This window comes from Adiantum capillus-veneris, chromosome 2 (genome assembly GCF_014529385.1).
Source record: "Adiantum capillus-veneris isolate H3 chromosome 2, ASM1452938v2, whole genome shotgun sequence".
Lineage (NCBI taxonomy): Eukaryota > Viridiplantae > Streptophyta > Polypodiopsida > Polypodiales > Pteridaceae > Adiantum > Adiantum capillus-veneris.
Window position 1 is genome coordinate 20,920,851 of NC_140932.1, and position 288,358 is coordinate 21,209,208.

Sequence of the window (288,358 nt, forward strand, 5' to 3'; positions counted from 1 at the left end):
GAGGTCAGCACTTGGTAGTATTTTGGTGAGAGGGATTGACAACACTTACATCACGAGAGAGGGGACTTAGTGTAGCAATTTTGGGAATTTGCACTATGTAAAGAAGCTATGTCTACATTTTGAATCCAATGGTCACCACACACACACTCATGCTAGCAAAGCCCCCATGTCTATGAGTCATCTCTAGAGAACACACTATTAGGCTCACTATCTCTCTCTCTATCTCTCTATCACCATGGTTGCCACTTCGCTGGAAATAAGGGTTGCTGTAAATATTGCAAGAAAATAGTTTTCCCTCACACCCCGAGGGTTTTTCATCACCTGCATCATTCTCTCTGTGTGTGTGTGTGTGTGTGTGTGTGTGTGTGTGTGTGTGTGTCGGTGTGTAGAGTTTATGATATCTCCAATCACCGTTGTCCGTGTCCTAGCCGCTCAAAGCTAGGTGGTGCCCCCTGTTCGCTTCACCGTGGCCTGCTCGGCGTGCATTGGCATCTTGGCATTTTGAGGCCATCGGGGTCCGTGTCGTGCTTTGTGCTCATCAATGTCAACAACCATAGTCAAGGGTATTGTACCTGAGATAAGCCTTGAGAATTATACAATCAACCATAGCTGGGAAAACACTTATAGGAGATTCAAAAAGTGGTCTAGATCTCAGGTTCATGGATTTGGTTTGGGGTTGAGAATTAGATGGTTATCCAAATCACATCTTGTCATTCTGTAGTTGGTAGGGATGTAAAAGAGTCCTCAATCTATGAGTGAAAAGTCTATGAGATTTTGACAAGCCATCCAAATATCATGTTCAACCATGTATCCACTATGGGGTTTGAATTTCAAGGATTGTCTCCATGAGGCTTTTGTTTATATTAGTGATATTAAGACTTTCAAGAACATTGATTAAGAGTTAAAGATTTAAAATCGAATTTGAGAATTGGACAATCGATCGCAATTAGTGCAAGACCCATAGATAAAATTAAGAAAAGTAGAATTGGGTATGAGGTTGCAACAAATCCATGAGAAAGGTGGTCTTGAAAGATGTAGTTTGAGATTCAGAGAATTGTTCAAATATCGTTTGGAGTTGAGATTTGGACCGTTGTCCAAAACTCATCTTCTAAGTTTTTCTATTTGTTAGAGATATCAAGAGTCCTAAATCTATTGGTGACAAGTATATTGAGATTTGGACAACCATCTAAATCTCATGTTCAAGCATGTATTTGATTTAAACTTGAGTTTTGAACGGTTGCCCAAATCTCATCCCCTAGGTTTTTGTAATTGTTAGGGATGTTAGGAGTCCAAATATCTTTTCTGCTTGCTTTTGAGAGGGGTTTCTGGGGGTGAGATTTGGTTGGCCGTCCATATCTGAAGAGAAAAGGTGCACTTTCAAGACCATTGCAAAGATCAATGCACATTTACTAGTGTTAATGAGATCACTAGGGTTGAGATTTGAGCATGGAGTTGCACCCAAGGGAGGGCATGAGCTTTGGAAGCTCATCCAAATGTCAAGACAAGATTTCAAAAAAGGGTGAGATTTGAGCACTTTCTTATAATAACATTGCTTTCAACATGGGCAAATGCTTGTCCAGATGTGAAGAGAAGAGTTCAAAAAAAGGGTGTTTTTGGAAGACCATTGCATGAAAGAGTGCACGTGTACTAGTATGGGAGACATATCTAGGATTGATATTTGTTCCAAACCTCATGTATCCTACTTTTGAGATTTTGAATGTTATGCAAACGTCATGAAGAGGGATTACTAGGATTGAGATTTTGATGGTCGTCCAAACCTTAAGAGGAGGATGCATGAGACATATTATAATACTCAAATTTAAAAAAACATGGAGCATAACAAAACTTAAAGCAACAGTGATCAAGGGTCTTGGATTTGAGATAGGCCTTGAAATTTAGACAATAGACAATTATTGTTATAAGACCCACATGTAGAACTAACAACATGGATAAACATAACAAAGTCTTAATCTCCACAACAATAATCAAGGGTTTTAAATTTGAGATAGGCCTTAAGATTTGGACCATAGACAATTACTATTGTAATACCCATATGTAGAATTAACATTAGGATCTGGTAGTTTAGTTATAGCAATCGTATGGGAAAGATGGTTTTAAAGCTTGGTTCTGACATTTGGATGGTTGTCCAATTGGTTTTAGGGTTGTGATTTTGATGGATGTCCTGGTTGGACAGATCTCATCCCTAAGTTTCTATATTCTATTAGAAAGGGTAAGAGTTGTAAACTTTTAAATCTATGATTGAAAAGTCTATGATATTTGCACAACCATCCAAATCTCATGGTTTGGAATTGAGAGTTGGACGATTTTCCTCATCTTATTCCTCAAGATTCTGTAGTGTTAAGATGTCAACTATAATAGTAAAGGGAATTGGACCTGAGATAAGCCTTGAGAATTGTATAATCAACCATGTATACATGGGACAAGAGCCATAGGTAAATTTGACAAAAACAAAATTTGTTATCTGGTAGTACAAAACCCATGAAGAAGGTGGTCCTTCAAACTTGGATTTGAGATTTGAATGGTTGTCCAAATGAGGTTTGTGGGCATCATCTCCTAGTTGTTGTATTTGTTAGAGATGCCAACCATCCATAGTCTTTAAGTTCTTTGATCAATTTAGGTTCCAAGGCTTATGAGGATCCAAAATGCAAGTGATGGGAAGCCCTCCATTCCAAGAGCATTGCATCTCACGGGTGATAAGATAAATAGCCATCCAAATCTCATGAGTACCAATGAAAAGTAAGTGAGCACTCCCTTAAACAGGGATTTGGACGCAAGGGGAGATGATATTTTGGACAAAAATTCAAATATTAAGTGACAAATTCAAAAAATGTGTATTTGCAAGACCATTGCATAGAAGAGTGTATATTTACCCAGTATTGGAGAGGCTTCCAGGGTTGAGATTTGGATGGCCATCCAAATTTCATGCATTCTCTTCGTGAGATTTGGACAAGTGCCCAAATCACAGGAGGAAGGGTCACTGGATTTGAGATTTGGATGGCCATCCAAATTTCATGCATTCTCTTCGTGAGATTTGGACAAGTGCCCAAATCTCAGGAGGAAGGGTCACTGGATTTGAGATTTGGATGCCATTCAAACCTCAAGAGAGGATGCATAAGACACAAAGGAGCACCTTCACTAAGGCTCGGTTCAGATGAGCCGATGGAAAAGAGAGAGACAGAGTAGTGGCCCTTTGTTGGTGTGCAAGGATTGGTTCTCCAAGCTTCTGGACCAACCAAAATGTGGGCGACACCCCACCTTGGAAGAGACCTTTGACTCACCCTTTTGCAGTGCCAATTGTCGAGTAATTGGTTGTGAGCACCTACGTGCATGCTCTACTACTGGTTACTAGGCTCGATGCGATTAGATAAATGATTTTCTCCCATTGCAAATAATTCTTCAATGTCCCTTTATCTTTGTTGTGTGTGAACAGAAAGGAAAAGGCAACAAAAAGTAGAGAGCTTTACCGATGTTGCTAGGATTGATATTTAGACGGCCAACTAATATTGAAAGTTGTCAAACAATAGAGACATGTGAAAGTGTTGCCTCATGAGGAAGGCTTGCTATGTTGAGATTTGGATGGCCGTCCAAATCTCATAAGACAACACTTACATAACTCAAGAGCCACCAATATTATTTTTTTCTTGGAGAGGTTGAGATTTATGATTGTCCAAAACTCAAGAATCACATGTTTTATATTCCGACATGTACACACATGTCTCTGTAGAAGCATATACATCTAGGATTGTAAATTGGAGAGTGTACATTTCTTAGTCAAGCATTCCAAGTGTAAACAAGTGGAAAACAGAAAGAGTGCACGTGTTGCTAAGCTTCACCACAAAACCAAAGTGCGGTGATAATTTTCTATAGAGAAAATCAAGCAAGGTCTTTCTACGAATAAGTACATCTATTTTCTCTCTCTACGATAATTTTTGGTAAATTAAAGCATAGATACTATTGTATGTGTTGTATTGACTATTTTCTTATGTGCAAGCACTAGTTTTTTCTAGATAGGGAGCTAATCTCTCTCTCTCTCTCTCTGTCTCTCTCTCTCTTAAAGACTATGGATGGTAAGTTTCAATCTAAATCTTTTCTAGAGCATATTGTGAGAGAGAGAGAAGATTTAGATTGAAACTTACCATCCATAGTCTTTGAGAGAGAGAGAGAGAGAGAGAGAGAGAGAGAGAGAGACTTAAAGGCTATGGATGGTAAGTTTCAATCTAAATCTTTTCTAGACCATATTGAGAGAGAGAGAGAGAGAGAGAGAGAGAGAGAGAGAGAGAGAGAGAGAGAGATAAAGGCTATGGATGGTAAGTTTCAATCTAAATCTTTTCTAGACCATATTGAGAGAGAGAGAGAGAGAGAGAGAGAGAGAGAGAGAGAGAGAGAGAGAGAGAGAGAGAGAGAGAGAGAGAGAGAGAGAGAGATGGTGATAGATGGGGAGATTGAGATGTCTGTGTATGTGAGAGAGAGAGATGGGAGATTGAGATGTCTGTGTATGTGAGAGAGAGAGAGAGATGGGATAGATAGGGAGATTGAGATGTGTGTGTATGAAAGTGAGGCAAAGAGAGAGAGAGAGAGAGAGAGAGAGAGAGAGAGAGAGAGAGAGAGAGAGAGAGAGTCAAGAATTCAAATTTCAAGTACTTGTATAGTGGATATTATGAAGGTTTTTGACAAGGTTTTATCGTCCCTCCTCTCTCTCTCTCTCTCTCTTGCCTCTACAAATTCAAATTCAAATTTCAAGTTTTTGACAAGGTTTTATCGTCCCTCATCTCTCTCTCTCTCTCTCTCTCTCTCTCTCTCTATTACTCTCTTTCACAGCCGTTTTTTGACCTAGTAGACAACAGTTCACTCTTTTGACCATAACTTGCTCATCCGAACTGCGATTTAGGTGATCTATAGCCTCAATCGAAGAGCACGAAGCCCTCTACGCATTGATGTAAAGACAGAATTTTTTTGTGTAATGGAAGGCTTTGATGTAACAGCATCTCAGAACTGAAAAAACTGTCAAAACTTTGCGTTTTTGTTGCCGACTTGAAGGCAATGTCAGACAAAACTCGCAAGGGTGGAAAAGCCACACTCGCCATGGAGAATGATACAAAATCTCCAAGGAATTTGGATGCTAATCCAAATGGAGAATGGTACTTTAAGAGTTCTCGTTGTGGAGAATGAGCACCTCAAGAAGGTTCTTGAAATGCAAACAACACGCTTGATGCATCTTGAGAATGAAGTTCAAGAATGTAAACGCTCTCTTGTTGACATGAATGTAGTGAAAGAGCGCTTGAGCAAAGTTGAGAGTGATCATGTATTGAAAGAGGAAACGATAGATACAATACGACATGATGTACGTGAGATGAGAAATGCATCCAAATCATGGGCTGATATATGTAAGGATAATGTGGTTTCTACATCTCCTATCACGCAAGCCGTTGTCCAAGCAAAGAATGTAGAAAATGTGGACACTCAAGAATTGCAAGAACGACAAAAACGCTCAAAGAACATCGTCATTCGTGGAATCAAGGAGGAAAGCATGGAAACACCCCAATCTCTTGCGGTTGCTATTGAAGAGTTTTTTGCTACACACTTTGGCATGTCAGGAATCATGGCTTATGGTGCACATCGAGTTGGAAAACAAGGAGTCCCTCGCTCGGGAGAAAGACCTATTGTATGTACCATGGCTGATGAGGTAAAGAGAAAGATCATCCTTGACAATGGTTGGATCTACCTCAAAGGAACGGGTTGTAATGTATATGAGGATCGCACTCTTATGCAACAAAATGTACGTCGCAAAGCATACGAGGAAAGAAGCAAGAAGGTTAAGGTATCATCTCAAGAAGAAAAGGCACTTGAGGAGGATGCAAGTCCACCCAACAAATAGGGACACATGATCTATGAGACCAACTCACGCTTGCGAATAAGCTTTTGGAATTGTAACGGGTATCCATGGAATGCGGGAATTGGCATTGATGAGCTTACCAATGACTCCGATGTGATACTTCTTGTCGAAACATGGGAGCATGATGCGCAACGAATTCTTGGATTTGACAAATACGATGTGCATTCTTTGATGTGGGCCAAAAATGCAAAGCAACGAAGAGGCCAAGGAGGCGTAGCATGTATGACCAAAAAGGGTTTGAAAGATGTTTCCATTGTCAAAGAAGATAAGTATAAACGCTACTTATGGCTGAAAATCAGCCCACCAAATGGTCAAGTCATGTTTGTGGCCGGCTGCTACATTCCTCACTATGACTCCAACTTTTATGCTCGCTTGAATATGGATAGAGATCAGCCCTTTGTTGAACTAGAGGAAGACATTGCTCATTACAAGGATCAAGGTGAAGTCATTGTTTTTGGAGACATGAATGCTCGCACAAATATGTTACAACACGACACACAACAAGTCGACATGCCGCATGTATCAAGAAGAGTGGATGACTCATACATGTATAATCGAAGTTCTAATGATGCAAAAGAAGTGGATCACTATGGAAAGTCACTTCTACATATGTGCAATAGTACCGGAATGCTCATTGCAAATGGTGTATCTCTATGGCAAGGCACCAATGACTTTACATGTAGAAAGCACAATGGTGCTAGCGTGATTGACTATATGTTGTTCTCAGAAGCCACTCTAGAATGCATACAAAGCTTTACACTTGGTGAATGGAATCCAAAATCGGATCATAGGATGTTATGTATTGACCTCAAGTGTGGTAAACGGCCCGAGCATGTAGCCTCCAATCATGATGTGAATCATTTGTACCTACGTCTAGACTTCAAACGAGCACTTATATATGCTGATATGGTGGACCAAATGTTAAGCATGATAGAGCATCAAGGGAGCCCAACATTAGAATGCAAGTGGAAAGTTTTCAAAGAAGTAATTTTCTCTTGTGCGAAGGAATGCTTTTCGGCGAAACACATGTCTTGCAAAAGGTCTAAGAAGGGTAGCACTAAGAAGAAATGGTTTGACATGGAATGTAGTCAAGCCCGAAAACACTTGCTAAGATTGGATGCAATCAAAGACAAGGAAGTTTACTTGGAATGTTCACACACATACAAAGCACTTGTTCAAAAGAAGAGGAGAAGGTGGGAAGTCGAAAAACAACTTCTTTTAGCACAAGAGAAAGCACATGCATGTGGCAAGTTTTGGCAAAATCTAAAAGGCAAGCGCGTTGAGAGCTTTGGTGACTTGACTCTTGAGGATATGTATATGCATTGTAAGAACCTCTATGAGCAACCCAATGTTGATAAGATGGAGGGTTGTAGCTCCCTTCCATTTATGTCTCCCTTCTTTACCATTGAAGATGTATGCCGCGCGCTTGAGAAACTTGCTACTCGCAAGGCAGGTGACCTTCAAGGTGTCAAGGCTGAAATGATTAAATGGACAAGCAAGAAAACACGATATTGGATATGCGATATGTTTAACCTTGCACTTCAGTATGGCATGCCTCATGATTGGAGTGCAAATTGGATCAAACCTTTGCACAAAGGAGGAGATGTAAACAATGTGAACAACTATCGCACTATAATGGTTGGTTCTTTGATAGAAAAGTTATTTGGATGTATCATGGAGATGAAGATAAGTGAATGGGCTGAAAAGAATGGCAAACGTGCGCTTGGCCAAGCAGGTTTTCGAAAGCATCATAGCACTATTGATCACCTTGTCACTCTTCGAGTTCTTATGGAAGCGTCTCGATTGAAAGGAAAAAAGTTGTATTGTTGCTTTGTGGATTTCAAGAAAGCTTTTGACATGGTACCGCGAGGAAATCTTTGGAGACGTATGCAAAGCCTTCAAGTGCCGAGAGAATTTATGCATGCAGTCTTTCGCATCTACCAAAAAGTGATATGTCGATTACGTATGGGAGATGGAATTTCAGAATTTTTTGCAAGCACTATTGGTGTCAAACAAGGATGCCCACTTTCCCCAACCCTCTTTGGGCTACTCATTGATGAATTGGAATACATGGTTCTTGATTTTATGCAGCAAGAAGGCATAGAAGAGGTTAAGATTGGAAATGCGGTGATCATGCTTTTGCTTTATGCCGATGATGTAGTGCTCTTGGCACATACCTTAGAAGATGCACAAAAGCTTATGAGTGTCTTGGAACGCTTTTGCCTACATAGCGGGCTAATCGTGAATGGATCCAAAACCAAGGTTATGCTTGTAAAGACCCTCAATGACGAAAATCCATGCATTGTATACAACAATGAGAAAATTGAAGTGGTAGATCACTTCAAGTACCTTGGCCTTGAGGTTCCATCCAATCATAAATGGAAGGATTGTGCAATGCGTCGCTTGGAAGCCGGAAAGAGGGCGTATTATGCATTTGAGAACATGTGCAATGCAGGAGAGATCAAGTGTTGGGCTCTCAAAAAGTACCTCTTTGACACATTGGTGACACCGGTGCTTCTTTATGGAGTGGAGGTGTGGGGTGGAAGCATCGGGAAGTCTACTTGGAAAGAGTTTGAGAATGTCCAAAAGCGTTTTCTCACCAACTTTCTCCAAGTCAAGACACAAACACCCTACATGCTCTTACTTCTTGAGTCCGGATCGCTTCCCATTGAGGTCTTGGGCATGGAAAGGGTTGTGGAGTACATGCGTAAGACACAACGTAGCCCTTTGCATCGACTTCCTAGAATCGCATATGAAGCAAGTCAAAAGGTTCAAAAGACATGCAAGAGCAAAATACTAAGTTCGGGGTGGATGCTTGATATCAAGAAATGGTTTGGAAGATGGGATGCATGTCACTTGGTCAAGGATGCGTCGATCGACTCCCAAGTTAATGAGGCCTTCTTACAACGCCAATGTATCATGGCTTGGGAGAAATCCGGAGGTTCTCGCTTCAGCCATTACACCACACACGTTGCCCCAAACTACAAATCTCTCTTCTTCTCGGAACGAGGTAACCGAACCCATTCCTACATCCTTGAGCCCATCCCGTTGAGTGCGATCCGCACCATTGCCTCCATTCGTCTTAGCTCCCATTCTCTACGCTGTGAGATAGGACGTTGGGGCACTGGCGAGGAGTGTCATCGACTTTGCACCTTATGCCCTCGTCAAGTGCGAGAGAGTGAGTACCACACACTACTTGAGTGCTCAGCTTTTGACCACATTAGGTCCTCTTTTCCCCATATATTCAGCCATGAGCTCTCCCTACATACCTTCCTCTCCCAACCACGATGTGGACTCTCTATTGCGACGCTCATTTCAGCCATTTTTGAGCATCGAGAGTCACTTATGAACTCCACTCACACCACGTGACATGTTCATTTGGTCCCATAGGTCATATTTGACCTCCCAGGACGATAATAGAACTATCTATCTATCTATCTATCTCTCTCTTGCCTCTACAAATTCAAATTCAAATTTCAAGTACCTGTACAGTGGATATTATGAAGGTTTTGACAAGGTTTTATCGTCCTCCTCTCTCTCTCTCTCATCTCTCTTGCCTCTGCAAATTTAAATTCAAATTTCAAGTACCTGTATAGTGGATATTATGAAGGTTTTTGACAAGGTTTTATCGTCTCTCTTCTCTCTCTCTCTCTCTCTCATCTCTCTTTCCTCTGGAAGCTCCGTTGAGCACTCGTACAGCTCTTCCACCCAGTCAACCCTCTTTTTGTCTCACACAGTTTTGATCAAAATTGTGTCCTCACGCCTCTCTCACACTTGCACAGTGTGCTAGTTGCTAGGGCAGCCAGGCTGAGTGCGGCTATTGCATTGCACATCGTTTAATTGGACTCTTGCTCATGCTTTAACCAGACTGCTGTGCATGTTTTCCTTTTTGCGCTATTTTGAAGATGCCAATCCTTTAGAAGTATTTGGGCACTATAAGGGCATGGTCACATGGTCATATTAATCAGTGCGTGCAAGATAAACCTCATGAGTGGTCACATGATGCAAAGATTTGCAAAATACTAGTGCTTGGAGGTGCAAGAAATGTTGATGACCGAGTTGCGGCGGTAGTCCAGATCCACGTGAAACTTGTTGGTTGTCAGACCCCACCACCTATGCAACTTGAAGTGGCTTGCTAGGCATCCACGTTGCAGACAAGGCTACAAATTGTATGTCAATTAAAGTCTCAGCCACTTACAAGCACAACTATTCCAATTTCGGCACTAGTTGCATATTTGAGTGCCTAGTACTATTGTGCCTCGCTACTATGCATCACATGATTGTGAGTGAGGCATAGTTACCTGAAAAGTAGCTTTAGAGGTACTTCTAGGTCTTTTTTTAGCACATATTTGGTCCCATTGCTTTGCATAGAGAATCTTGATAGCAAAAATTCTTCATGGACTAGTGAAAATGTACAAACCAAAAAGTACCCAAAAACCTTCTTAGCGTCAAGTGTAGCGGAGATTACTATAAGATGTAAATCTTTTTGGCGCCTGACTAGGTTGTTCAACAACCCAAAGAGGACATTAGAGTGTATTGTTATTTCATGTGCTTTATTAAAGCATAATAACAAAATATGTTGAGATCTTGGAGAGTGCTCAAACAAAACCTGTAATCCCACCTTAAATGTTTTTATTTTTATTTTTTGCAAAAATCCCAATATGTGAGTAGATAATATTGAACACCCAAAAAAAAACAAAGCAGGCCGTGCTCGAACCGAGCCACATCACCCATAAACAAATCCACCACAACCTCAATAGTCATCCCAAAATACATCACAACGAATCAGGGCTTTTACAGTGAGCCCTACCCACCAAAATACAACAAACAATCACATTCCCTAATTTGATGGAGAGATAGGTGCTAACAGACTTCAAGAAATTCCTAGATTCTCTAGTGGAGCATTCAAACCCTTGCAATGTAGAAGTTCTTATGCGAGATGGTGTACCTCTCATGCAATACAAGATGCACCCAAAGATTTTTCATTGGAGCCGACAAAGGGAGGGATTGAGCTATGAAAGAGGGATGATACAAGCAAGGTCATGATTCCTCAAGGTTCACCAGTGGTCTTGTAGCTAGAAGACTTTATCAAGGAAAACACCTAAGTGGTTCAAGGGATGAATGTCCACATAATATACTGGGAAAAATGGGTAGACATAAAGGGATCTAGGTCAAGTTGTGAAAAACATATCAAGTGGTTCAAGGGATAAATGACTACATAATATATTGGGAAAAATTGGTAGACATGAAGGGATCTGGGTCAAGTTATGAAAAACATATCAATCCCCTAATTGTTTATCGAAAATAGATGGGCATTGAATAAAAAAACCCTCTCTACTAAATGCACTTGTGTATGAAACATTATGGCCTCTATCAAAAGAACCCATTATGTGGTGCGTTTGGAGATGGAAGAGGACGTTTGAGGTCTTTAAGAAATGAGCACAATTATGGTCCACAAAACCAGAGGGCAAAGGACTCATTTGCACAACTAATAGATGTCAAGAAAGGGGACTTCATAATTGTGAAACCTCCAAATGTAGTATACCCAATTTGGGGGGGGGGGGGGGGTTGTTGTGCCTAATCAAACATTGACGTTGATCCTTGATGGACTAACTCTAGGAAGGTTCTCATTCAATATTGGGAGCCAATGTGCAAGAAGAAGGGTTTGAGTAAAGCTGAGGTTTATGAAAATTGCTCAAAAAACTATCGGGGATCTAATGTGCGATACCATGAGTGCAAGATGACGTCGATACAATTCTCTTTTCACGGGTTAGAAGGGGAAGAAACCAAAGAATTTGAATAAGGTGACGATCCCAAAGCATTTTTTTGAAATGGATCAACATATATCCTTGAAGAAATTAAGATATTGATCATGGTTTTGTATTAGCATTTGAGGAGTGAGCACCCATTAAACATTCCTTTAAAGTTTATGTCAATTTATGTAATGCTCTAAATTTCCCATTTTGACGTCTAATATGGTGTTTGAGCGGGCTTGCTTGCTTGCTTGCCTATACATCCAAGGGAGTCATCTCCAAGTATGTGTGTGTAGAGTAGAGTAGATTGTGTTGATTGTTTTCCTTCTTCACTTATTTTTTTAAAACCAAAATGCTAGCTTTTGCTCGATTTGGATGCTAAATGTGCATGCTTGGATGCATAATCTTGTGTGTGAAGTGATTTTTACTACTCAACTTGCTAATTGTTGATTTTTTATTTGATGTGCAAGATTTGGAAGCCAAATTTGGAGGTGCACACACACACACACACACACACACACACACACACACACACTAGTGTGTGTAATTTATAATTTAAAAAATTTTTCATCCCATGGGAATTCGATGCCACATAGAGGCGATTTTTGGGATTTTATCACTTGTTGATTTGTTAATAGTAGGCCACCGTGGTCTTTTAGACAGCTGAACACACAGAAATGCAATCCAAGCATTTTCTTACAATGGGTTAGTGTGATCTTTTAGACCTTTAAGGACGCATAATAAAATTTTCATAAGTTTCCAAATGAAAATTATGCAGTCATGTTGCCGAAATTTTGTGCACTTAGGGTGTAAATTGAAAAATTGCAATGGTCCATCCCAATCAATTGATCACTATTGAATTCAACATCAGTCATAAAAAATCGGCTCCAAAAATTCAATTGTAGTAGTTCTCATGTTTTTTTGTGTATTTCTGGCTATTTTTTGATTGAATTTTGAGCTAAAAGTTTATTTTAACTTAATAAAACCATTTAAAAATTTGAGCGTTGCATTGTGCCAATAATATGGTTGGTTTTGTTGGCACCACTACCTACTTGCAAGGAGTGATATAGGGGAGGTGCTATGAAATGTTGCCCACACTTTTTAGGCGTTTTGAAGCTATTTTAAGATGCTATTTTTCAGCGTGTCTTTGGAGCCATGCTTGCAATAAAATTAGCGCAAGGTATGCTGCTGCTGCTGGCGAAGAGCCTTTCTTGACTGCCACCGCTAGTCGCTCTCTCTCTCTCTCTCTCTCTCTCTCTCTCGCAATTGTCTCTAAGTAATTCTCTCTCTCTCTCTCTCTCTGTGTGTGAGAGAGAGAGAGAGAGAGAGAGAGAGAGAGAGAGAGAGATATCAGGCAGTGCCGCCGTCGGCGAGTTAGTGACGGCCTTGTTGCATTGGCTCATCTTTTACACCCAATCGCGCTTGCCAGCATTTGCTTGCACGCTTGAAGGAACTAGCCCTGGCAACTAACTTAGCTCTCAGCAACACCCCCATGCACCTGTCTCCATCTCCCCCCTCGTCGCACCGCAACACGTCTCCACCCTGCTTGAAGACCGTCTGCAAAAGGCTATCCACCTGCGGCATCGTTTAGCTTGGGGCCCATACGGAGCAAGCTTTCCATGCCCGCTGTCCTCCATACCTAGCTTCATCTTCGCCATCATTTTCTTCACCTGCAAGGGCTCATGCACAGCAGCAAGCGACCCCCACACCCTGGACTCTACCCTGTTCGCACACCCTGGACTCTACCCCCCCCCGCCCCCCCCTCGCAGCAGCCTGCATGGCTTGATCACCACTGCATCACCTGCATCATGCCCTCTTTGGCGCATCCGAAAGTTTCCTTGCTGCTACTGCTGCTGCACTGCAGAGAGCCACTAGCGAGACAAGGGGCTCATTGCACGCACCGCGCGTGCGAGAGAGAGAGAGAGAGATGGGTCCCTACTTCGTCTGCCTACCCACTGCGCCATCCAACCCGCTACGCGTCCGAACATAGCAGAGAATGCCCCTGCCCTTTCCCTCCGCAATTCTATGCCAACAGAGACGAAGAGATCTCTCTCTCTCTCTCACTCTCGCTGTCTTTATGCTTCCTTTGTTAGCAGAATCAAAGAAAGATCACTATTGAATTTTGAAAATGCCATTTTAATTGTTCATGTATCTAACGATATTCTTTTTGTAGCAGCATGTGAAACATTGGATCCAGATATTCTTGTCACATTAAAAAAAGGCAACATCCAAATTATCCGCAACCTGGTTTAACCACATGAATGATGTATCCTTGTTGCCTCCCTCTTTGTGCTATGTGAACATCGACTGTTGGTAGGGCTACGTCCTCTCTCTTGTGCTATCCACTCTAATTCCTTCACAAATTCTATTTGCCTCCACTTCAATTTTGGATGTTTGATGTAATTTTCAAAGAGCTTTTGGCTTGCTAGTGGCAAGGGCCTTAGCATTCGGTTGTTTTTTTTCAAAGCTTTGGATATAATGCAATGATGCTTTAAGGTGGCTATTTTGAATATTTTGAGGAGTGCACTACTTCAGAGATTTAAAATATCCCAAAAATGATGTTGATTCTAGCCCCTACCTAAGTCATGTGCCTAGAAAACTTGAAAGACATGAGCCTCTCTCTCTCTCTCTCTCTCTCTCTCTCTCTCTCTCATGAGTAGCCAAGCTATCACTTTACAAGGTTGCATTTGAAAGCCATACTCAAAGCTCACGAGAATCTCAATTGACACTGGGTGCAGCTACTCTTTGCTTGTTGTGGGTGCCTCTCTCCACGTAGGCATGATAAAGTCATTATGCAAAGTAGGAGAAGAGGCCACTAAAATGAGATGGAAAGGGAATCATGTGAGAAGGAGCAAGATATGGACAGGGCTACCGGCGTGGGATAGCAATAGGGAAACATAGAGGCACAATAGATAGATAGAGCAAGGCAAGGGAGATAGAATGCAAGCTTGTTTTAAAAGAGGAATGCCAATTGGTGTTGAGAAGGTGTTGTTGGAACTCCAAACACACAATAGTGGGTGAGACTTGAAAGATGCAACAACCTATCGTCTAGTGCTCGTGTAGCTTGGAGCATTGTACTTAGGAGAGTGCTACCTAAGAAGACAAGGGATTGAGATAGGATAGATCGAGCAAAGGCTACCCTTTATGTGAATTTTGTGAGTGGCTATGTCCAATACCTTGACAGAGCATAAGAGAAGACATTGTATTTGATCTCTACAAAGAAACGCTAAAATAAAAATTCATGTCGTTTGACCTTAAACTTGTAATTTTTAACAAGTAAAAAAGCATCCTCTCAAATCCTTTATATAGGCTCTCCCCCTCTCATTCTCTCCCACCCTCCTACCGATTTCTCACATCCTAACCCCCCCCCCCCCCCCCCCCCCCTCTCTCTCTCTCTCTCTCTCTCTCTCTCTCTCTCTCTGTGGGCACTATAAGTGTGCGCACTAGCACCTACGTATAGTTAGCTCTCTCTCTCTCTCTCTCTCTCTCTCTCTCTCTCTCTCTCTCTCTCAGTGGGCACTATAAGTGTGCGCGCTAGCACCTACGTATAGTTAGCGCATATTGCGCTAACTATACGTAGGTGCTAGCGCGCACACTTATAGTGCCCACTGTGTGTGTGTGTGTGTGTGTGAGAGAGAGAGAGAGAGAGAGAGAGAGAGAGAGGGAGAGGGAGTGAGCGTGAGAAAAATATTGTATTTGTTCTCTATGAAGAAACAATTCAATTGTACTAATGGATTCTATATGGAGGAAAACAACGAGAATGGAAGGCTCATTGCACCATGCAAAAAGAAATGAAGAATGCATGCTCATGATATAGATGCACCAACTATGAAAGTTGCCATATTACACAAGGATCAAGAGTTGTTGCATATGTAGGTGTTTATCATAAGCGTATTGGACATGCCAATGGACAAAGATTGAAAACTATGCAAATTTGAGAGCTTATGATAGATTTCCTGTGTTTAATGTTTAAGATGACTAAAATTCATAAGGTTTATGAGACTTGCCAATTTGGAAAGCTCATAACAAGCATGCAAGTAAAACCATATTCGAGATTGTGCATTCTAATGTGTGATGTATTGCAAATACTCCTTCTAGTAAGTTTTATGCTACCTTCATTGATGATCGTACAAGGAAGATATGCGTGTACTTCATGAAGGAGAAAATTGAGGTGCCTACTCACTTTCAAAATTTTGGCTAAAAACCAAATAGAAAAATGTTTACACCTGCATAGAAATATTACCTCTCATTTGACCCAAAACTTGTAATTCTTAACAAGTTAGAAAGTCTCCTCTCAAAGCGTTTATATATGCTCTCCCCCTCTCAATATTTCTATTCCTCCCACCCTCCTACCACTTTCTCTCTCTTGCTTTGTCTCTCCCCCCCCCCCCCCCCCCCCTTCTCTCTCTCTCTCTCTCTCTCTCTCTCTCCCCTCAAGAGAGAGAGAGAGAGAGAGAGAGAGAGAGAGAGAGAGAGAGAGATTGGATTAACGTCCACGAAGGTCATATATGACCTATGGGACCAAAAACACAGACATTACAACGATTCATTCTCAGTGTGGGTTGATACATATCAGTTAAGGACTGAGGGTCCATCAAGAGGGTAGGGTAGGAAAAAAGGAGAAAACAAACAAAAACCTAAGGGTCGGCTGTGGAGAGAGTTGGTTTGGGATTTCAGAATTCTTGGATGATCGCTTTGCCTCCTCGATAGACTGCCCATTTGCCTTGCTTACGCGCTTCATGCACCTTCTTAAGCTCGCTCGCTTTACTCTTGAGTTGATTCATGGTCAGTTCTTCTGCAATCCAAAGCTTGGTTTCTTTGAGAAGGCGGGATTGACGTAGAAACTTTACCCACTCCTCTTTGTTCTTGAAGGTAAGGACACAATGCTCGGGACGTACATGACGATGTGTGTCATTGATCCAAGCGACATTCTCTGACTTGATGTTGACTGGCTCAATAATATTGTTGAGTTTTATGATTGCCTCTTCAAGGGTGTCCTCAACAGTGCACCACCGCAAGGGGAGCCCACCGATGCGTACCTTGAGGGCATTATCTTCTTGAGATTTTTGTTTGGAGATTTCCTTTGTTACACACGTCCTTACTTGGGCGATGGTTGTTGAGTGAACTTGGTTAACCTTTGCCTCTACCTCCTTTACCTTGTCGGTGGTGAGGTCAGCCATAGAGTTGAATCGTTCTTCTAATTTTCTCAGGCGAGATTTGAGTTCAAAGTTTTCCTCCAAGACTCGATCAAGAGTTTCTTGCAACTGCGTGATGCGATCAAGTTTGCTAGGGGCTGCCAGCACTGTTGCAAAGCTTGGTCTTGCTTTGGCGGGGGTCTTTGGAGTAGCCATCCCTGTGCTTGAGGAGATCGAAGGGAACCGACCACTGACTCGCAAATTCTGGAGGGAAAAGCCTTTGAGAAAGCTCGAGGCTTCACCCTTTGAAGAAGTTTTGAACTCCTGTCCCCAGCCGAGTATCTTCTAAAGGGCACCACAACCTGCTGTACTTCGCCAGCTTTTATGAATGCTAAAAGCTTCAACAAACCTTTGAAAAACCTCTTGTTCTTTTACTGTGTCGTAACCTGCAGGACAGGGGGTCTCCTGGCGGGCGTCGTAGGCTGTTGTACTTCGCAGGGCAGGAGATCTACTGGCGGGCGCCGCGAGGCTGGGGCCGAGGCCAATGCTGAGGCTGTCGCAGGGGCTGAGGCCGCCGTTGCAGGGGCTGGAACCACTTGACTGTGCGGGGCTGGGGCAGGGCTTCGCCACAGAGCTGGGGCTATTGAGGGGGGACTAGGCTCAAGCTTAACGCCTCCCCCAGGGCAGCCCTTCGCCCAAGGGGGGCTGAGAGAGAGAGAGAGGGAAGAGAGAGAGAGAGAGAGAGAGAGAGAGAGAGAGAGAGAGAGAGAGAGAGAGAGAGAGAGAGAGAGAGAGAGAGAGAGGGGGGGGGGGGGGAGACAAAGCAAGAGAGAGAAAGGGGTAGGAGGGATAGCGTGAAAAGGCGGATCTTACTATTAGCAAAAAAACTCAAGAGATCAATCTATATATCTGTTGTATCCTCTCTGTCTCTCTCTCCTTCCCTCTGTGTGTGTGCGTGTGTGTGTGTGTGTGGAAGTGGGCACTATGTCCAACTTCCACACACACGCACACACAAAGAGAGAGAGAGAGAGAGAGAGAGAGAGAGAGAGAGAGAGAGAGAGAGAGATAGAAGACTCACCTCAGATAGAGCAGTCACTAATTGACCATGCAATAGAAAACACAATATTGAGATTCTAATATAGTGCTTCTACTAAAAGAAAGTCATGTTTTGATTTTTTTAAATAGCTTTAAATCATATAAAAAAGTCATGCTTTTAGAACAATTTACCTCCATCCCTCTCTCATTTTCTTTTTTTGAGGCTCGATCTCTCCCTATTTCTCCGCCTCTCTCTCAGATAGGGAGAGATAGAGCGTTAGAGAAAAAAAGCATACAGAGGGGGAAGGGTAGGAAAGAGAGCCTCAGAGAGAGAGAGAGAGAGAGAGAGAGAGAGAGAGAGAGAGAGAGAGAGAGAGAGAGAGAGAGAGAGAGAAGTTTAGCGCTCAACAAAAAGAAGTTTAATAAAACTGTTTTCAATAAGTTTTTTTTCATAGTCTTGTTTTAATAATATTATATATCTGTGCCTCCCACTCTCCTGCTCCATCTCGTTCCCCCTTCTCTCCTTCTATCCATTACTCTCCCCTGCTCTCTCTCTCTCTCTCTCTCTCTAAAATAAAATAAAATAAAAATAAATAATAGTGATAGAATAGATGGAGAGAAGGAGAGATAAGGAGAGGGATAGAGAGAGGAATATATATATATATATATATATATATATATAAATTAAAAATAGAAATAGTGATAGAATAGATGGAGAAAAGGAGAGATAAGGGGAGGGATAGAGAGAGGAATATATATATACATACATACATACATACATACATATATATATATATATATATATATATATATATATATATATATATATATATATATATATATATATATATATATATATATATATATATATATAGAGAGAGAGAGAGAGAGAGAGAGAGAGAGAGAGAATAGCATGAGGTTAGAGAGAGATAGCTAGTGAGAGCAGGGGGAGAGGGGAGAGAGAGAGGGGGGGAGATAGCGATAGGTAGTGGGTAGGGGGATAGAGTTAGAGGTAGAAAGACTAGGAGAGAGGGGGAGAGAGAAGGTTGGAAGAAGAAGGAGGGAGAGAGATAGAGAGGAGGAGTGGGAGAGAGAGAGAGAGAGAGAGAGAGAGAGAGAGAGAGAGAGTGTTAGAGAGAGAGAGAGAGATAGATAGATTTTATTATCGTCCTCGGAGGTCAAATATGACATATGGGACCAAATTTACATGTGATGTAATATGTGTATGGATAATGAGTGACTCTCGATGCTCCAAAATTGTGGTGATGAGAGTCGCAATGGAGAGCCCACACTGTGGCTGGCATAGGAAACTGTGCAGGTCTAAGTTATGGCTGAAAATGTGAGAGAAACAAGTTCGGATGTGACCAAAAGCTGAGCACTCTAGTAGTGTGTGGTACTAAGACTCTCGAACTTGCAGTGAGCATAATGTGCACAATTGATTTGACTCTTCTCCATTGTCCCAACGCCCTCTCTCGCATTGAAGAAAATTGGAGCTGAGCTGAATGGCTGCGATAGTGCGTATCGCCAACAAGGGGATAGGCTCAAGCATGTAAGTGTGAGTATGGTTTCCTCTTTCAGCGAAGAACATGGCCTTGTAGTTGGGGGTAATATGGGTGGTGTAATGTATGAAGCGTGACCCACCGGATTTCTCCTAAGCCGTAATACATTGGCGTTGTAGAAAAGCTTCATTCACTTGGGAGTCAATTGAAGCATCATCTAGCAAGTGTACTGCATCCCATCTCCCAAACCACTTCTTTATGTCTTGCATCCATCCCATACTCAAGATCTTGCTTTTATGCGTCTTTTGAACTTTTTTGCTTGTTTCCCATGCAATTGTAGGAAGTCGATGTGAGGGGTTTTGACGCATCTTTATTATGTACTCCACAACCCTTTCCATGCCCATAACCTTAATTGGAAGAGATCCCGACTCAAAAAAAAGGAGCATATATGGTGTTTGTGTCTTAACTTGGAGAAAGTTTGTAAGAAAACGCTTTTGGACATTCTCAAACTCTTTCCAAGTTGACTTTGCCCCACACTTCAACTCCATAAAAAAGAACCGGTGTCACCAATGCATCAAAAAGATACTTCTTGAGAACCCAACACTTGATATTTTCCGCATTACACATGTTCTCAAATGCATAATATGCTCTCTTTCCCGCTTCCAAACGACACATAGCACATTCATGCCACTTGTGATGATGATTGGACGGAACCTCAAGGCCAAGGTACTTAAAGCTCTCAACAACGTCGTCTCATTGTTGTACACAATGCATGGCTTCTCCTTATGGTTGGTTTTCACCTTTGTTTTGGATTCATTCACAATCAGCCCACTATGCAAGCAAAAGTTCTCAAGGACAGCCATAAGCTTTTGTGCATCTTCTAAAGTGTGTGCTAGAAGCACTACATCATCCACATACAACAAAAGCATGATTACAACATTGCAAATAGTGACCTCTTCAATGCATTCTTCTTGCATAAAGTCAAGTACCATTTGTTCCAATTGATCGATGCATAGAACAAAGAGAGTTGGTGACAATGGACATCCTTGTTTAACCCCAATAGTGCTTACAACAATTTTTGAAATTTCTCTTCCTATGGATAATTGACAAAATCACCTTCTTATAGATTCGAGAAACCGCAAGCATAAACTCACTTGGCACTTAGAGTTCTTCCATCCTTCTCCACAAATTGTTACGTGGAATCATATCAAAGGATTTCTTAAAGTCCACAAAAAAACAATACAATCGCTTGCCTTTCAACCTACTTTCCTCCATGAGAACACGAAGAGTGACAAGATGATCAATGGTGCTATGGCATCGACGAAAACCCGCTTGTCCCTTTGCACACTTGTCATTCTCTTCAGCCCAATCGGACCCGGTTCTTCATCCACATCAAAAGCCATAACCACCCTGTCACAAAGGAAGTTTTGCGATTGGCAATATAGCACACAAGAGAACTTGTGTCTCGGGTTGTGTCTGAATCGCCGACAATTGGACCTAGGCATTTGCAATTGAATCTTGCAAAGAAGATGGTAATGGGAGTATTTGTTTGAGAAAATGGAAAACAAATGAATAGTAATGAGCTTCTTTCTATACCGGAGGAAATGCGGCCATTTATCCATATGCAGAGGTCTTATCTCAGCTTCTTAACTCTGATTGTGCTACAAAATCTTTTGGATGACATCCTTGTTTCTGCTATTCATCTCAAGTTTGAACACTTTATGAGAGAAGCAACTACTGCACAAATTGGAGTTGGCATAGAGTCCCATTTGCTTAGGTTGAAGAACAGTTGCGGGTATAAGTTTTTTCACGACGTGCTGTTTTGTATCCACTGACGCTAATAAAAGTGTCACGTATTCAAAATGTCGATCAGTGGACCCGGATCCGGAGTCGAGCTAGTAAATATAGTGCGACAAGACGAGAATGGGGACTTACAAAGAAGCTGGGTAGACAACAATGGCATCACATATCTACGATCCTGCGTAAGCCCTGTGAAGACATCATCTAACTCCCTCTTCGATCCTTTGTGGCACTGATTAATGTTTTATCTTTCCAGGATTCAAGAGATGCAAACAATTGCCATATGTGAGATGAAAAAAGAAGACCTACATACACAAATCATGTTCTAGGAAATGATGAATGCGGTGTCGTTGGACAACGGACACCTTCCAACTGATTTTAGAGGATTATGGTAGATGAGGCAAGAGAAAATTGGAAATCTATTCGAGTTGTATTCAATGGAGGTCCTGATAATGTAATGGAAGAAAGAGAGCACTCTTGCTTGTTTCATTGAATGTAATATGCCCATACGAATTTTCCAGCTTGGAGGTACACCACTCTATCAACAACCAACAGTGGAGGGGGATAATATTACAGTGGCCAAAAAGTGAAAAGAGGCTAGGAAAGTAAGGTGTAAGGAGGAGAATGCTTCACACCGACCTGAGTATCTCACACAAAACATCTCATGAAAGCGTAGAGGTCTCAAGCAACCACTAGAGAGGGAGATCAGGTAGGCAAGGAACATGAGGGTGGGCTAGGATTTGAGGAGATAACATACATTCATAAGACAATGTGGGCAATTTTACGTATACCAAAGGGAAGTAGGGTTCAATATCAAGGGTGGTTAGGATCTAGAGTTGGTAGATGCAAAAAAATTATAAAGAACACGGGTGCAGGTGCTGTTGCACCATCCTTTTGGGGTATTCAAACCTGGGAAGGAGGGGCTGATAATGCTCATGGTAGCGGCTCAAAGGCACAATTCATGTGGTCTTGCAATGATAGTGTGGATCACACTTGGTAGATCCGTAACACAATCACTCAATGCCTTGCTAGAGTCCCCAGTATATGGCCAGTGGAAAAGGCAAACATGACTTCTTCAAAGTGCATGAATTGAAAATAGGAGGCTTCATGGTAAAGAAGGTTGCAGTTAAGAAAACCAACAATGTGTGTTATCGGCTAGGAGTGTCAATTCAAGCCTCCAAGAGAATTGAATCGGCAGGAACCATGGAAACTCGGATTGTGCAACATACTATTGTGAAGACAAGCGTGCATGAGAAATTCATGGTGGAAACATCTTCATCACAAGTTCGGGGTGAGAGGTATGAAGTTTATATTGCAAGTATCCCAATGTGTACATGTAAAGACTTTGCAGAATGATTAGCACAAGGCAAACCATACATGGCATGCAAGCATATTTACTTCATCTTCCTTCGCTACTTTGGCTTGGATATAAACCACAATATGTTTATCCATCGGAGCAATGAGGATCTACTACATGTATTCAATTGTCATCGTACGACATAAAAAAGGTGTGCAAGTGAATTGTATTAATGAAAACTCTTAGCCTTGTAATGTGATTGTGTCGCACGAACTGTAACGGGTCATTTGATATTGTAATTCTTTTTTTTTTGGAGAAATTCAGTATATGATGGTGCCTTGTGTCTTGTCGTTCTTCTGCTACGTCCAAAGAATAGTTTTTTAAAAATGTACATGTTAGTTTCAAGGTTATTTTGGAGAAGAGCTCCCTCCAAAATGCTCTCTCTAACTGATGCGTGAAAAATGTTTTCCTGGAAACACCCATGTAGTGAAAGGCTTAGTAAAAGCTCCCTCCAAAGCTCGCTCGATTCCCATCCCCCCTGTAGATTGGTTGCTTCTACCTGCTTAGGCTCTACCCACATGGGATCTCCACTCCATGAGACTACGCTTTGGCTCTCTGAAGCACCACCACAAAAGGTGGAATTTTGATATGCTGACTTTGCAAACCTGTCGCCTACTAAGGCTCTGATAACACTTGAAAGGGTGTAGCACCTATGGAGGATGGCGACGTGGGAGATGGTGTGCATAACAAAGAAGAAACGAGAGCGAGAGAGAGAGAGAGAGAGAGAGAGAGAGAGAGAGAGAGAGAGAGAGAGAGAGAGAGCATAGCAGAGTGACACAAAAAGAACGCTTGTATTCATTTGTTAAAAAAAGCTTTACATATATATAAAGAAGAACTAATCATGCAAACTCCACTCCATAACTGAGTCTGCCTACATGCTATAGGCCATGTTCCCATGGGCTATGGGCTTGAAACCCAACAATAAAGAATAACAATATTAATTAAGTAGACAAACCTACTAGACAAGGCTAACACTAGTATCAATTATAGTAATCACAATGACATATAATATGCATGTGTATTTGATGATGAACTTATTCGATAAGGCTCGAGGCTTGTGTAAAAAATTAGATCACCAATTTTGGAGCACCTTTCCATTGTCATCCCTCATACGAATTTATATACAACATACGATGCAACTCAAAGAGATGTATACAACTTGAAAATATAGTCAATATAATATTCTTGGAGTGGGCATTTTGCATCTTAAATTTGCAAATAGCTCCTCTTTTGTTTTGTGAGGCATCAAGAAATTTTATGAAACCTTGAAGAAATCGGTACGACTTGGCAATGACAAGCGAGTGAGAAACATGCATCTCAAATTTTTAGCTGGTTCCTCTTTTGTGTTTACGAATGTTTGGTGTGCCAACACTTGAAAAACCCTTGATTAGTACTTGATAAATTTGGATCATGGGTATAATTTGATGTTTAATGATTGTGAATGAAAGATTACGGAAGGTTTGTTTGTCATATCATATGGTTAACTTTTAGAGCATTGTTCAAATGTTATATGTCCCCAATCATTCTATTCTAGTAACCAAGCAGCTATGTTTTTCTTTGTAGCATTGTTCAACCATATGAGCTAAAATGGATTGAAAGTCTTCTCTAGCTTTCCTTATAGCCTTGTCTTCAACCTCTCTAAATTTGGATGTTTGTGACTGTTATGTTTATGAAAATAAACTCATTCACCTTTAGAGAGTATTTTGTTTAGGCCTTTTGACAAAAAAGGAAAAGATATAAAGAGATAATTGAACGCTCATATAATCCTCCACAAAATGATCTAGCTCTGAGGATGAGTAAAGCTAATTAGAAGAAATTTTATAGTATCCAATCCACAACTTCCTAAATGGATTTTTAAAGGAGGTTTTAGCAACAATGGTTATGTAATCATGAAATCATCAATTGTTGTTTTAAAATGGAAAAAATACAAACATATTAATCTTTGGTTGTGAAGTGATTTGCCATGTTTCAAGGGAAATGTAAACTTGAACCAAAGTTTAGAAAGTGCACTTTCCTTAACTATGTCGCACTTTCCTTAACTATGTCAAGTTTGGTGAGATGGAACATTCTCTATAGGACTTGGAGGCTATACAAAGTATGAGAATGAATAAATGTATTGGAGACGATATACATGCACAGAATAATGAAACAAGAAGGATTTATGCATAATAGACTGTTAAATGCACCAAACATTGGCCAAAACAGACCAAGAGTTGCAAGGTACATATCTAGTCAATTGTAAACGATGATAGAACGAAAGACGGTGAGAAAGTGTCAAGGAGGTGTACAAGGGTGTCATATCCATTTTAGGGTAGCAACTTCTTTGTGAAGTGGAAAGAAAATTCAACATATTCTTATTCCAAAGAAGCAACCAAAACCTTTGAGCGCTTTAGCCTGCTACCATGGCTAATGGGGATTGGCTTTAATTGGATGCATTGGGCTAGCTTTACAATTAAAAAACTTTGCAAAACTAGGCTGTCATTGATGACAACACAATTCTTTTGAAAGGTGATATATGATACTTACCATAAGAGAGTATTTGTAAAAATATCATAGGAGATTTGACAGAAGTTTATTGAATAAGGTAAGAAAAATGCGGCCCTCTTTGTTCATAGGGATTGAAAGCACTTCACGGGAAGTCTCATGAAAGAAGTCTGTCGCATGGTAATCACAATAAGTCCAAAGACAAAAAGGACATTGAGTACTATTCAAAATCAAAAGACAAAAAGCTTAAGTGCTTGAGGATCAATAAGAGTGGAGAACATATATGCCATGTAGTCCAACATTTCTGTGATACAAATGTCACTTAAGAGAGAGTTTACTTTTCCTCATACACCTGCCTAAAATAGAGTTTCTTAGAAAACGAATCACACAAGTAAAGTATCTCTTGCTAAGTTGCCAAGCAGATTTGGGCCAAGGCTATGAAAACTTCACCTCATGTAATTTATATATCACTAATAAAGACACAAGATGATGGTGTTCCAAGAGAAGCAAAACCTTCATATGATCATTTGAGATTCTTTGGTTGCCAAGGCTTTGTACATGTGCTAAAGGAGTTTCGAAAGGACTTGTACAAGTGCATTTCTCTTGGCTATGAAAAAGATGTTGTGATGGGACACCGTTTGTGCGATACGGTGTCTCACAAGATAATTTGTAGAAATGGTGTCATATTCAATGAGAAGAAAATGCAATGAACTCCTCGCAAAGATGTTGAAACAAGGAAGCTTACATTTCAAGATGTTACACCACTTATACATGAGCAAAGACAACAAGCCATCGATGCACCACACGACAAAGAAAGTGTGTAGATTCATGCTCCTAGTAGCTCTACCCACATAAAAAGTACTAGCAATTCATCGAGTAGTGTTGAAACACCATTGGCTCAAACAATTCCTCATGTAGAACCCATTGCATTGAGAGATCAATTTGAGTTTTGACAAAATGGTTTCTGTCGAGGCTAGTATATATTATTTTGACAATTTGTGGGGTGACCTCATGCTCTGATGAGGCTATGTTACGTGAGGAAAAGCTGAAGTGGAAGCATGCTATGAGACTAGAGAAGGATTCTCCTCAAAAAAATTAAACTTGGGACTTATTACCTCTACAAAAAGGAAAGAAGAATGCTTGCATGCATAAATGGGTCTACAAGTTCAAGATACAAATAATGATGCTAGCCTAAGTATAAAGCTAGATTGGTTGCCAAAGGCTTCAAGCAAAAGCAAGGTACAGAATTTGAGGAGGTCTTTTTGCATGTTAAATTCACTGCTCAATAGATAGCTCTTGCTTGGTTACCAAAGAGGACATGGACTTGGCCTAAATGTTAGAAATCGTTCTTACATCATGATCTTATTTGACATTTACATGCAACAACTAAAATGTTTTGTTGAGAAAGGCAAAGACAAGTCGATGACTTGGTGTGTACGTTTCAAACAAGCCTTTATGGTTCAAAGCAAGCACCAAGAGAATGATATCACAGGTGTAATGCTGTAATGGAGTCTAAAGGCTATAGACAAAGAAATGATCATTGCCACTATACGAAGAAAGTTACAGATAGTTGTCTTAAACAAACAATATTGCACAAAATTGATGTGAGAAGAATTCTACTAATACTCAAAAGGGAATCTCTGCTTGTGATGTTGTACAATTGTTTTCCGATGTGACATCATTTTCAAAATGAACTTCAAAAGCACTATTATGACTATTTCTTCCATTAATTCCCACCCTTATGTGACAGGATTGTTATGGAAAGTGAATGACATATTGCGGTACCTTTTGAATATTGAGTTCGGTCCTAAATACATGTCAAATAAAGCCTGACAAAGTATTGAAGATTGAATCACTCCACAAACTCTGAAATTCCAATAGAAAGAGTGTCAATATAAGATCAAACATAATCGTCTCACACAATTGCTTGCACCAAACTCCCCACAAAAGATTCTAAATGTGAGATTAAGTTATGTATGACACATGCGCAACATAATGATAAAATCAGACCCACACAAAAACGATAGAACGTGATAAGCAAGAACGTACACGGGGGTTGGATGTTGTTCAAAGCAGAGACAGCACCATGTCTAAACACGTGTGAAACACGTACATTATTGTTGGCTGTAGCTGCCAATCCGAGTATTTCTGGTTATTCCAGCACTTAAACTATCAATATCTACCCTACATACCCTGACTGAAATCAGCTGATTTTATACCCTGGTTAAAAGATGAGCACACTAATAGGTTCAAGGTCTGTAAAAAAGTTCAATGATAGTACCTTTGACTCCACCATCATTGGCCATCTTCTGAGTTCCAATGGGAGGGAATCAGGTATTGTCTCCTGGCTCTCGACGGCTTGGAAAGATAACCCAACGAGAAATCACGACATAAAGTCCCATACGTAGTAAGATGCCTCTCCCACGACAAGAACTCGAAAAGGAATAGAGTGGGAGACTATGCCCAGAAGAGTACCATGTAAGAAATGCGAAGGGATTAAACCTAAGTGCATATGGACAAGCTAACTCCTATTTCTAGGGTTTAAGATAGCCTAGGAAGTGTTTTGGCACCCTTGTGAGCTTGGACACACGACGTGCATGTCTAGGTTGCATACCCTCAGAGATTGCAGATGGGCACCGCTAGTGTCTGACAGGTGTAGGCACTGGGGAGTGTTCCCATAGTGTAGTATTAGTAATGGGCTAGGTAGTATCTACATAGGAAGCACCTCTTATTAGTAGGTTCCTAAACTTGTTAGTAACTGACATTTTAGCAGAGCAATTAGCTGAGCCATGGGGTCTTCTTTGGCACTCCTCGACCAAGATTGGCATTGCCTATATAAGTGACCCCTGGGGACTCCATTGATCATCAGCAGATTAAGGACCGCATCAGGAGCATGGGCAGCCAGAGCCCAGCACAAGCAGCACCTCTTTGCGTTTTTGCTTGGCTCAGCATCCCTATCTGTCTCTGGTGACGACGGCCATGAACCTGCTGCCAGCTCTCCTCAGCCTGGGCCATAGTCACATGTGGATGGGGATGGGTCTCGGGGATGTGACGGGTCCCGGGGACGGGGACGTGGCAAAACAGGGGACGGGGACGGGCTAGGGGACGCGCGTTAAAAAACACTTGTTCTATACTAGACAACACTAAGAGCACAAGATTGCAAAGAAAACATGGGTTTTGCACTTTGGTATGACATGCGGTAAGAACGCGGCGAGCATGTGCCGCACATGTTGACGTGATGATCAATCATCATACTCAAAGGGAAAGATGTAATGATGTACAAGTAAAAAGTGGATTAGTAGAGTCTAGTGGGCAACATTGGCATATAGCTCAAGACTTTGAAAGTCCTAGAGAAAAGGTGCAGGGTCCCCTGTTGGCGTCCTCCCTGCGTCCGTCACCGGGGACCCGCGTCCCGAGACGCGTCCCCTCTGCGTCCCATGTGAGGGACCCCTCTACGTCGCGTCCCCCCGTCCTGTCCCTCGTCCCCCGTTCCGTCTCTGCCAAAAAGGGCCACGTCCCAGGGTCCCCTGTTTCTATGGCCTGGGCACCTCTCTGAGACGTGGTACCCGCCTGTGCTCCTTGCATCTCTGCCTACTAAGCCTCGCCAGCCTTAGTAGGCTGGTCTATTTTGCGGGTTGGGGTCTCCTCCGTGGGCAGGCCTTTGCAAGATGGCCCATTTTTTTGCAAATGAAGCACTGATTCGGGAGCCCTGAGTACTCCATGCTCTGACGGAGCCAACCACCGCTCAACTGAGGTAGTAGAACGACCTTCGGGACACGCTAAAAGGCGGAGGTCATGCACCTCCTCTCTGCTAGGTCGGTTGTCGATTATCTTGCAGATGACAGAGGTGGCCTGAAGGCGCTCCACCTCTGCCTCTAAGATCGCTTGCTCTGTCGGCGAAAGAGCAAGTCAGATGGTGGGTTCTACGGTGTCAAGCGAGGGGGCTTTGATCGAGTCCCTCTGGGCGGAGCAGAATCTTCCATCTGTGTATGCTGCTATGATGGTGTATGAGGACAGAGAGTGCGAGGGAGGTGGGTCGAAAATCAAAGAGAGGCCACCGACTCCTCCAAAGGAAAGGAAGAGAAAGCAACGCAGCGGGCGGGCCCCTCGAGGGGGGAGAGGGGGGGAAGGGTGTCAGTGCTTTCTTATTCCTTTTCTTTATAGCATTTTGTAGCTGGACTAATGTATCTTTGGCCGAGTTTTGCATCTTCTCATCTCACGAAACTTGGACGGAAGTATGTAATCTCTACTCTTGCCCATGATGCTTCTCCAAATTACGTATCATGTCTTCAATAGACCGGCTACATATTTGATCAGCATCTTTACGATCAATCCAAAAAAAAGAGCTTGAGGATTGTCAAAAAAAATAGCTTCCACATTACAAGCTGGCCTACTATCATATAAAGGCAGCAACTTGCCTAGAGGTACCTCCTTAATTGCCCTGCCTTCAAGCCACATTGTCAGGTACTAAATTACCAAATTAACTACTGAGCTTGGAGATTCAGACCCAATGGTACCTAAGCTTGATTCTCAAAATGCATCATATGCCCATATATATTTTCAGGTTCTGCAACTAGCCTACCATCTCCATGGCCTACATGAGCAGTATACCAATGTAGATAGCCAGCTTCACTGTGCTCTGAAAACTCTGAAAGAAATTTATCCTTGCCCTGATGTCTGATTTCTAATGGCACTACTAGAGAATAAGACCAAGCTTCTCTCAAGAAAGGAACCTTTCTCAATAATTATGTCTGCCATAGACCTTAAGCTCTTCCAACAAAATACAATATCACAGTTGTCCTCTGTGCTTCCATCAAACCAAATGGACACTGATCTGAGCAAGCTTATTCTGCCAACAAAAAACCAACGAAAAATTGTGTCTCTAATTTTGATTTCTACTGAATGGCTTCAGAGTGACTCCACAACATCTTAATGCCATAAAACCACTTTTTATAGTGGTCCCACTTGAACTGCCAAAACCTTCAAACTGACCTATGACAAAAAATGCATATCTATTCCTTACCAGTTTTGTGATGCAGAAAATCCATGCAGCAAGGTGCAAGGCTAGCTAACTCAGCCTTATCAATACTCGATATTATCCAAATTAGAGATAACGTTATCTTTGGAATTTTGTGAGCACTTCTCTCTCTCTCTCTCTCTCTCTCTCTCTCTCTCTCATGAGCTATTTGTGATGCAGAAAATCCATGCAGCAAGGTGCAAGGCTAGCTAACTCAGCCTCATCAATACTCGATATTATCCAAATTAGAGATAACGTTATCTTTGGAATTTTGTGAACACCACCATCCATTTCACACATGAGCTAGCCTCTCTTTACTCGGCCGAGGTCGAGCATGGCCTATGCCTCCTCCACCCATCCACACCACTCTCAGTTCTCACATCACATCTCTCTTCCGTTCTCCACACTTCAGCTATTAGCTCTTTTCCACACACCACTCACACAGGACGCACTCCCCCCCCCCCGGGACTATGCCTCAGAACCGCTGGTATGATGATGAGTGCAGAGAGCTATACTGACGCCTCCGTGCACGGCGAGCCTTAGGAGAGATCACAGAGAGAGAGGCCAGACGGCATATGAAGACGCTGACACGCCAAAAGCGGCGAGCATTCGAAGAGGCACAGGAGCTTGAGCTATACCGCCTATTCATGAGCATGGATAGCGCGACGGCATGGCGCACCCTGCGCGAGCCACGTCCAACTACAGCTATTGAGGATCCAAAGATATGGCATGATTATGCAGAGCGACTTTATGAGGTGCCAGGGCAGCCTCCTATCCCACAGCCACACGAGCCACGCCCCACGTGCTCCTCCTTCTTTACAGCAGAGATGGTAGAGAGGGCCATACGTCGCATGCAGCACAAACGATCAGCTGACCATACTGGATTACAAAGTGAGCACATCATTTATGCGGCCTCCACTATAGCCCCGTTGATTGCACATGTCTTCAACCGGGCTATAGGGGAGGGCTTCCCAGAGGAGTGGACACAGCACACCATAGTGCCTATCCACAAATCTGGCGACACCCTGGACCCAGGGAACTACAGGACTATCATGATTGGCCACACGATGGCCAAGCTATATGGAGCAGTACTTGAGGCACAGCTCAGCTGCTACGCAGAGACCGAGGGTTTACGAGCTCCAGGCCAGGCAGGTTTCAGACGAGCTTTCTCCACCACTGATCACATCTTCGTTCTGCGCTGCCTCATTGATGGGGCAAAGGCGCGGAAGAAGAGGCTTTATTGCTGCTTTGTGGATTTCCGCAAGGCCTTTGACACAGTCCCACGCGAGAGACTCTTCCAGCGCCTTCACAGCATTGGGGTACCAACAGAGATGATTTGGGCCATATATGCTCTCTACGAGAGGGTGACGGGTCGAGTTCGTTGCCCAGGCGGTTTTTCAGAGACCATTGCTAGCACCATTGGTGTTAAGCAAGGATGCCCACTCTCCCCGACACTCTTTGGGCTCTACATCGACGAGATCTCCGACTACATACTGCGAGCAGGGGGAGAGGGGAGCGACTTGGCAGGTACTCCAGTCCACATCATGTTATATGCTGATGATATTGTGTTGATTTCAGAGTCACCCGAGGGCTTGCAACGCCATCTTGAGGTCTTGGACGAATTCAGCACACACAGGGGGTTGACTGTGAACCTTGGCAAAACCAAGGTTATGATCTTTCACACATCCAGTGCAGTGAGGAGCGCTGCCACCTTCACAGCAGCAGGAGGACAGGTTGATGTAGTCACCTCCTATGTCTACCTTGGCATCACATTCACCAGCCTACCAGGACCCTTCACTATGAGGCAGGCTGCTGCTGACAGGCTCACCCGAGGATATGCAGCTCTGACCATGCTAGAGCGGAGATGCCACCAGGCACACTTTCAGGAGCCCCGCACGAAGGGGTGGCTTTTCGACACCTTAGTCACCCCGGCCCTGATGTACTCGGCGGCAGTATGGGCACCAGGATTGACAGCTGACCAGTGGACACAGCTTGAGAGGCCACAGGTATGTATGATCTCACGCTTGCTCCGCAGCAAGAAGACAGTGCCACATGACATTATTAGAGCCGAGCTTGCCACACCACCTATGGTTGTAGAGGCACTATTCCAGACAGTCTGCTTCATCCAGAGGATGAGAGAGCTACCTCCTGACAGACTTACTCGTAGAGCATTTGAGGCAGCTATACAGCTATCAGAGAGTGGGCATGAGAGAGCATGGTACTCACAGGTCAGAGCATGGTTTGAGGGACACGGTCTTGACATGGAGAGCCTACCACCATTCCAGTACGACCCCCACTCACCATATGTTCACCTCTCTCGCAGTGAGAGGAACTTGGTATTGAGACAGGATCTGTGGCAGCTATACACTAGGAGAGTCTAGGAGTCACCTGGCTTGGGGACGAGGATGTCAGATTACAGAGACCAGTTTCTCACCATATTGTCTGGGGGGTTCATACAGAGACCACGCTATATGGACACATATATGCCACATAGCTCACGGGTGGCGATTGGTCAGTTGAGAGTGGCTTCACACAGGTTAGAGATTGAGATCGGGAGACATACTGGTGTTCCTAGGGAGGAGCGAGTCTACAGAGCCTGCACAGAGGAGGTGGAGAGTGAGGAGCACTTTGTATGTAGATGCAGAGCATACACTGAGATCAGAGGCAGGTATGAGGCCTTATTCAGAGGACAGCCCACTCTCCGAGAGATCATGGACTCTCGAGATCAGAGACAGCTCGGACGTTTCTTACTAGAGATACAGAGCCATCGGGACACACTACTACAGCCACACATAGCTACACAGACAGAGGGGAGACAGTTGCAGCTCACAGACTTCTTTCGGAGGATTGCCGCCCCTCCCTCACCAGACACTCAGAGGGGAGTGACACTCCCACAGGCGGAGGTGAGCCGAGCTAGACGACGACCACGAGTCACAGGCTACAGGGGCGCGAGCTCCCACCACCGACAGATCAAGGAGATCCGAGCCCGGGAGCGCCGTGCCACTGAGGAGCGAGTAGCTCAGATGAGGGCCGACCCGACAGCTTTCATCCGGGTAGCCTTGGCACCAGCCCCGCCCATGTACCACATCTTACATCCCCCCATTAGTACAGGATGGAGCTAGATAGCTTGATGCATTCTCATGATTGTACTACCTTGAGCATATAGACATGCATATACCCCTAGAGATAGAGCTCCATCCCTCCTCAGATACTCCACTACCTACATTCAGTTCAGTTTTGTATTAGTTTTGTTTCATTTGTCTTTCCGATAGATGGATGACATACACACCATGTACATTTGATTTGTCTCATAGGCCGATTTCAGCCTGACATAAGACGTTAAAAATCTTTCTTTCTTTCTTTCTTTCTCTCTCTCTCTCTCTCTCTCTCTCTCTCTCTCTCTCTCTCTCTCTCTCACACACACACACACACACACACACACACACACACACACACACACACACACACACACACACACACACACACACACACACTGGAGAGGATGTGTTCACGGGTTTAGTTTCAGGAACCGCGAACAAAGCTTTGGCTCTTTGACACTCTAGTGACTCCAGCTATGCTCTATGGAGTTCAGGTATGGGGACCCTTAGTAGACCACCATGGGAGATCTAGCAACACAGATGGATGGAGATGTATGGAGAGGCCTCTGGTCTCTATGGTCGCTCGGATGATTCGGGCTAAGGCCTCAATACCACATGAGATTATGCAGCCGAGCTAGCCCCCCCCCCCGCCCCCGCCTTGTAGTAGAGGCACTGAAGAGATCAACCTCCTTTATGCACGGTCTATGGGATTTCCCCAGAGACAGATAAGCTCGGCTTGCCCTGGAGTCATCTCGACAACTAGCTCTACAAGGCGATACAGCATGTTGGTATGGACAGATGACATCATGGTTTCAGTCGCATGGTCTCAACATGGATAGATTACCTCCGCTTCAATACTCCTTGGATGCACCCTCCTTGTCTCTCACACGGACCGAGATCACCAGGCTCATACGTCAGGATCTGATTCAGCTAAACACCAGGAGCACATGGATATAGCCGACACAGGAGGTGGGCACGAAGATGGCCTTCTACAGAGAGCACCTTCTCCAACTCACGGAGGACGGCTTTGTGACTAGGCCAGCATACATGGATACACACTTATCCCATGGGATAAGATGCGCTATTGGACAGATACGCACATCCTCGCATCAGCTTTAAATCGAGACTGGCCGATTTCGAGGAGTGCCGGCAGGAGCTAGGATATGTCACCTATGTAACTTAGAGCCAGAGACACAGTTGCACTACACATGTCATTGCCCGGAATACTATGCGATACGTGGCCGCTTTCACTGCCTGTTCAGAGAAGGGTTCGGACCCTTTTCTAGAGTCATGAGATACAAGGATCAGAAGTGTCTAGGATTGTTCCTGCTAGAGCTGCGCAGACTTAGGGAGAACTTACTGAGGACATTAGGGGAAAGTTAGTCTCAGAGACGAATCACAGAGTTCTTTACACCAGACAGAGGAGAGCCAACGGAGTAGTCATTGCAGCAGATCTCAGAGCCTATTCATACCAGAGGTACACTGCTTGACAGAGCCACTGAACTTGGCAGATCCAGATGTCCACGACCTCGGGGGGTCTCCCACTACCGACGAAGGTTGCAACAGAAGATACAGATCACTCTAGCTCGACATGCAAGACACCCAACCAGAGTTCTGACCATGGAGGAGGTCGATGAGATCCGACAGCGACCGATGAGAGATTTCATTTGAACCCACAACCCCCACAACCCCCCCCCCACACACACACACACCCCTCCCCCCCTTATTTCCTTTCTCCTTAGTGTTTTAGTGTTAGCGGTAGCGTTAGCTCTTTGTAACTTTGTAATTTCCGTACTCAGACATGGTGTCAGATTCACCAATTGTAACTTTTTGGTCTCATAGGTCATTTTGGCCTTTTGAAGACGTTAATATAACATTTCATTTCATTTCTCTCTCTCTCTCTCTCTCTCTCTCTCTCTCTCTCTCTCTCTCTCTCTCTCTCTCTAGTATTTTTATGCGTTTGGGCTTATATGTATGCAGACTCTGCACTCTTGTGTTTACCGCTCTCTCTCTCTCTCTCTCTCTCTCTCTCTCTCTCTCTCTCTCTCATGGGTTTGCACTCTCTCACTGTTTTCAAGGTTTCTCACCACTTTTTTTCTGTTTTTAGGGTTTCAAAATTGTTTTCTGGATGTTTTTAGGGTTTTGTCACTGTTATTATTACTGTTTTTTAGGGTTTCGTCACTGTTTCTAGGGTTTTGCAACTGTTTTTTTTTGTTTTTTGGGGTTTCAAATATGCATTTTACTGTTTTTTAAGGTTTTAAAGCTGATTTTCTCTGTTTTTTAAGGTTTCACAATCGTTTCTTGCTGTCTTTTAGGGTTTCTTGTATTTTTTGGTTGTTTTAGAGCCTCTCTCTCTCTCTCTCTCTCTCTCTCTCTCTCTCTCTCTAGCAATGGAGACCAAGAGCAACTCACCCGTGTGCAAGTCTCCTCGATGATAACGAAGGGAACATTCATGGTCACAAACAAGAGAATAACATAGCTGGAAAAAGAGATGAAAGGTGGAAAACAAAGATGGAAAGAAAAGGCCAACCTCATCCAAATAGTCTTCAACGAGGGCAAGCAATGGAAAAAGGAGAAAGAAGACTTTCAGGTAGAAGTCCATGCGCTCCGAGAAGAAGTCTCAGTCCTCAAGCGAGAGCTTGCGGAAACTAGAGCGGGGAGTGGACTTGAAGAAGGAGAAATCCAGCCCTCGATAATAGAGTAACTCGAAGTCATCAAAGAACAAGTACAGAAGATCAAAGAAGAGAAGCAACATGAGGCGAAGACGTCATCGTGGGTAGATGTAATACGAAAACAAAGAAGAAGGTAGATGAGGCCGAGAAATGAATAGAAGTCGCGAAGAAAGCGAAAGAAAAGAACCAACAGCCATCCCCACTCCCACAATCATCAACATGACCCTAGAGAAAGAGCAAAGGAGGAAGGCTAGAGCTTTACATGTCCGAGTGACTGGTCTAAGAGACCGTGATGATGTGGAGGGGGAAGTCAAAAAACTTCTAATCATGATGGATAGTGAGGCCACTCACACAAGGCATGGAGAGTGGGGAAGAAGAGAGAAGGAAATGGGGAGACTTTCAAGGAGAGAATGTAACAAACTGCTCACGTGCCGAAACCCTAATTCTGTTGAAACCCTAACCCTAAAATCAAAAACTCTAATTCTGTTGAAATCCTAATCCTAATATTAAAAACCCTAATTATGCCCAAAACCCTAATTCTACTGAAACCCTAATTTTGTTGAAATCCTAATCCTAATATTAGAAACCCTAATTATGTCCAAAACCCTAATTCTACTGAAACCCTAGCCCTAAAATCAGAAACCCTAATTCTATTGAAACCCTAACCCTGATTTGCTGAGCGTAGCCTGCTGTACGGACATCAACGCGATTTACGAAAAGCTGGCAGCTTTTGGCATTGCTTTTTGGACCAAGAGCTTTTGAGTTTTGAAGGCTTTTCACTGTAATTGCTTTTTAGGCCAAGGGTCTTTAAATATGAGGTTAGGGCTCATTCTCTGGCATGCTTTTTGGAGAAGGTGCAGAGTCTGGAGTACGGCTTATACTTTGATAATGCAATATAAAGAAATACCGAAAGGGGTGCCAAGGTTTGGGGCCAATACTCTCTGGGGTGGAATTTCACCACTCCGTGTCGCATGTCGTCTCTCTCTCTCTCTCTCTCTTTCAGTTCAATTGTTAATGAAGCGCTAAAAGTCTGTTCAGTCTGTTCTTTTATATTGGCACGTGGTGCCCGTCTTGTGACAGTGGTATCAGAGCATCAGGCGCGTGCTTTTCTGAAAGCATACCGGTCCTACAAAAGATCAGACAGAGCTATTGATGGAATTTATTTGAGGTATCTTCGCACCCGAACCCGGACTTATTAGGCACCCCCATCCTTACTTCATCGTGCATCGGGCGCGCTTTCGTCTTCACCGCTCTTGTCTCGCAGGGCATAAGCCATTAAGATCACTTGCAAATGAAGAATCCCCGATTTGTTTCAAGTCACTGTTCTCAGAAGCAGTGCCATGCAGATGTTGATGTCTACAGCTACCAAGCAGCATACTCGAAGTACTTGGCAAGCTTTCAAGAAAAATTTTGTCTGAAGTTATATGGTTACTGACATCTTCCTTTAGAGTGCAACTTCTGGTAGAGTGGGGTATCCTGAAATGCTTGCCATGGAAACCCTAGCATATTATATCTTGAAATTTCTCGACATCTCTCAGTAGATGTCTCTTCCCGAGCAGATGACCTTGGAGATTTAGTGCGAATGCTATCTTGGGACTACCATCGCCGCCAAAGCAACACTGTTTGTCCAAGAGCTGACGGACCATGCTGTGCTCGGCCACGACCTCATGGAAGGAACCTAACCCTAATTTTTGGTGCAGGTTTCAAGATGGAAAGTGTTGGGTTAAAGGCCCAAATGGCCCCCTTTTGTGTATAGTTTGAAGTTTATTAACCTTTGGCCAAGTTCACATTGAACTTGGCCACTAACTTTAAAATTGGTCCTATACTTTTAATAAAGTGAAGGTGAGTCATTTTACTCACTTAATTTCTTCCCCTTCCAAAATCTAGCGCTACCTCTCTCTCTCCCTCTTCGTTCTGCTAGCGCCTATCTCTCTGCAGGCACTCACCCCTCTCCAAGGTACACACCCTGCAATTCCTTGCGTGCTCTATCACTTGCACACACCGCTCCGTGCTCATCAACTGGTATCATAGCCCAATTAGGGTTTGCTCCCAAACCTGCAAACGCTGATTTTCAGCCAAGGAGGTCAACTTTCACGCGAGATTTTGCAATTTCATCGCCAAAGGACTCGTCCCAGGACACTAGAGAGCTCCCGACAAGTCAAATTGACCTAAAACAGGCTGAAATTAGTTCAAAATCAGCAAATTGCAGGTTATGACAACAAAATACAGGTTTTGCAAATGATGTATTAAGGTGTGGGAACATCTTTGCTAAGTCCCCGCTACCCGAAAACACAGAAATTACCGAAAAACAGGTCCCAAAACAAGTGTTTTCAGTAAATTTCAGATTTACGTAAATTTCCTGCGCATAAATTTCAGAAATTGTTTTTTGTGCCTAAATCGACCTATTTTGCCCCAAATTGCTCCTGTGACCATTTGGAGCTGTAGTGCACACCTCTGTGAGGCTATACTCCGGTTTTTGTGCATTTTGCCCAAAAATTCAGCGTATTAGTCCTCTTATTCGTGCAACTATGGCCTCATCTTCTTCGGATGTGAAAAATCTCTTCGAAATTAAGAGGTTCAATAGAACAGGTTTCGACCTTTGGAAAGACAGGATCCAGGGAATCCTATTTCTTAAGGATTGTGAAGGGGCACTTGAACAGGTAAAGCCATAGAATATGACGGATGAAGCATGGGTTAGCCTGAACAGGTAGGCTGTTACATACATTAAAATGGCCATGACCGATGAGATAGTCATTGATGTGAAAGGTCTCACAAGTGCTTTTGATGTGTGGGAGAAGTTAAAGGGAATGTATGAGAATACAACGCCTGTCAACCAAGTGCATTTGATGCGAAAACTTGTTGGCAAGCAACTAGATGAGTCCAAGAGCGCTACAGAGCACTTGTTGTTGTTCGCAGGTACTTTGTCGCAGTTATAGGATTCAGGCTTGCCCCCTTTTGATGATAAACTGAAAGCTATCTTCTTGCTTATGACCTTACCTGAGTCATAGGAAACATTGGTGGTTTCGTTGTCCAATAACCCCAATTTGACCTTTGATGGTGTTAGGGGTTCTATCTTGAATGAGGAAATCAGGAGGAAAGCAAGTGGAGAGGAAGGCAACTTTGCCAACATGTTTAGAGGTAGGATAGAGAAGAAGAATGCCTATGCACAAAGGAGTAAGAGTAAGAGTAAGGAAAGGGGAAATGCCAGCAAAGGCAAGGGTGATGTGACTTGCTATCAGTGTGGCAGGAAAGGTCACAAGAAACCCGATTGCAGGTACTACAAAGCCGAGTTAGGACGGAAAAAGAATGGCGGAGACAAAAAGAAAGAGAAGAAGGAAGTCAAGACAGATGCACAGGATAGCTCAAAGGACAAAGAGAAGGCCAATGTGGCTTCTAGTGTTGTGATTGAGGACCTGTCAGATGTAGAGGACATCTTGTGTGCCACTTTGTCAGATGATGATGCTTATGACTTTGATGCCTCTCTTAATGTTCATTCACAAGACATGCAGATCACCAAGAGTGATCATATTGATGCTTTGTTGACTGTCAATGATGCATTATCCCATACTTGGATTGTTGATTTTGGTGCTTCATTTCATGTGACTCCTATCAAGGAGTGTTTCTCTACTTTTGATGCAAGCAAGCGTGGCCATGTATACCTTGGAAACAATCATGCATGTTCCATTGAGGGTATTGGCACTGTGCATCTCTCCATAGATGGCACAAATGAGCTTGTCTTGCATGATGTTAGATATGTGCCAGGAATCAAGGAGAGTCTGCTTTCTGTTGGTCAGATGGATATGCATGGTTACAACATCTTGTTTGAGAGAGGATCATGGAAAATGACTAAAGGCTCAAGGCTGATTGTAAAGGGCACAAAGAAAAGGACACTTTACTGCATGCATGGAAAGGCCGTGTTGGGAAAATTTATTGCATTGGCTGAAATTAACTCTCACATGGAGTTGTGGCACAAGAGGCTTGGCCATATGAGCCAAAAGGGCCTTTCTAAGCTTTGTACTTTGAACAAGCTTGATGCTAAAGGCACAAAGCTTGACTTTTGCAATGAATGTCAATATGGCAAGCAAGTAAAGCGTTCTTATTACTCCGGTGTCTCTCGTAAATCTTGTGTGCTTGATCTTGTACATTCTGATGTATGTAGCATGCCTACTAAGTCTATGGGAGGTGCATGCTATTTTGTCTCCTTTGTTGATGATCATTCTAGGAAAATTTGGGTTTATTTGCTTAAATCTAAGGATGAAGCCTTTGCTGCGTTTAAGAAATTTCATGCATTTGTGACCACCCAAACAGGTAGAAAGCTAAAATGCTTGCGTACGAACAATGGGGGGGAGTTCACAAGTACTGAATTTAACAAATTTTGTGAAAATTTGGGCATTAAGAGGGAGCTTACTGTGCCATACAGCCCCTCTTCTAATGGTGTGGCTGAAAGATTCAATAGGACACTTTGTGAGAGGGTGAGATGCATGCTGTCCATAGCTAATCTCTCTCATGGATTTTGGGGAGAAGCTTTGAAAACTGCAGTGCATATATGCAATCGATCCCCTCACATGTCTTTGAAAGGTGACATCTCTGAAGAGGTTTGGTCAGGCAAGCCTGCTTCATATGATCACTTACGCATTTTTGGTTGCGAGGCTTTGGTGCATGTTAGACTTGAGTTGAGGAGTAAACTAAATGCCAAGTCCATTAGAGGCCTTTTCATGAGATATGGTGAAGAAGGTGAAATGGGTTACAGGATTTGGTTACCTCAGCTCAAAAGGGTTGTACGCAGCCGGGATGTTGTTTTCAATGAGGCAAGGCTGCTTCAAAACAATTGTGCCTCAAATCATGACCATAAAAGGGTCAAATTTCAGCATGACCAGCCACTTGTTAGGCCTATTTTTGACCCTCAAGATGCACCACATATGGCTGAAAATGTAGATGATCCAGTGGTGTTTGAGCCAGATGATGTTGGGCAGCAAATTGAGGCTCCTGAAGGGCATCTGCAGCCACGAAACAATGCTGAAAATGGTGCTGAAAATGATGTACAGCAGCCCATTGTTGATGATTTTATCATGCCACCTGATGTAAACCCATTGCCGGATAATGTGGATCACTGGGTGAGGCGGTCTACTCGTCAAAGACGGCCTGTGAGCACATATGATCCCTCTTTGCATTACATTATGTTGACAGATGAGGGAGAGCCTCTTACGTATAAAGAGGCAAAGACATGTGAGCACAGTGACAAGTGGGAGCTTGCTATGCAGGAAGAGATTAAAGCTTTGCAAGCTAGTCATACTTGGGATTTGATGGAATTGCCCAAAGGAAGGAAGGCTATTCCTAACAAATGGGTGTATAAAATCAAGACAATTGATGCAAAACCCAAGTATAAGGCAAGGCTAGTTGCAAAGGGATATGTTCAAACCAAGGGCATAGACTTTCAGGAAGTGTTCTCTCCTGTAGTGAAGATGACCACTTTGCGTGTATTGTTTGCCATAGTGGCTGCTCTTGATTTGGAAATGGACCAAATGGATGTACATACTGCTTTCTTGCATGGTGATGTGGAGAAAGAGCTTTACATGAAGCAACTTGAGGGTTTTGTTATTCCTGGCAAGGAACATTTGATATGTATGCTCAATACAAGCTTGTATGGGCTGAAACAATCATGTAGACAATGGTACAAGAAGTTTGATCGCTTCATGCTTAAACATGGTTACAAAAGAAGCCATGCAGACCATTGTTTGTATACCAAACGTGATGAGGATGGAAGCCCTATCATTCTTGTGCTCTATGTAGATGATATGTTGATAGCTGCAAAGAAAAGAGGCACTGTTGATGCTCTTAAAGAGCAGCTGAAATCTGCATTTTCAATGAAAGACCATGGGGCAGCTAACATATACTTGGAGTGCGTGTTAGAAGGCAAAGAGACCAGTGCCTATTGTATTTGTCGCAAGAAAAGTACATTGAAAAGGTGTTGGACAGATTTAACATGGCTGAAGCAAAGCCTCTTGGTGTGCCATTACAGCCATATGTCAAAATCTCCAAGGATGGTTGTCCCAAGTCAAAGGAAGAAGCCAATGACATGCAAAGTGTGCCTTACACTTCAGCTTGTGGTTCACTTATGTATGCTATGGTTGCTACTAGGCCTGAAATAGCCCATGCAGTGGGAGTTGTGAGCTGGTTTATGGCTAATCTAGGCAGGTTGCATTGGGATGCAGTGAAGTCCATTATGAGGTACTTGAAAGGGACTAAAAACAAATGCCTCTGCTATGGTAAAGAACCATTGGAGTTGGAGGGATTTTGTGACTCTGACATGGCTGGTGATGTGGATACACGGAAATCCACAAGTGGCTATGTGTTTACTCTTGCGGGAGGTGCTGTTTCATGGTGTTCTAGATTGCAAAAGATTGTTGCATTGTCTACGACAGAGGCTGAATATATTTCAGCCACTGAGGCTTCCAAAGAAGCCATTTGGTTAGCACGTCTATGCAGCGAGTTTGGTTTGCCTGACAAATATGCTTGGTTGTGATAGCCAGAGTGCCATATGCCTGGCAAAGAATGCCATGTTTCATGCACGCACAAAGCATATTGATGTGAGGTATCACTTTATACGAGAAGTGCTTGAGGATGGCCTTATTACATTGGTTAAGGTCCATACATCACAAACTCCAGCAGATGCTCTCACTAAGTGCTTATCCAAAGCACAACATCATCTATGCATAGAGATGGTGGGAGTCACGTAGCTTTAAGGTGCCATTTATGCCTTTAAGTGGGAGGTTGTTGGGTTAAAGGCCCAAATGGCCCCCTTTTGTGTATAGTTTAAAGGTTATTAACCTTTGGCCAAGTTCACATTGAACTTGGCCACTAACTTTAACATTGGTCCTATACTTTTAATAAAGTGAAGGTGAGTCATTTTACTCAATTAATTTCTTCCCCTTCCAAAATCTAGCGCTACCTCTCTCTCTCTCTCTTCGTTCTGCTAGCGCCCCTCTCCAAGGTACACACCCTGCACTTCCTCGCGTGCTCTATCACTTGCACACACCGCTCCGCGCTCATTAGAAAATCAGTCGACTTTTGGAGCTCGACTAATGTTGAGATTGCTTTTTAAGTTTGAGTTCTGTTTGATCTTGTTTGGTGATCCTCTTTGGAATTTGTTTGAAATGGATGGTATCTGTTTTGAACCTGTTTTGGTGCCAATTTGAATTGTTCGACTCTGGTTTGATACTGGTTTCAATGATTTGTGATTTTACTCCCGGGTGGAGAAGTGAGAAATACTCTTTTGGTATTGTTTGAACCTCGGAACGACGCAGGCCGATGCCTGGGGAGGGCTTCGTTGTATGTTTGAAAACCTCCAAGCGATGCAGGCCGATGCCTGGGGAGCGTTTGGTTGTATGCTTATAAAATAATTATTGTTGCGACTCTCGGCCCGTACCTGGATGGTTATGCGGGAGGAGTATTAAAAGGTCTAAGTAGTGGTTACTCGCAGGCTGCGGTCTAGGGGGTGTTTGGTTGTAAAAGGCCTCTATATCTCCTGGCCCGGACCTTTTTAGGTTATGCGGGAGGAGTGATGAGGGAGTCGTTAAATATCTCTAGGCCTGGACCTTTTTAGGTTATGTGGGAGGAGTGTTCATCGGCGGCTTTATGTTTCTATGTCTTGTAACATGCATATGTAAGCATTTGTGTTGCATTTTGATGTGCCAATCACTGAATATTCCTAATTGGATGAGATTGCCCGGGTATGTAATTTTAGTGCATCAAGACACCCGTGGAAGATCAGTACGGTCTAGGTGTGATGGCTAATTTGACTATGCCGAAATATCAAGAGTTCTGATCTGGACAAAAGGAAAAGCTAACTCCTTGATCAAAATAGCCGAAAGGAGAAGCTAATTCCTGATCAAAAGAGCAGAAAGGAGAAGCTAACTCCTTAATAAAAAGAGCACATTGATTGTCCCTCGGAAATTTTTGAGATAACTTGAGTTGTTTTGCAGATATGCTGTAATCGCGGACGATTACTCTCTTTCAAGAAGGGGAGATGTAACAAACTGCTGACGTGTCGAAACCCTAATTCTGCTGCAACACTAACCCTCAAATCAGAAACCCTAATTTTGTTGAAACCCTAACCCTAAAATTAGAAACCCTAATTCTGCCCAAAATCCTAATTTTGTTGAAACCCTAATCCTAAAATAAAAAACCCTAACCCTAACCCTAACCCTGATTTGCTGACATGGCGGGCTGACACGTGGCCTGCTGTATGGACACCAACGCGATTTACGAAAAGCTAGCAGCTTTTGGCATTGCTTTTTGAACCAAGAGCTTTTGAGTTTTGAAGGCTTTTCAACGTAATTGCTTTTTAGGCCAAGGGCCTTTAAATATGAGGTTAGGGCTCATTCTCTAGCATGCTTCTTGGAGAAGGTGCAGAGTCTGGAGTACCGGCTTGTACTTTGATGATGCAATATAAAGAAATATTGAAAGGGGCGCCAAGGTTTGGGGCCAATACTCTCTGGGGTGGAGTTCCGCCACTCCGTGTTGCGTGTTGTCTCTCTCTCTCTCTCAGTTCAATTGTTAATGAAGCGCTAAAAGTTTGTTCAATCTGTTCTTTTATATTGGCACGTGGTGCCCGTCTTGTGACAGAGAACATTGATCTTTCGCATCCCCTCCATGGAAGCAAAGAAGGATTTCTTGAAGAAGCCTCCTACACTAAAGAACACAGGGATATTCCTTGGGAAAGACCTCACACTTTCATAGCTTGCTGATATGCAAGTTATGCTTGAGATGAGGACAACCCGAGAGAAAGGGAAATTGGCCTTCTATAGAGACAGACGAGTGGTTATTATGGAGAGGCGCTCCGCATGACGGCGCAAGACCTATAGGACCACACTCAAAGTTGCTACTTTGAATTGTAATGGATCTCTCTACGCCTTGATGTGGGTGCTTTTGAGGATAGTTTCACTGGGAGGGACATCATCTTCTATTCTGAGACACATCAAGCCCCTAGGCAGTCTATGCCACATGTCAGCGGATACAAATGGGAGACAACTTGCAGACAGGAAACTCGATCAGAGCACAGAGGACGAGGCTCAAGGGGAGTGGTAGCCTTATTCAGGGAGTTGCAACCATTGATACATATAGCCTGCATGGATGAATAGGCTAGGTACATATGGGTGAGACTGAGGGCACAGACAGACAGATACCTCTACATTGCTATTTGCTACTTTCCTCCAAGTAGGTCAGTATATGCACCACCTAGAGGACAATCCCCCTTTTCTATTTTGGATGATGACATATGGAAGTTCTCTAGGGATGGTGACATTATCATCACGGGGGACTTCAATGCTAGGATTGCCCATCACCGGACAGTATTTTATGATACTTCAGAGGAGATGCTGAGGGAACTGGATGTTGCAGAGATGGGCCTATCTAGAATATCACAAGATGTGGAGCATACTGAGTATGGACGACACTTGATAGACATGAAGATTGCACATGGATTGGCCATTCTAAATGGCCTACAAAGATTTCTTGCTCTGCAAGAGGTTTTACATGCTTTCCACACAGACATGGAGCCAGCACAATGGATTATGTCATGGCACAGCCGAGCTTTATCTCTAGTATCTAGGACCTCATAGTTGAACCTAGACCTGTTGGTGTGGCAATAGATCATGCCCTTGTATCGATGACCATCTCCGTACCTATCGTCAAGTCAGGAGACCCTATGGAGCTTGGGAATTATCGTGCTATCACGATTGGACACAAATTGGCACGGTCGCATCCATTCTTGAGCAGCACCTGAGTAGATGCGCACAGAGGGAGGGTATACGCGTAGCCGGGCATGCGAGGTTTAGGAGAGGTTATTCTACTCTTGACCACATTTTGACACTCAGAGCCATTATTGAGGAGGGTAGATCACATGGGAGATGAATCTATTGTAGCTTTGTGGACTTCCGCAAAGCATTTGACACAGCGCCTAGAGCTAGATTGATGCGCAAACTACAGGAGATGGGAGTACCCACAGAGCTAATTTGGGGGATTATGGCATTATACAGGTCAATAGTGGGGCATGTACCCACTCCAAAGGGGTTATCTACATTAGTTTAGTTCACTCCACTATCAGGGTGAAGGAGGGCTGCCCGCTCTCTTACTCTATTTGGTATGTATGTGGATGAGGTTTTCGACTATATTGAGAGAGAGGGTGAAAGAGGTGCACAATTGGCAAGAACATGGATTCCACTATTGTTATATGCTGATGATATTGTGTTGATCTCCGACTCTCCGCAGGGGATGCAACATCACTTAGATGCTTTGCATAGGTTTGCTCACGACAGTGGTTTGTCTGTCAACCAAGGTTATGGTGTTTAACACCACCCCATAGTGGGCCAGGAGATCAGCACCCACATTCACATATGGCCATGAGACAGTGGAGCATACAGATGCTTACACCTACCTTGGGGTGGTCTTTAGTGGACCAGCATTTTCATTGAGGAGAGCAGCAGACACTAGACTGAGTAAAGCACATGCAACATTGGGTGGATTGGAGAGGATGTGTTCACAGATTCTATTTCAGGAGCCTCGGATGATGCTCTGGCCTTTTGACACTCTCGTGGCTTCCGCATTGCTATATGGAGTTCGAATATGGGGGCCTTCATTGGACCATCACGGGAGGTTGGGTCGCACTGATGGATGGGGAGACATGGAGAAGCCTCTAGTCTCTATGATCTCGCGGCTTATTAGAGCCAAGGCTCAGTACCACATGACATTATTCGAGCAGAGCTAGCTACCCCTACTAGTGGTTGAGGCACTTACCAGATCAATCTCCCTTTTACACCACTCGTGGGACCTCCCCAGAGACAGATATGCCCGCCTAGCACTTGAGTCCTCTCGATAGTTAGCTTTGCAAGGAGACACAACATGCTGGTATGGGGAGATGACATCATGGTTTCAGGTACATGGGTTTAGCATGGACAGATTGCCCCCCTTCCAGTACTCATTGGATGCACCATCTCTACCTCTTACACAATCCGAGATCACCAAGCTCATCCGCCAAGACCTGACTCAGCTAGATACTAAGAGGACTTGGATACAACTGGCACAAGAATTGGGCACGGAGATGGCTTTCTAAAGAGAGCATCTTCTCCAGCTTACTGAGGATGGTTTTGTGATGAGGCCCAGATACATGGGCACCCACTTATCTCATGGGATACGATGTGCTATTGGCCAGATACGCACATCTTCACACCAGTGACCACCTTAGGATCGAGACTTCTAGAATCTAGATACAGCGGAGTACTAGGAGAGGCCACGACATGTCCCCTATGTCACATGGAGCCTGAGACAGAGTTGCACTACACATGCCACTGCCCAGTTTACTATGAGATACGAGGCTGCTTTCACTGCCTGTTCAGAGAGGCCTTTGGACCACCGTCTAGAGTCATGGGGTATGAGGACCAAAGATGTCTGGGTTTGTTTTTGTTCGAGCTGCGAAGACACAAAGAGCTACATCAGAGGATTCAGATCACTTTGGCCCGACATGCACGACGCCCGGTCAGACTATTGCCCATGGAGGAGATTGATGAGATCCGCCAGCAACCGATGGTGGATCTCCTATGATTTAGCTCTTTTGAGGGTTGTACACACTGCTCATCTTGTATCAGCCTTTGTATCAACTCTCACCCATTATATTCCCACACGCACACCCACATTGTGTTCTATTAGCCCCTAGTCACTACTTTCAGCCCCCTACTCATATCCTACACAATTCACATCTAGCAGTTAAGATTACTATTTTTCACTTTACTTCATTTTGTTTTTGTACCCAGACATTGTATTAGATCCACCAAGATTGTATCAGTTTGGTCTCATAGGTCATTTTGGCCTTTTGAAGACGTCATTTCATTTTCATCTCTCTCTCTCTCTCTCTCTCTCTCTCTCTCTCTCATCTTTGTTCATCGTACCCCATGACTCTAGAGAGTGGTCCAAAGCCCTCTCTTAACAGGCAGTGGAAGCGGCCTCGTATCTCATAGTAGACTGGGCAATGGCATGTGTAGTGCAACTCCATGTAGCATAGGGGGCATGTCCTGGCCTTTGCTGACACTCCGCTGTATCTCCCAGTCTCGACCCGAAGCTGGTGTGAAGATGTGCGTATTTGGCCAATAGCACATCATATCCCATGAGACAAGTGGGTGTCCATGTATCTGGGTCTCGTCACAAATCCGTCTTCTATTAGCTGGAGAAGATGCTCTTTATAGAAAGCCATCTTCGTGCCCAGCTCCTGTGCCGGTTGTATCCATGTCCTCTTGGTGTCTAGCTGAGTCAGGTCCTAACATATGAGCTTGGTGATCTCGGATTGTGTAATAGTCAAAGAGGGTGCATCCAATGAGTACTGGAAGGGGTGCAATCTGTCCATGCTGAAACCATGATGTCATCTCCCCATACCAGCATACTGTATCTCCCTGCATGGCTAACTATCGGGAGGACTCAAGTGCTAGGCGGGCATATCTGTCTCTGGGAAGGTCCCACAAGCAGTGTATAAAGGAGACTGATTTCGTGAGCACCTCAACCCCTAGTGGGGGGGCAACTAGCTCTGCTCGGATAATGTCACATGGTACTAAAGCCTTGGCTCTAATAAGCCACGAGATCATAGAGACCAAAGGCTTCTCCATGTCTCCCTATCCATCAGTGCGACCCGACCTCCCATGATGGTTTAATGAAGGTCCCCATATCTCAACTCCATAGAGCAATGCACAAGCCACCAAAGTGTCAAAGAGCCAGAGCTTCGTCCGAGGCTCCTGAAACTAAACCTGTGAGCACACTCTCTCCAATCTACCCAATACTGCATAGGCTCTGGTCAGTTTAGTCTTTGCTGGTCTTTGCTGCTCTCCTCAATGAAAATGCTGGTCCATTAAAGACCACCCCAAGGCAAGTGTAAGCATCTATATTCTCCACTGTCTCTTGGCCGTATGTGAATGCAGGTGCTGACCTCCTAACCGCTAGAATCCCTCCCTCCCTCTCGCTTTTGGCGGCTATCAAGCATGAAGAAGCAGAATGACAAAGTTGACCCTTTAGAGGATGCCATTCAAAAGTGAAAAGAAGAAATGGCTAAGACCATTAACAAGATCAACCGCAACCGCTTGGGCAAAATCAAGATGCTCAAAGAGCGCGTGCTGGTCCAAGAAGGCAAGATAACCACACTAGAAGATCGTGTGACAGCCCAACAGGGCTGTTCTCGTTTGTCGTACGGGACGTTTCGTTCCGTACGGTCCATCACGTTCCGTGCAGTGTGTTCAGTTCGTTCCGTGCATTTGGTTTTTCCAGCCGTTTGTGACCGTTGGCAGAAGTTTGACTGTTGACTAGTGAACATTGCTGGCCGTTTTTTGGAGCCGTTTTGGAGCATATTTTCACTACATTGCATCATGTATCACTTACAGGATATCCAGAGAATATACACACTTTGTCTATGGATTTGTCTCATAGGCCAGTTCTCTTTGGCCTCTTGAAGACGTAAATAAAATCTCTCTCTCTCTCTCTCTCTCTCTCTCTCTCTCTCTCTGTGTGTGTGTGTGTGTGTGTGTGTGTGTGTGATGCTCCAAGACACCGAAGAGCGAATTAGGATCTACCCAAACGGCTGTATAAAGTTTGGGATTAGGTGGTGCCTCCTCTAGTTGTGCACTCATACCTCTAAATGAACACCTGAAATACAAATTGAAATTCGTGAAGCTTTTATAGTCCATTTCATTATCCTTAAAATATTTAAGCTCTTTAGGCCGTAAGTCTCCCTCAGCGTTCTTTTACATGGCTTTAAATGTTGAACACCTTTAAGTCAGTTCCATGTTGTCGAACTAATTGGCTGGCGACCAGCCTTACTTAGGGTCTCTAAGGATCCCTTTTCTTGCAAATTTACTGAATGTTCCTCTACCATGGAGGGACACAGGAAGAGTATGGTTGTTGCTATCAGATGCTTAACAGCCTCACAAACAGGACCTCTAGTGGCTGATCTAACTTACAAGAAGGCTAACAAAATACACAACAAGTCCAGTAACCAAGCGAGTATTACACTATACTAAAATTGATGCCCTTTCTAAAAGACTATAGAGTATCCCCTGCACCCATGAACAGATTAAGACCTTGCACACTGTCTAATTCAATCTTATTCTTGCCAAATTGTGAAAATCAGAATGTATTGTAAGAAGACTAGTGGTACTAACCTCGAGTCAATTATGACAACAAGCGTATCATCAGGCCTCCATACCTACATATCACAAGGACAGTACAATATTTAGTTTTGTTATGCACTGCAATTGCAGAAAATGATAATAGTATGTTTGCAAGAGCATAAAAAAGAGAGAAATAGAAAGACAGTAATATGATACATTAATGTCTCTAGAAGGCCAAAAGGGCCCATCAGACCAATACGATGTACAACTGTATATAATGGCTTCTCATCCTGAAATGTCTGAGTAAAAAGATCCTAGCTACAACAAAAGAGCCAGAAGTATAAGTTCCTAAATGTCTGAGCTGTACGTACCCTATGAGCTATACACACAACTGACTAGTCATGGCAGTGGTCCCTGATCAACCGAATCTCTCTCTCGCGGATCTTCTTGGAGGGAGAGCCGCTGAGTAGCCATGGTATACTCCTCCGACATCAGATATGCGGCATGTCAATGATGGTAAAGCAAGAAACATGGTCCTATGGTCATGGGCATTCCCCTACTGATGGTAATGACTCTGTCCCGAACAAAGGCTACCACTTGCCGAATAATAGCAAAAATCCTAAATGTACTCAAGTGTCACTAATCTAAACAGGAAGTGTACATTTGAGCTCCACACTTTTATTGCATTTTATCTTAAATCTTACAAAGAAGAAAACTTGAAAAATATACTTACTATATTGCAAAAATGATCCAGTTTTCATGTTTCTTTTGGACCAGCTTCCAATAAGTAAAGAAATCAGATGACAAAGCTAACAACATAACCAGAGTTGGAGAAGCAACTCGCTACTGCTGTATGCTGCCCCCCCGCCATCGCTGCACACCCTCCCTTTGTCCTCGCACTGCCGCTGCCCTGCGTGTTGGTGCTGCCTACTCTTGCGCGCAGGCCGCCTCCTCCGCTTGCTCATCTGCCCTCACGCCCCCCACCCCCCACTCGCTCATCTGCCCTCACGCGCCAGCCCCCGCCCCCCGCTCGCTGCCTTTAGCTCCCCCATCCCGCTCCCCCCCCCCCCCCCCCCCCGCGCAGCCCCCGCCACTCAGGCTCAGTCCCAGCCTTCAACCACCAGCAGCATACAGAGTCACAGGGTACGCATGTAGAGCCACCCTCCGAGCCTGGGGCTCAAGCGGAGGAGGGCTAGTAGCAGGTTCGTGGGCGGCGTCCACAAGGGCCACCACGCTAGCCTGGCACTCAGAGTGGTCCCCAGGCTCCAATCCAGTAGCAGTGGCTTCCCACAGGGAACAGTTTCGACCCTCTTCAGTAGGACGAGGTCCCTGCTCCACCCTCCACCTCAGCCTCACCTCCAACAACCCTTCCCTCCCCGAGTTCCCCTCCACCCCTCCCCCTCCCGCCTCCCCACCTCACCCTTTTCCCTCTGCCGCTAGCCTCCCTGCTTCCACAGCTCCTCCCGCTCCTACCCCGTAGCCGACCCAGGGGACAGGACCATCCTCAACTGCTAGGAGATCTCTTGGCAGTGCTTTTGCCACGAGTCGCTTGGCGAGAGAGGGACAACCTTTCTTGCGAACCCCCCTTTTGGTGTAGACATCTCCCTTTGCAGCAGTTCCTCGTGGACTGACAAGCTTTGACATTCGTCGTCGGTGGGACTTCTTTGGCTACGACTTCACACGTTTTCTCGGCGACCCTTCACCAGACTTTGAGGCAGCTTGCTTCAGAGTTCATGTAATGGTCCTTGCAACTAGAGGGATAGAGGCCTTGGACTCGGCGGTTGGCTTCTCTATGCAGCAGGGACCAGCTTTGAGTGGACTTTGGACTCAATGTTGGAGTGGCTGCAAGCACAGGCCCTCAGTTCTCTCACCACATGGGAGACCTAGGGGTTACAAGACTTGGTTCAGACTCTGTGACCGCTGGCCAAGTTCTCAGTGACACCTCCAGACTCGGGAGGATGTAGACACATTGTGGTCTTTGCTGACACGCAGAGCCCGCCATGCTATGTACATATACATGAGGACTCCTGGGACCTAGACAGAGGAGGTTGCTCTACACACGGCTCGTTCTTCTTGGGCTTGGGCTACACAGTGGAGGACTCCTAGACAGAGGAGGTTGCCCTACACACAGCTCGTTCTTCTTGGGCTTGGGCTAGACAGTGGACACTCTTTGCAGTCACGCCTATCTCAAGGACGCTCGGATGCATATTATTCCCCATCCAAGCAAACCTCAAAGATAGCACGGTTAGCTATTGCTGCAGCATTAGTTCTCTCTCGCTCTCCATCAGGATCGTCTCATGGAAAGTGCAGGGATTAGGTGGGCCCCAATTTCAGCGCAGAGAGGCCGATTACGTCAGAAGCTTCAGCGATGCCTTGTGGGAGGAGAAATTGATCTTCTTATGCTACAGGAGCATCATCTATGTGAGAGCCGCATTAGACTATGTGGTTAGCTTTTGCGTGGGCGATATGAGACATTCTGGTCAGCTGCATTTGGACCTGGTGGCATCCAGGGAGGAGTATGTATGACTATTGCGGACTCTTGGCAGCATGCCATTGTGGACAGCCGTATTATTGTGCCTCGCACGGCTCAATGGATTACTATGCAGGTTCAGGGTTGCCTCTTGGGCTTCCTGAACATCTATGCGCCCAATGTGGCGAGTGCACGTGCAGAGTTTTGGTCTCACATTGTAGAGTCTTTGCCATAGGTAGAGCAATGGTGCATTGGGGGTGACTTTCACATGCTGGAGGACCCCTCTGACAGGATTGGAGGTAGCCATCCTGTAACAGACTTGGACACTCCAAGTCAAGAATCAATCACGACTGCACCAAATAACCACTTCAAAACAATTCACAGATCACAATAGATTTGCACTGGCCCGGCGGAGTTACGTGCCTAGAGATATTGGCCTCAAAGACTGGCGCCCCTTTCGGTATTTCTTTATATATAAAATCAATGTCAAAGTACAAGAGAGCGGTTAGGGTTTCACTCTCAGACTCAGCGTCCAGATGCCCTGCACAGTGAGCCCTCACCGCTTATGTAAAGATTACAAGGGATGCCCAAAAGCAGAGCCCCAAAAGCTTTCAAAACCAAAAGCAAAAGTTCTCTCTCAAAAACCCTCTATAGGGCTTTTAAAAATAAAGCAATGTACTTTCTCTCTCACTCTCTCTGCCAAATTGCGTCGCTTAAAGGGCTGCTTTTCAGCGCCGTAAAATCTGGAGGCCCGTACTGCTACCACGTGGCATTTCTGCCGCCTGTTTTAGGGTTTCCAACCACATTAGGGTTTCAGCCAGCAGTTAGGGTTAGGGTTTCCAGAAATTAGGGTTTCTGGCAGAAATTAGGGTTTGCAAGAATTAGGATTTCTGGCAGTATTTGCTCTCGGTAGCCACGTCATCACTTTGTGACATACCCCCCTCTTGAAAGCATTGTAATCGCCCTCGATTACGCCTGCAAAACCGACAGAAGCCATAAACCATCTTGGCAGACACTAACTGTTAGTACACCTACGTACTAGGAACACACATCTAGCACATATACCAAATCAACAGTCACATCACTAGACATCACATGACATTCAACATTCATTCGGATCTTAGACCATGATTTATCGGCAATGTAGCTAGCAATCGCATCTAGGTCCAATCGGGACCTCATCGATGTCCAATTGACTAACCCCTATTGCAACTATGTCTATTCGAGATCAATCAGACCAAAATGCTGCAATCAATTTGTCTATCAGTTCCTGCACTTAAAAGAAGTCAAGGACAAATCAGTATCATAATCAAGAATTCCATTTCATAAAGTCATCCAGCAGAATACTGTCAGCTCTCAGTATCCCTGAAACTCAAAGAGACATCAGTGACTTCAGTATCAATATCGAGGCATCTGTTGACAAAGGAGCAGAGTAACTCCTCTCTTGTGCATCCCACTGCACCAGATCTCCGGCCAAGCTGAATTCTGGGTTCTGTTTGGAGTAGACTATGCTAGCCAAAAGCATCGAGGTAAAGTTTCACAGTCTCAGGAGTATTTGCTAGGTCCTCCTCCTCCATCCACTTCGCATCCAATGCACGATAGTTCTTGAACTTAACCAAGAACCGCCTTTGGACTTTACCTTTATTCATCGTATCCTTATGTGCCAAAATCTGTTCAGGAACAAGGATCTCCTCGTTTTCTTCCACTTCGGGTTGCTCATCAAGCTCCCCATCATTAGGCACATCACCTTTAAAAGGTTTCAAGAGACTCACATGCAATGCATTGTGAATCCTCCAAGTATCAGGCAGTTTCAGTCGGAAGGAGACATCATTTATCTTTTCAGAGATCTGGAAAGCTCCGTAGTATCCCATACTAAACTTTGGAAAAAGCCTCTCCTTTCCCTTTTTCTTTCTCAAGCGTGCATTCTCAAAACGTAAGAGCACCCAATTATCCTCCTTCAATTTCAAGTCGCAACGATGGCGATCCGCTGGCTTTTTCTGTCGTTCTTGAGATTTCTGCAAAGTCTCGCGAACCTTGGCAAAAGCCGTATCTAAGTCTCGTGTATATTTATCTGCTTCAAAAATCTTATCTTTCGTGCTTAGGAAGGGTGAACCTTTGCAGCACCTTCAACAATCTCAAATAGCGCCTTCCCCGTCGAAGAGTATATCGTGTTATTGTAGGCAAATTCCACCAAAGGTAGGTACTTTTCCCATTGAGTCTTCTGATCCGAGATATAAGACTACAATAAATCTAGAACCACTGAATTGGCAATCTTAGATTGCCTGTCAGTATGCGGGTGGAACGATGACGAGAACTGCAACCGCATGCCAATGTTCTCCCAAATTGCCTTTCAAAACAAACTCGTTAATCTGGGGTCTCTGTCGGAGACAATCGTCTCAGGCATGCCATGTAATCTGAAGATCTGGGCCACAAACAGTCTCGCTAAGTGATCCGGCTTGATTGCCTTCTTCACTGAAATGAAATGAGCCTGTTTGCTAAATCTGTCAATAACAGTCCAGATACCATCGTGACCACTCTGTGTTGTCGGGAGATCAAAAATGAAATCCATTGCAATAGTTTCCCAGGGGCGGGTGGGTATGGGTAAAGGTTGTAACAACCTCTGTGCTTTATGCCTGTCAAACTTGACCTTCTGGCATACTAAGCAACTGCACACAAACTCTTCCACATCCTTTTTGAGTCTCGGCCAAAAGAAGTATCTCTCTACCCCTTTCATGGTGGAAGCAATGCCGCGGTGACCCGTAAAAGGTGGACAGTGGCATTCAGTCGTAACCTTTCCCCTCAACGGCTGTGTAACGCACAACCTTGTTTTTCTCATCAAGTAGCCATCCCAAATGGAATATCCCGCTATTGTCTCCCCATCTCGTATCCGTGTGAAAACGTCTGCAAAATCTGTATATGTGGCATACTGGTCGACCATATTCTCGAAGCTCCTACAATGTATCGCGGAAATAGCCAGAACCAACGGCTTCCGAGACAAAGCATTTGCCACCACATTCTTCTGTCCCTGCACATGGACAATCTGAAAGTGAAATTGTGACAAGATGTTCGCCCACCGCATCTGCTTTTCCGAAAGCTGCTTCTGTGACAAGAAGTAGCGCAAACTCTGATGGTCTGTGAAGACAGTAAAATCCGCTCCGACTAGGTAATGCCGCCATTGAGTAAGAGCATGGATAACCGCAAAAGCTCTTTCTCATAAATCTGTGCTGTCATTTCCGACCTTGAGAACAATCGGCTCTCGTAAGCAATGACATGGCCTTCTTGCATTAAGACCGCACCCAGACTAAACCCACAAGCATCACAATATACTTCAAATGACTTCTCCAAGTCCAACAAAGTCAAAACTGGTTCCGTAGTCAATTTCTCTTTTAATGTCTGAAAGGCAGTCACCTCTGTGGATCCCCACGAGAAAGAGACTCCTTTTTGTGCCAAGATATGCAAAGGAGAAGCAACCTTTGCAAACTTTCGAAAACTGGAGACTGGAGACTGGAGGACCGATTCGCTGTGAGTCTGCTTCGTTCTTGGGAGCTATTACGGCGTGGCCTAGAGCAAAGACAGCCGACGTGCACGGAGGAGCGCCTACGGCAGCCCCTCGTCTGGAACCCCATGGTTAGCACTCAGCGAGGCCACTTGGTTGGGAGTAGGCCTCATGTTTCTTGGGGTCCCATGGCAGCAGGTCCAGCGCGCTCTCTAGGTGACTGGCTAGAGTTCACAGGTTTGTCAGAGGAGGTGCAGGTTGTCCAGCTACAGGGCATGAGAGGGGTTCAGAGCATGTGTCAGGACATCTCAGAGTCAGTTCCAGCTGACTGGCTCACGCCTCTCGAGCCAGTGGCACCCCGGTGGATGGGAGCCTTCACACGACTGGAGGTTCTCATTTCAGTCAGGGCTTGCTCAGAGACTGTCCCAGCCCTGTTCTTCGAGCTTCAGGGTGGAGGACGACTACAGAGAGTTGCAGTAGAGGCCCCGCAGGTAGCAGAGTGTTGTTTCCAGAGGATCCGAGTTGTGGGCATCTGTGGGAGGACTTGCGTCATAGACCCTGACCCAGCAGCTCTTGAGACAGGACACTGGAGGCTATGGGCTTGGGAGTGCTGTCCACTGGCACGAGTACAGTGGGATCCTGGTGAGTGGCTATAGAGCGACCCATTCTCTTCTGCAGACCGCCCATGAGTCCCTTTCTTTCAGTACACTGTTCGGCTTGGACGTCATATACTTGCAGCACAGAGTGAGGCCCGCCCCGCTGCAGCACGTCATTGGCAGGAGGAGGGTCTCACAGTTGAGTTCTTGGCAGCTTTTGGGCAGAGGCTGTGGGACTCCAGACAGCCGAGGCGCGTCACCTTGTTCTAGTGGTTGGTTGCACACAGAGCCACAGCAGTAGGGAGCTGGCTTGTACATAGTGGTCTCTCGGCCGCATGTACAGCCTGTGACCACTTGGTGGAGAGTCAGCGTCACTCTCTTTGGGACTGTCCCTCGGCCCAGCAGGTGTGGCTACGAGTTCTTCGGCTGATGCCTGCCCTCTCCACGGCTCGACAGTACACTTGGGGGGCAGCGGCTTGGTCCACCCTCACGGGCCCGGCACTTCAGTTTGAGCTATCTTCCACCAGCAGGATGATAGTGATACAGGGGGGTCGACCTACACTCCAGTCTGCTACAGACCTTACTCCACAGGAGTGGAGCAGTGAGAGAGCGGAGTGTTGGGAGCTCATCAGCGGCCTAGCTCTCTGGTTCATCTGGCGGGCCCGTTGTTTCCGCATCTTTGAGGCTCGCCTTGTACCACCAGCAGAGACTGTTCGTGACTTTTGGCTAGAGCTGATCCATACTCTCAGAGGACAGCTTGAGGGACTACAGGGCAGCTCCGACCGCATGCGGGAGCGCCGCGAGGCTTTCCTTCGACTCTGGCGCCCTGGCCGTTCTACTCCATGGTCCAGGGGGTGCTCAGATGGCACTACTGTCCACCTGTGTGGCTTTTCCCTCCTCCCATCTCTTGATTTAGCCCCATTGTACATATGCTGTTTTTTCATTGGGAGAGTCTCCCCACCATGCTTGTTGTAGCCCTCTCTTGCAGAGGTGGATGTAGCCCTATGGGCAGTTTTCATTAACTAATAGAAGGATCTTTGTCTTAAAAAAAAAAAAAAAAAAAAACTTTCGAATGAACCACCTGTAGTACGAACACACTCCCAAGAAGCTTCTAACTTCATGGACATTCCTCAAATCGGGCCAATCACGGATGGTCTCTATCTTGGCTGGATCGATTTGTACTCTTGCTGCTGAGACAATGTGTCCCAAAAATTGTATCTCCAGTAGGAAAAATTCACTTTTCTTTGCATTAATCACTAACCTGTGATCTCGTAATGCCTGAAAGACTTGAAGCAGATGGTCTCTGTGTTCTGCCTCATTCTTGGAGAAAACAATGATATCGTCAAAGAAAGTGCCAACAAATAGCCCGTACTCTCGAAAAATCTTGTCCATCATCCAGTTAAATGTCGCAGGAGCATTGGTTAAGCCAAAAGGCATCACCAAAAACTCAAATAACCCAAAAGTCGTCTGAAAAGCTGTCTTGTAGATGTCTCCTGGCGCGATTCTGATCTGATGATATCCGCTCTTCGAATCAATCCTGCTAAAGCACGAGGATCCCTGTAATCTATCGAGTATATCATCGATTCTAGGAATCGAAAATCTGTTCTTGATGGTGATTTTGTTGAGAGATCTATAATCGATGCACATTCTCCAAGATCCGTCTTTCTTCAAAACCAACAACACTGGAGAGCAATACAGTGAAGTACTAGGCTGGACAAGACCCTTTTCCAAGAGGTCTTTCACTTGGTTCATAATCTCTTCATTCTGTGCTCGGCTTACACGGTAAGGTGGCCGGTTCGGTGGTGTGCTTCCAGGTATCAGATCAATGGTATGATCTTCAGGCCCTCGAAAAAGCAATCGGCATGAGTGTGGAGAAAAATCTTGGCGTTCTTTTGTTCAAGTCAAAACATATTCGACGTTTATCCATCGTTCAGTTCTCTCCCAAAAGAATGAGTAAAGAAACTGAAGTTCATCAAGTACAATCTCTGAGCTCTTCATTTGTCAAAGTCGCTTTCTCGGTCCAGTAGTCAACCACGGCGTGGTTCTTGTGGTACCAAGGGATTCCGAGTAGAACGCTACTCGCGTGCCCTAAACACCCCTGTCATTGCAAACGAACTACCTCCGCCTGTGGCCTCAACCTATCGGGCGTAGTTCCAAATCGAGCCGCCAATTCCAAGTAAACAGAAGTTTGCCTTGGCTCCTTCAAAAGAGCTTCTTGATCCTTCACTTTGCCCCAAAAGCGGCAAAGTTTATACTTTCATTCATTTGATTCGGTTCAGGTCCCACGCCATGTGGTACCAATTCTACTTTTTATCTGCCTTTTCTGCCACGTCTCTCAGCTGCTTTAGAACTTTCTGGCCTTTCGTCATCTTGTTCATTAGGTGCCTTGTTAGGGCACTTCGCGGAGATATGTCCATGTTCCCCGCATCCAAAGCACTTCCCCTCCCTGATGAAGCGAGCTCTCTCCTGAGGAGTAAGCTTGGGTCGTGCATCCTTCTTTTCTGGGTTGCTCTTTATCTTTCTACTTTCATTCGCTGAAGTCTGTTCGACTCGTTGTGTCATGACCTCATCGGTAGGGTAGGTCAAGCTGCCAGAGTGAATGGAAAAGCCCCGTTTCGAATGACTCATCAACTCCTGAATAGAAGTTGACTTCTGTTCCAAGCAGTGATCTCGGATCTCTGTAGGTAGACCCAAGGTAAACCACTCAATCTGTTCTTTGAACGAGATCTTCTTGAATGAAGAGGCAGGTAGAAAAGAGCTCCAGAATCTCTCACAGTAAGCATCCACTGTATCTTTCTTGGTCATCCGAAGATGGTTCCAAGCAGCTCGTATATCGCGTTCATACTCTTGCGTTAGCCAAGAAGAAATAAAAAGCTTCTTAAATTTCAGCCATTTAATTGGCGCAATCTTGTTTCAAAGAAGCGTGGACCACCAAGTTCGAGCATTCCCGAGGCAGCTCTCCGAATCTTGGAGTGCTCTGAGTAGCGTCCTCCCGCGAAAGCGATGTCAAACTGCTGTATAAAAGACAAAGCCTTCGAAGCATCTTTATATCCTAAAAAAGTGTCGAATTTGATCGACTATCCAAACTCTCGGACTTTCTTGCTTTTATCTTCCAGAAAGTCATATTGGTTGGCTTTATAAAGATTCTTCTTGTTCGCATAAAAGTTGCCGTTGTCAGAGTCTGAACTATCTGAAGACGAGTCCTCTGTAGAACTGTCACTCACTTTGCGAGATTTAGACTTCTTATCCTTTTTCTTGCCCTTTCTGAAGCGTTGCTTCTGGCTTCTCTTTTTTGCCTTTTCTGTCTTCTTCGCTCGAATATGAAGAGATAGAAGAACTGTCAGAAGAAGAAGAAGAAGAAGAAGAAGAAGAAGAAGAAATGGGTACTCCTTCAAATCGAACACACTTCTTTTGTTTCTTTGCCATATCAAATGTCGACTGACGACCCAAATAACCCGGGAAGTCAGTGCCTTTCTTCTGCTTTTTGCCGTGTTTTTTGGCTTTGTTCTGCGCGTCAAAAACCTCAACAATCCGTGCATCAACCACCTCTTCTAATTCCTTCTCTGAATATTTCTTGTGAGCAGAAGGTTTCTTGACAGCGGGTTTTGGAGGTGGTGTTGTGGTTTTCTGCCACTGCTCGTGCACTTCCTAAAAAGAAGTCTCGCTCATATATTTTGCCAATTTCGGATCCTTCGCAAAACTGAGCATCATCTTTGTTGCATCGCCGATCAATTGACGGTGCTTCATCTCTCGTTGCTCCGCCTGAGTAGGCCAAGGCGGGCCATACTCTCTGCCGCAATCTTCGTTGTGATCCCTACCCGCATCTCCGGATGCAGAGGGAGTCGACTGATCCTTGAGTGAGGCCATAGGTGCCGCCGGGAAAAAAAATTTGGGATCGGATTTCCCGTAGAAGAGAAATCAGCCGTGCTCTGATACCACTGTAACCGACTTGGACACTCCAAGTCAAGAATCAATCACGACAGCACCAAATAACCACTTCAAAACAATTCACATATCACGATAGATTTGCACTGGCCCAATGGAGTTCCGTGCCTAGAGATATTGGCCCAAAAGATTGGCGCCCCTTTCGGATTTCTTTATGTATTAAATCAATGTCAAAGTACAAGAGAGCGGTTAGGGTTTCACTCTCAGACTCTGCGCCCAGATGCCCTGCAGAGTGAGCCCTCACCGCTTATTTAAAGATTACAAGGGATGCCCAAAAGCAGAGCCCCAAAAGCTTTCAAAACCAAAAGCAAAAGTTCTCTCTCTCAAACCCTCTATAGGGCTTTTAAAAATAAAGCAATGAATGTACTCTCTCTCTCACTCTCTCTGCCAATTGCGTCGCCCAAAGGGCTGCTTTTCAGCGCCGTAAAATCTGGAGGCCCGTAAAGCTGCCACGTGGCATTTTTGCCGCCTATTTTAGGGTTTCCAGCCACATTAGGGTTTCAGCCAGCAGTTAGGGTTAGGGTTTCCAGAAATTAGGGTTTCTGCAAATTAGGGTTTCTGGCAGAAATTACGGTTTGTAGGAATTAGGGTTTCTGGAAATATCTGCTCTCGGTAGCCACGTCATCACTTTGTGACACATCGTACTGTGCATGGAGTTGAGTTGGCAGCTTGGGAGAGGCTATGTATGACGAGGGTTTCAGATGTTTGGTAGCACTTTGGCTTTGTGAGGCTCGCGCCGTGCAACATGCGGAAAATCTGTACGGTACTACCACATCATCATCCGTACTGCTGGCCACGTCTGCCAAAGTCAATGATGCGGAAGCGTAGAGACCAAGGGGAGAAGAATGAGAGAGAGAGAGAGAGAGAGAGAGAGAGAGAGAGAGAGAGAGAGAGAGAGAGAGAGAGAGAGAGAGAATCTCCTAAACCAATCAACCTTGGCAATGAATAACTGATGTAATGTACAATGGGGGCAAGGGGTCACATACATACCCACCTCACTAAATTGCCCTACCCAGACTTTGACAAATAACTAAAACAAATACCTAAAAGCCAAAATAAATAATGGGATCTCTTTGGGCAGTTCACTTGAGTTCACTCTAACACCCTCATTGCAACTCATAGTGGACATAAATAGTGTAAGGATTCTAGGTACTAATCCTTAATTAAGTACTTAAACTCATGATTAAGACTTAAGAAACTTGAACTGAAGATTCTGTGTTTGATTGATTGAATGTGTGATACAAGGGCTCCTTATATAGGAGACGAAAAGACACAAATGAAAAGACGTGTCTCTTGGTGAAGGGACATGACTTTAGACATAAAGACACATCCTTTTGACGAAGAGCTGCAACCATTAGGCGAAGAGTCGCACCCGTAGAGCGAAGGGGTGTGACCGTTCGTTGAAGGAGTGTGGCTTTTGGCAAAGAGGCACGTCTCTTGGGTGAAGGGGTGTGATCATCCAAGCGCAAGGGTCCTCCTTGGCATGGCACTTCGCGTATCTGCAACTAGGAGTAGATGTATTTCTGTTAACATAGTCACAATCGTGACATTCCCTCCCATTTAAAATGAGAGCCCATGTCAAAGAAATGATAGAACTCTGGAAAAGCACTGAATCTTCAATCTTTGAGTTATCGGAAACCTTTGTCTTGAACCTTTCCTTCTTGCGAAACCTTTTTGCTTTGACTACTAAATCCCATGTCATTGCTATATTCAAAGACTTTTTAGAGGAATCTAGCATAATCAGGTTGATTGCAACAAGAGGTTGATCTTCAAAATTCTTCATGCGATGTAAGAATTTTGGTTCAAAATCTTCCAGTAACTGCGATATATTTGGGAAAGAGGAAATCTTTTCAAAGTACTCTTCAAATGGGGTAACTTCAACTTTACAAATCACTGGAGAGGATTTTGGATTGACACTATAATTATCTTCCAATAATGAATCCCAAAATTCTTCAAAATCATCTTCAAAAACTGTCACTTCATGACTTGCAATTGGCATATCATCATCCAACAAAGAATCAAAGAAAGCATAGTCGTCTTCAGACTCAGAATCTACAACTATCTCCTTATCTTTGTCTCGTAACGAAGTATCACTTGGAAAAACTTCTTGCTTGAAATCATCTTTGTCTTCATCAATTGATTCAGAGAAGTTAATGAATTAAAAAATTCATCAATAATAAACACTCTGCATCGGAAATCATATTCTCTTTATAATCCATTGTATCATGTCGCTTGACTAGTACACGTGAGGCTTGAATCACTCTTTCCGCACAAGAAAGCCCGTAAAGTCAATTCACGTCCATCTTTGAACAAATTGATAGTATGTCCTCGAAAGCTAATTGCTGGATCATAACCAATACTGACCAAGAATCATGTCGTAATAAGATAAAGGCATGACTTCGAAATCCAATTGATCTGCATAAGTTTGAATCTCAAACTGCAACTGTTGAACTGTCTGATCACAAGTCAAAATTGATCCATCTGCTAATTCCACATCATATATGTGAGATGTCTTCTGAGTTGGCAAACCAAGCTCTTGAACTATTTGAATGGTGACGAAATTGCTAGAGCATCCGTTGCCCACCAAAACATTGATGGAGCAACCATTGAGTGTTCCAGGAAGGCTCAAAACTTGCTTTAAGAGAGGCTCCAAAACTGAAGAATTGCATCGAGCATGCTTCATAAGAATAGTCGTATCCTTTGAGACACGAATCGTATTGACCACAGATTTTCCTTTATCCTTAGCAGAATCTGGTTGTTCAACATTAGATGATGTTTCCGTGTTGGAATTTCTTTTCAAATTAGACGGATTTGGTTTCTTTGGACATTGATACCATCTATGGTCACCACCGCAAATTGTACATAATGCTTCCTTCTTTGAAGTCGAAGATCCATTTGATGAGAGCCTTGCTAAGTATTGGAATGCCGATCTTGAGAAAAAACACGTCCTTTTCGATGATCAAGTGGAGCACTTGAAGAAAATCTGCTTTGAGATTGTCGATCTTGAGAATAGAACCTTGAAGTTGAATAAGGTTGCGTTGCTTGCTGTCTGAACTTGGACTAATGTTGCTGACTTTGGCTATAACTGTCTTTGGGATTGCACTGTGAAAAGCGAGCACTGTTTGAAGATCTGTCACCAGGGAGAAAATTCCGTGTAGGGCGCCGATTATCGCCAAGACGCTCCACATAGGCAATTGCAGCATCCAAGGTGGTAGGGTTGTATTTGTGCACATCGTCCTTCAGGTTGGGTTCGAGTCCGTCGATAAAGCTGTGAAGTTTATCAGAGGGACTAAGGGTCTCTATCTCCAAAGTTAGCCTTTGGAACTCTGTGATGTACGCGGCCAAGGAACCTGTCTGGCTCAGGCGGCAAAGAGAGGACCGAGCATGAAAATCCGCATTGGCAAGTTTGAATGCCTTGCGAATAGCACACCGGAATTTATCCCAAGAAGGTGTGTGTTTACCATCAGCAACCCGTCGTTGCCACCAAAGAAATGCTGTGTCCTTAAGCAAAGAACTAGCGAGTGCAACTTTTTTACTCTCGACCAAATCTATGTTCGATAAGTAAATCTCCATTTTGAGCAGCCATTGGTCCAGTACGCACTTGTCGCGGCGACGAGTGTATGGTTCCAGCAGTTTAACATCAAGCTTCTTCTTTTGTGCAACATTAAAAATTTTGTAAAGTAATTGAATTTCGTGATTGTTTACCTCTTCAGTTGGATTTGGTTCGTTTGGTTCATCCACTGAAGCTTCGGAAGAAGGTGTTGAAGATGCTGCATTAGTAGTCCGAGAAACAGCTGGACGACTTCGAGAAGTGTTTTGCGTCTGCATCTCATCCAAGCGAGTGTGAAGTGATGCGAGGCTTATGGAAAGTTTGGCCATCTGCTCCTTGATAAGAGTAAGGGCATCGTCAGATTGACCACCTCCATCCTGAGAATTCGGCATGGTTACACCTTAAAGGGAACTCGAACAAGTGCAAGTTCTGGGTCGGGAACATGCTCTGGGACGGGTGCTTCGTGAGCGGAAAATGCCTCTAGAATAAGTTCGCGCTCCGGAGTCGGGAAATCGGGAATAAAAATCACTTCCGGCTCTTGAGTAGAGAAATCGCGTCGGCCATGTGTGCGAAATGTCTTGTGTAGAGAAGGTGTGCATAGAGCATAGCAAGGGAGAGGCAGCGTAAGGTTTTTGTACTTTTTTAATGTAGGCTCACGGGAGTTTTTTTTTAAAAGATTTATAAGGTATGTTCGCATTGGCTTTTTTAAAAAATTGGGTGTTTTCACATGGGTTTAAAAATTTGGGTTAATTTGAGGGAGGCCGGTGAAGTGTGGTTTCACATGGGGTTTAATTTAGGGGCTAGTCGGCCATTGTAAATTATTAAAATTGAGGGCACTCACTAGTGTAGAATCTGCTGGCTGAAATCGTTAAAAAAACTTTACGCCGCTGTGATGTGTTTGACGTAAAAGGCTTGCGCTGCGGGCTTTAATACGTTGCGCTGCTGAGGTTTTTCCGTATAACAAAGGGCAGCGATGAGGCATGCCCAACATGGCGTTTCAGCCCAGCGCATGGGGAAGGGAGGGGTGCGATCCTCTGGAAAAGGGTGCGAACCGGAGGAGGGAGTGCCAGCACGAACAGTCAATTCAGCCCAGCAGTCAGCCAGCGCAGAATTTCATCCAGCACCTCAGCGATTCAGCGATTCGAAAGTTGCGCAAAGGGGTTGCCCGGGGAAGGGGTACGTAGGGTTCTCAGGGTACGCGCGCACACACACATCTCACTTCTGTTTTTTTATATTGATATACGTGAAACAGAAAGATACTTGTTACCTCATGCTCACGTATGTGTGTGTGTACCATCTTTCTTCTGCTTCCATACAACTCCGGGAAGGGCCAACTCGCATGTGAGAAGCTGTGAAGCCGAGTCTGCATACAGAGGGGAGATGGTGTGCAAAGGAGACGGGTGGACAGTAAGACTGTGAGAGGCAATGAGTGCTCAATTATCAAAGCAACCACTTAATGAAATTTCAAGTCTCAAAGGACCCACGCAATTTTATGTTAGAAGAGGGTCCTACCAAGGAAATTTGAAGAGGGTCCAACCAAGTTTAAGTACCAAATAGATGTAAGGCAAAGCAAGGCATTGAGTTAAGAGAAAGCACAGATAGGCCTTCCTCTCAAGAATTATGAGCAGCTAGGTGTAGGCAGGCCACAGTTTCAGTGAAAAAAACACCAGATTTTATGAGAAACTGTTTGGAGACACTTATACTTTTACTGGTAGAACTCAAAGGTGTAGGGACCACATGAAATTTAAATGGGAGGAAGCTTTCTTCAGGGCAAGTCGTGAAGTATTTAAGTTTAAAGGCCTATAGCCAAGCCTCGAGATACTCAAGTATAACAAAAGGGTGTGTGTGTGTGTGTGTGAGAGAGAGAGAGAGAGAGGGATAAAGAGAGAAAAATGAAATGAAATGAAATGTTATATTAACGTCTTCAAAAGGCCAAAGTGACCTATGAGACCAGAAAGTTACAATGTGGTGGATCTGATACAAAGTCAGAGTAACAAAATAACAACAATACAAAACAAAGATATATACTCTGGGGTCCTAGACTGGTCGATGTGAACTAAGCAATAGCAAAATGGGCAGCTTGCTGGGATAGCTGAATCACAGGAGATTTAGCATCGGTCGTTGGCGGATCTCATCAATCTCCTCCATGGTTAGTAGTCTGACCGGGCGTTGTGCATGCCTGGCCAGAGTGCTCCGAATCTTCTGACGTAGCCTCCGTCGATGCTGCGTGGTCCTCCGCAGTCGTGGGCGCCTGGATTTCCCAAGCTCAGTCGCTCAATCGCTCAGTGTGCCTCTGGTGTGAGATGAGAGGGAGCTCTGCTGTGGGAGTGGCTCTTGCGGCTGTCCCGTGTCTGCTCTGAAGAAGTCTGTGATCCGTCTCTGAGACTGGCTAGCCTCGCCACTCATGAGGCTATCTCTCTGTCTGCGCAGCTCGAGCAAGAACAAACCCAGGCATCTCTGATCCTCGTATCCCATGACTCTTGAGAGTAGTCCAAACCCCTCTCTGAACAAGCAATGGAAGCGGCCTCGTATCTCGTAGTAGACGGGGCAGCGGCATGTGTAGTGCAACTCTGTCTCAGGCTCCATGTCACACAAGGGGCATGTCCTGGCCTTTGCTGGTACTCCGCTGTATCTCCCAGTCTCAATCCGTAGCTGGTGAGAAGATGTGCGTAACTGGCCAATAGCACATCGTATCCCATGAGACAAGTGGGTGTCCATGTATCTGGGTCTCGTCACAAAACCATCCTCCGTAAGCTAAAGAAGATGGTCTCTGTAGAAATCCATCTTCGTGACCAATTCTTGTGCTGGCTGTATCCATGTCCTCCTGGTGTCTAGCTGGGTCAGGTCCTGGTGGATGAGCTTGGTGATCTCTGACTGTGTAAGAGTGAGAGATGGTGCATCCAATGAGTACTGGAATGGTGGCAGCCTGTCTATGTTGAACCCATGCGCCTGAAACCATGATTCCATCTCCCCATACCAGCATGCTGTATCTCCTTGCATGGCTAACTGTTGAGAGGACTCAAGTGCAATGCGAGCATATTTGTCTCTAGGAAGTTCCCATGTGCGGTTTATGAAGGAGACTGATCTGGTGAGCGCCTCAACCACTAGTGGGGGGGCCGCTAGCTCTGCTCGGATAATGGCCCGTGGTACTAATGCCCTCTAATGAGCCGCGAGATCATAGAGACGAGAGGTTTCTCCATGTTCCCCCATCCATGAGTGCGACCCGGCCTCTCGTGGTGATCCAATGAAGGTCCCCATATCTCAGCTCCATAGAGCAATGCAGAAGCCACCAAAGTGTCAAAGAGCCAGAGCTTCGTCCTCTCCAATCTTGTGTGGGCTCTAGTCAGTCTGGTCTCTGCTGCTCTTCTGAGTGAGAATGCAGGTCCGCTAAAAACCACTCCAAGGTAAGTGTAAGCATCTGTGTACTCCACAATCTCCTAGCCGTATGTGAATGTAGGTGCTGACCTCCTGATCCACTGTGGGGTGGTATTAAACACCATAACCTTGGTTTTACCAAGGTTGACAGGCAAACCACTTTCGTGGGCAAACCTATACAAAGCATCCAATTGACGTTGCATTCCCTCTAGAGATTCGGAGATCAACAAAATATCATCAGCATATAACAGAAGTGGAATCCATGTCCCTGCCAACTATGCACCTCTATCACCATCGCTCTCAATGTAGTCAGAAACCTCATCCACATACATACCGAAAAGAGTAGGAGAGAGTGGGCAGCCCTGCTTCACCCCAATAGTGGAGTGAACCGGTGTAGAAAGTCGCTCAGGGGTGCATACATGCCCTACTACTGATCTGTACAATGCCATGATCCCCCAAATGAGCTCTGTGGGTACTCCCATCTCCTGTAATCTACGCATCAATCTAGCTCTGGTTATTGTGTCAAAATCTTTGCGGAAGTCCACAAAGCTACAATAGATCCGTCTCCCATGAGATCTGCCCTCCTCGATGATGGCCCTAAGTGTCAAGATATGGTCAAGTGTAGAGAAGCCTCTCCTGAACCCTGCCTGCCCAGCTGCACGCATTCCTTCTCTCTCTGCCCATCTACTCAATTGTTGCTCAGGAATGGATGCATACAACCATGCCAGTGTGTGTCCAATCATGATAGTGCGATAATTCCCAGGCTCCATGGGGTCTCCTGACTTGAAGATAGGTACAATCGTAGATAGGTTCCAAGTGTCCGTAGGCCCTCACACATGGCACGGTTGAACATAACTGCTAGAAGCTCTGCTAGTAGGTCTTTGGCATGCATGAAATGCTCAGCGACTAAGCCATCATGATCATATGCTCTCCCAGTCCTCATCCTGTCAATGGCTTTCTTCACCATCTCCGCGGTGAAAAAAGCACATGTCTGTGGGCATGGATCGGGGAGGTTGGGGAGAGGCGACTGTCCAGGTACTGTGTACAAAGATGATGCGCACTGACCCCATGTCTCTGTGGAGGTAACAACAGGGGGGGCCCACTGCTCATGAAAGAGCCGCCATGCCTCACGCGAGTCCTAACTCAAGGATAGCTGGTATAGATCCTGCTCGAGTCGAGCCAAAAAAGCCCTCTTCTTCCGCCGCACCACGCATCAGAAGTCAATCTGTGACTATCTGTGAGTGACGTCCCCCAAAAGCACCTCCCTCTGAAGTCCAGCTCTAGTATGGCAGCACTCCTCATCGTACCAGCTGTTCTGAGGCATGCTCCCTGATCGACGTCTCTGCTCAGGCTGGGTGTGTGGGTATGCCTCTGCTGCTGCATCATGTAATGTCTGTGTCAGTATAGTAGTTAGTTCCTCCAGAGGTCACCCCGGTTCCTCAGTGCATAGGCGTCTGTAGATCCCGTCTATGTATACAGAATCCGTCTCCCGTCTGAAGGTGTAGCGAGTAAGGGTTGCTAGCCGTGGCCTATGTGCTACACTGAACTGGAAGGAGATGGTCATCGACACAAGAGCATGATCCACTGCCACCCCGACCGGTCTGGGCGGCCCAACTGTGAGATCCTAGATACTAGAGATGAGATTCAACTGTGCCATGACATAGTCCACTGTGCTGGCTCCATGTCTGTGTGGGAAGCATGTAAAACCTCCCGCAACAGGAAATCTCGTAGGCCATTCAAGATGGCCAATCCATGTGCGGTGCCCATGTCTATTAGGTGTCGCCCATACTCAGTATATTCCACATCGTGTGATAGTCTGGACAGGCCCGTCTCTACAACATCTAGCTCTCTCAACATCTCCTCTGAAGTATCATAAAACATTGTCTAGTGATGGGCGGTCCTAGCATTGAAGTCCCCTAGAATGATAATGTCACCATCTCTAGAGAACTCCCATATGTCATCATCCAAAATAGAAAAAGGGGACTGTCCTCTGGGTGATGCATAGACTGATGTACTCGGGGGAAAGTAGCAAATAGCAATGTGGAGATATCTGCATGTCTCTGCTTTCAATCTCACCCACATGTACCTAGCCTGCTCATCCCTACGGGCTATATGTATCAATGGCTGCAAATCCTCTCTAAATAACACTGCCACTCCCCCCGAGCTCCGTCCTCTGTGCTCTGAGCGTGTCTCTTGTCCGTAAGCTGTCTCCCACCTGTATCCACTGATGTGAGGCATGGATTGCCCAGGGGCCTGGTGTGTCTCAGAGTAAAAGATGATGTCTCTTCTAGTAAAAATATGATCAAAAGCACCCACATCAAGACACATAGATCCATTACAGTTCCAGGCAGCCACTTTGAGTGTGGTCCCATAAGTCTCGCACCGTCATGTGGAGCGTCACTCTAGTATTACCACTCTTCCATCTTGATAAAAGGCAATCTTGCCTTTTCTCCTTGCCGCTCTAATCTCCGGCATTACTTCTTGCATATGAGCGATCTGCGAGAGGGTAAGATCATCCCCGAGAAAGATGCCCGTCTCTTTAAGAGTTGGTCTTTTCTTCAAGGACTTCCTCGCTTCCATGGAGGGAAAACGGAGGATGAGTGCTCTTTCTTTTGAGGTTTCCCCACTGCTTCCATTTTTCTTTATGTTGCCCACTCTCCAGGCTCTTCTGTGCGTCGGCTCATGAACCCCCATCAAGGCCATGAGTTCTTTTACCTCTTTGTCCACATTGCCTTTGTCTTTAAGACCGCAAAATTCTCACATGTAAAGCGTGCACCCTTCTTCTTTGCTCCTCCTCTAGTGTCTGATTAATGATAGTGGGTGTGGACGTGGGCGTTATCTCCTTGCCTTTTCCTTTCTTGGTCACCTGGATCCATTTTTCAGCTTCATTCGCCTTCTGTTGAGTTTTGGTAAGAACATCCACCCAAGAAGTTGTCATCTCTTTGTGTTGCTCTTCTCCCTCTTTGATGGCCCGCACTTGCTCCTTGATCGTGTTGATTTCTTCGATTACTGAGGGTTGAAATTCGCCCTCTTCCAGTGTGTTTCTTGATCGTGCTTCGCCGAGATCTTTCTTGAGTGACGCAATTTCTTCATCCCGAGTTGTCACTCGGTCTTCCAGTGTATTTATCTTGCTCTCTTCGATCAGCACGCGTCCTTCCAGCATTTTAATTGTGCCCAAGAGATTGTAGTTCATCTTGGTAATGGTCTCCGTCATTTCCTCTTTGCACTTTTGAATGGCATCTTCTAGGGGGTCGGCTTTATTGTTCAGCTTCCTCATGCTTGATCGCCGTCTGAAAAAGAGCCACTAAGTGCACGTGTGCATCCACACTAGCAGCGGGCGCGGTAGCTAGGCGAGTGGGGGAACGCGAGGAGGTATGGCAGGGGAGGGGCAGCGCAAGGGCATGGCAAGGGGGGGGGGGGGGGGGGGGCTAGGCAGGTGGGGCAACGGAGGGGTGCGGGCAGCTGGGGAGGGCGAGCAGAGGGCGTGGTAGGTGGGGGCCCGGGGACGACGCGCGGGGCGGAACTGGGCTGCAGAGGGCAAAAAGTTATTTAAAAAAAACAAAAAACAAAAAGCGATAAGAGTACGGGCGAGAGAGAGAGAGAGAGAGAGAGAGAGAGAGAGAGAGAGAGAGAGAGCATAGGGGGTGCGGGTGCACAGGGCAGCGGGCGAGAGCGGGCGAAAGGAGGGGGGGGGGGGGGGGGGGGGGGGGGGGCGGAGGGAGACAGCTAGTTATTTAAAAAAGTTATTTAAGCGATAGAGAGAGCGCAATAGGGTTGAGAGAGAGAGCACGATAGGCAAAAAGAAAAAAAGAAAAGGAAAATAAAGCGCGATAGAGAGAGAGAGAGAGAGAGAGAGAGAGAGAGAGAGAGAGAGAGAGAGAGAGAGAGAGAGAGAGAGAGAGAGAGAGAGAGAGAGAGAGAGAGAGAGAGAGAGAGAAATGAAATGAAATGAAATGTTATATTAACGTCTTCAAAAGGCCAAAATGACCTATGAGACCAATCAGTTACAAAATAGTGAATCTAATACCATGTCTGGGTACAAAAGAACTAGAAAAGAACTAGAAGTGGAACAAAATACTACTACTACTACTACAATCTAAAACTACGTGGGTGTAGCAGCTGATACAATAGGTACCCGGTAAACTGGATGTAACAGTGTGTGAAACAAAGATGGAAGAAATGGTGAGGATCCATCCTCATCTGCACTCTGGATGTCGAGAGAGTATGGCTCGAATCTTCTGTTGTAGTCTCCGTCGATGCTGTGTAGCTCCTCTCCTCAGTCGCGGTCGTCTGTATCTCTGTAGCTCCAATGCTCGGTCGATGAGAGTGCCAGTAGTGGTCGAATGAGTGTGGGACGAGCTCTGCAGTGGTGGCTGCTCCTCTGGCTGTCCCATATCTAGTGAAAAGAAATCTGTAATGTGTCTCTGGGACTGCCTCTCTCTAGCTCTCCCCAGTAAAGTGTCTCTATACCTGTGTAACTCAAGTAGATATAGTCCAAGACATCTCTGATCCTCATAACTCATGACCCTAGATAGAGGACCAAAACCCTCTCTGAATAAGCAGTGGAAACGCCCCCGTATCTCATAGAACACTGTGCAATGACATATGTAGTGCAACTCTGTCTCTGGCTCTCTCTGGCATAATCGGCATATCCTGCTGTCTGCTGGTATCCCTCTGAATCTACCGGTCTCAATCTCGAGCTGATGTGAGGATGTGCGTATCTGACCAATGGCACAACGCAAACCATGAGACATATGTGTGTCCATGTAGCTGGGTCGAATCACAAACCCATCTCCTGTGAGGTGGAGAAGATGCTCTCTATAGAAAGCCATCTTCGTGCTCAACTCCTGAGGCGGCTCTATCCATGTCCTCCTGGTGTCGAGCTGGATCAGGTCCTGACGAATGAGTCTAGTGATCTCCACCCGTGTAAGAGACAGCGAGGGTGCCTGAAGAGAATATTGGAAAGGGGGCAACCTGTCCATGGTGAAGCCATGCGTCTGAAACCATGAAGTCATCTGTGCATACCAGCATGAAGTGTCCCCCTGTAGAGCTAACTGTCTAGAAGACTCAAGGGCCAATCTAGCATATCTGTCTCTAGTAGTATCCCATAGGCTGTGCACAAAGGACACTGATCTGGTAAGCGCCTCAATCTCCATGGGGGGGGCAGCTAGCTCTGCTCGAATGATCGCGTGAGGTACGGAGGCCTTGGCTCTAATCAATCGGGAGATCATAGATACCAAGGGCCTTTCCATACGTCTCCAACCATCCTGGCCTACAGAAGGTCCCCATACCTGTACCCCATACATCATAGCTGAGGCTACTAAAGTATCAAAGAGCCATAACTTTGTCCGAGGTTCCTGGAACTGAACCTACGAACACATCCTCTCCAAGCCTCCCAAGGCCGCATAAGCTCTGGTCAGTCTAGTCTTTGCTGCTCTCCCCAAAGAAAACCTCGGCCCAGTGAAGACTATCCCAAGGTAAGTGTATGCATCTGTATACTCCACAATCTCTTGACCATACGTGAAGGTCGGTGCCGATCTCCTGATCCACTGCGGTGTGGTGTTAAACACCATGACCTTGGTTTTACCAAGGTTTACAGACAATCCACTATCCTCTGCAAAACTGTGTAATGCATCCAACTGTCGCTGCATACCCTCTGGTGAGTCAGAGATCAAGACAATATCATCAGCATATAACAACAATGGGATCCACGTCCCTGCCAGCTGGGCACCTCTATCACCCTCTTTGTCAATGTAATCAGACACCTCATCAACATACATACCAAATAGAGTAGGAGACAATGGGCAACCCTGTTTCACCCCGAGAGAGAGAGAGAGAGAGAGAGAGAGAGAGAGAGAGAGAGAGAGAGAGAGAGAGAGAGAGAGAGAGCACAGGGGCAGCAGGTGCGGGTGCACAGGGCAGCGGGCGAGAGTGCGCGAAGGGGGGGGGGGGGGGGGGGGGCGGAGAAAGAGAGACTCACCTGCGTGCGTTACTGCTCACCTAAGCGGGGCGGGAGAGAGATGACCTACGGGGCAGCGCGAGGGGCGCGGGCAGCTGGGGGAGGGCCGCATTGTACTGCGGGGCACGCGAGGGGTGCGGGTGCACAGGGCAGCGGGAGACGACCTGCGTGAGAGAGAGACAGAGAGAGAGAGAGAGAGAGAGAGAGAGAGAGAGAGAGAGAGAGAGAGAGAGAGAGAGAGAAATGAAATGATATATTAACGTCTACAAAAGGCCAAAATGACCTATGAGACCAACTGATTACAATGATGAGTCTAGTACCAAGTCTGGGTACAAACAAAGAAAACTACAAACAAAGAACTGAGATAGGAGTGCTACCGACTCCTATGGGTGGCTGGTAGGCTGAGCAATGGTATCATGCCAAAAAGGTACAAAATGGGGATAAGTGTCACCATGGTATAATAAAGCAATAGCATGGAGCCTATCCTGGTCGACACTCTGGGTGTCGTGGTAGAATCCTGTGGATCCTCTGCCGCAATCTCCGCCGATGCTGCGTGGCTCCCCTCCTCAGTCGCAGTCGTCTCGATCTCCCCAACTCTATAGCACGGTCAATGAGAGTACCGCTGGTGTGTGTATGGGTGGGATCCGAGCTCTGTGATGGTGGTGTCCCCTCTGCTTCTGTGGTACTCAGACTGAAGAAATCTGAGATGCGTCTTTGGGACTGTCTCTGTCTTTGCCCTCTCAATAGAGCGTCTCTATGTCTCTGTATCTCAAGTAGAAATAATCCGAGACACCTTTGATCCTGATATCTCATGACTCTATCTAACGAGTCAAAACCATCTCTGAATAAACAATGAAAGCGTCCCCGTATCTCATAGTAGACTGTGCAGTGACATATGTAGTGAAACTCTGTCTCTGGCTCTGCATGGCATAACTGACAAATCCTACTGTCTGCTGGTATGCCTCTGAATCTACCTGTCTCAATCCCAAGCTGGTGTGAAGATGTGCGAATCTGGCCTATGGCACATCGTAACCCATGAGATAGTTGTGTGTCCATGTAGCTGGGCCGTGTGACAAATCCATCTGTCGTGAGTTGGAGAAGATGCTCTCTATAGAAAGCCCTCTTCGTACCCAACTCCCGTGATGGCTCTATCCATGTCCTCTTGTTATCAAGCTGGATAAGATCCTGCCGAATGAGTCTAGTACTCTCCATCCGTGTAAGAGCCAAAGATGGTGCATCAAGAGAATACTGGAAAGGGGGCAGCCTGTCCATGCTGAAACCATGCCTCTGAAACCATGAGCTCATCTGTGCATACCAACATGATGTATCTCCTTGCAATGCCACCTGTCTGGATGACTCAAGAGCAAGCCTAGCATACCTGTCCCTGGTGGTGTCCCATAAGCTGTGTACAAATGATACTGATCTGGTGAGTGCCTCAACCTCCATAGGTGGGGCAGCCAGCTCCGCTCGTATGATGTCATGTGGAACTGAGGCCTTGGCTCTAATCAGCCTAGAAATCATAAGTATCAAGGGTCTCTCCATATTACTCCATCCACCACTGTCAACAGACGGTCCCCAAACCTGAACCCCATAGTGCATAACTAGAGCGACCCAAGTGTCGAAGGGCCAGAGCTTTGTTCGAGGTTCCTGGAACTGAACCTGCGAACAAATCCTCTCCAAACTGCCTAGGGCTGCATAGGCACAAGTCAATCTAGTGTCTGCTGCCCCTTTCAGTGTGAACCTCGGTCCACTAAAGACCACCCCAAGATATGTGTATGCATCAGTGTACTCCATACTGTCCTGCCCATATGTGAATGTAGGTGCTGATCTCCTAACCCACTGTGGCGTGGTATTAAATACCATGACCTTGGTTTTACCAAGGTTGACAGACAATCCACTATCCACTGCAAAACTATGCAATGCATCCAAATGTCTCTGCATACCCTCTGGTGAGTCTGATATCAACACGATATCGTCAGCATACAATAACAGAGGGATCCATGTCCCCGCAAGCTGAGCACCTCTATCTTCTCCTCTGTCAATATAATCAGAGACCTCATCAACATACATACCAAATAAAGTAGAGGACAATGGACATCCCTGTTTCACTCCGATAGTGGAGTGAACTATGTCAGATATCCCCTCTGATGTGCGTACATGACCCATCACTGAATTGTACAATGCCATAATCCCCCATATCAGCTCTGTGGGTACCCCCAATTCCATAAGTCGGCGCATCAATCTGGCCCTCGGTACTGTGTCAAAAGCTTTGCGGAAGTCTACAAAGCTGCAATAAATCCATCTACCATGTGCTCGACCCTCCTCAATGATAGTTCTAAGTGTAAAGACATGATCTAGTGTGGAGAAACCCCTCCTGAAACCAGCCTGCCCAGGTGCCCGTATGCCCATAATCTCTACCCAACTGATCAGCCTATGTTCAAGGATGGATGCATACAACCGTGCCAATGTGTGTCCTACCATGATAGTACGGTAATTCCCCGGCACTGTGGGGTCTCCTGTCTTGAAGATAGGTACAATAGTAGATAATCTCCAAGACTCAGGAAAGCCCTCACACATGACACGGTTGAATAACCGTGCAAGCATCTCTGCCAACAAATCCCCAGCATGTATAATGTGCTCTGCTACCAAACCCTCATGATCCTGTGCCCGTCTGGTGAGAGAGAGAGAGATCATTAAATGAAATATTTATTTATACCTACAAAAGGCCTAAAAGACGTATGATACTATAAAATTGCAACATTGTCATATGATCCAAATGTCCAATATAGAAAATACAAAAGACTAAATTAACAAATGCTAAAATGGGTCTATGAAACAAATCAATGTTCAACTGTCATATATATTCTCTGGTATCCAGAAAGTAAAATAAACAAAAGTGAAACTAACATTGAGTAGGGGGCCAACTGGAGTGAGCAAAAGCTATGGGAGAGTAAGGGTGGACGAGGATGGAGCTCTACTACTAGGAGCTCAAACGGATGTACAATCATGACATGCATAATTTAGCTAGCTCCATCCTGTCCTATAAACAGCATGTTGGAGCGGGTAGCACTAGGATGCAGTAGGCAATGTCGATAAGAGACCCACGCTGACCTAAAAGACAAATAAAACTGCGAGAAATGGCCAAAAGGTGCAAATAAAGATAAGGCACTAACTTGAACTGTAAGGATAGGATGGATGAGCTGTAGCTCTAGAGATCGACATACATCATAATAGAATAATGTCAATCACAGCAGAAGATAAAATGATGTGTGTGCCTGCGTGCAGATAGCATCTGTGCATGAGGTGCACCGTGCACATGCACACGTCTTTAAGAAATATGTGAAGGGATTGATTTACCAGACAAACTTCATCTCCTTTCTTCAGCAGCTTCTCTTGATTGAAACATTGAGTGAACTCTTTTAACTGCAAATAAAATTCCGGTTTCTTGAGTGTTAGATCAGCTTAGCTCCAACATTCAGGTATTGATCACAAAATCATGTAGCTGCTACTGCTTTGTCACACCCACACATAATCTTGCGCAATAGTTTCACTTTTGCAACTAGTTTGAGATCGCTTTTCATCAAGTCAACCATCAGAACAGGAGTGATCCAAGGACCAAATGCGTGGTCCATAAATTTCAAATCATACTAAGCAAAATCTGAAGGGCGGCTATCTAAAAAGTTTTCTAGTATCCAAGATTCATCCTTTTGTGAAAACAAATTACTAACTTGCTATCACTAAAACAAGGCTATCACTAAAAAAATTGACATCATCTCATCCACAAGCAATTTATTCAGACAAAGAAAACAGTTATCACATTTACACCATCTCACTTGACTGTAACTAAGACCATTAAAGAACATGGCAACCTTTGATTAACAGGCACAATAAAAGACAGGGATCTCGCTTCTTGAAGAGAGAAATTGTTACTTACTGCATCTTTCCCACGCCCCGCTTTACCGCCTTGAGCCTTGCGTACCCGTGGCAATAAAGAACGATCAAAACCCTAATCTCATAAGATCAGAAGTACCATTAGTAGCCTGGGTAAAATTTTGCCAGTTCTTTGGCTGTATTAGAAAGTTGGCCCAGCAATCGTTATCTATACCAATCATTATGAAGAACTTTAATGTAACCATCTCAGGAATAACCATCACTGTGACATAAAGGTTTCCACGAAGTATCAATCACCAATTCTAATCACCAAACATAGTTACTTGTCAGCATCAGACTAAATCTGCAGGTGTGGCACTTCCTTTCGTTTATATGAGCAGAAGTTTCACAACTTATAAGCCTCAGTAATAACCATCACTGTGACAAAGTTTTCCACAAAATATCAATCACCAATTCTGATCACCAAACATAGTTACTTGCCAGCATCAGACTAAATCTGCAGGTGTGGCACTTCCTTTCGTTTATATGAGCAGAAGCTTCACAACTTATAAGTCTTTATGGTAAACACTTCTGCTGTGCATTCAAACCTGAGTTGTACATACAGCAGAGAAGCAAATACAAAAATCTGAATACTAAGTATAATATTTCACACATTACCTTCGCGATATGATGACCTGCCACATCCTGATCCATGACAAGCAAAAGATTGCGAGGGGTTTGCATTGACAGCAACACTTGAAATCGAGCATCTCCACCACTAACCTTCCACAGTCCCTAAAAAAAAGGTTCGAATTCTCAACTTTGGGCACTCTAAGAGAAGGTGCAAGTAATGTCTGTACCCACATGACAAAGCTCCAACTCCCTAGGAGCATGCATACCCATGTGAGTTATAAAAGGCTTGTGCTTATTGCAGAAACAATGCAAGAAATGCTCACTGAAACAAAGCAACTATAGTCAGCTAATCACCAAGGTGACTACCCTTCCAAATTTGAAGGACCTGGCAAGCAGCAATTTCAAAATCTACACACAAAGACTGATATCATGCATACAAGAGCCTCTCGTTGCGCTAAAGGAGAGCACTTCTATAAAGATTTCAAGGAACGCTATGCGACCTTTAAGACCACATTTGTTTTGCGAAGGGTTGCACATCATGGATTGAGTTGGTAACTAGGATGCTAGGGGACTGTGTTGGATGCCCTACACTGAAAATACCCAACCAGTGTCTGTAATCAGGAACTGGTAGAACCTTTGCAAAAGTGATGCCAGACATGGATTATGTAAGCTGTAGAGCTTTCAGTTGACTTTACCAGCGTTGGGTCCTAAGTTTTGAAACAATGATGCCAGATATTAACAGCATTATTTGGGAAATTTGGTCAATGTGTGGCCGAACATGATTTTTCGTGTTGTTTTGTTTTAGGAGTCGGGTTTGGGCACTCTCGGCCGTTCCCCTCATACACCAAAAAAATGCAAAAGAACGACCAAGACTATGCACCCAGGCTCCTAGGGCAGACGCTTTTGTCACTAGTTTCCTCTGGACTGCGTGAGGTTTTGCTTCCCAAAGAGGCCAAGATTATCTACACTCTTAGGGCAGTGCCCTCACAACACCAACCTCAACGGACGCCACCTGTGAGCCGACCCTTCCAAGCAGGCATGGCATTTCCTAGGGGGAAACTGTCGGGTTACAAGGGTAGTTTAGCGAGGTGAGCGATAAGTTACCTGGAGGAAAGCGAAGACCGACGCAAGTTCCGCAATACCTGGGCCTCTGAACGGAGGTACTTGGTCGTTGTCACGCCCAAAACTAGTCAGCGAGATGGGTCTCTCATCCCTTTGCACCTCCCAACCCCTTTGACGAGGTTGAACCTTCCGCGGAGGCAAGGCACTTGAGTGGCTCTTGTAGCTCATTTGGCTTCGCTTCGGGAGAATGACGTCATTTCCCTCGAAAGGGATCAAATTGTAAAAATAGAAGCATAGGAAGGAAGAAATTATCCTTCCATCCGCCTATGCAAAGCACTCAAGTACCCGGGTACAACCTCACTGACGAACTTGCCACATAGACGTGTCCTGCAACTCCGATCCTCGAGTGCAGATCACGATGTACCAAGAAGGGCAGCCCCTTCCCACAAGCCTCCCCACCAAGGAGGATAACGGTCTTTTCTTCAGGGTCCAACGACGGGTCGATATCGTTGAAGGTGGAGTTGAACCGGTTTAGCCAGCACCCCCTAGAATCATCAATTGCCGAGCAAGACACCAGCAAATGCAAAAGCGAACGACCCTCTAACTAAGAGCATAGTGAGAAAATACTGTGTCCGCGCCTCCAACTATCCGCCAGTTTGAGTCCGCCTACTCTCGCGAGAGCTAGTGCTCCTATCCACGCATTTGTTCATAGCCGGCCGTCTTATAGGGCTCCAACCCTAGGCACAAATGCCTCTCGTCCCACTTGTCCCATGCGTGGTAGCGAACTCAGGTAAAGTCAGCCGCAGGGATATATTTATTCATCCAATTCTGAGTTCTGGTCATCGAAGTCCACTTCTTGTACGGTTGGTTCTTGGGCTTCTTGTTTACCAAGGAGCCTATCCAGGTGGATGAAACCGAGCGGTACTTGTGAAAAGCCCTTGCTCGTTGTCCCCCAAAGAATACAGGTACAGGTGGGATGTTGGAGAGTTGCCGTCCCTATAGAGGTCGACCTTGCTCCCTTACCGAGTAACATTCGCATCCCGGTGGCGACGAAACGCTGCAGAGAGTGAAGGGCACGCTGATCGTGGGCCCCCATAATTTCCGCACCATAACAAATCACTGGGTACACGCACGCCTTGAAAACAATTAGTCGAGACCAGTTGGGGATGGCTCGGTTTGCCAGTAGATGTTGGCATGCGAATAGGCTTTTCCTACCTTTGTCCGCTCGCTCCTTGACAATGCGTTCAATGGAGAAGGTCGAGTCTACATCGATGCCAAGGTACTTGTACGTTTCACCTACTACAACCATCTCGGCCCCCAGAAGAAAGATCCTCATAGAGAGGTCCTGCAGGTCTCCGTGGAACACCGTGACCATGCACTTGTCAATTCCAAAGGTCATCCCCTAGGTCTTGGCCCATTCGCTTACCTTGAACAGGCTAGTTTGTAGGCTTTCAAGAGAGTCAGCAAGCAGAACCAGATCATCGGCAAAAAGGAGTCCCTTAATTCTCTTGATGAAGTTAAGTATTTCCAGGCCCCATGTTTCCCCATTTGCATCCAAAATATCATTTATATATATTTTAAAGAGGCAGGGCGATCCCGGGTAACCTTGGCGGACTCCCCGCTACACCGGAATCGAATCTGACAACTGCTCCATGTGTCTAATAGAGGTGGACTTATAGAGTGCTTGGAAAAGTCTAAGCGCTCGACCTTGCACACCAGCCGCAGCGAGCTTCAGTAACAACACCTCGTGCGGTACTATGTCGTATGCCTTCTTGAAATCAATGTAGGCCGCATAGGTCAGTTTCCCTTCCTTATGACGGAGTTTCATCATCCCCTTCGGACATGCAACTTGCTCTATGCATTCCTCCTTGGCACCGAATCCTGCTTGGCCGGGATTGAAGAAGTTTCTCTTTTCAAGTATCTTAGTGATCCGCCTAATCATGACCCTGGTGAGGATTTTTATGGTGACCGAGATTAGAGTGATCCTAGCGCCGGCCGGAATATCTCCTGTGTCATAAATACCCTTGATCATGTACAAGTAAGCCTTCCACGATCCATTCGCAACCCCTTGTCTTTCACAAGCAGCTTAAAGAATTCGAGTGGTAACCCATCTCCACCAGCTGCCTTGTGCCTCTTCAATCACCGACAGGCATCCCGTACTTTGTACCAGTTCAGCCAGAACATGATAGTCCTCTAGCTCCAGTCGGAAGTGGCCCCAAACTTGTGGATGGGCACAATAGTGGGCATAATCCACCTCCACTCATAGCCCCTCTACCAATGCTCCATTCAATATGTGTGCAATGAAAGGGGCAAGAGTGTCGGTAATAAAAAGGGCAAGAGTGCCCGCTTCATAGATAAGATGCTCACTGTTCATGCATACATTATAAGACATTTGCCCGCTGCAGGCAGACTATGGCCTCGCTCCACCATCACTATGGTGAAGAAAGTGGATGTGGTTGGGTCTTGCTCTAGTGGCTTTGGTATCGGTGGCTGTCTAGACTCATGGTAGAGTCTCTCTACATAATAGTGCCATCCCTTTGGATCCTCGATGAAGCCTATCCTCGATGAAGCAACTAGGCGAGGTTTTGGTGAGCAAGTGCCTTGCTATGGCTACAACTCTACTCGTGAGTAGGAGATATAGCTCGAACCCTGAGCCCCCTTGAATTCTTTCTTTTTACGAGATCATTTAGCATCCTTTTTTTGAGAAAAAATGGGGCATATTCCCTATTGTATAACATAAAATTTGAGTCTTGACCATCAGTCAATACACAACAAATATAAAAAAAACCATGAAAAATATACAATGACATCATAGGGATAAAATACCCATACAATAATAGGATACAATCATAAAAAATTGTGTAGAACGAGTGAAGCGTACACAAAAGCTCTGTCCACCTCTAGCAGTGTAGCAAAACCTTGTAGTCCATTGCCGAATTCCAAAAACAATCTCAAGTATCAATTAGGGCTCTTATCTCTCAGCAGGTCCAGCTCTCTCCCAATGCAGCTATGAATGGAGACATCTGTATGGCTCTCTGCGCATATCAGAATACCATCTGTTCAAGGGTATAGTCCCAAAGGGTGCAATGCCTCCCACGTGTGTGCTGAAGGAAACTGCTGACGGCTAAAATGTGTAAGATGGAAGATAGTTGGGTGGTAAGTGTCTCCAGTGGCATTAAGGGGTCAAACCGATAGACGCCCTCATAAATAACATTGAGAAAAACATCATGAAGATCCTGTCTGATATATATAGTAGCATAGGTTGTACCTATAAATCGCATATAGGTAAATGGTGCACAAGAAAAAGAGAGTGAGACGTAGGAATCTTAGCACCTATATATGACTGTGGGATGGTGGACGTGTGCCTCTCTAGATCAGATCCCCATGACAATTGTCTAATGGAATGTGCAGGCACTTGGAAAAACCCCCTCTTCGCAACATCCAGGCAGAGTGACAAGAACTACAATAATGCCTGGTTGGAGGATGCATTGATTTCTTTATGATTCGGGAGTATAACTTATGGGAGACCCATATTTTGCGATGTGGCCAGTTCCTCGGTAGTTGGTTTGAGACATTTTGTTCCACAGCATTTGATAACATAGGTTGTGTGCAACTCTTACATACTACAAGTGGCATGCCATTGTGAATAGAGGAGTTACTGTGCCTACAAGGGCTCATTCACTCACATTGCAATTTTATGGGGAGACTTGATTTACTTAAACTAATGATGTAACCACACAGTACGGAGCAGAATATATAACCGGCCTATACAACGTAGAGGGCGGTACTATTTCAATTACGTGTTAACTTTACACAGAGCACTGAGAAGGGAAGAGAACACAGTTGCGTCCAGCGACTAGAATGTCACTGCGCACACGAGACCGACACCATGTAGGCCCCAAAGACTGGCGCCCCTTTCGGTATTTCTTTATTCAAATTAAGGTAGACGATCCGACCACTTAGCACAAGCTTTCACAAAGCTGTCCAAACCTGGCGAGGGCTGAAAACGCAGGTTTTCGACCGGATTTCGACAGCATAATGGCGCAAAAACCTCTGTAGGTCAAAAACACCTGTCTAGGACGGATTCCCTCGATATCTGGAAGCTTTCTGGTGAGCTGTCACAGAAATTCAATGGGCTGTAATTCTCTGTTTTTCACTGCCGGGAGCCCAAAAGCCTGTACACGCATCCCAAGGCTCTCACGAGGCTCCCCCGATGTTCCCTTGCAGTTTAGGTGCGAAACCCTAAACCTGCAGAAAAACACAGTAGGCTGTAATTCCCTGTTTCGGATCGTTTTTAGCGGAGCGAACACGCCTACGCGTGTCCCAAGGGCTCCCGCACGCAATGGGACAGTTCCCCTATGAATTGGACGAGTTTTCACGCGAGAAAACTCTCCAAACTCGCAATCTTTCGTGATGGAACTGTGCGTACCTGTGGGGGATTAGCAATTAGCTAATCTGGTTCCTATTCAGAAGGCTCTTGCCTTGGCAAACGCGCATAAACCCCCAGAACTGTACATAGGTCAAATGAGAAGCCCACTAGTGGGGCATAACATACTGTACGTAGGGGAGAAAGAGAGCAGTATGTAGCGTGCGGGGCATCACTCCCGTCACCATACTGTGCATAGAGGGCAAGGTAAGCATTTCATAGCTTCTGTACCTGCTACAATCCACCTGAGGCTGAAAATGGCGCCCCCTTTGTTGATATGCAGCTCGTTTTTGCCTCCCGGAGTGGCAGAATCGCTCACAGGCTGACAAGTCGCCCAGTTTTCGAGTTTGGGCTTTCCCTGCTAAAAATATCTCAACTGGTGCGTCAGTTGACCTAGCAGCAGAGCAATAAAATGTTCCCCTTGTCATTCCAGAGCTAATGACGCGAACACATTTTCTGGTCAAAAATAGCAGTTCCCTAAATTTTAGGAGATGCTTCCATGGCGTCCCTATCGGTCTCCTGACCATCATTGAAGAATACCATTTGACCACCATCTACAATGTGGGTTAATTTATTGGCCCCTTTCAACTTATAAAGTTGCAGTGACTTGACGAGTGGCCCAAATTCCAGTTTGGCGCACACGAGCTTCCATACTCATCAGAATTCAGTGGTAAACTGGCCCGGGCAGTCCCTGTCTGACCGACCTAGATCCCCGATGTGAGAAACCCATTTGGCTGCAGCCGTTTCACACTGGCCATGCAATGTCCACTTGCACCTTTTCAAGGGTTTTGGGACAAACAAGTAAAAATAAAATAAATATATCTAATACTTATTTACGGAAGGCAACAGGAAAAATACACCTCCTGGTGACACACCCCACCCTTGAAATACTGCAAGCGACCTCGCTTGCATGCCAATAATACATGCAGATATCTCCTGATATCACATATATTCTATGATGGGAATCCAAGATATACATGCTTCCGGAAATGTAGCGTTGGACGATTAAACAATCCCACCAACCTGGCTATGACACATATATCAAGCATAGAAGTCTTCTAGTGTACTCTTGAGCACAAACTTCTCTAGCTAAATTCTGTATGGAAAGAGTAGATACAATTGCTTAACTACTCTCTTGAGCATCATGAACCATGCTCTTGCCTTGCTCCAAAAAGGTTGCATCAAGTCACTGTGGGTTCCATTTGAAAGGCTTCAAGATACAATTGCAATAGCTGAGGTGAATCAAGCAATTCAGACTCTTCCATCCATTTGGCATCTAATGATGGATAGTTCTTGAACTTCACCAAATAGCGTCTTGCAACTTTTCCTCTAACCTTTCTTTCTTTATGTGCCAATATCTGTTCAGGAACAAGGATTTCATCCAATTCTTCCACTTCGGGTTGTTCCTCATCAAGCATATTCTCTGGCACATCACCAACAAAGGGCCTTAGAAGGCTGACATGAAAAGCATTATGTATTTTCCAGCCTTCTGGTAGCTTTACCCTGTAAGCTGCATCGCTGATCTTTTCTGAAATCTGAAAAGGACCATAATATCGCATACTGAGCTTAGGAAACAAGCGTTCCTTGCCTTTCCTTTTCCTTCACCTGGCATTTTCAAAGCGCAAAAGTACCCAATCACCAAGTGAAAATACAAGTTCACGACGGTGACGATCAGCAGCTTTCTTTTGCTTAGCCTGAGTCTTCTCAAGAGCAATCTTTATCTTCCTGTATGTTTCATCCATATCTTACACATACTTGTCTGCCTCAAATATCTTGTCCTTAGTCTGCAAAATGGGTGGGACTTTCTTTCCTCCTTCCACTATCTCAAATGGTGCCTTACCTGTTGATGTATGCACACTGTTATTGTAAATATATTCAACCAATGGGAGATGGTGTTTCCAAGTTGCCTTGTGCTCTGAGACATAACATTTGAGTAGGTCCAAGACAGTAGAATTTGCCTCTTCTGACTGTCCATCAGTTTGCGGATGAAACGAAGAAGAGAACTTTAGCGTAGTGCCCATGTTCTCAAACAATGCCTTCCAGAAAAGACTCGTCATACGTGGATCCCTGTCACTGACAATTGACTGAGGCATCTCGTGATATTTAAAGATATTGCTCATGAATATCTTGACCATGTGTTCTGGCTTTATCTTCTTCCTCACAGGAATGAAATGGGCCTGCTTACTGAACCTACAAATGATAGTCCAAATCCCATCATTGCCTGTTTGCGTCCTTGGAAGATCAAAGATAAAGTCCATTGCTATGCTTTCCCATGGCCTATCAGGGATCGGCAATGGCTGCAACAATCCTGGTTGCTTTTGTCTGTCAAATTTGACTTTTTGGCATACTAACCATGATCTTACAAATGTGTCAACATCTTGACGCAAAGCTGGCCAATAGAAGAATGCCTCAACCCCTTTCACTGTCGCATCAATTCCACGATGCCCAGCATAAGGTGGAGCATGACTTTCCATCAAAATCTTTGGCCGTAACTGTTTAGTAACGCATAACTTTCCATGCATCATGAGAAAGTATTTCTTAAGCATATAGTGCTCATGATGTTGCCCATCAACAAGCTGGTCATAGATCCTTGCAAAATCTGAATCTTCAACATATTGTGTCTTCATTTCGTCTAGTTCACAATGGTACGGAATTGACACTGCTGAAATTTGGGGCTTTCGTGACAACGCATCAGCCACCACGTTCTTTTTCCCTTGCACATGCACAATCTGAAAATGGAACATTGACAAGATGTTTGCCCATCGCATGTGCTTCTAAGACAACTTCGTCTATGTAAGAAAATATCGCAAGGTTTGATGATCCGTTTGGACAACAAAATCAGCCCCTAGCAAATAGTGTTTCCAACTAGTGAGAGCATGAATTACTGCCAGCAATTCTTTCTCATAGACTTGCAAGTTCCTTTCAGTCTTCAAAAGAATTCTGCTCTCGTATGCGACTACTCGGCCATTCTGCATCAGAACTGCACCAAGACTATGGCCACACGCATCACATTGAACCACAAAAGGTTTAAAAAGATCTGGCAAAATAATTACCGGATCTGAAGTCAGCTTCTCTTTCAAGTGTTTGAACGCTAAAATTTCCTTGGCTGTCCACTTGAAAGTAACTCCTTTTCCTTGCACTGCATGGAGTGGAGAAGCAATCTCAGCAAAATTTCGGATGAACCTCCTGTAGTAGGAACATAAGCCTAGAAAGCTTCGAATGTCATGTACGGACTTCAAGTCTGGCCATGACCTAATTGCTTTCACTTTAGCGGGATCCATGCGTACCCCATCCTTTGAAACAATGTGCCCAAGGAAGTGAATTTCTTGCAAAAAGAACTCACTTTTCTTCGCATTGATGACTAGGCTATTCTTGCGTAGCTCATTGAAAACTGCGGTCAAGTGATCCCTATGCTCCTCTTCAGACTTTGACTAGACAATCATGTCATCAGAGAAGGTACCCACGAAGTTTCTATGTGGTCTAAAAATTATGTCCATCGTTCTATTAAATGTGGCAGGAGCATTTGTGAGACCAAATGGCATGACAAGAAACTCATAGAGACCAAATGTTGTCCTAAACGCAGTCTTATGGACATCTTCTGGTCTAATGCGTATCTGATGATACCCGCTCTTTAGGTCTATTCTTGTAAACAATGACGCTCCCTCAAGCCGATCAAGAATGTCATCTATCCTCGGTATGGCAACCTGTTCTTGATAGTATTCTTATTCAAGGCGCGATAGTCAATGCGCAAGCGCCATGAACCATCCTTCTTCTGCACTAAGAGTACAGGCGAACAAAAAGGGGATGAACTGGGCTGAATCAGCCCCTTCTCTAAAAGCTCGTTGACCTGACCCATAATGTCTTTCTGCTGGGCTACACTAACCCTGTATGGTGGTCTATTCGGTGGACTAGAACCTGGCACAAGATCTATTGTATGATCCTCAGGTCTCTCAGGAGGTAACTCCCCTGGCAAAGAGTCCGAAAAACAATCACTGAAACCACTCAAAAAAGTTAACCTGTCTTTATCTAAGGTAGACAAATTAGATACAACTTGAGGTACTTCTTTTGCAAAGATCAAGTACGTAGAAAGATGATTCTTTATTACAGATAAAAGAGCAGAAGCAGAAACAATTGGAACAGACTCGCCTTTAAGCTTTACATCAAGGACATGAGTCTTTCCTCTATGTACAAGGGTAATCTTTTTGTTGTAAGTATCCACCATAGCATGCAACATGTAACACCATGGGATACCCAATAACACATCACAGCCCTCAAGCGGCATAATATGAAATTCTTCCGCATCCACATAGCTCTGAATGTGCAGACGAAGCTTTCCCAGAATGGGAGTAACAGGCTCTGAATGTCCTGGGCATGCCAAACCTGCTTCGCCTGTCATACCCATCTCCTCTGCACGAATGCCCAACTTTGATGCCAATTCTGGTGATATGAAATTTGCACGGGCTCCTGGATCAAAGAAAACCAGCACTATCTGGTCTCTAACTTTGCCCCAAGCTCTGCACAGCTCCGTGGCATTTGTGTTTGGCTGATCTCCAACAAAATCTGGAACAAGTCCTGCACTCGGCTTTGGCTTCTTCCCTTTATGGTCTGACTTGTCATCCTTATCATGTGACTTCTTCTGTGGGCACTCATTTGCAAAGTGTCCTTCCTCTTCACAAATGTAGCATTTCTTGGCCTCCCTAAGAGCTTTCCTTTCTTCAAAAGTTTTGCCAGAAAAATGCCTTTTTTGTCCTTGTCCTCGTCCCGAAGAAGACTTAGACTGCTTCTTGGACGTATCACCTTCTTCAGTGGAGGGCTTCTTTGTGGGAGGCTCAGAAGGCTTTGCTGCAACATTGCCCTTGGCTGAAAACTGTTTGCCCTGGGGCCCTTTCTTGTGGCTATTAAATCCATCGGAATCTCCCTTCGACAGATTGCTGGCCACTCTTGCATTCTCTATCAATTGAAACATATTCATGACAGTAGTCTTTGTGCAGTAGTCCCTGATTTTCTTGGGCAATCCGCAACAGTACTTCTCAATTTGTTCTGACAAAGGCACAAACCTGTAAGAGGTGGCTGGCAACAGTGCGGCCCAAAACCGTTTATTGTACTCTTCCAGAGCCGCACACTGTTTAGCATTCAACTCGTGCCATTCCGTCATTACATCCACTTCAAAAGTGTTTGTCAACCATGCACGCACAAAAAGTTGTTTGAATTGGACCCACGTTGTTGGGGCTTGACCCTGGTTCAACAATGCGGTCCACCATTGGAGCGCATTCCCTTTCAAGAAAGTGGCAGCCTTGCGTACCTTTGAAGATTCCGTGAAGTTGCCTCCAGCATAAGCTGCATCGAACTGCTGTATGAAGGTCAAAGCCTTTAATTGGTCCTCAGTTCCTCTGCAAGTTTCAAACTTCACTCCCTGCCCACCTTCCTTATAATCCTTAGGCTGACTCAAAGGAGCCACATTATCATAAAGAGGTGCCTGTAACAGTGGTGCTCCATAAGTGTTCATTCCAGCAGTCGCATCAACTGTTTTCCCTGTCATATCTGCATTTTGTACGTATGGCTGTGAAAAACCAGCCATACCAAATTGTGTTCCAGGCACTCGAAACTGACCATAGGCACCCTGAAAACCTGGTTGGACACCCATTATCGCGTACATGGGGTTACCCATGCCTGTTTGCATTGTCCCGAACACATTCCCTGGCATATAACCTGTGGAAGGTCCAGCCATAGCTTGAAACACTGAACCACCTCCAAAACAACCAGGATAAGTATTAGGTAATGGAAGGGTCTGACGCATAGCCTGTTCATTGCTCCCTTGACCATTCAAAAACGGTTCATTTCCAGCTAAAGCAAGTTGCTTTGGATCATTGGACACCGCTAGTTGCTCAACCACATGGGCTTTCCCTCGAGCATCATGAGTCCTCTGCGCATTGGAAATCTCCTTTTCTTGCAACGGCTCAGTCATGCCTTGTGTAGGAGGCTGAAAACCCTGTGTCGGAGCCTGTAGGAATTCCTGAATCCTTGGGTTGTTAGCCAACTGCTGAAACATGTCCATGCAACAACGCAGTTGAGTTCTAAACAACCTGTCCTCTTCTTGAAGAGTAGGAATTTTCTCTGTGCCATGTGAGGAAGATCCCTCTTCAGGTACTTGGTCTCTCTGCTCTGCCATATCGACAAGCTCTGTGTTGCTTTCACCCACAACAATCCACGCTGCACTTTTTGAAGAAAAAGTGACTATCCCGTCGATGGAACCATATAACCGGCCTATACAACGTAGAGGGCGGTACTATTTCAATTACCTGTTAACTTTACACAGAGCACTGAGAAGGGAAGAGAACACAGTTGCGTCCAGCGACTAGAATGTCACTGCGCACACGAGACCGACACCCTGTAGGCCCCAAAGACTGGCGCCCCTTTCGGTATTTCTTTATTCAAATTAAGGTAGACGATCCGACCACTTAGCACAAGCTTTCACAAAGCTGTCCAAACCTGGCGAGGGCTGAAAACGCAGGTTTTCGACCGGATTTTGACAGCATAATGGCGCAAAAACCCCTGTAGGTCAAAAACACCTGTCTAGGACGGATTCCCTCGATATCTGGAAGCTTTCTGGTGAGCTGTCACAGAAATTCAGCGGGCTGTAATTCTCTGTTTTTCACTGCCGGGAGCCCAAAAGCCTGTACACGCATCCCAAGGCTCTCACGAGGCTCCCCCGATGTTCCCTTGCAGTTTAGGTGCGAAACCCTAAACCTGCAGAAAAACACAGCAGGCGGTAATTCCCTGTTTCGGATCGTTTTTAGCGGAGCGAACACGCCTACGCGTGTCCCAAGGGCTCCCACACGCAATGGGACAGTTCCCCTGTGAATTGGACGAGTTTTCACGCGAGAAAACTCTCCAAACTCGCAATCTTTCGTGATGGAACTGTGCATACCTGTGGGGGATTAGCAATTAGCTAATCTCGTTCCTGTTCAGAAGGCTCTTGCCTTGGCAAATGCACATAAACCCCCAGAACTGTACATAGGTCAAATGAGAAGCCCACTAGTGGGGCATAACATACTGTACGTAGGGGAGAAAGAGAGCAGTATGTAGCGTGCGGGGCATCACTCCCGTCACCATACTGTGCATAGAGGGCAAGGTAAGCATTCCATAGCTTCTGTACCTGCTACAATCCACCTGAGGCTGAAAATGGCGCCCCCTTTGTTGATATGCAGCTCGTTTTTGCCTCCCGGAGTGGCAGAATCGCTCACAGGCTGACACGTCGCCCAGTTTTCGAGTTTGGGCTTTCCCTGCTAAAAATATCTCAACTGGTGCATCAGTTGACTTAGCAGCAGAGCAATGAAATGTTCCCCTTGTCATTCCAGAGCTAATGACGCGAACACATTTTCTGGTCAAAAATAGCAGTTTCCTAAATTTTAGGAGATGCTTCCATGGCGTCCCTATCGGTCTCCTGACCATCATTGAAGAATACCATTTGACCACCATCTACAATGTGGGTTAATTTACTGGCCCCTTTCAACTTATAAAGTTGCAGAGACTTGACGAGTGGCCCAAATTCCAGTTTGGCGCACACGAGCTTCCATACTCATCAGAATTCATTGCTAAACTGGCCCGGGCAGTCCCTGTCTGACCGACCTAGATCCCCGATGTGAGAAACCCATTTGGCTGCAGCCGTTTCACACTGGCCATGCAATGTCCACTTGCACCTTTTCAAGGGTTTTGGGACAAACAAGTAAAAATAAAATAAATATATCTAATACTTATTTACGGAAGGCAACAGGAAAAATACACCTCCTGGTGACAGAATATCTATAGAGAAGAAGGGATTGCGTAGAGAGTCCTTTCAAGCAGCATCATAAGATGGATGCTGGTGTGGCAATCCATACGGTACGGACATTTACTAACATGGAAGCTGTATGGAAGATAGTGAGGTGGCAATCAGAGCGCTTTGGGAAACTCTACATTGGAAAATTGCTTTTAGCAATTAAGTTGTTTCTTTCTGGTTATGAGTGGCTTACGTGCATATTGTTTACGGATTTTGTGGGTCACAAAGCAATTGTACACATCCTTCTGCCAGCATTGGAGATGAGCAACACCCCCAAGGCTGCCCAAAAATATAAGAGAAGCAGATGCCAAAAACGCTAGGAATACTGCTGTCTCTGACACCCACTGACCTCCTCAGCACGCCCACTGGGGCACCCAAGGAAGGGCGCCCCTCCTCTGGGGTTGGTCCACACGAACTAAGGAGTCCCCCCCTATACCTCTTCTAGGAGGCTGCCCGACCCAGACTCCCAGCCCTCACGACTATGGAAAGGGGAAAAAATAGGGAATAATAGGGTAATACCAATGTGAGCCATCATATCCCACTGGGGGGCCAACACCTAGGGAAACTGGAGCCTACGTGGCCATGAAACTCAGCCAAACCCATGAGCTAAACATGGCTAAACACATCCCGGCATGAGTAAACCTCCTCACACTGGCCGGACACAGCCGCAAAAGAACCCTTACTTCCTAACACCCATCCCTGGAAAAACTCGGATCGATTGGACAAATCGAGAGAGATGCTTGAACTCTAGCATGTACACCGGTTTGTGAGATTCCGCACCGGAAATTTGCCAAAATCTCCGTTGGTTTCTTTTGTTCCTATGCTGAGACTCAGCTTTTCTTTATCTCCCTAACGACCAACAGCCCGAGGGGTGTCGTCTCTACCGAATTCTCCACGAGAACCCATGTGTGCTGCAGAAGGGATCGGATCCTCTGTAGAAGAAGAATTGTTATGAGCTCTGTTACCACTATTACAAGCTTGGACACTCCAAGCAAGCCGAGGCGAGAGTCCGCCCAGTGTGGACTCAAGCCTAGCTGCAACTAACTGCTTGTCCCATGCCAGTGACACTGTAGCCCTGCTACAGGTTGCCCGCCACAAGACCACTTACCGTCCCAGTGAGATAGAACAGTTAGACTAGAGAGAACCGTGAAACACCAGGAAAAGCGCAGTAAACTTGGACTGAATAAGGTGATGTTTGGAGAAGATTTTGAGTTCCTAGGAGGAAGTACCAATGAAACAATGCAGATATTTGCAAGATGTGATGAAGAAGTAATGACCCCGGCTCAATCAGGTAAGCTGACCAGAAAGTAGAAACTGAAGACCGAACAATTCATGCTGATCACTGATTCTGGCAGAAAGATCATTCTGGGCTTCTCTGTATACATGGACTTCACCGTAGAGGCCAAGGGGTAGAAAAGGGGAGGGGTAAGGGGGTTGGGCTAGATAGGGATGAGAGGAGAGGGGAAGGGATCAAGAGAGGAGCAGGGGAGGGGTTGTGTTGCTAAATTGGCTTTATCTGACAGAAAAATAATTCTAAATAAATTATTTGGAATTTTAAGTGAGAGGGTTTTTCTCACTGGAGACATCCAAGTACAGAGTATCCCTAGTACGTCATTCAAAGTAATGACAGGAGCACTGTGAAAGGGAATATCTGTAAGGCCACTAGGAACGGGTACTTTTGATGCGTCACAACGGATGGGTGACAGGGAGCATCAGTAAGAAAAAACCGACCATCCGGGAACGGACATCTCTGATGCGTCATAGGATGGGTGACAGAGCATCGTGAAGGGGATTGTACGTTCCTGATGCCTCACAAGGTGGGTGATGGGTGCATCGGAAAGGGGAGTCCATAGTCGAGAGGAAATCCGAACTGGAAAAGAGGAATACGCGTAAAGATGCAAGCACAAGAATAAAGATGGGTTCTGAGAAGCTTTTCTTAAAAGCGGAAAATTTGAACGAGTTTTCTGGGAAGAGCAAACGCTTTCCCGCAAGGAATCTATGTTTGCATTGCATTCGTGCATGTGGTTGCATCCAGGGACGCCTCGGAAGTGTTGTGAAAGGCATTGTTTTTAACTTATAAGGTTTTATTGAGTTTTTGGGCAGGTTCAGACCAATTTTAAAATATGCCAGCCGCCCAATTAATAAGTGGGCAGCCACTTAGAAAATAAAGCAACAAAACCAACCAGCGAATTCTCTCTCCCTATTTCGGGAAGAACAGCGAAAAAAAAAAAAGGCCGCGATCTCTACGCGAGCAGCTATTCGTGTCGTGGCCAAGGAGCTATAAAAGCACCACATGCCCTCACTGAAAGAGGGGTTACCAACGTCAGCAAGAGAAGACTCTGCCGCCAGATAGCGCAAGAGATCGCGCGAGACTACGAAGCACGGAAGTCGCTTTTCCCGTGCAAGAGCGACAGGTATCTATTGTGGATTCTCCATACGAATAGTTGTCGCGTGTCTGCGTGTGTATTTGCAAGTACTTCATCGCGAAGGAGAAGCGAGAAGGCTTTGGCCTACGCTTGGGAATTCCGGGAACGGAATTCGGAAATTGTCTGTGGAGTCTCGACTTGGAGTACACACGGAAAAAGGATTGAGAGCTCGTCTCTCGGATTTCCCTTATGGGAAGGAACAACCATCGAGTCAGAGATTTAGAACGAAGGGGTTTTCTCCGGTTCTTGTGCTTGTAAAAAGATTCTCCCTAATAAAGGATTCTCTTTAAGGGGGGATGGACCAGCCCATCTTCTGGTCCCAGTACTCTCTCTCTCTCTCTCTCTCTCTCTATATATATATATATATATATATATATATATATATATATATATATCCTTTGGCTTCAGTATTAAGTGATAAATTCTATTTATCTGAGTATATTTTATATTGTTATGCGCTCCCATTTGTGACAATGGTATCAGAGCATGGTCTCTCTGTAAAGGAGGACGACTCTGGGAAGATACGGGAAGAAGCCATGACAAGCCAAGAGAGAAGCAAGCAGGCCGAACCCTAAGCCCTGCAGGAAAAGCTCGCAGAGTTGGAAAACTTTTGTCTCTGTAAGAAGACGACACAAGACTTGAAATTCTCTGACAAGGCGACAAGAGCATGATGCTCAAGAACCTAGAGAATCCAAGGAGCGGAATGCTCGAGATCCTTCAGAATCCAGAAAATATCCATGAACGTCAATCTAGAACCATAGCCATGAAATCACCTCATTCCGGGAAGGATATGAAGAAGGTCTCTAAACCTCAGAACACTCCGGTCAAGTTTGATACTTTTGACGGAAGGGAAGATGTCTTGAAAGCTACTGCTTTCATTCGACATTTGAAGCTGCCTTTGCAAACGGCAATTTCTGAGAAGCGTCGAAGGTGAGGTATTGTGACCAAACACCTCAAGGGGATTGCAAGTACTTGGTGATATACCAAAGCTCTGCAAGGAACTTACAACAAGACTTGGATTCAATTCAAGGCTGAATTTTCTGACAAATTTTTTTTCCTCTACGCTTTTGAGGAAGGCATCCAAGAAGATTGGGTTCGGTCTGCCCAATAGAAATACGAGCGACGAGCGAGTCCAAGGAAGTAGTGGTTCACTCTTGCCAAGGTAGCTCCATTCTTGATCCTCTCTGAGGAACGAAAGATGAACAAATTTAACAAAGGACTTTTGCCCGAATTTTGTAAACCCGTCTGCAAGATACTTTGCAGCAGATAGTAGAGTCAGCAATAAAAGCTGAAAGTGTACACCTTAGTGTACAGAGAATCCAATCCCCGTAGTGGGACGGGAACCATTGAACACAGAAAGTTTAAAGTAAGGGAATTCAATCTAACTCCTGAGTTCTTGAATAGAAGACCCTCGAACTTTAAGTGAGAGGGCAGGTTTTCGATCAAAGTTACATCTTTGCGGAAATCATAAAGTGCATTGTGCTTGTTTGCTCTTTTGCACGAGGTATGGTTATGTCTAACCGGGACTACTCACTCTCAAGTGTTTATGAGAGCAGGATCAAATTGAAAATTGTTTTCTGAGATGAATTGGTTTGCTTAACTAGCCGGAAGGTCAACTATTGATCTGTATCCGGGTAATTCTCGAACAGATTACCTGCTACTGCGGGTAAGAAATTATGAAGGAACCCTTCTGAGCTTTCCAGCAAAGAAAAGCTTTCATTAAGCTTGAATACTCTTTAAGCCCACACCCCCTACCCGGTAAGGGAAGATATGGTAGTGCTTTTCACACAAGTGAATGAACACTCTCTTTATGAGGGAAGGAACAAGCGACGACTACGGCCTGTGCTTGAGGAATCCAAGTATTCAAATCCTAGATTATTTGATGAGCGGGTTTTGCTCTAAGATCGAGCCAAGGGATCGTCAAGTTGAGCGTCTTCGCTCTAAGGATCTTACGAAGGGAAGGTAATTTCCCAGGTTCACCGAAACTCTAACATAACTTAAGAATTATGTATACTTTTGAGTACATGGATAACACACGAAGATGCAGACCTATGCACAAGGAATCTTCGGATTGGAACCGTCCGCCTACGTTGAGCGACGGCCCGGAACAAGAACCTTCTTTAAGGTGATCGCAAATTGTGAAAGAAAGACATCGAGCTTAATGCTCTATGACTTGGGCATTCCCTATGTGGGAGGACACAAGAGACTAATAGCGCAAGGTTATGCGCAAGAACATAGACCTAGATTGATTTCTAGGAGGATTATTCTTCTCGGGATTGAGAAGGTGGAATTGAGTTAGCAGATTCTCGAAAGACGTGAATGATGAGTTCTTACGTGGCTCGTAAGTTTATGATTGGTGAAGGATATCCTTGAGGTACTAGAGGAAGGACATGAACCGGTAAGGTAAGTATTGAATTATTGAATTTTTGTTTAATTTTTAAGTTCTCTTTTGAGAAAGGACCGGCTCAACTCACCATTGAGCAAGATTTTGAATTTTTCCGGTTTCTCCCCGGCAGTTTAGTTGGACCTCTACAGTTGAGGACAACTCTTTATAAGTGAGAGGGATGTTGCTAAATTGGCTTTATCTGACAGAAAAATAATTCTAAATGAATTATTTGGAATTTTAAATGAGAGGGTTTTTCTTAGTGGAGACATCCGAGTACAAAGTATCCCTAGTGCATCATTCAAAGTAATGAAAGGAGCACTCTGAAAGGGAATATCTGTAAGGCCACCAGGAACGGGTACTTTTCATGCGTCACAACGGATGGGTGACAAGGAGCATCAGTAAGAAGTATCCGACCATCCGGGAACGGACATCTCTGATGCGTCATAGGATGGGTGACATAGAGCATCGTAAAGGGGATTGTACCGTAAGTTCGGTAGGAAAGGACTAGGTGATGGGTATTCCTGATGCGTCACAAGGTGGGTGACTGTACTCATGAGAAGATGGTACAGCTCAAGCTCCTGCGCCTCCTCGACGGCCCACCGTTTAGGGCGTGTAATGGCCTTCATCTGTCTCCTGACCTCGCTCTCGGTGATCTCCTCTAAGGCTCGTCGAGCCCGTAGTTGTCTGTATAAGTCTCTGCACTCCCCGTCATACCATCTGTTCTGGGCATCATCCTAGAGGGTGGAGGTCGGCCATTGTGAGTAGTGTGTGGGCAGCAACTGAGGGCTGAAGTGTGAAGAACTGCGGAGAGCTGGCTAGTGAGTGTAGAGAGTGGTGTATCTGGGTCGAGAGCATAGATCCCCTCATACATGTGATGAATAGACTTTGGCAAGCTCATGTGTGGAATGTATGGTAGTGTGTAGTGTGGGTGTGGGTGGTGTGTGTGAAACGGGTGAACCAGTGAAAGAGAAAGCAAGGTATGCGTGGTCAGCCCCGCTAGGTAGTGGTGGGATGGTGAAGGATGTGAGCAAGTGGGCTGCCTTTGAGGCCGATGATGTAATCCACTATACTACCCCTGCCAGATACCGATGGTAGTATACAAGTCAAGCCTCCAGATGATGGCCATTGCGCCATCCAGTTATAGATAACGAGACAGTGGTGTGATCCCAAACGGAGTATGTGTCTCTCATATGGTGTGGGTGTTGTGGTATCTCCGGAGGTCCTCTGTGAGAGAGTGGTGTATCTGGGTCGAGAGCATAGATCCCCTCATATAGATGTGATGAATAGACTCTGGCAAGCTCATGTGTGGAATGTATGGTAGTGTGTAGTGTGGGTGTGGGTGGTGTGTGTGAAACGGGTGAACCAGTGAAAGAGAAAGCAAGGTATGCGTGGTCAGCCCCGCTAGGTAGTGGTGGGATGGTGAAGGATGTGAGCAGGTGGGCTGCCTTTGAGGCCGATGATGTAATCCACTATACTACCCCTGCCAGATACCGATGGTAGTATACAAGTCAAGCCTCCAGATGATGGCCATTGCGCCATCCGGTTATAGATAACGAGACAGTGGTGTGATCCCAAACGGAGTATGTGTCTCTCATATGGTGTGGGTGTTGTGGTATCTCCGGAGGTCCTCTGTCTCTGTGTTCTCCAGGGTGGAGAGTAACTCTCGGTCATCAAAGTCATAGATGTCACACTGTCTACTTTGTGTCTTGGCGTTGAAGTCCCCCATAAGGAAGACTTCCCCTAGTCTGGAGTACTCCATGATCCCCTCCCTGAGACATGTATATGGTGAGTGTGTATCATCCTCCTCCTCTCCTACATGTGTATGGGTCTCCTCTAACCCTGCTCCTCCTGCATGTGCAAACCTAGAGCCGCTAGGCGCGAAGTAGCAAATGGCAATATATAGAGTGTGCTCCTCCGATAGTTCAATCCATATCCACATGTATTGTGCCTCTGGGTCACGGGCTACTATCTGTATCTTGTTGTGAAGTGAGCGGCGGTAGAGGACTCTGCCAGGTCCTCTAGAAGTGTTGTGTCGTGTGCACTTCCTGTGTAGAGACTCCCAGTGGTAATACTGTACTCGAGGTAGGCCTCTCTCGGGACTCACATGTGTCTCTGTAAGTAGAACAATGTCTCGGTCATGCATCACCTCCTCTAGTCTCCCTGGATGTGTCCATAGAGAGCCATTGCAGTTCCAAACTGCCATGTGTATCTACTCGTATATTGTCCCATGGGCCGCAAGTCCCTGTGCTACGGCTTTGCCATCAATGATGACTAGACCGTCTCGGTAGGAGGCCCGTTTTCCCTCTTTGCGTGCTTGTTGTACTCGAGGCATGCATGATCTCCTATGTTCTACTTGCATCCTTGTGAGGTCATCATCAAGGTAGATGGGTGCCACCGTGAGGCATCGTAGGATGACCCTCTTGCGGATAAAGAGGGTACGGGCTTCTTTCGATGGAAATTGGAGGATGAGGTGCCTCTTTTTGGTTGGGTCTTTACCGGCTCGCCAATAGGCCATGAGTCCCTATGCTACGGCCTTGCCATCAATGATGACTCGATCGTCTCGGTAGGAGGCCCATTTTCCCTCTTTGCGTGCTTGTTGTACTCGAGGCATGCATGCTCTCCTATGTTCTACTTGCATCCTTGTGAGGTCATCATCAAGGTAGATGGGTGCCACCGTTAGGCCTGGTAGGATGACCCTCTTGCGAAGGAAGAGGGTACGGGCTTCTTTCGATGGAAATTGGAGGATGAGGGGCCTCTTTTTGGTTGGGTCTTCTATCTTGTACCCAAGTTTGGTGCATAGGGTTTTGCCATCTTTCTCGGGGGTGGAGTCTTTCCCTTCTTCCATGCCGGTGACTCGTACATTTAGGCGGCGGGCATGCCGCATCTTCTGCTCTTTGAGTGTTGTGTACAAGGAGGGCGTCCTCTCTTGCTTCTTATTTAAGGTTCTTCTTGACCACCTCCACCCACCCTTCCTTTGTGGCCTCGAGCTTGTCTTCCAAGCTTTCGGAGAGAGCTTTGGTGAGTGCTTCCTTGATGGCCTCTTTGGTTTCATTGTTTATTTCACCTTCCTCGGGGGTAAGGGATGCAATTGAAGCTTTGAGGATGGCCATTTGTTCTTGCATCTCCTCCTCCTCCTTTTTCCATCCTTCTTGGGCCTCCTTCCACATCGCGAGCTCCTTCCTTGTCTCCTCGTCTTTAACTTCTTTTTCTTTGATCCATTCCTCTTTCTCCTTATTCAAGGCTTCCACTTCCTTCTCGAGCTTGGAGAGACAGTTGATGATAGTGTTGATGGCAGAATCCGCCATCATCTTGTTCTCCTTGATTGTGGCATTGAACTTGTCGTCTATCTTGGCTAATTCCTCCTTGATCACTCCTCCTTTTGCCATCTCGGAGCTTTTTTTATTTGATCAGTTGTCTTTCATGACTCAAGTGTTGAGGGGAGTCATGATAAAAGATAGGGTTATGGATGAAGGTGGGTGTGTATGGGCAATGTGCAATGAGGGGAGCAACAGAGGGGGGGGTGCAACGTGCAATGTGGGTAATGTGTGATGTGAAAGTGCAATGTGCAATGTGTGTGTGTGTGTGTGTGTGTGTGTGTGTGGACAATTTGGCTAATGTTACGATTGGCATGGAGTATGCTAAGTACACGCAACACGATGTGTTGGTCATGCAAGTTGATATTGAAAAGGCCTTTGACACTGTGCAATGGGACTTCATTGCTGCCACAATGAGGTGTCTAGGGTTTGGTCCTAAATTGGCCAATGTGGTTTATTTCTTGTATGCTTGTAGCACGTCTTCGGGGATCCTGAAAGGGGAATTGACAGAATCGTGGCCGCTTGGTTGTTCGGTTAGGCAAGGTTGCCCCCTTAGCGCTTTGTTGTATGCTATTGTCACTCACCCTATGTTGATGTATCTTGATCACTTGACCTCTACGCAGCGTCTTCATGGTTTACAGTTACCATTGGGTCATTCATTTATTGGACACGCTTATGCGGATGACTCGTTGTTTATGCCCCGCAATCAACAGAGCAATGTTCAAGTGATTATGGAAGCTTTGGAATTGTTTGTGATTGTGGCTGGTCTTAAAGTCAACTTTCGTAAATCAAAGCTTCTGCCACTTCGCTTTTGTGATTGGCATGCTCTGTTGTGGCTAGGAGAGATTGTTCCTCCAAATGTGATCACCAAGCATTTGGGTTATCCAATTGGATAGAACTCACTCACACGCAAAAAGTGGACTGGGTTGTGCAACGCTTGAATGTTAAACTGCATTACTGGAAGCTTTCTACTTGGCCACTCCATGTTCGCCTGAGAATCGTTCAGAGTATCCTCATGACATATGTTCAGTTCTTTTTGCCACTGTTGCACTGGCCTCGCCATTGTCTTCATTCTCTCATGCGGTCATTTTGTCTCATTTGTGGCGAACTCATGGTCACAAAAAAGGCCTGCGTCTGATGTCAATGGCAAACTTTGTACACCAAAGCGCTTTGGTGGTCTGAATATTTTGGACCTGCGTAGGCATGTCCTTGCTAGGAAGGCTATGCTATTGCCTACACTTACGCAACAATCTTAGCCTTGGATTCTTATGTTTGCACACTTGAGCCAGCATGTGATTACGTCCTCATTTGGTCACTGGCAATCATCTTTTTGGGAGGTGGTATTTGGTGAGATGGATGGCCATATTCCTAGATGCCTGCTTGCTTCCACCTTGCTCTCTGCCTGGAAACAGGTTACGAATCACCTATCATGGATTGCTCAGACGCAAGGAAATTCATTTCGCTTGGAGAGTCTTCATTGGAGCCGGGCCTTTCTCTTAGTTTGGTTGACCGCTCGCCTTGCCATGCGTATTTCCTCTCTTGCCGTGGCATTCGAGTGGTTGAGGATGTGGTGGATGCAACTGGTGTCACTTTGGAGTTTCCATTTGCCGCTCGCCGTTTTGGATTGGGCATGCGTTATCGCCAGTTCTGGAGAGAATTGCAGCAAATGTTGGTCCGTTTTTTGCTCATTTCACCTCTGTCAGATGGTGATCGCATGTCTGACTGGAATCTTCGGGAAATGCCCTTTCAAGATAATTCTGTCGGCCGGGCATATGCTCTTCTTTTGCCGCAACCATGGCTTGCTGATCATTGCAACGCTCTTTGGCACATGCATAAATCCGATATTTGGTGGAGAAGGCTTCTATCTGCATTATGGAAAAGCCATTTGCCGCTGAAGGAGCGTTTGTTTCTTTGGCGTTGTTTACTTGGTGTGCTCCCAATGGGTACCTTTCTTAGGATGCGCCATATCCACCCATCATCCTGTGTCCGTTGCTCATCTGCCGAAGAGGATGTTTGTCACCTCTTGTGGGATTGTTGTATTACTCGAGATTTTCTACGTCGGGCGTTGCAGCGCTTTGCAGTCTTCTATATGTGGGTCAGGTTTTGGGCTTACTGAAGCCTGTGGCGACAACGTAATGGCTATATGTTCCATCGCATTCATGCAGATCCCCTACCTTTCTTCAAACTTTCTCTTAGGCAGTCTTTACGGTTCGCCTTGGAAGTTTATCACTGCAGAGATATATCAGCTTTCTTATGAATGCTTTTAGCTGTTTTGTACAGCCAAACACTTTCGTGTTCCTTCTCTTGTACTTCATCTTTTTGGTGGGTTTTCCTCTCTTTGAGGTACGCCCCGCCCTCATCCCCCCCTGCTGCTGCCGCCCCTACACACACACACACACACTTTTTTTGTAAATCAATTTGATTTATCTATTTGTGGGAAGCAGCAAAAGCAGCGTTGCTGGGGGCTGGGGGAGCAGCACGCAGGTACCAGCAGAACAACACGCAGGCATCCTCAGAGAGCAGCGCGCGGGCGCCAGTAGAAAACAGGCAGTGAGAGTGGTGGGCGCGGCGGGAGCAGAGAGAGAGAGAGACAACAATGCATGTCGGATCCCAACCACCCTCAAGAGCCCCCTTGCTTTGTTGCCAGAGCAAGTACTTGCTTTATTTACTTGCACAAATGTCCTAAATGCTGAGATGTTGATGGGTACTTGCTAGAGATGCTTGGGACTGTTGAGATGTTGATGGGTACTTGCTCTAGTTACTTGGTATTGCTGAGATGCTCATAGGTACTTGCTAGAGATGCTTGGTACTGCAAGGCTAAGGCTGAATGTTGAAAATGCTAAGGGTTCATAGGGCTGAAATCTGCAAAATGTTGGTGCTGCTGAAATAACGCTGATGCTGGCTGGTTCTACTGATGCTAAGGGCTGGAAAACGCTGATCTGATGTTGGTGATACTGGCTGAAAAACGCTAAGTGATGGGGCTATGCTGATGGATCTGGGCGTGTACGAGGGAAAACGCTTGTAGCGGAGATAATGTGTCGTGCCCTCTACAATGAGTGCTCCTCAATGCAATGTGCGTGAAATCTCACTCCAATAGAATAAAAACACGGGAAACAACGGCAAAAGCACACAAAGAGACTCAATAGTAGAACCTGAACAGTATGGGACTCGACTAACTCAAATGAACCAGTACAGACTCTGGCATGGCAGCACACTCAGCTCCAAGCCCAGAACTCACGGGTACAATGGGAGTGTCGAGGCTCAAAATGTGCAGGGATGGCCCAGACGTGTTGTGCATGAACTCAAGACACTAGACCCAAGACGCTTGACATGATAATGATACTAATAGAGTAACTGACGACTGGAACAACCACACATATGTATCTCCTAAAGAGCCACCAACGCTAGCAGATATCCCAATCCAGCTCAGCCTATCTCCAAACTGAGGTGGTGGTGATATGGCCACGGTGTCCACTAGACCACCATCCGTATCACTTGCCACATGTCACTGCCAAGGCGAGAGTCCGTCCACTGTGAACTCCAGCCCAACTACAACTAATTGCTTGTCCTGTGCCAATGACACTGTAGCCCTACTACAGGTTCCCCGTCACAAGACCACTCACTGTCCTGGTGAGAGAGAACACTGAAACTAGAGAAGACACCGAAACTAGCAGAGACCACTGAAACTACCAGAGAATACTAAAACTAGCAGGAAAATGCAATCAATCCGACTGGAGCTCTGTGGAGAAGAAATGATGAAATGTAGGTATTTGCAGAATATGAAGAAGTAGGCAACCTGCCACAATAAATAGGCTGACAGAGAGTAGAAACCGAAGAAGGCCCTCCAAATTTAGCCAATTTTCTTTGAGACGACCTAGCCAATTGGCTTGAAATTTTCATTTTTTTTTCCTTAGAAAATACACTAAAGCCGGTTCTCTGTGAACATTGCGGGGTAGGGATCAGAGAAGGTGGTAAGGGCGAGGGGTTGATTAGTGGGTGGTTAGGTGTGAGAGGGGGAGGGAGGGGTAGAGAGGGGTGAGGGGGTGGGTAGGGACTAGGTGGGTAGGGGCGAGGGAGCGTAGGTAGGTAGGGGCCAGGGGCTAGAGAGGGACGAGGGAGTGAGTAGGGTCTAGGGGGTGGGAGGGGTAGAGAGGGGGTGGGTAGGGACTAGGTGGGTAGGGGCGAGGGAGGGTAGGTAGGGGCAAGGGGCTAGAGAGGGACGAGGGAGTGGGTAGGGACTAGGTGGGTAGGGGCGAGGGGGTGGAAGGGGTAGAGAGGGGCGAGGGGGTGGGTAGGGACTAGGTGGGTAGGGGCGAGGGAGGGTAGGTAGGGGCAAGGGGCTAGAGAGGGACGAGGGAGTGAGTAGGGTCTAGGGGGTGGGTAGGGGCGAGGGGGGGTGAGTAGGGGTGAGAGGGGAAGGGAGGGTGGTGAGGGACGAGAGGGGGTGGGTAGGGGCGAGGAGGAGAGGGGTGGCGAGGGACGAGAGGGGGTGGGTAGGGGCGAGGGGAGGTGAGTAGGGGCGAGAGGGGGAGGGAGGGTGGGTAGGGCCGAGGCGAGGGAAGGGGTTGGCAAGGGCGGGTGAGAGGTGGAGAGGGGCGAGTGCAACATAATGGCATCCTACCATGGTGACGAGCAGAAGCAAAAGCCGCAGGTAGCCTCCTATGATATCAAGAACAATGCCACCTAGTAATATCCATCCGTGCTTCCCATTTCTTTGAAAATACTTGACTATCCAATAGAGATTGAATGCCCACATCAGGCCTGAAGATGTTGAAGATATCAATGCCGTCAATAAACAAAAAACCAAACAAGACACCAGGGGAAAAGAAGAATGCCACCTTCTCAGTTCCAAAGTGTTGTAGGCTGAAGAGGATTACTAGAATGGCAATACAGATAAGGACAACATATTCTTCTTGTAACCATCCTTTTGGAAGCTCTTTGAAGGGAAGTTCATCATATACAGAGGAGAGCTTTGGCTTGGTGGGAGAGTCAGACATAAGGAGGCTGAGGTGAAGTTTGCGGCATAGTTACCCGGAACGCGGAACGGGAACGACGACGGGATCCCCCGCGGAACGGGGGAACGGTGAGGGGTCCAGAACAGGAACGGCGTGGAACAAGAGGCATTAAAACACCCAAATAATGCAATTTTAAGCTCTGTGTGATTGAATACTAGTAGTGTCAAAGTCGTTTGACTCTAATACTCACAAAAAACTTGATTTGAAGACACTATGGCCAACGTGTGTCGTATAGACTTGAGAGCTTGAGGGGGGAGGGACGCGGAGAGAGAGAGAGAGAGAGAGAGAGAGAGAGAGATTAAAAGTGGGAGACTCGACTCTCGAGAGAGCTTGAGAGAGAGGGGGAGAGGGAGAGAGCCTTGTCGACTCTAGAGTCTAGAGTCTAGACTAACAAGGCTAGAGCTTGAGCGTCAAGACTCGATACTCGAGAGGGTAGAGCTTGGGCTTTGACCTTGAAAGCTTGTGTGCACTGTGAAGGTAAGGGGTGGGGGGAAGGGCATTTAAGAAGGGGGAGCTTCACAAGATAAAGCTCAAAAATCTGAAAATCTGCCATTCCCAGCCGTTCCGGGCCGTTCTGAGCCGTTCCAGGCTGGCCGTTCCGGTACCAAATCCCCCTGCGGAACGTCTGGCCATTCCGGGCCATAAAACCCTCTTGAACGCCGTTCCGGCGTTCCCAGCCCACAGGGGGGCATTCCCTGGTAACTCTGGTTTGCGGTGTCGGTGAACTCTTGTAAAGGAGATTTCTTCCCTCTACAATGATCCATGATAGGCTCGCCAAGTCCAAAGGCTTCCACTAAGGGAGCAGCTGACGGGTCAGCCCTATCTATGTGACCTCCACCCTGTTGTTAGCTTAGGTGGCACACCGGTGTCAACTACTGTAGGAACATGGGGAGATGTATCCTCAGGCAAAGATTGGATGGAGCCACATAACAAGGCATAGACCTGGTAGCTTCCAGCCACTCCAGTAGATCTTCATCAGGCCCATCAGGTGGACTAGGCTGCTCCAAATCAGGATTGGACTCCAGTAACAAAGAACTATGATGCGCTACTGGGCCCATTCTCCCTTAAGACGAATACGTTCCATAGGGGATCCAGGGGTGTGTATTCACTTTGCGTCATTTCCCCAGTCATGAAGTGCTTTCGTGTGTCGTAGCCATGGTCTACCGATGAGCTGTGGGAAGCCTCGCTCAACTTGCAGACGTCGGACCACTACAAAATCCAAGCTAAATGAGAAGTCTTGTACCTGCAGAGGTACCTTGTCTACTAAACCCAAGGGGTAGACAGTTCTCTAGTCAGCCAAAGTCACTTATAAACGGTGCGGGCCTAGTAGGCTGGAGACCCAATTCCAGTACAGTAAACTCAGGCATCAGATTTATGCCCGATCCACCATCCACAATCACACCTCAGAATTGGCATCCTAGAACAAAGACAGCTAGACGACGACTCCTGTAATACGTGAGGGGAGGTAGGAGATCATGTAGAATAGTCTCTTCTCACTTTTGAGCAAGTCTTGCTCTCGGACTTTGATATGCTGCAAATCAGCTACTGCTTCTAAGAAGTCCCCATCAATCTCAGATAGCATAGAGGTCAGTTTTGGCTGGTGGCACTAGGGGTTGGCATGTCAGATGTTGCAGATTGACTAGGTTGTTGAGGAGGAAATGGAAGAGTTGGACCAGCAGGAAGATTGAGGCCTAAGGTTGCTCGTTGTGACCGAGTGAGGACACCACTGGGTTCCTCCACTTGCTGCCCCCTATCCTTAGGGGTAACCACATGTGTAGCAGGTTACTGTTGAGAAATGGTGCTTACCGCAATCAGGTTGATCTTCGGAAATGTAAACTCTTGTTGGTTCGGTGTCACATGACACATCCAACCCTATGTGTCCGTGGACAAGCTACAGCATGATCAGGGTTCAGTCAGTCCAGTCAATCTAGATTAGAAGTGATCTGGCACTTTTGTGAGTCTATTCGTAGACCGTGCATGCCCAGTCACTTAGTGTAGATGCATATCCTCTGGTTGCACACAGCATGATCATCAGTATTCCAATCAGAATCCATTAGAATCAATTAGGGGATTTTTCCAGTGCATTTAGCCTATTTTCCCTATTTTTGACATTTTTCACTTATTATTTTTAAGTGACTTTCCAACAAAAGTAGGTAGGGCAATTTTGCTAAGTTTGTATATAAGCAAACCCCAAGTTAGTACTAAATGGCAAAAGAAGCAGCAGGAGCTCCCCACTCAACAAGCATCTTCTCAGCAAGAACCATCAAGACCTTCAAGCCCTTGGCGGTTTCCCCCTCCAAGCAAAGATCCCATGCTAGCGTTTTTGCATCAGCTTTACCTAGCGTTTTCAAGAGCCAGCACCATCGCCACAGAGGCCAGCCCTTAGCGTTTTTCCAAGCACCTTCAGCTAGCGTTTTTGGTTCAGCATGACCTAGCGTTTTTGGCAGTACAAAGCAGCAATTTCAGCCCATGAAGAAGTAGCATGTTCAGCCCCAGAAGACCTCAGTTTTCAGCCTTGAAGATCTTCAGTTTCAGCCCTATACCTGCAGATTTTCAGCGACAAAGACCCACCGAAAACAGCCCCCAAATCAGCGTTTTTGGATCAGTTGCAGATTTCAGCCCATAGCGTTTTTGGACAGCAGTAGAAAGATTGCAGATTTCAGCCCTAGTGTCGTCGTCGTCACCCCCATCGTCATCGCCGACATAGCCTAGACTTGCATCAGTCTCATGCATACCGTTTGCACCAGATTGTGCAATCATAAGTAGACCACTCTCGCCGACGAGAGTGGGGCCTTCGGAGGAGGGTTTTACAACGTCTCGTGTCGTATCTCTCTTCTCTCTCTATCTCTCAGTCTCATACACTTGCACGCACAGTGTCCATTCACTTTGTTTGTGATCATAGCATTCTCTCATTAAGAACGGAAGGCTCTCCCTTCCATAAGAACAAAAGGAACCTTGAGCACAGTTCGGAGCACTAATCTTGAGCAAAGCGTAAACATTCATTCCGCTACACCTAACATTCGGACTGAGGGTTGAGGACGTGGATGCCCGTTGCTTGGGACAATCTTTACTGTAGTGATCCTCAGCCTCCGGGCAATAACGGCAAGTCGAAGATCCGTCGGGTAGGGGACACTTGCTTCTTGTAGCATAAAATGGGGTGATTGGACGGATGAGGCCGTCTCTGCTCTTGCTACATGGGGGTGGAAGATGAGGTGTAGAAGCTATGAGGACCTGAGGGGACACTAGCATGATAGAAACTCTAAGATGGAAAGGTGCTTTGCATACCTTGTATAGCCGCCATAGGAGGGGTTGTCAGCAAAGGTGGCATGTGGTTTGGATGGCCATAGGGAGAAACCATATTAGATGCAGGATCCAAGCCTTGTTGAAGCGTAGGGGCAAGGCTCTGTTGTAGCACTCCTTGTCATCATGGCCGGACTTCTCACAGAAGTGACAGTAAGTTCAAAGCAAACATTCCTGCGGAGGATGCCCGGGAGAACGGCAAGAGCTACACCAAAACATAGCCTTAGACTCTTGATGAGCCTTGAGCTCCTCCAGCTCCCGCTTGATCTGGTCAAAAGGTTCTTGGTGTGGAGGCTTCTCCTGTCGAAGAGAGAATGATCTCTCCTCTTGAAGAGCTCTTTGTAACTTCAGGGCTTCGAGTTCCCTACATAAAGAAGTTAAAGGATCAGAAGGACTTTCCAAAAAGATTGAGGCGGTCTCTACCTGAGGGGAGTCGGTGAACAGCTTCCTAGCTCCTTCTATCCTAGTAACAGTCGCGACAAACTCCTCCAGAGTGCTGTCAGGTCGGAGACTCTCTCAGAGTTTTTACTGAGAAGTTTTGAGAATCGCCTTCTCCACCCACTTCTTAACCATAAATTCACTTGGTTGCTGAGGAAGCTTAGCGACTAGAGACTTGGTTCTAGCCATGAGTTCTGCAAAAAGTCTCATTTGGCTGGAGCATCAGGTTGGCCAACTCATCCAGAAACTTCTCTCGGAAGTCCCTTGGTCTCAAAGCTTCACAGAACTACTTTTGTAATGTGGGCCAAGTCGTAAAGCGGTTCTCTGCAAATTCAAAATTGATTGTACCATTTATCTGCTAAGCCATCCAAGGTTGATGGGAAGAGTACCAGGTAGGCGTCTTCTCTGTTGCAACCACGACCCCTGCAGAGAGATACAAATCTCCTAGCATGGTCGTCCGCATCCTCTGTGGAGAGACCTTTGAAAGTCGGGAACTTGATGTTCACCTTAGCCAAAACGCTTGAGAGCTCCTCCATGGCTATCTGCTCCTGAGATTGTTGCTCAAGAGATTGCTGTAACACAGTGGGTGAGAATTGTATTGGGGAAGGTGACCTAGGAGGGGAAGAACTGGTTGAGGGAGTGGAGGTAGCTGCGGAGGAAGGTAGGGGTAACGGGGCTAGTGGAATTCTACTAGGTACAAAGGGTTGGCGCTTCAGATGGCAGTACTTCAGAGGACTTAGTAGTGGACTTTGTCGCTTGCCTTGAATGTGTCATGCAGTAAGGAGAAACCCACCCAAGCTTGGGCACGAAGACCTTTAACTTATTGAACACTGGTCCAAACTCCACTAGACCAAGGCAAGTGACTAGAGCACCTAGCTAGACCTAGACGAGAGACGAGTAGACCAAGACGAGAGACTAGGCAAGCACATTGAGACTACGCAAGTCAACGGAAAACTGGACGAGACCAAGATGAAGCAAGCCTAGACCAATCAACCAACAGACTAGTACAGGAGAGCTTAAACCAAGTAGCTCTTTGACTTGACTTTCGACGGAGTGAGACTTCAGTTGAGGTCCCACCAGGCATGCCAAAAAAATGAGAGCACCTGTAGCAGAGATGATGTGTCGTGTCCTCTACAGCGGGTGATCCTCAGTGCAATGTGCGTGAAATCTCACTCCAACAGAATGAAAACACGGGAAACAACGAATAACAAAAGCCAACACAACGACCAACAGTAGAACCTGAACAGCATGGGACTCAATCAACTCGAATGAACCAGTACAGACTCTCGCATGGCAGTACGCTCAGCTCCAAGCCCAAAACTCACGGGTACAATGGGGGTGTCGAGGCTCAAAATATGCAGGGATGGTGCAGACGTGTTGTGCATGAACTCATGACACTAGACTCAAGACACTCGACATGATGATGATCCTAATAGAGTAGCCGACGACTAGAACAACCACACATATGTATCTCCTATAGAGCCACCAACGGCTACCAATCCAGCTAAGACTATCTCCAAACTGAGGTGGTGGTGATATGGCCACGGTGTCCACTAGACCACCATCCGTATCACTTGCAACGTGTCACTGCCCAAGCAAGAGTCCGTCCAGTGTAAACTCCAACCCAACTGCAACTAACTAATTGTCCTGTGCCAGTGACTATAGCCCTGCTACAACGTTGATGCTTGCTCATGGCTGAAACGCTGATGTGCTGAAAATGTTGGGTACTGCTGGTACTGGTGCTGCGGTACTGAGTCTGGTGCTTGTTCTTGCCTTGAAGTGTGACCCCACCTATATAGGAAAGCCATGTTGGGTCGGGCAATATGACTTGGAACCCCACATCCTTGGGGAAAAAATGTTGAAAGGTCACTTACTATAACTAACCTAAGGGACTGTTCACATGCCTATATGCCGAACTGACTGTACTCTACAAGAGAGGGTATGCAACTGTAACCGGCCTGTACAACGTAGAGGGCGGTACTATTTCAATTACCTGTTAACTTTACACAGAGCACTGAGAAAGGAAGAGAACACAATTGCCTCCAGCGACTAGAATGTCACTGCGCACACGAGACCGACACCCTGTAGGCCCCAAAGACTGGTGCCCCTTTCGGTATTTCTTTATTCAAATTAAAGTAGACGATGCGACCACTTCGCACAAGCTTTCACAAAGCTGTCCAAACCTGGCGAGGGCTGAAAACGCAGGTTTTCGACCTGATTTTGGCAGCATAACGACACAAAAACCCTGTAGGTCAAAAGCACCTGTCTAGGACGGATTCCCTTGCTATCTGGAAGCTTTCTGGTGAGCTGTCACAGAATTTCAGCGGGCTGTAATTCCCTGTTTTTCACTGCCGGGTGCCCAAAAGCCTGTACACGCATCCCAAGGCTCTCACGAGGCTCCCCCGGTGTTCCCTTGCAGTTTAGGTGCGAAACCCGAAACCTGCAGAAAAACACAGCAGGCTGTAATTCGCTGTTTCGGGGAGCGAACACGCCTACGCGTGTCCCAAGGGCTCCCGCACGCAATGGGACAGTTCCCCTGTGAATTGGACGAGTTTTCACACGAGAAAACTCTCCGAACTCGCAATCTTTCGCGATGGAACTGTGCGTACCTGTGGGGGATTAGCAATTAGCTAATCTGGTTCCTGTTCAGAAGGCTCTTGCCTTGGCAAACGCGCATAAACCCCTAGAACTGTACATGTTCAACTGAGTAGCCCAACTAGTGGGGCATTACCATATGTGCCAAAGGGGAGGGAGAGATGCACGAGAGCAAGTCATCGCGCTACATGAGACAGAGGAGAAGGCAAGCTTTCCATTAAAGCTGTAGACCTGCACCCACTACTCACACACACACTGTAGCTCACTTATGATCAAAAATCAGCCTCCTCTCTCAAATTGGGCGCCCCCTCTTCATGCTGGAAGTGGCAAAATTGCCTGGAGCCGCCATGTGTCCAGTTTGCCCCTTTTGAGTTAATTCCCTAGTTCCCACTGACTTATAAAGTTATAAGTGACTTTCCGAGTGGCCCAGACTTCATTTGGTGCACACAGGCTTCCATACTCATCAGAATTCAGTGCTAACTGGCCCGACCAGTCCCAGACTGACCGACCCAGACTCCCGCTGTGAGAAACCTATTCGGCCGCAGCCGTTTCACACTGGCCATGCAATGTCCACTTGCACCTTTTCAAGGGTTCCGGGGAAAACAAGTAAAAATAAAATAAATAAAAATATCTAGTACTTATTTACGAAAGGCAACAGGAAAAATACACCTCCTGGTGACACACCCCACCCTTGAAATACTGCAAGCGACCTCGCTTGCATGCCAATAATACATGCAGATATCTCCTGATATCACATATATTCTATGATGGGAATCCAAGATATACATGCTTCCGGAAATGTAGCGTTGGACGATTAAACAATCCCACCAACCTGGCTATGACACATATATCAAGCATAGAAGTCTTCTAGTGTACTCTTGAGCACAAACTTCTCTAGCTAAATTCTGTATGGAAAGAGTAGATACAATTGCTTAACTACTCTCTTGAGCATCATGAACCATGCTCTTGCCTTGCTCCAAAAAGGTTGCATCAAGTCACTGTGGGTTCCATTTGAAAGGCTTCAAGATACAATTGCAATAGCTGAGGTGAATCAAGCAATTCAGACTCTTCCATCCATTTGGCATCTAATGATGGATAGTTCTTGAACTTCACCAAATAGCGTCTTGCAACTTTTCCTCTAACCTTTCTTTCTTTATGTGCCAATATCTGTTCAGGAACAAGGATTTCATCCAATTCTTCCACTTCGGGTTGTTCCTCATCAAGCATATTCTCTGGCACATCACCAACAAAGGGCCTTAGAAGGCTGACATGAAAAGCATTATGTATTTTCCAGCCTTCTGGTAGCTTTACCCTGTAAGCTGCATCGCTGATCTTTTCTGAAATCTGAAAAGGACCATAATATCGCATACTGAGCTTAGGAAACAAGCGTTCCTTGCCTTTCCTTTTCCTTCACCTGGCATTTTCAAAGCGCAAAAGTACCCAATCACCAAGTGAAAATACAAGTTCACGACGGTGACGATCAGCAGCTTTCTTTTGCTTAGCCTGAGTCTTCTCAAGAGCAATCTTTATCTTCCTGTATGTTTCATCCATATCTTACACATACTTGTCTGCCTCAAATATCTTGTCCTTAGTCTGCAAAATGGGTGGGACTTTCTTTCCTCCTTCCACTATCTCAAATGGTGCCTTACCTGTTGATGTATGCACACTGTTATTGTAAATATATTCAACCAATGGGAGATGGTGTTTCCAAGTTGCCTTGTGCTCTGAGACATAACATTTGAGTAGGTCCAAGACAGTAGAATTTGCCTCTTCTGACTGTCCATCAGTTTGCGGATGAAACGAAGAAGAGAACTTTAGCGTAGTGCCCATGTTCTCAAACAATGCCTTCCAGAAAAGACTCGTCATACGTGGATCCCTGTCACTGACAATTGACTGAGGCATCTCGTGATATTTAAAGATATTGCTCATGAATATCTTGACCATGTGTTCTGGCTTTATCTTCTTCCTCACAGGAATGAAATGGGCCTGCTTACTGAACCTACAAATGATAGTCCAAATCCCATCATTGCCTGTTTGCGTCCTTGGAAGATCAAAGATAAAGTCCATTGCTATGCTTTCCCATGGCCTATCAGGGATCGGCAATGGCTGCAACAATCCTGGTTGCTTTTGTCTGTCAAATTTGACTTTTTGGCATACTAACCATGATCTTACAAATGTGTCAACATCTTGACGCAAAGCTGGCCAATAGAAGAATGCCTCAACCCCTTTCACTGTCGCATCAATTCCACGATGCCCAGCATAAGGTGGAGCATGACTTTCCATCAAAATCTTTGGCCGTAACTGTTTAGTAACGCATAACTTTCCATGCATCATGAGAAAGTATTTCTTAAGCATATAGTGCTCATGATGTTGCCCATCAACAAGCTGGTCATAGATCCTTGCAAAATCTGAATCTTCAACATATTGTGTCTTCATTTCGTCTAGTTCACAATGGTACGGAATTGACACTGCTGAAATTTGGGGCTTTCGTGACAACGCATCAGCCACCACGTTCTTTTTCCCTTGCACATGCACAATCTGAAAATGGAACATTGACAAGATGTTTGCCCATCGCATGTGCTTCTAAGACAACTTCGTCTATGTAAGAAAATATCGCAAGGTTTGATGATCCGTTTGGACAACAAAATCAGCCCCTAGCAAATAGTGTTTCCAACTAGTGAGAGCATGAATTACTGCCAGCAATTCTTTCTCATAGACTTGCAAGTTCCTTTCAGTCTTCAAAAGAATTCTGCTCTCGTATGCGACTACTCGGCCATTCTGCATCAGAACTGCACCAAGACTATGGCCACACGCATCACATTGAACCACAAAAGGTTTAAAAAGATCTGGCAAAATAATTACCGGATCTGAAGTCAGCTTCTCTTTCAAGTGTTTGAACGCTAAAATTTCCTTGGCTGTCCACTTGAAAGTAACTCCTTTTCCTTGCACTGCATGGAGTGGAGAAGCAATCTCAGCAAAATTTCGGATGAACCTCCTGTAGTAGGAACATAAGCCTAGAAAGCTTCGAATGTCATGTACGGACTTCAAGTCTGGCCATGACCTAATTGCTTTCACTTTAGCGGGATCCATGCGTACCCCATCCTTTGAAACAATGTGCCCAAGGAAGTGAATTTCTTGCAAAAAGAACTCACTTTTCTTCGCATTGATGACTAGGCTATTCTTGCGTAGCTCATTGAAAACTGCGGTCAAGTGATCCCTATGCTCCTCTTCAGACTTTGACTAGACAATCATGTCATCAGAGAAGGTACCCACGAAGTTTCTATGTGGTCTAAAAATTATGTCCATCGTTCTATTAAATGTGGCAGGAGCATTTGTGAGACCAAATGGCATGACAAGAAACTCATAGAGACCAAATGTTGTCCTAAACGCAGTCTTATGGACATCTTCTGGTCTAATGCGTATCTGATGATACCCGCTCTTTAGGTCTATTCTTGTAAACAATGACGCTCCCTCAAGCCGATCAAGAATGTCATCTATCCTCGGTATGGCAACCTGTTCTTGATAGTATTCTTATTCAAGGCGCGATAGTCAATGCGCAAGCGCCATGAACCATCCTTCTTCTGCACTAAGAGTACAGGCGAACAAAAAGGGGATGAACTGGGCTGAATCAGCCCCTTCTCTAAAAGCTCGTTGACCTGACCCATAATGTCTTTCTGCTGGGCTACACTAACCCTGTATGGTGGTATCTGTTGATATCACACGTATTCTATGATGGGAATCCAAGATATACATGCTTCCGGAAATGTAGCGTTGGACAATTAAACAATCCCAACAACATGGCTATGACACATATATCAAGCATAGAAGCCTTCTAGTGTACTCTGAAGCACAAACTTCTCTAGCTAAATTCTGTATGGAAAGAGTAGATACAATTGCTTAACTACTCTGGTGCGCATCATGAACCATGCTCTTGCCTTGCTCCAAAAATCTACATCAAGTCACTGTGGGTTCCATCTGAAAAGCTTCAAGATACAATTGCAATAACTGAGGTGAATCAAGCAATTCAGACTCTTCCATCCATTTGGCATCCAATGATGGATAGTTCTTGAACTTCACCAAATAGCGTCTTGCAACCTTTCCTCTAATCTTTCTTTCTTTATGTGCCAATATCTGTTCAGGAACAAGGATTTCATCCAATTCTTCCACTTCGGGTTGTTCCTCATCAAGCATATTCTCTGGCACATCACCAACAAAGGGTCTTAGAAGGCTGACATGAAAAGCATTATGTATTTTCCAGCCTTCTGGTAGGTTTAACCTGTAAGCTACATCGCTGATCTTTTCTAAAATCCGAAAAGGACCATAATATCGCATACTGAGCTTAGGAAACAAGCGTTCCTTGCCATTCCTTTTCCTTGACCTGGCCTTTTCAAAGCGCAAAACCACCCAATCACCAAGTGAAAATACAAGTTCACGACGGTGACGATCAGCAGCTTTCTTTTGCTTAGCCTGAGTCTTCTCAAGAGCAATCTTTATCTTCCTGTATGTTCCATCCATATCTTGCACATACTTGTCTGCCTCAAATATCTTGTCCTTAGTCTGCAAAATGGGCGGGACTTTCTTCCCTCCTTCCAGTATCTCAAATGGTGCCTTACCTGTTGACGTATGCACAGTGTTATTGTAAGCATATTCAACCAATGAAAGATGGTGTTCCCAAGTTGCCTTGTGATCTGACACACAACATTTGAGTAGGTCCAAAACAGTAGAATTTTCCTCTTCTGACTGTCCATCAGTTGGCGGATGAAACGAAGAAGAGAACTTTAGCGTAGTGCCCATGTTCTCAAACAATGCCTTCCAGAAAAGACTCGTCATACGTGGATCCCTGTCACTGACAATTGACTGAGGCATCCCGTGATATTTAAAGATATTGCTCATGAATATCTTGACCATGTGTTCTGGCTTTATCTTATTCCTCACAGGAATGAAATGGGCCTGCTTACTGAACCTACAAATGATAGTCCAAATCCCATCATTGCCTCTTTGCGTCCTTGGAAGATCAAAGATAAAGTCCATTGCTATGCTTTCCCATGGCCTATCTGGGATCGGCAATGGCTGCAACAATCCCGGTTGCTTTTGTCTGTCAAATTTGACTTTTTGGCATACTAAGCATGATCTTACAAATGTGTCAACATCTTGACGTAAAGATGGCCAATAGAAGAATGCCTCAACCCCTTTCACTGTCGCATCAATTCCACGATGCCCAGCATAAGATGGAGCATGACTTTCCATCAAAATCTTTGGCCGTAACTGTTTAGTAACGCATAACTTTCCATGCATCATGAGAAAGTCATTGTTAAGCATATAGTGCTCATGATGTTGCCCATCCACAAGCCGGTCATAGATCCTTGCAAAATCTGAATCTTCAACATATTGTGTCTTCATTTCATCTAGTTCACAATGGTACGGAATTGACACTGCTGAAATTTGGGGCTTTCGTGACAACGCATCAGCCACCACATTCTTTTTCCCTTGCACATGCACAATCTGAAAATGGAACATTGACAAGATGTTTGCCCATCGCATGTGCTTCTAAGACAACTTCGTCTATGTGAGAAAATATCGCAAGGTTTGATGATCCGTTTAGACAACAAAATCAGCCCCTAGCAGATAAGTGTTTCCAACTAGTGAGAGCATGAATTACTGCCAGCAATTCTCTCTCATAAACTTGCAAGTTTCATTCGGTCTTCAAAAGAATTCTCCTCTCATATGCGACTACTCGGCCATTCTGCATTAGAACTGCACCAAGACTATGGCCACACGCATCACACTGAACCACAAAAGGTTTTGAAAGATCTGGCAAAATGATTACCGGATCTGAAGTCAGCTTCTCTTTCAAGTGTTTGAACGCTAAAATTTCCTTGGCTGTCCACTTGAAAGTAACTCCTTTTCCTTGTAGTGCATGGAGTGGAGAAGCAATCTCAGCAAAGTTTCGGATGAACCTCCTGTAGTAGGAACATAAGCCTAGAAAGCTACGAATGTCATGTATGGACTTCAAGTCTGGCCATGATCTAATTGCTTCCACTTTCGCGGGATCCAAGCATACCCCATCCTTTGAAACAATGTGCCCAAGGAAGTGAATCTCTTGCAAAAAGAATTCACTCTTCTTCGCATTAATGAGTAGCCTGTTCTTACGTAACTCATTGAAAACTGCAGTCAAGTGATCCCTATGCTCCTCTTCAGACTTCAAGTAGACAATCATGTCATCAAAGAAGGTACCCACGAAGTTTCTATGTGGTCTAAAAATTATGTCCATCGTTCTATTAAACGTGGCAGGAGCATTTGTGAGACCAAATGGCATAACAAGAAACTCATAGAGACCAAATGTTGTCCTAAACGCAGTCTTATGCACATTTTCTGGTCTAATGCGTATCTGATGATACCCGCTCTTTAGGTCTATTCTTGTAAACAATGACGCTCCCTCAAGCTGATCAAGAATGACATCTATCCTCAGTATGGGGAACCTGTTCTTGATGGTATTCTTATTCAAGGCGCGATAGTCAATGCACATGCGCCATGAACCATCCTTCTTCTGCACTAAGAGTACAGGCGAACAAAAAGGGGATGAACTGGGCTGAATCAGCCCCTTGACTAAAAGCTCGTTGACCTGACTCATAATCTCTTTCTGCTGGGCTGCACTAACCCTGTATGGTGGTCTATTCAGTGGACTAGAACCTGGCACAAGATCTATGGTATGATCCTTAGGTCTCTCAGGAGGTAACTCCCCTGGCAAAGAGTCCGGAAAACAATCACTGAAACCACTCAAAAAAGTTGACCTATCTTTATCTAAGGTAGACAAATTAGATACAACTTGAGGTACTTCTTTTGCAAAGATCAAGTACGCAAAAAGATGATTCTTTATTACAGATGAAATAGCAGAAGCAGAAACAACTGGAACAGACTCGCCTTTAAGCTTTACATCAAGGACATGAGTCTTTCCTCTATGTACAAGGGTAATCTTTTTGTTGCAAGTATCCACCATAGCGTGCAACCTGTAACACCATGGGATACCCAGTAACACATCACAGCCTCAAGTGGCATAATATGAAACTCTTCCGCATCGACATAACTCTGAATGTGCAAACGAAGCTTCCCCAAAATGGGAGTAACGGGCTCTGAATGACCTCGGCATGCCAAACCTGCTTCCCCTGTCATACCCATCTCCTCTGCACGAATGCCCAACTTTGATGCCAATTCTGGTGATATGAAATTTGCACGGGCTCCTGGATCAAAGAAAACCAGCACTGTCTGGTCTCTAACTTTGCCCCAAGCTCTGCACAGCTCTGTGGCATCTGTGTTTGGCTGGTCTCCAACCAAATCTGGAACAAGTCCTGCACTTGGCTTTGGCTTCTTCCCTTTATGGTCTGACTTGTCATCCTTATCCTGGACATCTTCTGTGGGCATTCATTTGCAAAATGTCCTTCCTATTCACAAATGTAGCATTTCTTGGCCTCCCTAAGAGCTTTCCTTTCTTCAAAAGTTTTGCCAGAAAAATGCCTTTTTTGTCCTTGTCCTCGTCCCGAAGAAGACTTAGACTGCTTCTTGGACGTATCACCTTCTTCAGTGGAGGGCTTCTTTGTGGGAGGCTCAGAAGGCTTTGCTGCAACATTGCCCTTGGCTGAAAACTGTTTGCCCTGGGGCCCTTTCTTGTGGCTATTAAATCCATCGGAATCTCCCTTCGACAGATTGCTGGCCACTCTTGCATTCTCTATCAATTGAAACATATTCATGACAGTAGTCTTTGTGCAGTAGTCCCTGATTTTCTTGGGCAATCCGCAACAGTACTTCTCAATCTGTTTCGACAATGGCACAAACCTGTAAGAGGTGACTGGCAACAGTGCGGCCAGAAATTGTTTATTGTACTCTTCCAAGTTCGCACACTGTTTAGCAGCCATGCAGGCGCAAAAAGCTATTTGAATTGGACCTACGTTGTTGGGGCTTGGACCCTGGTTCAACAATGCGGTCCACCATTGGAGCGCATTCCCTTTCAAGAAAGTGGCAGCCTTGCGTACCTTTGAAGATTCCGTGAAGTTGCCTCCAGTATAAGCTGCATCGAACTGCTGTATGAAGGTCAAAGCCTTTAATTGGTCCTCAGTTCCTCTGCAAGTTTCAAACTTCACTCCCTGCCCACCTTCCTTATAATCCTTAGGCTGACTCAAAGGAGCCACATTATCATAAAGAGGTGCCTGTAACAGTGGTGCTCCATAAGTGTTCATTCCAGCAGTCGCATCAACTGTTTTCCCTGTCATATCTGCATTTTGTACGTATGGCTGTGAAAAACCAGCCATACCAAATTGTGTTCCAGGCACTCGAAACTGACCATAGGCACCCTGAAAACCTGGTTGGACACCCATTATCGCGTACATAGGGTTACCCATGCCTGTTTGCATTGTCCCGAACACATTCCCTGGCATATAACCTGTGGAAGGTCCAGCCATAGCTTGAAACACTGAACCACCTCCAAAACAACCAGGATAAGTATTAGGTAATGGAAGGGTCTGACGCATAGCCTGTTCATTGCTCCCTTGACCATTCACAAACGGTTCATGTCCAGCTAAAGCAAGTTGCTTTGGATCATTGGACACCGCTAGTCGCTCAACCACATGGGCTTTCCCTCGAGCATCATGAGTCCTCTACGCATTGGAAATCTCCTTATCCTGCAGCGGCTCAGTCGTGCCCTGTGTAGGAGGCTGAAAACCCTGTGTCGGAGCCTGTAAGAACTCCTGCATCCTCGGGTTGTTAGCCAACTGCTGAAACATGTCCATGCAGCAACGCAGTTGAGTTCTAAACAACCTATCCTCTTCTTTAAGAGTTGAAGGAACTTTCTCCGTGCCATGTGAGGAAGATCCCTCTTCAGGTACTTGGTCTCTCTGCTCTGCCATAACGACAAGCTCTGTGTTGCTTTCACCCACAACAATCCATGCTGCACTTTTTGAAGAAAAAGTGACTATCCCGTCGATGAAACCATGTAACCCACCTGTACAACGTAGAGGGCGGTACTATTTCAATTACCTGTTAACTTTACACAGAGCACTGAGAAAGGAAGAGAACACAATTGCCTCCAGCGACTAGAATGTCACTGCGCACACGAGACCGACACCCTGTAGGCCCCAAAGACTGGTGCCCCTTTCGGTATTTCTTTATTCAAATTAAAGTAGACGATGCGACCACTTCGCACAAGCTTTCACAAAGCTGTCCAAACCTGGCGAGGGCTGAAAACGCAGGTTTTCGACCTGATTTTGGCAGCATAACGACACAAAAACCCTGTAGGTCAAAAGCACCTGTCTAGGACGGATTCCCTCGATATCTGGAAGCTTTTTGGTGAGCTGTCACAGAATTTCAGCGGGCTGTAATTCCCTGTTTTTCACTGCCGAGTGCCCAAAAGCCTGTACACGCATCCCAAGGCTCTCACGAGGCTCCCCCGGTGTTCCCTTGGAGTTTAGGTGCGAAACCCTAAACCTGCAGAAAAACACAGCAGGCTGTAATTCGCTGTTTCGGGGAGCGAACACGCCTACGCGTGTCCCAAGGGCTCCCGCACGCAATGGGACAGTTCCCCTGTGAATTGGACGAGTTTTCACGCGAGAAAACTCTCCGAACTCGCAATCTTTCGCGATGGAACTGTGCGTACCTGTGGGGGATTAGCAATTAGCTAATCTGGTTCCTGTTCAGAAGGCTCTTGCCTTGGCAAACGCGCATAAACCCCCAGAACTATACATGTTCAACTGAGTAGCCCAACTAGTGGGGCATTACCATATGTGCCAAAGGGGAGGGAGAGATGCACGAGAGCAAGTCATCGCGCTACATGAGACAGAGGAGAAGGCAAGCTTTCCATTAAAGCTGTAGACCTGCACCCACTACTCACACACACACTGTAGCTCACTTATGATCAAAAATCAGCCTCCTCTCTCAAATTGGGCGCCCCCTCTTCATGCTGGAAGTGGCAAAATTGCCTGGAGCTGCCATGTGTCCAGTTTGCCCCTTTTGAGTTAATTCTCTAGTTCCCACTGACTTATAAAGTTATAAGTGACTTTCCGAGTGGCCCAGACTTCATTTGGTGCACACAGGCTTCCATACTCATCAGAATTCAGTGCTAACTGGCCCGACCAGTCCCAGACTGACCGACCCAGACTCCCGCTGTGAGAAACCTATTCGGCCGCAGCCGTTTCACACTGGCCATGCAATGTCCACTTGCACCTTTTCAAGGGTTCCGGGGAAAACAAGTAAAAATAAAATAAATAAAAATATCTAGTACTTATTTACGAAAGGCAACAGGAAAAATACACCTCCTGGTGACAGCAACTACGACCTGCCTGAACATGCACCTCCTGCTAGAGGCTCACAGAGTGCCAGGCTAGGTTCTATGCTAAACTACAACTGACGCTAGATTGTAGCAGTAGCTTGTCCACGTGACTCTAGTACAATGCGCACGTGACAGCCAAAGTTCTCATCTAAACTTTACTCAAAATCATTGTTGTCACTATCATCATGACCTACGCTCAAATTTGGAAGCTTAGGGACATAATCAACTTTTTCCTTTCCTTTTCTTGATATATTCGACGAGCTAGCAGAACTCACTTTTTCACGCAACCTGCTACTCCATGGCTTCTCACCATAATTTGCACTAGGTCACCCTTGCAGCCCTCTCAAAACCTGTGATTGCGCACTTGTATTTTTTGCAGCCACATTCTCTCTTACATCAGTCCCTAAATCATCCTTCACATCTTTCCATTTCATCAAAAGCATCTTGCTCACCCTCACTTTACATGTGATAGGATTGTAACACTTATAACCTTTCTGCTCAAGGGAGTAACCAATAAACACACATTTTTCAGCCTTTGGGTCAAGCTTGCTTCTCACCTCATCTAGTATATGCACATAAGCAATACAAGCAAACACTTTGAAATCTGACACATCAAGTTCTTCATCAATGAACTTTTCTTCAAGTGTTGCATCATGCACTGCAGCAATAGGGATCCTATTCATAAACACCTGTAGCGACAGTCTCAATCCAATAACATTGAGGCATGTTCTTCTCATTCATCATTGCTTTAACAACTTCTATTATGTGCGTATTCTTCCGCTCAACAACACCATTTGGTTACACGTATACCTGCATGAAAATTGTCTCTGAATTTCATGCAATTTTAAGAAACTATTGAACTCATTTGAGAAGTATTCTCTCTCTTGAAGACGTTAATATAACATTTCATTTCATTTCATTTCTCTCCATCTGACCATAGGCACTTTACATTTGTTTTTCAACTATAGCCTTGAAATTCATGAAATGCATAAACACCTCACTTTTCGACTTCATAAAATAGACCCATACCTTCCTCGTATAGCCATCAATGAAGCTCACATAGTACCTGCATCCACCCATACATGTAGTCTTCGTCGGACCCATACACGTGTATGTACTAATTCAAATACATGCTTATCATGAGGAAAGGATGCTTTTGCCTGCTTTCCAAACTAAGAGGCTTCATAAATTTTCTGCATTTCAACAACTTTAAATGTTGGCAAACCTGTAACCATCTCCTTAGTTTGCATTGTCTTCAACCATTGTAGATTCACAAGACCAATTTGCTTGTGTCAGAACTCTTGCATCTTATGTAAACATGACAGCATTTACTTGCACATTTACATCTAAAGTAAACATTCTCCTCACGTTCTTTCTTTGCGCGTCCAACTTTCCATTCTTTTTGTACTCTTCGACATAGAGCCCATCTGAATTAAACCTGATCGCAAACCTTGCTCAACCATCTGTTCAATAGGAACCAAAATTCTGTCTGTACCATCTATCATAGACAATGGTACATTTCTTGTATGCATAATGGGTTGTGTAGTATCATTCCCAATCTCAACATGACCAAGACTCTGCAAAGTTTGCATTTCATTAAACCACTCACCATGACTCGTCATGTGATTTGACGCACTTGAATCCACATACCAAACATTATCACCATACTTTGCCACATTTGCAAACATAGTGTGTTGCACCACAAGTAGCCTCTCACACTCATCTACATTTCTGCTAGTGGTTGCATAATTTATTTTGTTGTCTCCTATCTAAACAGACACGTTCAAAGTGACCATGTCTCCTATCTTGCATACAACATTCCCATGTTGACCTCCTGTATTGTTATGATACGCATTTATATGATCTCTTAGACTCCCTACCTTGGGAATATCCTTGAGCACCAATATTTTGTCTCTAGAAATTATTCCATTGTTGCGCTTGGTGGTTGCCTCTTCCCGACCACCTCCATGACCTGTACCACATCCTCTTTCTCTTCCTTTGTTGTTGAAGAGGACGTCTTCGGCATTCTTTCTCCCTTGCATAGAAAAATCTTCTTCTCTTTCACAATCAGCATGGACGCTAAGTCTGTAAATGCGGAAATGTTCTTTCGAAGATGGATACCAATCTTAAATTGTTTGTATTCTCGACCTAAACCTCGCAGACAAACTTCCAACTTACCATCATCATCAATTGTAACATCATGCAATGGACTCACATATGTTCTTTATTTTCAATGAATAATCATTGATAGAAAAGTTTTTTTTTGCACTGCATTCAACTCAATCTTCAACTGCATAGCATCCTGCGCACTCACAAAGAGACAATACATGACCTTCCAAACTCCCTAGTTTGAGTCCTTAAAGTCTTTTATATACGCAACAGGTGCACCTCGCTCTAGTAACACTCGTGTTTTCTCATGCTCTCCATCAATGTATTCGCAATAACCTTTACCCAGAGAAATTGGTCATATTGAACTTATAAGCATGGAAGTTGTTCTTGTTCAACTTCTCGCTAACAATGTGGTGAAATCCATCATTGTTCGAGAACATACTTGCAGCACTTCACTAATCTGTACTATCTCTGAGCAGCTTGCTAAAAATAGTAAGCTACCACCTATAACCAGAATATGCATACATACACTTGTTCTATAGTACTAAACAATATTTGTGAACACTGCAGCCAAAACAGAGCTTTTTGCACCACCAAAATGTAGATCTGTAGAAACCCGAACCTTAACGTTTCTGCATGCAAACGCACTCTAACTCCAAAACGTGGATTGAAACCCGCCCAGATTAAAAATCTAGCTACACATGTGCAGTCCAAAGGACTCCACATAAACCCGAAACGCACAATTTAAAAAACAAAGCATCTTGATTGGAGGTCGTTTGATGATGGCTCTCAAGAATCCCAAGACAGCTTCTTCTGCCGCTCTTGCTTGCTGCTCCAAGCTCCTCGAACATAACCAAGCTCTAATACCATGTTAAGAGATAAAGAAGGAAGAGCTTGAGCTCTTGCAAGCACACACATGCCCACACAGATGGAGGCCAAAACCTTCTTCTTCTTTTTCTTCTTTAACACACGATAAGAAGTCTACAATGCATAAAAGAGATAATACAACATTAGGGGAAACTAGTACAATGGTCTAACGTAAACCCTTAGTAACTCAACTAGTTGGAGAAGTCCGTCATCACTCCGGTAAGTAGATCAAGTAAATGTAGTCCAGTTGCACTATCACCGGCGAAGATTTGTATATCCATCAAGGTGCACATGTGATGATGATTGTCCGTGATAGTCATCCAGGAGTAGCACATGTTGAGCTTGACATCTCAACAAGTCTTCTCTAAGTGTGATTGTTTTCAAATGGATACTTATTGGCACTCCTACATATTGGGTCTTCACTTGAAATTAGAGACAAAGATTATTCCTCTCCTCCCAAGCAGTCAGAGAAAGCTCTTCATTGGAGTTCGACTCATGTCTCGTTGGACTAGGAGGATAGTGGCGGCCAACCAGGTGCTTTTGGCGACGATGTGGTACATCACCTCTTGCTGAATCTCAAGCTCTTGTACTGTCAGGTGTTGCGGAAGTGTTTAAGGATTTAGCTCGGATCTAGTACTGTCACAAACTACTGACGTGTCAAGACACCGAAGAACGAAGCTAGCCTGCAGATCCCGGCCAAGAAGCCTAAACCCTAGAAGCAACAGAAGCAGCAGAAGAAGTTTCACCAACTTGCAAAGTTTGGCCAAGTGGCCTATTTTAAAGAAGAGTTCCCACCAACTTATGGGACCCCGTCCAATGGGGCCCAAGTGACATAAAGGCATTAAAAATAAAGCAAGCCCACACACACGCGTGGAGAATTGATGAGAGGGCAGTTGTACGGACTCTCGAAATTTGCATGAAGACATGGCAGCTGTACAGATTTCCACAATTCGCACTGACATGCTAACGTGGGAGTTGTACGGATTTCCGCAAAACGTGTTGCTTGCTTTTGGGAGCCAGCTTTTGAGCCAGTTGCTTTTGAGTTTCAAGCTTTTCTTGTAAATTGCTTCTCAAGACCAAGGGCCTTTACATATGTGCAGAGGGCTCATTCTCTGGCACTCTTCTAGGTCATTCTCTAGCACTCTTTTGTTGCTCTCTCCACCCAAGCACTCTTGTAATTCTCATTAGGAATCTATTCTAATGAAATGCCCACTATGTTCATGCTAATTTCCGCTACACATAAGTTATTAGGCCATTAAATGTTACATTGGTATCAGAGCTCAAGGTTTCTCTTTTCTTGCTCAAGAAGGGAGGTCCTCAAGCTAGCTACAAATGGTTGGTATTATTAATTGCCTGTGAGTAAGTAGAATAGGGATTTTTCAGCCTTGCAGTGCGCCTGCCTTCGTGCAGTTAACGGGGCATCACCGTCGAGAGCTATGGTCTTAATAGTGGAGTCCTACGGGGCTTGCCTACGGCTTAACCACTATTGAGCTATTAGAAGCTTGACAGGAGCCGGTGCTCTTTTGGTGTCGAAAGACCCTCTCTTCTATTCCTTGCAATTAATGGTATTCGAGCCGCGGGTACAGTAGCTTGAGTGCTTTTTCTAAAGGGGTAAAGAGGAGTAGCAACTAGGGCTTGAAGTGCCAAAGTACACCTAAAAAGTTTACACCTAAAAGTTATTAGAATGGCTGACAATAGTAAAGAGAGTGAAATTAATGTTGATAAATTTGATTTTGCTCATGAGCAAGCTACTAATGATGCTTCAATGCTTGTTAACTATCTTGTTACTAGGCTTCAGCAAGCCATGGGCAATCCATCTCTCCAAAGTGAAGTGCAGAAGAAGTTTCACCAACTTGCAAAGTTTGGCCAAGTGGCCTATTTTAAAGAAGAGTTCCCACCAACTTATGGGACCCCGTCCAATGGGGCCCAAGTGACATAAAGGCATTAAAAATAAAGCAAGCCCACACACACGCGTGGAGAATTGATGAGAGGGCAGTTGTACGGACTCTCGAAATTTGCATGAAGACATGGCAGCTGTACAGATTTCCACAATTCGCACTGACATGCTAACGTGGGAGTTGTACGGATTTCCGCAAAACGTGTTGCTTGCTTTTGGGAGCCAGCTTTTGAGCCAGTTGCTTTTGAGTTTCAAGCTTTTCTTGTAAATTGCTTCTCAAGGCCAAGGGCCTTTATATATGTGCAGAGGGCTCATTCTCTGGCACTCTTCTGGGTGAAGGTGTAGAGCACGAGTACCGGCATTGTACTGAGTTCAAGTAATAAAAAGAAATACCGAAAGGGGCGCCAAGGTTTGGGGCCAATACTCTCTGGGGTGGAATTTCGCCACTCCGTGTCGCATGTGCTCTCTCTCTCTTTCAATTTAATTGTTGTTGAAGTGCTAAAAGTCTATTCAGACTGTTCTTTTCCGTTGGCACGTGGTGCCCGTCCCGTGACAAGTACTCCTCACCCAAACACAAGGTTACTTCACTTGAAAGAATTGAACTAAATTGAATGATAGAGAGAGACACAAGAGAGAGAGAAAAGAGATGACACTGAATGTCGGGTCCCAAACCCTCAAGGGCCCCCTTACTTTGTTGCCAGAGCAAGTACTTTCTTTATTTCTTGCACCAATGCTGATACAATGATGCAATGTTGAGATGCCAAGATGCTAATGGGTACTTGACGCTAATGATGCTGAATACTCCTAAAATTGGGGTACTGGGGTGTTGCAGGTATTGAAGGTACTGATGGGTACTGTGGGGTGCTGCAGAGACTGAGAGGTACTGCGGGGTATTGCGGCTGCGACGAGGCTATGGGGTGATCTGCTATCGCCGATGGCAACGATAGGCTGAAAACTGAAAACGCTGGTGGAGTTGCGGCGAAGACTGCGAACGCGACGAGGCTAGGGTTGTATGTTGAAAACGCTAGAAATGTCGATGGCTAGAATCTGCAACCATGACGAGGCTAGGGGCTGAAGTCTGATGGCGATCATAGGCTGAAATCGCTGGCTGTTCTGTGCTGAAAACGCTGATGCTACAGCTGAAAATGTTGATGAGAAAAGGCTGAAAACGCTGAGGTGCTGGCCCTACGAGCACTGAAGGTTTCAGGCCCTTCTTCTTCTGCTGCCTCTTCTGCTTCTCCTAGCGCTGGCCATGTTGCCTTTATAGGCATAAAAATCTGTGTCAAGCAGTGTCTAGTTGAACCCCACAATCTCATAAAAGTGCTAAAAGTCACTTATTAATAAATGACTTAAGTGACTGTTCATATGTCTATATGCTGACGTGACTTAAGTGTGCAAGTGAGGGTATGCAACTATGACCGGCTTGCACATGCACGTCCTGCTAGAGGCTCACAAGGGTGCCAGGCTAGGTCCTAAGCTAAGACTGACGCTAGACTGTAGCACTAGCTTGTCCACGTGGCGCAAGTGAAGTGCACACGTGACATCCTCCCCTGTTAAAGGTGAGGAACAACTGTTGAGCTTCTACCTTTGGATACTTCTCTCTACTTTTGATGTTGAATGCTTATGATGCTTGTGGATGTATAAGCCGATGAAAACTCCTACAACTAGTGGATACTACGGATGTAGATACTGCTGCGATGTAAACACCAACTAACTGAGTTACTAGGTAGCCTTACTACTATCGCAGAATACCAGCCTTTATACTGACTCTGCCTACCGAGCAGGTACTACCACTCAATAGTCCTGTCGTGAAAACATTGCAATTGAAGATAAAAGGTAAGGGTGCTCGGAGGTATTTCCAAGGGTTGCTTGTCAACGAAAGTGGATGCACGCTACGTGTGATTGCAAATGCAGAAGAGGATTAGGGTTCCTTTCTCCAACTCCTCCCATATCCGCATACGAGGCAAGTAGATCCTGGTACTCAAGATCTGGATTGTCGTGTATCCGATGTCGAAAGACATAGCGATGAAGACGGGAGCGCGTCCAATGCACGATGGACTAAGGGTGGGGGTGGCTAATAAGTCCAAGATCGGGACACCAAGATTCTTTCGGGAAAAAAAACTAAGAGAGGTTCTTTGGGTTTTTGGTTCTGCTTGGGTTATTGGTTCTTCCCTTGAGTTCGCGAAGCCGAAGCACGTACAGAGCTCTGATACCAATGTCAAGTGTTGCAGAAGTGTTTTAAGGATTTAGCTCAGATCTAGTACTCTGCTCACAAACACAAGGTTACTTCACTTCATTTGAAAGAACTGAACTAAACTGAATGAAAGAGAGGGACACAAGAGAGAGAGAGAGAGAGAGAGAGAGAGAGAGAGAGAGAGAGAGAGAGAGACGACACCAAATGTCGGGTCCCAAACCCTCAAGGATTCCCTTTCTCTATTGCAAGAGCAAGTACTTTCTTTATTTCTTGCACAAATGCTGATACAAATGATGCTAAATGTTGAGATGTTGAGCATCCTAATGGGTACTTGATGCATGTGATATTGGGTAATGCGGTTACTGGGGTACTGTGGGTACTGAGGGGTACTGCGAGTACTGAGGGGTATTGCAGCTGCGACGAGGCTATGGGCTGATCTACTATCGCCGGTGGCGGCGATAGGCTGAAAACTGAAAACACTGAAGTAGGTGTTGACTGAAAACTGAAAACGCTGGTAGAGTTGCAGCGAGGACTGCATCCGCGACGAGGTTAGGGTTGTATGCTGAAAATGCTAGCGATGTTGATGGCTAGAATCTGCAACCATGCCGAGGCTAGGGGATGAAGTCTGATGGCGATCATAGGCTGAAATCGCTGGCTGTTCTGAGCTGAAAACGCTGATGAGAAAAGGCTGGAAACGCTGAGGTGCTGACCCTGCGAGCACTGAAGGCTGCAAGCCCTTCTTCTTCTGCTTCTCCTAGCGTTGGCCATGCTACCTTTATAGGCATAAAAATCTAGGTCGAGCAGTGTCTACCCTTGTGAGCCTCAAGCAGGACGTGCATGTCCAGGCCGGTCATAGTTACATACCCTCACTTGCACAGTTAAGTCACTTAAGCATATAGGCATATGAACAATCACTTAAGTCATTTATTAATCAGTGACTTTTAGCATTTTTATGAGATCGTAGGGTTTAGTTGCCAGGCTAGGTCCTAAGCTAAGACTGACGCTAGACTATAGCAGTAGCTTGTCCACATGGCGCAAGTGAAGTGTGCACATGACAATAGTCCAGGTTCAAAGGTCTACTAGAATTTTCTTTGATCTTGTTCTAGAAAAGGGTTCTCGAATCTCCCGACATGGGCAGCCCTTGACTATCCACACCACACTTGTTTTTACAAAGATGTGTAAAGTTGGGTCGAGCAAAGGTTGGGAGGACACGTTTGCATTGACTAGTTTCGAGGCATGGAAGCAGCTCTGTCGCACTTAGAGACAGCCGTCTTAAATGGAGGAGAGACCTCCCATTGAGATGGGATCTCTTGCTACATACAAAGCATGCTCGTATGCTTGGCAATCGACTACTGCATGTAGCTTGGGCCCTAGGGGTCCCATGGTTGCGTGTCTAGCTTGCAGGCTTGGAGATTGGATACAATTATGTGACACACCACAGAGTGTACAGTTGGACAGATTAAGCCTTAAAAGGGGTGGCCAACCACGCACCAGGATATAAAGGCAACAATCCCAGTGGATTGACAAATTCTTTTCGAGCTGTAGGATCCTCCATGGATGGGTGCTTTTACACAACTAGAGGTGTTCATTGCAAGCACAGCATGCATAGAGGAGGGTAAGTGCTTCTTCTTTGAAGTACAAGAGGAGGCCTCGCGTCCAATGCAAGTCCTTGGTTTTTGAGTGCACTTTGTAAAGAACTAGGGTTCTTGCAGCAGCAGGTGCAACGTAGAACCAGCCCTCAATCAGGTAGTGAAGAGGAATAGCCTCTAGCATGACGAGAGTAGGACCCTAGTGAGTGGCTTTGGGAGACCCCCCCCCCCCCCCCCCCCCCCCCCCCCAAATCCCCACTGTGGGCGACCACCCTGAGGTACCTTACTTCCAATATACTGGATGACTTGGCTGTCACGTCTTGACGGCTAGACGGGAGGGCACTCCAGCAGTGGCAAAGCAATGGCAACAGCACAGCCACTCAGAGGGCTCTCGCTTAGATATTTGGGCACATCTTTGGCCACTCACAAGCCTCACAAGATCACTACCTTCCAGTAGCTAGTCGCTCATAGTTTGCTTACTACAGCCACTCCTAGGCCTGTCACAGGTGAGGGCATCTAGTGGAGACTGCAATATTGCTTATGGGACTGCCTCAGCGCAGCAGGCTGCTCAAGAGTTTTTGCTTGAAGGTATCCATAATTCCAGCATGACTTACACTTGGGTGCAACCACTTTGTCAGCCATATCTTTGCCAACATTTAGCTAAGAAGAGATGGAGCCGGGTAGTCTGGATATTCGACTTTGGGAGGGACACCCTTATCAGCACCCTATCATAGATTTTTTGCCAGAGAAAATGACCCAATAGAGGCATCGTTCAGTAACCTTGTCATGGACTTTATCTAGAGGGCTCAATGCTTCCGAGTTTTAAAAAGCCACCCACAATAGCCATTGGGGCCTTCTAAGTCAAGTTGATCCATACACTCAAGAGAACAGTATGTACCCATCCAGAGCAGCTCAGATCCAGGTTGACATGCAGCACCAGGCCTTCATTAGCCTTGGTGTTGAGGCCTTTCCTCATCGTGGAGCACGCCACTGGCAATACAGGCCACCCACTTGGCTTTGCCCCCATCCCATTTTGCAATGTAGTCATTGTATGTTCTGTATCTATCTTTGTTCGCCTCCCCTCTTTGTACATGTTTCTTCATGGTAAGGGTTGATGTAGCCATTGGGTGGTTTTTCACTAATAGAAAGATTCATTTTGTAGGGGGGAAAAAAAAAACTTCTTAAAATTATGGTTAATTGTCATAATAATCAATATCTAATTCTCCTAAATGATTTTCTCATATTAAACTGATCATTTAATGTGGGAAAGGCCAAGAGAGAAAAAGCTAGAATATTGGTTAAGCTAGCAGACCGGCCACAGTAGGGATCCAAAGGAGGGAAAATAGGGATCCATAGGGGGGGCCATCTGCAAAAGAGCCATGTGCAACAATGGGCTAAAAAGACCCTAAGGTTTAGCCCATTAAGACTTCCAAAATGCTAACGTTCCAAAATTCAAAGGTTGTGTCCAAAGGTCAACCCTAGCGAAAATTGGATGCTTTGTGTGTGCCCTAAAAGTCTTTGCACATCCCTACATGGGAGGGGGCGAGCCCTAAAGGTAGGGGATGAGAGAGAAAGCCACACACACACACACACACAGGCTCCCTTTACACAAAGGGAATGAAGGACACATGTCAACTCCCTAGGCCAGATGCCCACAAGGTGTGCCCAATTTCTATTGGATGACCCTTGAAGTGGACCAATGAAAATTAAGCTAGAGTAAATCTAGTTTAATTAATTTAAAAACATTTAATAAAAGAAACCAATGAGAATCAAGTCTCCTAGAAAACTATTGGGTAGTCTCCCAAGGGGTCCAATGAGCATTCAGGAGCCCCATGGCTTGCCTGATTCCTATTGGCCAGGAGGCAAAGGGGAAAGGGGGACGCATGTCAAAAGGCTATCACTTATGCTGCTTAATTGTAATTGGCTTGACTTGGGGAGCGCCAATGAGGCTTCAGGAAGAGCATTTAGCAAGAGGGCTCGCCCCAGAGAGAGAGGGGGCTGATTTTTGCAAGGCATTATCACACACACTCACACAAGCTCATGTGTGAAGAAAGAGAAGACTATCTCTTCCCAAGCTTTAATGGAGAACTCATCGCCTACGCCAAGCTTGTGAGATAGAAGCCTACATCAACACTCTCTTGGCATGTGGATACAAATCCAACCAAGAGCCAAGCTTCAATGCATGCTCATCTCCTCTACCAAGCTAATTACTAAGCTAAGCTATGCTACATATGAGTGATTATGTGAGGAGATGTACATCTTTCTCGTACGATACTCCTTCTTCCTCTCAATCTACTCTCATACCCTGCTAGCTCTCACCATCTTCGAAGGTGTGTGAGGTCTTGGGTCTGAGAACGGGGATAATTCAAGTTGTGTTTGTTAAGTGTTTTGCTTAGTGCATGAAGTTTCCATCTTCATTGCACTAGCTAGTCTTGAAGGAACACAAAGAATTGTATTGTACAATGTCTCTTTTGATGGGAGAAACCATAATACAAAGCCTTTTGGAGGGGGGACCGGCTCCATGAAAATCCGGTCCTCAACTGTTGTCAATAGCTTAATTGCTCTCTCTTTTGAAAGTATTGTTGATGCTATCTAACTAGGTGTTATGCTTTTTGTTGCTCTCTCCACCCAAGCACTCTTGTAATTCTCATTAGGAATCTATTCTAATGAAATGCCCACTATGTTCATGCTAATTTCCGCTACACATAAGTTATTAGGCCATTAAATGTTACATTAATTGAAAAAATGCCTTTCATTTGTGCAACCAACATAATACCTTCTCTTAAAGAAGTTGGCACAACCCATACGAACCCATACGTCGATTAAATATTTCTTTCTATCGATCTCTTGAACAAAGGTGGCACACCTCAAGCACCAATAACATATCCTTTCTACCAATCTCTTACACAAAGTTAGCACAATCCATGCCCCAATGAATATTCTTGTACAGACTACAAATCTTTGCAGGTTTTCGAACTGACAACAAAAAAATGATACACCAAATGATTTTAGCTTTTGACAATCAGAACGTCTGCCTTGCCCTCAAAGTAGGAGCCAAAACCTCACCTCATCCACATTCTCAACGTACAAGCCAACTGCATAAGCTCGAGCCTTGGCAAATTTACACTGGCATTGTAAACAACACAAATGTGAACAGAAAGGAAGGACAGAAACATCACAACAAGCTGCCAAGTACAACATACTTAGAACGATATTGAAGACCTGGCCAAGCATGCAACGAACAGCTGTTCCAAGAAGTTGATATTCTCCCTCTGCTTCAGCTTGCCTGATGTTCCTTTTCCAGTCAAATTCAATGCCCGTAAAAGGCTCCTTCACCTTCTCTGCGTGTAAAAATAAGTTTTGACTGCTATCTGATTTGACATACAAAATGCAAAAAGACCCTTTGGAACAAGAAAAACAGTGCTGCTTTTAACTCTAGACTTAAACCAGCGGACACATGGAACTAAATATCGACGTAAACAATCAGAAACCATAAGGAAGATGCTTTTTGGATGTTGGATGCTTTAGTGAAGTGGAGGGCTGCCCATTGTGCGAACAAGAAAAACAGTGGTGCTTTTAACTCTAGACTTGGACCAGCGGACACATGGAACTAAATATCGACGTAAACAATCAGAAACCATAAGGAAGATGCTTTTTGGATGTTGGATGCTTTAGTGAAGTTGAGGGCTGCCCATTGTGCTTTGGTACAGTTGCTCTCAGAGCTCCATACCCATCTGGATTCAGGCAAAGAGCACATCACCCATAATTCTCTCAGAAGTGGGCAGTGGAAGATGGATGGAAACACCTGACAACGGCACAGACAAGTATGCCTCTTGTGGTGTACCCATCACAGCCAGGTACTTCGATCTGGCATTCTCTCATGCATTCCAATATTCTTGCGACCACTGTCAAGGCAAGGGATTGGATAAAGAGACGTTCATCTGGCAAAGTTGTACAAACTGCTCATATGGTCTTCCAGAGGTTGCTCTCTTTGTTTCCAGGTGTATCGGCTGTCCATTGCAGAGGACAAGCGAGAAGAAGCGCAAAATACGGACAAGGAATTTTTGGAGGATATGGCATGATCATACCTGGGAACTACATGATGCCAAGAATACAATTTGAATACATACTGCCAGGTTTTCGAGGATACCATCACGGACCGATGATGCCTGATGTGTATAACGGAGGGATGGAATCGTCTATGGGATCACTTCTAGGAGGACCCAAAAGACTGGATTGAGATACACTCGCAAATAGAAGGACTACAAGACAGGAGGAGAGACAAAGAGGATTAGCGCGCTGCCCTACCCCAAGAATTTGTTTGCGCTGGCCTCCCTAAGAGGAGCTATCCGCCACCACAAGCATCATTAAGCAACACGCTCCTTGACTGTCAATCGCCAGTATGCCTGCTGTGCTATTTTACAGATTAACCTCGTCAGCCGCCACAGCTTCAAAGCGTCCCCCCCTTCTTGCCCAAAAAAAAAAAGAAAACCCTACCTGTTGAAACTGGCAACTCACCTAGCAAGGCAGTAAAACACTACAACAATCCTAAACTAAACAGAAAACAGCAAAATGAACTTGATAATGCATTGATGTCAAGAGACGCACAGTAGCACAGTTCCACACTCATAAGCACTCGCCCCTCAACTAGGCACCCCTAGAGGTATTTCTTTATTATGTTGACGAACTGTCAGTGTCTTATGTGACACACGCACTCTGATACAGCCTACAGAGTCACAATCTCAAAATTAATGGCACCCTTGCCTCTCTTTTGTAGCCACTCGGCCCCAAAACCCCAAAAGCAGCTTCAAAAACATTTTTACATGTGTGCTCATAGCTTATAAATCATCTGATTTCAGTAACTAATGACCAAAAGCTAATTTTTTGAAATAGCCAGCGCCCAAAAGCTATCTCCAGCATAGAAATCTGCCACGTCAACCTGTCCATACGTCTTGCCAGATCTTGAGACCCATCAGAAGCCTTTACACTTGTTACATCAGCTTGTCTGTACAGTCCTTGTAAAACATGACACATTTGCAAGCTGGCTCACTCAGATCTGGGGCCTCGGCCTTCGCGTGCAGTTCCTGTTTGGCTCTACTCTTCCTGAGTTCAACTCTATCTGTAACTATGTCAGACTTTGTAAATAATTAATTTATTTATGAGAAAAGAATTATCTAATTAGTTGTGTGCACATCAGAATAGATCTAGCAGTTTCTGGGGCCTCAGGTGCGCCCAAGTTTGGGCCAGAGCACCTCAGGGAGACCCTAGCGGAAAATACCCTGAAGCCCTAGTGATTGGGAAATCGGGTCTTCAATGAAGGGGTAGATAGTAGCCTCAGATTTTAGGCTCAGAAAATTACGCGCGCTAGTGCAAGCACAAGACTCAGATGGGGTCCTTAGAATAATAACCCTAAGGCCTGAATTATTTTACGGCCTTAGGATAAGTTAGTTAAAGTATTTTTAAATTGTTTATGCCGGACCAAATGACCGGACGAGTGCAAAAAGGTAATGCCAGAGCAGTGCTGGTACGGCATTGCGTTGGGGAGCAGGTAACAGTTTCATTGGATTGCATCTATGTGTGCAGTTGTGGTTCAATTTGCACATTTCATTAATAGTTTGTGAACTTTTAAAAGTGAAAGTTGAAGGGTTTTTAAGTTATTAAGTAAGTGTGCCAAGTGGCACACTTACCAATGCAAACTAACTCTCTCTCACTCTCACTCTCACCCTCTCTCCCTTCCTAGCGCCCCCTCTCCCTGATGGCTATTTAGGAGCCCCCCCCCCCCCCCATTTTCAGTGTTGGCAATGCTCCTACCCCCCCTATTGTGAGTATGCTCTACCCATTGGAGCCCTCCATGGAAGCTTGAGAGCAGTCCCTTGCGACATATGTGGTGGCCTCGTGCTCCCATTGTCTAGAACAAGGGTTCTCATAGCCCTAGCCAGCTTTTGGTGAAGTTTCATCACGAGAAGTTGCAGCAGGCACTCTCTTCGTAGAGTGTGGTGGCTGTAAATTCTCTGTTTTCAGCCCTTAATCATCTCTTTTAGGGTGAATTTCAGCAAAATACGTATAGAATCTAGTTCTTCTCACGTTATGTGCAGAAAATTATAGCAAGCATGTGTGCGTGCATTTTGCGTGTTTCTCTCTTGTTTTTGTTGGAGGAATGATTATGCATAAAGGGACTCAGTTAGCGGAAGGTAGACTTTCAATTTCGAGAGCTTCCGTTGAAGATAGACTCTCGTTTTCGAGAGCTTTCCAAAATCTCATAGCAAAGGGAAAATCCTCTCAGTATTCAAAGAGTAGCTTTCGCACTCTCTCAGTCAGAAACAGAAAAGAAAGAATAGAGGACGGGCTATTGCCCTGTTCTTGTGCTTGTAAAGATTCTCCCTTAGTAATAAAGATAATCTCTTTATGGGGGGGGACCAGCCCATCTTCTGGTCCCCAATGAAGTGCCAAGCTCTCTCTCTCTCTCTCTCTCTCTCTCTCTCTCTCTCTCTCTCTCTCTCTCTCTCTCTCTCATTCTCTTGAGTATTTGAAGTACAATTAAAAGTCAGTTTACGCTTCCGTATTTTTGTGTTCAGAGCAAGGTCATCTCTCTCTTCCTTAAGGGATTGACGACTCTTGGCAGACTGCAGAAACGGGAGGACGCGAAATAGAGTTTTCTCTCCTTCAACAGCAGGTGGAAGAGTTGCAAAAAGCTCTCTCCTATCCAGAAGTCCAAAAGATTCTCCATACTCTTGAGAAAGGGAAGGAGAAAATGCCGATGGGATCGGGAGAAATCCCACATAACCCAAAGGCGCCAGAACCAAGGAAAGATCCTTTGATTGGAACCTCCCGCATGCACGAGAGGCATAGGAAACCTCCGGAACGTCATGTGCGGTTTAATCCAAAGGTTCAAGAGCAGGATCCTCCTGATTTTCTTCAGTTTTCTTTCATGAAGGATCTGGATGACAGCGTCGCTCCAGAGGACATGTTTCTGAACGATCCGTTGCAGCAAGAAGTGCATTCAAGGGAAAGGACTCCTGTACTCACGGAGTCTAAGCATAGAAAGAATGAGCACCATAAGAAGAAGCACCACAGGCAGAAAACATTCAAGTCGGGAGACAAAGATGTGAAATTCGGAGGACTCACGCGCTCGCTATTGCTGCTGCCCCCCCCCCGCTGCGCCATCGCTGACCACCACCACCCCCCCCCCCCCCCCCCCCCCCCCCCCAGTGCCCCTGCGCTGCCTCCACTCCCGCCTACCCCAGCGCGCTGCCCCCCCATTCCCGCCGCTCCTGTGCGCTGCCCCACAGTCACCTGCTACCCCCCTCTTGGTATCGCACTGCCCCGCGGGCCCCCCCCATTGCCCCCCCCCCCCCCCCCCCACCCCCCCCCCCCCCCCCCCCCCCCCCCCCCTCCCCCTCTTCTTTTCCTTGCATATTGGCTCGTGTAGCATTTGTCCTTTTGGGCAAGTGCTCGACGCTCGTCCGCAGACCTTCTCCACTGCTCGTTCGTTTCGCCACAGCAGTAGACACAGATGGAGGCTCCAACTCCACCCCGGAGGGACTCGCCCGACCCCGCTGAGCCCACCATCCGACTCTCTTTCGCCGACAGAGCAAGCGAGCCTTGCCGCAGAGGTAGAGCGATTGCAGGCGACTTCTATCATCTGCAAGATTCTTGGCACCCGACCTAGCAGAGGAGAGCTGCGTGACCTTCTCCAGGCCCGCCTTCTAACAGAGGTGGGCAAGATCCTGCACGTGCAGATACTCGGACGAGGCTACTACCAGATCGAGTTTGAGACCTCCGAGATGGCGTCCAAGGTCATCGCCATGAGTCCACTGACCATCCGAGCAGCACGTGCCCACTTTCGACAGTGGAGACATGGTTTCGACCCTGCTTTGGATGTTCTAGTAGAGGAGACAAACATCCCCATCTCGGTCTGCTTTCCGGGTTTGCGGAGGGAGTACTTACCACTTCTATCCAGGATCGGCTCAGCCATTGGGACTGTCCTGGAGACACCTCATACGGCAACATCAGCAGCTGCCAAGGCGGCTGGCATTCCCTCAGTTCGAGTTTTGGTCAGAGACATTCACACGCTCCCGAAGGTTATTCTTTTGCCTCGGGTGAGTGGGGGTTGGTTTAGATTAAGTGTGGAGTATTCGGGCCTCCCGAACCAGTGCTTCATTTGTCGACACATGGGCCATCTAGCGAAGGCCTGTCCACGGAGGAGGCCTCGACCTACACCACAGCCTCAGTCCCAGCTTGCCAGGGCTGGCCCGCAGCCCAGACAAAGACACAACGCACACATGCAGAGCCACCCTCCGAGCTTGGGGCTCCAGCGGAGGAGAGATGGCAGCAGGCCCGTGTAGACGACAACAGGGGACACAGCGTCAGCCTGGCACTCAGAGTGGCCCTCAGGCGCCTACTCAGCAGCAGTGGGTTCCCACCGGGAACCGCTTCGGTCCTCTTGAGCAGGAGAAGGTCCCTGCTCCAGCCCCCACCCTAGCTTCACCCTCGACAGCCTCCCCCCCCCCCCAGAGTTCCCCCCCTCTTCCTCATCCTCCCCCCCGCCTTCTACTCCCGCTGCCTCTTCACCTCGCCCCTCTACCTCTGTCGCCCCCTCCCACCCCTCTTCTCCACCGCTTCCCCCACCTCCTTCTCCCCCCCCTCCTACTCCAGTTCCACAGTCGACCCAGGGGGCAGGGCCTTCTCCGATGGATAGGAGATCGCTTGGCAGCGCCTTTGCCATGAGTCGCCTAGCGAGAGAGGGTCAGCCTTTCTTACGGCCCTCTCTGCAAGTACAGACATCTTCCCTTGCAACTTTCCCTCGTGGTCTGACGAGCATTGACATCCGGCGCCACTGGGACTTCTTCGACTACGGCTTCACTCGTTTTCTCGGCTTTCCCTCAGCAGACCAGGAGGCAGCCTGCTTCAGGGTCCATGCTCTATTCCTTGCCGCTAGGGGGACAGAGGCCTTGGACTCAGCAGTTGGTTTCTCCTTCCCCCTTTGCGGCAGGGCCCAAACAGAGTGGACTCTCGACTCAGTGTTGGGATGGTTGCATACACAGGTCCTGGAGTTCTCTCACCACATGGGAGAACTAGGAGTTACAGACTTTGTGGCCATTGGCCAAGTTTGCGGTGACACCCCCAGACTCTGCAGGATGTAGGCACATTGTGGTTTACTTCTTCGCTGATACGCAGTGTTTTCCATGCTATGTATACATTCATGAGGACTCCTAGACAGAGGAGGTTGCTTTACGCACGGCTCGCTCTGCTTGCGCTTGGGCTAGGCACTCATTGCAGTCACGCCTATCTAGAGGATGCTCGGATGCGGATTACTCCCCATCCAAGCCAGCCTCGAAGATAGCCCGTCTAGCTGCTGCGGCAGCATTTGTTCTCTCTCGCTCTCCATGAGGATCGTCTCATGGAACATGCAGGGACTAGGTGGGCCCCAGTTTCAGCGTCAGCGGGGCCGATTGCGTCAAGAGCTTCAGCGTTGCCTTGTGGGAGGAGAGATTGATCTCCTTATGCTTCAGGAGCACCATTTGTCTGAGAGCCGCATTCGGCGATGTGGTCAGATTTTGCGTGGACGCTATGATACCTTTTGGTCAGCTGCTTTTGGACCTGGAGGCATCCAGGGTGGGGTATGTATGACTATTGCAGACTCATTGCAGCAGGCCATTGTGGGCAGAGGGATTATTGTGCCAGACAAGGCTCAGTGGATTACTATGCAGGTTCATGGTGGCCTAGTGGGTTTCCTGAACATCTATGCGCCCAATGTGGCGAGTGATCGTGCAAAGTTTTGCTCACTGATTGTTGAGTCTCTGCTGTAGGCAGATCATTGGTGCATAGTAGGGGACTTCAACATGTTGGAGGACCCTTCTGACAGGATTGGTGGCAGCCATGCTACTGTGCATGGAGTCGAGTTGGCAGCTTGGGAGAGGTTTTGTATGAGTCTGAGGGTCTTGGATACATGGCACCACTCTGGTTTTGTGAGGCTCCCAGAGAGTCTTGCCTTCTCTCGATCGGACCGCAGAGTGGGAGGAGTGAATCTATCGCGGATAGATCGCTTCTACACTAGTGACCACTTCGGTGACTTGGGAGGGTCAGTGGCCATCCTGGCAGGGACCACCTTCTCGGACATCATGCACTAGTGACCCTCAAAGTGGCAGACATGCAGAGGAGTGGGAGCACGATGCTTCGCATCCCACAGAGGGTCTTGTTGGACTCAGCACTCAGAGAGAGGGTAGAGGCTCTCTGGACAGAGGGCATGGACAGGCAGGATTCTCCTGATGACAGAGTGGCCTCAGGCCTAGCTCAGATTAGCCATTTTTTTCTTCACGAGTCTCTGGCTCGCCGGGCTGCAGCGAGAGAGGCGGAGCAGCGTCTCAAACGGGGCATTGCTTCATTACAGAGGATGCAAGAGCAGCATCCAGACAGTCCTTAGTTGGAGGAGCAGTTACAGCAGGCTCGACAGGAGCTTGCTAGCACAGAGGAGACGCGACATGAGTTTGCTTTCCACCGACAGGCATAACAGTGGACTCAGATGGGCGACAGAGTGACTGGTGCTTTCTTTGAGATAGTGGGACCTCGGCACTCGCATGCCAAGGTCAGTCAATTGAGGAGGCTCGACGGCGGGTCAGTTGCTTGTGAGCCCGAGGATATGCGTGCAGTTGCTACTGACTTCTACCGTCAGTTACTGTCTGCAGAGCCCCAGTCAGAGCGGCAGGCTGCATGCAAGGAGCAGGTTTGGGCACAGATGCCTTGTCTTGTGACTGAGGAGATGCATCAGAGGCTACAGATGCAGCTTCAGCTTGAGGAGCTGCAAACGGCTCTTAGGGCCCTCCCTCGTGGTAGCTGTCCAGGTGAGGATGGGTTGACTCCCAGCTTTCTCTTGGAGTACTGGGACCTGCTTGGCCCAGATCTCTGTAGTGCTTTTCAGTACATTTTGCACACAGGAGTGATGCCTGACAGCATGAGTGAGGGCCTGATCTACCTCATTCCCAAGGAGGGTGGCTCCTTGGATGAGATTCGACAGTGGCGCCCCATCACCATCCTCAACTTAGCCTACAAAATTCTTGCCAAGGCTCTGAGTTTGAGGATTCAGCCACTTTCAGAGAGCCTTATACATGGGACCCAGACAGGTTTTATCAAGGAACGCAGTATCCTTGACAACATCTTTACTTTTTGGGAGGCTTCTGCCCTGGCATGGCTCCGTGGTGAGGACCTCGTGATTCTTCTTGTCATAATAATCAATATCTAATTCTCCTAAATGATTTTCTCATATTAAACTGATCATTTAATGTGGGAAAGGCTAGGGGAGAAAAAGCTAGAATATTGGTTAAGCTAGCAGACCGGCCACAGTAGGGATCCAAAGGAGGGAAAATAGGGATCCAAAGGGGGGGCCATCTGCAAAAGAGCCATGTGTAACAATGGGCTAAAAAGACCCTAAGGTTCAGCCCATTAAGACTTCCAAAATGCTAAGGTTCCAAAATTCAAAGGTTGTGTCCAAAGGTCAACCCTAGCGAAAATTGGATGCTTTGTGTGTGCCCTAAAAGTCTTTGCACATCCCTACATGGGAGGGGGCGAGCCCTAAAGGTAGGGGATGAGAGAGAAAGCCACACACACACACACAGGCTCCCTTTACACAAAGGGAATGAGGGACACATGTCAACTCCCTAGGCCAGATGCCCACAAGGTGTGCCCAATTTCTATTGGATGACCCTTGAAGTGGACCAATGAAAATTAAGCTAGAGTAAATCTAGTTTAATTAATTTAAAAACATTTAATAAAAGAAACCAATGAGAATTAAGTCTCCTAGAAGACTATTGGGCAGTCTCCCAAGGGGTCCAATGAGCATTCAGGAGCCCCATGGCTTGCCTGATTCCTATTGGCCAGGAGGCAAAGGGGTCCAATGAGAGTTTAGTTTAATTATTTAATTACCTAAAGCTCTCACAAAAGGGGAAAGGGGGACACATGTCAAAAGGCTATCACTTATGCTGCTTAATTGTAATTGGCTTCACTTGGGGAGGGCCAATGAGGCTTCTGGAAGAGCATTTAGCAAGAGGGCTCGCCCCAGAGAGAGAGGGGGCTGATTTTTGCAAGGCATTATCACACACACACTCACACAACCTCATGTGTGAAGAAAGAGAAGACTATCTCTTCCCAAGCTTTAATGGAGAACTCATCACCTACTCCAAGCTTGTGAGATAGAAGCCTACATCAACACTCTCTTGGCATGTGGATGCAAATCCAACCAAGAGCCAAGCTTCAATGCATGCTCATCTCCTCTACCAAGCTAATTACTAAGCTAAGCTATGCTACATATGAGTGATTATGTGAGGAGATGTACATCTTTCTCGTAAGATACTCCTTCTTCCTCTCAATCTACTCTCATACCCTGCTAGCTCTCACCATCTTCGAAGGTGTGTGAGGCCTTGGGTCTGAGAACGAGGATAATTCAAGTTGTGTTTGTTAAGTGTTTTGCTTAGTGCATGAAGTTTCCATCTTCATTGCACTAGCTAGTCTTGAAGGAACACAAAGAATTGTATTGTACAATGTCTCTCTTGATGGGAGAAACCATAATACAAAGCCTTTTGGAGGGGGGACCGGCTCCATGAAAATCCGGTCCTCAACTGTTGTCAATAGCTTAATTGCTCTCTCTTTTGAAAGTATTGTCGATGCTATCTAACTAGGTGTTATGCTTTTTGTTGCTCTCTCCACCCAAGCACTCTTGTAATTCTCATTAGGAATCTATTCTAATGAAATGCCCACTATGTTCATGCTAATTTCCGCTACACATAAGTTATTAGGCCATTAAATGTTACATTGGTATCAGAGCTCAAGGTTTCTCTTTTCTTGCTCAAGAAGGGAGGTCCTCAAGCTAGCTACAAATGGTTGGTATTATTAATTGCCTGTGAGTAAGTAGAATAGGGATTTTTCAGCCTTGCAGTGCGCCCGCCTTCGTGCAGTTAACGGGGCATCACCGTCGAGAGCTATGGTCTTAATAGTGGAGTCCTACGGGGCTTGCCTACGGCTTAACCACTATTGAGCTATAAAAAGCTTGACAGGAGCCGGTGCTGTTTTGGTGTTGAAAGACCCTCTCTTCTATTCCTTGCAATTAATGGTATTCGAGCCGCGGGTACAGTAGCTTGAGTGCTTTTTCTAAAGGGGTAAAGAGGAGTAGCAACTAGGGCTTGAAGTGCCAAAGTACACCTAAAAAGTTTACACCTAAAAGTTATTAGAATGGCTGACAATAGTAAAGAGAGTGAAATTAATGTTGATAAATTTGATTTTGCTCATGAGCAAGCTACTAATGATGCTTCAATGCTTGTTAACTATCTTGTTACTAGGCTTCAGCAAGCCATGGGCAATCCATCTCTCCAAAGTGAAGTGCAACGGCAGCTCCGTGCTCACGGGATTCTCCAAGCTCATCACCATGACGAGAGAACACCTAGGAAACCTCCTTGTGAGACTACCAAAAGAGGTCTCTCTCCGATTCGGGAAGAAGAAGAGAATCCATACGAAGGGCTCAAGAAATTACTTCTTGATGATGCATCTCCTTCCCAAAGGAGATTTCAAGAGCCTCCAGCGAAGGAACGAGAAAGAAGCGAGTCTCCCGCCACCTCGGCGGAGATGGCTCCACGAAGACGGCGGGCTAAACGCTCTCCATCACCACCAAAGCGGAGAAGACCATCACACTCTTCTCCACGCCATAATTCAAAGAGGGATGATAAAAAGCAAGAGAAGAAAAAGGCGAGAAAGAGGACACCCTCTTCTCCATCTTCTTCATCCTCTTCCTCTTATGAAAGCTATAGTGAAGACGACAAAGATCAAGACAAGAAAAAGGCGAGAAAGAGGTCACCCTCTTCTCCACCTTCTTCAAATTCTTCACCTTCTAAAGAAAGTGGTGGTGCAACCTTTGAACCATCAAAAAGAAGAGGTCATAGGAAATCCTATGCCGCATGGAAGAGGTCGTCCAAGTTGAAGAAATTCAAAGAGGGAGGGAAGAGCATCTCTTTCCTTACCTATGATGGTACCTATGGTGCTACGGACAAAGTCTTGGCCTTTATCCAGCAATTCGATGCGGCGTTTGGAGATGAGGGCTTCACGGAATCCTCTAAGCTACGCCATGTAGCTATGCACTTTCAAAAGTCCGCCAGACAATGGTGGTTTAGCCTACGAGCCAACGGTGAAGCTCCACGAACATGGAAAGCTTTAAGAGCTTCCATTATGAAGCAGTTTTTGGCCACCGATGCCAAAGACAAAGTACTCACCGAATGGCGAAGCTTAAAGCTCTCTCCCAATGAATCTATCCACAAATATGTAGACAAGTTTTGGGACCTACAACTCAAAGCCACTGTCTTCAAAAAGTTGGATTTTGGAGAGCAAAAGCAACAATTTTGTGCGGGCTTAACCGAAGAAATGGCGGAGTATGTCAACTCCCAAAGACCACGTACCATATCGGCGGTAATACACCACACTATGGTCGCCTCTCGAATCAATTTCCAAACGGGGGCAAAAAGAAATAATAAGCCCCCGGAAAATAAGGGTTCCAATGAGCCTAAGGGGAAGGACAATGTCCAAAAGTCTCCTAAGGGCAACTCCAACAAAGCTAAAGAGAAGGGAGTTTACAAAGGTAAGAATAAACTCTCTCTTGAAGAGCTTGAGCGTTATCGTAAGGATAACCGGTGTTTCAAGTGCGGCGAACAAGGGCATGCGTACCGCGCTTGTCCCCAAAAGAACAACCGCCAAGATCCTCCTAAAGCTTCCTTGGTTGAAATCCAAGAGGAGGAGACTCACCAAACTCACCACAAAGGATCTCCTCTATGCCATGCTTGGGGAAAGGTAAGAGAACATGATGCTTTTATTCTCTTTCACCCTGGTTCTACTCACAATTTTATATCTATAGAGTTGGCCACCAAGCTAGGAATACAATCCTACGAGATGGGAGATGTCCTACCCGCAGACAGTGCCTTCAAGGGGCAAGAAGCTTCAGTCACTCCCTTAATCGGGAAATTGAGGCTTCATGTCCAAGGCTATGTGGACAAAGAGGACTTCTTTATCTCTCCTCTCAAGCATGAGGATGTAATCCTAGGGGCACCATGGTTTGACCGCCTGGCTGCCGATGTTAAATTTCCTGAAAGGAGAATCTCCTTTAAGTTCAGGGAAAAAGACATGTATATAGATGCTAAGGAAATAGGTAACACCATCCCCATTGTACATACACCAGCTTTCAACAAGTCAATAAAGAGCTCTATTTCCGTGTACATGATTTTTGTTAAAGACTCTCAAAATGAACCTAATGCTTTAGCAAAAGAAAATAAAAGCAACCAAGAGGAATTAGCGTTATCCAATTTTCTCAAGGGGTTTCAAGATGTTTTTATTGACGACGTCCCTTGTGAGCTACCTCCTAAACGAGGTAATGATGACCATGCAATTGAACTTCTTCCAGGAAGTTCACCGCCTAATAAACCTCCTTATAGAGTTTCTCAAGCTCAACAAGAGGAGATTATGCGGCAAGTGCATGAGTTAGTTGAGAAGGGTATGGTTAGGCCAAGCTCATCTCCATTTTGCTCACCTGTGCTATTAGTGCAAAAGAAAGACGGCACATATCGTATGTGTGTCGACTATAGAGCACTAAATAGGATCACTATCAAGAATAGGTTTCCCGTTCCACGGGTAGAAGACCTATTTGATAAGCTACAAGGATCGACCTACTTCAGTAGGGTTGACCTAAAAAGTGGCTATCATCAAATAAGGATAGTTGATCAAGACATTGTAAAGACCGCATTTCGTACTACATTTGGTCTTTACGAATACATTGTCATGCCTTTTGGCTTGACCAATGCACTAGCCACATTCAACCGCTTGATGGAGAAGCTGTTCAGGCCTCATCGAACCTTCACTGGAGTGTTCTTTGATGATATTATCATCTACTCTAATTCATTGGAGGAACACAAGCAACACCTCCAGGTAATATTTCAAGTTTTAAGAGAGAATAAACTTTATGTTAATCAAAAGAAAAGTGAATTTTTCTTGCAAGAGATTCAGTATTTAGGTCACATTATCTCTCAAGATGGCATCCAAATGGATCCATCCAAGTTAGAGGTAATAAAAGGATGGCCTAAACCAAGGACTCTGCATGAAATAAGAAGCTTCATAGGTATGTGTGCATACTAAAGACGCTTCATAGAAAAGTTCTCACAAATTGCAGGACCATTACATGACCTAACAAAGAAAAGCGTTAGGTATACATGGTCTGCTAAGGAGAACAATGCTTTCGAAAAGCTTAAAGAAAAGCTTATCTCTCAACCTGTGCTTACACTACCGGATCTCTCAAAACCATTTGAGGTCCAATGCGATGCTTGTGGTGATTGCCTTCGAGCTGTTTTGCTCCAAGAAGGGCACGCCATAGGCTATGAGGGTCGAAGGCTCGACCCTGTTGAGCAAGCTCTAGGCATATACGAAAAAGAACTCCTTGCAGTTCTACATGCCTTAGACTCATGGAAGCACTATTTATTGGGGACTCCTTTCATTCTGCGAACGGATCACCAAAGTCTTAAGTACTTCATGACACAGACCAAGCTCTCTGACAAACAAATGAGGAGGGCAAATTTCCTTTCGCAATTTCATTTTCATATTGCTCACATTGCTGGCAAGCATAATCAAGTAGCTGATGCACTCTCAAGACGGCCGAGAGTGAATGCGGTTTCCATAGCAACTCACAATGATCTATCTTCAATGATAGATGAGTATGCTATTGATCCCGATTTTAGAGATGTGATTTCAACCCTTGCATTAGGGAAGAAAGAAGAACCATTTACTTTACAAGATGGTTATCTTCTCTATGGCAATAGACTATGCGTTACTAACTCACTACGTGAGAAAGTAATGTATGAATCTCATGCTCCACCTTATGCGGGGCATAGAGGGATTCAGTCTACCTTAAAGGGAATTGAAAGATATTTCTATTGGCCTACCATGCAAGTGAGCATACAAGAGTATGTTTCCAAATGTGTGGTATGCCAAAAGACAAAATTTGATAGAGGGAAGCAACTTGGATTGCTTCAACCCTTGCCAATCCCTAATTCACCATGGGAGAGCATATCCATGGATTTTATCTTTGGATTTCCTAAGTCTATCCATGGGAATACGGGAATATGGACGATAGTAGACAGGTTTAGTAAACAAGCTCATTTTATACCTGTCAAAAAGACTATCAAAGCCCATCAAATGGCAACCCTCTTTATTTCACAAATTTTCAAGTACCATGGCTTGCCCATGTCCATAGTGTCGGATAGAGATCCTAGAATGACTAGTAATTTCTAAAAGGGTCTCTTTGAGAATTTAGGAACAAGGCTAAACTTCTCTTCGGCCTATCATCCACAAACTGATGGCCAAAGTGAAATAGCTAACCTAACCATTCTCGATCTACTAAAAGCCTATGTAACGGAAGTAGATCAAAGATCCCAATGGGAGAAGTACTTACCCTTAGTGGAGTATGCTTACAATAACATTGTACATACTTCCACAGGAAAAGCACCTTTCGAGGTAATTGAGGGAAGATCAAAAAGTCCCTTGCTACTTAAGGTACATGGGAAGATCTTCGTTGCAGATGAGTATAGCCGAGACCTACAAGAATCTTTCCAAAAGATTAAGGATGCTATCTCTATCTCACAGCAAAGGCAAAAGGCTGCTGCTGACAAGCACAGAAGAGCCCAAGCCTTTAAAGAAAACGATTCGGTCTTGTTAAAGTTTCCCAAGGCTCGATTAAGGCACACAACGAGCAAGAATCCTACGGGTCACCAAAAGTACTATGCTAAACTAGCAAAAAGGTACTATGGTCCCTTTCAGATTCTTAGGCCAATCAATGAGATGGCCTATCAACTCAAGTTGCCCAATCATTGGCTCATACACAATGCTTTTCATGTGAGCCTATTAAAGCCTTACAAAGGAGAGCCACCTCAAGAACCAACTATTGAAGACCCACCGGAGATCGAGGACCAAGAAGAGGTGCTGCAGCCCGAGTCCATTCTCCGACATGAAGACAAGGTACTAAGAGGCGGTAAGACTATCCGATGATATCTTATTAAGTTTAAGAATTATCCTTTTGAAGATGCTAGATGGATGCAAGGCATACAATTAAAGGATAACCTAAACCTTGTCAATGCTTACAATGCTTCCCAAGAGTAAGCAAATGTACAAAATGTTAAAAATGAACAAAATTTTTATCTTATAAGACTCTCTTTTTCTTTATTTGTGCACAAAAATGAAGTAGTATGCATGCTTAGATCAAGTTTGCGAAGACCACGTCTCCCAAACACCAAGTAGAGCTTGTCACTCTACTATGGAAGACTGATAGGACTAATGTGCAGACATGCTTGCGGCAGCCTCAGGCTCTCAAGCGCCAAATGGACTAGTCATCCATTGTGGAATGATGTCGTAGGGTAACATAGAGATCCTCTACCCGCTAAGAAAAGGACTCATGAACATGCTTTATCTTCTCTACACCATAGTCGAGGACGACTATGATTTCAAGAGAGAGGTAATGTCATAATAATCAATATCTAATTCTCCTAAATGCTTTTCTCATATTAAACTGATCATTTAATGTGGGGAAGGCCAGGGGAGAAAAAGCTAGAATATTGGTTAAGCTAGCAGACCGGCCACAGTAGGGATCCAAAGGAGGGAAAATAGGGATCCAAAGGGGGGGCCATCTGCAAAAGAGCCATGTGCAACAATGGGCTAAAAAGACCTTAAGGTTCAGCCCATTAAGACTTCCAAAATGCTAAGGTTCCAAAATTCAAAGGTTGTGTCCAAAGGTCAACCCTAGGGAAAATTGGATGCTTTGTGTGTGCCCTAAGAGTCTTTGCACATCCCTACATGGGAGGGGGCGAGCCCTAAAGGTAGGGGATGAGAGAGAAAGCCACACACACACACACACACACAGGCTCCCTTTACACAAAGGGAATGAGGGAGACATGTCAGCTCCCTAGGCCAGATGCCCACAAGGTGTGCCCAATTTCTATTGGATGACCCTTGAAGTGGACCAATGAAAATTAAGCTAGAGTAAATCTAGTTTAATTAATTTAAAAACATTTAATAAAAGAAACCAATGAGAATTAAGTCTCCTAGAAGACTATTGGGCAGTCTCCCTAGGGGTCCAATGAGCATTCAGGAGCCCCATGGCTTACCTGATTCCTATTGGCCAAGAGGCAAAGGGGTCCAATGAGAGTTTAGTTTAATTATTTAATTACCTAAAGCTCTCACAAAAGGGAAAAGGGGAACACATGTCAGAAGGCTATCACTTATGCTGCTTAATTGTAATTGGCTTGACTTGGGGAGGGCCAATGAGGCTTATGGAAGAGCATTTAGCAAGAGGGCTCGCCCCAGAGAGAGAGGGGGCTGATTTTTGCAAGGCATTATCACACACACACTCACACAAGCTCATGTGTGAAGAAAGAGAAGACTATCTCTTCCCAAGCTTTAATGGAGAACTCATCACCTACTCCAAGCTTGTGAGATAGAAGCCTACATCAACACTCTCTTGGCATGTGGATGCAAATCCAACCAAGAGCCAAGCTTCAATGCATGCTCATCTCCTCTACCAAGCTAATTACTAAGCTAAGCTATGTTACATATGAGTGATTATGTGAGGAGATGTACATCTTTCTCGTAAGATACTCCTTCTTCCTCTCAATCTACTCTCATACCCTGCTAGCTCTCACCATCTTCGAAGGTGTGTGAGGCCTTGGGTCTGAGAACGAGGATAATTCAAGTTGTGTTTGTTAAGTGTTTTGCTTAGTGCATGAAGTTTCCATCTTCATTGCACTAGCTAGTCTTGAAGGAACACAAAGAATTGTATTGTACAATGTCTCTCTTGATGGGAGAAACCATAATACAAAGCCTTTTGGAGGGGGTACCGGCTCCATGAAAATCCGGTCCTCAACTGTTGTCAATAGCTTAATTGCTCTCTCTTTTGAAAGTATTGTCGATGCTATCGAGCTAGGTGTTATGCTTTTTGTTGCTCTCTCCACCGAAGCACTCTTGTAATTCTCATTAGGAATCTATTCTAATGAAATGCCCACTATGTTCATGCTAATTTCCGCTACACATAAGTTATTAGGCCATTAAATGTTACACTTCTTCTCGATTTTGAGAAGGCATACGACAGAGTTGACTGGGACTTTCTAGAGGGCACTCTACGCAGGATGGGCTTGTCAGATGCTTGGATCAGAGGGGTGTCAGCCTTGTACAGACAAGTTCAGAGTCAGGTACTTTTGGCAGGAGGTAGCGGTGATCGCTTCATGCTTACACGCTCGGTCAGACAGGGCTGTCCTCTTGCCCCCTTCCTCTTTCTGTTCTATGCGGAGGCGATGAGCATGTTTTTGGTGTCACAGCAGGTTGGTATATGGGGCTTAGCACTTCCTATTCGGGGAGATGAGCTATTGGACGTTGAGTTTGCCGACGACTCAGCCTTGTACTTAGATGGCCAGGAGGCCAACCTTCACAGATGTGAGCAGGCGTTGGAGACCTTCGGTTGTGCATGGGGCGCACTGATCAACTGGAGAAAGACAGTAGCTTTCTCGGTTGGTAGTGCTCCTGTGCCAGATTGGATGCTAGGAGCGGGTTTTAGGTGGATTCCCCCAGGGACTGCAGTTCGGTACTTGGGTTGTCAGGTTGGTTTGGACTTGTCTCCCGAGCGACAGATTACTCCTCTTCTCCTGTGTATCAGGAGAAAGTCGTTACATTGGAGCTCAGCACGACTTTCGGCTGACAGAGTCGTAGTTTCCAACCAGGTGTTGTTGGCGACTATGTGGTACATTACTTCCTACTGGATCTTCTCGAGTTCTTGTATCAGGAACTTCGTTTGGTCAGGACATGACACTCAGATAGCCCGAGCCAAGGTGGCTTGGCAGGTCATCACGTTTCCTGGTTCTCAGAGAGGGCTTGGGATCATTGATCAAGCACAGCAGAGCAGAGCCCTTCTTGGGAAGTTCATCGTCAGAGGACTTCTTCCAAGTGAGGAGCCCTGGAAGGAGTTCTTGCTACAGCAGCTTCGTGCCAGGGTGCCTCAGTCAGGAGGCCCTTGGCAACCTTCGACCAGATGGATCTTTAAAGAGATGCGCAGAGTTGGTTTGAGCAGGAGACTGGAGGACCGCTTCGCTATGAGTTTGCTTCGATCTTGGGAGCTCTTACGGCGTGGACTGGAGCAGAGACAGCCGACGTGCACGGAGGAGCGCCTATGGCAGCCCCTCGTCTGGAACCCCATGGTTAGCACTCAGAGAGGCCACTTGGTTGGGAGTCGGCCTCATGTTTCTTGGGGTCCCATGGCAGCAGGTCCAGCGCGCTCTCTAGGTGACTGGATAGCGTTCACAGGTTTGTCAGAGGAGGTGCAGGTTGTCCAGCTACAGGGCTTGAGATGGGTGCAGAGCATGTGTAAGGACATCTCAGAGTCAGTTCCAGCTGAGTGGCTCACGCCTCTCGAGCCAGTAGCACCCCGGTGTATGGGAGCCTTCACACGACTGGAGGTTCTCATCTCAGTCAGGGCCTGCTCAGAGACTGTCCCAGCCCTGTTCTTCGAGCTTCAGGGTGGGGGACGACTACAGCGAGTTGCAGTAGAGGCCCCGCAGGTAGTAGAGTGCTGTTTTCAAAGGATCCCAGTAGTGGCATCTGTGGGAGGACTTGCATCATAGACCCTGACCCAGCACCTTTTGAGACTGGACATTGGAGGCTGTGGGCTTGGGAGTGTTGTCCACTGGCACAAGTACAGTGGGAACCTGGTGAGTGGCTATGGAGGGACCCCTTCTCTTCTGCAGACCACCCAGGAGTCCCGTTCTTTCAGTACACTCTTCGACTGGGACGTCATATACTAGCAGCATAGAGAGAGGCCCGCCCCGCTGCAGCACGTCATTGGCAGGAGGAGGGTCTCACAGTTGAGTTCTTGGCAGCCTTTTGGGAGAGGTTGTGGGACTCTAGATAGCCAAGGCGAGTCACCTTGTTTCAGTGGTTGGTCGCACACAGAGCTACAGCAGTAGGGAGCTGGCTAGTGCATAGTGGTCTCTCGGCCGCATGTGCAGCTTGTGACCATTTGGTGGAGAGTCAACGACACTGTCTTTGGGACTGTCCCTCGGCCCAGCAGGTATGGCTACGAGTTCTTCGGCTGATGCCTGCTCTCTCCACGGCTCGACAGTACACTTGGGGGGCAACGGCTTGGTCCACCCTCACGGGCCCGGCACTTCAGCTTGAGCTATCTTCCACCAGCAGGATGATAGTGATGCAGGAGGGGCGACCTACACTCCAGCCTACTACAGAGCTGACTCCACAGGAGTGGTGCAATGAGAGAGGAGTGTTGGGAGCTCATTAGTGGCCTGACACTTTGGTTCATCTGGCGGGTCCACTGTTTCCGCATCTTTGAGGCTCGCCCTGTGCCACCAGCAGAGACTATTCGTGTCTTTTGGCTAGAGCTGATCCATATTCTCAGAGGACAGCTTGAGGGACTACAAGGCAGCTCCGACCGCATGCGGGAGCGCCGAGAGGCTTTCCTTTGACTCTGGCGCCCTCGGCCTTTCTACACCATAGTCCAGGGTGTGCTCAGATGGCACTACCGTCCACCTGTGTGGCTCTTCCCTCCTCCCATCTCTTGATTTAGCCTCATTGTATATATGCTGTTTTTTCATTGGGAGAGTCTCCCCATCATGTTTGTTGTAGCCCTCTCTTGCAGAGGTGGTTGTAGCCCTATGGGCAGTTTTTATTAACTAATAGAAGGATCTTTTTCTCGGGAAAAAAAAAAGATCTGAAATTCGAAACCTACAATGGACGGCGTGATAATGACAACTTTGGCTTTCATCCGCCAATTTGAAGTTGCATTTGCCGAAGGGAATTTTAAAGAAAGATCCAAGCTTTGCCATGTCAGTATCTACCTGAAAGGCACCGCCAACAGTTGGTGGTTAACGCTTGTCCTGGAAGATCGCAAACCCCAAGATTGGACTGCTTTCAAGGAGGAGTTCCACGCACAATTCCTTCCTCCAGACTATGAGGAGGAGGTATGGAAAGAATGGGATCGACTCTCACAGTCAGAGAACGAAAATGTTCCATGCTATGTGGATAGGTTTTGGGACGTTCTCTTGAAAGTCACTCCATTCAAGAAGATTGACGATTCGGAGAAGATGCGCAAGTTTGAAGCAGGATTGCATAAAGCCTTGCAAAAGGCTATGAAGCTTTACCCTCGAGGTAACTTGCAAATACTTATGGAATCAGCTCACATAGCTGATGAAATACATGACAAGGGTACTCCTAGGAAGATAGAGCAAAGTACTTACCATGCCAAGCAGAAGGCTCTCCATGAGCAGCCTACCTCTACTTCTTCTTCTCAAAAGAAGAAAAGAACCGCCTCCAAAGCAGAAGCAAAGCCAAATCAGCCCAAGAAAGGGAGATATCTCTCTCGTGCTGAATTGAGAACCTACATTAGTGAAGGAAGATGCTTCAAGTGCGGACAAGTTGGTCATATGAAGGGTGATTGTCCTACCAAACCTCCGCAACCACCCTCTTCCAATGCAATCCCAGATGTACAGGTAAATACAACAAAAGATGGAAAAGAAAGAGCTCTTCTCAAAGCATGGGGTAGCATCAACAACCAACGGCCTCTTATTCTGTTTGACCCTGGCAGTACAAACAACTTCATCTCTACAAAGCTAGCTGATGGCCTGAACTTACAGCCCAATCGTTTTGGAGTTTCTATTCAAGCACAATCTGCTTTCAAAGGGCAGAACTCTAACTCTACTCCAATCATAGGGAAGCTGAATCTAAAGGTCGACAACTACAAAGATCGAAAGTCTTTCTTACTAGCTGCACTTGAAGGATGCGATGTTATCTTGGAAATGCCTCGGCACTACAAGATGCATCCCATTCCTGACTATGTTCAGAAAACCTTATCCTTTGATCATAAAGGAAAAGAGTATCTTGTACTCGTAGATGCAGGTGATTGGCGTATCCCTATCGCCAATCACATTGCCATCAAGAAAGTAATGAAAAAGTGTGTTTCAGCGTACTTGATTTTTGCAAGAGAGAGAGATGTGTCTGTTTCACAACTTTTTTTTTTTTCCGAGAAAAAGATCCTTCTATTAGTTAATGAAAATTGCCCATAGGGCTACATCCACCTCTGCAAGAGAGGGCTACAACAAGCATGATGGGGAGACTCTCCCAATGAAAAAACAGCATATATACAATGAGGCTAAATCAAGAGATGGGAGGAGGGAAGAGCCACACAGGTGGACAGTAGTGCCATCTGGACACCCCTTGGACAATGGTGTAGAAAGGCCCAGGGCGCCAGAGTCGAAGGAAAGCCTCGCGGCGCTCCCGCATGCGGTCGGAGCTGCCCTGTAGTCCCTCAAGCTGTCCTCTGAGAGTATGGATCAGCTCTAGCCAAAAGTCACGAACAGTCTCTGCTGGTGGCACAGGGCGAGCCTCAAAAGATGCGGAAACAACAGGCCCGCCAGATGAACCAGAGAGCTAGGCCGCTAATGAGCTCCCAACACTCCTCTCTCTGACTGCACCACTCCTGTGGAGTAAGATCTGTAGCAGGCTGGAGTGTAGGTCGCCCCCCCTGCATCACTATCATCTTGCTGGTGGAAGATAGCTCAAACTAAAGTGCCGGGCCCGTGAGGGTGGACCAAGACGCTTCCCCCCCAAGTGTACTATCGAACCGTGGAGAGGGAAGGCATCAGCCGCAGAACTCGTAGCCACACCTGCTAGGCCGAAGGACAGTCCCAAAGACAGTGACGCTGACTCTCCACCAATTGGTCACAGGCTGCACATGCGGCCGTGAGACCACTATGCACAAGCTAGCTCCCTACTGCTGTGGCTCTGTGTGCAACCAGCCATTGGAACAAAGTGACGCACCTCGGCTGTCTGGAGTCCCACAGCCTCTGCCAAAAAGCTGCCAAGAACTCTACTGTGAGGCCCTCCTCCTGCCAATGACGTGCTGCAGCGGGGCGGGCCTCTCTCTGAGCTGCAAGTATATGACGTCCAAGCCGAACAGTGTACTGAAAAAAGGGGACTCCTAGGCGGTCTGCAGAAGAGAAGGGGTCTCTCCATAGCCACTCACCAGGATCCCACTGTACTCGTGCCAGTGGACAGCACTCCCAAGCCCATAGCCTCCAGTGTCCTGTCTCAAGAGCTGTTGGGTCAGGGTCGATGACGCAAGTCCTCCCATAGATGCCCACAACTCGGATCCTCTGGAAACAACACTCTGCTACCTGCGGGGCCTCTACTGCAACTCGTTGTAATCGTCCCCCACCCTGAAGCTCGAAGAACAAGGCTGGGACAGTCTCTGAGCAAGCCCTGACTGAAATGAGAACCTCCAGTCGTGAGAAGGCTCCCATCCACCGGGGTGCTACTGGCTCGAGAGGCGTGAGCCACTCAGCTGGAACTGACTCTGAGATGTCCTGACACATGCTCTGCACCCATCTCAAGCCCTGTAGTTGGACAACCTGCACCTCCTCTGACAAACCTGTGAACGCTAGCCAGTCACCTAGAGAGCGCGCTGGACCTGCTGCCATGGGACCCCAAGAAACATAAGGCCGACTCCCAACCTAGTGGCCTCTCTGAGTGCTAACCATGGGGTTCCAGACGAGGGGCTGCCATAGGCGCTCTTCCGTGCACGTCGGCTGTCTCTGCTCTAGGCCACGCCGTAAGAGCTCCCAAGATCGAAGCAAACTCACAGCGAATCGGTCCTCCAGTCTCCTGCTCAAACCAACTCGGCGCAACTCTGTAAAGATCCATCTGGTCGAAGGTTGCCAAGGGCCTCCTGACTGAGGCACCCTGGCACGAAGCCTCTGTAGCAAGAACTCCTTCCAGGGCTCCTCGCCTGGAACAAGTCCTCTGACGACGAACTTCCCAAGAAGGGCTCTCCTCTGCTGTGCTGGATCAATGATCCCAAGCCCTCCCTGAGAACAAGGAAGTGTGATGACCGACCAAGCCACCTTGGCTCGCGCAATCTGAGTGTCGCGACCTGACCAAAGGAAGTTCCTGATCAGCCTCTCTACCTGGCTGATACAGGAACTCGAGAAGATCCAGCAAGAAGTGATGTACCACATAGTCGCCAACAACACCTGGTTGGCAACTACTACTCTGCCAGCCAGCGAAAGTCGTGCTGAGCTCCAATGTAACAGCTTTCTCCTGATGGACAGGAGAAGAGGAGCAAGCTGCTGCTCGGGGGACAAGTCCAAACCAACTTGACAACCCAAGTACCGAACTGCAGTCCCTAGAGGAATCCACCTGAAACCCTCTCCTGGCATCCAATCTCGCACAGGAGCACTGCCAACCGAGAAAGCCACTGTCTTTCTCCAGTTGATCAGTGCGCCCGATGCACAGCAGAAGGTCTCCAAAGCCTGCTCACATCTGTGTAAATTGGCCTCCTGGCCCTCTAAGTACAAGGCTGAGTCGTCGGCAAACTCAGCGTCTAGAAGCTCATCTCCCCGTATAGGGAGTACTAAGCCCCTCAGACCAACCTGCTGTGACACCAAAAATCTGCTCATCGCCTCCGCATAGAACAAAAAGAGAAAGGGGGCAAGAGGACAACCCTGTCTGACCGATCATGTGAGCATGAAGCGCTCACCTCTACCTCCTGCCAAAAGCACGTGACTGTGAGCCTGTCTGTACAAAGCTGACAACCCTCTGATCCAAGCATCTGAGAAGCCCATCTTGCGTAGTGTGCCCTCTAGAAAGTCCCAGTCAACTCTGTCGTATGCCTTCTCAAAATCGAGAAGAAGAATCACAAGGTCCTCCCCACGGAGTCGTGCCAGGGCAGAAGCCTCCCAGAAAGTGAAGATGTTGTCAAGGATACTGCGTTCCTTGACAAAACCTGTCTGAGTCCCATGTATAAGGCTCTCCAAAAGTGGCTGAATCCTCAAACTCAGAGCCTTGGCAAGAATTTTGTAGGCTGAGTTGAGGATGGTGATGGGGCGCCACTGTCGAATCTCATCCAAGGAGCCACCCTCCTTTGGAATGAGGTAAATCAGGCCCTCACTCATGCAATCTGGCATCACTCCTGTGTGAAGAATGTACTCAAAGGCACTACAAAGATCTGGGCCAAGCAGGTCCCAATACTCCAAGCAAAAACTGGGAGTCAGCCCATCCTCACCTGGACAGCTACCACGAGCGAGGGCCCTAAGAGCCGTGTGCAGCTCCTCAAGCTGAAGAGGTATCTCTAGCCTCTAGCGCATCTCCTCAGTCACAAGACAAGGCATCTGTGCCCAAACCTGCTCCCTGCATGCATCCTGTCTCTCTGACTGGGGCTCAACCGACAGTAACTCACGATAAAAGTCAGTAGCAACTGCACGCATATCCTCGGGCTCACAAACAACTGACCCATCGGGTCTCCTCAACTGATTGACCTTGGCATGCGAGTGCCGAGGTCCCACTGTCTCAAAAAAAGCACGTGTCACTCTGTCACCCACCTGAGTCCACTGAGATGCCTGTCAGTGAAAGGCAAACTCATGGCGCCTCTCCTCTGTGCAAGCAAGCTCCTGTCGAGCCTGCTGTAACTGCTCCTCCAACCATGGACTGTTTGGATGCTGCTCCTGCATCCTCTGTAGTGAAGCAATGCCTCGTCTGAGACGCTTCTCCTTCTCTCTCGCTGCAACCCGTCGAGCCAGAGACTCCTGGAGAAAAAAGTGGCTAAGCTGAGCTAGGCCTAAGGCCACTCTGTCTGCAGGTGGAGCCTGGCTATCCATGCCCTCTGTCCAGAGAGCCTCTACCCTCTCTCTGAGTGCTGAGTCCAACAAGACCCGCTCTAGGATGCGAAGCATCGTGCTCCCACTCCTCTGCCTGTCTGCCACTGTGAGGATCACTGGTGCATGGTCCGAGAAGGATGTCCCTGCCAGGATGCCCATTGATCCCCCCAAGTCACTAAAGTGGTCACTAGTGTAGAAGCGATCTATGCGCGATAGATTCACTCCTCCCACTCTGCGGTCCGATGTAGAGAAGGCAAGACTCTTTGGAGGCCTCACAAAGCCAGAATGCTGCCATGTATCCGAGACCCTCAAAGTCATACACAACCTCTCCCAAGCTGCTAACTCCATTCCATGCACAGTAGCATGGGTGCCTCCGATCCTGTCAGAAGGGTCCTCCAACATGTTGAAGTCCCCTCCTACACACCAATGGTCAACCTGTGGCAAAGACTCAACAATCTGTGACCAAAACTCTGCACGAGCACTCGCCACATTGGGCGCATAGATGTTCAGGAAGCCCACAAGGCCACCCTGAACCTGCATAGTAATCCACTGAGCCCTGCCTGGCACAATAATCCCTCTTCCCACAATGGCCTGCTGCAATGAATCCGCAATAGTCATACATACCCCACCCTGGATGCCTCCAGGTCCAAAAGCAGCTGACCAAAAGGTATCATAGCGTCCACGCAAAATCTGACCACATCGCCGAATGCGGCTCTCAGACAAATGGTGCTCCTGAAGCATAAGGAGATCAATCTCTCCTCCCACAAGGCAACGCTGAAGCACCTGACGCAATCGGCCCCGCCGTCGCTGAAACTGGGGCCCACCTAGTCCCTGCACGTTCCACGAGACGATCCTCATGGGGAGCGAGAGAGAACAGATGCTGCCCCAGCAGCAAGACGGGCTATCTTCGAGGCTAGCTTGGATGGGGAGTAATCCGCATCCGAGCGTCCTCTAGATAGGCGAGACTGCAGTGAGTACCTGGTCCAAGCCCAAGCAGAGCGAGCCATGCGTAAAGCAACCTCCTCTGTCCAGGAGTCCTCATGAATGTATACATAGCAAGGCAAACACTGCGTATCAGCAAAAAAAGTACACCACAATGTGCCTACATCCTGCTGAGTCTGGGGGTGTCACCGCAAACTTGGCCAGTGGCCACAAAGTCTACAGCAAATCTGTAACGCCAAGTTCTCCCATGTGGTGAGAGAACTCGAGAACCTGTGTATGCAACCATCCCACCACTGAGTCGAGGGACCACTCTGTCTCAATCCTACCACAGAGGGGGAAGGAGAAACCAACTGCTGAGTCGAAGGCCTCTATCCCCCTAGCGGTGAGGAACAAAGCGTGGACCCTGAAGCAGGCTGCCTCATGGTCTGTTGCGGAATCGCCGAGAAAGCGAGTGAACCCGTAATCGAAGAAATCCCAGCGGCGTCGGAGGTCAATGCTCGTCAGACCACGAGGGATAGCTGCAAGGGAAGATGTCTGAATCTGCAGAGGGGGCCGCAAGAAGGGCTGACCCTCTCTCGCTAGGCGACTCGTGGCAAAGACGCTGCCAAGAGATCTCCTAGCCGCCGGCGAGGGACCAGTCTCCTGAGTCGACTGTGATACTGAAGCAGGAGGAGGGGGAGAAGGAGTTGGGGGAGAAACGGGGTGGGGCGACAGAGACAGGGGGGCGAGGTGGGGAGTGGGCGGGAGCAGAGGGCGGAGGAGGGGAAGAGGAGGAGGGGAAATCGGATGGTGGGGCGGCTGGCGAGGGTGAAGCGGAGGTGGAAGCTGGCGTAGGGGGCTCCTCTTGCTCAAGAGGACCAAAGCGGTTCCCCGTGGGAACCGACTGCTGCTGAGCAGGCACCTGAGGGCCACTCTGAGTACCAGGCTGTCGCTGTGGCCCCTGGCGTCGACGGCCACGGGCCTGCTGCCACCCCTCCTCCGCTGGAGCCCTAGGCTCGGAGGGTGGCTCTGGATCTGTGCGTTGTCGCTGGCTGTGGCTGCGGCCCCCCAGCCTTGGCAGGCTGGGGCTGAGGCTGAGGTGCGGGTCGAGGTCTCCTCCGTGGATAGGCCTTTGCTAGGTGGCCCATCTGTCTGCAAATGAAGAACTGGTTCCGGAGACCCGAGTACTCCACACTCTGTCTAAACCACCCCAAACTCACCCGAGGCAGAAGGATGACCTTCGAGAGCACGTGGGTATCTCTGACCAAAACTCGAACTGAAGGGATGCCAGCCGCCTTGGCAGCCACTGATGCTGTCGTACGAGGTGTCTCCAAGACAGTCCCGATGGCGGAGCCAATCCTAGAGAGAAGTGGAAGGTACTCCCTCCGTAAACCCGGAAAGCAGACTGAGATGGGGATGTCTGCCTCCTCTACTAGCACATCCGAAGTCGGGTCAAAACCATGTCGCCACTGTCGAAAGTGGACGCGTGATGCTCGGATGGCCAGTGGACTCATAGCTATGACCTTGGAGGCCATCTCGGAAGTCTCGAACTCAATCTGGTAGTACCCCCGTCCGAGAATCTAGACATCCAAGATCTTGCCCACCTCTGCGAGAAGGCGGGCCTGGAGAAGGTCTCGCAGCTCTCCTCTGCTAGGACGCGTGCCGAGAACCTTGCAGATGACAGAAGTCGCCTACAAGCGTTCTACCTCTGCGGCAAGGCTTGCTTGCTCTGTCGGTGAAAGAGCAAGTCGAATGGTAGGCTCAGCGGGGTCGGGCGAGGGGGCTTCAGGCGAGTCCCTCTGCGGCGGAGCTGGAGCCTCCATCTGTGTCTACTGCTGAGTCGAAGAAGCGGGCGGTGAAGAAAATCTGCAACCGAGTACGCCAAGCACTTGTCCGAAGAAGAAGTGATGCAGAGCTAGGTGCAGAAGACCTTCGGGAACGATGAGGACAGGGGGGGGGGATGGGGGGACGGATAAAGCGGCGAGCGAAAGTTTAAAAGGCTGCGGGGGGAGGGGGGACGGGGGGGGAGAAACGGCTTGGGAATGGGGGGCAGCGGACGGGCTAGGGGGGAGGGCAGCGGGCAGCAGAGGGCAAGGGTGGCCGGCAGGGCTGGGCGAGGGAGGCAGCGCGAGGGCGATGGGGGCAGCGCGAGAGCTAGAGGCAGCGAGGGTGAGAGGGAAGGGGGGGGGGGGGGGGCGTGCAGCAGCAGCGAACGTAGCGTTTTTCAATTCTCGATTTTGTATTTAGCTTCGTCTGTTTCACAACTTTCTTCCTCTTTAGAGCAAAAAAAGACTTAAGTTATTAGAAAGTTATAAAGATTGTTTTGCAGATGAACTTCCAAATGAACTCCCACCTTCGCGACCTGAGGATCATACAATTGATTTGATCCCAGGAAGTTCTCCTCCAAATCAGTCCCCCTTATCGAGTTAGCCTAATGCAACAAGAGGAAAATCTCAAGCAGGTTAACGAACTTTTGGAGAAGGGCTTAATAAGGGCTAGTACTTCTCCATATTGTTCACCTGTCTTGCTAGTACAGAAAAAGGATGGCACATTCCGCATGTGCATAGACTATAGATCTCTAAACAAGATCACAATCAAGAATCGATTTCCAATCCCTCGGATTGACGACATTCTTGACAAGTTACAAGGAGCAAGTATCTTTAGTCGTATAGACTTGAAGAGCGGTTATCATCAAATCCGCATAGCTACTCAGGATGTGCATAAGACTTCATTAAGAACAACCTTCGGGTTGTATGAATTTCTAGTGATGCCTTTTTGACTCACTAATGCACCAGCTACATTCAACAAAATGATGGATAGAATCTTCCACTCATATAGAAGCTTTACAGGCGTTTTCTTTGATGACATCTTAATCTCCTCAGAGACGGAAGACGAACACTATAAGCATCTCGCATTAGTGTTCGAAGAATTACGCAAACATAAATTATTTGTGAATGCTAAGAAGAGTGAGTTCTTTCTAAAAGAAATCCACTATTTGGGCCATATAGTATCTCACAACCAAGTGAGAATGGACCCTGATAAGATTCAAGCAGTTGTAGAATGGCCTACGCCAACTACAGTACATGACATACGAAGCTTCCTCGGCCTCTGTTCCTATTATCGGCGTTTCATTCGAGCCTTTGCCGCGATAGTAGGTCCCCTCCATGACCTGACAAAGAAGCGGATTCCATTCCATTGGGGGTCTGGACAAAAACAAGCTTTTGAAAAGCTTAAGTATCTACTCAGTCACGGACCTGTCCTCACCGTCCCTGATCTTCGCAGACCTTTCAAGGTATACTGCGATGCATATGGAGGTTGTGTAGGAGCAGTTTTGAACCAAGAGGGTCACGCCATAGCCTACTAAAGTCGGCGCCTTAGAGATGCAGAGTTGCATGTCTCCATATACGAGAAAGAGCTAATGGCAGTAATTCATGCTCTTTCCATTTGGAAACACTATCTGTTAGGAGCTGATTTTATTATCAAGACAGATCATCAAAGTCTTCGCTACTTTCTCACACAGAGAAAGTTATCAGAAAAGCAGATGAGATGAGCCAACTTTCTTTCAATGTTCCATTTTCAGATTTTACACACTTCTCGAACAAAGAATGCAGTTGCAGGTGCTCTCTCCAGGCATCCAAAGATCAATGCACTAACAACAATTTATCATGAGGAACTAGAATCTCTCAGCGAGATGTATCCTCAAGATCCAGACTTCGCTACAATTTGGGCAAATCTTCAAGCTGATCACTCAAGGCCACCTTATTCCATTAGGGATAATACGCTCTATCGTCAACAAGCAATATGCATAGGTCAGCCCTTACGACAGAAGGTGATGGATAAAGCACATAATTCTCCTTATGCCGCGCATCGGGGAATTGCTTCTTCTACTAGTGCCCTCGAAAGGTATTTCTTTTGGCCAACACTCCGTGCGGACACTGAAAAACATGTACGTGAGTGTTTAGTCTGCCAAAAAGTAAAATATAATAGACAAAGTTTATGGCAAGCTTCAGCCACTCCCTGTGCCTAACACGCCATGGGAAAGTATTGCCATGGATTTTATTACGGATCTTCCTAGATCCAAGAATGGAAATGATGCAATCTGGACTATAGTAGACAGATTCAGTAAGCAAGCACATTTCCTTCCAGTAAAGAAGACGATCAAAGCTGATCACATGGCTAGAATATTTCTAGCTCAGATTTTTAAACACCATGGATTGCCAAAGACTATTGTCAGCGATAAAGATCCCTGCATGACTGGTCTATTTTGGCAGACATTGTTCGAAAACTTGGAAACTAAGCTCGATTTTTCATCAGCTTATCATCCTCAAACAGATTGTTAAAGCGAAATCGCTAATGCCACTGTTTTAGATCTCCTCAAGTGCTATGTTCCGGAACGACAATCCGAATGGGAACAGTACTTACCAATAGTTGAGTTTGTGTATAATAATACCATACATTCCTCAACTGGTAAAGCTCCCTTTTAAATTATTTATGGGAAGCCACTCTTACTTCCTATTATGGTTACCAAAGAAAACATCTTCGCCACCGATAAATTTGTGCGCAATATTGATATTGCCCATCAACAAGTAAAGCAAGCGATTCTCCGTACTCAAGAGCAACAGAAGAGAAAGGCAGACAAGCACAGAAGGAATCTCAATCTTGAAAAAGGACAATATGTCCTACTTCGGTTTGAGAAAGCTAGATTGAAAAAGCGGGTCGGAAAAGGGAAATGTTGTCAAACTTTCCCACAGATTTTACGGCCCTTTCAAAATTACAGATAAAGTCAATGATGTGACTTTCAGATTGGATTTGCCCTCTCACTGGCGCATCCATAATGCTTTTCATGTTAGTCTCCTCCGACCAAATGTTGGACCTCCTCCAGTGGCGCCAGTACAAGAAGATCCTCTAGAAGTCGAAGAGACTGAGGAAATCCTTCAATCTAAAGAGATAATACACCACTCGGAGAGACAACTAAAGTCGGGGAGCCTACATCGAAAGTATTTAGTCAAGTTCAAGAATTACACCCCTTTAGATGCAAAGTGAATGACTCAGTCCAATCTTAAGGACTACCCAGACATCTTGCACAGTTATGTTAACGCTCTACAGTTGAGGTCAACTGTTTAGAACCAAGAGGGATGTAACTATGTCAGACTTTGTAAATAATTAATTTATTTACGAGAAAAGAATTATCTAATTAGTTGCGTGCACATCAGAATAGATCTAGCAATTTCTGGCCTCAGGTGCATCCAAGTTTGGGCCAGAGCACCTCAAGGAGACCCTAGCAGAAGCCCTAGTGATTGGGAAATCGGGTCTTCAATGAAGGGGTAGACAGTAGCCTCAAATTTCAGGCTCAGAAAATTACGCGCACTAGTAAACGCACAGGAATGAGATGGGAACCCTAAGGCCTGAATTATTTTACGGCCTTAGGATAAGTTAGTTAAAGTAGTTTTAAATTGTTTATGCCGGACCAAATGACCGGACGAGTGCAAACAGATAATGCCAGAGCAGTGCTGGTACGGCATTGCGCTGGGGAGCAGGTAACAGTTTCATTGGATTGCGTCTATGTGTGCAGTTGTGGTTCAATTTGCACATTTCATTAATAGTTTGTGAACTTTTAAAAGTGAAAGTTGAAGGGTTTTTAAGTTATTAAGTGTGTGTGCCAAGTGGCACACTTACCAATGCAAACTAACTCTCTCACTCTCACTCTCATCCTCTCTCTTCCTAGCGCCCCCTCTCCCTGATGGCTATTTAGGAGCCCCGCCCCCCCCCCCCATTTTCGATGTTGGCAGTGCTCCTACCCCCCCCTATTGTGAGTATGCTCTACGCATTGGAGCCCTCCATGGAAGCTTGAGAGCAACCCCTTGGGACATATGTGGTGGCCTCGTGCTCCCATTGTCTAGAACAAGGGTTCTCATAGCCATAGCCAGCTTTTGGTGAAGTTTCATCGCGAGAAGTTGCAGAAGGCACTCTCTTCGTAGAGTGTGGTGGCTGTAAATTCTCTGTTTTCAGCCCTTATCATCTCTTTTAGGGTGAATTTCAGCAAAATACGTATAGAATCTAGTTCTTCTGTACCTACACTACGCGTACACAAATTTTCGTGCAATTCCATCGCGGAAAAGGTCTCTATTTCAGCTTTGGAAGGTGCTCAGGTAACATTTTCAGGTTATGTGCAGAAAATTACAGCAAGCATGTGTGCGTGCATTTTGCGTGTTTCTCTCTTGTTTTTGTTGCAGGAATGATTATGCATAAAGGGACTCAGTTAGCGGAAGGTAGACTCTCAATTTTGAGAGCTTCCGTTGAGTTTTGTGGAAGATAGACTCTCGTTTTCGAGAGCTTTCCAAAATCTCATAGCAGAGGGAAAATCCTCTCAGTATTCAGAGAGTAGCTTTCGCACTCTCTCGGTCAGAAGCACAAAAGAAAGAATAGAGGACGGGCTATTGCCCCGTTCTTGTGCTTGTAAAGATTCTCCCTTAGTAATAAAGATAATCTCTTTATGGGGAGGGACCAGCCCATCTTCTAGTCCCCGATGAAGTGTCAAGCTTTCTCTCTCTCTCTCTAATTCTCTTGAGTATTTGAAGTACAATTAAAAGTCAGTTTACGCTTCCGTATTTTTGTGACACTATCCTTGCTCATCCAATACGGCATTGCCACATCATCAGTTTTGAAACTGGCAAGTCCCCTTACAAATCAGTAAAACACTGCAACAATGTCAAAAGTGAAATGTGGCATTGCTCAGATCCGGCCTGAAGAGAGGAGCATGCGCCACGCTAGAGCTAGACCCGAATAGAGTACCCATCTTTGAGCCTGGCGGCGCCTGAGGCGAGAGTACCTTCCCCTCCTACCCAGGATTGGTTCCATGTTCGCGACAATTCTAGAGTCTCGATGCACGACAGCTTCAGTTGTGGCCAAGGCCGCAGGTTTACCTACTATGCGGGTTCTCGTTAGTGACACGCACTCCCTCCCCAAGGTGGTACTGCTGCCTAGGGTGAGTGGGGGATGGATCATACACAGTGTGGAGTATTCGGGTCTCCCGAACCAGTGTTTCATTTGCAAGAAGATGGGCCATATGGCAAAGGCCTGTCCTCGCAAGAGACCTCGACCCACATGCGCAGCCTGCCAAGGCTGAGCATGCCAAGCAGCCAGATACACAAGGCGCAAGGGCTGGTACATCGACAGAGACCAGTGATCAACCAGCTGATGGTTGGCAACAGGTGCCTGGCCACCACCACAGGGGGGCTCGCCCCACTGCTCCCCCTGGTGGCCAACCTTCTGCAGCTCAGCAGCACTGGGTTCCGACTAGAAACCGTTCTGACCCCCTTCAGCAGGACCTGCCTGAGGAGGTCCCGTCCACTTCAGTTCCTCCACCACCGCCTTCTCCTCCCTCAGACGCTGCCACTCCGCTCCTCCCCCCCCCCCCCCCCCCCCGCCGCCCCCCAAACCTCCACCTTCGCTTCCCGCCCTTCCTCTCTCCCCGATGGGGCCCCACAGCCTCGTCTCCCGACTTGTCCGCCACTCCTCCTCAGACACGCTTCTGCCGCGAGGCGTTCTCTTGGTAGTGCTTTCGCTACAAGCCGTGTGGCTCGAGAGGGACAGCCCCACCTGAGGCCTGCTTTTTTGGTGCACACTTCTCCCTTTGCAGCGGTCCCTGGAGGTTTGACCAGCTTCGACATTCGCAGACGTTGGGACTTCTTCGACTACAGCTTCACTCGGTTTCTGAGTGACTCCTCTCCCGACTTCGAGGAGGCCAGCTTTCGAGTCCACGTCCTCTTTCTTGCAGCTAGAGGCATTGAGGCCCTGGACACACAGGTGGGTTTCTCTTTTCCGTTGTGTGGTAGGGATATCACAGAGTGGACCCAGCACACAGTCCTTGACTAGCTCCAGATTCAGGCTACTGAGTTCTCACACCACACAGGGGACTTAGCGGTGACAGATCTGGTGCAGACACTTTGGCCTCTTGCCAAGTTCAGTGTGACACCTCCAGATGCAGCAGGTTGCAGGCACATTGTGGTGCATTTGTTTGCTGGCACTCAGTGCCCTCCGTGTTATGTATTTGTGCATGAGGATTCTTGGACAGAGGATGTAGCCTTTCGGGCTGCACACTCGGCTTGGGCCTGGGCGGGACAGTCACTTCTTGCGCGCTTGTCTAGAGGTCATTCGGATGCGGATTACTCCCCATCCAAATCGGCCTCAAAGATAGCGAGGTTGGTTGCTGTGGCAGCATCTGTTTTCTCTCACTAACTCCATGAGAATCATCTCATGGAATGTGTAGGGATTAGGAGGGCCCCAGTTTCAACGTCAGAGGGGTCGACTGCGTCAGGAACTAGAGAAATACCTTGTGGGTGGTGAGATTGACATTCTTATGCTACAGGAGCATCATCTTTGTGAGAGCCGCATTCGGCGATGTGGTCAGATTTTGCCTGGTCACTATGAGACGTTTTGGTCAGCTGCTTTTGGACCTGGAGGCATCCAGGGTGGGGTATGTATGACCATTGCGGACTCTTTGCAGCAGGCCATTGTGGGCAGAGGGATTATTGTGCCAGGCAGGGCTCAGTGGATTACTATGCAGGTTCAGAGTTGCCTCATGGGCTTCCTGAACATCTACGCACCCAATGTGGCGAGCGCACGTGCAAAGTTTTGGGCTCACATTGTAGAGTCTCTGCCGCAGGCAGAGCAATGGTGCATTGGGGGAGACTTCAACATGTTGGAGGACCCAACTGACAGGATTAAAGTAGCCATACTACCGTGCATGGAGATGAGTTCGCAGCTTGGGAGAGGTTATGTATGACTGCAGGTTTCAGATGTGTGGCAACGTTCTAGCTTTGTGAGGCCACCTGACAGCCTGGCCTTCTCTCGTTCGGACCATAGAGTGGGAGGAGTGAATCTATCTCGGATAGATCGCTTCTACACTAGTGATCACTTCTGTGACTTGGGTGGGACTGTTGGCATTTTGGTTGGGACTTCCTTTTCGGACCATGCACCAGTGATCCTCACATTGACTGATAGGCAGAGGAGGGAGAGCACGATGCTACGCATCCCTAAGAGGGTCTTGCTGGACACTGCGCTCAGAGAGCGAGTGGAGGTTCTTTGGACAGAGAGCTTGGACATACGGGATTCTCCTGTTGACAGAGTGGCCTCTAGACTTGCTCAGCTTAGTCGTCTCTTTCTTCAGTAGTCTTCGGCTCGCCTGAATGCAACGAGAGAGGAGGAGCAGCGTCTCCGACGGGGCATTGCTTCCCTACAGAGGATGCAGGAGCAGCATCTAGACAGTCCTTGGTTGGAGGAGCAGTTGCAGCAGGCTCGCCACGAGCTCGTCAACATAGAGGAGAGGCGCCATGAGTTTGCTTTCCATCGACACGCATCTCAGTGGACCCACGTGGGTGACAGAATGACAGGCATTTTCTTTGAGGCAGTGGGACCCTGGCATAGTAGTACATACGCATGCCAAGGTCAGTCAGTTGAGGAGGCCCGACGAGTCAGTTGCTTTAGAGCCAGAGGATATGCGTGCAGTTGCTACTGACTTTTACCGAGATCTACTGTCAGTAGAGCCTCGGTTAGAGCGCCACGATGCATGCAAAGAGCAGGTGTGGGCACAGATGCCTTGTCTTGTGACTGAGGAGATGCGTCAAAGGCTTGAGCTACATCTTCAGCTAGAGGAGCTACTCGAGGCTCTCAGAGCACTCCCCCGTGGTAGCTGTCCAGGTGAGGATGGTTTGACTCCCAGCTTTTTCCTGGAGTACTGGGACTCGCTTGGCTCAGATCTTTGCAGCGCTTTTCAATACATCTTGCACACAGAAGAGATGCCTGACAGCATGAGTGAGGGCCTGATCTACCTCATTCCCAAGGAGGGTGGCTCCTTGGATGAGATTCGACAGTGGCGACCCATCACCATCCTCAACTCATCCTACAAATTCTTGCCAAGGCTTTGAGTTTGAGGATTCAGCCACTTCTAGAGAGCATTATACATGGGACACAGACAGGTTTTGTCAAGGAGCGTAGTATCCTTGACAACATCTTTACTTTTTGGGAGCCTTCTGCCCTCGCGCGGCTCCGTGGTGAGGATTTGGTGATACTTCTTCTCGATTTTGAGAAGGCCTACGATAGAGTTGACTGGGACTTTTTGGAGGGCACTCTACGCAGGATGGGCTTCTCAGATGCTTGGATCAGAGGTGTGTCAGCTCTGTACAGACAGGCACACAGTCAGGTACTTTTGTCAGGAGGTAGAGGTGATCGTTTCATGCTCACACGTTCGGTCAGCCAGGGCTGCCCTGTTGCCCCCTTCCTCTTTCTGTTCTATGCTGAGGCGATGAGCAGGTTTTTGGTTTCACAGCAGGTTGGTTTACGAGGCTTAGCGCTCCCTATTCGGGGAGATGAGCTACTAGACGCTGAGTTTGCAGACGACTCAGCCCTGTACCTAGATGGCCAGGAGGCCAATCTTCACAGGTGTGAGCAGGCTCTTGAGACCTTTTGTTGTGCATCAGGCGCACTGATCAACTGGAGAAAGACTGTGGCTTTCTCGATTGGTAGTGCTCCTACGCCTGATTGGATGCCAGGTGAGACTTTCAGGTGGATACCCCCAGGGACTGCAGTTCGATACTTGGGCTGTCAGGTTGGCGCGGACTTGTCTCCCGAGCAGCACATTGCTCCCCTCCTCTTGTCCATCAGGAGGAAGTTGTTACATTGGAGCTCCGCACGACTTTCTATGGCAGGCAGAGTTGTAGTGGCCAACCAAGTGTTGTTGGCTACTATGTGGTACATCACTTCTTGTTGGATATTTTCGAGTTCTTGCATCAGCCTGGTAGAGAGGCTGATCAGGAACTTCCTTTGGTCAGAGCGTGACACTCAAATAGCCCGGGCCAAAGTGGCATGGCAGGTCATCATCCTTCCTTATTCTCAGGGAGGGTTGGGATCATAGACCCAGCACAGCAGAGCCGAGCCCTTTTAGGGAAGTTCATCGTCAGAGGACTTCTTCCAAGAGAGAAGCCCTGGAAGGAGTTCTTGCTTCAGCGGCTTAGTGCTAGAGTGCCTCAGGCTAAAGGCCCCTAGAGACCTTCGACCAGATGGATTTTCACAGAGATGCGCATAGTTGGCTTGAGCAGGAGACTGGAGGATCGCTTCATTGTGAGTCTGCTCCGATCCTGGGAGCAGCTACGGAGAGGCTTGGAGCAGCGGGCGGCAGCCTACTTGCACGGAGGAGCGCCTGAGACAACCCCTTGTTTGGAACCCCATGGTTAGCACTCAGAGAGGCCACTTGGTTGGTAGTAGGCCTCATGTTTCCTGGGGTTCCATGGCAGAGGGTCCAGCACGCACCTTACATGATTGGCACAGTTCTCAGGCTTGTCAGAGGAGCTTTAGGGCATCCAACTACAAGGCATGAGAGGGGTGCAAAGCATGTATCAGGACATCTCAGAGGCAGTACCTACTGAGTGGCTCACACCTCTCGAGTCAGTAGCGCCCAGATGGATGGGGGCCTCCACGCGACTAGAGGTTCTCATCTCAGTTCGGGCTTGCTCAAAGACTGTACCCTCCCTGTTTTTCGAGCTACAGGGTGGGGGACGCTTACACCGAGTTGCAATAGAGGCCCCGCAGGTGGCAGAATGCTGTTTTCAGAGGATCCGAGTGGTGGGCATCTGTGGTAGGACTTGTGTCATTGATCCTGACCCAGCAGCTCTTGCGACTGGCCACTAGAGACTGTGCGCTTGGGAGAGCTGTCCACTGGCACGGGTGCAATGGGACCCTGGAGAGTGGTTTTGGAGGGACGACTCCTCAGCAGATCATCCAGGTATCCCTTTCTTTCAGTACATTGTTCGACTGGGACGTCACACACTGGCAGCGTAGAGAGAGGCTCGCCCTGCTGCAGCACCTCATTGGCAGGAGGAGGATCTCACAGCTGAGTTCTTGGCAGCTGTTTGGGAGAGGTTGCAGGACTCCAGACAGCCGAGGCGAGTCACTTTGTTCCACTGGCTGGTTGCACACCGAGCTACAGCAGTTGGGAGTTGGCTGGTACATAGTGGTCTCTCGACAACATTTGCAGCTTGTGACTATCTTGTGGAGAGTCGGCGTCACTGTCTTTGGGATTGTCCTCTGGCACAGCAGGTTTGGCTTCGTGTTCTTGGGCTGATGCGAGCTCTTTCCACGGCTCGACAGTACACTTGGGGGGCAGCTGCTTGGTCCACTCTCACGGGCCCGGCACTTCAGTTCGAGCTATCCTCCACCAGCAGGATGATAGTGATGCAAGGGGTCGACCTACACTCTAGCCTGCTACAGAGCTTACGCCACAGGAGTAGTGCAATGAGAGAGGAGTGTTGGGAGCTCATCTGCGGCCTGACACTTTGGTTCATCTGGCAAGCCCGCTGCTTCCGCATCTTCGAGGCTCGCCTTGTACCACCAACAGAGACTGTTCGGAATTTTTGGCTAGAGCTGATCCATACTCTCAGAGGACAGTTCGAGAGACTCCAAGGCAGCTCCGACTGCATGACGGAGCGCAGAGACGCTTTTCTTCGACTCTGGCGCCCTGGGCCTTTCTTCACCATGGTCCACGGTGTGCTCAGATGGCATTACCGTCCACTTGTGTGGCTTTTCCCTCCTCCCATCTCTTGATTTAGCCTCATTGTACATATGCTCTTTTTTTTTTCATTGGGAGAGTCTCCCCGTCATGATTGTTGTAGCCCTCTCTTGTAGGGGTGGTTGTAGCCCTATGAGCAGTTTCATTAACTAATAGAAGGATCTTTTTCTAGGAAAAAAAAAAGAAGGGAGAAGATCAACACAGTGTTGGGGACGAGAAGATGGGTCGGTCCCCCCCCCCCCGCCAAAGAGAATCTTTATTAACTGGGAGAATCCTTTTACAAGCACAAGAACTGGAGTGAACCCCTCCATTCTAGATCTCAAACTCGATGGTCGTTTCCTTCCCATTCGCGAACCGAAGAGACTAGCTCACTATTCAACTACCTCTACTTTGTACTCAGAGCATGGGAGCTCTGCAAACCGTCATAGATCTCATGTAGAAGTCACCTCTTGCTCCCAGCAAGGAAAGCAACCTTTGTCCGCAAACTTGTTGCGAGAACGTGCTAATCCGTCGCAGCAGAGTCTTCTCCTTCTGTAGCACTGGCCAAAGTCCGCTGGGAGAGGGGTGCTAGTGTTGCTTTTATAGTTGCACGGGACCGGCTGGAATAGGGGGATAGTTGGCTGCCAAAAATTGGCCAGGAGAGGGGGCACCTTGCTTTTCTAGACGGGAGGGGTGAAATAGAAAGCCTTGAAATGCACGCCAAGCCAGGAGAGGGAGATCGGTTTTCAGCCAAGAATAGCCAGAGATGGGAGTGAGCCTTTTTAATAAGTGTACAGCCAATCAATTTTTAAAAATGGTGTGACCCTGTTCAAAACTCGGTTAAAACTGATGAGCTGAAACCCAATGCTTATACAACACTCCCAAGCGTCCTTGGATGCAACCTCAGACAGATGCAATGCAGGCATAGACTCCCTCGTGGGAAAGCATTTGTTTTCTCGGAAAGCACTCAAATAAATCCTGCTTTTATGCGAAGCTTCTCATAACCCATCTTTATTCATGTGCTTGCATCTTTACGAGTAACTCTTACTCAGTTCCGATTTCCTCCTCAGACCAACAGAGTATTCCATATTTGATGCTCCTATCACCCATCTCGTGACACATTAGGAATACCCGTTACCCAGTCTCTCCCACCGAACTTGAAGAACGACTCCTACGTGATGCTTAATGTCACCCATCATATGACACATGAGAGATGTCCATCCCTGATGGCTTTTATCAATTCTTCTAGATCTACAGTTCCCAACTTACATGCACACATTTACATATCCTAATTTCATTAAATAGATATTCCTCAAGAAATAAGGAAATAGTCAATTTAGCAAGAGCATCAAGGATCTTCTACATAGTGAAAGGAGCCAATAAACTGTGACTCATAGCCTCTGTAACCACTAGTTGAACATGAGATTAGACCTCCTCTACGGCATGCATAACATCCTCGGGCTGTAAACAACATCTCAAAATAGTCTCAAGATATGACAAGGACCTAAATGTGCAGCTTGTCTGTAGAGTTACACAAAACCCTAACAGCAGTCCCTATAGGTCCCTCCCTATAATGTGCAAAGATATCTTCATTTATCCTATCAGCCTCTGTATCCATGTCGATACCAAAGGATGGTAGGAGAATTCAGATTTCTGAATGTGGCTATGAGTATCTTGGTGTCAATCTTGCGCTCTACCAAGAACCCATATCTTGGAAATACCTCAAGTTGTCTACATATGCATCCCAAGAGATCCCATAACTCTACTCGACACCCCAAGCCGAAGGTCTTCAGCAACACACATGAGAGGAACTCCAAACAACTGAACAGAACTTGAAAATACACATAGTTCCACGCCCAAATACATTGGCCCCAAAGACTAGCACCCCTTCGCGGTATTCCTTTGTTATTATGCTTCACAAAGTACAATGTCCGAGGGTCCTCTCTCTCTGGCGATGCTCCTCGGCTAATCTGCCAAGAGTGAGGCCTTGGGCAACCATACAAAGGCCCCTGGCCTGTCCAAAAACGGTTACATGAAAAGCAATCCAAAAGCAGTAGTCCTGAAAATCTAGCGTCCCTTGGCCTTAGTGTGAAACACGAAAATCCGTGTAGTGCCCTGTTAGCAATCAACGTAAAACGCGGAGCATCCGTACAACAGTGCCACGTCATCATCTCTACGTAAATTTGGGTCCTTTGCTTTATTTTTAGCGGTGTTAGGCCCCTCGGCCAGGTTCCATAGGTTGCGAGGGTTATGTTTTTAATTCCTAACCCCTATGAGCCCCTCGACAAGAACAGTAAGTTGGAACAACTTTTTCTGTTTCATTTCCTTAGGGCTTAAGCCCCTTCTGTCCAGGCTCTTGTCCTTTACACCATGCCACGTCATCACTTCGTGACATACCCTCATCTTGAAAGAATTGGAATTGCCCTCGATTACGCCTACAAAACACACAACACGAAAAATGGTTCATTAGACACTGACTCTAAGTACCGACATACTAGACCACACATACCCAACACTTGCACGAAGATGATAGTCACTAAACATTCACATCACTATCCCCGTCGAGATCTTAGATGACAATCATGATCATTATAACTTATTTAGCAATCACATCCAGACTCCACCGATCTTTTCACGGATTTCTTTCATCTACTAAATCTCGTTACTATCACATGCACATCATCCTTAGGTGACCAAGACAAAATACTACAGCCATTTCGTCTATCAAACACATACTCAAACAATACACACATGAGATTTTAGAAATTCCCACTTAAAGTACTTCTTTACATAAAGTCACTCAGTAGAATACTGTTAGCTAGTTAGTATCCCTGATACTTTCTCTTCGTCGTGTACATCCACTCATTTGAATCTGAACTCTCAAATGACGAAAAGTCCTCATCATCCGAATTGTTTGAATGTTGTGAGACTTCCAGCGGGATCTGCTCTTCTTTGCCTTCTTCTTGTCTTTCTTGTTTTTCTAAGTCTTTCTCCGCTTCCCGTCTTTTCTACACTCGTCACTAGAATCAACGGAAGAGGAACTCTCCGAACTATCTGAAGAGAACGATGATGAAATGGGATCATCCTCGAAGCGAACACGCTTCTTCGGTTTGCTGGCAGTTTCAAAAGTAGATTTGCGACCCAAGTAGCCAAGATAGTTTGTTGTTGGACTCTTTTTCCGCAAATGCCTCTTGGTCTTCATGAGTCTGCTCCCTCTTCACTCTACACCTTTGTAAGGTGCAGCCGAAATGAATGTTGATATTGCTCAAGATGAGAGCTCCGAACTGTGCTCAAGGGTTCCTTTTACTTACGAAAGGGAGGCCTTCCGTTCCTTTAGTGAGAGAGTGCAATGATCACAAAGAAAGTGAATGCTACTGTCAATGAAGGTGCTGAGACTGAGAGAGAGAGAGAGAGAGAGAGAGAAGAATACGACACCAGACGGTTCTCAAACCCTGGCAGTTCATCAAGTAGCACAAGCAGAGATTCGAACTCCAACAATCCAGTCATTGAGAAGTTGACGTTCAGTAAGTATGACGATAAGATGGATGCTAATGTTATTCACTCTTGGTTGCATCAATTAATGCTTATTTTGCGACAACTAAGAAAACAGGTTATAGCAAGGTTTTGACTGCAGCCATGTATCTTGCCTGTGATGCCATTAATTGGTATCAAGCATGGCAAGAGGCACAGTTGACCGCGCACCTAGAGAAAGCCGAAGAAGGCGTGCCCCTTTCCTTCAATTGGGCCGACTTCCAAGACAAGCTCAAGGCGCGGTTTATGCCTTCTCAGTACCTAGCACGGTTGAAAGACGATTGGCGCAGTCTCAAGCAAAATGGTATGCCAGTTATATCGTTCTCTTAACGTGTTTTGCAGCTCGGCACCCAATTACGCAAATCGGATGATGAGCGCAAAGAGACATTCCTTTACGGGTTGGACGAGTACATCAAGTTTGATGTCGAAGTACTCGACCCAATAGATCTCAACGAGGCGGTAGCAATTGCTCTCGTACAGGAGATGAAGCACAACAAAGGAAAGCGTAAGGAGAACAAGTCTTCTCACAATACCTCTCAAACTTCTCAAAACCCACAGAACGGTAAGAACGGTAACTCTTCTAGCCAATCTTCCTCTCATTCTTCGGAAAAGAACTCTCAAAATGAATCTAAGGGTAAAGCTAACACCTACTAAAGCTAAGCTAACCCCATATGAAAAAGCTGCACAAGGAATTGTAGGAGGATACATCACGCCAGAAGAACAAGTCATTTATTCTAAGGAAGGTCGATGTTATCAATGTCAGTCAAGAAATGAGAATGGTTTGGCACTCCGTCACTTTATTCATCTGCATTGCATGCACACTCTTTTAAGAAGACTAGTATTTTTCCAGTTACTCTACATGGAATGGGTATGTTTATGATTTTGTGTTGGAAGTGGTTTTATGAATTTTCCTCCTTGGAGATTCTTGAAGAAGGTAGATCCACGACCATAGCACGACCCAAAGAAGCAAGCATTGCAGACCTTCACGAAGTTCAAGTTTCGCACGACCCACACATCAAAGTGGGCCGACAACGAGTTCTTCGTAGGATTCCAGGCAATGTTGTCGCACTCCCTCGACGCCATACAGCTCGGTACTAGTACCTCACTTCGAAAAGGAGGGGATGTCACGTGCACATCTAACCCTATGTGCATGTGGACAAGCTATCTCAGGTCTAGGGTTCAGGTCAGCTTAAGAAGTATTCTCGCACCTTTGTGAGCCTGTGCGCAGACCGTGCATGTCCAGGCACTTAGAGTAGTTGCATATCCTCTGGTTGCGCACAGCATGATCATCAGCATGACATTCAGTACCCATCATGAGCATTTTATAGTGCATAGAACCATTTTTCCCAAAATACACATTTTTCACTTATTTATTAATAAGTGACTTTTGTTGGAAAAGTGAGTAGGGCAAATTGCTAAGGCTCTATAAAAGAAACCTAGCGCTAGCACTTTTTGGCAGAAGAGGCAGAAGAGGCAGAAGAGGTTCCAGCAACTTGCAGTGCACCTTCTCAACAAGACCGGCAGGAGGCCCTAGCGTTTCCAGCCAACAGAACACAGACAACGTTCTTGGGAGATTCTCTCCCTAGCGTTTTCAGGAGGAGATTTAGCCTAGCGTTTTCATCAGTAGTAGCAGATTCAGCCTGACGTTTTTCAATTTGCAAAACTAGCCTAGCGTTTGCAGATTCCGGCGTCAGCTTAGCCCCAACACTTCAGCGTTTTCAGTTTCCAGCACTTAGCCACAGCAGATTCAATCCCTAGCCTTGCAGATCTCACCTAAGCCTAGTAGATCCTCGCCATACCGCTGAGTTAGCCAGCGTTTTCAGATTCAACCCGCTGTCCGCAAATTTTAGCATCTGCGTTTTCTGCGCATCCTCGTCGCGTCGTTGCCATCTCCGTTCTCGCCGATACAGTGTCAGAGATTCGCAGAAAGTCAGTGTTTCGCAGATTTCAGCTTTTCAAACCTAGCGTTTCCAGTTTTCAGCCCGTCCTCGTTGTCGTCATCATTGTCGTTGACATCGTCTGAAAGTCCATTGCGTCTAGACCGTTGTACCAGATTTGTGCAATCGATAGCGTAGACCTCTCTCGCCATAGAGAGGGGGGCCCTTGGAGGCACATCTTAAACTGCTTGGACTTCGAGGTGAGTACCTATAGAACCAACTCTTGCATACGTTGGTCTCTCTGCGCCTCACGCTCTAATTCCAAGGCCGCTCTCCTTTCTTCGGCTGCTATGCGTTGAGCTTCGCGTGCTTGCTCACACTCAAGCTCCATAGCTGCCCTTTTTTTTTTGGCTGCCAAGCACGCTTCATCACGCTCGCGATCCAAGGTGGCGCGTTGCGCCTCTTGTTGTAGCATCATGTCCATCATCGACTTGACCAAAGCCTCCATAGGATTTGGTGCAACCCGTGGTGTAGATGGGGAAGGGGGAGGGTCGGAAAAAAATCCTCCAAGTGAGGAAAACTCTTCCTCACCACCTCCATGCTCATCACCTTCACGCAAAGTATCGATTCCGCTTCAGGTGATGACCATACACTGAGATCTTGGGTACTTAAGTTTGCGAGGAACTTGGGTTCTTGAGGTTCTTGAGGTTCTTAAGTTCTTCAGGTTCTTGATATCTTTAGCTTGCAATCGATGTTTGAGAAGGCTTCTCTCTTACCCGAGCTCGACTCTTCCCTGCGGGCACACCCCTTGCTGGGCTTGCGCTCACACCAAAGTTGCTTTTTCCCACCTTACGTCGATTGGTCGGCCGCTAAGTGCACTGTTGCTAATTGGACTATTTTCTTATTTTTAATAATTAATTTCTTTTTCTAGGATATTTTATTGTGTACACTAAGAACTGTTAAAAGATTGTAGCTACAGGAAATGCCATCAAGAACGGACAACTCTGATGTGTCATTTGATGGGTCACGGTAAACATCGCGAAGGAGTTTCCGTAAGTTCGGTGGAAAGGGCAGGGCTACGAGTGCCCCTGATGAGTCACATGATGGGTGACGGGTGCATCAAAAAGGGGGCATTCCGTAGGCTAAGGAGGAAATCCGAACTGAGTAAGAAAATACGCGTAAGAACGCAAGCACAAGAATAAAGATGGGTTCAAAGAAGCTTTTTACGTAAAGCAAGACATTCGCGGGAGGGTAGATGCTTTCCCGCGAGGAATCTGTGTCTGCATTCCATCTGTGCCCGTGTACTGCACCCAGGGACGCCTGGAATGTGCTTGTATAGCATTAGTTTTTAACTCACGGAGTCGTTTTTAAAAGTTTGAACAGGTTCACACTTTATTTTAAAGGCGGCCGGCCACTTTTAAGTGACCGGTCCCTTTTATTAATAAAATAAAGCAGCCCCAAATCCTTACGTAAAAAACCTACGCAAGCTGTACGGATGGGCTGAAAACAGCGATCTCTCTCTCTCCTCTCTCTAGAAGCGCCAGAGCTTCTGCTTTTGTGCCCTATTTCCGTCGGGTGCAAGAGCCTATAAAAAGGCAGCAAGCGTGACAGTTTGGAGAGATCACAAGGAGTAGCAGCCAGCACTGAGGTCTTGGAGCAAAGTTTGGCGACGGGAATCTGCGAGTGTTCGGGTGACGACGGAGTACGAAGGTCGCTTTTCCGAGCAAGGAGCGACGGGTATAATTTGTCGATACGCATTGCGAGTTGTTGCTTTGTGTGGCTTGTTTTGCAGGAATCTCCCTTTTACGGGAAGTCCCTCACGAGAAGTACGGCTTCGCGCCTAAGTCCCTTACGGGAAAATACGACTTCGCGCCTAAGTCCCTTACGGGAAAGTACGGCCTCGTGCCTAAGTCCTTTGCGGGAAAGAACGACCCTCGGGTCTAAGATTACAGAACGGAGGAGTTTCCTCGGGTTCTCGTGCTTGTATACGACTCTCCCTGAATAAAGAATACTCTTGACGGGGGGGGACCAGCCCATCTTCTGGTCCCCAATACTGTGTCGATCTTCTCCTATATCTCACATTTGCAAAGTTATTTAATTTTCAGATTTTCCAGTGCTCGTGTACGCTCCCGTATTTGTGACAGTGGTATCACAGCTCGGACTCCTTTCTTTCTCTGCAAAGGACGATTCCGGGAAGAACGGGAAGAACCATGTCGAGCCAAGGGAGAAGCGTTGAAGAGGAGCTTCAACAAGTGCGAGCTCAGCTTGCGGATTTGCAACAAGTCTTACTATTGCCAGATGTCCAAAAGCTCTTGGGCGGAATGAAGAGAACAAATGGAACCGATGCAGCCGGGCATCCAGACCACACTGTTGGCGTGAGACCACAGGAAGAAAGAGAAGAAGAACGTGCCGAGGTGCACAAAGGATCTTCCGATCGGAATGAACGGCCTACTCCAAGGAAAGGCCAGGAAAAAGCGCTCTCTTTGCTAGACGAGAGCAAGGACATCTCTATCTCATCTCCATCTTACTCTCCCGATTATACTTCTACTTCTCAATCTTCTCGCCAGAAGAAGGAAGCCGCTATTACTACTACCCTACATCAACCTAAAGATAAGCCTCGATTCAAGAAGCATGGTCGCAAGTCTCATCATCGCATGAGAGTCTTCAAATCAGGCGACAAGGACATCAAGTTCGAAACCTACAACAGACGGAGAGATATCTCCAAAGCACTGTCCTTCATCAGACAGTTTGAAGTCGCCTTTACCAATGGGCACTTCACAGAAAGAACCAAATTGCGCCATGTGGGGATGCACCTCAAGGAAACGGCAAGTAATTGGTGGTTAGCCAAGATTCTGGAAGGTTCTCAGGCCAGAACTTGGGAGAGATTCAAATCTGAATTTTATGAACAGTTTCTTTCGCCTGACTTCGAGCAGGACATACGGAAGGAATGGGACTGGCTCGCCCAGAAGGAACATGAGAGAGTAACGACATATGTGGACAAGTATTGGTCGGTTCTTTTGAAGGTCACTCCCTTCATGAAGATTGCCGACGAGGAAAAGAAACGAAAGTTCGAAGCGGGTCTCCTACCGCAGCTTCGAAAGAGTATGAAAGTGTATCCGCATGACACTCTTCAGAGGATGATGGAGTCAACAATCATTGCTGAGGATTTTCACTCAACTGGGACGCCCAGAAAAATGGAGCATAGCACTTACCGTGCGAGACAAAGAGGGGTCTACGATGACCAAGGGGGCCAAGGAAGAAAACGTCCTCCATCTGAGGACTATGATCATTCTAAGAAGCCAGAGGGCAATGGCAAGCGAACTAAGTATCTTTCTCCTACTCAACTTCAAACCTTCAGAGAGGAAGAAAGATGCTTCTACTGTGGCAAGAAAGGACATATGAAACCAGATTGCCCGTTAAAGCAGCAACGGCAAGAACACGCCCCTACGAGGCAAGATAAAGCAAGGAAGGAACCCGCTCCACCAAGCTCGAACTCTATTCCAGATGTTCAAGGAAACACAAAAACGGAGAAAGGGAAGCGTCAGCTTCTGAAGGGCTGGGGGTCTTTGAACAACCAGCGAGTACTGATTCTTTATGATCCAGGATCCACGGATAACTTCATCTCCCTGGATACTGCAGAACGTTTGTGCCTCACACCGGCTCAGCTTGGCACACCGGTTACATCCGGATTGGCATTCGAGGGGTTGACAACCAATGCAACTCCCGTGCAAGGACAGCTCAATCTTCGGATTGGCGAGTACAAGGACCGCGAATCATTTTTGATGGCACCCATCGAGGGATGTGATATCATCTTGGGTATGCCATGGCACTTCCACATGACACCTGTCCCTGATTATGTGGAAAAGACCCTCACTTTTGATCATGGGGGTAAGAAAATAAAGATTCATGCTGATGTAGGAGATTGGCAGTTCCCAATTGTAAGTCATATCTCCATTAAGAAAGAAATGAAGAAGTGTGTTTCTGCTTACTTGATTTTTGCACATGAGAAGGATAAAACTAGTGGGGATTCACTCTCTAATTTGGAAATTAAGCGTTTTCAATTTATTGAAAAGTACAAAGATTGTTTCACAGAAACACTCCCTGATGAACTACCTCCGGTACGCCCGGAAGATCACCGCATAGATCTCATACAGGGTAGCTCGCCTCCCAATCAACCCCCTTATCGGGTGAGTCTTGCTCAGCAAGAGGAAATTTTGAAGCAAGTCAACGAGCTTCTAGAGAAAGGGTTAGTACGGCCAAGTACTTCACCCTACTGCTCTCCAGTTCTACTAGTGCAAAAGAAAGATGGCACGATTCGAATGTGCATAGACTATAGGTCTTTAAACAAGATCACGGTCAAGAATCGTTTTCCGATCCCTCGGATTGATGATATATTTGATAAGTTGCAGGGTGCAAGTGTCTTTAGTCGCATAGACTTAAAGAGTGGGTATCATCAGATACGGATCGCCCCAGAGGATGTCCATAAGACTGCTTTCCGCACAACCTTTGGACTATATGAATTTTTGGTAATGCCTTTCGGCTTGACCAATGCTCCTGCGACGTTCAATCGCATGATGGACCGCATTTTCAGCTCGTATCGAGCTTTTACGGGAGTATTCTTTGACGACATACTCATCTTCTCTAAGTCAGAAGAGGACATCGGAAGCACTTGGACCTAGTGTTTCAAGAATTGCGAAAGCATGAGTTGCATGTGAATGCAAAGAAGAGAGAGTTCTTTCTCTCAGAGATACACTATCTCTGCCATATAGTCTCTCACAATCAAGTGAGTATGGATCCTGCCAAGATCCGAGTGGTAGAAGATTGGCCTATTCCCACTACGGTACATGATGTACGTAGCTTCCTGGGATTATGTTCGTATTATCGAAGGTTTGTCCGAGGATTTGCCCATGTAGCAGGACCACTTCATGATTTGACAAAGAAGAAGATCCCTTTCAGATGGGGATCGAGACAACAAGGAGCTTTTGATGGGCTCAAGTACTTGATAAGCCATGGACCTATTTTGATAGTGCCTGACTTAAGGAAACCGTTTGAGGTTCACTGCGATGCTTCAGGTGATTGCATTGAAGCAGTGTTAAACCAAGAAGGCCATGCAGTGGCTTATGAAAGCAGACGGCTTAAGGATGCAGAGTTGCATGCATCAATCTACGAAAAGGAACTTACGGCTGTGATTCACGCCTTATCCAACTGGAAGCACTATCTTCTAGGAGCGGATTTTGTGATCAAGACTGATCACCAAAGTTTGCGGTATTTTCTTACGCAAAGGAAACTATCTGAGAAGCAGATGAGATGGGCAAACTTTTTGTCTATGTTTCACTTCCAGATCCTTCACACGGCTGGGAGTAAGAATGTGGTCGCGGACGCATTGTCTAGGCAGCCAAGGGTGAACGCTATCACTTCGGTGTATCATCAAGAATTAGAAGCACTACCGGATTTGTATCCGAATGATCCAGACTTCTCCACCGTTTGGGGAAAGCTACATCGTGGAGAGAATGAGTTTCCCTATTCCATTCGGGACGGTTATCTCTACCACCATCAGGCCATATGTGTGGCGGAACCATTAAGAAAGAAGATCATGGATGAAGCACACGCTTCGCCTTATGCGGGTCATCGGGGTATTCTCCCTACAACCTTAGCAATGGAAAGATATTTCTGTTGGCCTAGCCTTAAAGCAGACATTGATAAGTATGTCAGGGAATGCTTGGTTTGCCAAAAAGTGAAGTATGATCGGCATAAGACGCCTGGGTTGCTACAACCATTGCCTGTGCCTAATGAACCTTGGGAAAGTATTGCCATGGACTTCATCATGGACCTCCCTAGAACTCAGACTGAAAATGACGCGATCTGGACCATTGTGGACAAGTTTAGCAAGCAAGCACACTTTATACCGGTCAAGAAAACGATCAAAGCAGATCATATGGCTAGGGTCTTTCTGGCACAGAGCTTTAAGCATCATGGAATGCCTAAGTCTATTGTGAGTGATCGAGATCCTCGCATGATAGGAAATTTTTGGCGTGCCTTGATGGATAATCTTGGTACGAAGTTGAATTTTTCGTCTGCCTACCATCCTCAAACGGACGGGCAAAGTGAGATAGCCAATTCCACAGTATTGGATATGTTAAAAGCTTATGTGTCAGACCGGCAATCTGACTGGGAGAAATATTTGCCCCTTGTCGAGTATGCGTATAACAATACCATACATTCATCGACGGGGAAAGCACCTTTTAAGATTCTCTATGGTAAGCCTTTGCTTCCACCGATCCTTTTAACTAAGGATAAGATCTTTGCAGCAGATGAATTTTTCCGGGATTTGGACACAGCCTACGGGCAAGTTAGGAGAGCTAATCTACGCTCTCAGGAAAAGCATCAGAAAGCTGCAGACAAGCACAGGAGGAATCTAGACTTAACAGTCGGACAGTTAGTCTTACTCAAGTTTGAGAAGGCAAGACTTAAGAAACAATCGTCTCATAAGGGGAAGGTGGTAAAACTTTCTACCCGTTATTATGGGCCATTTAAGATCACTAAGCAAGTGAATGATGTCACATTCCGATTAGAGCTACCCCCTAATTGGAGGATCCATAATGCTTTCCATGTCAGTTTACTCCGGCCGTATGTGGGACCGCCTCCGAGTCAGCCTAGTGCTGAGGAACCTCCTGAGGTTGAGGAAACAAAAGAAATACTCCAACCGGAGCAGATAGTAAGTCATCAGGAGCGGCCCCTCAAGTCCGGAAAAATAACACGGAAGTATTTGGTTAAGTTTAAGAACTATTCGAATCTAGATGCTCAGTGGATGACGTAGGAGGAATTAGCAGCTTATCCCGAGATACTGGAGGTATATGTCCAAGCACTACAGTTGAGGTCAACTGTTTAGAAGCCAGAGGGATGTTGCTAATTGGACTATTTTCTTATTTTTAATGATTATTTTCTTTTTCTAGGATATTTTATTGTGTACACTAAGAACTGTTAAAAGATTGTAGCTACAGGAAATGCCATCTGTCACAAAGTGATGACGTGGCGGACAACAAAAACCCTAATTTCTACCAGAAACCCTAAAATTCCTGCAAACCCTAATTTCTACCAAAAACCCTAATTTCCGGAAATCGCGGAGGCGGATTATTAAAAAAAAATTAAATTAAAAAAAAAAAAAAGGAAAATGATGAGCGACGCGAATTTTGCTTTTGCTTTTTTTTTTTTTAAAAAAAAGAGAAAAGACTCTCTAAGAGAGAGAGAGAACTGATGCTTTTGATTTTAAAAGCTTTTGGGGCTCTGCTTTTGGGCATCCCTTGTAACCTTTAAATTAGTGGTGAGGGCCTCACTTCTCAGAGCATCTGGACGCAGAGTCTGAGAGTGAAACCCTAACCGCTCTCTTGTACTTTGATGATTGATTAATACAAAAAGAAATACCGAAAGGGGCGCCAGTCTTTGGGGCCAATATCTCTAGGCACGGAACTCCGCCGGGCCAGTGCAAATCTATTGTGATCTGTGAATTGTTTTGAAGTGGTTATTTGGTGCTGTCGCGGTTGATTCTTGACTTGGAGTGTCCAAGTCTATTACAGTGGTATCAGAGCACGGCCGATTTCTCTTCTATTGGAAATCCAATCCCCGAATTTTTTTTCCGCGGCACCTATGGCTTCAGGCAATGATCAGTCGACTCCCTCTGCATCTGGAGATGCGGGCTGGGATCACAACGAAGATTCAGACAGAGAGTATGGCCCGCCTCGGCCTACTCAGGCGGAGCAAAGAGAGATGGAGCATCGTCAATTGATTGGCGATGCAACAAAGATGATGCTCAATTTTGCCAAGGACCCGAAGATGGCAAAATATATGAACCAGACCTCTTTGGAAGAGGTACAGAGGGAGTGGCAGAAAAAAGCAAAAAGTGAAGCAAGACACAAAGCTTCGGAAAGGGCAAGAAAAAGGCAAAGAAGGCTACATCTCGCCCAGAGATTGACAGTTCTACTAAGGACTCATCTACAGACAGCTCAGACTCCGATGACGGAAAGTTTTATGCGAACAAGAAGAATTTTTTTTACAAAGCCAACCAGTATGACTTTCTCGAAGATAAAAGCAAGAAAGTCCGAGAGTTTAAGGAAGGTGGCCACTCGATCAAGTTTGATACTTTTGAGGATACTCAGATGCTTCGAAGGCTTTGTCTTTTATACAGCAGTTTGACATCGCTTTCGCGGGAGGACGCTATTCAGAGCACTCCAAGATTCGGAGAGCTGCCTCTTACTTTAAGGGGAATGCTCGTACTTGGTGGTCCACGCTTCTATTAAGCAAGACTGTGCCAGTTACATGGCTAAAATTCAAGAGGCTTTTTATTTCTTCTTGGTTGACTCAAGAGTTTGAGCGAGATATACGAGCTGCTTGGAACCATCTCCGGATGACCAAGAGCGATACAGTGAATTCTTATTGTGAAAGATTCTGGAGCTCTTTTCTACCCGCCTCTTCATTCAAGAAGATCTCGTTCAGAGAACAGATTGAGCAGTTTACCTCGGGTCTACCTACAGAGATCCGAAATCACTGCTTGGAACAGAAGTCAGCTTCTATTCAAGAGTTGATGAGTCATGCGAAGCGGGGCTTTGCCATTCACTCTTGCGGTCTGACCTACCCCACAGATGAGGCCATGACACAACGAGCCGAACAGACTTCTGGGAATGAAAGTAGAATGAAAAAGAGCAATCCAGAGAAAAAAAAAGGATGCACGACCCAAGCTTACTCCTGAGGAGAGAGCTCGCTTCATCAGAGAGGGGAAGTGCTTTGGATGCGGGGAACATGGACATATTTCCGCAAAGTGCCCTGATACGGCATAGAAAGAACAGAATGATAAAAACGACGACAGGTCTGAGAGTTCGAGAGCAGCTGAGGAATGTGGCAGAAAAGGCAGATAGAAAAGCAGAACTGGTACCACATGGCGTGGGACCTGCACCGAATCTAATGAATGAAAGTACAAACTTTGCCGCTTTCGGGGCAAAGTGAAGGATCAGGAAGCTCTTTTGAAGGAGCCAAGGCCAACTTCTTTTCACTTAGAATTGGCGGATCGATTTGGAACTCCGCTCGACAGACTGACGCCACAGGCGGAGGTAGTTCGACTGGCACCAGGATGGGATGTTGCCATTACACCGAGCATTGCCAAACTTCGTTTGCAATGACAGGGGTGTTCAGGGCACGCGAGTGACATTCTACTCGGGATCCCTTGGTACCACAAGAACTACGCCGTGGTTGACTACCGGGCCGAGAAAGCGACTTTGATAAATGAAGGGCTTAGAGATTGTACTTGATGAACTTCAGTTTTCTTACTCATTCTTTTGGGAGAACTGAACGATGGATAAAGGTTGAATATGTTTTGACCTGAAGAAAAGAACGCCAAGATTTTTTTTTCTCCACGCTCATGCCGATTGCTTTTGAGAGGGCCTGAAGATCATACCATTGATCTGATATCTGGAAGCACGCCACCGAATCGGCCACCTTATCGTGCGAGCCGAGTACAGAATAAAAAGATTATGAACTCAGTGAAAGACCTCTTGGAAAAGGGTCTTGTCCAGCCTAGTACTTCACCGTATTGCTCTCCAATGTTGTTGGTTTTGAAGAAACACGGATCTTGGAGAATGTGCATCGATTATAGCACTCTCAACGAAATCACCATCAAGAACAGATTTCCGATTCCTAGGATCGATGATATACTCGACAGGTTACAGGGATCCTCGTGCTTTAGCAGGATTGACTTGAAGAGTGGATATCATCAGATCAGGATAGCGCCAGGAGATGTCTACAAGACAACTTTTCGGACGACTTTTGGGTTATTTGAGTTTTTGGTGATGCCTTTTGGCTTAACCAATGCTCCTGCGACATTTAACCGGATGATGGATAGGATTTTTCGAGAGTACAGGCTATTTGTTGGCACTTTCTTTGACGACATCATTGTTTTCTCCAAGAATGAGGCAGAACACAGAGATCATCTGCTTCAAGTCTTTCAGGCATTACGAGATCACAAGTTAGTGATTAATGCAAAGAAAAGTGAATTTTTCCTACCAGAGATACACTTTTTGGGACACATTGTGTCAACCGCAGGAGTGCAAATGGATCCGGCCAAGATAGAGACTATCCGTAATTGGCCCGACTTGAAGAATGTCCATGAAGTTAAAAGCTTCTTGGGACTGTGTTCGTACTACAGGCGGTTCATACGAAAGTTTGCAGAGGTTGCCTCCCCTTTGCATATCTTGACACAGAAAGGAGTACCTTTTTCGTGGGGACCCCCAGAGGTGACTGCCTTTCAGACGTTGAAAGAGAAATTGACTACGGGACCTATTTTGACTTTGCCGGACTTGCAGAAGTCATTTGAAGTATTTTGTGATGCTTGTGGTCGTAGTCTGGGTGCGGTCTTGATGCAAGAAGGCCATGTCATAGCTTACGAGAGCCGTTTGTTCTCTAGGCCGGAGATGATAGCACAGATCTATGAGAAAGAGCTTTTGGCGGTTATCCATGCTCTTACTCAGTGGCGGCATTACCTACTCGGAGCGGATTTTACTGTCTTTACAGACCATCAGAGTTTGCGCTACTTCTTGTCACAGAAGCAGCTTTCGGAAAAACAGATGCGGTGGGCGAACATCTTGTCACAGTTCCACTTCCAGATTGTCCATGTGCAGGGACAGAAGAATGTGGTGGCAGATGCTTTGTCTCGGAAACCGTTGGTTCTAGCTATTTCCGCGATACATCATAGGAGCTTCGAGGATATGGTCGATCAGTATGCCGTAGATACAGATTTTGCAGATATTTTCACACGGATACGGGATGGGGAGATAGTAGCTGGATACTCCCTTCGGGAAGGCTACTTGATGAAAAAGACTATGTTGTGCGTTACACAACCGTTGAGGGAAAAGGTTATGACTGAATGCCATTGTCCACCTTTTACGGGTCACCACGGCATTGCTACCACCATGAAAGGGGTAGAGAGATATTTCTTTTGGCCGAGACTCAAGAAAGATGTGGAAGAGTTTGTGCGCAATTGCTTGGTATGCCAGAAGGTCAAGTTTAACAGGCATAAAGCACAGGGATTGTTACAGCCTTTACCCATACCCACCCGCCCCTGGGAAAGTATAGCGATGGATTTCATTTTTGATCTCCCGAGAACACAGAGTGGTCACGATGGTATCTGGATTGTTATTGACAGATTTAGCAAACAGGCTCATTTCATTCCAGTGAAGAAAACAGTCAAGCCGGATCACTTAGCGAGACTGTTTGTGGCCCAGATTTTTAGATTACATGGCATGCCTGAGACAATTGTCTCCGACAGAGACCCCAGATTTATGAGTTTGTTTTGGAAGGCAATTTGGGACAACATTGGCACGCGGTTGCAGTTCTCGTCATCGTTCCACTTGCAGACTGACGGGCAATTTGAGATTGCCAATTCAGTGATTTTAGATTTATTGAAGTCTTGTATCTCGCATCAGAAGACTCAATGGGAAAAGAACTTACCTTTGGTGGAATTTGCCTACAATAACACGATACACTCTTCGACGGGGAAGACGCCATGAGAGATTGTTGAAACTGCTGCAAAGGTTCCATCCTTCCTGAGCACGAAAGATTAGAAATTTGAAGCGGATGAAAATTCGCGAGATTTGGATACGGCTTTTGCCAAGGTTCGCGAGACTTTGCAGGAGTCTCAAGAACGACAGAAAAAGGCAGCAGATCGCCATCGTCGCGACTGGAAACTGAAGGAGGATGATTGGGTGCTCTTACTTTTGAGAAGGCACGCCTAAGAAAGAAAAAGGGAAAGGAGAGGCTTTTTCCAAAGCTTAGTATGTGATACTACGGACCTTTCCAAAGTACTGACAAGATAAATGATGTCTCCTTCCGATTGAAACTGCCAGATACTTGCATGTGAGTCTCTTGAAACCTGTTAAGGGTGATGTGCCTGATGATGGGGAGCCTGATGAGCAACCCGAAGTGGAAGAAAACGAGGAGATCCTTGTTCCTGAACAGATTTTGGCACATAATGATACGAAGAAAGGTAAAGTCTGAAGGCGGTTCTTGGTTAAGTTCAAGAACTTTCCTGCACTTGATGCGAAGTGGATGGAGGAGGAGGACCTAGCAGATACTCCTCAGATTGTGAAACTTTACCTCGATGCTTTTGGTTTAGCATAGTCTACTCCAAATGGAACCCAGAATTCAGCTTGGCCGAAGATCTGGTGCAGTGGGATGCACAAGAGGGGAGTTACTCCACGCCTTTGTCAACAGATGCCTCGATTTTGATACTAAAGTCACTGATGTCTCTTTGAGCTTCAGGGATACTGAGAGCTGACAGTATTCTACTGGATGACTTTATGAAATGGAATTCTTGATTATGATACTGATTTGTTCTTGACTTCTTGTGAGTGCAGGAACTGATAGCCGAAATGACTGCAGCATTTTGGTCTGATTGATCTCGAATAGACATGGTTGCAATAGGGGTTAGTCAATCGGACATCGATGAGGTCCCGATTGGACCTAGATGTGATTGCTAGCTACATTGCCGATAAATCATAGTCTAAGATCCGAATGAATGTTGAATGTCATGTGATGTCCTGTGATGTCTGGTGATGTCCTGTGATGTCGTGTGATGTGACTGTCGATTTTGTACATGTGCTAGATGTGTGTTCCTAGTACGTAGGTACTAACAGTCAGTGTCTGCTAAGACGGTTTATGGCTTTTGTCGGTTTTGCAGGCGTAATCGCGGTCGATTACAATGCTTTCAAGAGGGGGATATGTCACAAAGTGATGACGTGGCGAACAGCAGAACCCCTAATTTCTACCAGAAACCCTAAAATTCCTGCAAACCCTAATTTTTGCCAAAAACCCTAATTTCCGGAAATCGCGGAGGCGGATTTTTTTTTTTTTTTTGGAAAATAATGAGCGACGCGAATTTTGGTTTTGCTTTTTTTTTTATAAAAAAAAAGAGAAAAGACTCTAAGAGAGAGAGAGAACTGATGCTTTCGATTTTAAAAGCTTTTGGGGCTCTGCTTTTGGGCATCCCTTGTAACCTTTAAATTAGTGGTGAGGGCCTCACTTCTCAGAGCATCTAGACGCAGAGTCTGAGAGTGAAACCCTAACCGCTCTCTTGTACTTTGATGATTGATTAATACAAAAAGAAATACCGAAAGGGGCGCCAGTCTTTGGGGCCAATATCTCTAGGCACAGAACTCCGCCGAGCCAGTGCAAATCTATTGTGATCTGTGAATTGTTTTGAAGTGGTTATTTGGTGCTGTCGCGGTTGATTCTTGACTTAGAGTGTCCAAGTTTGTTACACCATCAAGAACGGACAACTCTGATGTGTCATTACGAATCGACGAGCTCGCTGCTGCTGTACTCTCCCGCTGCGCCATCGCCATCGCCCCCCCCCCCCCCCCCCCCCCTCCCCTCCCTCCCTCCCTCCCTCACGTGCTGCCCGCTGTCCTCCTCGTGCTGCCCTCAGCCCCCGCTGCCCCCCGCCTGCTATCCCTCCCGCCTGCCCTCTGCCCCCGCTGCCCGCCCCCTCGCGCTGCCCTGTTCCAGCCTTTCTGCCCGCCCTCAGCCCCCTGCTGCCACCACTCGCCCTCAGCCTCATCCCATGCTGCCGCCTCACGCCCTCATCCCTTAGCCCAAACCCGCTTTATCCCCCCCCCCCCCCCCCGTCTCGGCCCGTTCACCCATCAGTATGGGCCCCCCGCCTCGGTTGCTCCCTGCAGTTTCGGCACTCTCGGCATCTGTTCCAACTCCTTGGAGCAGTGTTTGAGCGCCCTTCTGCAGCATCCTCCCGTCGTCCTCTTCTTACGCCACAGCAGTAGACACAGATGGAGGCTCCAGCTTCGCCACAGAGGGACTCGCCTGAAGCCCCCTCGCCCGACCCCGCTGAGCCCACCATTCGACTTGCTCTTTCGCCGACAGAGCAAGCGAGCCTTACCGCAGAGGTAGAGCGCTTGCAGGCGACTTCGGTCATCTGCAAGGTTCTCGGCACTCGACCTAGCAGAGGAGAGCTGCGAGACCTTCTCCAGGCCCGCCTTCTCGCAGAGGTGGGCAAGATCTTGGATGTCCAGATTCTCGGACGGGGGTACTACCAGATTGAGTTCGAGACTTCCGAGATGGCCTCCAAGGTCATTGCTATGAGTCCACTGGCCATCCGAGCATCACGCGCCCACTTTCGACAGTGGCGACATGGTTTTGACCCGACTTCGGATGTGCTAGTAGAGGAGGCAGACATCCCCATCTCAGTCTGCTTTCCGGGTTTACGGAGGGAGTACCTTCCACTTCTCTCCAGGATTGGCTCCGCCATCGGGACAGTCCTGGAGACACCTCGTACGGCAGCATCAGTAGCTGCCAAGGCGGCTGGCATCCCTTCAGTTCAAGTTTTGGTCAGAGATACCCACACGCTCCCGAAGGTCATCCTTCTGCCTCGGGTGAGTGGGGGTTGGTTTCGACAGAGTGTGGAGTACTCGGGTCTCCCGAACCAGTGCTTCATTTGCAGACAGATGGGCCACCTAGCGAAGGCCTGTCCACGAAGGAGACCACGACCCGCACCCCAGCCTCAGCCCCAACCTGCCAAGGCTAGGCCGCAGCCACAACCAGCGACACAGAGCACAGATTCAGCGCCACCCTCCGAGCCTGGGGCTCGAGCGGAGGAGGGGTGGCAGCAGGCCCGTGGCCGTCGACGACAGGGGCCACAGCGACAGCCTATTACTCAGAGTGGCCCCCAGGTGCCTACTCAGCAGCAATGGGTTCCCACGGGGAACCGCTTTGGGCCTCTTCAGCAGGAGGAGCCTCCTTCGCCAGCCTCCACCTCCGCTTCACCCTCGCCAGCCGCTCCGCCTTCCGATCTCCCCTCCTCCTCCTCATGCCCTCCCCCGCCCTCTGCTACCGCTCACCCCCCACCTCGCCCCCCCCATGTCTCTGCCGCCCCACCCCGCTTCTCCTCTCCCCCGCCCCCCCCCAGCCCCTTCTCCCCCTCCTCCTGCTTCGGTACCTCAGTCGGCTCAGGAGACTGGACCCTCGCCGGCAGCTAGGAGATCTCTTGGCAGCGCCTTTGCCACGAGTCGCCTAGCGAGAGAGGGTCAGCCCTTCATGCGGCCCCCTCTGCAGATTCAGACATCTTCTCTTGCAGCTATCCCGCGTGGTTTGACGAGCATTGACCTCCGACGCCGCTAGGATTTCTTCGATTACGGGTTTACTCGTTTTCTTGCCGACTCCGCAGCAAACCACGAGGCAACCTGCTTCAGAGTCCACGCTTTGTTCCTCGCCGCTAGGGGGACAGAGGCCTTGGACTCAGCAGTTGGTTTCTCCTTCCCCTTTTGTGGCAGGACTGAGACAGAGTGGTCCCTCGACTCAGTGGTGGGATGGTTGCATACACAGGTTCTCGAGTTCTCTCACCACATGGGAGAACTTGGCGTTACAGATTTGCTGCAGACGTTGTGGCCACTGGCCAAGTTTGCGGTGACACCCCCAGACTCAGCAGGATGTAGACACATTGTGGTGTACTTTTTTGCTGATACGCAGTGTTTGCCTTGCTATGTATTCATTCATGAGGACTCCTGGACAGAGGAGGTTGCTTTACGCACGGCTCGCTCTGCTTGGGCTTGGACCAGGCACTCACTGCAGTCTCGCCTATCTAGAGGACGCTCGGATGCGGATTACTCCCCATCCAAGCCTGCTTCAAAGATAGCTCGTCTTGCTGCTGCGGCAGCATCTGTTCTCTCTCGCTCCCCATGAGGATCGTCTCGTGGAACGTGCAGGGACTAGGTGGGCCCCAGTTTCAGCGACAGCGGGGCCGATTGCGTCAGGAGCTTCAGCGTTGCCTTGTGGGAGGAGAGATTGATCTCCTTATGCTTCAGGAGCACCATTTGTCTGAGAGCCGCATTCGGCGATGTGGTCAGATTTTGCGTGGACGCTATGATACCTTTTGGTCAGCTGCTTTTGGACCTGGAGGCATCCAGGGTGGGGTATGTATGACTATTGCGGACTCACTACAGCAGGCCATTGTGGGCAGAGGGATTATTGTACCAGGCAGGGCTCAGTGGATTACTATGCAGGTTCAGGGTAGCCTTGTGGGTTTCCTGAACATCTATGCGCCCAATGTGGCGAGTGCTCGTGCAGAGTTTTGGTCACAGATTGTTGAGTCTTTGCCACAGGTTGACCAGTGGTGTGTAGGAGGGGACTTCAACATGTTGGACGACCCTTCTGACAGGATCGGAGGCAGCCATGCTACTGTGCATGGAGTCGAGTTAGCAGCTTGGGAGAGGTTTTGTATGACGCTGAGGGTCTCGGATACATGGCAGCATTCTGGCTTTGTGAGGCCTCCAAAGAGTCTTGCCTTCTCTAGATCGGACCGCAGAGTGGGAGGAGTGAATCTATCGCGCATAGATCGCTTCTACACTAGTGACCACTTCAGTGACTTGGGGGGATCAATGGGCATCCTGGCAGGGACATCCTTCTCAGACCACGCACCAGTGATTCTCACAGTGGCAGATAGGCAGAGGAGTGGGAGCACAATGCTTCGCATCCCAGAGCGGGTCTTGTTGGACTCAGCACTCCGAGAGAGGGTCGAGGCTCTATGGACAGAGGGCATGGACAGCCAGGCTCCACCTGCAGACAGAGTGGCCTCAGGCCTAGCTCAGCTTAGCCACTTCTTTCTCCAGGAGTCTCTGGCTCGACGGGCTGCAGCGAGAGAGTAGGAGCAGCGTCTCAGACGAGGCATTGCTTCACTACAGAGGATGCAGGAACAGCATCTAGACAGTCCATGGTTGGAGGAGCAGTTACAACAGGCTCGACAAGAGCTTGCTTGCACAGAGGAGAGGCGCCATGAGTTTGCCTTTCATCGACAGGCATCTCAGTGGACTCAGGTGGGTGACAGGGTGACAGGTGGTTTTTTTGAGACAGTGGGACCTCGGCACTAGCATGCCAAGGTCAATCAGTTGAGGAGACCCGATGGGTGAGTTGTTTGTGAGCCTGAGGATATGCGTGCAGTCGCTACTGACTTTTATCGTGAGCTACTGTCGGCTGAGCCCGAGTCAGAGAGACAGGATGCATGCAGGGAGCAAGTTTGGGCACAGATGCCCTGTCTTGTGACTAAGGAGATGCGGCAGAGGCTTGAGTTACCTCTTCAGCTTGAGGAGCTGCACACGGCTCTTAGGGCCCTCCCTCGTGGTAGCTGTCCAGGTGAGGATGGGCTGACTCCCAGCTTCTTCTTGGAGTACTGGGACCTGCTTGGCCCAGATCTTTGTTGTGCCTTTCAGTACATTCTGCACACAGGAGTGATGCCGGATAGCATGAGTGAGGGCCTGATTTACCTCATTCCAAAGGAGGGTGGCTCCTTGGATGAGATTCGACAGTGGCCCCCCATCACCATTCTCAACTCAGCCTACAAAATTCTTGCCAAGGCTCTGAGTTTGAGGATTCAGCCACTTTTGGAGAGCCTTATACATGGAACTCAGACAGGTTTTGTCAAGGAACGCAGTATCCCTGACAACATCTTCACTTTTTGGGAGGCTTCTGCCCTTGCACGGCTCCGTGGGGAGGACCTTGTGATTCTTCTTCTCGATTTTGAGAAGGCATACGACAGAGTCGACTGGGACTTTCTAGAGGGCACGCTACGCAGGATGGGCTTCTCAGAGGCTTGGATCAGAGGGGTGTCAGCTTTGTACAAACAGGCTCACAGTCAAGTGCTTTTGGCAGGAGGTAGAGGTGAGCGCTTCATGCTCACACGATCGGTCAGACAGGGTTGTCCTCTTGCCCCCTTTCTCTTTCTGTTCTATGCGGAGGCGATGAGCAGATTTTTGGTGTCACAGCAGGTTGGTTTGAGGGGCTTAGCACTCCCTCTACGGGGAGATGAGCTTCTGGACGCTGAGTTTGCCGACGACTCAGCCTTGTACTTAGAGGGCCACGAGGCCAATTTACACAGATGTGGGCAGGCTTTGGAGACCTTCTGCTGTGCATCGGGCGCACTGATCAACTGGAGAAAGACAGTGGCTTTCTCGGTTGGTAGTGCTCCTGTGCCAGATTGGATGCCAGGAGAGGGTTTCAGGTGGATTCCTCCAGGGACTGCAGTTCGGTACTTGGGTTGTCAGGTTGGTTTGGATTTGTCCCCCGAGCAGCAGATTGCTCCTCTTCTCCTGTCCATCAGGAGAAAGCTGTTACATTGGAGCTCAGCCCGACTCTCGCTGGCTGGTAGAGTAGTAGTTGCCAACCCGGTGTTGTTGGCGACTATGTGGTACATCACTTCTTGCTGGATCTTCTCGAGTTCTTGCATCAGCCAGGTACAGAGGCTGATCAGGAACTTCCTTTGGTCAGGTCGCGACACTCAGATTGCCCGAGCCAAGGTGGCTTGGTCGGTCATCACACTTCCTTGTTCTCAGGGAGGGCTTGGGATCATTGATCCAGCACAGCAGAGCAGAGCCCTTCTTGGGAAGTTCGTCGTCAGAGGACTCCTTCCAGGCGAGGAGCCCTGGAAGGAGTTCTTGTTGCAGAGGCTTCGTGCCAGGGTGCCTCAGTCACGAGGCCCTTGGCAACCTTCGACCAGATGGATCTTTACAGAGTTGCGTCGAGTTGGTTTGAGCAGGAGACTGGAGGACCGATTCGCTGTGAGTCTGCTTCGTTCTTGGGAGCTATTACGGCGTGGCCTAGAGCAGAGACAGCCGACGTGCATGGAGGAGCGCCTACGGCAGCCCCTCGTCTGGAACCCCATGGTTAGCACTCAGCGAGGCCACTTGGTTGGGAGTAGGCCTCATGTTTCTTGGGGTCCCATGGCAGCAGGTCCAGCGCGCTCTCTAGGTGACTGGCTAGAGTTCACAGGTTTGTCAGAGGAGGTGCAGGTTGTCCAGCTACAGGGCATGAGAGGGGTTCAGAGCATGTGTCAAGACATCTCAGAGTCAGTTCCAGCAGACTGGCTCAGGCCTCTCGAGCCAGTAGCACCCCGGTGGATGGGAGCCTTCACACGACTGGAGGTTCTCATCTCAGTAAGGGCTTGCTCAGAGACTGTCCCAGCCCTGTTCTTCGAGCTTCAGGGTGGGGGACGACTACAGAGAGTTGCAGTAGAGGCCCCACAGGTAGCAGAGTGTTGTTTCCAGAGGATCCGAGTTGTGGGCATCTGTGGGAGGACTTGCGTCATAGACCCTGACCCAGCAGCTCTTGAGACAGGACACTGGAGGCTATGGGCTTGGGAGTGCTGTCCACAGGCACGAGTACAGTGGGATCCTGGTGAGTGGCTATGGAGGGACCCATTCTCTTCTGCAGACCGCCCAGGAGTCCCTTTCTTTCAGTACACTGTTCGGCTTGGACGTCATATACTTGCAGCACAGAGTGAGGCCCGCCCCGCTGCAGCACGTCATTGGCAGGAGGAGGGTCTCACAGTTGAGTTCTTGGCAGCTTTTTGGCAGAGGCTGTGGGACTCCTGACAGCCGAGGCGCGTCACCTTGTTCCAGTGGTTGGTTGCACACAGAGCCACAGCAGTAGGGAGCTGGCTTGTACATAGTGGTCTCTTGGCCGCATGTACAGCCTGTGACCAGTTGGTGGAGAGTCAGCGTCACTGTCTTTGGGACTGTCCCTCGGCCCACACCTGGCCCAGCAGGTGTGGCTACGAGTTCTTCGGCTGATGCCTGCCCTATCCACGGCTCGACAGTACACTTGGGGGGCAGCGGCTTGGTCCACCCTCACGGGCCCGGCACTTCAGTTTGAGCTATCTTCCACCAGCAGGATGATAGTGATACAGGGGGGTCGACCTACACTCCAGTCTGCTACAGACCTTACTCCACAGGAGTGGAGCAGTGAGAGAGCGGAGTGTTGGGAGCTCATCAGCGGCCTAGCTCTCTGGTTCATCTGGCGGGCCCGTTGTTTCCGCATCTTTGAGGCTCGCCTTGTACCACCAGCAGAGACTGTTCGTGACTTTTGGCTAGAGCTGATCCATACTCTCAGAGGACAGCTTGAGGGACTACAGGGCAGCTCCGACCGCATGCGGGAGCGCCGCGAGGCTTTCCTTCGACTCTGGCGCCCTAGGCCGTTCTACTCCATGGTCCAGGGGGTGCTCAGATGGCACTACTATCCACCTGTGTGGCTTTTCCCTCCTCCCATCTCTTGATTTAGCCCCATTGTACATATGCTGTTTTTTCATTGGGAGAGTCTCCCCACCATGCTTGTTGTAGCCCTCTCTTGCAGAGGTGGATGTAGCCCTATGGGCAGTTTTCATTAAGGATCTTTTTCTCAAAAAAAAAAAAACTCTGATGTGTCATTTGATGGGTCACAGTAAACATCGCGAAGGAAATTCCGTAAGTTCGGTGGAAAGGGCCGGGCTACGAGTGCCCTTGATGCGTCACATGATGGGTGACGGGTGCATCAGAAAGGGGGCATTCCGTAGGCTAAGGAGGAAATCCGAACTGAGTAAGAAAATACGCGTAAGAACGCAAGCACAAGAATAAAGATGGGTTCAAAGAAGCTTTTTACGAAAAGCAGGACATTTGCGGGAGGGTAGATGCTTTCCCGCGAGGAATCTGTGTCTGCATTGCATCTGTGCCCGTGTACTACACCCGGGGACACCTGGAATGTGCTTGTATAGCATTAGTTTTTAACTCACGGAGTGGTTTTAAAAGTTTGAACAGGTTCACACTTTATTTTAAAAGTGGCCGGCCACTTTTAAGTGACCGGTCCCTTTTATTAATAAAATCAAGCAGCCCCAAATCCTTACGTAAAAAACCTACGCAAGCTGTACGGATGGGCTGAAAACAGCGATCTCTCTCTCTCTCCTCTCTATAGAAGCGCCAGAGCTTCTGCTTTTGTGCCCTATTTCCGCCGGGTGCAAGAGCTTATAAAAAGGCAGCAAGCGTTACAGTTTGGAGAGATCGCAAGGAGTAGCAGGAAGTGCCAGCGCTGAGGTCTTGGAGCAAAGTTTGGCGACGGGAATCTGCGAGTGTTCGGGTGACGATGGAGTACGGAGGTCGCTTTTCCGAGCAAGGAGCGACAGGTATAATTTGTCGATATGCATTGCGAGTTGTTACTTTGTGCGGCTTGTTTTGCAGGAATCTCCCTTTACGGGAAGTCCCTTACGGGAAAGTACGACTTCGCGCCTAAGTCCCTTGCGGGAAAGTACGGCTTCGCGCCTAAGTCCCTTGCGGGAAAGTACGGCCTCGTACCTAAGTCCTTTGCGGGAAAGAACGACCCTCGGGTCTAAGATTACAGAACGAAGGGGTTTCCTCGGGTTCTCGTGCTTGTATACGACTCTCCCTGAATAAAGAATACTCTTGACGGGGAGGGACCAGCCCATCTTCTGGTCCCCAATACTGTGTCGATCTTCTCCTTTCTCTCACATTTGCAAAGTTATTTGATTTTCAGATTTTCCAGTGCTCGTGTACGCTCCCGTATTTGTGACATGCACGGTCCGCTCTCAATAAGTGAAAAGAGGAAGAAGGGGAGGCTGGACAAGCCTTTCTTTCTTGGGTTACCTGTCACTCTTCAAAAACACGATTAGGAATCGACACGCCCAAGTGAACTTAGCGACCGCAACATGCAAAAAAAATTATTGTGGTTCTTTCCTTGTGTGATACAAAACACTGACTTTCTGTTGATCTCGAACACTATCGGCGAGGACGGCGATGGCGAGGACACAACGACGATACGCTGAAAACACAAATGCTGAAATCTACGGAGAACAGGCTGAATCTGAAAACACTGGCTGACTCGACGGTACGGCGAGGATCTGTTGCGGTTAGGTGAGATGGATCGGATCGTTTGTAGAAGAAGAGTCGTATGTGCTCTGATACCACTGTAATAGACTTGGACACCCCAAGCCAAAGACCTAGGGCAACACAAGTGAGAGAAACTGAAACAACTGTACAAAACTCAGAGAGAGAGACAACACGGCACAATGGAGTTCCACACTGTAAGGATTCTAGTTACTAATCCTTAATTAAGTACTTAAACTCATGATTAAGACTTAAACTTCATACTTAAGATCAAACTGAGACTCAAGAGACTGAATGTGTGTTTGATTGATTGAACGAATGCTTGAAAACTGAGTACAATAGGCTCCTTATATAGAAGACGAAGAGACACAAATGAAAAGACACGTCTCCTGGTGAAGAGACACGACTTTAGACGTAAAGACACATCCTTTCGACGAAGAGCTGCAACCATTGGACAAGAGTCGCAACCGTAGAGCGAAGGGGTGTGACTAGTCGTCGAAGGAGTGTGGGTTTTGGCGAAGAGGCACGTCTCTTGAGCGAAAGGTCGTGATCATCCAAGCGTAGGGGTTCTCCTTAGCATGGCACTTTGCGTATCTGCAACTAGGAGTAGATGTAACACTGCAACATAGTCACAATCATGACATTCCCTCCCATTTAAAATGAGAGCCCATATCAAAGAAATGACTTCTGATGATGATAGAATTCTGGAAAAGCATTGAATCTTTAAAAATCTTCAGTCTTTGAGTTATCTGAAATCTTTGTCTTGAACTTTTGCTTCTTGCGAAACCTTTTTTCTTTGAATGCTAAATCCCATGTCATTGCATTATTCAAAGACTTTTTAGAGGAATCTGGCATAATCAGATTGACTACAACAAAAGATTGATCTTCAAAATCCTTCATGCGATGTAAGATTTCTGGTTCAAAATCTTCTAATAACCGTGAAATATTTAGTGAAGAGGAAATATTCTCAAGGCACTCTTTAGATGGGGTAACTTCAGCTTTGTGAATCACTGTAGAGGATTTTGGATTGAGACTATAATCATCTTCCAATAATGAATCCCAAAATTCTTCAGAATTGTCTTCAAAAACTATCACTTCATGACTTGTAATTGGCATATCATCATTCAGCAAAGAATCAAAGAAAGCATAATCATCTTTTGACTCAAAATCTGCAACTATGTCCTTATCTTTGTTTGGGAAGGAAGTGTCACTTGGAAAAACTTCTTGCTCGAAATCATCTTTGTCTTCATCAATTGGTTCAAGATAAGTTAATGAATTCAAAAACTCATCAATAATAATTTCTGCATCTGCATCGAAAATCATATTCTTTTCATAATTCACTATATCATGATGTTTGACTTATACACGTGAAGCTTGAATCACTCGTTCCGCATGATAAAGCCAGTGTAAAATCAGTTCACGTCCATCTTTGAACAAGTTGATAGTATGTCCTCGAAAGCTAATGGTTGGATCATATTGAAATAACAAATGCTGATCAAGAATCATGTCGTAGTAAGATAAAGGCATAACTTCAAAATCGAGTTGATCTGCATAATTTTGAATCTCGAACTGCAACTATCGAACTGTCTCATCACAAGTCGAAATTGATCCATCTGCTAGTTCCACATCATATGAGTGAGATGTCTTCTGAGTTGGCAAACCAAGCTGTCGAACTATCTGAGTGCTGACGAAATTATTCGAGCATCTGCTCTCCACCAAAACGTTGATGGAGCGACCATTGAGAGTTCCAAGAAGACTCAAAACTTGCTTTGAAAGAGGCTCCAAAACTGAAGAATTGCACTGAGCATGCTTCATAAGAATAGTCGTATCCTCTGAGACACGAATTGTATTGACCATTGATTTTCCTTTATCTTAAGCAGAATCTGGTTGTTCAAAATTTGATGATGTTTTCGTGTTGGAATTTATTTTCAGATTAGACGGATTTGGTTTCTTTGGACATTGATACCATCTATGGTTACCACCGCAAATTGTACATAATCCATCCTTCTTTGAAGTGGAAGATGCATTTGACGAAGAGCCTTGCTGACTATTGGAATGCCAATCTTGAGAAAAATCACGTTCTTAACCACGATCAAGTGGAGGAACATTTGAAGAAGATCTGCTTTAAGATTGTCGATCTTGAGAATAGAACCTTGAAGTTGAATAAGGTACTGTGGCTTGCTGTCTGAACTGACACTGATGTTGCTAACTTTGGCTATGGCTGTCTCTGCGATCGGGCTGTGAAAAGCGAGCGGTATTTGAAGATCTGTCACCAGGGAGAAAATTCCGTGTAGGGCGCCGATTTATCGCCAAGACGCTCCACATAGGCAATTGCAGCATCCAAGGTGGTAGGGTTATATTTGTGCACATCGTCCTTTCGATTGGGTTCGAGTCCGTCAATGAAGCTGTGAAGTTTATCAAAAGGACTAAGGGTGTCTATCTCCATAGTTAGCCTTTGGAACTCTGTGATGTACACTACCAAGGAACCTGTTTGGCTTGAGTGGCGAAGAGAGGACCGGGCATGAAAATCCGCATTGGCAGGCTCAAACCCCTTGCGAATAGCACGCCGGAATTTATCCCAAGAAGGTGTGTGTTTACCATCAGTAACTCGTCGTTGCCACCAAAGAAATGTTGTGTCCTTGAGAAGAGAACTAGGAAGTGCAACTTTTTTACTCTCGACCAAATCTGTGTTTGATAAGTAAACCTCCATTTTGAACAGCCATTGGTCCAGCACGCGCTTGTCGCGACGACCATTATAGGGCTCAGGCAGTTTAACATCCAGTTTCTTCTTCTGTGCAGCATTAAAAAATTTATAAAGTAATTAAGTTCACGATTGTCTACCTCATCAATTGGATCTGGTTCGTTTGGTTCGTTCACTGAAGCTTCAAAAGAAGGTGGTGGAGAAGCAGCATTAGTCGTCCGAGAAGTCGTAGGACGACTTCGAGAAGTGTTTTGCATCTGCATCTCATCCAAGTGAGTGTGAAGTGATGCAAGACTAGTGGAAAGTGTGGCCATCTGCTCTTTGATAAGAGTAAGAGCATCGTCAAATTGACCACCTCCGTCTTGAGAATTTGGCATGGTTACGCCTCGAAGGGAACTCTCGAACAGGTGCAGAAGCAGGTGCTGGGACGAGTACTCCGGGAGCGGAAATTAAGTTTAGAACGGGTACAGCCTCTGGAATGGGAACGCCCTCGAAAGCTAGAGCGCCCTCTGGAACTGGTTCTCACTCCCGTAAATCGGTAATAATGATAATTTCGGGTTCGGGAGTGTCCGGAATCACGTCACCCAACGCATAGAAGGGTTTTCGGGTAGAATTTCATCCGGGATTGCATCTATGTACGAGAGGAAGGATATGGGAACATGCTCCTCGTTGGCCATAGCAGAGAGGGTGAAAGATTGTCAACGCTGGAGGAGGGATGAAAGAATGCAACATGCGTAATCTGTAATCGCTGGCTTACAGTCATTTTACGTAAGTTGGGGAATTTTTGAAGAGGTCAAGAGGGTCACTTAAAAGGTGTGTTCACATGGGGATTTTTTTTCAAGGACTGGCCGGTCACTTAAATGATAACCTTTGGACTGAATTTTTTAAAGTATTACGCTGCTGGAGTTGTAGGTAAAAGGCTTGCGCTGCGAAGAGGCATGCCAACGAAAATTCACAAGGGGCAGCCAGCGAAAGGCAAGGGCAGCCAGTGAAGGGTTTGTTTTTTTCAGCCCAGCAATTCAGCACCAAGGGGCATGGTTGCGAGCACCGGCGAGCGGTGTGCTAAGGGGCACGTCTCCTTGGAGAGAGGGTGCGAGCAAGGGAGAGAAGATGTGGCTGCCAGCCAGGTCAGTAACCTCTCACATGAAGGGGTGCGAGCACATGGGTGTGAAGGGGCACAACTCGATAGAAAAGCACACGAAGAGGCACCAACAGACGGGTTCACAAATGCACCAAGTACGCAGCCAACACACATCTATGTTCTGTTCTTTATTTATATAAGTGAAACAGAAAAATACTTGTTACCTCATGCTCACGTATATGTGCGTGTACCACCTTTCTTCTGCTTCCATACAGCTCCGGGAGAGGGATAGAGTGTAGCGGCAAGGGTGAGAGGCTCACAACCTTCGGGTCCCGGGAAAAAAAAAATGCTTTGATACCACTGTAAGGATTCTAGTTACTAATCCTTAATTAAGTACTTAAACTCATGATTAAGACTTAAACTTCATACTTAAGATCAAGCTGAGACTCAAGAGACTGAATGTGTGTTTGATTGATTGAATGAATGCTTGAAAACTGAGTACAATAGGCTCCTTATATAGGAGACGAAGAGACACAAATGAAAAGACACGTCTCATGGTGAAGAGACGCGACTTTAGACGTAAAGACACATCCTTATGGCGAAGAGCTGCAACCATTGGACGAAGAGTTGCAACCATAGAGCAAAGGGGTGTGACCACTCGTCAAAGGAGTGTGGCTTTTGGCGAAGAGGCACGTCTCTTGAGCGAAAGGTCGTGACCATCCAAGCGTAGGGGTTCTCCTTGGCATGGCACTTTGCGTATCTGCAACTAGGAGCACTGCAACATAGTCACAATCGTGACACGCGCCCAGAAACACTGGTCCCAAAGACTTGCACCCCTTCTTTGTATTTTTTTATTTGCTAAGCTTCAACAAGTATAATATCTAAGGGTCCTCTTTTGGCAAGCTGCCAAGCTAATCTGCCCGGAGAAGAGACACTGGCACTCTTTTGAAGGCCTTTGGCCTTGCTCAAAAGCAGTTACATGAAAAGCATAAGTTCTAAAAGCATAAGGTGTCCCAAAAGCTAGTGTCCCATGGGCTGACCGTGTTCATGACGTCCTTTGGATTGTACGAGTATTTGGTGATGCCTTTTGGTCTCACCAATGCTCCTGCAACGTTCAATAGGATGATGGACATGATTTTCACAAAGTACCGATCATTTGTGGGCACCTTTTTCGACGACATCATCATATTCTCCAAGAGTGAAGCAGAGCGTAGACACCATCTCTTACAGGTATTCAGACATTACGGCAACATAGATTGGTGATTAATGGGAAAAAGAGTGAGTTTTTCTTGCTTGAAATACACTTTTTGGGACACATCGTCTCTTCGGAGGATGTAAAGATGGACCCAGCCAAAGTCGAAACTATTAGAAACTGGCTAGATTTAAAGAATGTACATGAAGCTCGTAGCTTTTTGGGCTTATGTTCTTATTACATGCAGTTCATTCGAAAGTTCGCGGAGATTGCTTCTTTCCTACACATTTTGACTCAGAAAGGAGTTCCCTTTACTTGGGAACCATCAGAAATTGCCGCATTTAAGATTCTTAAAGGAGAAATTGACAATTGGTTCGGTGTTGATTCCACCAGATTTGCTGAAACAATTTGAGGTTACTGTTATGCATGTGGACGCAATGTGACAAACTCAAACACCCCAAGTCAAGATGCTACCACGACACAGCAGAGATTCACTTCAAAACATTTCACAAAAGACGACACGGCCCAGCGTAGTTTCGTGCCAAGAGGTATTGGCCCCAAAGACTGGTGCCCCTTTCAGTATTTTTTTTTTTATTAATCTGTGTGCAAAGTACAAGAGAGTCCGCGGGTACTCACTCTCAAACTTTGCGTCCAGAGAGTCCCCCAAAAGCTTCTAAAATTAAAAGCAAGAGTTCCCAAAAGCTGCCCACCAAAAGCTGTCAGCGCAATTTGCGGAAAATCCGTACTGTCAGTACAGTCGACGTAAAACGCGGAGGTCCTTATAGCCAGAGTAATTCGGGGAAGTCCGTACGGTGGCCACGTCAGCAGCCACTTCGCTTTGTTTTAATATCCCTAGTGTCACTTTGGGCCCCTCGGCAATAATCCATAAAGTCAAGACAACTTTAATAGGTGTGTGCATGTGTCCAAGCACTACCACGTCATCAGTTTGTGACACGCAATCTGGGGGTGGCCTTAATGCAGGAGGGCCATGTTGTAGCTTATGAGAGTAGAATGTTCTCGCAAACAGAGCAACCCTCGCAAACAGAGCGGTTGCATAGATCTACAAGGAGCTATTGGCAATCATACATGCTCTTACTGAGTGGCACCATTTTCCACTCGTAGTGGACTTTACAGTGTACACCGATCACCAGAGTTTGAGATACTTCTTGTCCCAGATAGCTTTCGGATATGTAGATGAGATGGGCAAACATTTTGTTGCAGTTTTTTATTAAGATAGTCCATGTTACGGGAAAGAAGAACTTGGTGGCAGAGGTGTTGTCTTGAAAGCCACATATATTGGCTATTTCGACGATACACCATCAAAACTTCGAGGATATGGTTGATCAGTACCCTACAGATCCCGATTTTGGAGACATCTTTGACCGGTTGCAAATTGGGGAGACAGACGCACGCTATGCTCTAAAGGAAGGTTATTTAATGCGAAAGACAATGGTGTGTATTACTTAGGGGTTAAAGAACAAGATCTTGCCAGTGCCAAAATCCGCCTTTTGCCAGAGGCATCGAAAGCACCTCAAAGGTGTGGAAAAATATTTCTATTGGCCGAGGCTCAAAAAGGATGTGGACGAGTTTGTTCGCAATTGTTTAGTGTGTTAGAAGGTCAAGTTTGACAGACACAAGACACCTGGTCTTCTACAACCTTTATCCATTCCTATCCGAACTTGGGAGAGTATAGCAATGGACTTCATTTTTTATCTTCCAAAGATTCAGAGTGGGCATGATGACAATTGGACAGTCATTCACCGATTCAGTAAATAGGCTCACTTTATTCCGGTAAACAAGACAGTTAAAGGCGACCATTTGGCTAAGCTGTTTGTCTCACAAATTTTCAGATTATATGGTATGCTTGAATCTATAACTTTAGATAGAGATCCTCACTTCATGAGTATTTTTTGGAGAGCAATATGGGAGAATATAGGCACACGGCTTAAATTCTCGTCCTCGTTTCATCCACAGATAGATGGGCAATCGGAGATAGCCAATTTAGTGGTTTTAGACTTGTTTAAGTCATATCTCTGATCAAAAGACTTAGTGAGAGATGTCACAAACTGCTAACGTGTCAAGCCACTGAAGAACGGAGCCAACCTACAAATCCCGGCCGAGGGGCCTAAACCCTAAAAGCAGCACAAGAAGCAAAAGCAGCACAAGAAGTTTTACCAACTTGCAAAGTCTTGCCGAATGGCCTATTTTTAAAGAGAAGTTCCCACCAACTTATGGGACCCTGTCCGATGGGACCAAAGTGATTTAAGGATAAATAATGGAGGACCTCACACTCTTGCGTATGAATCTGATGACGTGGCAAGCCTGTATGGACATCCTGGCATTTACACTGACATGCTGACGTGGCACTGTACGCACTGTCGCAAATTGCGTTGATTGTGCTTGGCACCTGTACGGAATTCCACATATCGTGCCGGCTGATTTCAAGGCCTCCTTTTGGGCCAGATGCTTTTAGAACTTGACACTTTTCATGTAACTGCTTTCCATGGCCAAGGGCCTTTAAATATGAGCCAAGGGCTCATTCTCTAGCACGCTCCCGCATCGAGGTGCAGGCCTAATAGCATTTTGATAGGCGCGCAGTTTTGACGGTCCTTTATAGAGCTTATTCGTTAGGCATTATGAAAAGCAGCGGCGACCCAACACCTTCTTTCGATAGGCGTTCTGAAACGCTGCAGGGGGAGCTTCTTGCAGAGAGGGCTTCAAGGGCTTTGGAAAGTTATTAAATGTGAAGCATTTTGAAACGTTGTGGAACTGCAATGGCTTGCGGGGCTATTTTGGGTGGGCATCGTGGACTGCTCCAAGCTCAACCATCAATGCCCCATTGTGCTATGCATTATGAAGAGTGCTTAAAAGGCTTCAAAGCTAGGCAGTTAGTGGCCCAGCCTTACTCGAGTACCAATGACCAAGATCATCGACTATGGAAAGTTCATCGACCACCATCCAATCATCGGCCTATGCTCAACCGAAGCTCTCAAGGAAACCGTTAACTTGTTTGGCTCAGGACTGTGAAGCCAAAAGCAAATGTACGAGTTCGCTAGAGGACAGAGGCAAAGGCACGCTTGACGAGGTCGACAGTTTAGTACTCAGTTAGCTGCCTCGTTACCCACGAGGTCCAACAACAACTGTTATAAATGTGACACGACCCTTTGTTAGCTCGAGAGTTTGAAGCCAAAGACAAAAGCAAGAACTCACAAAGAGACAATGGCAAAGGTAAGCTGGACAGAGATGACGGTGATAAAGATTTGACAGTGGAGATCGGTATGGCACACGTGGTGGCGACCACAGTGGCCATAGAACCAGATTTCTAGTTAAGAGGACAGATGCCGCCACTAGCTTCAACCAGGGAGAGGCTTGTGAGTGGCAGAGAGGGGCAAGAAGTGCTCCATATAACTTAATTTGACCCTTGTGTTGGAGACAAATTATCGGTGTTTGAACCTGTGGGTCGGAGTTCAAGGCACATGCATCTAGCAAGAAACCAATCAGACGTATCTAAAACACTATGGATGAGTGCACCAATCCATTGTTGTTGGTCAGATTATGGACCGGATGTGTTTCAGCGTTCATTGTCAGGAAAGGTTTGGAGGTGATATGTTCACACTTCACGAATGGGGATTCTTGGACGTAGTTTGGTCTACAGTTTAATTTTCTACAAGGCAACCGATGCTCAAGATGGCCTTCTTCTAAGGAACAAAGTTGAGCGTAGCAAATCTGAGGTGTAACCAGTGGAAAGTGGAAAGGATCCTTTCCGGGGGTGTCCATGGTAGCTTCTTCATCGACTTACTATGAGATGCAGAGAGGGTGTTAGAGTTTTGGCATCTCAAGTGAACTGCCCAATGTGTTCCCATTATTTATTTTGGCTTTTAGTTATTTATTTTACTTATTTGTCAAAGTCTGGGTAGAACAATTTACTGAGGTTGGTATATAAGCAACCCTCAGCCCCCATTGTATTGTACATCACTTATTCATTGCCAAGGTTGGTTGGTTCAGGAGACTCTCTCTCTCGTGCTTTCTCCCGTTGGTCTCTACGCTTCCACATTGTCGACTTTGACAACCTCTTCAATATTTCTTTGTTATTATGCTTCAACAAGTACAATGTCCGAGGGTCCTCTCTCTCTCTCTCCACTGCTCCCAAGCCAATCACCCAGAAGAGGAGGCCTTGGCACACTTATAAAGGCGCCTGGCCAATTCAAAAGCAGTTACATAAAAAGCACTAGTCCCCAAAAGCTTGCGCTGCTAGCAACCTCCGTAAAATGGGGGCGTCCGTCCAGTGCCACGCCAGCAATCAATGAAAAACGTGAGCCTAGCGTACAATGCTGCCACGTCAATATTTCGTATGCAATTTGAGCCCACGCTCTATTTCTTTATAAGTTTTAGGCCCTTCAGCAGGGGTGCCATAAGTTGGTATAACTTAGTTCCCTTTAACTAAGGCCGCTCTCATAGGTTCCATAAGTTCGTCAAACTTCTTTAGCTTCTTTCCGAGAGTTTTCAAGCCCCTTCTGTTTGGGATCTTGTCCTTTAGGCCATGCAACATCATCAATTTGTGACAATGGCTATATAAAAGCCTCATCCCTCGCTCGCTGTACCACATCTATCACTATCACTATCACTCTCTCTATCTTCCTCTATTAGCATCTTTATGTTCACCTAGATTGATTGTTACATCTTCAGTCTTGTCTTCTAATTCAAACAGAGGTCACCTCTACAACAAGAATTCTCCCATTCTTTTCAACATGTGGAGACTGCAAAGGAAGTCTCATGGCATAGTCCATCAACCAAAGAATGACCATTTTGCCTCAACACGAATGTTTTGAAACTTGTAATGTGAAGGTATGAATTGTCAGGTTAAAATCAGTAACGGTTCCACATTCTTTATCGTGTGAAGACTACACAAAAGGTCTGATACCACAATCCATCAGCCAAAGAATGGCCATTTCGCCCTAACAAGAATGTTTTAAAGCATAAGAACCATAGCTGTAATGGTATTAAGCTTTTCGCTTAAGAGTTAATTGCATCCGGACAAAGACACTAATTCTTTTGATTCCTTTATCGTGTCATTGATCACTACATCAACTTTGAGAGCTTATGAGTACCTAATATGTATCGTCTCTTACATATTTCCATGTGAAGTCCCAATTAATAGCATTGTCAAGGAGTTAATATTCTCTCTCTCTCTCTCTCTCTCTCTCTCGCAAAGGATATGTGGGTGTACCAGGAGGAGTTGATGCGGGCTGGAGGAGAAGCGGGGAGCTGTGTTGGATAGCTGCAAAAGCTGCAAGAGGGGCGATAACATTCCATCTGAAACGTTTGAGAGCCCGTTGCCATGCCATCGAAGAAGAACAACTACGTGTGCGCTGGAGGCTACATGGCTTACCCAAAGACATTATTCTATAAAGGCAAAGGATCTAAAATCTAAAACTGTTCCATAAAGGCAACCATAGTTGCTTTGACATGTGGCTAAAAATGCACAATTTTAGGCTAAAGTACAGCACTCTTCAAGTGAGGGCGGCACACCCTTCAAATGAGTCGCCGCCCTACTCGAGCCAAGCTGCCAAAAATAAAAGCAAATGGAGTCCCGCATGTTCAAAACCTGGGCCCATACCTTCATTCATCTCCAAGCGGCCGCCACAAATAAGTAGAGCTGTAGATGGGTCCTGCACATTCAAAAGTTGGGAGAGAGAACAATTTTTCCCTACACCTCCACAAAGAGAGCAAGGTGAGTGCGACTTCCATAGTCCCCTAAACCTCCACAAAAAGAGAGAGAGAGAGAGAGGTAAGTGCGACTCCCATGCTTTTTCCAAGTGGACACATGTTCTAGCTCATTTCACTGCATTTCTTTTTGTAGGTACTGCTCCTGTGGGAGCGCTTATTGCCGCAAGCATCTATACAAAGAGAGTAGAGCCTTTGCTGTTAAATCCAAGTGTTGGCAAGACCCCTTTTTTCTTGCCATAGTGTGTGTGTGTTAAGAGGGACAGCCTGCATGGACTCTCTCTCTCTCTCTCTCTCTCTCTCTCTCTCTCTCTCTCTCTCAGCTTGAAGGTACAGCTACCTTTGCATATGCGAAGGGTCTGTGGCGATGGTAGGCAGAAGAGGCATGGCTACCAACATGTGGAAGAGGGGAAGTAAATATGGCAGCGAGAGTTGCCCTCATTGCATTGTTGTGGCAAGGGTAGATGCTATCTTCAGTAGGTGCAGAGGGTCAATAATGACAGCGGTAGCTCGAGGAGGGTCATAGATAGTAGGAAGCTGCTACCATTACCGCTACTAAATAGGTGCATTTGTCAGTGAGTGTGTGTGTGTGTGTGTGCATGCACGCACTGAGAGGGACAACTAGACTCTCTCTCTCTCTCTCTCTCTCTCTCTCTCTCTCTCTCTCTCTCTCTCTCTCTCTCTCTCTCTCTCTCTCTCTCTCTCGCAGCCGTTTTTTACCTAGTAGACAACAGTTCACTCTTTTGATCATAACTTTCTTCATCCGAACTCCGTTTTGGGTGATATATAGCCTCAATTGAAGAGCACAACACCCTCTAAGAATTAATGTAAAAACAAAAGAATCCAAAGTTATGGAAGTTTTTTGCAACAACATTTTTGAAGTAAACAAATTCAAAAAAGTTGACTCTAATCTCTTATTTTACATACAATGTCTTCGGACACTTGTAAGTCTTCTTTTTCGTCAACAAGGTCCACAATCATTATAGAAAATGATCCAAAATCTCCTAAGTGTGGAGATAGCAACACAACTACTCAACCAACAACATCAAAAATCATGATCATGGAATACTTGGTATCGTTGCAAGAGACCGTAAACAAGCAAGGTAAAGACTTACAAGCAATTGCAATGGAGAATAAAACACTAAGGGTTCTTGTGGTTGAGAATGAGAATCTCAAGAGGACACTTGAGATACAAACATCACGTCTGATGCAACTTGAAGAGGAAGTCAAGGAATGTAAACACTCTTTTGTGGATTTGAATGCTTTCAAGGAGCACATGAGCAAAGTGGAGCATGACCATGTATTGAAAGAGAAGAAATACGACACCATGAGCCAAGATGTATGCAACATGAAACATGTATGCACAAACAAGTCTTGGGCTGATGTATGTGGTAACAGTATGGTTCCTAATTCATCCCTCATGCAAGCTATGGCTCAAACAAAGAATATTGAGAACGTGGATGTAGAGGAGTTGAAGGAACCGGAGTGACGTTCCAAAAATATTTGTTATTTGTGGAATTCCCGAAGAGAAGAGACACCTGCTTCCCTTGCCATTGTTATGGTTTACGGAGCACATCGAGTGGATAAGCAAGGAGCTCGTCCCTCGGTAGAGCGGTCAATTGTATGCACCATGCCGGATGAGACCAAATGAAAGCTTATCTTTGATAATAGTTGGATTTATTTAAGGGATACAAAATATTTTTTATGTGAAGGTCGCACTATTAAGCAAAAAAAATATGCATCACAAGGCTTATGAGGAGAGGAATAAGAAAAACAAGGAGATCTCTCATGAAGAAAATGTGCCCAAGGAGGAGGCAAGTCCCTCGAGCAAATAGAAATGTGCAACCTATGAGGCCAAGTTACAATTGAAAGTATGCTTTTGGAATTGTGATGGATATCCATGGAATGTGGGGGTTGGCATAGATGAACTAACAAGAAAAGTCGATATTGTCCTTCTTATTGAAACTTGGGAGCATGATACACAAAGGATTAATGAGTTGGAGGACTACAATGTCCATTCATTGATGTGGTCAAAGAATCTCGAGCAAACAAAGAGGGCAAAGATAGGTAGCGTGTAAAGTTAAGAAAGGAATAGAATATTTTGTATTAAGTGTGAAAGATGACAAGCACAAATGTTATGTATAGTTGAAAATTATGACACCAAAAAGAGCACCCATTTTTGTAACCGGTTGCTAAATTCCTCATCATGATTCCCCCTTTTATGCTTGCATGGATAGCGATCAACCAATTTTTTATTTAGAGGAGGAAAAAGGCAAAGGTGATATTATTGTCTTTAGGGATATGAATGCTCGCACAAAAACATTGTAACATGATAGTCAACAATTTGATTTTCCATACATCTCAAGAGAGTTGGAGGAAGTTCACTTGTATGATCGTAATTCAATGGATAAGAAAGAGATCACTATGAAAAGTTACTTTTACACGTGCAATAGCACAGTTATGTTCATTGCCAATGGAGTATCTTTGTGGGTAACGGATGGATTTACATGTAGAAAACACAATGCAGATAGTGTGATTGACCATATGCTACTGTCCAAAGCCATCATGTATCGCATAAAGAGTTTTATGCTTGGTCAATGGACCCTAGAATTAGACCATCGGACCTTGTGTATTGACCTTGCATGTGGAGAAACAACGAAGCATGATAACCTTAGTCAAAGGGAAGAGAATGTATCACTTTGTATGGATTGCAAATGGGCACCAGTTGAATGGTTGTGATAGCATGTATTGTTGACAAGGGGATAGACTCAAGTATGTACGGGTGAGTATGGTCTCCTCTTTCATTGAAGAACATAGTTGGGGGCAATATGGATGGTGTAATGTATGAAGCATGACACACTAGATTCCTCCCAACCCGTAATACATTGGTGTTGTAGAAAAGATTCATTCACTTGGGACTCTATTGAGGCATCATGTAGCAAGTGGAATGCATCCCATCTCCCAAACCAATTCTTTATGTCTTGCATCCATCCCATGCTCAAGATCTTGCTTTTATGCATCTTTTGAACTTTTTTGCTTGCTTCACATGCAAATGTAGGAAGTCGGTCTGAGGGTCTTGATGCATCTTTATCATGTACTCCAGAACCCTTTCCATGCCCATTACCTCAATTGGAAGAGATCCTGACTCAAGAAGTAGGAGAATATATGGTATTTGTGTCTTAACTTGGATAAAGTTTGTAAAAAAATTCTTTTGGACATTCTCACACTCTTTCTAAGTAGACTTTGAGATACTCATGCCCCACACTTCAACTCCATAAAGAAGAACCGAAATCACCAATGTGTCAAAAAGGTTCTTCTTGAGAACCCAAGACTTGATGTTTTTCGCATTACATATGTTCTCCAATGCATAGTACGCTCTCTTTCCGGCTTCCAGACGATGCATAGCACATTCATGCCACTTGTGATTGGCCAAAACCTCAAGGCCAAGCTACTTAAAGCTCTCAAAAAATTCAAGTGTCTCATTGTTGTACACAATGCATGGCTTCTCCTTATGGTTGGTTTTCACAAGCATAACCTTTGTTTTGGATTCATTCATAATGAGCCCACTATGCAAGCAAAAATTCTCAAGGACAACCATAAGATTTTGTGTGTCCTCTAAAGTGTGTGCTAGAAACACTACATCAGCTGCATACGACAAAAGCATGATTACCACATTGCAAATAATCCCTTCTTCTTGCATAAAGTCAAGTGCCATTTTTTCCAATTGATCAATCCATAGACCAAAGAGCGTTGGTGACAACACGCATCCTTGTTTAACCCCAATAGTGCTTGCAATTTTTTTAAAATTCCTCTTCCCATAGGAACACATCACCTTCTCATAGATTCAAGAAACCGCAAGCATAAACTCACTTGGCACTTGGAGTTCTTCCATCCTTCTCCACGAATTGTTATGTGGAATCATACCAAAGGCTTTCTTAAAGTCAACAAAGCAACAATACAATTGCTTTCCTTGCAACCAGGAAGAGTAACAAGATGATCAATGATTTTATGATGTTGACAAAGACCCCCTTGTCCTTTTTCACACTTGCCATTCTCTTTATCCCAATCACTCAATTTTATCTCCATTATATACTCAAACAACTTTGTCATAAGAGACCCAATCATTATAGTCCGGTTGTTATTTACATTCTTTACATCCCCTCCTTTATGCAAAGGCTTGACTCAATTAGTGCTCGAATCATAAGACATACCATGTTGAAGTGCAAGGTTGAACATATCACACATCTATCATGTGTAAAGTCTCCTGTCCATTTTAACATTTTCCGGCTTGATACCTTGAAGATCTCCCGCTTTGCGAGTGGCCAACTTTTTGAGATGGCCGCACAGATCCTCAATAGTAAAGAAAGAGATCATACATGGGAGTGGACCATAAAATGACATCTTTTCAGCATTTGGTTGCTCATATAGCTGCCTACAATGCGTGTACATATCCACAAGACTCAAGTTACCAAAACTCTCAACCCACTTGCCCCTCAAGTTTCTATAAAATCTTCCACATGCACGTGCCTTTTCTTGGACTTGAAAAAATCGATGCTTGACTTCCCATCTTCCTCTCTTATTGAATCAATGCCTTGTATGTATGCAAACGACTTTGATAGTTGTCATTGTCCATAGTTGCATCTAGCTTTATCAAGGACTTTTGAGCATCTTGAAATTCTTTATCAAACTACCTTTTGCGTAATCTATCTTTGTTGATGCCATGGATATGCTTTATGGCAAAGCATTCTTTGGCATAACTACTAGTACTTGGAGACTTATGACCCAAGGAAATCCTGATGTTTTCAAGTTTGATGCATTATGCACATTGTTGTTGCAAGAGTCACTTTCAATAAAAAATAGGGCTAAATAGCGTGTAGTTGAACATGCCTTTATTGTTGCTCAAAGAAAAAGTGGTAACAGCAATGTAGCCACTTCTCATGGTTCTTCAGCGAGTGGTAAGTCACATGTTCCTAATGCTTCTTCTGGCAGCACTTCATCTGGAAATTTTGGTGAAAAAGGCAAGAAGAAGATGCATTGCCATCATTGTAAAGCTAATGATCACTTGATCCAACAATGTCCAAAATTGAAGGCAAAAGAGGCTGAGAAGAAAGAGGTTAGTTCCATTACAAGTGCAGCTATTATAGAGTTTTCAGTGAAAAGAGGTTGTGATCCTGATGTAGAAGCAGAGTGAGAATTTAGTGCAGAGTGCACTTATGATCCTTTTGTCCATGATGCATGTATGTTAGTTCCTACAGATTCTCATGTGTGGTACTTTGATAATGGTGCTACAAAGCACATTATCTCTCATCGTGATTTGTTTACCTCTCTCAAGGATGTCCCTCATAGGAATACAGTCACTAGTCCTCTTATAGGTCAAGGGAGTTGGAAAGATTGTGTTGACTGCTGCGAATGGTAGTTCTTTCACACTTGTTGATGCACTTTATGTACCTGGGATAAAAAAGAACCTTTTGTGTGTATCTACACTTGCTAGACATGGTCTTGTTGTGAAATTTGTGGATGACAAATGTACAATTCATGATCTCAGTTTTGGTGATGAAATTGTTGCATATGGTATTTTGTGTCGTGGGCTGTATAAGCTCACTTTGTATAAGAAGTGTGGGAAAAATTTTGCAAATGCGAATATGATGCACTTATAGAAAATGAAACATGGACTTTATGTGATTTTCCTCCTGGAAAAAAGGCCATTGGTACAAATTGGGTTTACAAGTTTAAACGTAAGCTGGATGGTGAGAATTGATTGCTATAAGGCTTGAGCAACAAGGCATAGATTATGAAGAAACTTTTGGTCCCACTTGTCGTATGACTACTGTGCATTTTCTATGTGCATTGGCAGCTCATTTTGGATGGGATGTACATCAATCAGAAATTTTTACTGCTTTCTTGAATGGTGACATGTTTGAGGAAGTTTATGTAACGGAGCCTCGCGGTTTTGTCATTCATTAAAGGGCAAGAAGGTAAAGTGTGCAAATGAAAGAAATCTTTGTATAAGTTGAAGCAACCTCCTCGTGCTTGGTATGAGAAAGTTGACACTCATTTGGTTAAACGAGGCTTTTGTAATAGTCCATCAGAAAGCACTTTGTATGTAACGCATGAGGGTGATGTATTTCTCATTGTTATTCTATATGTGGATGGTTTGCTAATCACTCGACCAAATGAGACACATATTATTGAATTTAAGGCTGATTTGAATGCTACTTTTAAGATGAAATATTTGGGGTTGTTGCATCATTACTTGGGAATGCAGTTTAAGCAAGCCCAATACAAAACAACATTGTTTGAAATCAACGGGCCATCCAAAAAAATGACAAAACATGCATTGGCCATTGTTGATCTGGCCTTGGGAGATGATTGGTGGAGGTTGGTTGTTTCTAACTCTCTTCATGTATAAGAAAATATGCTTGGAGTACAATTTGAAATTGATCCATATGGACATCCGTGCAGGACATTGCACACAGTTGAGTGGACCAACCATCCAAAGTGGGTGACGAAGGACGGATTGTACGTGCTAGCCTATGTGGACCTTCCTACTATAAAAAAAATGTACATTCTACGTGCGATGGCTTCTAGTGATCCAACATATGTGAGGAGTTTGGACATCCCTCAGAGTGGTAAGTAGATTAACTCTCAACATTGTTGTTCTCTAGTTAGGGAAAAATATTTGAAATACATGATGTTTAATTGATATAGGAGAATCCGTTGTCTTTTGAGAGTGGTTGCAAATCAATGTTTTTTGGTCATCAATTGTAACCAAGGTTGAAAATGTCTACATCACTATCTGGAGTATACATTTGAAATTGAAGCCCAATTTTGACATTGACTCGTTCCTTGAGGACGCTAAACAACTACATAAGGGCAAGACCTTTGCTTATGAGCTAGGTCTTGTGAAAAAAGGATCACAATTTGAAGTGTGCAAGGCATTGGGAGACGCAAGGAAAATATTTATTTGCAAGTATGTACACTATATATTTACATTAGGAATAAACAAGTTAATTTTGTTGCTTACAATGCTCTATGTTGTGTTAGATGGTTATGGAAGTGCAACTTCAACATTAGAAGTGTCAAAAGCTTATAGAAAATGCTTGAAATTGATATAGTGGAGCATGTTTTCAACCCAATGTAGATAGCACGTAACTTCAAGAGCAAACTTTACCAGGATTTTCCATGGTTCTTGGAGTATGATGAGGGGTACTTGCCTCCCAGCGAGGAAAGATCACACAATGATGATGTAAAGGATAGGGAAGAAAGAGTGCATGGAGGTACACAAATGTCCACAGTGGCACAATCTAGTGTGAAAATGCCTAAGGGAGAGGGGTTTGCTACAAATGTCAGGTAGCAAAGTTGCTAGTTTTAGTAGGACCTTTTTAATGTACCTTCATGCGAGTTAAGTTTCAATAACCATTGTGTAGATGGAGCATTTTAGGGAAGCTCAGGCTTGCAAGGAGAGGCTCGTATCAAGGAAAAATGTGAGTTGTGTTGTGGTTCATAGGATTAAAAAGCATGATTCGCTTCTTTATCGCTATCTTTGTGGTGTTCAAGAAAAAAGAGTGGATTGTCTACAAGGGAAGTAATTGACGTCACAACAAGTTTGGAAACACAAATATTGCATGTCTCGGACTTGCCATTAGTTACATACCCATCAACCGGTAAGTTGGCATGTGGATCAGGATCTTGCCTGATCCGTTTGAGGGTTTTTGCAGATAGTGATGGCGGGTGTATTCAGATTGTGCATTTCAGCTCGGACAAGACCAAAGATGACTTGAAGAATGCTTTGTTGAGCACTATGAAGCCACACATTGTGGAGAAATGCCTTCGTCTGTTTCGTGATGGATCAGCCATTGAGTCTGTAGTGAACGCTTCTATTCTATTTTTGCCATCCAATACCCCTGTGTATGGGATTTCTGATTCTGATGTGCCAAATTGGAACAAAATAGAAGTATGCCAATTTGGACAACTCGCTTGACTCGCGCTTGCAACAGCCGATGACGAAGGCGTGTTTGTAGTTGTCTTCCAGACAGATAATTATGGCATAATTCATGATATCACTGTTGCTGCTAGATGGCGTAAATACCACCAGAACATAGTTGTTTGTAAGACACAAAAATTAGGACTGTGCGCACAATGTTGGTGTCCGCAATGATGAAAGAGTACACTGGGACATCAGAGGCCATTATTTGACATACCATCGGACGAAACTTGGTTTGATTTTCTAGAGGAGGATGATTGGATGAAAGAGGACAATGGGACACCTATGCGAGGTCACCTATGTTTTTTTGCTTGCTTTTGGAGGTATGGAACATGGACATTGGTTTTTTTGGTAATTGCTTGTGTAGTATACAAACGAGAACGATGTCGTTCAGTACAGAGCAGATTGTGAGGAATTGGCTTAGTTGGGGAGCCAGTTGGGCCGTATGATGACAATATATGAGAGCAACCAAGAGTTATCCACCAAACTACACACCTTTTTGGAAATGCAAGCTTGTCGACTTAGAGAGATGCAGAAGCAAGACGAGAGGCATGCATATGAGGTGGATCGTTCCTTGAAGGTAGCATCTTTGTTGGGGTTGCTTTCAAACATTGTGGAGTTAGATCCACCAACCTATGACTTAGAGTATATATTTCATGTTGTGCCTCGCATTGTGTAGACAGTGATCTTTTTTGTAAACCGTTATGAACGGTCACTTTTAACATGCTTTTGGGTAGAGATATGCTTATTCTCAAGTGGTCTGATCTTGTAATTAAGTGGATTTTTCCTGTTCCTGTAAAAAATTTTGTGAACTGTGAGATAGATATATAGACTTGATGTGTGCGAGAGAGAGAGAGAGAGAGAGAGGAGAGAAATTGGGAAAGAGGAGTTTCATGGAGTAGGTGATGAGTGGCTATCACTCATTTGGGGGAGCGAGCTTTTTGCAAAAGATTAGGGAATCCAAGAGTGACAGGAAACCCAAGAAAGAAGGGCTTGTCCAGCCTCTCCTTGTCTCTCTTTTCACTCATTGAGAGCGGACCGTGCACTTAGCGGCCGGCCAATCGATGTGAGGTGGGAAAAAGAAACCTTGGTGTGAGCACAAGCCCGCCAAGCGGTGCGTCGCAGGAAAGAGAAGAGCTCGGGTGAAGAGAAGATCCTTCTCTATCACAGATTGTAAGCGAAAGAAGAACCTCAAGACCCCCAAGAACCTCAAGACTCTCAAGAACCCAAGACCCACAAGAACCCAAGTTCCTCGTAAACTTCAGAACCCAAGACTTCAGTGGATGGTCATCACCCAAAGCGGAATGGATACTTCGCATGGGAGTGGTGAAGAAGGGTTTTCCCCACCAGGAGGTTTTTCTGACCCTCCCCCTTCCCCATCTATGCCAAGGATTGCACTAACTCCTATGGAGGCTTTCGACAAGATGATGATGGACATGGAGTTAGAACGCAGAGCAAGAAAAGCTGAAAGAATGGCAGCCATAGATCGTGAATCCGCAGAAAGAAGGGTAGCCATAGATTGTGAATACGAAGAAAGAATGGCAGCCATAGAGCATGAGCACGAGCAAGCACGCTTGGAAGCCAAAGCAAGAGAAGCAAAATTTGATCTCGAGAACAAAGCAAGAATGCAAGAAATGTTGCGACTCTTTTCTCAAGTTCAGGCACAGATGCAAGAAATTCGGGAAAAGGAGACTCTCTCAGTCTCTTCTTCTCGAAAGCATGACATACAGGATTTGCATGATGATAAGCATGATGAATTGCATGATATTAATGAGCATGATGATTTGGATAAATAGGACAAGCATGATGATTTGCATGATGATCAAGATGTGATTTCTCACAAGCATGATGATTTGCATGATGAAAAAAAGGTGATTTATCATAAGCATGATGATTTGCATGAAGACGATGTGATTGTTCACAAGAATGATGTGTTAGTTGATACTTTCTCTAGTGAAGCTAACCTCATTGCAGATTCGATCAATCACAAAGAACCGATCTTAGCTCTCGAGTTGAGGTCTACAGAACCCCCTCAGGAAGAACCGATTTTGGCTATCGAGCCTAGGAACCCTCACACAAAGTACTATGTGTTTGAATGATTAGTCAACATGAATTTTTCGAGTGTTTCATTCGTGATCGGTTCCTGTAGTCAGCGTCTTTATGTGATCCCTTTTCATAGGCATGCCATATTGCACAATGAGGACGCTTCACTCATGAATGAGCACGGATGTATGCGGATTTCTCATGAAAAGCTGACAAGTATGCATTTAAGGAAGTCACATTCCATGTCTCTTCCTTGGCATGACACGGTCTTAGAAAGAGCAAAAGAAGGATTAAGCATCAAGCATCGGCATTTTCATTATGATTTGCCACAGTTGATTGATTTAGATCAGAAAGAAAAGATTCGATCTCATTGTTGCATGTGTTTGATGAACGGTTTGGCACTCCGTCTCTATGTTCATCTACATTGCATGCACAGTCTTTACAGAAGAATATAATTTTTCCAGTCACTTTACATGGAATGGGTATGTTCATGGTTTTGTGTTGGAAGTGGTTTCAGGAATTTTCAGCCTCGGAGATTCTTGAAGACGGTAGACGCATGACTAAGTTGAAGCATTGACAAAGCCACAGAGGACTTTGTGTCGCTTTCGGCGCGGCCCAAAGAAGCAAGCGTTACAGACCTTTATGAAGTTTAAGTATCACACGACCCACGTATCAGAGTGGGCCGGCGAAGAGTCCTTCCCAGGATTCTAGACCCTGTCGGGAATCTCCCTCGATGCCATACAGTTCGATACCAGTATCTCACTTTGAAAAGGAGAGGATGTCATGTGACACATCCAACCCTATGTGTCTGTGGACAAGCTACAGCATAACCAGGGTTCAATTCAGTCAAGTTAGTCTAGAATAGGAAGTGATCTGGCACTTTTGTGAGTCTGTTCGCAGACCATACATGTCCAGACAGTTAGATTAGGTGCATATCCTCTGGTTGCACACAACATGATCATCAGATTTCCATCAAAACCCATCAGGAGCATTTTTACAGTGCATAGACCTATTTTTTCCATTTTTGATATTTTTCACTTATTATTTTTAAGTGACTTCTGTTGAGGACTAGGTAGGGAAAATTTCATAAGTTTGTATATAAGAAACCTAGCGCTAGCACTTTCTAGCAGAAGAGATAGCAGGAACTTCGGTTCAACAGTCACCTTCTCAGCAGGACCCTCAAGACCTATCGTTTTCAGTCATCTAAAAAGCTAGAGTTTTTGGACAAGACCAGCAGCCTGGCGTTTTTGCGTTGCAGATCAATCGACAGTAGCAGAGGACAGATCAGCCCTAGCGTTAGTGGTTTGCATTAGCAGATTCACAACGTTTTTGTAGCAGGACTTATTTTCAGCCTGGTGTTTTTGGATTAGCATACCAACCTAGCGTTTTTCAGATCCTTCGCGATGGAACAATTAAAAGCATCAGCATTTTCAGTTTTCAGCAAATCAGACATCGCAGAAGAAGTCCCGAACCTCGCAGATCTCACCTCCCCGTAGTAGATCCTTGCCACACGATCAGATCCCACGAAGTTTGCAGTTTCAGTCCGAAAAATGCAGATTTCAGCATCTACGTCGTCGTGCATCGTCGCCATCAACATTACATCGACACAGAGTCAGAATTCAGTAGATAATGATTTGCAGATTTCAGCCCCTTAGCATTTTCAGATTTCAGCCGTCTCGTTGCCGTCCTTGTCAGGCCAAGGGCCAGGACGAACATGCGGTCAAGGGGAGCTATATTTAGAGACTAGAAGTCTATATATGGCACGGTTGGGTGGAGAGTTGCATGGTTCAGTCCCCGGTGGTCTCACATTAGTATCAGAGCAAGGTGGAGAGGAAGAAGAAGGGTGGATCCATGTCGGAAGAGAAGGCATGGATCTCTCTCTCCCTCTAGGAAGGCCTCTTTCTTTCTCTCTCTCTCTCTCTCTCTAAAAATCATGGAGTTCTCTCTCACTTTCTCCTTGAGCAAGGAGATGCGGTGAGCCTGGCTGTGGCGGCATGCAAAGCCATGGTTGAGGGGAGAATCAAAGCAAGGCATGGAGTTTCATGCATGTTTTTTTTCCTCGTTCCCGATCTCCATGCTCTACACCCGTCGACGATTGTCGGATTTGGGACGTGTAGGAAACCCCACCAACTCATGCACAGAGGCGATGCTCATCCAGCATGAAATCGCATGCCAGTAGGCCCATTGGGAGTGTGAGGGCTTGTATCTCAGTTGTCGATTCTGTAGATATGCACCAAGGCTACATCTATGGATTGTGTGCCCCTTTCTTTGCTTGCGGAGGTCGACAGCCCGCCATATCCTTGTGCATGCAATTTTTTTCACACCTAAGTTTATTTGGGTGCCCAAGGTTGCCCAAGGCGCAACCCTAGGGGCCCATCCCATGGAGGGAACTTGCAAAGTTTGAAAGCACAACAACGGCAGGGAGCCATGATGTGCCAAAGGCCCATGATTTTCATAGGACTAGAATTTTTGTGCATCTTTTCTACGCAGAATATTACCAAGTTGAAGGAGCGAGTGATTGCATCTCGTGACCAAGGAGGCCAATAGCATACACAACCCGAACATGCGGGATAGTGGCTATCACATGGAAAGATAGCATATGCGATATGCACCAAGGACGTTCCTTACAGTCGAGGCAACGGAATCCCAGGGCTTGTCGCCTTGGCCATCAGAAAGGCTATGAGTCACAACAAAGGCGAGGCCAGGGGATTACGGTTGCATACAAGGCCTCTCAAGGATCACCAACGATCGATCACACAGGTCATCATGCAACCCGCCAGTCAAGTCGGTAAGGAATTATGAGGATCAAAATCAAGCACAGCTTGAGTACACAATCCCTCGACAGTACATGCTCGCAGGTTAAAAGTGGATGCAAAGGTAAAACTCATCAACACTCACGGAGAACGGCACGGTCGGTAGCTCTTATCAATAAAGCGTGCAAAGTTTTTTGGCATGGCCGATTCTTCGACATAGCTCTCTTTTTCACGTCTAGGGTTGTTGACAGTGGCAAACATGCTTGGCATGGCCGACTATTTGTCATCGCTCGCAGCACAGCTGGAGGGGAAAACTTGTCAGGCGGTACCTTGGATAATTTAATAAATTCCAAGGCGAGTAAGAATTTCACTTTCATAAATTTCTCTTGCCTAGAATCCACTTGCCGTGGGAATTCGGCTATCATGTTCGAAGTAGATGAAACTTGCATCAAGGATGCAGATAGTATGCAAGCCAGAAGGGTTCCACTTAATCACTTCCACCTCCATCTGCAAAGACCGCAAAAGTACTTATCTGAAGCAAGGCTTTAATTCTTGCATCTTGTATTGAGACTTACCACATTTGGAATATGCTAAGAGCATATGGACTTGGGAGGCGTTTAGTAATGTGCTTGCACGCTATTTCATTACATGGTAGACGGGCGTCTATGATACAAGGGGCATACCTCCCTCTCTCTCTCTCTCTCTCTCTCTCTCTCTCTCTCTCTCTTCCCACCCTCCCCTCCCCCTTCTTCCCTCTCTCTCACTCGTCCCCCTCCCGTCCAATCTTCCCTCTCTCTGTCCCCCTCCCCCCCCCGCCAAACTCTCTCTCTCTCTCTCTCTCTCTCTCTCTCTCTCTCTCTCTCTCTCTCTCGCTCGTGCAGCGGTTTTTTGACATAGTAGACAACAGTCCACTCTTTTGATCATAACTTCTTCATCCTTACTCCGATTTGGGTGACCTATAGCTTCAATGGAAGAGCACAACTCCATCTACGCATTGATTGAAAGACGTAAATTTTTAAAGTTATGGAAGGTGTTTTTGTAGCAGCAAAAATCTGAAGTGAACAAGTTCGAGAAAGTTGACTCTTATCTCTTATCTCTTATTTTACAACCATTGTGGAAAATAATCCAAAATCTCCTAAGTGGGAGATACCAACACAACCATACAACCAACGATATCAGAAACCATGATCATGGCATACTTGTTATTGTTGCAAGAGACTGTAAACAAACAAGGCAAAGACTTACGGGCACTTGCAATGGAGAATGGCACACTAAGGGTACTTGTGGTTGAGAATGAGAATCTTGAGAGATCACTTGAGATGCAAAAAATATGTTCGATGCAACTTGAAGAGGAAGTCAAGGAATGTAAACTCTCTCTTGTGGACTTGAATGCTTTAGCACATGAGCAAAGTAGAGCATGACCATGTATTGAAAGAGGAGAAATTTAACACCATGAGCTAGGATGTATGCGATATGATAAATTTATGCAAAAACAAACATTGGACTGATATATGTGGTAACAATGTGGTTCCTAATTCCTCACGTATGCAAGCTATGTCTTAAACGAAAAATGTTGAGAATGTGAATGTGGAGGAGTTGAAGGAACGGGAGCGACGTTCCAAGAACATTGTTATTCGTGGAATTCTCGAAGAGAAGTTAGAGACACCTCATTCTCTTGCCATTGTTATCAAAGATTTCTTTAAAATCCACTTTGGCATGTCCGGAGTTATGGTCGATGGAGCACATAGAGTGGGTAAGCAAGGAGCTCCTCGCTCGGGAGAATGGCCAATTGTATGCACGATGCCGGATGAAAAACAAACAAAAGATTATCATTGATAATAGTTGGATCAATTTGAGGGATACAAAATATTTTGTACGTGAAGGTGCACAAGGAGGAGGCAAGTCCCTTGAGCAAATAGGGATACGCAACCTATGAGGCCGAGTTACAATTGAAAATACTCTTTTGAAATTGCAATGGATACCCATGGAATGCAGGGGTTGGCATTGATGAACTAACAAGGAAAGCCGATGTTGTACTTCTTGTTGAAACTTGGGAGCTTGATACGGAAAGGATTAACGGCTTGGAGGATTACAATGCACATTCATTGATGTGGTCAAAGAATCTCAAGCAATGAAGAGGACAAGGAGGGGTAACATGTATGATTAAGAAAGGATTGAAAGATTTTGTATCAATTGTGAAAGATGACAAGTACAAACATTATGTATGGCTGAAAATTATAACACCAAAAAGAGCATCCATTTTTGTAGCCGGTTGCTACATTCCTCATCATGATTCCCCCTTTTATGCTTGCATGGATAGTGATCATCCATTTTTTCATTTAGAAGAGGACATTTCTTATTTCAAAGGTAAAGGTGATGTTATTGTAATTGGGGATATGAATGCTCACACAAAAACATTGCAACATGATACTCAACAATTTGATATGCCATGCATTTCAAGGGAGTTGGAGGAAGTTCACTTGTATGATCGTACTTCAATGGATGAGAAAGAGCCGAATCACTATGGAAAATTACTTTTACACATGTGTAACAGCATGGGTATGCTCATTGCCAATGGTGTATCTTTGTGGAGTGAAACCAATGGATTTACATGTAGGAAACATAATGGGGATAGTGTGATTGACTATATGCTACTCTCCGAAGCCATCATGTATCGCAAAAATATTTTTATATTTGGCCAATGGACCCCGAAATCAAACCATCGGACCTTATGTATTGACCTTGCATATGCAGAAGCAGCTAAGCATGATAATCTCAGCCAAAGGAAAGAGAAGTTATCACTATATATGGATTTTCAACGGGCACCAATGTACATTGAAATGGTTGAGCAAAAGTTATGGATGACAAAGCTTCAATATGATGCACCATTGGAAACTAAATGGGAATCTTTTAAGAAAGTTATTTGTTCTTGTGCCGATGAATGCTTTTCCATAAAGCATCACCATGGTATCAACAAAGATAAATTACACAAAAGGTGGTTTGATAAAGAATGCCAAGATGAAGCTTGATGCAACTATGGACAAAGACAACTATCAAAGTCATTTGCATACATACAAGCCATTGATTCTAAAGAAGAGAAGAAGATGGGAAGTAGAGCAATAACTTTTCAAACCCAAGAAGAGAGACGTGCATGTGGAAGATTTTGGAGAAACTTGAGGTGCAAGCGAGTTGAGAATTTTAGTAACTTGAGTCTTATGGATATCTACACACATTGTTGGCAATTATATGAGCAACAAAATGCTGAAAAATGCCTTTTTATGGTTCACTCCTATGTATGTCCTCTTTTTTTTCTATTGAGAATGTATGCAGTGGGCTTGAAAAGTTGGCCACTCACAAAGCGGGAGATATTCAAGTTATCAAGCCGGAGATGATCAAATAGACGGGAAATTTTATCCATGAGTGTATGGGTGATATGTTCAACATGATATGCCTTATGATTGGAGTACTAATTGGGTTAAGCCTTTGCATAAAGGAGGGGATGTAAAGAATGTAAACAACTATCAGACTATAATGATTGGGTCTTTTATGGCAAAGTTGTTTAAGTACATAATGGAGATGAAATTGAGTGATTAGGCTGAAGAGAATGGCAAGCGTGCAAAAGGATAAGCGGATTATCGTCGATGCCATAGCACCATTGATCATCTTGTCACTCTTCGTTTTCTCATGGAGAAAAGTCGATTGAAAGGCAAGCGATTGTATTGTTGTTTTGTGGACTTTAAGAAAGCCTTTGATATGACTCCACGTAACAATATTTGGAGAAGGATGAAAGAACTCCATGTGCCAAGTGAGTTTATGCTTGCAGTTTTTCGAATCTATGAGAATGTGATGTATCAATTGCGCATGAGAAGAGGAATTTCAGAATTTTCTGTAAGCACTATTGGGGTTAAACAAGGATATCCGTTGTCACCAACTCTCCTTGGGCTATGCATCGATCAATTGGAACAAATGTTACTTGCCTTTATGCCAAAAGAAGGCATTGAAGAGGTCACTATTTGCAATGCTGTGTCATGAGTTTTTTGGAGCAAGGGATTGCGCATATGTATATACACATGCATGATGCATCAAATAAAGGATTGCCCATTTTCCAGAGCCAGGTGGTTACGTGGGGCCCACATGTGTACATGTAGGACAACATGTACATAGTGCATCGATTTTCACTATCACCAGTACTAGTGTGTTTTCTCTATAATAACGAGAAGTTGGTAGCGCATAAAAATTCTCGAGGAAGCTATCCGCGGGCCGATGACATGAGGTAAGAAGGTCCGTCAGATGGCATCTAGTGGTGTCAGGAGGTCGAATGGGGTCAATACTTGCACGTGGATAAGTACAAACACAACGTGGATGTTTTCTTGTGATAATTACGCAGAGAGGTCATCATGAGGACCATATTTTGGGGCCACTTCACGTGGTGGCGGGATGCATTATTGGAAAAATTTGAGTGCCAGGTGTGCGGATGGATGCAGCAGGGTGACAACTATGCACTACGAGGCCAGTTTTTGGCTTGTTCGGGGTCCATTTGAGGTCAACTAAAAGGCCAAAGGTGCTCAAGTAATAAAGCTAAGTGTGGAAACTGAAAAACCTGAGAGAAGACCATAAAAAACGTGCGGAGAAGAGGAGGAACAGTCGCAACTGTGTTTTTGTTGTTTTTGGAGCCTATTTTGGCCATAAACTGCTCATCCGAGGTTGAATTTGAGCACTTTGACATTGTAGACTGGGGTTTTGGGCTGTTCTGGACGTGATGGTGCTGTCCATTTTGCCAAATTCCTCACTTTTTTTGGTTGTTTTGGCTGTGTAAGTTTCTCCTATGATGAGCGAAGCTTCTGCTCTAATTTGTGATTGTATCCGGCATATTTTCCTCCTATTGTGTGAGCTATTTGCCCCATTGGTGTTGGCCCAAGCTCAATTGTATGTAAACATAAGAAATTCTCCTCTTTTGAGCTGATTTTTTTGGATGTGTGTGTGTGTCTCTGTGTGTGTGTGTGGAGTGGATAAATGGGTAGTCTCTCTTCTCTCACTCCATCGGTGTGTTCCCTGTCTCGGCCAGGTGGGTTGTATAAGCCGAGTGGTGCCCCATAGTGTGTGTGTGTATCATCCCAAGAGTGTGTGTCGGGTCATTATAGAGGCGTTGTGTGTGTTTCCATCCCACTCACATTCTTTTGGCGCCCCCACGGAGGATCTTCTTCGAGTACCTTCAGCTTCGGGATTACACGTTCAGATTGCAGACTACAGGTTACATGTTACAGGGACAAGTCAGGTGATTCACACAGGTACAGGTAGCTAGAGTAGATTGATACACTGACAGTGGAAGTCACTTGCAGTTGTCGTGGGTATGCATCATTTGACGCCTATTTCAGCGCATTGTCTGGTATTGTACGTTACTTGTGGAAACTGCCATTGTACGCCTTTGTGGAGCCATACTTGGTTTTATTTGGCAGTCCCAGCCATGAGTCTGAGACTTGGTCTGGAAGATAGTCATTTCTGAGACTTGACTATACGAGATTTGTATAAGCCTTCGTGAGAGGGTCGATAGCGTGAGGTTTTATTGAGCTGGGGGATTCTCAAATGTGAGATCCTTTCGGTGATACAGGTGGCTGGAGCACCCTTTTCGTGACCTCGCCATAGGCTATGTACCAGTGATTCCTACTTGATGCTCGGGTTCTATTGTTGGCAGTTTATGCATACATACACAGTCTATATTTTGGGTTCTTACTGCTCTACTTCTGAGGAAACTCTGCCAAAATTTTTCCAAGTTATGATGGCTGGTTTTTTGGTCTTTTGAGCCATTTATGCTGTTATGCTGCTGAAATTCTGGCAAAATCAGAGGATAAGTCAGGTGTGTCTTCTTGGGAGCTTCATGGTTGGCTTTAATGGATGATCAAAATGGACCTCAATTCACTCTTTTTCATTTAACTCAAAGAATCCAGATAAATGTTCATGTGTCCAGGAAGATTTTTTTCCAGCAGCGCATAGTCTTTATGTTTGGGCCAAGAAGATTACGAGAGATACTGGAATGTCCTTTGCCTGTTGTAATCCCGATGATTAACTATGAAAACTCATTTGATGTGCATGTGTTTGTCATTATCTAAAGTTGAGCTCCATTGAAGTTTCTGGGGATTGGGTTAGTAAAAAGTTTGGGTTCTTTCACGTGTGTTCTAAGGGGTTCTCAAAGCATTGAACTTTGGTAGCCATGGCTTTCTCTTATCCGGAGTTTCATGGAAGAAGTGATAAAGATGTGGAAGACTTTTTGGAAAAGATGGAGGTTGCATGCATTAGCCACCAGATCCATGACTCGACGCAGATGTTACGTCTTCTCCAAATTTGTTTGAAGAGTGATGCACGAGTTTGGTCCAAAGCATTTGAAGAGGAGTTACGTGTGGCTGATCCACCTGTAAGATTGAGTTGGGAAAATCTAAGGCATGGATTGGAAGTGGAGTTTGTGAAGATAGAAGATCCTGACAAAGTGTGGCAAGAAGTACAAGGTTTGGTGCAGAAGGAAGGTGAGCCAGTAGATGCGTACATATGTAAGTTCTCGTTGGCATGGGAGCGGATGTGCAAGGCATTAGCACCACAAGTACCCTCGCCTGACATGATGAAGAAGGACACGTTCTTGGCTGGTCTTTGGGAGAATATGCATTGGAGAGTGGAGCTAAAAAATCCTAGGACTGTTACCATATACATGTGGTAGTGATGTGTGTGAACACACTAGGACCGCTGGGGCATTTTTTCCCTCTTTAGGAGGTTTTTTCCCCCGTGCATTGTATATACGCCCATCACTCTAGGGCTACCTATCTTTCCATTGCACACTAAGTAACACACTCTCTATTGTGTGCCTTGAGCTTCCTTCATCTTCTCCAAGCTGTGTGTGTTTCTCTGCAACCCTAATTCCAACAATTGGTATCAGAGCAGGTCACGTCCTCCCGGGCTTAGTCGCCAGCTGCTCCAGCACACGCCTGCTCACTTTCTCTGATTTCAGTGAGCTTTGGCGAGCGTTCACAGGTCGACAAATATTTTGGGCTAGCTCAAAGAGCTTGGTCTACTCAGAATTTTGATTTGGGCTCATTTCGGCCTCCGTTTCCACTACAGGCAGTACTGCACAGGCTATTTCGTCATTTTGTGCAGATTTTCTGTCAGTGCCGTTTTCTGCATAACAGGTGCCTTATAGTCTTCTACGGTTTGTGCTATATAGCACAAGTTGTTCTCGCTCCATTTCTCCTACTTTCGGGCAGTTTTCACATCAAGGCAGCATTTACCATGGCTGACAACAACAACACAGATGTGTTCAAGATGTTTGCTGCTGAGGACAGGTTGGATGGGGACAACTACCCTATGTGGGCTTATATGATGCAACATGTTCTTGTGTCAAAAGGTGTCTGGAACATTGTGCAGGGCATTGATGTACGTCCTGGTTCTGAAGATGTAGGCGATGTTGAGGATGTTGCAGGTCTTGCTGCAAGGATTGCAGCTGTTAGAGTTGTTTTGCCTACGGCAGAACAAGCTCGTTGGGATGTTAAGGATGCGCAGGCTCATGCATTGATTGCGTTTTCTGTGAAGCGCACCATTATTCCTCACATCCGTGCAGCAAAATCTGCAAAACAGGCTTGGGATATTCTAGCAGGTCTTTATGCAAGCCGCAATGAGGCTAAAATTGCTTTGCTGCGTAAAGAGCTAGAGTCAAAGATTATGTATGAGGAAGATGATATGGACACTTTCCTTGCTAGTGTCAAGGATATCAATGAGCAACTCATTTCTGCAGGTAAAGTCATTTCGGACAGTTCCCTTGTGCAGACTGTTCTTGATGCCTTACCAGATTCCTACCAGACTTTTGCTAGTACTTGGAGACTCATGACCCAAGGAAATCCTGAAGTTGTCAAGTTTGATGCATTATGCACATTGCTGTTGCAAGAGTCACTTTCTAGAAAAAACAGGACTAGGCAGCGTGCAGTTGAACAGGCTTTTATTGCTTCTCAAAGAAAGGGTGGTAACAGTAATGCAGCCACTTCTTATGGTTCTGCTGCAAGTGGCAAAAATTCTGTTCCTAATGCTTCTGTTGGCAGCACTTCGTCTGGCAATTCTGGTGATAAGGGCAAAAAGAAGATATGTTGCCATTATTGTAAAGCCAATGATCACTTGATCAAGTTGTGTCCTAAGTTGAAGGCCAAAGAGGCTAAGAAGAAAGAGGGTGGTTCCACTGCAAATGCTGGTTCCACTACAAATGCAGCCATTGTTGAGTCTTCTGTGAAAGGAGATTGTGATGCTGATGTTGATGCAGAATGGGCTTTTAGCGCAGAGTGCACTTACAATCCTGCTGTCCATGATGCATGCTTCTCAGTTGCTGCAGATTCACATGTGTGGTATTTCGACAGTGGTGCTACAAAGCACATTACCTCACATCGTGAATTGTTTACCTCTCTTGAGTCTGTCCCTCATGGGAATTCAGTCACTTGTGCCAACAACGCCTCTTATCCAGTTCAGGGAGTTGGAAAGATTGTGCTCACTGCTGCTAATGGCAGTTCCTTCACACTTGTTGATGCACTTTATGTACCTGGGATCAAGAAGAATCTCTTTTCTGTATCCGCACTTGCTAGACTTGGACTTGTAGTCAAATTTGTGGATGACAGATGTACAGTTCATGATCTCAGTTTTGGTGATGAAATTGTTGCATCTGGGCTTTTGTGCCGTGGGCTGTATAAGCTCACTTTGTATGACAAGTGTGGACAAACTTTTGCAAATGCTGTTGCAGATTCAAGGGCTATTTCAGATGCAAAACTTTGGCATGCACGTTTTGGTCATCTGAATTTTGCCAGTTTGCTGCGTTTGCAGAAATCTGATATGGTTGCTTCTTTGCCGCCTCTTGAAGCACCTGTCAAACATGTTTGTGAAGGCTGTATTCTGGGTAAAATGCAGCGTTCTAAGTTTCCAAAGGATGGTTCAGTTAGGGCCACATGCAGGTTGCAGCTTGTGCATAGTGATGTTTATGGGCCCATGCAAACTCCGTCCTTGGGCAATTACCTGTACTTCGTGACTTTCATTGATGATTACTCCAGGCATGCATGGGTATTTCCGCTTAAAGCGAAGTCCGAAGTTTTTATGTGCTTCAAACAATTTTTGGCTATGGTTGAAAATGTCTCAAAATGTACTATGGGCACCCTCCGTTCCGATCGAGGGGGGGAGTATATGTCTCATGAATTTAATGCATTTCTCGCTAGTCGTGGGATAAAACACCAATGTACAGTGCCTTATACACCTCAGCAAAATGGTGTTGTTGAGAGGAAAAACAGGTCACTAACAGAAATGGCACGATGTATGGTCAAAAGTCAAGCTTTGCCGCATTCTTTTTGGCTTGAGGCCATCATGTGTGCCACTTATGTACTTAACAGGTGTCCTACGAAAGCTTTGCAGTCTATTACTCCATATGAAGCATGGCATGATAGAAAGCCTTCTATTGAGCACATGCGTGTTTTTGGCTGTTTGGCATATGCTTTGGTGCCACAAGTGCAGCGCAGAAAATTGGATGATAAGGCTGTCAAATGTATTTTTGTTGGTTATAGTGCTGAAAGAAAAGGTTACAGGTTGTATCATCCGCAAACAAAACGTATTCTGGTTTCACGGGATGTAGTGTTTGTGGAAGACTCTGTTCAGCCCTTGCTGTCATGTACTAGAGACAGTAATGTAAGCTCACAGGACATTTATGACACTTTGTTGCCTCTTTTCAGTGGTGGAAATACGAATGTAAGTTCCAATGAGGCAAATGTACAGCCTATGGGGGTTTCTGAAAATGTTTTAGAACAGCCTATTACTGATGCAGATGTACATGATGTACTTGATGAGGAAAGGGCTGAAAATGAGCAGGCTAGAGGTATGCCAAAATGGCTGGTGCACACTTTGCGTGACAGTAAATTGGATGCACCTTTATCTAGTCGTACTCGTTCAGGCTCTCGCCATGCATCTTATGCATCAGATTGTTATGCTTTGGCTATGTCTAGTTTACATGATGTTGAGGAGCCTCTGTCTTTTGATGAAGCACAGAATTCAGAAAATTGGATTGCTGCCATGAAATCAGAATATGATGCACTTATAGAGAATGACACATGGACTTTATGTGATTTGCCTCCTGGCAAAAAGGCCATTGGTACGAAGTGGGTTTACAAGTTGAAACGCAAGCCGGATGGTGAGATCGATCGCCATAAGGCTCGACTTGTTGCAAAGGGTTATGCACAACAAAAAGGCATAGATTATGAAGAGACTTTTGCTCCCACTTGTCGTATGACTACTGTGCGTTTTCTATGTGCATTGGCAGCTCATTTTGGTTGGGATGTACATCAATCAGACATTCTTACTGCTTTCTTGAATGGTGACATATTTGAGGAAGTTTATGTAACGCAGCCTCACGGTTTTGTCATAAAAGGACAAGAGGACAAAGTGTGCAAATGTAAGAAGGCTTTGTATGGGTTGAAGCAATCTCCTCGTGCTTGGTATGAGAAAGTTGACACTCATTTGGTTAAATGAGGCTTTCGTAACAGTCCAACAGAAAGCACATTGTATGTAAAGTGTGAGGATGATGTATTTCTCATTGTGGTTCTTTATGTTGATGATTTGCTGATCACTGGACCAAATGAGAGACATATTGCTGAATTTAAGGCTGATTTGAATGCTACTTTCAAGATGAAAGATTTGGGGCTGTTGCATCATTACTTGGGTATACAGTTTAAGCAGTGTGATGGTGGTATTGCCTTGTGTCAGAAAAGTTACATAGAGACATTGCTATGTAAGTTTGGACTTGAGGATTGCAAACCTATTGCCACTCCCATGGAAACAGGTTTGAAGTTGAGTCTACATGATGCTGGCGATCCTGCTGATGTCACTCTTTACCAAACTGCTGTTGGCTGCCTCATTTATGTATGCAACACGAGGCCAGATATTCAGTTTGCAGTCTCGCAGGTCAGCAGATTTATGCATAGCCCAGGGTCTAAGCATTGGCAGGCTGTCAAGAGGATTTTCCGCTACCTTAGTGGCACTTTACATCTTGGCTTGTTTTATCCCAAGGGGGGATCATTGCCGCCAGACTTACATGCTTTTTCGGACTCAGATTGGGCTGGTTGTTTTGACACGCGAGTGTCCACAAGTGGTTTTTGTTTCATGCTTGGCAGTTCATGTATATCATGGTTGAGCAAGAAGCAACCTACTGTGGCCACTTTGAGTTGTGAGGCTGAGTACAGGGCAGTCTTCATAGCTACGGTTGAGTGTGTATGGCTCAGACGCCTTATGGCTGACTTGGGTGTTGGACAGGACACTGCCAACACTATCTACACTGACAGTCAGAGCGCATTGGCAGTTGCGAGGAACCCAGTTTTTCATGCTCGCACAAAGCACATTGAGGTGCATTACCACTATGTCAGGGAGAGGCTCTCAGCAGAAGAGATCAGCTTGCTTATGTGCCAACACAGGACAACCTTGCAGATCTTTTCACAAAGGCATTGTCTCGTGAGAAGCTTGAAGCTTTCCGCAAAGCTTTGGGCTTACTCCCCTTTGTGGACTGATCCTGTCCTCAGGGCATGGCACTTCCCTTTACTCATGTGCCAGCTCTCGTTCACCGCATCACTCCAGGGGGGATTTGTTACCATATACATGTGGTAGTGATGTGTGTGAACACACTAGGACCGCCAGGGCATTTTTTCCCTCTTTAGGAGGTTTTTTCCCCCGTGCATTGTATATACGCCCATCACTCTAGGGCTACCTATCTTTCCATTGCACACTAAGTAACACACTCTCTATTGTGTGCCTTGATCTTCCTTCGTCTTCTCCAAGCTATGTGTGTTTCTCCACAACCCTAATTCCAACAAGGACATATGAAGATGCACTAGAGGTAGCAAGGAACAAAGAGTGGAAGCTAAGGAAAATGAGCCACTTAGGGGTGGAGTCTTTTCCCATGAGGTCTGAATTTCAGCCTATGGACTCTTTACAAGGTCGCATGCAAGCGGTTCATCATGAACCAGTGGTTTCTATTACTCCTCCGGTTATGCTAGCAGTGGTCACTACAACAGTGCAAGATGATGGGCTAAGGCAAGACATGAGGCAAGTGGTAGATTTAATGAAGAATCTAAGCCTCAACCTGCTAGGTCAAGTGGGAAATAATCAAGGTCGAGGGAGGTTTGCAAATCATCCAGGAGGTGAAGAAAGACCTAGGAATGGTGTTGGACAAAGCAATGGTAGGTTTTGGAGGCAGACACCCACATGTTATAATGGCGATGAGTTGGGCCACATCAGCCCGCAATGTGATAAGCCACCAAGGATGGGGGGAGACATGTATCCATTGCCAAGACAGGTGCTAACTCGGTCAAATGATTACGGCATCGAAATTAAGGGAGAAGAAGGAACTAGTGGATTAAACAAGGAGGAAAAGGGAAAGACAAAAGTGATAAGTGTAGTCACCTTGGAGAAGGCATCAAAGCTAGAGGATACATTAGTGATGCCTATTGGGAAGAGGACCAGTGGATTAAACAAGGAGGAAAAGGGAAAGACAAAAGTGATAAGTGTAGTCACCTTGGAGAAGGCATCAAAGCTAGAGGATACATTAGTGATGCCTATTGGGAAGAGGACCACAGAGGACACGGAAGGAAGAAGTGCCCCAGGTCCTAGTAAGAAGAAGGGAAAGAGCCATGAAGGCGAGGATGTCAAGGCCAAGAGGAAAAGAAGGGCTCGTCGCAAGCTTCATGTTTCAGATTTTCCACTAGGGGATGGGCAATTTAAGTTATGACTTGAAGGAGGATCTGACAAGCAGGAAGGCAGATGTTACTTTTGGGCAGCTTATAGAGATGGTGCCTAAGCTAAAGCGACAGTGGAAGACGATGGTTAACCCAATGGAGAGAGAGCCAGAGAGAGGTTCAGTAAAGGTGTTCGCAATGGATGAGCTACCTGACATTTTTCCAATAGTAGATGTGTGGCATAAAATAAAAAATCTGGGACAAGGTTATGTGGATGGTGGAGCCCAAATATGTGTCATAACACACTCATACGTTGAAAAGATGGGTCTTACAGTGACTGGGGTGTCAGGATTTCAAACCATCAAAAAGTAAAATGTTTGGGTGTTGTAAAGAGCTTAGAAGTGGAGGCGTATGATGCAAAGGCGGTGGGTTATTTTCATCTGATGTCAGCGGGGTTGAAAGCATTTCCTATTATATTGGGCAGACCATGGTTACGTGCAGTGGGAACTGTTCAAGATTGGAGACGTGGTACAATTAGCCTCTATGGAAAGACAGGTGCCAAGAAGCTATATAATATGGACACAAGGAAAGTATTGGAAGAGCTTTATGAAGATGAGGATGAGTCTAGTGATGAAGACTATTCCAAAGTGACTGATGAGGATAGTGATAGTACCAGCAATGATGAGGATGTTGATGTTGCATTTCTTTTTATGGACAAAGAAATCCAGGAGTCTGGTTTAGTTGCATTTGCAAATGAGGTTGAAGATGAAAGTGAAGGGCCTTATGAAGTGATTGAAGGGCTGATGCAAACCAAGGTTGAGTTGTCAAAGCAGCAAGAATTGATGACACAAATGATCAGTGGAGACCTCTCAGCTATGGAGAAGGAGATATATTTGCACATGCTAGCTAGTTTTCCTAATTTGTTCATTACTTCATATGAAGAGATTAGAGGGTTCAAGGGAGAACAGATGCATATAGAACTGAAGGAAGGTGCTAAGCCAGTGCGGCAAAGGCTAAGAAGGATGGGTCAAGAGTAGATGGAAGCCTTGCGGGAAGAGGTGGACAAGTTATTGAAGGTAGGGTTCATAGTCCCAGTGGAAACCACAGAATGGGTGAGTCCAGTAGTAGTCAGTCCAAAGAAGGATGGGAAGTGGAGGATTTTTGTAGATTTTAAACCCTTAAACGCATCCACTAAGAAGAACCCATATCCTCTTCTATTCATTGATCAGATCTTGGATTCAGTGGAGGTTATGAGAGGTACAGTGTGTGTGATGGTTTTTCAGGCTATTTTCAATTGAAGATTGCTCTTAAAGACCGCACAAAGACAACTTTTATTACGCCATGGGGTTGCTATTGCTACACAGTATTGCCATTTGGGTTGTCAAGTGGACCATCTTTCTATCAAAAGAGAGAAAATTGGGTGTTGGAACCATTCATTGGTAGTTGTGTTAAAGCTTTTATGGACAACTTCTGTGTCTACAGCAGTAGGGTTGAACACCATGAGAAGTTACAAATGGTATTGGCTCGATATGATGAATGTGGAGGACAACTAAATCCCAAGGAATGTCATCTAGCACAGCCAAGGTAAAGGGTGAAGTTATTGGGCCATATGGTGTCAGAAAATGGCATTGAGGCTGATCCAGACAAGGTTAAGTCTATTATTCTTCTTCCATCACCTACGAGCACAAAACAATTGGCAACCTTTATACACAAAGTGAAGTACATGGCGTGGTTTATTCCGTTGTCTTCACAGCTCCTTTATCCATTACAACAAGTGGCAAAGCATGACCCATTGCAATGGGATGATAAGTGTGAAGAAGTGTTTCAAGAGGTGAAAGAGGTGTTAGGGGGTCTGTCAGCCATGCAGGCTCCTGATTGGGAGCAAGTGTTTTATGTAAATCCATCAGTAGGGGATGATGCCATTGGAGCCATGCTATTGCAAAAGGGGAAGGGCATCCATTATATGAGGCCAGTGTATTGTGCAAGCCGAGTGAAGTTGGTAGCAGAGAGAAAATTCTCGAAAGTTGAGCTAGTGATGGCCAGTGTAATATTTGCTTGTCGACGATTTCGTCATCACTTGCTACCATGACCTTTTGTTTTCTTGACGAGTTACACCTTTTTGCCACAGTTAATTAATGGCACTAACATGTCAAATGTGGTCAAGAAATGGGTAATTGATCTGCAAGAGTTTGAGTTCTCTTTTCTAGTGGAAGACAGTACAAGGGCTACCCTAGTTGATTTGCTGACTTACAAGGAGAATCCCCTTATTGTTAAGGAAGAGGCAGTGAGAAAGGTAGTTGAAGAAGTGCCACAAACCAACAATGCACATGTGATGTTCTTTGATGTCTCATACAGGAAGAGCCACGATGCGGCTTCAGGAGGTATAGCACTTTATGATCCAGAGGGGAAGCTAGTATGCAAGAGAGGGTTCAAATTGGATGTGCATAGTAACAATGAGGCTGAATATGCTACATTGGAAGCTAGATTACACCTTTGTTTGAAGCATGGGATTAGAAGGTTGAGCATAAAAGGTGATGCCTTGTTAGTTGTAAAGCAAGTGCTAGGTGTGTGGAAGAGCAAGAACACCTCATTGAAGGAAATGTGTTTCAGAATTAAAGGCATATTAAAAAAGTTTGAAGCATGGAGCATTAGACACATTGAACGTGCTCTAAATGGAGAAGCACATGAAGCAGCTCAAAGCATGATTGGGGAGCTATTTGTGTTGAGGACCAACTTACCTCTTTATCATGGCCGAGAAAGTTTGGCTCAAGAAGAGGAGTTTTTGTTAACAGGAATCATTCCAAAGGAAATTTAGAAGTCTAAGAAGTATGGTTTTGTGTGTAGAGCATACATGTACAAATTGATTGGTGATGTCTTGTACATGAAAGGGACTGATCTCGTGTTGAGACGTGTACCTTGGCGGGAGGAGCTTTATAGAGTGTTGGAAGAGAATCATGAAGGCACATGTGGCAGCCATTTTGCTCTAAAGATCACCTTGCATAAGATCACCTTTGAGCTTTATAGTGTGTTGGAAGAGAATCATGAAGGCACATGTGGCGGCCATTTTGCTCTAAAGATCACCTTGCATAAGATCTTGCAAGAGGGGTATGTATGGCCTAGTTTGCTGTGCGCTCCTTGCCGCACTGTTGAAGCAAGGGACTTGCCAATACACCGTATGCGAGCCACAAACGGCTCCAAGCACACAACAAGCCTAAACTAGCAAGCTCAAGAAAACAAAGGGTGTGTCACTCACCGCTCTACGCTCACCTTCGTGGTGGATTCCTCGCCGCGATGAAGAAGAAGCTGCAGTCGGGCCGCGCTCAACCGCTTCGCCGCCGTCGTGCCTTCGTAATGCTCGATCGCACACACACTCTCCCTCTCTCTCTCTCTCTCACACACACACACACAAGGAGGTGAAGAAGAAGAAGATGGAGATGGAGCAAGAGCACTCTTCAATTGCACAAATGAGAGAATGAGTAAAAATTAGGTTTAGTTGGCTTTTATAGGAGCTCACCCCATTCACACTTGGGCGCCCATGCTTAACCAACTAATCCCTTGAATGTCCAAGTTAAAGTGCGCCTCTCATCGACGATCACTCTTACCCTTTTCCTATTGGTCCGACAAGCCCGGTACCTGACTCTACTAAATAATACATAATACACGTCCATCGTAGGTGATGGGTGTCTGTGAGCCGTGAGGGTTAACATGCCCCCCTTCCTGATGTAGATTCCGTCCTCGGAAGCTATTGAGTTGAAGCTGGTTCGTCGAGGTGGAAGAGCATTTGAGATGAATGTCCTTAGCCTTCTTCAGTCACTGCAAAATCAAACAACATTGGCACAGTAATTGCATTCTCTTAAAAAGCATATGCAGTTTTAGGTAGACACATTGATTGGTAAAAGAATTTCAAACAATTTGATAGCAATGAACATTAAATTTCAATGTAATCAAATGCATAAACAGATGTAAAGGTAGAAAATTAAACAAGTCTGGGGTCGCTAATTTGACGGTCGAAAGGCACTAGAGATCAAGTATTAATACCATGGGTAAGCTTCTTAATTTTCACTGGTCAATTAAGTTGTTTAATCGCGAGAGCCAAGTATTCATGTTCGAGGGCTGACTAGAGGCTATATCTAGAAAACCTTGTAGTTAAGCTACCATAAAAGGAATTTCTCATGAAATCATCGCCTGACTGATTACTTTTTCTTTGACCCCCCAAAGTCTTTTCACATTGATTCAATTATGATGTGTGTGCTTATTTTGTATGCCTTGGGTTTTTTGCTTTTCAAGGAAAAGCGCCCACACTGGGAACCTCTAGGGCTCTAGTACCATAGGCGATACATGTGAGTGAAGTACCAAATCAAGCTGAGATTTCTCTTCCAGCTTAAAATTTTACATTGTAGCACTTTGATTTTTTGTTTGTTCATTTTCAACATTTAAATTTTGTAACTTTGGGGGGTCATATAACATTGTTACACTCCCCAGGCTCATCACATTAGTAAACTCCCTTTATAATACTTAAGCTAAAGGTCACTAGTGTTAAGCCCACTAGAAAGCCCTAGTACATTTCATACAATGCTGCCTAAATCGGATTAAGAACCTAAGTAACCATTGCTTATTAGGAAGGCATTCCCCATGGTATTAAGAGAAGATTTCTAATACCTAGCTTGGTCAAACTAGCTTAGTCGGACTGCTTGATTTTTACACCTAGACAAGTGATTATGACAAAACATTACATTGAATTAAATGTTTGATACTAAGCCAATGCGCTGAATATTATGCTACCAATCACAATCAAAGCAGACAAACATGGATGCACAAAAGATAAGGGCAATGCTAATGGACAAGAAACACCTGTTTGTGTTGATGGTCGCGCTTGATTTGAAGGTTCCATGAAGGTCCAAATCCTATCAATAGCAACACGCTCCTGTACACACTATGAAACACAAACAATACCTCTAGGAGGCACATCAGTGGGAAAAGAGATCTTTGCTAATCACTCAACTCTAAAACAGAAACACTCCTATCGTACTAATCTTACCTACCCTCCATCATTCAAGTGATGAGGATCAAAGGTGTTTCATGGCATAGGTTTCTGTTTCACTGTACCAGATGTGACATGTGTAGGTCTGAGTCAATGTTTTGACTTTAATGTGCATACTCGTTTGCTAATTGCTCTTGCTCTTTTTTTTTTTTTTTTTGTGAGTATAAAGCTTTATATGTACATTCCCTAAGATTGGAATTGAGAGGTCAGGGAAAAAGGTTGAGAGGGAAACAAGTGAATGATGACTGTCAGCAAACACTCCCCCCTTCCTTGGGTAGATCATACCGTTTGAAATGAGCTTGTCACCCTTTGAAACCAATTATTCCACTTGGTAATAGGTGAGGATTTTTGCCAGTAGTTTTCTATTACCCTAGGTGCCTTGTCAAGCTGCAAGGGTGGTAAGGTACTCTCCCAGGATCGAACTTGAAGTGGTTCATTAGGTGATTCTTGAACACTGGGAGGTGTGGATTCTTTTGTAGCTTCATGGAGGTCCACTACTATAGATGGAGGCTGTGTAGAAGCTTTTACCTCTATGGATGTATTACATGAGGAGCTAGAAGCTTCATGGGACTCCCCCCTTCCTGAGCTAGGTGGAACAAATCGTTCTTTCTTTGGTACCCAAACTAGCTCGGGAGCGGGTGTGTAGCATTCTGTGATTTTTTTCTTTCACGATCATTGATTCGTTTTGGAGCTACGGGATTGGGCTCACTTGGGTCAGGTGATAGGTAAGAGCACAATCTACGTTTTGGCACCCAGATTTGATCATTTCCTTGATAGTAGCCTTGGGCTTCCAATAGTCGTTTAGGGATCCATCGCAACATTTTCTTACTTTTCTTGGAGCGAGTGGTACGTTTCTTACAAGGATTCTGTTTTTTAGCACTAGCTATGGTCACTAAAGAAGCTTTAGGGACCCACTTGTATGTTTTCTTCGTTACATTAGGATGAGTCTTGTCGGAAGCGATATGCATTGCTTGTAGCATATTTAAGGGTATAGGCATTTCATCCCCCTCAGGTGTTACCCAGGTCGTCCCCCTACTTCCCCAAGTGTCTATGGTTGATGCTAGGTGGACCCAATCCACATTGTCTGATTCCGTCATACCCGGTAACACATCCATGTAAGGAGAATCTTGGCCAATGTCTGTATCCTTCTTACAAGTGTAACAATATTGTAGTGGGGCCGAGTGAACTGTGGTGTCAGAGCGATGATCAATAATGGATTTACTCCCTAAGGGGTGTACCTTACCAGTCACCAAATCCACTCTAAGGACAGAGTCTTGGAATTGCAAATAGACATGATTTTTAGACCAATCGTGAACCATTTGTGCTTCCCTCATGAATGGTCGTCCTAAAATCATTTCATATGACATAAGGTGTTTAGAGAAATCCATTACAATGAACGTATGTCGTACCTTGTGTCCTAGAACTTTGATCTTAAGATCCTTGAGCATCCCCATAGGTTTGGCTATGGTACCATTTGCCATCTTTACCACAATGTTAGTAACACTGAGGCGGGGTTTTCCCATGGATTCCCAACAATCTTTTGTAACGATGCTAACTCCCGCACCACCATCAAGAATTCCCTTTATAGTTAATCCCTTGGTAGTGATGGGTAGGGTCGCATTAGACTCGTCGCCTTCAAAATACTGCCCTAATTCGTTAATGGGTACCTCAATCACAGACTCGTGTCCATCTAAGTCAAGTGATTGTACATGATTTTCCTCATCAATCATAATCGAGTCGGGCCTATTTGGTTGCGCAAACTGCGGTAATCCCGTTCGTAGCTCTCCGTTAAGGAATGCTCGAAGTGCAAGGAATAACTCAGGATCTCCATACAGCTTTGCTATGATCGTGGTTCGGACCTCAGAAGACATGAAGTTCACTAGTTTGGCAACATTCATTGGCGTTTTGCAGGGTGTAGGTCCTTGACTAGGAACTGGTGAGGATGGAATCTCATATTCCTCAATGGGATCAGGTATTCCTTCGTTAAACATCCTTTCCAACAAGAAGGGTGTATGCTCACTTTCTGATGTCCTGTCCTCACTCCCTTCTTGGATGATACTAGATATGGCTAACGGTCTATGGTTCAGGTGGGTTGGATGAACTTGTGTGGGAAACACTGTGTCATGAATTTTGACATGCATGGGTTCTGTTTCTAGTTTCCTTTGAGTCTCCTCCACTAAACCTCTTAGATGTTTCACCTGCTTAATCTCGTCTACAGGGTTTGGGTACGTCCCAATCTTCTTTTTACGATTTTTCCCTTTTTGCCCCTGCGATTTATCTTGGGGGTCTTGGATTGGATTTGGAAACACTTGTGGTGTTTTCAGAGGCTCTTTATGGTTTTCTCTCATTCGGTTTTCATTTGGTTCCATGTTACGGTTTTCTTTGTCGGTCTTTCCCTTTGTGGTATTGGTTCTAGTCTCCATTGTCTTGACTGAATCTGAATCATCCTCGAGGTCATTCATATACACGGGGTCATCTCCTGTTCCTATGTTTGTTTTGGAACTTGGCTTTGAATTTTCCGTATTCTGCGACTTCTTCCTTCGTGTCTTCTTTTTCTTTGCTTGGATAACTGACGCTGTATCTCTCTCTTCGAGGATATGGCCTGGCCCTTGAAGCATGGACCGTGTAATCGCATAAGCGGGTGCAACGGGTGGTATTGGCGATGTCACACTAGCAATTTCGACCAAATTCAGGGGTGTGATTTTAGGTGCATTTGGGTTATAGGGGCATTGGGCAATCAAGTGATCTATGCCACAACGATTACATGTGAGTATTGGCATTGCAGACGTGCTCCCTTGATTCATTTGCATCTGTGCAGCATTCTTTCGCAGCCTAATAGGGCACTCCGCTGCTCGATGTGGTCCACCACACTCGTAGCATTGAAGAGGTGGCCTCCTAGCCTGGGTGTTGATATTTTGACCTCTGGATGCGAGAGCAGCAGCTTGATAAACCGGCTTGACTTGTCCCCAACAATCTTCCATGTAGTATATAGGACACTCTTCCAATGTATCAAGACTGTAGGCAATACTAGTGTCTATTTCCTCCTCACAACCATCTGCATAAGCATTTGATGGCTCGCAACCCACTTGGTTCATAGGGGCGACTCTTGGATGCGGGGGCTGCGGTCCTAGCACAGGAGGTGGTAGCGGTGTAGCTTGTACAACATTTTGAGATCTAGGGACCATGTGTTGCGGTAGTTGCTCAACAGGTGGAGTAGGCATCAATACAGGAGCTCGAGGCGCATCCGTCCAGGCTACAGGTGGTCTATTTGCCATCATACGTTTGATCATTAAACAATCCTTAGCTTGGTGACCATACCTACACATGCGTTGCAAGTTCCATTAAATTTTACTCTAAACGTAGCGCACTCACTAGTGCTATGTGGACCTAAGCAAATGGAACACCATTGTTGCTCCCTTCTTGGATACATGTGACTATTTTGAGGGGGTCGATTATCCTTAAGAGACTCTTGGATTGCCTTGGTGAGGTCTGTCAAGAATGTCTCAAATACCTTTGGCTCATTGGCAATGGGCTTTGCAGTCATGGGTTCATACTCAATGGCTTGTGAGCTAGTGGATCTCGTGTCAGTAGACACCCTCATGCCTGCTATCATCAAGTTGTCCTCTAATTGGATTGCATTGGCAGTGACATCTTCCCAGGTTGTGATACCTCTAATCACTAGTCCATTATAGATTCCTTCATTCCTCAACCCTCGAATGAATCGATCAAGCAGTTGGTTATTGTTGAAGCGCTCATTTACAGGGCAGCGAGAGTTTAAGTGCTTTAGACGACTAATGAAGTCCCTTACTGACTCTCCTTCCTTACGTTCGGCCTTCTGTAGCTGAGATGCTACACCCCAAAGCACACCTTCTCGTATGTACTCCTTTAGAAACAACCTTCGAAGGGTAGGGTAGATTGTTTTCTCGTCCACCCTTAGGGTCCTATACCAATCTCCAGCCTTCCCACTTAATGTCAAGCTTAAGGCATTGCACTTATGTAGTTCGTTGCGTTCCCCTAAGGAATCACATACTTGTTCAAACACTTCAATGTGTTTCCTAGCATCTTCGTCCCCATTGAATCATATGTGGGAGAGGAACGGGTACCGGTCTTGGCATATGTGTGGATGATGCAGGATATGGAACATAACCGGGCATAGGTCCACTCGGATAAGAGCTAGGGAGCGGCACTCGAGGAGTATAAGCAAGTGGTACAATTGGAGGTGTGGGGGCCATGTGTGCATAAGGGGCTAGAGGCACATACGGTCGAGGCCCCATATTAGGTACTACGACACTAGGTAGTGGCACTGCGCTAACCGTAGATGTCATCGGTATATTCTCTGTCAGGCTTATCCCTGGAGTGAGCACTGTGTTTTCCTTGATAGAGGGTTGAGCCAAGTTAGGGAAGCTAAAGTTTTCGCTCGGAGGCTCAGATTGCATAGAGACCCTAGGTGAAATGACGTAAGATGGGTCCATGGGACTCATTAGAGGAGTCTCCATTTGTGATAGAGTAGGCTGTTGAGCCTTGCTCGTATCCAGAAATCTCATGGGGCCAGTTGAGAGTATATTTATCCCTCGGTTTTGCCTTTCTGATTGAATAATGCCATGGATAACATTACAGATCATTTTCTGCTGATCTTCGATGCTCGTGGCACTAGAGGTGGATTGTACAATCTCTATCCATCCTACATGGTAGGCGTGGCCAGAGTGTAGATCCGTCAACACCTCAGTGTGGAGGTCGTATGTCCAATGATCATTAATGAACAATCCTTCTAGAGTCGACGTGTTAACGGTTTCTTGTGAGGTAGAAGCAATGTTGCTCCCCGTGGTTTTACTTGTCACCAACGGTACTCTAGAGGGAACTTCTGAAGGAGGCAGCTCAACAGGGCCTTCTTGGTAAGAAGTTGGTAGGATATCCACATGGACACTCTTTGGGGGTGTGGGGTCCACGTGCGATGTGAAAGGAGAGTCCACTTCCCCACCCCCTTCGTGTGCTTCATTTGCATCAGGTTCCGAGCGAGTAGCTCTACCTAATGTTTCCATGAAACGGCTAAACATACTAGTACTAGGCTGTGGAGCTTCGGGAGGTGCATGGCCTTCTCTCTCAATGTTTTGGTTAGGGTATGCTTCCATGATTTCTGAGTCGGAGGAGGAATCACTAGCGGCTATTTTAGGGTCTTGGGTGGTGCTACCTTGTGTCCCCGCTGAGGGTCTAGATCCTATCGTGGATGGGTAATGGGTGTCTGTATGAACAGAGGCACTCTCAATATGCTCGTGTTCTAGCACCCGTCCAGAGCGTAAGTGCATGTGCTTTTGATACCCTAAGGTGTCAAAAAGCTGCTCTAGGAGGCCTTGTGACTAGTTTTTAGCGTGTTTTTTGTTTGTTTTTTTGCTAGATTTTTTAGAGCGTGTCGTGGAATGGGCCGTGTGATAGCTCGAAACGAGCATATCGGTCAGAGGGTCGTGCCGTGCTTTACAGCCCTCCGTTTGGTCACTCTATGCCCTCGGAATCCCTAAAACTGTCAATTTCCAGTAGGGAACTAGGCCCAAACTAGAAAGTCTAAGGGTGCAAGTGGGAAGAGAAAGGAGGAGAGTGGAGGACTTGTCCCACATGCTCTCATTCTCTCTTGAGGGAGTAGGGTATATATATAAGAGTGAGTCTAGTATATATCATAGGACTGAGGACTGAGGCCTGGGCCTGGGCCTGGGCTTGGGCTTGGGCTTGGGAAAACGATCCCAATCTATCTTTTATACAAACCAACCCGTCCGTTTTAAGAGTCACGTTTTTTATTTTCGAAAAATTTCGCCGCCCGCTCACTCGCGTTTTTAATTTCCGAATTTATTTATTTTTTCCTCAGATTTTTTTTTTTGGAGAAACAATAAAATTTTTTTAATTATTAATTTTTTTTTTTGGGTGCAGAAAATACAGAAATTGAAAACGCAGATATGCAGAAATTGCAGAAAACGCAGATATGCAGAAATTTCAGAAAACGCAGAAATTGAAAAAACGCAGAAATTCAGAAATTGCAGAAAATGCAGAAAATTGCAGAAATTGAAAACACCGAACTTGAAAATGCAGAAATTGCAGAAATTGAAAAAACGCAGACAATAGCAGAAATTGAAACTTGACAGCAAATGCAGAAAACGCAAAAAGTAGAAATCTCCACACACCCCTTCCCTGCCTTTCCTATGATAGAAATTGCACCACAAGGAAGCGTAAAGTGCTAACCGAGCTTAGTGTAGGGCATATCCCCGGCAGCGGCGCCAAAAATGTGCGCTCCTTGCCGCACTGTCGAAGCAAGGGACTTGCCAATACACCGTATGCGAGCCACAAACGGCTCCAAGCACACAACAAGCCTAAACTAGCAAGCTCAAGAAAACAAAGGGTGTGTCACTCACCGCTCTACGCTCGCCTTTGTGGTGGATTCCTCGCCGCGATGAAGAAGAAGCTGCAGTCGTGCCGCGCTCAACCGCTTCGCCGCCGTCGTGCCTTCGTAATGCTCGATCGCACACACACTCTCCCTCTCTCTCTCTCTCTCACACACACACACACACAAGGAGGTGAAGAAGAAGAAGATGGAGATGGAGCAAGAGCACTCTTCAATTGCACAAATGAGAGAATGAGTAAAAATTAGGTTTAGTTGGCTTTTATAGGAGCTCACCCCATTCACACTTGGGCGCCCATGCTTAACCAACTAATCCCTTGAATGTCCAAGTTAAAGTGCGCCTCTCATCGACGATCACTCTTACCCTTTTCCTATTGGTCCGACAAGCCCGGTACCTGACTCTACTAAATAATACATAATACACGTCCATCGTAGGTGATGGGTGTCCGTGAGCCGTGAGGGTTAACATTTGCACAAGGATGTTCACCATTGGTGTAGGTCTTGCAATAGGTGGTAAGAATTTGGGAAGAGAGTGTTGAAGCCAGAGCTACGAAAAACCATTATGGAATTTGATGTGTTTGAAAAGTGGGGGACTGATGCAATAGGCCCATTACCTATCATAAGCAGGGGCAAAAGCTATATTTTGACTGCAGTGGATTATCTCTCTAGATGGACAGAGGCTATAGCAGTAAAACAAATCACTGCAAAGGATGTGGAAAAATTTGTGTACGATGAAATATGTTGCAAGTTTGGGGTGCCACTAGAGCTACTTTCAGAAAAGGGGCCAGGATTTAGAGCTAAACTGCTAGACTTTTTATGCGCGAAGATGAAGATTAGGCACCAGCATACCACTCCTTATTACCCGCAGTGTAATGGCTTAAATGGAAGATTCAATGGTGAGTTGGTACAAATTCTTTTGAAAGTGACAAGCACCAAGGAAAGAATTGGGATTTGGAATTGCCTAGTGCATTATGGGCTTACCGTACTTTAGTAAAGACAGGTACAGGGTTTACTCCATTTCATTTGGTATATGGAAAGGAAGCACTATTGCCTGTGGAAGTAGAGTTGCCTGCTGTCAAGATGTTAGAGAAGTTGATTGGGCCACCTAGTGATGCATTCAAAGAGAGGCTCTTACAATTACAAGAGGTTCAGCTGGATAGGATGAGTGCATTGGAACATTATGGGCAGATGCAAGATAAGGCTTTGGCAAAGATAAATGAAAAGGTCAAAAGTAAGGGTATCAAGAAGCATGACTTGGTTTTGCGCTGTAACAGTAAGCTGGACAACACCTTCCAAAAGAAGTTTCAAATTAAGTGGGAATGCTCTTTCAAGGTAGTGGAGTGTTTTCCGAATGGTAGATATCAGCTGGCTAACCTGGATGGGATTTTACATAAAGTCAAGGGTAAATGGATTGCGTCTTAAATTTTATAATGCTAGATTGATGATGGTGGATCAAGATGAGCTGTCTCTGGAGCAAGTAATGTCTGTGAGGGATGAGGAGACCTGTGACGCGACGAGTCTCATATCTCTTTTTGCTGCTGCTGCTGATCATGAATGATCTAGCAGGCTAGGGGATGGACAAATTATGTCAGGAGTTTTTTGGAGCAAGGGATTGTGCATATGTATATACACATGCATGATGCATCAAATAAAGGATTGCCCATTTTCCAGAGCCAGGTGGTTACGTGGGGCCCACATGTGTACATGTAGCACAACATGTACATAGTGCATCGATTTTCACTATCACCAGTACCAGTGTGTTTTCTCTATAATAATGAGGATTTGGTAGCGCATAAAACTTCTCAAGGAAGCTATCCGCAGGCCGACGACATGAGGTAAGCAGGTGTGTCAGATGGCATCTAGTGGCGTCAGGAGGTCGAATGGGGTCAATACTTGCACGTGGATAAGTACAAACACAACGTGGGTGTTTCCTTGTGATAATTATATAGAGAGGTCATCATGAGGACCATATTTTGGGGCCACTTCATGTGGTGGCGGGATGCATTATTGAAAAAAGTTGAGTGCCAGGTGTGCGGATGGATGCAGCAGGGTGACAACTATGCACTGCGAGTCCAGTTTTTGGCATGTTCGGGGTTCGTTTGAGGTCAACTAAAAGGCCAAAGGTGCCCAAGTAATAAAGCTAAGCGTGGGAACTGAAAAACTTGAGAGAAGACCAGGAAAAAAGTGGAGAGAAGAGGAGGAACAACCGCAACTGTGTTTTTGCTGTTTTTGGAGCCTGTTTTGGCCATAAACTGCTCATCCGAGGTCAAATTTGAACACTTTGACATTGTAGACTGGGGTTTTGGGCTGTTCTGGACGCGATGGAACTGTCCATTTTTCCAAATTACTCACTGTTTTTCTGTTGTTTTGGCTGTGTAAGTTTCTCCTATGAGCGAAGCTTCTGCTCCAATCTGTGATTGTATCTGGTATATTTTACTCATATTGTGTGAACTATTTGCCCCATTAGTGTTGGCCCAAGCTCAATTGTATCTAAACATCAGAAATTATCGTCTTTTGAGCTGAGTTTTTTGGGTGTGTGTGTGTGTGTGTGTCTCTCTCTCTCTCTGTGGAGTGGATAAAAGGGTAGTCTCTCTCCTCTCACTCCATCGGTGTGTTCCCTGTCTCGGCCAGGTGGGTTGTATAAGACGAGTGGTGTCCCATAGTGTGTGTATGTATCATTCCAAGAGTGTGTGTTGGTTCATTATAGAGGTATTGTGTGTGTTTCCATCCTGCTCACAGCGGTAATCATGCTTTTGTTGTATGCGGATGATATAGTACTTTTAGCACACACTTTAGAAGATGCACAAAAGCTTATGGTTGTTCTTGAGAACTTTTTCTTGCATAGTGGTCTGATTGTGAATGAATCCAAAACAAAGGTTATGCTTGTGAAAACCAACCATAAGGAGAAAACCATGCATTGTGTACAATAATGAGACATTTGAAGTTGTTAAGAGCTTTAAGTACCTTGGCCTTGAGGTTCCGTCCAATCACAAGTGGCATGAATGTGCTATCCATCGTTTGGAAGCAAAAAAGAGAGCATAATATGCATTTGAGAACATGTGTAATGTGGGAAACATCAAGTGTTGGGTTCTCACGAAGTAACTTTTTGATGCATTGGTGACACCGGTTCTTCTTTATGGAGTTGAAGTGTGGGACGGGAGCATCTCAAACTCAACTTGGAAAGAGTTTGAGAATGTCCAAAAGTGTTTTCTTACAAACTTTCTCCAAGTTAAGACACAAACACCATATATGCTCCTACTTCTTGAGTCGAAATCTCTTCCAATTGAGGTTATGGCCATGGAAAGGCTTGTGGAGTACATAATAAAGATGCCCTCACATCGACTTCCTACAATTGCATAGGAAGCAAGCAAAAAATTTCAAAAGATGCATAAAAGCAAGATCTTGAGCATGGGATGGATGCAAGACATAAAGAATGGGTTTGGAAGATGGGATGCATTACACTTGCTACATGATTCTTCAATTCACTCCCAAGTGAATGAAGCTTTTCTACAAGCGCCAATGTGTTATGGCTTGGGAGAAATCCGGTGGGTCACGCTTCTCCCATTACACCACTCATATTGCCCCCAACTATAAAACCATGTTCTTTGCTAAAAGAGAAAACCGTACTCACACTTCCATGCTTGAGCCTATCCCCTTGTCGGTCATATGCACTATCGTAGCCATTTGGCTTAGCTCCCATTCCCTTCACTGTGAGGTAGGGTGTTGGGGCAATGGAGAAGAGTCAAATTGACTGTGAACATTATGCTCACTGCAAGTTCAAGAGTATGAGTACCACACACTACTAGAGTGCTCAGCTTCTGGTCACATCGGAACTTGTTTCTCTCACATTTTCAGCCATGACTTAGACCTACATACTTTCCTCTCCCAGTCACAGTGTGGGCTCTCCATTGCGATTCTCATCACCACAATTTTGGAGCATCAAGAGTCACTCATATACAATACACATGCTACATCACATGTAACTGCGGTCCCATAGGTCATATTTGACCTGCAAGGCCAATAATAATCTCTCTCTCTCTCTCTCTCTCTCTCTCTCTCTCTCTCTCTCTCTCTCTCTCTCTCTCTCTCTCTCTCTCTCTCTCTCTCTCTCTCTCTCTCTCTCTCAAACACACACACACACACACACACACACACACACACACCCCTCCAATGCCAACAGTTTGAGTGAAGTTGAACCCTTGCAATGCACTATTGTGCACACATTACTTAACCCATCATCTACTACTGTGGGCAAATAGCGTCTCCTTCCAACCGCCCTTGCAAGTCTCTCTCTCTCTCTCTCTCTCTCTCTCTCTCTCTCTCTCCTCTCTCTCTCTCTCTCTCTCTCTCTCTCTCTCTCTCTCTCTCTCTCTCTCTCTCTCTCTCTCTCTCTCTCTCTCTCTCTCTCTCTCTCTCTCCCCCCCCCCCCCCCCGTGCTTCTACCAATTTTTTTTCTTTATAGGTAGCTCGTCAAACTCATCTCCTTCTGACCGCTTTCCAAATTCTTAGCCATGTTCAACTCTTGCACTACTCATTGGTCCAAGCTAAGGCTCACCCTCTTCCCTTGGTGCTCTACTTTAGGCTTGTATTTTTTTTAGAAAAAAATCAAGCACTAACAATATCACTAATGCTTGATGTTTTTTCTTTTGAACGCCCTCTCTCTCTCTATGTATATATATATATATATATATATGTATATCCGCTCTTGCTAGTGCTCACCCGCTCTCACAACCTCACCCTAGTGCCTGCTCACCACCCCCCTCTCCTTAGAACTCAGTTATTCCCGCACCTTCACACTTGCCCTAGTGATATCCCTCAGAGTAGGCTAGGCTTTGTAAAAGCTTTGTGGTTGATTGCTCCAATATTGAAGTAGTGGTGGCAAGGTTGGAGGTAATGATCACATATATTGTTAGCTCAATTTGGAAAAGGAATGTGCAGATTTGCACCTTCACAAAAAAAAACGTAGTTTTCACTAAAAACGCAAAATCTCGCCTTTCCACGTTTGATGGTTATTGATGTATTTCCATAGTACATAGGTCTAACCCACAAGATACCAAAACAATCGGATTGTTGCTCTTCAACTTTGGGTTAGAAACTACAAAACACAGTTTCTGCCAAAAAACACCAATTCTCTCCTAAAGTGACCAAGTCATAACTTTTTCCATGTGTGATGGTTTTTGATGTATATCCATAGTAAAAAATCCTAGCACACCAGATATGAAGCCATTCCGACACCAGATTCTCCAAATAAGAACAGAATGAAGACATGCCAGAGAGTTTGAGAGCAGTTGAGGAACATGGCAGAAAAGGCAAGATGAAAGCAGGACTGGTTCCGAATTGCATGGGTACTGACCCAAGCATGATTGATGAAAGTACAGAACTTTGTCGGGCTTGGGGTAAAGTGATGTAATGTCATGTGATGTCAAGTGATGTCCTGTGATGTCAAGTAATGTGACTGTTGATTGGTACATGTGCTAGATGTGTCGTGTCTAGTGCGTGGTACTAACAGTCAGTGTCTACTAAGACAGTTTATGGCCTCTGTCTGTTTTTATAGGCATAATCGAGGACGATTACAATTCTTTCAAGAGGGGGGTATGTCACAAACTAATGACATGGCAGTGCCCACACATGCTGACGTGGCAGCCAGTACGGGCGCTCGGGGATTGCACTGACAGAGTGCGGACATGGCAACCGAAAATCTGTGCCAAAATTTACGGTGATGACATGGTAGTCTGTACGCTGTACAGATCCATGCAATTTATGCTGGCCAGCTTTTGGGGCTTGATGCTTTAATTTTTATAAGCTTTTTGAAGACTCATTACTTTTGGGAGGTTTGCTTTTGAATCAAAGATTTTTGGGGCTTTGCTTTTGAATTAGAGATTTTTGGGGCTCTGCTTTTGGGCATCCCTTGTACCAATAAATAAGTTGGTTGGGCCTCACTTCTTAGAGCATTTGGATGCAGAGTCTGGACTCTGAAGTGATCACCCACCAACTCTCTTGTACTTTGAACACAGATTAATATAAAAAGAACTACCGAAAGGGGCGCCAGTCTTTGGGGCCAATACCTTTGGGCACGGAACTACACCGGGCCGTGTCATCTTTGTGAACTGTTTTGAAGTGAATCTCTGTTATATCGCGGTAGAATCTTGACTTGGTTGTCCAAGTTTGTTACAGCTCTCAGAGCACGTTTTTTTCTTTCAAGCATGCACCACATCTACGTCTGGAGAGTTGCCCTCACTTTGCAAAGCCCACAGTTGTGTAGTGCCACATGCCTTGAAGATGCAAGCGTAGGTGATTGCATTTGAAGAGGCAACCTCGCTCTGTACTCACTGAAAATGGCTGAATGCTTCCTAACCCTGCCTCTGTTGGGAATTTCCCACAATCATTGCACTTCAAGAGTCAAAGAAATTATTCCCAAGAATGATGTGTTTTTCAACAGCCCTTGACTAACAACATCATCATAAATTTTATTGCCCATATCAGCATTTTGCCTAGTACCACATGCCTTTAGGAAGAAATTCCTAGTGATTTCAAGCATGAGCTGCAAGGGACACCATTCTGGACAAGAGCACGTTTTTTGCTTTCAAGCATGCACCACATTCACATCTAGAGAGTTGCCCTCGCTTTGCAAAGCCCAGAGTTGTGTAGTTGAAGATGCAAGCATAGGTGATGGCATGTGAAGAGACAACCTCGCTCACTGAAAATGGCTGAGGGCTTCCTAGCCCTACCTCTGTTGGACATTTCCCACAATCAATGCACTTCAAGAGTCAAAGAGTGTATGAAATTCCGGAGAGAGAGCTTTCTAAAGTACAACACAATTGACATAAATTTACACCAAGGCATTCCCAAGCACGTACATTTTCATCAACAACCCCATGCTAAAAACATCATCATGAATTTTTTTGGCCAACTCAATCTCTTGAGTATTGCCACAGGACTTCAATATGCAAGAGACCCTCACTTCGTGTCCACCAAAACAACCCAAACATTCCCGACTCGTGTCCTTATTGGGCAATTCCGGACAAAGAGCTCTCAAAGCACCTTTTGTGTTTTTTGGCATGCACCACATCTGGCATACGTGTTAACCAAGTCATTCTCAAGAATGATGTGTTTTTCAACAGCCCTTGACTAACAATATCATTATAAATTTTAGTGCCCAGTTCATCGTTTTTTCTAGTACCACACGCCTTCAAGATGCAATTGCAGGTGATTGCGTATGGAGAGTTGCCCTCTCTTTGCAAAGCACAAAGCTTGTTGGCCCTGCCCTTTTGGGCAAACCCCATAGTCAGTGTGCATTCCAGTAGAGGACCTCTTTATCAAGAGCCCCTGACTAACATGTTCCGAACAAGAAGCTTTTGAAGCACCTTTTGTGCATTCTGATCAGCATTTTATTTCCAAACAGCCCTTGACTAACAATATCATCATGAATTTTATTTCCCAGATCAGCGTTTTGCCTAGTACCACATGCCTTCAAGACAAGCATGACTACAAGAGACACCATTCCGGAGAAAAAGCTCTCAAAGCGCATTTTTTGCTTTCTAATATGCACCACATGTGGCATACATGTCAACCAAGGCACTCCCAAGAATGATGTGTTTTTTCAACAGCCCTTGACTAACAATATCATCATGAAATTCTTTTCCCAGAATAGCGTTTTTCCTAGTCACACATGCCTTTAAGATGCAATTGCAGGTGATTGCGTCTAGAGAGTTTCCCTCGCTTCGCAAAGCCTAGAGCTTGTGCAGTGCCTCATGCCTTGAAGATGCAAGCATAGGTGATTGCATCTGAAGAGAACACCTCACTCTACACTCATTGAAAATGGCAAAGGGATTCTTGGCCTTGCCTGTGTTGGGCATTTCACAAAATCAATGCATTTCAATAGTCAAAGAACAAATCAACAAACATATCGACGAAGTGTAAGGTGCAGCAGAAGTGAATTGAACTTTGCTCAAGATGAGTGCTCCGAACTGTGCTCAAGGGTTCCTTTTACTTACGGAAGGGAGAGCCTTCCGTTCCTTAGTGAGGAGTGCAATGGACACAAACAAAGTGGATGAACACTGTGAATGAAGGTACTGAGACTGAGAGATAGAGAGAGAAGAATACGACACCAGACAAGTTGTCAAACCCTCCTCCAAAGGCCCCACTCTCTATGGCGAGAGCGATCTAATATTGATTTCATAAATCTCTACAATGCTTGGACTTGCCGACGATGTCGACAACGATGAGGAGTGTGAGACCATGGGGGACTGAACCATGCAACTCTCCACCCAACCGTGCCATATATAGACTCCTAGTCTCTAAATATAGCTCTCCTTAACCGCATGTTCGTTCTGGCCCTTGGCCTAGCCGTTGGCTTGACATAACTCCCCCTTTGGAGAAGCGTTTTTGTCCTCAAAAACACAAGTGGTAGTATCTTCATAAGAACACTGATGTTTTCCTTATTGGCATCCCATATGCGGGGCAATTGTCCATATGACTGATACTTGGTGCAGTGAGGAGGTTCAATGAAACCAAGAGCAACATCTTGATTTGCAACATTGTTGTCCTTTTGTGGCCACTTGTATTTAAATGGTAACTCAATTTATAACTCACTTGAGTACTTTAAAGGAGTAATGAAAACTAAGAGGTGTCTAAAGACATGTTTTCATGCTTTCTGAAGATACTGGAAAATGCAAGAAAACCTTGGCGCAACTTTCCATGAAGTTGTGAGCCAGATTTCCAACTTGTGTGAGTATCTTGAAAAGCTCATAGCTACTGAAGGATAGAATAGGGAGTGTCCTCATGTGAGACTTCTAAACATTTTGGAACACACAAAACTACATGTTCACCCCTAATGAAGGTTACATGCCAACATACTTTGTCAGTACACCTACTAAGTCCTTGACTTATGAAACTATTGAAACAATATCCAACCCCACCACAACAGGTGTTCAAAGTTAAAAACCTAACCTAAGCAAATTATAGAATAGGGAGACAATTGCCCATTCAGAATGCATTGTGCTAACGTATGCGCTTAGCAAATCCTTTAGCAAAGAATACGTGTAAGCTACCCATCCAACGCGGGATGAATATCAATAGAATATCAGCAGTAAGAGTGAGGTACTTTCCCCCAACCACTTACGGGCAGTCTTCCACGAATGACGATAAACTATGACTCAACCAGTGAGTATCCAGCTATATACTTGATATGGGGTGGAGGCAACCAACGATGTTGAAAGCGGATTGGAGTGTAGTAAGCGCATAGAGTGTAGACCATCCAACTCACAGACACCCATCCTGAGTCATTACCTTGTATGGTAGGGTGTAAACTCATAATAAATCTGCGAGAAAAATTGCACTTGAAGTGCAAAAAATTGCATAAACAAGAAAGTCCATGAATTTGCATGTCGCTCCAAACAAATATGTGTTAAACACTAGGGCCCATAACACCTAGTGTGCATGCATTTAACACAAACAAATCCAAACTGCAATTCCATGACGAGACTTTCCACAGCACGTACGTGAAAAACTTGCAACAAGAGTTGGACCATAACAGAATGCAAAAGCTCAGGCACACCTAGGTACCAACCATGAGACATTCTTATGAACATAGCATACTTGGCTATATGTAGAAACGACCCTCTGTTAAGGTGGTTTCACAACACTTGTAATTGCAACAAGTCTGTACTTAGTACCCGACATTTTTTGCCCACTGAAATTGTTCCTGATACAGTGTGCTCCAAATGTTCTAATAAATGGATGCGACCAGCACGTAGGGACTTCATCATGACACATCATTGAGAGATAGGCGCCAGTGTCAGTCCCAGAGACTCATATTCTCCACATGTGGAATATGTCTCAGAAAATGATGTCAGCAAAAGTGACATCCATCAAGTACAAGATGTATTTGTGTGTGGAGGTAACTGCAAACACTCCGTGACAAAAGTGAGAGGGACCCTCATTGTCATTGCTCCGCACTGGCTAAACCAAACTTCTGAGTTCCTAGACCATGTTGTATCCCATGTGACAACATGTGCCAGATAGAACCATACCATGTAGGTATGTAATTGTTTCAACAAGAGTCAAACCCATTACGGTATCTTGATGAATAGGGAAGAGAGAAAATGACACTATTTTTTCAAAATGCTATGCTCTTACATGACCTTGTCACGTCTCTAAAGAGAAAGTTGGATGAAAGCCTTCTAGCTCAAACATCCCTCTTACAAAAATTAACCAAACTTAATTGGAAAGGAAAATAAACCCAAAAATCATATACTTACAATGAGGTAGAAAATACCTAATACTTACCCGGAGGTCAAGTACATTCCTCCACCTGTAAGTGTACCATATCAAAATTTCTTTGACCTGCAAATCACTAAAATTAGAGATTAGTGAAGAAAATTGAACTTGTAACCCTGGGTATTGCCTTGGCAATCCAAACCCTTTGATTAGAATCTATGTAGTCAAACCCCTTGGCAAGACCCGTGATAGAAACTGCACAAGTAGCAGAATGGTAACTAACATAGTTGACCATGTACAAAAATCATTGGAATCAACTAGAAAAGTTGAATTTGTCCACTACCCCGTGGTAGATTTCGGATGTCTTTCCTTGAAAGTACAACTGTGATAGATCAAAATGTGATCCTAAATGCCGATGGAGTGATTTAGAAATCACCCGCTGAGTCTTACCCCATAATTGTGCTTTAATAGACACTTATAGTGCTATAGACAGAGCAGGAGATACACAAGTGAAATGCCTAGCTCTTATGGACAACCATGTTGTCTTAACTGTTTGCTGCATCTAAACTCCACGGTATAGATTAGCTGATGTGAGTTTGAAATTATCAGAAACTCAACTTGAGCATCGCACTAAAAACATGTAGTGCAAAAATGACACCCGAAACATCCGTAATGGAAAGACTCTTGCTTGGCTATTAACAGCGATGGGTACTCCTGGATACATATGTTCGATCTTGAGAACAATCACCCAAGGAATGCCAATAGTTGGGGCTTACCCTAAGTCTGACACTGGCTCTTAGCCTTTGTGGCTCATAGCCCTTATGCCAATAACAAATTAGTGTGCAATCGACGAATTGATGAAGACTAATTTGGGTGGCATCTTGGCCACTTTCTAGCTTAGAGTTAGAGTACCTTGGCTCAGGCTGACTCACGAGCAAAACATGTATCAAAGTCTTCTTAAAAAGTTTTCATTAGTCTTTGAGAGAAATAAGAAAGAGAGAGAGAAGGAGAGCATGCTCGGCTGAGGAACTTTCCTTAAGTTTCTCAAGTATGTACCCAATCTGTGTGCTCTTACGCATCTTATGCTTGGCTTCTAGCTTATCCTATAAGCATACCATAGTTTTCTGGTATGACTCTCATCGAGAGAGGTAACAGAAAAACACAAAACACATCCTGACCCACCTACCTTCCAGGGGTCGTGATTGTACGAGGATGACTTAGCATTAGCACTTTGTTGGTGAAGTAAGTCTTATATTTAGGTTTCCTTTTATTGTTCTTGTGCATTGACATCAAGAAACATTCAAAATCATGGGGAACAATTCAAAACGCATCTTGTCATGGACAGTGTCTGGTGTAATAGCGGAAGCGTAAACCAAAATTTGGTGGAGTTCATGCCACGTGGTTAGCATGTCTTGCATGCAAAATTGTAAGCCCTTGGCTTTCGTGACGGCCTCAAACATAAAAGCCATAACTATAAGTGTCTTGCACTAGGTAAATTCAGAGGGATTCTGCGAGGTGATATCCCTATTATGTTAGTTCCCCAAACTTGTGTGCCAATGCCCTTGATTTGAAGTCAATGGGTTGTATCATGGCACATGGTAGAAGCCTTGCTTTGCTTGAAATGGTCAAAGCACTTTGCTTTGCATAACAAACAAGAGTTTGTTAAAGTAAACAAGAAAAGAAGAAAAACATTAAATCGTCTAACCTGGTCGTCCTGCTGTAACCAGCTGTCCCGAGATTCTGGTGTATGTGTATCAGTGTGTAGAATTTACTAAAATTATGCAAGGTGAAGCTTTATTTTAGCACTCTAAAAGAATATAATCTAAGAGAAGTCAAGCCATGTGAGGATGTGATGTGAAATAAAAGATCCATTTAATTTTTTCAAATCAAAATAACATTAAAGGTAAGTCTCAATTAGCACTGAAAACATTAAAAGTATGACTAACTGAACTCTCCTCTAAGGCTTCTTTTAGAAAGCCAAAAAAAAACGTTTACCAACTAAGGAGTTTCTTTTTATGTTTAACTAGGTAAAATGGCGTCGCCTTCGGCGGTGGCATGGCCCCTCTTGGCCTCAAACCACTCGCTCTCTCTCTCTCTCTCTCTCTCTCTCTCTCTCTCTCTCTCTCTCTCTAGTGCGCTTTCATGTAATTTGGAAATGAACATTTAAAAAGATTTTGTTCAACCCTTTATGCAATGACTTATGTCCAAAACTATAGCATTACAAAGACCACTTCTTGCGTTTAAATTGCAAAGCTATGTAACTGCAGCATTATGTTTCAAGTGCAAAACATACAATGCTATCACAATGTGATTTACACACTAACTATGCACTGACATATTCCAAAATTTTTCTATACCAAATTATTTATAGCATCCTTGAAAAGTTCGCATGGCAAGATATTGTTAATGATCTCTAAATACGCAATCAAAATGTCCAAAATAATATCTATGCACAGTACATAGAGATGCAAGCTTTCTACATCCTAAAGCGCAACCTACTACATTCTCTACCACGGTATCGAACCACCCATGGTCCACGATGTAAGACACATCGACCAATCACTGGGGGGATATACCCCAAAACAAAAATGCGTAGGGACCAACTACCATGGGTTAGAGTTTGAGAAAACACAGCATTCATTGGGAGGGTTCTTCCAAGCTCTGCAATGGTGATAGGTGCTCTGAATCCTCTACGGATAGTAGCTTGGACGTAGCAGAGCAAACTTGGATCATATGAGGCCTCGAAAAATCCCACCGGCAAGAATTGTGGATAATTTTGTAATCTATATCCAATCAAAAGTCTATTAGTATAAACAAAATAGAGACAAAATAGAACCTGGTTACTTTACAACATCAACATTGTTACCTTACTACATCCAAAACCTCGAGCAGATGAATAACCTCCATGGCGCTGATAGGGCCCCTCCATAGTATTGGATCTTGAACATAATTGGTGATTGTGAGTTTCAAATTCTTGTGTGTGTGTGTGTGTGTGTGTGAGTGAGAGAGAGAGAGAGAGAGAGAGAGAGAGAGAGAGAGAGAGAGAGAGAGAGAGAGAGAGAGAGAGAGAGAGAGAGAGTAGCATCTTTTACCTTGGATGTGCCGAGGTTGCCTTCCTAGCTAATAGGTCACGGAGGCGTTAGGATCCATCTTCATTCAAAAAAAAAAGTAAATGAAGATCAAAGATTGGTGCTATGTATTTTGGGGGGGGGGGGGGGGGGGAGAGAGAGAGAGAGAGAGAGAGAGAGAGAGAGAGAGAGAGACCAAAAATACATAGCACAATTATGGAGATCCCCTATCATATCACTATATAAGGCCTCAAAATGTAATATTCCAAAGAAGACACCTCTCTGATATTTATGAGCAAATTGGTAGACTAAAAATGTACGTTTACAAAGCTTATAAATGAGATGGGTGCTTATATATTATATCTACAGAGCTACTGCATAATCCAAATCTTGCAAGGCTGAATGGGTCTTTACACCTGCATTTCATTTCATAATGAGGTCAATTGCAACACTTCCTTGTAGACAATGTTAGAAGTGTATGTCCTTTGGTCTTCCCCTTTCCTCACACTTGTGTGGTGACCATCATCAACCACAACCTTGATGGTAGAAGACGATCTCACGAGAGACATTGCCACATACAATTGACCATGGGTGAAAACAGGTGTTGGGAGATACAATCCAAGCACTCCCAATGTTTGGCCTTGCGCCTTGTTGATCGTCATCCCAAAAGCACATCTCAGGGGAAATTGTCGACGTTTCAACTCAAAAGGGAGGCCTTCTCTAGCTCCTATGAGAAAATCAATCCTTGGGATGAACACTGCATTTCCTGCATGTGACCCTGTAATGATTTCTGCTTCAATCACTTTGCTGTGGAATTGCTTACAAATCAAGCGTGTTCCATTACAACGACCACTTCTTGGATCCAAATTGTGGAGCAACATCACTTTGCTGTGGAATTGCTTACAAATCAAGCGTGTTCCATTACAAAGACCACTTCTTGGATCCAAATTGCGGAGCAACATAACTGGAGCATTTTGTTTCAAATGCAAAACATGCGGTGGAAAACCTCCTCCAAGATCTAAACTATTTAAGAACTTGGTTGTGAATAAAAGCTATCACAATCTCATTCACACACTAAGTCTGCACTGAAATATTCCTTATAAGTACTAGGACATTTCTGCAATACCAAATTGTTTATAGCATCCACATCCTTGTTGCGAGGTGCCAAGATTGCCCTGTCCTTGAAAAAGGTTGCATGGCAAGAGAGTGTTTCAAGGTCTCCATATATGCAATCAATAAGACCTTGCAAAATATTTTGTGTTGGCATCATGCAGGGTGGCAAAGCTACATTATCATCTCTCTCCCCATCACAAACATTGCCATTCCCAATATCAAGTGTCCATTGCACAAATTCTCTTTCTCTAACATTATTGCAACAATTGACCACTTGCATGTTCTCTGTTAGACGCAGAATTTCTCTACAACACCAAATGTATGAGCGGCACAAAGATGCATCAACAATGTCTGCCCTTCCACCTCTACACAACAGGAAAGATCTGTCTAAAATCACCACCAAGGAGGAAAACCTTTCTGCCAAACACCATGTTATTATGCATCACATCTCTTAGTGTCTTGTCAAGAGCCTCAAAAGCATGTATATGAGTCATGGGAGCTTCATCCCATATGATCAATGAAGCCATTCGCAACAGCTCAGAAAGCTTGCTATTTTTTAATATTGCATGTCGAGTCAGAAGTTATATCAATAGGGATCTTGAATCTAGAGTGTGCGGTCCTTCCATTGTCAAGAAGTTGTGCTGCAATACCAGATGATGCGCATGCCAAAGCAACTTTTCTCTCTCCGCGTATACGAGAGAGCAAGGCATTATCAAGGTCTTTCCTGTTCCACCTGGCCCATCCAAGAAGAACACAGTCCCACTATTCATGCCAATGGCTTCTAAAACTCGATTGTAAGCTTCCCTTTGTCCAGCATTCAAAGATGATTCAATTCGAGCAGACAGGCCTCTTGTTCCTCCACATTATACATTAACTCTTCAGCAAGCACTCCATGATCACTCATTACTTGCAATGTGTGATCCACCTGGGGCATTCCAGAGTAATCTGAGAGCCTCTTTCCATATTGTTGAAGCATTGTCTCCAAGTTCGACAATGCTTGGTTTTGTGCCATGCCATAGATACGCTCATTAGTTGTGGAAGTCCTCATATGATATACATGGTCCTCAGAAAGCTCCTTACTGAAGTGATTCCATAATGCACCAGGACATATCAGCTCACAAAAAACCAAAATGATTACAAATAGTAGCCGTAATTGTTTTCCTGTTTGTTGAAATGAAGCTTCCTCTAAACAAAGAAACCATTCATCATCAACTTGCAATAATCCCCGTGCATTGCATGCTTCTTTAAATGTTTCATATACTCGTCCATTGAAGGTCCGAATATCCTCAAAAGACCTACATCCTTTGCACTTGTTGAGTAACATGCGCAAATAGTATAACTCTCCGGCAGTGGGAACTATGTTGTACATTCTTCCAATCACATCTCCTTTCTGTCTTGGAGTCCATGTTCTGCTTGTTGACTTCCAAACCCACTTTGTTGGGAAGTCTATGTACAACAAATCATTGGCCTCTGGATATCTTTGATTTGCAACAAACCACTCAGTGAGTGTAGTGTTTTGCTGGCCTCTCTCTCCACCACACTCTGTATAGTCGCTCTGTCATTAAAGAAGACTTGATTTTGATGAGGTAAATGAACATGGAGGCGTTGTATGTCAGGTTTCTCTTGATGCAAGTCAAACCCAAATATCCGCCAGATAGCCTCGGATGCTGATACATATCGTGAATTAAGATAGTTTGTAACTTCATCTAAAATCCCTGCAGTGTCTTGTAGAGCAATAGTCGCCCTGTCATGTCCCTTATACACATACTTGTAGAGATATTTCACAGCGGATATAGTGGAGCAAACCTCGACATTGATATGTGCGTTGTACCTTATTGACAAAAATGGATTGTATGGAACAATCCATTTATTATTCATTTGCACACTCTTATAAACAGTGTGATTTCCATCATTCCTCCTCATGTATGTTAGGTATCCATCCCTATCCACATTAGTCGATCCACTGAAGCCTCGAGGGTATTTAAACCTGCACTTTCCCTCTACCATACATGGAGCATTTCTATTCAAGTTTCCACATGGATCATGTACATTACACCGACTGATAATGTCATACAATTGTGGAAACATCACCTTATTAGGAAGCTCCGCACACACCATCTTATCATAATGGGATGTCTCTATTGGTTTGTGTTCAGGAGAAAGTATCAATAGAATGTGGGCATGTTGGAGCTCAATCACAGAAATGTGTCCAATGACCTTACCAAAAATCTCCCCCTTAATCAGCAAGCCCATCAAATCCTTGAACTTATGGTAGAAAACACGTGCAGTAAGGTCAAGACAATCGTTGGATGTTTGTCCAGGCAATAACGCGTCCTCTATCTCCTTCCAACCAGGATTGCATGTGAATGTTATGAAGAGATCAGGCTTCCCTCTTTTGCGTACAATTGCCATGGCATCCTGATAAAGTTGGTGCATATAGCGTGGACTACCAACATATGATGAAGGCAATACCACCCTCCTGCCAACATTAGCACGCAATAACTATTCTGTGTCACCCCTTGTTCCATCTCTTGCTCCGATCATGTCAGCCAAACCTTGATACACCTCACTGTGTAGATCACTTTGATGATTGCGAACCCATAAAAGCCTCAACTCCTCCATACAACTGTATGCATCAACAATATATTGTTGCAATAGCCTACCACCACGTAGAAGACATTGTGTTGTGTCATCCCTGATTTGTAATCTATACTTGTAGAAATCCATTGTAGAAATATACCTTGTATTCCCTCCCCCTTGCTCTCTGTTTTCCCGTGGCCTGTCTAATGCCTGTATGTAGGGATTCCAACCTTCTTCACCACTTGGAAATAGCAACACATATAAGAGAGGCATGTACGACCTGTGGCAATTTGAGATTCTTCTTAGACCACCACCAGAAAGATTCAACACAATATCTCGATGGCCAATGTTGCTCTCATCGCCTTGACCAAGCATGATTGCAGCAACTTCCGCACCTGTTGGAGCAAGGTACTGCCATCCATTAGTACGTTTCTCAGTGATGACCATCCTTATGTCAGGAATATTGGAAGTTTGAACCATTGATGCAAACTGCCTGAAAGCTTGAACTTACGGATTTACGCGATGCATCATTGATTGCAAGATTTCCAAAACATCTGGCCTGAGTTTAGAAACATGTTGCATCCTATTTTGCAACTCATTCTCAGTGTCAAAAAAATACAACTGAGCAAAGCGAGGGATTTGATCTGGTTGTTCTTCAGGCATCAATGGACCAATTCTATGATAGATAGATCCATGCACTTTGAAGGTATAGATTCCTTTTCTTTGGACAAAGAGATTCATCTATATGAGCTCCTAAAGATGCAAATGCCAACACACTATTGTATGCTCTAATATGTTTTAGAAATTTCTTGCTTCTAGTATTACCTCCGTGCATTAATTCTCTTAATTCTAAAGGAGGTTCACATAATGGTGGCAAAGAAACACTCCCTGAGTTGCAACAACTTTTCCCCAAAAATGTGCGAATGGTCTTCGCTTCTATCTTCCAAGCAAAAGCACCACAAAGGGAACATGAAAAATCCAAGCTGCCTATGTTGTGAAGTATAGACTTTTTGTGAAAAAGTGACAACATAGAGATATGCATCAAGGGTGTGTTTTCAGGATATATGTAGGTGATGGATAGGCAATGCATTTCGACTTTGGAGTAATATCCCTCTCTAGAGACAACTATGGGCTCCCCATGAACATTTCCATTATTGACTACCAAATTGCTTCTCACTTCAATCTCCTCTCGATTTTGCAGAAGCATTGGATCAATATCTACATCCATTCCAACCCTTCCCCAAGAGAATTCATTGCATTGATCCACATTTATCAAATGCTGGCAATCTTCCAAGCGAGCTACATTAATCCCCCCTAGAGAGCGCCGAACTCTCTCTCTTGCTGCCTCACATCGCGTAGCTCGAGAGGCTTGACAGATCCTACTACGTCTTGCATGTCCAGGTGACAACATCTTCGGACCAATAGCCATCTGTCCCAAAAAGAACTCTTATAAGTAATCTTAAATGTGGAGAATTAAGGAGAGAGTGGATCTGCTCTCATAGTCTCCATCCCTCACGTTTCATGTATGGAAACTATGAGAGAGAGAGAGAGAGAGAGAGAGAGAGAGATTACAGAGGGGGGAGGAGCTTGTGCACCAGATTAGCATGACTACTATGTAACAATAGTTGAGAGAGAGAGAGAGAGAGAGAGAGAGAGAGAGAGAGAGAGATTACAGAGGGGGGAGGAGCTTGTGCACCAGATTAGCATGACTACTATGTAACAATAGTTGAGAGACAGAGCGAGAGAGAGAGAGAGAGAGAGAGAGAGAGAGAGAGAGAGAGAGAGAGAGAGAGAGAGATTACAGAGGGGGGAGGAGCTTGTGCACCAGATTAGCATGACTACTATGTAACAATAGTTGAGAGACAGAGCGAGAGAGAGAGAGAGAGAGAGAGAGAGAGAGAGAGAGAGAGAGAGAGAGAGAAGAGAGAGAGTTGGTGCATAACACAACTTTGGAGAGCACCTCATTCAACATGTTATGACCACAATTTTATAGAGAGAGAGAGAGAGAGAGAGAGAGAGAGAGAGAGGAGGGGGGGGGGGGGGGGGGGCTACTTCTCTCACAAAGACCACTCCGAAAAGTCGCAGAGAGAGAGAGAGAGAGAGATCTTGAAAGAGGAAAATCTATACACCTTAAAATAGACATTGGGACTTTGTGCACCAAATTAGCATGACACTTAGAGAGAGAGAGAGAGAGAGGAGAGAGAGAGAGAGAGAGAGAGAGAGAGAGAGAGAGAGAGAGAGAGAGAGATGCGCTGCATAACAACTTTGGAGATCACTTCTTTCAACATATTATGGCCACAATTTTAGAGAGTGTGTGTGTGTGAGAGAGAGATAGATAGATAGATAGATAGAGAGAGAGAGAGAGAGAGAGAGAGAGAGAGAGAGAGAGAGAGAGAGAGAGAGAGAGAGATCTTGAAAGAGGCAAATCTATACACCTTAAATTAGGCGTTGGGACTTTGTGCACCAAATTAGCATTACTCTTAGAGAGAGAGAGAGAGAGGATCTAAAAGAAAAGAGAGAGAGAGAGAGAGAGAGAGAGAGAGAGAGAGAGAGAGAGAGAGAGAGAGAGAGAGAGCATAACACAACTTTGGAGATCACTTCTTTCAACATGTTATGGCCACAATTTTAGAGAGAGAGAGAGAGAGAAGAGAGAGAGAGAGAGAGAGAGAGAGAGAGAGAGAGAGAGAGAGAGAGATCTTGAAAGAGGCGAATCTATACACCTTGAAAGAGGTGAGAGAGAGAAGGGAAGAGGACTCTGTGCACCAAATTAGCCTGACCACTTAGGGGGAGAGAGAGAGAGAGAGAGGGGGGGGGGGGGGGGGTGACTCAAGAGACATAATGGCAAAAACACTTAGAAAAGAGAGCTCATCATCCATCCACTACATACATAAGATAGACCTTCCTCACGTAGATCCCCATAGTAGCCTAAAAATGACAGAGAAGAACATGTAGATTCGCAAACCCTATACAGTAGGAAGATGTGAGTATTATCGCTCATCATCCATCCACCACAAAACGTAAATCCCCATAGTAGCCTATAAATGAGAGAGAAGAATATGTAGATCCACAAAGCATATAAATGAGGAAGACGTGAGTATTATCATCCACTACGTACTTCACTTCCTATGAGGGCCCCCCTGCTTTGAACTCGATGGAATATCTCCATCCACATTAAGCGCCTTCTTGGGCCAATGGGTCGACACCAATGCATTGAGCTTGTTTGTGATAGACCTGACTTCAGATACACCTGTATTATGTTGTATTGCTACGAAAGTCAATTTGTTGCTGGTGCTTCGCAATTTAGACACAATGCTTTTTAAATCAATGCCATCCTTGTCAGGTTTGATCTCAAGAAGAGACATTTCCAAGAGGCTCATGATTTTGTCCTGGCTGCTTTTTATCTCAGAAAGTTGTACTTGCACTATGTTTTGTTGCTGCAAAACATCATTGATCTGTACTTGCATCTGCACCTCTAAGCGGCGAAGATAAACCCCCTGCTGATGTTGTAAATGGCTCAATCCATGAATGCTCTCTTTGTGTGATGCCTCCACTCTCTCACATGAGGCTTGAATGTTGGAGTACATTGTGCGGATGGCACCTAGCTCATCTGCAATCTACCTCTCTGATGATCCATTTGTTATTTGCCTTTTTGAAGGTCCATCCCCCCCTCGTGCAACACGCTTGGCAGTTCGCACATTGTTGATTTGGTCTCTCTCTGGGGTAGAAAAGACCACCTACAATGAATCTCCTCCAGAGGCAAGGGCTTGCTCCATTACTCTGAGAAAGTTAGGATAGGTTTTTAGGATAAGTTAGGACAGAGCGTGGAGCAGGATTGGCTCTCTCTCTCTCTCTACCTATCTCTCGATTTCCATCTTTCTCTCCATTTCTCTCCCTATCCCTATCTGCGTCGGCTACTTCTCTCTCTATCCGCTATCCCCCCTTTTCTCTCCACCTATCTCTCGATTTTTTTTCACCACCGTTGTAAAGAATTTCCTCCCTCTTTCTCTCTCTCTAACTCTCTAGTGGGTGCAGTTATTGGGTGCCTCTCTCCCTATCCCTACAAATCTCCACACTGGCTACTTCTCTCTCTATCCCTCTTTCTCTCCATTTCTCTCTCTATCCATATCACGATTTTTCATCTCTACCGATCTCTTGATTTCCCTCCTTCTCTCCTTATCCCTATCCACGCCATTCTATAACGTCATTTCAACCTTGTTGTACATAACTTTCTACTCGGTAGAATCCAAAACCCAATAATTTTCTGTAAAAATTCATGGGAATCTTGCATCTTGCTATTCTAACAAGGTAAAGATTTACGGCGGCCTACAGGGGAGAGAGAGAGAGAGAGAGAGAGAGAGAGAGAGAGAGCTACCTCGACTCCAACGAAGTGAGAGAGTGGGGGGGCACTCCCATATGCACACAATAAAATCCAAAAACGTTCAAATGCCACATGGAGAACATCCAGCAATTCAATTCAATGGTAAAGGAATTGCACCAAAAATCTTCGCTTTTCCTTATGCCCTTATGTATGAGTGTTATATTAATTGACCTCATGAAAACATAAAGCATATAAAATATTAGTGAGAGTTTAGGAATTGATCTAATTCTTGTATAAATATATCAATAAAACAACTACACAATAAAATGATGCATGCTATTAAATGAAATAAATACATAATATCTTTAGGATAGAAATGAATATTGAAATTGTCTAAACCTAATCCTTAATAATACTACATGCACTAAAGTAACAAGGTGACATTTACTTATCAAAACAAAAAGTCAAAAAAAAAATATTAGTTGTGAATTTTTTTAAAAGCTAATCCCTAATAATAATACATGCACTAAAGTAATAAGGTGACATTTGCATATCAAAACCAAAAGTTGAAAAAAAAATTCTTAGTGGTGAAAAAATCTTTTATTTAAGGACAATTTATAAATTTTTAGTTAGAAATTGTCTGTAAATGAAAAGAAAATTTACAAGGAAAAAGTATGTTTTAAATCAAAAAGCTGACAAGGAAGTAACTAGATCCTTAAATGAAGAGATTCATTTATAAACTAAACAAAGATTTTAAAAAAGTCAAGTGAGTATTAAATAAAGGACCAAATTACAATGATGAAAAGAGACACTTACATTATAAAAGGAAAATATAACCTTTATAAAACTTATAAACTAAACAAAGATTGAAAAAACAAAAAAAGTCAAGTGAGCATTAAATAAAGGGACCAAATTACAATGATGGAAAGATCCATTTACATTATAAAATATATATATAACCTTTATTAAACAAGGAAGTCAATTGAGCATTAAAAGAAGGGACCAAGTTGAAATGATGGAAAGACCCATATATATTATAAAACAAACTCACTTGACATGTGTCGCCAATCCGTGATTCTTAATCAACGGTCCAAAAAGTGCACCAATTCTCCACCCACTCTCCTATGGCCTTCTGAAGGCCAAAAAAAGACTGAGCTGCTGTCACCATCAGCTTTTTGTGTTGTCTGCAAAACACTAGTGCTCATTGTAATCACTATGCTCTCCTCCCCTTTCGCTTCCCTCTCTCCATCGTCTACATGTACCCAGTGTTTGACATTGGTGAGCAAAAATCCACACACCCCAATTCCTCCTCTGCTCATGCTCATTCTACACCATTGTCGGCCTCTGACTTGCATCTCCCACACTGATAGATCCTCCCTCCCCATCACGACCTTTGCACTCTACTCCCTGCCTATTCTGCTCTTGCCATGCAATTCAGGCTCAAAGAGGGACATGAGAGAGGGATTGCACCCATTACATGTACAAGAGCGCGAGGTAGCAGGTTGTACTCTCCAAGCAGAAACACGAGAGAGAGAGAGAGAGAGAGAGAGAGAGAGAGAGAGAGAGAGAGAGAGACGACATTGCATGCAAGTAGGGGATCTCCATGTCTCTCTCGTGGATTACTTGTACGCACAAAGCATGCTTATCTACTTCAGGCTCTCCAGACTCCCATAGTGATTAACTCTGCCTCATGTCGTGCAAGCACATAATGCAAGAAAAGAAAATTGCTCTCTCCTTCTCTCTCCTCCCGCCTTTACAGGTGTCCATAAAAATCTCGAATTCTCTTTCTCTCTCCTCCACTTGCTCTTGCACATGTGGTCACACTCGACTTTTACTTCAAAACTAAGCGGGAATCTCTTCGGATTCCCCTTAATGAACCCCAAAAGGAAAATTTAGCACACCTACTCACTAGTGCCTCCCCGTATCTCCTCTTCTCTCTCTCTCTCTCTCTCTCTCTCTCTCTCTTTTTCAAGCCCCTATCTCCTCTCTTCCCTCTCTCTCTCTCTCTCTCTCTCTCTCTCTCTCTCTCTCTCCCACCCTCCCCTCTCGCCCTATTCCTTCTCTCTCTCTCTCTCTCTCTCCTCTCTCTCTCTCTCTCTCTCTCTCTGCCCTCTCATATCTCTCTCTCTCTCTCCATCACCCACTACCTCCTCTCTCTCTCTCCCCCCCCCCCCCCCCCCCCCCCCCCCCCCCCCCCCCCTCCCCCTCCCCCCCCCCCCCCCCCCCCCCCCCCCCCCCCCCCCCCCCCCCCCCCCCCCCCCCCCCCCCCCCCCCCCTCTCTCTCTCTCTCTCCCTCCTCCTTCTCACTCCTTCTTTGGCTTTCTAAAAGAAGCTTTAAAGGAGAGCTGGGTTAGGCATACTTTCAATGTTTTTAGTGATGATTGAGACTTATCTTAAATGTTATTTCAGTTTTAAAATAATAGATGGATCTTTTTATTTTAGTTTTCATTTCACATCTTGACATGTCTTGACTTTTCTTGCATTCTATTTTGCTGAGGTGTATAAGGCATTGTACATTGGTGTTTTATCCCACGACTAGCCAGAAATGCATTAAATTCATGAGACATATACTCCCCCCCTCAATCGGAACGGAGGGTGCCCATAGTACATTTTGAGACATTTTCAGCCATAGCCAGAAATTGTTTGAAGCACATAAAAACTTCAGACTTCGCTTTAAGCGGAAATACCCATGCATGCCTGGAGTAATCATCAATGAAAGTCACGAAGTACACCTAATTCCCCAAGGATGGAGTTTGCATGCGCCCACAAACATCACTATGCACAAGCTGCAACTTGCATGTGGCCCGAACTGAACCATCCTTTGGAAACTTAGAACGCTGCATCTTACCCAAAATACAGCCTTCACAAACATGTTTGACAGGTGCTTCAAGAAGCGCAAAGAAGCAACCATATCAGATTTCTGCAAACGTAGCAAACTGGCAAAATTCAGATGACCAAAATGTGCATGCCAAAGTTTTGCATCTGAAATAGCCCTTGAATCTGCAACAGCATTTGCAAAATTTTGTCCACACTTGTCATACAAAGTGAGCTTATACAGCCCACGGCACAAAGGCCAGATGCAACAATTTCATCACCAAAACTGAGATCATGAATTGTACATCTGTCATCCACAAATTTGACTACAAGTCCAAGTCTAGCAAGTGCGGATACAGACAAGAGATTCTTCTTGATCCCAGGTACATAAAGTGCAATCAACAAGTGTGAAGGAACTGCCATTTGCAGCAGTAAGCACAATCTTTCCAACTCCCTGAACCGGATAAGAGGCATTGTTGGCACAAGTGACTAAATTCCCATGAGGGACAGACTCGAGAGAGGTGAACAATTCACGATGTGAGGTAATGTGCTTTGTAGCACCACTGTCGAAATACCACATATGTGAATCTGTAGTAATAACTGACAAGCATGCATCATAGACAGCAGGATTGTAAGTGCACTCTGTGCTAAAAGCTCATTCTGCATATGTGAATCTGTAGTAATAACTGACAAGCATGCATCATAGACAACAGGATTGTAAGTGCACTCTGTGCTAAAAGCTTATTCTGCATCAACATTAGCATTACAGTCTCCTTTCACAAAAGAGTCAACAATGGTTGCATTTGTAGTGGAACCAGCATTTGCAGTCGAACCACCCTCTTTCTTCTTAGCCTCTTTGGCCTTCAACTTAGGATAGGACTTGATCAAGTGATCATTAGCTTTATAATAATGGCAACGCATCTTCTTTTTGCCCTTATCACCAGAATTTCTAGACGAATTGCTGCCAGCAGAAGCATTAGGAACAGAAGTTTTTCCACTCGCAGCAGAACCATAAGAAGTGGCTGCATTGTTGTTACCACCCTTTCTTTGAGAAGCAATAAAAGCCTGTTCAACTACACGCTGTCTAGTCCTGTTTTTTCTGGAAAGTGACTCTTGCAACAGCAATGTGCATAATGCATCAAACTTGACAACTTCTAGATTTCCTTCGGTCATAAGTCTCCAAGTACTATCAAAAGTCTGGTAAGAATCTGGTAAGGCATCAAGAACAGTCTGCACAAGGGAACTGTCTGAAATTACTTCTCCTACAGAAATAAGTTGCTCATTCATATCCTTGACACTAGTATGGAAAATGTCCATATCATCTTCCTCATGCATAATCTTCGACTCCAGCTCTTTACGCAGCAAAGCAATTTTAGCCTCATTGCGACTTGCATAAAGACCAGCCAAAATATCCCAAGCCTGTTTTGCGGATTTTGTTGAACGAATGTGAGGAACAATGGTGCGCTTCACAGACAACGCAATCAATGCATAAGCCTGCGCATCCTTTACATCCCAACGAGCTTGTTCTATCGTAGGCAAAACAACTCTAACAGTAGCAATCCTTGCAGCAAGACCTGCAACATCCTTAATATCGCATATATCCTCAGAACCAGGGCGTACATCAATGCCCTGCACAATGTTTCAGACGCCCTTTGACACAAGAACATGTTACATCATATAAGCCCACATAGGGTAGTTGTCCCCATCCAACCTGTCCTCAGCAAAAAAAATCTTGAACACATCTGTGTTGTTGTTGTCAGCCATGGTAAATGCCGCACCTGATGTGAAAACTGTCCGAAAATAGGAGAAATGGAGCGAGAACAACACGTGCTATATAGCACAAACCGTAAGACTATAAGGCACTTGTTATGCAAAAAATGGCACTGACAAAAATTCTGCACAAAATGACGAAATAGCCTGTGCAGTACTGCATGTATTGGAAACGGAGGCCGAAATGAGCTTGAATCAAAAATCTGAGCAGAGCAAGATCTACGAGCTTGCTTGAAGTATTTGTCGACCTGCGAACGCTCGCCAAAGCTAAGTGAGCAGGCGTGTACTGGAGGAGCTGGCGACTAAGCCCAGGAGGACGCAACCTGCTTTGATACCAATTGTTGGAATTAGGGTTGCAGAGAAACACACATAGCTTGGAGAAGACAAAGGAAGCTCAAGGCACATAATAGAGATTGTATTACTTAGTGTGCAATGGAAAGATAGATAGCCCTAGAGTGATGGGCGTATATACAATGCTCGAGGGAAAAAACCTCCTAAAGAGGAAAAAATTGCTCTGGCGGTGCTAGTGTGTTCACACACATCACTACCACATGTATATGGTAACAAGAGAGAGAGAGAGAGAGAGAGAGAGAGAGAGAGAGAGAGAGAGAGAGAGAGAGAGAGAGAGAGAGAATAGAGAACACGCTACTCCACCACATGAAAAAATAGAGAAAGAAATGATAGAGCACACATTGCATATGCCACAATAAACACAGAGAGAGAGAGAGAGAGAGAGAGAGAGAGAGAGAGAGAGAGAGAGAGAGAGAGAGAGAGAGAGAGAGAGAGAGAGAGAGAGAGAGAGAGAGAGAGAGAGAGAGAGAAACACACACATACATACTAATTTTAAGAGTAATTATAAACAATACCTTTTGTGGCTTTTAAATTGTGGTCTTCAATTTTGTTGACTCTTGCTCGAGATAGGTCTTGCTCGGAAAGTCTCGCTTGAAGTTTGAAACTCCTCCATATACACAACAGATAGCACTCCTGCAAGTAAAGGTGACATACCCATCTAATAGGAAATAGGAATGAAGGAACTCTTGGCATTGTTCTCTTGGTACCATCCCTTATAAAGAACTTACTTTCAGTTGGAGCTATGACATAGAAGGGTCTCAAAGTGGAGTTTGAAGGTAGCCAATGCCTCATTAGAGATTGAAAGAATCAATACAAAGTGATTCCAAAAGGGAAGAAGCATGGGAAGCTCTTGAAATTTGAAGAAGCACTGTCACGTGGCACATCCAACCCTATGTGTCTGTAGACAAGCTACAACATGACCAGGGTTCAGTTCAGTCAAGTTAATATGAAATAGGGAGTGATCTTGCACTTTTGTGAGTCTGTTTGCAGGTCGTGCATGTCCAAACACTTAGAATAGATGCATATCCTCTGGTTGCACACAACATGATCATCAGATTTCCATCAGAACCCATCACGAGCATTTTTACAGTGCATAGACCTATTTTTCCTATTTTAGCCAATTTTCACTTATTATTTTTAAAGTGACTTTTGTTGGGAACTAGATAGGGTAAATTTCATAAGTTTGGATATAAGAAACCTAACGCTAGCACTTTCTGGCAGAAGAGGCAACAGGAACTCGATTCACAGGCACCTTCTCGGCAAGACCCCCAGCAGGCCTAGAGTTTTCTGCATCAGTAAGAGACCCTAGCGTTTTTGCATCCACATACCAACCTTGGCGTTTTTGCCATTGCAGATTCCCGACGATAGTAGAGCATCAGATCAACCTAGCGTTTTGCACTGCGAGACAACCGGCAGCAGCAGCAGAAGACAGAATTCAGCCTAGCGTTTTTGGATCAGCAAGACCAACCAACGTTTTGCAGATTCTTCAGGACAAGATCCATAGTAGGACAATTGTTTTTAGTTTTCAGCAGCTAGATCCCGCAGAAGAAGTCCCAAACCTCACAGATCTCACCTTCCTGCAGAAGATCCTCGCCGCACGATCAGATCCTGCGAAGTTCGCAATTTCAGCCTGAAAAATGCAGATTTCAACATCTGCATTTTCAGAAGGTTGTCCTCGCATCGTTTCCATCGACATCGTCACTGACATAGAGTCAAAAGTCAGCAGATAAAGATTTACAGATTTCAGCCATTAGCATTTTCAAAATTCGGCCCGTCTTGTCGTCGTCCTCATTGCCATCGACATCGTCGGCAAGTCCATAGCATTGTAGAGATTTGTGCAATCAATAGTAGACCGCTCTTGCCATAGAGAGTGGGGCATTTGGAGGAGGGTTTGACAGCATTCTGGTGTCGTATTCTTCTGTCGTATTCTTCTCTCTCTATCTCTAAGTCTCAACACCTCCATTCACAGTGTTCATCCACTTTGTTTGTGTCCATTGCACTCTCTCACTAAAGGAACAGAAGGCTCCCCCTTCTTCCGTAAGTAAAAGGAACCCTTGAGCATAGCTCGGAGCACTCATCTTGAGCAAAATTCAACATTCACTTCTGCTACACCTTACAAGCACCCTCAACATTTTCAACTTTTGAGGGTGGACAATCAGCCCCTCTCACACCCATAGAGTTATGGCATAAAAGGTATGGACATTTGAGCTTCAATATCATTGAAGAGTCATGGTTTTGGTCATTCCAACCATTCACAGGATTGAAAAAGTATGTGAAGCATGCTCTTTACTAAAGCACTCTTGAAGAAAGTTTTGAAGGAGCAAGACACAAGCACTTGGAACAATTGATTTGATCCATGATGTGTGAATCAATTGTACACTTATTAGGGAGTTCTTCAAGTCCAAGACTAAAGTAATTAAGATTTTCAAGCTCTTTCACTTGATGATTGAGACGATAATAGGAAGAAAACTCAAAGCTCTAAGGTTAGAAAATGGAGAAGAGTTCTTGTCCAAAGAGTTCATCCAATACCTCCTTCAACACAACATCCAAAGACAACTCACTTGCAACCATACTCCTCGACAAAATAGAGTATTAGAGATGAAGAACATGACACTCTTTGAACCAGCCAAGTGCATGCTCAAAGACAAATTACTTAGTAATAGATATTGGGATGGCTATCAACGCATCAAGTTGGTCTCCTATATAGATCTTGAATTGTATCACACCAAACAAAGTTCTATACAAGGTAAAACCAAAGGTCATCTAAGAGTCTTTGGTTGCTTGGCATTTGCTCATATTCCAAATGCAAATAGGAAGAAGCTTGATAACAAGTCAAGGACATGCATACTTATTGGATATAGTGATGCGAGAAAAAAATTACAAGTTATATGATAAATCAAGAAGGGGTCATTCATTTCAAAGGATATCATATTTGATAATAATGCAAGCTTCAAATTAGCCCCATATTTAGATTTGGATACAACCCTTATCCATACATGAGGAGAGGATAGATGAATTGGAGGAAGAAGATGAGCATCAAGCAACCCTTAAAAAAGTCTTCAAGGACTAGAAGACAATCTTAGAGGTTGAAATATCAAAGAGGTAATGCATCAAATCTTCAACAATGCAATGTTGAAGGCACAAAGAAAGTCTAGTAGCCAAAGGTTTTGCTCAACAATATGGATTGGATTATGATGAGACATATTCTCTTGTAGCCAAGATGATTTCCATCAAGTTATCGCTTTCTTTAGCATCTGTCTTTAAGTGGAAGGGTAAGCAAATGGATGTCAACAGTGCCTTCTTCAATGGACTACTTGAGGAGGAAGTTTTTATGCAGCAACCAAAATGATATGTTGTTGTAGGTAAAAAAGACATGGCACATACAATCTTGAAAAGAGTTTATATAAGCTGAAGCAAGCTCCAAGAGCTTTGTATGGGAGGGTTGATGATCACCACCCCACTCCGATCAAGGATTGCGAAGAAGCCATACTGACCACACTCTTTACTACAAGGCTCAAAGAAAAGATATTGTTCTAGTTATTCTTCTCTATGTGGATGATCTTATTTTGACACAAAGTAATGAAGCTGTGGTGGATGATGTTCAACTCGAGGAGTTTGATATGAAGGACATTGGTAAATTACAATACAATCTTGGCATTGTAAGTGTTTAGGTTGAAGAAGGGAGACATCTTTATCTCTCAACAGAAGTACCTCCACTGTATTCTTGATAGGTTTTGCATGATGAACTCCAAACTAGTTTCTACACCCGTGGAGTCCACTCTTAAGCTCACCAAGGATGAGCATGGTGTTCCCTATGATGCTAAGGCTCCGCGGGAAACTCATAGGATTTCTCATCTACTTGAAAATAACCAGGCCTAAAATTTGTTTTGCAATCACTTGCTCAATACATGCATGAAAACTCCAAAGCTCGCTCATTAGAATGCAACCAAGAGAGTACTAAAACACTCCATCTATGGGTATTTTACATTGAGACACACTCAATCTCCATGGATTTAGCGATTCAAATTATGCAACAGATCAGTGGATAGAAAGAGCATTCGTGGCAATAGTTTCTTTCTAGGCAGTGGAGCCATCTCGTGGAACCCCAAGAAACAAGACACCATTTGCCTTTACTCAATAGAGTAAAGCTCTTACTACATCAGCTTGTGAAGCTAAGGTTGTAGAGATTATTACAGGAGTTAGATTTCTATGGAAGTGGACAACCTACACCTATCATATGTGACAATACCTCAATTTAAGCTTTCACAAAGAACACACTGATGAATGAAAGGACCAAGTACATTGAAGTTCGACAACATTTCATAAGGGAGAAGGTACAAAGAGGAGACAATTTTCCACCTTTGCAACACCAAGGAGAATGTTGATGATATCTTCATTAAAGCACTAGGGAAGGAGCTTTTCTTCAAGCATAGATCATCACTTGAAATAGATGCACTATTTGGACTCTTGGCCCATTGAAGCTTGAAAGAAGCCTGCATAAGAGGGAAATGCAGCCAAGTGAATTCTCATCCAATATTGCTCCGGCCGGCGGTGCATGCAACCTCACATGATCCATTATGGTATGCTTTCATAGCACAAAGACCAAAAAAAAAAAAACAAGGGAGACAAGGCAATAGTCTCCAATGTTTACGCTTTTATAGGATCGACATGGCAATGGGTGCATGTAAGCTAGGTGAAGTTAGCTAACATTGTTACCAGTACACATCCACCTCACGACAACCGGAGAATTTCGACAAATGACTTGGATCCGTTACTGCATTCAGAGGAGAGGTAATGACAAAAAACATCTAGCCTTCCATCTCCGCATCCAACAAAAGAATTGGCATAAACCAGCTGATGATGCCAATCAAAGGATAAGAACAAATATTCCTCCTCATTGACTACTGCGTCGAAGAGTAGGTATAGCAACAAGGGGCGTTGCTAGTGGGGCAGTGAGAGAGCTTGCCTCCTTGGAGAGGTCTAAAATGATCCCATCAGGAGTTTCCCAATTGAACCTCAATACAAGATTTGCCACTACAAACGGCGCCACAGTCAGGGCCATGCTCATACCCGGACACCCTCTTCGGCCTGTCCCAAAAGGCAAAAACTCATAGTGGTGTCCTCGGAGGTCAGGAGCACCATCGTTCAAGAACCTGTCGGGACAAAAGCTGCCTGCATTTGCTCCCCACATAGTAGTGTCCCTTGCCATTGCCCATAAATTGAAGATCACCCTGGTCTTCTTGGGCAGGTCATAACCCCCTACTTTTATTCCTGTGTCAAGAGCTTTACACATCTGGCGAAGATTTAAAGCAAAAGGCGGGTGCAATCTGAGGGACTCTTTGAAGATTGCTTGAAGGTAGCCAAGTTTTGTGAGCTGGGAATCCCTTACAAGACACTTGCCTGAGCCATTGAGAACCGCCGCATCCTCGCCCTGTATGAGTGTGTCCACTTCCTCTTGGAGCTTCATCATACAGCTTTTATTGTTTAAAAGCTCGGCCAATGTCCACTCAATTGCAGTTGTGGTTGTCTCTATGCTGGCCATTAGCAAATCCTGCACAATACCCAAACTATTGATACTTAGTTACTGTATGTGAAGGAATCACACATGTACGCGTGCGCATACATGCATAATTGACATGGATGTCCATACCAATGCATAATGATTTTGCCTCTACCTACAGAGCACATTATTGTTTCTGAGGTATGAGCATGCCCGCATGTGCGCGCACACTCGTACACACAGGTGCATGTGGGGAGTATGTGGAACGTTACCAACACATGCACGGACATACATATATGTAACCCCTACAGTTTGGAAATTACTCTGACAACCAAGAGGTCAAAGCAGCATACACCCACCATTAAAATGCACTTGATAGAATCCCTGTCCATCCCCCCATCCTCATTATAGATGCGAAGTAGCATGTCTAGGTAGTCCGCATCTGTCTCTTCTTCAGAAACTCCTCTACTTGTCGCAATCCTCTCTACAAGCACTTCTTCAAAAAACTTGTCCAACTCTTTAGCCACTCTATCCATCCTCTTTCGAGCACCTTGCACATCCAGCCAGCTGAGCCATGGAACCAGGTCACCCAAAAACGGAGTTCCGAATAAGACCGCAGTCCTCTCGACCAACTCCTTGAATCGACACTCTCCGCCATCGGCAGCCTCAGATACATCGAATGACCTCTTGCTAAACAACATCCTTGACATCATATTTCCCACAGTGTTAAACACAAGCTTTCTCAAGTCCACAACAGCCCCGCACATTTGGTTCTCTAAGAGCTTTATGGACAGAGCCATCTCTTCGAGCCTCGGATTTTCAAACATCTCCACCCGCTTCGAGCTCAATATATGCACCGTGTAGAGCTTTCTAAGGTGTCTCCACAAGGAACCGTACTCCATCATCACCAGGGTTCTGTTGTTGTAGAAGATGCGCTTGCTTGCTTCGAACTGTGGGCGGTCTGCGAAATCATGTTCGTGTGTGTGCAAAAACTCTTTAGCCCAAAACGGGGAGGAGACCACCACAGCAGGGGAACTGCCCATCTTGATGAAGAAGATGGGTCCATACTGCTGAGAGAGCGTATGGAGGCAGAGGTGTAGAGGAGGCTGCAAAAGATGGAGGTGCCCAATAATGGGTCGTCCGGGCGGCCCTGGGGGAAGACATTGAACCCTCCCCGCCCTTCTTCTGAGCAGAACAATCAGCACCATGAACGCGCACGCGCAAACAATCAGAGGCTCCATCGCCCTCAGCCCTCTCTCTCTCTCTCTCTCTCTCTGTGAGTCTGTGATGCTCTGTTGAAATAGTTAAGAGGGAATTGCGCACAACCGACCTATTTATCATCAGTTTTGTGTGTGGCGTTGACTGAGTGTCCACCATCCAAGAGACAAAGCCGCCACATTTCAGTCAAGAGTCAAGACTCAGCATACAGGGATCAACCGTGGAAGAGAATAGCAGGGACCACGTGACCGTCAATCGTGGGCCGTAGAAGCTGCCCGGACACGTTGGTCACTGGTGGAAAGTTTACAAGCTATAGCCTATGGCTGGAAATTTCGTGGTAACCCACACGTATTTGCCTTTATTAGAGAGGGTTCGTGACAGAATTTCAAAAAGGGAAAATTACCAAAACACCCCTCTAATTTGAGAAAATTCCCATAATACCCCTCAAATTTCAAAAATTACCAAAATACCCCCGATATTTTGTCATAATTTCCCAAAATGCCCCTCAAATTTTTCAAAATTCCCAAAATACCCCTGGTTGTGAGATTAATTTTTTCCAAAGATAAAAAAATATGTACCTTTCATAAGAAGACTGATTGTCTATCAATACAAGATACTAAAACTAGAATTTGAGTAGGTTATGTGGGCCTTGGAGATAAATTGCTTCATTATTTTTTAGATATAATTGCCCTTTTTTGAAAGGTAATTTGTGACATATTACATGTTAAGCACTCAAAAACGGATCTTGATTGTCAGAAAAGAATAAAGAACTGGTAAGCTTGAATAATCCAACCAAAATAAATAAAAGGTATTTTGGGAAGTTTTGAAATTTGAGGGGTATTTTGGGAATTTCCACAAATTAGAGGGTAATTTTTCCTTTTAAAAATATCCAGATATCTAAACTAACGTAATACGGTGGAAGGGAGTCGGCGCAAGCTGCAAAATGAAGGCTAAATTTCAAATTCCAAAAGTAAGAGTCTCTTGGGCACGCAATAAAGAGGGAGAGAAGCCTATGCCCCACGTGGCTACAAATGCATGTAGCCACAGGAGCTAGCCTCTCGCCACCATGTAGTCCATGCCTCCACGGCACCCACTACCCATCCTTCGTGTCTACGTAGGCCATGCTATAGCAGGCATACAAAGTCCAGACCCCATGCCATCGTGCAGACGTCCACCCGCATGTCGAGATGACAGTTGGTCGTTGCTCGCAACTCTAGAGAAGGACTGTGGATACACAAGAAGATTTAGAAATTTTCTCATGTAGGAAAACGGAGTCTTTCTCGTTGTTTTTCATACAATGCATAACATCGTGAGCTTCTGCTCCAGAGGCACCGCATACCTAGCTAGGTACGATTGGGGGTAAGGGACCGCTGGCCCCCCCACCGGGCCGGCGGTCCCCTACCCCCAATCGTACCTAGCTAGGTATGCGGTAACTCGCTCACAGAAGCTCACGATGTTGAGGTAAGTCACAATGTGGGAAATATTGTGAGAATTTGTCCAAAACTTCTTGTGATAGAGTCGGAGTTCTTGGAGGCTCCCCACATGTCGAGAACAATGTGTGTGTGTGTGTGTGTGTGTGTGTGTGTGAGAGAGAGAGAGAGAGAGAGAGAGAGAGAGAGAGAGAGAGAGAGAGAGAGAGAGAGAGAGAGAGAGAGAGAGTGGACTGCAGTAGCTGCTAGCCTCTTATCTCCAAGGGCCATTGTTTGGGCTTTTGCCTCTCTTCTCCCGGCCAGGTGAAGAAGATGGAATCGAAGTTCCTCTCCTTTCTCTCACTCCTCCTGCTCCCCCCATCTCCTTCTCTACTGTTCGAATGGTCCTTTGCCCTCATCCCCTCCATATGTATATATTGTATGCAGCATCAACCTTCATCCTTGCCATGCGTATTATTTGCAGTTGAGGAGCCTTCATGCTTGCCATGCATATTATTTGCAGCAGCTGAGGGGACAAGACATATAAGAAGGTGCGTATTAAATGCAGACACCACCTTCGGGCTCCAAGTACATGCACTCCCTATCAGAGTTTGCATGATAGTGGAGCTTCCTGCTTAGTGGCAAAAGCCCTAAATGGATCTACCCCCTCATGCCTTTTCCCTCTTGAATAACAGGTCTTGAGTTCAACTCCTCGTCGGCTAGATCTTTAAGGTCTCTTGGGATAGTTTCCTACGACGTTAAAACTCTCTTCTTCTCAGGTGTGTGTGTGTGTGTGTGTGCTAATAAAAAGAGGGAAATGGTATAACATTTCTATCACCCAAGTGTGGTAGATTGGTTATGCCTTTTCCCTCTTGAATGACAGGTCTTGAGTTCAACTCCTTGTCGGCTAGATCTTTAAGGTCTCTTGGGAAAGTTTCCTACGACGTTAAATCTCTCTTCTTCTTCTTCTCTCTCTCTCTCTCTCTCTCTCTCTCTCTCTCTCTCTCTCTCTCTCTCTCTCTCTCTCTCTCTCTCTCTCTTTATATTATGACGACAGTGTCACGACACCCTTATGCTCTAGGTGGGGCCCATTGAGAACTACCCACGTAGCCGCCCTAGCAAGTAGCTGCGAGCTGGCACATTGATGACGGCAACACTTTGCAAATTTGAGAGTATTGGACCTTGCGTTGATACGTTATGAACGATGTTATGCATTTGCCCTTCGTTTGCTTCCTTGAATGCCTTTCCTCATACCTCCCTTTTACGTATTTTGCTCTCTGCTTTACAGTCGGCGACCTAAAGAAAAGGTCTCCTCCCACAATCATCTTTCTCACGCTCAAAAAACAAGGTGTAGCCGGTCGTCAATTGAAAGTTGAAGCATTTAGAGCTTCCTTGAATAAAATTTTATTGAATGGAATTTGAGCTGCTCAAAGTGTAGAATATTGGGGTATTTTTTTTATTGGTTTTTTGCACCCAAATTATTATCAAGGCATCTCAAATGATCGAGTCTAATCATTTGCCTCAACACACTATGGGACTGCCTTTTGATGGGATGGAGAGAGATGGGCCTCTTATATTCCTTCGCAATGTGAGTGCTCGAAAAAAACCTTTTTCTTAGCCATGTTTATTAAGGGCAAACTGGTTAGATAATCGAGATTATGTCAAAATAATTCCAGGCAGGATCTCAATTTGATCTAGACCTTCGCTCATACTGGGGTGGATACGGGATCAGTACCTCTTTAGAGAGTCAACCTCAACCATTGAAAACCTTACCCTCATATATGGGAGAATATGAAGTCAAATCAGATGTGAAGGCGGTGCCATCACAAATGCTCGCATCAAAGAAGGCTATGGACTCTAAGGGGTTGATAGACATATTCTCTACGCCTGTGACTTGTACTATTATGCTAACAGAGCTCCAACGGATAAGACCAAACATGTAGGCAACTGTTGGAAAATGCTTGGAGAAATTCGGGGTAAAAGATCCAACATCACAGATTCAAGAAGGGATCCGAGAACTGGAAAAACCTCAATTGAACACAAGATCTGTACCATTAAACACGGTTGGTGACTATTGCGAGGGTGAAGATGAGAATACTATGCTTGTAGTATAATTCCAAGGTGTAACAACCATGACAATTCTTGATAGTGGAGTTGGTGTCGCTATCGCCACCAAGGAAATTTGGAAAAACCTGCCTTGAGAGCTAACAGAATGAGATTGCAACTAGCATATGGGTACATAAAAAAACCCTGGCTTCTAGAGAAGATGATTGTTACTTCTTGCGGCATTCGGTATGAGTATACCTTTTCCATAGTTGACTTTGACAAGAAGAAAAATCACGACATCATACTAGGACGACCATTTATGAGACAGCTTGAGATGGTTCAAGACTTATATACCTCAGGCACATGTAAAGCACGGCGCACATAAACCTTCAAGACCATAGCTACAAAGACGTGAACCGAACCCCAATGGGGAGGAGTTTGATTCAACTACAATAGCAGGATTGGAGATTCCAACTTGGTTAGGCAAACCCAAAGAGCTATGGATGTGTAGTGCATCATAATGTGGGAGTTTGAAACAAGAAGAGTGTATCCTGGAAAGGGTGCTTGAAGATAAGGAATATGTTCCTGAACCTTTTCTCGAAGAAGCTCTTGAGCCATTAGAGTGGACTTATATCCTAGCAACCCTAAATGTATATGCTATTTCAGATGGCCCCACAACAAATTTTTGTGATAAAGACGGTTATGATGTGGTTCCATATTATATGGTCAGTATAGTAAATGCAAGTGATGAGACATTAGCCCTAGAAGGACCCAAAGATGATCTATTGGCGAGTGCCAAAGGAGAGGGAGAAGAGTTTTATGACTCCCCAGAGCATTTTGAACGAGCGGATGACACAGTTAACAAATTCTTCGACAACCCAAGTGAGCAGGAAGAAACATAGCAGATGTCAGGTTTTATGATTTTTCAAATAAAAAACTTAGAAGTCAAGAACGCTACAAGAAAAAGAGAGCTGAAGACAAACCAAGAGAGAACCCTATGCCTTGAATAAGGGGAAAAGCACAGTTTTTGATGCTTGTAAAAGCTGAAGATTGTGTTAAGAACAAGATATTGGGAAGGTTCTCTAAAGCTCAAGATCCCAAAACAAAAGAGAGCATAAAGGACCTAGTAAAACAAACCAGAAAGTCAGAATTTGAAATGAAGCCTAAACAAACAAAAGAACCAACATTAAACAAGTTTGGGAAAACTAAATGGAGCAAGGTGGAGAGAAAGAAGAAGTACCGAGAGCTTAAGAAGACTCTCAAGGAGGTTTGGACAACAGAAGTAGAAAGTGGGGAAGGAGAAGACGATAAAAATGAGGACAAAATCAGTGTGCCATCCCTCTACAGAAAGTTTAGTATCCAAGTTCGGAAGGTAGTGTTGACACAATCTCTACGAGAGCAAAAAGACAAGGAGTCCTACGACAGGCCTGAGGATGCAAAGAAGATAGAATTGGCAGGACCCAGAGAAGGGCCATAGCTAGCCTACATAGCAACATATCTAAATCCGAAAGAGGAATATAAACTTATAAGTCTTCTTCAGGAATACAAGAACGTGTTTGCTTGATCATATAAAGACCTGAAGGGACTAGATCCTACAGTATGCCAGCACACGATCTCATTAAATCCCGATTCAAAGCTTAGCCGATAGAGACCTTACATGTACAACGATTTGTTTGCTAAGAGCATCAAGGAGGAGATCGCTAAATTAAAGGAGGCTGAGTTTATCTACGAGATAGAACACACCAAATGGTATCTCCCATTGTGATAGTGCCTAAGAAGAATGGAAATCTACGAGTGTATGTGAATCTAAAGAAGGTTAATGCTGCCACAATAAGGGATAATTATCCCTTACCTATTACTGTCCATGTCCTAGGACAAGTGATGGTAAGCGAGCATACTCCTTTTTAGATGGATTCTCAGCATATAACCAACTGGCCATTGCTCCTGAAGATCAATAAAGACAATGTTTGCCACAAAATGGGACATATATGCATATAGGGTGATGCCTTTTGGCCTGTTCAATGCCCCAGCTACCTTCCAGAGATTGATGGAACATGCCTTAAAGAATACTTGAGGATATTCTTGGAGATATACATGGATGAATCATGTGTGCACTCTCTCTTGAGAGATGAACATACAGGGCACCTCAGAAAAGTATTTGAGAAGTGCATGACTTACATGATTTGTTTTAACCCAAAAAAGTGCATATTAATGGCTAGACAAAGCAGAATCTTGGGACATATTGTCTCGGAGAATGCCATATCTACCGACGATTTGGACAAGATAAAAGTAATTGTAGGTACAATGCTTTATGGAACACTCCAGTTACTACAAGAGGTTTGTATACATGTATGTTGTCATTTCCCAACCCCTGTACAGACTTATAGTAGCCTTTGTATGGACCAATGAGTGTGAAGAATCCTTTGAAAAGTTGAAGAAACCCCTCATATCCGCTCCAGTATTAAAAGCACCGGATTGGGAAAAGATCTTTCATGTTCATATCGATGCTTCATATTTGCTATTGGATACATCTTGGCTCAGCCAGGAGAAGGAAATATGGATTTCCCAATATGCTATGCTAGTCGGCAGCTTAATAGTGCTAAAAAGAACTACACAACCACGAAGAGAGAGGGGCTGAGGATGATATATGTTGTTAAGAAATGTTGGCATTATCTTCTTGAAACAAATTCATATTTTTCACCTATCGTCAAGCCCTCTTATATCTCATAAACAAACCATGCAGTATCGAAAGAATTGTATGATGGTTCATCATATTGCTAGAGTTTGATTTTACTATTGTGGTTAAAAAAGGGAAGATGCATCTATGAGTAGATCACGCCTGGGGAGGTCACCTAATAAAAATGTAACCTATCACATGAGTTCAACAGAAGGGTATTTAAAGTCCTTGAAACTTACAGAAATATATATACAAAAGGGCATTATTTTTTCAAATTTGAAAAAAACTTATAGATTTTAAGAGAAAAGGGTACATTATATTCTTAACAAAATTCACAGATAAGAGGTTTTACAAACATGTCTTGAACGCACGTGATATGGTAGTTTTACACATAGTGAACCCCTCGAGAGATCACCTTTCCAGACTGCCAAACGAAGAAGCTTCAGAAGGGGTAGGCGATGACATCCCTGACACATATCTTTTCAACGTTAAAATGATACCAAAATGGTCTAAGGAGATAGTCAATTTAATATCCTATGGAGTTGAGTTCAATAGAATGGAGCAGCAAAGTAAAAGATGAACGGTTTGACAATCATGGTATTTCCAACTACGTTTATATTAATTAGGCTCGGACAACATTTTGCAGTTATGCATAAGTTTAGAAGAGTAAGACTATCATATTTTGAAAGCACATGTTCAGGACTTACATTTCATTGCTGACAAAAGAAAACATATCAATGCTTGCAATAGTCAGGAGTTCATTGAACGAATATGCGCACTAATGTTTAGGAGTACATTACTAACTATGCAACCTGTAGGTCTAAACCATCAGTAGAACATGCTATATTGTTTTAGGTGACAATTGGGCCAAAATGGAGCCAATACATAATTGATATCTGACTACGAGGACGTTTCCTAAAAACACCTCTAGGGCATGGCAAAGGGCCATAGAAATAGAGGTTCAAGATTTTGTACTAATTGAACATCAACTGTATAAGAGAGGAAAGGACAATCAGCTCAGGGTATGTGCGATTGAAAGCATGTATTTACCAATCTTATAGCAGGCACATGAAGGAATTCAACCGAGGCCATTTCTCAAGGGATAAGAAGCCAAAAAAATTTGTAACCACTGAAATATGGTGGCCTACATTACACATGGACACTGACGAATATTTTAAGAGATGTGATGCGTGTTAGTGTACCAAAATACCAATGACGAGAGATGGGATGCCTTCAAGGCCAATGATGGGAGTAGCTTTTGCTAAGTGGGGTATAGGTTTTGTGGGACCGATTTCACCCCCTGCTTACATAACTCATGCCCAATAGAGAGTTTGTTACTTAGTGTGCAATGGAAAGATAGATAGCCCTAGAGTGATGGGCGTATACACAATGCTCGGGGGAAAAACCTCCTAAAGAGGGAAAAAATGCCCCAGCGGTCCTAGTGTGTTCACACACATCACTACCACATGTATATGGTAACAAATCCCCCCTGGAGTGATGCGGTGAATGAGAGCTGGCACACGAGTAAAGGGAAGTGCCATGCCATGAGGACATGATCAGTCCACAAAGGGGAGTAAGCCCAAAGATTTGTGGAAAGCTTTGAGCTTCTCATGAGACAATGCCTTTGTGAAAAGATCTGCAAGGTTGTCCTGTGTTGGCACATAAGCCAAGCTGATCTCTCCTGCTGAGAGCCTCTCCCTGAAATAGTGGTAATGCACCTCAATGTGCTTTGTGCGAGCATGAAAAACTGGGTTCCTCGCAACTGCCAATGCGCTCTGGCTGTCAGTGTAGATAGTGTTGGTAGTGTCCTGTCCAACACCCAAATCAGCCATAAGGCATCTGAGCCATACACACTCAACCGTAGCTGTGAAGACTGCCCTGTACTCTGCCTCACAACTCGAAGTGGCCATAGTAGGTTGCTTCTTGCTCAACCATGATATACATGAACTGCCAAGCATGAAACAAAAACCACTTGTGGACACTCGCGTGTCAAAAAAACTAGCCCAATCTGAGTCTGAAAAAGCATGTAACTTTGGTGGCAATGATCCCCCCTTGGGATAAAACAAGCCAAGATGTAAAGTGCCACTAAGGTAGCGGAAAATCCTCTTGACAGCCTACCAATACTTAGACCCTGGGCTATGCATAAATCTCCTGACCTATGAGACTGCAAACTGAATATCTGACCTCGTCTTGCATACATAAATGAGGCAACCAATAGCAGTTTGGTAAAGAGTGACATCAGCAGGATCGCCAGCGTCATGTAGACTCAACTTCGAACCTGTTTCCATGGGAGTGGCAATAGGTTTTCAATCCTCAAGTCCAAACTTACATAACAATGTCTCTATGTAACTTTTCTGACACAAGGCAATACCACCATCACACTGCTTAAATTGTATACCCAAGTAATGATGCAACAGCCCCAAATCTTTCATCTTGAAAGTAGCATTCAAATCAGCCTTAAATTCAGCAATATGTTTCTCATTTGGTCATGTGATCAGCAAACCATCGACATAAAGAACCACAATAAGAAGAACCCTCACGCTTTACATACAATGTGCTTTCTGTTGGACTGTTACGAAAGCCTTGTTTGACCAAATAAGTGTCAGCTTTCTCATATCGAGCACGAGGAGATTGATTCAACCCATACAAAGCCTTGTTACATTTGCACACTTTGTCCTCTTGTCCTTTCTTGACAAAACCACGAAGCTGCGTTACATAAACTTCCTCAAATATGTCACCATTCAAGAAAGCAGTAACAATGTCTGATTGATGTACATCCCAACCAAAATGAGCTGCCAATGCACATAGAAAATGCATAGTAGTCATACGACAAGTGGGAGCAAAGGTCTCTTCATAATCTATGCCTTTTGCTGTGCATAACCCTTTGCAACAAGTCGAGCCTTATGGCAATCGATCTCACCGTCCGGCTTGCATTTCAACTCGTAAACCCACTTCGTACCAATGGCCTTTTTGCCAGGAGGCAAATCACATAAAGTCCATGTGTCATTTTCTATAAGTGCATCATATTCTGATTGCATGGCAGCCATCCAATTTTCTGAACTCTGTGCTTCATCAAAAGACATAGGTTCCTCAACATCATGTAAGCTAGACAAATCCAAAGCATAACAATCTGATGCATAAGATGCATGGCGAGAGCCTGAACGAGTACGATTAGACAAAGGTGCATCCAATTTACTGTCACGCAAAGTGTGCACCAGCCATTTTGGCATACCTCTAGCCCGCTCATTTTCAACCCTTTCCTCATCAAGTACATCATGTACATCTGCATCAGTAATAAGCTGATCTGTAACATTTTTAGAAACCCCCATAGACTGTACATTTGCCTCATTGGAACTTACATTCGTATTTCACCACTGAAAAGAGTCAACAAAGTGTCATAAATGTCCTGTGAGCTTACATTACTGTCTCTAGTACATGACATCAAGGGCTCTGAATAGAATCTTCCACAAACACTACATCCTGTGAAACCAGAATACGTTTAGTTTGCGAATGATACAACCTGTAACCTTTGCTTTCAGCACTATAACCAACAAAAATACATTTGACAGCCTTATCATCCAATTTTCTGTGTTGTGTTTGTGGCACCAAAGCATATTCCAAACAGCCAAAAATACGCATGTGCTCAATAGAAGGCTTTCTATCATGCCATGCTTCATATGGAGTAATAGAATGCAAAGCTTTTGGAGGAGACTTGTTTAGTACGTAAGTGGCACACATGATGGCCTCAAGCCAAAAAGAATGCGGAAAAGCTTGACTTTTGACCATACATCGTGCCATTTTCGTAAGTGACCTATTTTTTCTCTCAC

At 45.3% G+C, this 288,358-nt stretch overlaps 5 protein-coding genes and 1 pseudogene across 6 annotated transcripts; all 6 read right to left on the reverse strand.

Annotated features, from left to right (window-relative positions):
* Positions 1–26,483: 26,483 nt before the first annotated feature.
* LOC147462476 (uncharacterized) lies at positions 26,484–208,206 on the reverse strand. Of its 2 annotated transcripts, XR_015189957.1 has the most exons (9): positions 208,028–208,206; positions 132,774–132,892; positions 132,618–132,677; positions 77,845–77,961; positions 77,231–77,302; positions 76,654–76,719; positions 49,957–50,000; positions 27,027–27,107; positions 26,484–26,843 (listed from the first exon to the last, which is right to left on the reverse strand). XR_015189957.1 is itself a non-coding variant. In XM_086526300.1 (8 exons), exons 1-8 carry the CDS (start codon positions 208,197–208,199, stop codon positions 26,717–26,719), a joined length of 777 nt encoding a protein of 258 aa, XP_086382426.1. In that variant the 5' UTR covers positions 208,200–208,204; the 3' UTR covers positions 26,484–26,716. The 2 variants fall into 2 exon arrangements, 1 of the variants encoding a protein (XP_086382426.1); XM_086526300.1 differs by lacking the exon at positions 27,027–27,107 and having other exon boundaries at positions 208,028–208,204.
* A 51,592-nt stretch (positions 208,207–259,798) lies between these two features.
* Positions 259,799–260,375, reverse strand: LOC147462477 (uncharacterized). The gene is made up of 2 exons (XM_086493660.1): positions 260,246–260,375; positions 259,799–260,133 (listed from the first exon to the last, which is right to left on the reverse strand). The coding sequence occupies exons 1-2, from the start codon at positions 260,373–260,375 to the stop codon at positions 259,799–259,801; spliced, it is 465 nt and encodes a 154-aa protein (XP_086349786.1).
* Positions 260,376–260,665: 290 nt separating this feature from the next.
* On the reverse strand, positions 260,666–262,284 carry LOC147462478 (uncharacterized). The gene is made up of 2 exons (XM_086493665.1): positions 261,445–262,284; positions 260,666–261,403 (listed from the first exon to the last, which is right to left on the reverse strand). Exons 1-2 carry the CDS (start codon positions 262,282–262,284, stop codon positions 260,666–260,668), a joined length of 1,578 nt encoding a protein of 525 aa, XP_086349791.1.
* Positions 262,285–262,350: 66 nt separating this feature from the next.
* Positions 262,351–262,908, reverse strand: LOC147462479 (uncharacterized). The gene has a single exon (XM_086493670.1). The coding sequence runs from the start codon at positions 262,906–262,908 to the stop codon at positions 262,351–262,353; it is 558 nt and encodes a 185-aa protein (XP_086349796.1).
* A 2,620-nt stretch (positions 262,909–265,528) lies between these two features.
* Positions 265,529–266,201, reverse strand: LOC147462480 (uncharacterized; annotated as a pseudogene).
* Positions 266,202–275,633: 9,432 nt separating this feature from the next.
* Positions 275,634–278,529, reverse strand: LOC147462481 (psoralen synthase-like). The gene is made up of 2 exons (XM_086484115.1): positions 277,541–278,529; positions 275,634–277,232 (listed from the first exon to the last, which is right to left on the reverse strand). The coding sequence occupies exons 1-2, from the start codon at positions 278,420–278,422 to the stop codon at positions 276,576–276,578; spliced, it is 1,539 nt and encodes a 512-aa protein (XP_086340241.1). The 5' UTR covers positions 278,423–278,529; the 3' UTR covers positions 275,634–276,575.
* Between the last annotated feature and the right edge of the window lie 9,829 nt (positions 278,530–288,358).

What these genes read in the sequence shown, in the direction of transcription:
- LOC147462479 (XM_086493670.1), bottom strand. Translation starts at nt 262,908, where the DNA reads ATGGTTCAAACTTCCAATATTCCTGACATAAGGATGGTCATCACTGAG.
- LOC147462477 (XM_086493660.1), bottom strand. Translation starts at nt 260,375, where the DNA reads ATGGCTTCATTGATCATATGGGATGAAGCTCCCATGACTCATATACAT. An exon ending in AAAGGTTTTCCTCCTTGGTG is followed by an intron (nt 260,134 to 260,245) that starts GTGATTTTAGAC and finishes TGCGTCTAACAG; the next exon opens with AGAACATGCAAGTGGTCAAT.
- LOC147462478 (XM_086493665.1), bottom strand. Translation starts at nt 262,284, where the DNA reads ATGCACCAACTTTATCAGGATGCCATGGCAATTGTACGCAAAAGAGGG. An exon ending in CTGACATACAACGCCTCCAT is followed by an intron (nt 261,404 to 261,444) that starts GTTCATTTACCT and finishes CTTTAATGACAG; the next exon opens with AGCGACTATACAGAGTGTGG.
- LOC147462476 (XM_086526300.1), bottom strand. Translation starts at nt 208,199, where the DNA reads ATGTCTTTGGGTAAGCCATGTAGCCTCCAGCGCACACGTAGTTGTTCT. An exon ending in CAGGTCATCATATCGCGAAG is followed by an intron (nt 77,303 to 77,844) that starts GTAATGTGTGAA and finishes TTATGAGATTAG; the next exon opens with GGTTTTGATCGTTCTTTATT. An exon ending in AAGGAGATGAAGTTTGTCTG is followed by an intron (nt 50,001 to 76,653) that starts GTAAATCAATCC and finishes TGTGATATGTAG; the next exon opens with GTATGGAGGCCTGATGATAC.
- LOC147462481 (XM_086484115.1), bottom strand. Translation starts at nt 278,422, where the DNA reads ATGGAGCCTCTGATTGTTTGCGCGTGCGCGTTCATGGTGCTGATTGTT. An exon ending in CTATCAAGTGCATTTTAATG is followed by an intron (nt 277,233 to 277,540) that starts GTGGGTGTATGC and finishes GGTATTGTGCAG; the next exon opens with GATTTGCTAATGGCCAGCAT.